Source organism: Cnephaeus nilssonii (assembly GCF_951640355.1).
Source record: "Cnephaeus nilssonii genome assembly, chromosome: 4".
Taxonomy (NCBI): domain Eukaryota; kingdom Metazoa; phylum Chordata; class Mammalia; order Chiroptera; family Vespertilionidae; genus Cnephaeus; species Cnephaeus nilssonii.
Window position 1 is genome coordinate 58645922 of NC_137075.1, and position 261116 is coordinate 58907037.

A 261116-nucleotide genomic window follows, 5' to 3' on the forward strand; every position below is an offset into this window, starting at 1 on the left:
TTGTGATAACCTGGACACAGGCATTTCTCCTTTTCAGTAAGCGCGATGCAATGCTTGGTCAGCAGAGGGCGCAGGAGGGACACTGCCTTGGGAAGGGGATTCTCCTCCTGGTTCCTCTGGGCTGGGTTTGGCTTTTTCTTGCTGCTGCATGTTTGGTCAGCAGTGTGTTTGTAGAGGGACATCCAGTTCGTCACTGTCCCTCCATGACCTCAAGTCCCCGGCCCCGGCCCAGGCCTGCGATCACCTTTCCATGGCCCTCCTGACACAGATACCATATGATCCAGACTCCATGCCCACAATGGTGTCCCAGGTCCCTGTGTGCACCCACAGAACAGCTTTGGCATGACTGCACCCCAGAGAGTTGTTTTCTGCCTGCCCCACAACTATGGATCCGCTCAAGCCTGGGCAGCCCAGGAAGCGAGGGGAGCTTTCTCCTGAGCTTAACCACATCTTAGCCAATGACGTCTGAACCCCAGGCTTAGGGAAGGCCCTCATTCCAAGTTTGTCCTTCGTTTTAGCATTCTCTTTATATCTTTTTAGTTACTCTCTTATCATTGCTCAATGATTCCTTAAACTAAACCAACTTAAATTATTGTGCGGTTTCTGTTTCCTGATTAGACCCAGTCTAATATAACTGATAAGTCAAAATCCCTGACCTATGCCTTATTAAGGGTTCAAATTTACATTATCTAGCAGGAGTAAACACAAAAACACCGTGAAGGAATATTTCCTCAACCTAGTTTGCATGGCATTCTCACAGAAAAAAGCATGCTGAATATGAATTCACAATCCAAAATGTTTAAACTCACAAAAAGTAATCCTTCATGAAAAAGTGTTTGTTGTCAAACGTGATTAAGTATGGGGCTTAGAACTGCAATAATTTCTGATAATGGAACAATTTTTTAAAAAATATTATAGGATATGCTTAATAATTAATAACAGAAGGAATTTCCTTAAATGTAAAAGGAATAAACAATTCAATAAAAAGACAAAGATTATATGATTTCTGATTATTTCCTGATTTGAGTGGTGTGTCCATGGATAGGTTCATTCTGTGAACGTTTATATAGCTATCCTTTTATGATTATGCACTTTTATGAATGTATCATATATTTCATATATATGTTTATAAAATACATATGTAAATTTATACATAATTTGTAGGTAAAAGAAACAGGAAATATTTTAGAAATAAATCACAATAAAACACTATATATGAAAACTTTGGGGATATAGATAAAGCAGTACTTATAGAAAGGAAATTCATTACTTTAAAGGGAAAGTGACATTTTTATTTTATTTTTTATTTTTATATATTTTATTGATTTTTTACAGAGAGGAAGAGAGAGGGATAGAGAGTTAGAAACATCGATGAGAGAGAAACATCGATCAGCTGCCTCTTGCACACCCCCTACTGGGGATGTGCCCGCAACCAAGGTACATGCCCTTGACCGGAATCGAACCTGGGACCTTTCAGTCTGAAGGCCGACGCTCTATCCACTGAGCCAAACCGGTTTTGGCAAGGAAATTCATTACTTTAAATAACTCTATTGATAAAGAAAAATCAAAGAGCTAAGAAATGAGACAAAGAAAACAGTAAATTCAAAAAACATAGAAGGAAGGAAATCATGAGGTTAGGAAAATCATGCCTGATAAATTGTGAATATTAATAGTTTCCAGTGTTACTGTGTCCTTGCCTTCACCGATAGTCCATCTGGGCAAATAGGACCCCTGGTCCTTGAAAGGCCCTTTGCCCTGAGAGCTTTTGCTAATCCAGGCAAACATGGACTTCAGTGTTGGTAGCTTCATTGAGTGAGAAAAGAAGAAATGGCCCCGGGCTCACCCTGAGACTAGGAATCTAATAGGAAACCTTCTTCCATATCCAGCTGGTCCCAAAAGACCACGCCCTTGGGGTAAGGTTAACCCCACCCCAGGGCACCTGGGTGCTGAGGGCAGCTGGTGTTCAACTTACCTCCCTTGCCCTCCTTTTCCTGATAGTCCTTTATGATCTTGTCATTTCTGTAACACCTTTACTAGATTTTAAAACATAGTTTAGAAATATATATAGCATTTAGATATATTTTTCATAAGGAAGGGTTTGAATTGCTTAGTCCAATGTTATCAGAAACCGAAACTCTATATGTGGTAAAATTGTAAAAATCTATCTGTGATAAAGGATAGAGATAAATAAACTTAAGGATAAAGGTTACCTCTGGGGTGGAAGGTAGGAAGAAGAGATGAAGATGGGCCTGTAGCATTATTTGTAATATTTTTTATCTTTTAAAAAACAACAACAACAAAAGATCTGAAACAAATTTGCAAAATAGTAATATCTATTGAATCCTGGAATATGTGGCAGCAGACATTGTTGGAGTGCTTACCCAATATCCAGTCTCTCTCTCTCTCTCTCTCTCTCTCTCTCATTTATTTATTAACTAGAGGCCCAGCACACGATTCAATCGTGCGGGTAGGGTCCCTAGGCCTAGCCTCCTGTGATCAGGGCCATCTTCTGCCTGTTCGCCAGTCCCCAGGCCCAATGCTGCCTCCGCCGCCGCCACTGAGCTGCCAGGCTGTTGGGATCACCAGCTCATCCCCAGCCGCTGCCGCTGCTGCTGGGGCTTGAGGCGCTGAGGAAGGGGAGCACAGCAGGGGATCCGGGTGCGGCCAACCGGCTCCCCACCTCCGATGGCAGCGGAGCTGGGTGTCCAGGGTGTCGGAGGCAGCCCCCCTCAGCGGCCGCCAATCCAGCCGTTGAGAGGCGGGGGGGGGGGGCGGGAGTCCCGCGCCTCTCAATGGCCGGATATGCCACCCCGAGTCCCGCCCCCCAGCCTCCCACCGCCCAATCGTGGGCGTAGCGGAGTGATGGTTATTTGCATATTGCCTTTTTATTATGAAGGATGGGACCCCAATTTTGATGAGATTGATAATATCACTTTTCCAAAGTCCCTTGTAAGCTGGAATGGCCATATGACATAGTTTTGGCCAAGGAGAGGTAGGCAAAAGTCCCAGAGAGAGGCTTCCTGATGCAATAAAACAAAAACAACCAAGTTCCGTGTACGGAGAGGAGCTTTTTATGTCTTTTTTCTGCTGGAATAGAACAGGCAACAGTGGCAGCTGCCATTCGGACCATGAGGATGGGAGCCACCTGAGAGGGCGAGCATGGTGGAGAAGAAGCAAGAGAGCAGCCTGGTCCTGCGGGCATCTCGGAGATGCCATATCAGCTCTGAACTGCTACCTCCAAACATCTCCTTCTGGCGGAAAAATAAACTTTCTAAAGCCACGATTTTTTCATTTTTCTTTTATAAGCTCCTGAACCCAGTCCTATGTGGTACATTGGTACATGGGTTTTATTCTATACTTTTCTTTCTATTAAAATGTCTCATAATTAAAATTATTTTAAAATTTAAAGAAGTGACAGGAAAGAGGGGAAAGTAGGAACAATTTTGCCAAATAAGTGCAGCCTCTCCACTCTGTTGAGTCTGGCCCAAGGGAATTAATAGCTGCATCGAGATGTTCCCTCTGTTTTTGAAAAGCTGTTCAAGCAGAATCTGATTCCTTTTCCAAGTTTGAAAAAAAATCAAAGTGGAGTAGTGAGCACTTCTGCTGTGTCAGATCATTGCGTTCACGGTCCTGAGCGCGAGTGGGGAGCAAGAGCGTCTTCTTGTCGGCTGGGTACCACGTTTGCAGCTGGTGAAGCTGAGCAGGTCTGACCTATGTTGCATCACTTACTATGACGCTGCTTGTTCATACTGCGTCATATGGTGAGTCACGTTAGGGTGGTTTTTAGCAAACAACTAAAAGTAACCAGGTAGTTGGGGCAGAAAGAGAATGTATGGGAAGGAAGCTCACATAAAGGAAGAAACCAAGTGGGAAAGAGGCAGAAATAAACATCTTCAAAGATGTAGTGGTAGGAACAGCTCAAAGGCTTTGGAAGACCACTGATTGACGAAATGACTCCAATAATTATTTTATCCTTGTTATACTTCAGTCCAAATTCAAAGGTGTGTGTGTGTGTGTGTGTGTGTTTGCACGCGCGCACGAGAGAGAGAGAGAGAGAGAGAGAGAGAGAGAGAGAGATCCTTGTTAGCTAGTATCAACCTTGGGCTTTTTTGTCTGCTATCAGGGTTTGGATTTGAAGAACGTGGTGAACAGAGCCTTTATATTCTGAAAGGAAGAACGTGCCACTCGCTTGTCACATCTCTGCACAGATGTAAGAGTGTTACTGCTCTGAGAGTAAGTTGAACAACTGTAATGAATGAGTTTAGATACTGTGTGCAGAAAGAAAGTAGTTTTTTTAATCCTAGAAATTCCCCAAACCACTATTTTTCTACAGTTTTGAATCATACAAATACTGCTGGTAGAGAATCCTATTTCTGCAGATAGTTTTGAAAGTGTATTTCTAAATGTTCCTGTCAAATGAATGTACAGGTATTGTTATCAGCTGAAAAGTATACTGTTCAAAACAGGAACTTGTTAGACATTAAATCAGAAAACAGGAACCTTTAAACTTATCTTTACAAAAAATCCAAAGATCATTCCAAGGTAAAGTGTTACCTTATAACATTATTTATTTAAACAAGTAAACTATCTTAAATCAATAAATATGTAGACAATGACCCCCTGCATACAATAAGTTAGACTTAGTTTTGAAAAAAAGCTTTGCAAATCTTTGGAAATTACTTTCTGAAAGTGTTCAATTCTTTTTTTCATCATTTTGAAGTTCATTAACTAAATGGCAATTTTGTTTTCTTAGACCTTTGGTTGACATTTCTATTTATTTTTAATCTGTCCTTTTGGTGTGCAATCAAAACAGCAAAGCAGAGCACATTTAAAACTCAGCTATGGAAAACCGGTCTGGTTTGTGGTTCCACATAATACATGAACACACACACATTTACCTCCTTTTCCTCCAGAGACCACATTAGGACGAACCTTCAGGAATAAAAAAGGACAACGTCAACAATCATTAAAAGAATCAGAAGAAGCCAGGGATGCATGAGAGATTTCCGTGCATTTATGCAAGATGAAAAGTGGGCCAGAAGTTTCACTTCTGGGAATGTAGTGGGTTGACTATTCTGAAGGTTCTGCTGCTAAAAATGAAGTCTGGCATACATTACAACAAACATGACTTTACACATTACTGAGATCACAATAAAGGGAACCCTCCAAAAGCCAAAAGTCAGAAAAGAAAAATAGAGGAGGAGGTGAGGGAGAACTAAAGGACGGAGAAGAATCCAAGAAAAAGGGTGAGTCACACCCAAAGGAGGAAACAGTCCCCACTATAATGTAACTTCATCCTTCATGCAGTTTATGAACCGCTCACACCATCAAGCCATGGAATTTTGCATAATAAGAAGAACAGGAGCCCTAGCGGGTTTGGCTCAGTGGATAGGCCTGCGGACTGAAGGATCCCAGGTTTGATTCCTGTCAAGGGTACATGCCTGGTTACTGGCTCGATCCCCAGTGTGGGGTGTGAAGGAGGCAGCCGATCAATGATTCTTTCTCATCATTGACGTTTCTATCTCTCTCTCCTTCTCCCTCCCTCTCTGAAATCAATAAAAATATATTTTTAAAAAAGAGGAAGAAGAAGAATAGGACATACAGGAAAGCTAGGATTTGGGAAAAAAACTCTATAAAAAATTGACTGAAATCCTCTATAATAAAAGCCTAATATGCAAATCAACCGAACGGCGGAACAACCAGTCGCTATGATGTGCACTGACCACCAGGGGGCAGACACTCAATGCAGGAGCTGCCCCTAGCCCGCAGGCCCCAGGCCATTCAAGGCAGGTGCCAGAGGGGACCCTCTCATTGTCCCACCACCGGTCACTCCACAGAGGGAGGTGACCGGTGGTGGGACGAACAGGGGAAGAGGCCAGTGAGCAGGCAGTGACAGGCTGGCCAAGGCGGGTGCCAGCAGGGACCCCCAACCGCCCCACAAGTTGCCCTACAGATCAGTCCTGATTGCCAGCCAGGCCTAGGGACCCTAACCGTGCACATATTTCGTGCACCGGGCCTCTAGTATAATAATAAAAGTAAATAAACACGTACATAAATACTACTGCCATTTTAGTTTTCTAATAAACAAATACGATAATGGTCATAGACAAACACCAGTCTGCTTGCTGTAGTGCAGTGCTGTAGCTCCGGGTCCTGGAGAAGAGCTGGAAAGAAGGACGACATGCTCAGGCTGAAAGGCTGGGACACCAGACGTGGTGTCTGTGTTTCTTTGTGGAAAAGACTCACTGTCCGTTTATCTTTCTTTTGTTGTGACCTAAAACAGAAACCCTACCTTGGTTGTTTCCCAGGTTCCTCTTTTCATAAGGAAGCTGTAAAGGCAGCTTCAGACGGGGCCAGGCTCAGGGTGCCATCCTGATGCTGTGAGCACTGCAGTCCTTAGCTCCAACCCCTTACCAGTCCCCGCCAGCACCAATGAGTACCCATCTCTCCTTCCTTTGGGTTTTTTCACAGTGTTGTCTCTGATGGAATGTGATATCACATGTTCACTCATACTAGTATTTAAATGTATAATTCCAAGCTTCTCAGTACTTTAATACCTTGTTTTGTTTACTACTTGGATTCATATAACCAGTGTTCACTTGTGATTGGAATGCTGTCTTTAATATTTAGATCAAGAAGAACATACAAGCTTTGGAGAACAGTGCAATACATGCTCGTAGGTTATATGGATATACTGAGGAAAGAGAAAAGTTGAAGGGTGTGCATGTGCGTGCGTGCGTGCGTGCGTGTGTGTGTGTGTGTGTGTGTGTGTGGTGTAACCTTTCATGAGACACTGTGTTCAACAGAGTGGCTTTTTTTTTTTTAATCAATGTCTGGCACAATCACAAAGCATAGGCAAATTGTGGATAGGCTAATACAATTTCTAGTTTTGGCGATTTTATTCCTTTGCTTATTTATTGTAAGTATGTGAATTTTCCCATTACAAACAAATAGAAGAGATTGTAACAATGCAAAAAGCGAGATTTCCCCAGAGGCAAATGTTGATAACAGTTATGCAATATGGAGATGAAACCTTGGGCTAACTCTGAGGTTCATCCAAGAGGCCAGGACCCTTAAAGGGGGAAGAATTCTTGGTTGTAACTCTAGGTCCTGGAGGAGACAAATACCCAGTCCCTCTGGATGAAATTAACCAAATTTAGGCTCTCAGGATTCTCATAAGCCAATCTCCTTCATGAACATGGAGACATAAACTTTAAACAAAATACTGACAAATCAAATCCTGTGATATATAAAAGGACCATACATCACACACAAGTAGGGACTACTAGTACTCTAGCAATTCAAGCGTGGTGTAATACTTGTGAATCAGTTCATGTAATTCACTACATTAACAACACAAAAGAGGGGTAGGACATAAGGTCATCTTAATAGGTAAAAGAAAGTATATGGTAATTACTCATAGCAAATTAGGAATAGAAGTAAACTTCCTTAATCTGATAAAGAGTACCCAAACAAAAAATCTACAGCAAACACGTTATTTCATGGTGAAATCATGAAAGCATTCCCCTGGAGATGGCAAATGAAATAAGGATGCCCTCTATCTTCTTTCATTGTGCTGGTTCTAGCCAAAGCAATAAGGCAAGAAAAAAAAATCATAAAGATTGAGAAGAAAGAAATCACACCGTCCTATTCACAGATGATATGGTTGAGTACATAAAAATATTAATACATCAAACGGTAATTTTAGAAATATTAAGTAAATGTAGCATAGTCCTTGGATCCAAAGTCAACATATGTAAAACACTTTTTATATGTCAGAATACATAAATAGAATATGAGATATTTTAAATGATGCCATTATAATAGTATCAAAAAACTCAAGCCATCAGGGAAATGCAAATAAAAAACACAACAGTATACCACTAAACACCCACCAAATGGTTGTAACAAAAAATCCAGATGATACAAAGTGATGGCAAAGATGAGGGGAAAGAATAACTCTCCTACACTGCTGGCGGGAGTGCAAATTGGTACAGCTGATTGGGAAAACTGTTTGGCACTATCTATTAGAGCAGAATACATGTGTATTCTATGAACTAGCGATTCCACATCTAGGTATATACACAATAGACATGTATACTTAAGTCCATCCAAAAATATGCATGAGAATGCTTATTGCAGAACTATTGTAATGCCCAAATATTGGCCAGACCATAAGTGTCCATCAACATTAGACGGATAATTAAAGTGTGATATTTTCATACAATAAAATACTATTACAGAAATAAGGAATGAAGTATTAGTACATCATCAACAGGGATAAATCTCACAAACGTAATGGTGAACAAAGCAATCCAGATTCAATAGAGGGCCTACTGAATAGTTACATTTATATAAAATTCAAAAGCAGGCTGAACTTGCCTCTAGTGTTAGAAGTCAGGAAAATGGATACATTTGGTAGAAAGTAGTAAGTGAAGGAGCATGAAGGGGCTTCTGGGTAGTGACAAAGTGAGTTCTATTTCTAGATACAGGTGCTGGTTACAGAGGTGTGTTCACTTGGTGAAGACTTACCAAACTTTACACTTATGATTTCTGTACTTTGGGGGGTGTAATTATACTTCCATTAAAAGGTTTGTTGTTGTTGTTTGGTTGGTTGGTTGGTTGTTGTTGTTTTTTTAAGGAAAGAAAAGGAAGAGCCTAAAGAACCTGGGAGGTGGAAGGGATGATTCAGACAGGAAGGGAGGAAGCAGTAATGTTTTCATCTTAAAAAGTGAAGGAGTCAATAGATACTTTCACCCGTGGAACAAGTAATTTAGGCTTAACTATTTTGAGGCTGTGCAGGTGATGAAAAGAGAAACCAAGAATGGTGATACGATTACAAAATGAGGGAGTGTGGCAGAAGGGGGTGAAGTAATGAACTAACTCCTCATTTGTCATAGCAGGAAATTCATGGACAATGCCTAAACTAGGTAAAGAAACTAAGTTTCTTAAAACAACAGCTATTAGTTCTTTCTCATAATTCCGTGGGGCTGCTGGGCAGTTCCTCTGTTGATTTTGCTTGGGCTCACCTGTGGCTGCATTGCCCTGGAGAGACGGCTGGATGGACGGTCCAGGGAGCCTTGGCTATTAGCTGGGCTGCCTCAGTTCTTCTCCATGTGGCCTCTCACTCTTCTGCAGGCTGGACCAGCTTCCTTAAGTGACAGCCTCCGGACAGCACTCCAAACAGTCAAAGGCAGAAGCTGCAAGGCCTACCAAGGCCTAGTCTCAGAATTTGCAAAGTGTTACTTCTGCCCATGCTACTGGTTAAAGGAAGTTCCAGGGCCGACCTAGATTCGAGGGGTGGGGAAATCCGCCCTGCCTCTCAGTGGAAGGAGCCGCAAAGTCACGTAGCAAAGGGGTAAACACAACAGGATAGGAGGAATTGTGGCCACATTCACAATCTGCGCCATCTGCCCTCTGCCCAGCATTGTTTACATTTTCTCACATGCAAAAGAAACAAAACAGAAAGTTAAAATTGATTGTCTCTGGACAGTAGAACGTAAGGAAGGCCAGGGACAGGGCTTAATTTTCATCCTTAGCCTTTCCCTATTATTCTTTTTAAACACTTGCATGTTCTATAAAAATTAACATGTCTACTGTTAAATAAGGTTTAGGATATCTAAATCCCTTCCTCTGAATAGAAAAACTGAAAAAAAGCAGTTTCCCCTATCCTCATTTAATAAATGCTGAACAATATTTACTGAATATGGATGATAGGAACTGTAAGGTCATCAAACAACTCAGGACCAATATTCTTCAGTTTTGCCCTGCCTACACTATGGGACTCATGATTCAGTTTAAAAAATGTGATCGTATATGTGAGAAATGCTTCTTAAACCGGAAATGTTTTATAACTCACTATACATTATCCGTTGCTCCTTGTTTCTGTGCTGTGCTCAGCGCAGTATTAAGCTGTGTAGAGGCCACAGAAGGGCCAGAGAATAAGGCTCCTGCCAGCAAGGAATTAACCATCTAGGTGAGGATGCAAGATGACACCCACAAACCAATTATGGTGCATCATGCTCGACCGCAAGGGCCCGTGCAGACAGGAACAATTACTCTGTGCATTGCAGCCTCCTCAGGACCCCGCAGATAATAAGATCTTGATAAATATGGTTAATGAAGGAATGGATCAATTACCTGGCAGCCCATCACTCAGAGCCTCTAAGAATCCGCGGTCGGTTGGAGGAGCTGGTTGTACTGAGCTAAGGCACCAAGGCGGGGCTTTCTTTCCAATTAGCACGGGGCAAAGCAGTGCCGCCCCAGGGGAAGGTGGATATCCCAGCCCAGGAGAGCCAGGAGAGGAAAGCGCACAAAGGGAGAAAGGAGTTCAAACCAGGTGGAGGTGGAGAAATGGAAGGAGGACTCTAGGGTCTCCCAGAGCGCCCACCTTCTGCCCGGGAGCAGCTGGGGAGACAGGAAGCTGGGGGTGGGTGGTAGGGACAGGATGCACTCCAGCGCCTGAGGAGGATGGAAGGAACCAATCCCACCCCCAGCAGGCCACAGGGGAGCCCCAGTCACAAGCACTGCTGTCCCTCCATAAAGAAGAACCCCCCACCACCACTTTGTCCTTACACTTTTATTTAGCACCCAGTTCATACTGCAGTTACCCAGCAACACAAATTGGACATTCTCCCGCTCCCAAGCGCATGAGAGCCTTTTACCCGGGAGAGACCCACTTACGTAAATAACTAAGGGCCTTGGACCATCCCAGGAGGGTGGAAAGCCAGCTCTGAGCTCAGGCACACTGGGGTTCCTGTCCTGCCCCCAGCACTCATAGCTTGAGATCCTTCCAGAAGCTGACCTTCCTCAGCCTCAGTTTTGTCACTGGAGACCAGCTCCTCCTCGCAGGTTGGGAGGATGCAATGAGGTCCCATGTAAAGCTCTCCGAGAGTGCTTGGCTCTCCACAGCCTTCATGGGGCTAGAGAGACAGTGGTCAGACCAGGGAGGCTGGTGGAGGTGCTGACTTTTGATCTGGACTTGAAAAGAGGAGAATTTAGATATGCAGACATGGGTAAGCCAGGGTGTCCCAGGCGGCAGCAAAAGCAAAGCCCCAAAGCAGAAAAACTGTGGAGGGAGCCTGAGGACTTCCATTCGACTGGCTGTGGGAGGGCAGACAGGGTATCCTGGGGCATTCAGAGCCAGAGCCAGACCTAGCTCTGGAGTCAGCATAGAGTCCTGAAGGATTTCAGCAGGGAAGTGACCGTGTCAGAGGCGGAGGGGGTGGTGGCAGGGAGAGGCTGGTGAGGGTGGGCTGGATAGAGAGGCGGCCAGTGGGTGGTGCCTTTCAAAGAGATCCACTCTGACACGTTCTGGGAGAGACCTAAGGTGCAGATGTAACCCTTAGGACTATCTCTTTCACAACTGGCTTCAAAGAGGACAAGACTGAGTGACAGGAGAGAAGATAAAGGGCCAGGTTAATGATTGGAGAGGCAACATGGTTCAGGAAAAACATCGATACAGCTCATCCAATCATTCACCAAGAAAACGTCTGAGCCCTGGCTGGTTTGGCTCAGTGGTTAGAGTGTCGGCCCGTGAATTGAAGGGTAACAGGTTCAATTCCAGTCAAGGGCACAAACCTGCAGGCTCGATCCCTGGCCACAGGTTGGGGCGGGTGCAGGAGGCAACCAATCAATGTGTTCCTCTCATATTGATGTTTCTCTACCCCTCCCTTCCACTCTCAAAAAAAAAAAAAAAAATCAATGGAAAAAATATCCTCGGGTGAGGATTAACCAAAAAAAAAAAAAAAAAAAGCATCTGAAAGTACAACCCTGCAACGTTGACAAATGAGCTAGAGTCCAGACATGCACAAAATGGAAATCCATTGCCCTCTAGATCTCCCTCAAACCTCTTAGGGTCCCATTGCCCTACTAGTACCACCCCCACCTTCCGATGCCAAGACCCATGGCCACACCCACTGTCTCCTCAGGTGGGTGTGGTGTAGACTTTTGAATCCCTACAGCTGCTCCCCTGCTGTGGGACTTTGGGCAGGTGACTTTTGGGATCTCTGTAGTCAATTGAGATAAAGGTGAGTCCTTCGGCCATGACTTGCTGCCTGCGAGCTTTAGTCTCTCTCTCCAACACAGAGGGAAATCTATTGAAATCCTACAGGCCCTGGGCCGAGCGTCCCTTTATGACCCTGACCTCAAAAACTGCTGAGTGCATGTTCAGAGAGTTCGTCTGCTTCCCTTTCAGGTTGGTCCAAAGACACAGACACTGTTTGCTCGTAATAACAAAGACAGGTCACAACCTGTGAGAATATCTGAACTTATAATAAACTTGGAGGCAGGCACTGGGGTAAATGTTCCAGAGACTTGCAGGTGTCTTCAGACCAAATTGAAGAGTTAACACTGGTAATTCAATTCCCAAATGAAATCTGATTCAGAACATCTTTCTGCTGGTTTTGTAGTAAAACAGATTTATATAATGTTATTTTCCTTTTGAATCTGGCAATGATCTAATCAGAGTGTCATTATTGTGGGTTGATACATCTCCACTGATTATTAAGCTGTCTATATCATATGTGTGTGCGTATAAACCTGGACCATCTCATGCTTTCTCATGGGGAATACAAGGCTCGTGACAACTTTTATTTTCACTACATCTAATTTGATTAAGGTTCTGGGCTAGAGTTTAATTGTTTACCTCCACGGTAAAGAAGTATGAATGCAGATGTTGTAACACTATGGACCTCCAGTGTGTCCCACATGAAACACTAGAGAGTGCTCAAGTGTGTTAGAGGCACCGTTTAAAGAGAACATACTCTTATCTATTCAATCTCCAGTGAGCTTTACCTGCAACATTTTCTATGCTCAGGTAATTTTCCTCATAAAAATTGAAAATAATAAAACTATATTTTAAAACATCTCTGAGTATTCTATGCCAGGCTTTCTTCTATCTAGCCGGAACGTGTAAGATTTTACCTGCTAGCATTAAGAATAACTTTGAGAGCAGCCTTGCTATTCTTTTTAAACCATTCAGGTCATCTTCATCATAATCACCTCATGAGATGAGATAAAGTGAGAGAATAATAATCAGAGTTCCTTCTTGCCCAGAACTAAAGCTGACTCATGAACTCAAGCAGAGAGGGATTGTATTGGAGGCACATCAGAGAGCTTAAAGAATTGACAGGAATACCTGTAAGAAAACTAACAAAAATAGCATGAAAAACTAACAAAACTAAAAAAAAGCTTGCGTTAAGAAAATAGAGATAATTGAAGGGATAGAAAGTATCAAATCACAAACAAGCCAGAAAGCTAACAATAACTTAAGTATCTAAAGGGAAATATGAAAATATATGTTATGCATGAGTTATATGTAGAATATATATTAGTTACATATAATATAACTAATATTTCTATAAACTCAAGGTTTGGCCTTAGGTTATTGTAGTATATATTATATTATTCCTTAGGAACAGTAAAAAAGCAAGGTTTGTAAGATAAAGTATAAGTAAGTGTTTTATAATATAAAACTAAAGCACAACTAAATAAGAAATGTGACAGAAAAGTTGAGGTGTAGAAATAATGTATTTATCAATCTAGGAGGTCATGATCCAGGTAATAGGTATTACAGAAAAGTCAAGAAAATGGAGAGAAGAAACTTATTTAAAATAATGGAATAGCCCTAGCCAGTTGGCTCAGTGGATAGAGTTTTGGCCTGTGGACTGAAAGGTCTCAGGTTTCATAACGGTCAAGGGCATGTACCTCAGTTGTAGGCTCAATCCCCAGCCCTGGTCGGGGTGCATGAGGGAGGCAACCAATTGATATGTCTCTCTCACATTGATGTCTCTCTCTCCCTGTCTCTTTCTCTCTCCCTTCCACTAAATAAGTAAGTAAGCAAATGAATGAATGAATGAATGAAAATAATGGAATAGTCCTGGCTGGTTTGGCTCAGTGGATAGCGTGTCAGCTTGTGGACCAAAGGGTCCTGGGTTCAATTCCGGCCAAGGGCATGTACCTTAGTTGCAGGCTCCTCCCTAGCCTGGGCCCTAGTCAGGGTGCGTGCAGGAGGCAACCAATCAATGTGTTTCTCTTTGTCTTTCCCTCTCTCTTACTCTCTCCCTAAAAATCAATGGAAAAATATCCTCGGGTGAGGATTCACAAAAATAATAATAATAGAATAAATGTTACAAAATGAAAGTTATGTCATTTTCATAAATGAAAGTTATGACTTTGCTCAGCACAATAACATTTCTGAAAGATCCACAATGAGACAAGTGATATCAAGAATAAGGAAATGTAAAAAGCCTCCATGATGCTGGTGAGTGGGGGCAGAGTAACTACCTACAAAAGCTAAGAAACAGGCTGACTTCTCATAAGCAACACTGGATGTCAGAGAAACTGGAAGGAAAATGATGTTGGAAGGTAGAATTGTATACCAGCCAAGCTATCAATCAAATGTGATTGATCCAAATAAAGACATTTTCAGACAAACAATGCCTCTTAGAGATATACTCAATCAAAAATGAATGAGAACAACCCAGAAAGAGAAAGACATGGGATCCAGGAAACTCAGAAGAACAGCTATACCAAAGAGAGCAACAGGTCCAAACTTGGGGAGGAACACATAGACTCTGCAAGAGTAGCTATGTCTGAAAGGCTTACTAAACTTGAGATTGTGATAAAGACATTCTTTTTGTCAGAAAGAAAAGAAAGAAGGGAGAAAGTTAAAAGATGAGAAATGTCAGGAAGGCCATAGGCTATACAAGAAGATACTAATCCAAATACAAAGCAAAAGTAAAATGTGACATGATTTTAAGCAGATGATAGAGTGAAAGAAAATAAAAGGCATGTGACAATAATATTGTACCGTGTCCCTTTCAAGTAGCCCATCACTGCTGATATTGGACCCTTAGAAAGGGACATGCAATCATAGCATATTCCCTGTCCTTGTAGTGGACAATCATTAACTGATCATAACAACACAAATGCCTTTTTAAAATCAGCCACAGAGAAAGCAGGGAGCCTTTACCACAATTGCAAAACTGAATGCAAATCTTACGAATGTTGACAACATAAAAGCAAAGGTTTAGCTGACAAAACAGGCTCTAGAGCAATTCAAAGGTTGGCTTGCATCCTCCATAAGAATGAAATTGCTGAGGAGGAACCCAAAGCAATCAAGTCATCATGAAATGCCCAAATCCTAAATTTGGCAAATTTGTTTTTCATCGAAGTGCACGTTAGAGAATTGGGCTACTTCTTACAGGATGTAGAAGATGAAAGAGAGTGATAATCATGAGGGGAATAAAATACTGACTGCATGTGATAGAGCAAGAAATGGAGATTTAAACTTAGTATTTAAAGTTAAAAATGTCAGCAATGGAGGAATTTTTAGAAAATACTATTACTGTCAAATTAGAAGAAGACATAGGGGAAGTATAGGGCCATCTGACCTAAATCCTCATCTTCTTATGCTCATACAAGGAGTCAATTAGAAATTAGAAAATAGTGATACAAACTTCATATTCTGAATTATAGAATGAACTGCAGAGAAATAAAAAAGAGAAACAGCTAATAGAGGTTGCTTTAGGAGAATGGGACTAAGGCTTAAGAGAAGTAGGCCAGGAGAGTATTGCTTTTCCTTGTATGCTCTCTTTGCTATTGTATTGTACCAAGTGCAATTATGTCAATACATAAGGGGTGTGTGTTTGTGGTGTGTGTTTTCCTTAGAGGCAAGGACCATATCGTAGCCACCTTTGTTTCCCTAGGTCTATCCTATAGTAGGTTAGTAGTTGTCCTAGTAGTTGGCACAATAGCAAAAACATAACAACAATACTAGGAAACTATTAGTTAAGCGCCTACCACTGTGTCTAGTGCTTCACATAAATATTGTTATTCTTTACACAACTCTGCAAGGTAAACGTTCTACTTTTCCAATAGGAAATGGATGTAAAGGAGTTCAAAAAAAGACATGTTCTGAGAACACACCACTGGTTCCTGGCAGGATTTGAACCTAGGTTCTGAAAACCAGCAGTGTTTTCATCTAAGGCCTGACTCTAAGTCTCTAAGACCTGGAGCTTTTTTTTTTTTTTTTTTAAACTAAATTAGCATTTGAATGATAATTGTGAATGAAATATTGTGAATAAATGAATGCATGCAAATTTTAAAATGAATGTCAGTTATGTTCCCTGCCTCAAAAAAATTACCAGTTTATCTTGCTACAAGTATCACCATCTAGATCCAAAAAGCTCTAGGCTCATAAACTCATTATGCCTGAAATAACTCGAAGAGGCTATTGTGAAGAATAAATAAGGTCTGGTGGAAGCCAGAGGGAAAATTTAGATTCTCAAATGTAAGTGGAGAGATTTTGTCCAGTAATAGAACAAATTGAAATAATCCAGGATGAAGGAACAGTGGGAAGTAAATATACATTGAATCAACCTCAGCATTTTCAGCTTTCTTGACTAAAATTGTATTTTCATGTGGATTTAAATGGCTTAGGCATTACGGCTTCATGCAAAATTAGTCTGTCTAAGTGGCTGTGTCTCTGAGCCCAAAGAAGGTCACATGGCTGCAAGAGTGTGCCCTGCCTCAGGAGCACAGCACTGGCCCAGGCCTTGTTGATCACTTAACTCTATCAATGAAAAGGGTAATTTGGACCCTTATGTATGTATCTATAGATTATATTCTGATATAATGGATTAAGATGTGCATTTATAGTCCGGCTGGTGTGCTCAGTGGTTGAACATTGACCCATGCACCAAGAGGTCACCAGTTGGATTCCAAGTCAGGGCACATGCCCAGGTTTTGGGCTCAGTCCCCAGTAGGGAGCCTGCAGGAGGCAGCCGATTGATGTTTCTCTCTCATTGATGTTTCTATCTGTTACTCTCCCTTTCTGTCTCTCTAAAAATCAATAAAAACGTATTTTAAAAAAAGAAGACAAAAATAGCCCTGGCTGGTGTTGCTCAGTGGTTGGTGGGTTCAATTCCTAGTCAAAGGCACATATCTGGGTTGCAAGTTCGATCCGGGGGGTATTGTGTGTAGGAGGCAACCAACTAATCTCTCTCTCTCTCTCTCTCTCTCTCTCTCTCTCTCTCTCTCTCTCCTATTTTCCCCTTTTCCCCTTTCCCTCTCTTTAAAAAAAATCAATAAGCATATCCTCAGGTGAGGTTTAAAAAAAAAACAAAAAACCTTCACCATGACACTGCAGGGCCTCCCTGACCCCTTGAATGAGTCTTTACAAGCATACACAAGAAAAACTCCAGGGGATGATTTCCAAGTCATATGATTTTCATTTACCACAAATAGCTTCCTTTATTAATTCAATGTGTCAGGAGTTCCCTTTGCCATTGTTTCTTCAATTTTTTAAAGTTGTGGTAAAATACACATTCCATAAAATGTACTCCCTTAACCATTTTTAAGTGTGTGGTTTCCTTTGTCTTTGAGGTTAAACAGGCATAGGTCCTCTACAAAGGCCCGGTGCTCCTTTAAAATCTGTTGCGTTATTATTAGGGCTGTGACAGCACTTTCCCGGGCTAATGGCAGGAAGGAAAGATCTGGAGTAGGAAACAGGCAAAGGGCAATAGGCTGTGCAAGGCAACGCTGCCGGTGGCCCAGTCTCCCCGGGCTGTGCCTGCACTGAGGGCATGTCCGGTGTCCCGGGTGGCAGCTCTCAACCAGGTGGCAGAGATCAAGAATCCAACGGGGCCCAAGCAAACCTCCACAAGGTTTTGTCGAGATACAACGTAGGTGCCATACAACTTCCTCCTCCTACCTTCCTGATCTTTGAATTACTATCAAGTTCTCAACGGAGGATCTTGATCATCGGCCAAAGGCTAGCAGACACAGTCTTTGGTTGGATGTGGGTCACCAGACGGACAGTTAAGGAAAACCTATCCCCACGTCCTTATCCCCTGCAGGCAACAAATGATCGACAGTCCTGAAGCCTCATCCTTAAGCAGCCTGGTGACTCCCAGCAAGGTCCCAGACCCGGGTGGGGTTACTAATTTATACATGTTTGAACAGAAAGGGACTATTTTTTAGAAAGGGTTACAAGATAGTTTCCCTAAAATAGTTGCAGACACAGGAGGATAGTGTCTCAGGGCAGTGGAAGGAGCCCCCAGGTACACAGCAGCTCACCCACAGCCCTCACCTGCTCCTCTCAGCTCACCCACAGCCCTCACCTGCTCCTCTCAGCTCACCCACAGCCCTCACCTGCTCCTCTCAGCTCACCCACAGCTCTCACCTGCTCCTCTGCTGCTCACCCACAGCCCTCACCTGCTCCTCTCAGCTCACCTTGCAGCTCTGCTCTGCAGGTCAGAGGCAAACATCAAAACATAGGCAAAACTTTCAGGATAGAGTGAGCAATTTCACAACTCCCGAAATCTGTCCAGTCTGCTGCATTTGCCCACACCACCTACCCCCTGCACAGATGAGAACTAATGCTTTGCCCTCTTTGGAGTCCACAGTTACTGCTCAAAGACCACTGGGAACAAGAGTGGCCTAAATGGACCCCAGACCCCCTTGAGCATCTTTTAAAAATCCTCTCCAGCCAGAATCTCAGACCCATCTGAAAAGGGCAGATTTAAACTTCCCGTCTCTGCTTCAGGAGCTAGCCTGGAGTCAAGGGTGTTACAATGTGAGGCTAATTACTGTAGCCTTTTAATATCCTCTTCTCCGATGACCTCCTGGGAAGGATAAAATAAAACGCTGCATAGCAATAGGTGAAATGAATGGTGGACTGGGAACCTTCAGTAGCTGCATGACCTTGGACAAAGTAGTTGACCCAGACTTGCAATCTCATTAACTCAAAGTGAGACAGAGAGAGAAAAGGCCCGCTTCCTTTCCTTGCCAGGGCGAGGAGGGTCAGGCTGGAGCCAGGGTGTGTCTGAGACTCGCCTATCCAGCGAGTTGGCACTGCCTCCTTGGAGATACAATGCCGGCTGTTCAGCCTGGAGTTCCCCATTAGATTTCCCCACAATTTTTGTCCAGTTGACAGTCTCCGTTTTATTGGTTCGGTTTGTTTTGTTGTGAACTGCGTTTTACACACAGAAGGGTATAAAAAGCTTATGTATGATTTAGAAACTAGTAACATCACAAACACCTGTGCATTCACCATTCAAGACTAGAAATGCAACATTACCATACCCTAAAATCCCCTCGTACCTTTTCCAGACCACTCCCTCCTCCTTCCCACGGAGCTAGCCTTACTAGCTGACTTTTGTGAGAATGGTTCGCTCTTGCCTTTTCTTAGCACCTGTGAGTGAGCTTCTAACAATATATGGATTAATTTTGGTTTTGACCTTTATATCAATGCCATCATACTGTTATGAGTTCGTCTGTTGACTTGCTTCCTGTGCTCAATGCTGTGTTTTTAAGATTTCTTCAATGTTGTGGAGGGCAGCTGTGCATAGTTCATTCATTTTCACTGCTGTATCCTATTTCTTCACATACTGAATTGAATATACCATACCTTATGTATTCATTCTACTGCAGATGGACATTGGGTTGTTTCCAGTCTGGAGCCACTAAGAACATCCCAGCTATGAATGTCCTTGTATATGTCTCCTGGCCCATGCGTCTAAGAGCTTTTTAGGTAGGAGTGAGATTGCAGGTCATAGTGTGTGTGAATGTTCCGATTTACTAGGTAACACAAGGTCATGCTCCCCTGTTTTTCAAAGGGGTTGTACCCATTTATATTCCCACTGGCAGTCAATAAGAGTTCCTTGTGCACCCTTACCAACACTGTAAATGATCAACTTTATTGTTGTTGTTTTTGCCAGTTTGTTAGTTTTTGCTGACTTGTAGTTCCCTAGCTAATAATGAGAGTGGGCATCTTTTCACATGATTATGGGTCATGTGTATATTCCTCTTCTAAAAAATGCCTATTTTTGTTTTGGGCCCAGTAGTCTATTGAGTCATTTGCTTTGCCCTTTTTGCTTCATAAAAATCATTAGATATTCTGGAAGTCCTTTGTGGTTATAGGTTGCAAATCTCTCTCTCCATTTGTATCATCTGATCACACTCTTAAAGGTATCTTCTGATTTTAGAAAGAGTTCTTAAGTTGAACATAGTTGAATTTACAGTGATTTACATATGAGATGTTTTGATCTGTAGTAGGGACAGTCCTGCCATCTTCTGCTGCTGCTTCCCAATTGTTTTTATTTAACTTGGCCTTTTGATTTTATGTATAAATTTAAGAATTTGCCACATACACACACACAAAAAAAAAAAAAACCCACAACAAAACAAAACCCTCTCCTTCTACTGGGATTTCACTAAATTTAGTAAAAGAGAGGTATTTACATATTTATAATATTATGTTCCCATTAAAATATGTGGTAAACATGGTGTGTGTCTGCCCGGTTTTAGGGTTAATTAAAAACCTTAAGTGAATTTTTAAAGCTTTATCTCTAAAGACTGGCATCTTTTTATTTTATTTTTTAAAATTTATCTTTATTGTTGAAAGTATTGCAGATGTCCCCTTTGTTTTGTTTTGTTTTGTTTTTTCCATTGACCCCCTCCACCTCACAATGCCCCTTTCAGGCCTTCACCACGCTATTGTCTGTGTCCATGGGCTATGGAAAACATGCATATAAGTTTCCCGGTTAATCACTCCCCACAAAACTGACATCTTTTACTAGTATAAATTTATTACTAAACACTTTATATATTTTATTGCTAATGTAAATGGTACATTTTTTAAACTAATTGCCTCTGATATAGAGAAATACAACTGATTTTTAAAAATATATTTTTGACGATTTCAGAGAGGAAGGGAGAGGGAGAGAGAGATAGAAGCATCAATGATGAGAGAGAATCATTGGTCGCCTGCCTCTTGCAAGCCCCACACTGGGGATTGAGCCTGCAACCCAGGCATGTGCCCTTGGCCAGAATCGAACCCAGGACCCTTCAGTCCACAAGCCGACGCTCTATTCACTGAACCAAACCAGCTAGGGTACAACTGATTTTTTATATTAATTTTATATGCAAGCATCTTACTAAACTTTTATTAACTCTAATAATTCATACAGAGATTATTTTTAAATTTCTACATCTGCAATTAATGACAGTTTTATTTATTCCTTTTCAATTCATATACCTTTCATTTCTTTTTCTGGTTTTTCTATCCTAGCTATGACCTCCAATACATAATTGAGTAGGAATATTAGAAGTGGGCATCTCTATCTTATTCCTTGAACTTAAAATTTTGACTATTAATAATGATGCTTATTTTAGGTTTTTAAGAGATCCTTTTTAGATTAATGAATATCTCTTCTATTCTTAGTTTGCTTTAGCTGTATTCCAGAAGTTTTCAAATATAGTGTTTTCATCAAATTTATTTCTATGTATTTTTAAATTTTCATTATATTTTCTTTGATCTAGGAGTTGTTAAAAGTGTGTTTTTCATATTCAAATGTAAGGAGTGTTTTTTCATTGTATTTTTTGTTATTGATTTCTAACTGAATTACATTAGAAATTTATTCATAGAAAATTCCACCTGTGCTTAAAAAGAAGTAATAATCTCCAACTGCACAGTGCAATTTTTTCTATATGCCCATTTTATTAAGTTTATGAATATGTTCTTAAAATCTTCTATAGTCTTACTGATTTTTATTTGCTTAATTTATGAATTGCTGGGAGAATTGTATTAAAATCTCTCAATAGCACAGTGGATTTGTCTATCTTCCCTCGTAGTGCTGTTATTTGTTTTTTATGTATTTTGAGACCATCCTATCTAATAAAAGAGTAATATGCAAATTAACCATCACTCCGCTACACCCACCAGCCATGCCCACCAACCAATCAGAGCAAGTATGAAAATTAACCCCAACCAAGATGGCTACGGCCACAGAGAGCAGGAGGGAGGCTTGAGTTTCCCTGGCAATGGAGGAAGCCAAGCTTTCCGCACACCCTGGCAGGCCCAGGCCTCCATTCAAGGGTACAAAATTTCAATTATAGAAGGTAAATAAATTCCAACAGAAATGGCGGCAGCCAAGGAGCTGGAAGAGCAGGAGGCTAGGGTTGCCCCGGGCAATGGAGGAAGCCAAGCTTCTGCAGCCCTGGCCAGCTCAGGCCTTCACTCCAGGCTACAAAGTTTCAATTATAGAAGATACATAAATTCTAACAGAAATGGCTGCCGCCACGGAGCAAGCAGGAGGCTTGGCTCCGCTCCAGGCTACAAAGTTTCAATTGTAGAAGATAAATAAATTCCAAATACCAGGGCCTCCACTTGGGTTGCCGGGGGGCGTGGCTGGCCTGCAAACCATCACAGGCCCCTTGCCCAGGCCACCACATGCCCCAAGGGAACACCCACCCTGATCCGGGACACCCTTCAGGGCAAACCAGCTGGTCCCCACCCATGCACCAGGCCTCTATCGTATCTAATAAAAGAGTAATATGCAGATTGACCATCACTCCAACACACAAGATGGCTGCCCCCATGTGGTCAAAGATCCTGCCCCCATGTGGACACAAGATGGCCACCACAAGATGGCCAGCAGGGGAGGGCAATTGGGAGGGGCCAGGCCTGCAAGGGAGGGCAGTTGTGGGTGATCAGGCCAGCAGGGGAGGGCAGTTGGGAGGCACCAAGCCTGCAAGGGAGGGCAGTTGAGAGGGACCAGGCCTGCAAGGGATGGCAGTTGGGGGTGATCAACCCTGCAGGGGAGGGCAGTTAGTGGTGACCAGGCCAGCAGAGGAGGGAAGTTGGGTGCAAACAGGCTGGCAGGGGAGCAGTTAGACATCAATCAGGCTGGCATGGGAGTGGTTAGGGGGTGATCAGGCTGGCAGGCAGAAGCGGTTAGGGGCAATCAGGAAGACAGGCAGGCGAGCAATTGGGAGCCAGCAATCCTGGATTGTGAGAGGGATGTCCGACTGCCCATTTAGGTGGGATCGGGCCTAAACGGGCAGTCGGACATCCCTCGAGGGGTCCCAGATTGGAGAGGGTGCAGGCTGGCCTGAGGGACACCCCCTACCCATCCACCCCCCATGCACGAATTTTGTGCACCAGGCCTCTAGTGTGTGTGTGTGTGTGTGTGTGTGTGTGTGTGTGTGTGTGTGTGTATATATATATATAATATATGGTCTTATAAGTTGAGAATTGTCATATATTTGGGGGAAATTAAGCATTGTAGCATTATGTGGCGATTTCCTTTTCATTCATAAAGCTGTTTGTCTGATATTAATTTATTTTCCAGCTTTCTTTTGATTAGTATTTGCCTGTTGTATCTTTTGTTATCCTTTAACTTTCAATATTTCTACAAGCTTATGTTTGAAGTATGTCTCTTGTAAATAGCATATGCTAGATTATATTTCTTCATTCAGGATATTGATTTTTGTCTTTTACCTGGGGAGTTTAGTTCTGTTATATGTATACTAGTTACTAATATATTTCAATTTCTTTCTTCCATCCTACTATCCTATATAATAAAGAGCTAATATGCAAATGGTCATCAGGCCCTCATGCCTTAACGGCTCAGACACTCAACACTGGGGAGTGAGGAATGGGGACCAGCCAGGCTGCAGCCTGGGAGAGCGACAAGTCGCACACCCCCGCAGTCCTGGGCACCAGCGTCTGTGCCTGCAGCCCAGGAGAGGGACAATCCACACGCCTCACAGTCCCCAAGGTCCTGGTGCCAGCGGCTGCGCCTGTGGCCCGGGAGAGGGACAAGCTGCCCGTCCCATGGTCCTGGGTGCCAGCGACTGGGGCTGTGACCTGGGAGAGAGATAGCAGCCCAGGAGAGGGACAAGCCACATGCCCTGCAGTCCTGGGCACCAGCACCTGCAGCTGCAGCCCAGGTAAAGCCGCCCATCCACGGTCCTTTGCAGCTGGCCCGGGCAAAGCTGGCCCGGGTCCCGGGTGCCTGTGACTGGCCAGAGGAGGGAATCCTGGGTCCCGGGTGCAGGTGAGGCAGAGGCAGTTAGGGGTGATCAGGCCAACAGGGGAGCAGTTAGGGACGATCAGGCCAGTAGGGGAGCAGTTAGGGGCAATCAGGCAGGCAGGCAGAGGTGGTTAAGGGCCATCAAGCAGGCAGGCAGAGGGGTTAGGGATGATCAGGCAGGCAGGCAGGTGAGCAGTTAGGAGCCAGTGGTCCCAGATTTCAAGAGGCAGTCGGATATCCCCTGAGGAGTCCCGGATTTGAGAGGGTGCAGGCTGGGCTGAGGGACTCCCCCCCCTTGCATGAATTTCTAGACAAATTTATATTTGTCTCACTTTTTCTGTTCCCCTACACATTACTTCTTATAAATTAAGTGAGGTTTTTCTTTTTTGTTTATATTTTATTAGTTTTCCCCTCTCTATTGGATTATTTTTGTTTGGAAATTACATTCCCCTTGTCTTTTCTGTTTGTGGTTGCCATAAGTATTTTAAAATGCATTTTTTAATAATCTTAAAATTAATATCTTTAACCTCCTCCTGAAAAAGTCAAGGTCCTTCTTTTTTTTTTTTTTTTTTTTTCAGTTCCAATAATCCACCCCACCTAATCCAATGCTTATTTTTTTATGGTATTTTACTTCCAATATGATTGTTTTTTTCTCTGAGAATTTGACATTATTATCCCATTATACAGTTAAAATTTATTTAAATTTCAGTTTAGGTTTATTCATATTTATCCACACATTTATTTAACACATATGTTCTCCATTCCTTTTTGTATCTCAGATATTCCCTGTTGGACTATTTTTCTTCTACCTGAAGCACATTGTGTAGAATTTTATTTAGTGGGAACCATCTGGTGATAAATTATCTGTTTTGGTTTTTTCTTTTATTTAAAATACCTTTACTTTGCTCTCTTTTTGAAAAATCATGTTGCTGGATATAAAATGTTATTAATTATTTCCTCTCTGCACATTGAAGATATTCATTGCCCTCTGGCTTCCATTATTGTGGATGAGAAATCAGCAGTAACACTAAATAGCATTTTTTTGTGTAAGATCTGTAGGGAGCAGCTATAGGGTTAAGTCTCAGACTGACCTGTGGCAGGGCCACAAACAAGTCCCAGCTTGGAGGGCAGAGCCCTCTTAGCATAATTAAGCTTGACCTTATAGTCTTCCCTAGTTCCTTACTAGGTAGCTAATGGGCTATGAGAGGTGCAGCAAGTGCTGTCAAAACAAGGTGAAACTCACAAGAACATTGTAAACATGTTTATCACTTCCCTTGTTTTGCTTTGTGTGCTCTGACTATAAAATAAAGCTTCGGCTTGCAGGCTGGGTCTCTCTGTGTCCTCATCCAGGTACAAGAGAGCTACCTAGCCCCAGCTGTATTCTCTTGTCTGTCTTCTTTAATCCTTTGCTGCGCCTCCTCAAGTTCAACCCTTGTCCATGCTGGACATGGTTCAAGATCCATTTTTCTTCTCTGGCTTCTTTTCAGATCATCTTTTTTTCTTTATCTATAATTAGTTAAATCTAATCTAATCTAATGTGTTTCCTTTTTATTCAACCTCCTTTGTATTTGAAAGGTTTGGAGTGGGCCGGGGTCATGCACCTATGACATGAGGCCATAATGTATCAAAAGAGATTTTATTCCCGACACCTGGGTTCAGGTGGGCTGAGACCAAGAAAGGCATCAGCGAAGAGAGCAGGGAAATATAGGTTTTCATTAATCTTTGCTGTCTGCAAGCCGCTCTGCTGATGTAAGGGTCCGTCCTTGGTTCCTCCCATGCCAGGTGTCTTCTAGTTATCTGAGCTATGCTATGCTCAAGGCTACAAGCTTTCTGCAAGATATCTGCTAAACACAATAAGTTTTTCCTCTGCCCCATTTTATTCTCTTTAACCCTTTCAGTATTTATTGAAGATTAGTCAATTAGATAGTACTGAAAAAAATTCTCAGTACTATCTATTAGAATACAATTGTCTCCCCATATGACTGCAACTTTTCACTTTGTCCTCTCTCCTTTTCTCAATATTTTAACTTACTTCTCAAATTTATATCTATGATTATACCATTGCATTCACCTTCATTATTTTTTGAACAGTATCCAATTTTCTAGTTACTCTACTCATTGAGGTTTTAATTTTAATTATTATGTTTTTCATTTTTAGAAGTTATGCTCCATTGGTATTTTTCAAGTCTACTTGCTCTCTGTTCAAATTTTTAAGCTTCCCTCTTATATCTTTAAAATATGTTGCATGGTTATTTTATTTTTAGTGTTTAATAAATTCAGTATCTTGGGCTCTGTGGATCTGTTTCTTCTATGTGTTTATTTAGTTGTTTGTTTTTCTGCTGGTTCTTTCAATTACTATGCTTTGTTTTCTTGTGTGTTTTGTTATTTTTGACTATAAGCTGCTCATTTTCCTTGACCATTTATCTGTGGAAACTTTGAGAGAACTGGGTTACAGCAGGATTCCTCCAGAACATATTTGTGTTTATTCAGAGGTAATGTAAGCTAGTACCAAACTAAGAACACTTTACATTTTCAGACTTCGAAATTTAGGACCACACAGGTGGTATGGCCTTTTACTGCAAATGTAAGTGAGAGTCAGTGTGTGCCAAGCCAAAGTGATTGTTAGAGTTGAAACAAACAAGTTTTCTTGCTTCTCTTTACCATAAACATGTGAAATCTTTGGGATTTCAGTATTATTTAAAGAGCTTGTATGAGGTACCCCACCTTGGTCAAGCCCTGGACTTAAATTCCTGTCTCCCATACCTATACAGTCTCCAAGGCTCCTGCATTTGGCACAAAATGGCCAGGATAAAAACAAGCTTTGGTATTTGTTTACCTCCCAGAGCTCTTAGTTTCAGCTTCTTTGGGGGCTAACAAGATTTCATACTTTCTTGTTAGCTCAGAGGTGTATTTTTAAAGGTTTTAAAATAACCTTCATCCATTTTTTCAGTTGTTTTGGGTGGGAAATTTGTTCTGGTAATCTAATCCACCCTATTGCTGGAAACAGAAATGATCAAACTGGTTTATTTTTAGCAAAGGCTAATTTCCAGATCACTCTGCACCTGTGAACCTGAACCAATTTGCATGAATGTTCCTTCCTCTTCTAGCTAAAAGGAATTTCCAAAGAGAATAACCAATGGACTTTCGTTGGAGAAAAACAAGTAGCATGCCTGTCTACCTATCCCAGAGGCTCCCAGAAATGATGATTCTAACCTACATTTGTAACTAACATGCCAAATTACTACTAATAATAATAGCTATGTCCATCAGGATAAAGGTTACTATCATTTGCCAAACACTGAGCATATTATATGTATTACCTCAATTTTCACAACTCTCTGAGGTAGGCATTATTATTTAGTCCATTTTACAGATGAGGAAACTGAAAAACAAAATGGTTAATTATTTGTCCAAAGAGTGTGGTGAAAATGGGAGGCAGCTGGGCTCCTGAACATACATTCTTAGCCTTCCTATTAGGCTATCTCTGTTGGAAGATAAGCAATCAGTGAAAAACACACTAAGAAATATGGCCCATCTGGACTGTTCAGGGGAGATTATCCCTCTAGCACCAAGTTTCTGAACCCGAGAAACCTGTCAGAAGCACTTAGGGAGGGCCTTCAAACTACACCTGGAACCTCCCAAGAAGAGATTCTAATTTAATTGGTCTGGGGTGGGGCCCCAACATTTTTATCTGTTTGTCAAGGCTCCCAGGCAGTTCTAATGAGCCCTCTTGATTAGGACAACCCCTGGATAGCTCTCTCTCTTCCTTTGTTCACATGTTGGAACGTGTTACCAGGTCTCAACTTCTCAGAAAAATGGGCATTGGACAAGAAAAACGTTGTCCTCTTACTAGTCACCATCTGGATGTCCTCAGGCAATTCATCTCCCTCAAACCAAACCTTGGTTTTTTACTGTGTAAAATGAGAATCTGTGTTAGTGCTGACATTTAAGATTCTCAGGTTTCTGAGTGGCCATTGAATAAGCCAAATCTCTTTTGGATCAGTACTGTGTATCATCAGCAGGTCAGGACTGAGAGAAGGGCAGCTCTCGCTTAATTTAGGCATGAGGATTATTTATGGATTTCATACGTCCATCACTCCATATGCATGGATATTTCATACATCAATCACTGCATACCTATGCATGGATATTTGAAAGGGTGCTGCCACCTAAGTGACCCTGAATGGTCTCCAACACAGAGGAACTTTGCTGAAAGTCCATGATCTCTCTTTCCTATTTAAGCACTTAAGAAAAGCAAAAAGTACAGTCTAACTAGGGAAGAGTCACAAAGGGACAAAATCCTAAAAAAAGAAGGGGAGGCCCAGATTGAGAATGTCACCCACCTACACACACACACACACACACACTCTCACACTCACACACCAGATACCCTTCTGCCAAGGCTGCCGAAGCCATCTGGACAGAAAGAAGCTGCTTTTAAGGAATTTGACTTTGTTGGGTCTGCACATAAAATTCTCACACAGATGTTGCTTGGCAACCAAGCACCTGACTTCTCTGGTCCAACATGGCAACAGGCTCTCCCTCCTTGGCTGATTTTGGGCCCTGGTTTGCATCATCAACTTAGTCCTCCCATTCAGCGCTTCTGGCCTGAGCCTCCTCATTGCACTGGATCCCTCCCAACGGGTAACCAAATACTTCCCCGCAGGGTTGAGCCTGGGTGTCATCCTCAGTGCTCTCTGTCACACGCTTCGTAGGGCTTCACAGCGCTGCTCTGCTCACTCACAGTACCCCCAACCCTCAGAAGTCAGGGGCAGAAGTCACTCTATGTGTCGTTAGAAAGGTTCCAGGAGCAAGCACTGAATTTTCTGAGGACCCCTGACCAACCATGAGCCCTGATTCATGACTCAACCTCACCCACTTCCGGTGGGACTCCCCCTGAGAGGTGACCTGGCTTCCCCACCAGGCCTTGGCCTGTCTCTGGATCACCAACCAAGCCTGGCTCTGTCTCCTAGACACCCCGGGCCTCCTGTGGCTCCTCTGTAAAGCTCTAGTGAGACCTCTCAGTTCCTATGGAGAGGGGATGGGCTTACTCTGCTTCCCTGGCAGCAGTGGCTTTTAAAACCAATCAATTTCTTACAAAGGCCTCTGGGCAGGAGGCTGCGGGGAGAGTGGTGAGGGAATGGAGGCCAAGAGGACCTGGTTTTGTATCAAATAAGCTCATGTGCTTAGTGCATCACCTGGAGCATCCTAAGGGCTCTCTACTCCCCAGCTATCATTACAGAGTACAAAGTGCTGTAGCAGATTTTTCAGGCACATGTGAAGCATTCTACATATATTCTCCATGAATCCTAAGGAAGTTCCTGCAGGGCAGGTACTATTATTATCACAATATTATAGAGAAAGAAACAGAAGTTCATAGAGGTTAGGTAACTTATCCAATGTCACACAACCAGTAGCAGAGTCTGAATTCAAATACAAATGAGTCCCACTTTAAAACCTGGACTCTCCACTGTTTCAGGCTGTCTTATTACCTCTACAAAACAGCAAGTTTCTCAAAGCACTTGTTTCTTAAAATGATGAATAAAGCAATATTTTTAAAAAGGATTAATAAAATCTATGAGGGAAAAAGGTCAAATGCCAATCAATGTGGTTATTGTAATTGAACATAAGAACGTACTCTGGTTTCTTGAAAGCACAAAGAGGGAAATAACATGGTCAAATGTGTCTTCGTGGGCCCTCCTTTTCTGATGCTCTTGTTCCCACCACCCCTGCATCTACCCCTACCCTCTGCCAGCAGTTCGGTCCCTGGAGCTGCATCCTCATCTACTCCATGCCCCGCCCTGTCCCTCTTCCTTCCCTCAGTGATCATTTTTCCTGCATTCTGTGCATGCATACAAATCAGAGGATAAATCATGTGCAATAAAGGACTGATCTGGGCAGCACAGGCGATTGCAGATCAGGGCAGAGCACAGTGAAGGGCAGAGTTTGAGGTTTAGACAGACAGGGCAGTAGGCGTGTCCCCAATGGCAGAAGCAGGGCAGCGAGTGTCTGTGGGGAGAATTTCGAACAGGAGTGTCTTTGGAGATCCTACACATTAAACCACAGAGTCCTCTGCCGGCTCTGCCGTGGGTTGGGCTGTACATTCGCTTAATAAGTCAGTACGAGGTGAAGCAAGTTTTACTAAATAAACCTGGAAGATCAGGACTGCTTCCCTGAACATCATGTCTATTTCCTACTCTTCTGGCGTGCCGGGCAAGGGCAGCTAAGGAAATCCCATACCTAATCCAGGGTAGGTCCACCTGTGCTGCCCAGTCCCTGGAGGCTGCAGCTATTCCGAGAGACTGAGAATCCATATGTGCATCGAGCGTTTACTATAGACCAAATGACTCTGTCTCCCACTACTATGAACCAACATTTCTCAAAGTACCAGATACTATTGAATTTCCTCTACCGGGGTCTTTTGATTTTAAGAAACAAAGCCAGGGGGAAGGGTTCTTTGGCAGCAATGTCGTGGAGTGATGAAGGAGACAGACTCTCACGGCATATCAGTCAGGGTTCTCCAGGGAAATAGAACCAATAGAGGCAGAAGTTAATGCTGCAGTCTTGAGGCAGAATTTCTTCTCTGGGAAACCTCCGCTTTTGCTCTTAAGGTCTTCAACTGGTTGGATGAGGCCCACCACTTACATCATTAATGAGAAACCCCTTTACTTAAAGTCAGCTGATTGTGGATGTCAACCACAACTACAGAAAGCCTTCACAGCAACACCTAGATTCGTGTTTGATTAAATAACTGGATAGCCTAGCCAAGTTGACACGAAACAAACCATCACATAGGCATCCGGGAACAGGAGCCTTCAGGCCCTCGTGGAGCCAGGAACAAAGGATTGTTAATGTCCTGCTACTCCCCAGACATTAATGTGACTCAGCCACCTCCTCGCAGTCTCCTCTACCCACAACACACATTCTTTTTGTACACTGAGCTCAAATTTTCAAGAGAGAAAATCGTATTGATTTACACCATATTTTTCATACCAGCCCATGTTAAGGCCGTGTGAGGATTGTTTGTTCTGGAGTCAGGTGATCTCCCAATGGCCCAGGCAGTGGTTCTTCCTGAGACCAGCCAAGGGCTCCGCCTCAGAGAGATGGCTGTGAGCCAAGGACTTTCAGCTCAAAGGGAATGTGAAACACAGCGGGCCCATGACTGCACACCTGCAACACATCCGCCTACCCTCACAGCTCAGACTCAGTGTATCCCAATCATCCAGGCACAGGCGCAAACATAGCTGCACACAATGCACCTGCTCCCACCAAGGGAACAACCAAAGGCCTGTCCTGTGTGCAGCGGCCACTTACAAAGTTGTTTTTCAGCATCAAGCCCATGATGCCTTGATGATACTTATTTCTATGTTTCTTCGCAACCCTTCCTAGGGGTTAGTCCTTAAAATTTTGCAAACTAGGCACACATGGTGAGTGGAACCACCACCAAAATACCTGATAAATATGATGGAAGGAAAACAGAACATTCTTAAGCTTAGCAATAACTGTAATAATAACAGCTATCTTGTTAGAAAGAGTGAGGGTGGTAGAATGGAATTCAACTACTCAATTTTCAGTTACTTTAGTAGAAAGAGGAAAATAAACCTGAAAAGGAGGTTGGAACCATGCCCTTAATCTTAAGCGGTCCTAAGGCTGTACCTAACATTTATATCTCCCTTCTTCCTCTCGTCCAGCGTCCCTTTGCTTCCTGCCCTATCTGGTGGCTCTGACTTTGGCTATCAGGAAACCATTTGGCTGCAAATAACAGAAAATCTAGCTAACAGAGGCTTCAGTAAGTAGGGATTCATTTTTCTCAGATAGCAAGATGTTGAAAGCAATTTCTGGTGTTGATTTAGCTATAATGTCAGGTCGCATCTCCATTTCACCCTCACCCTTTGCTTCGTGATCACAAGATGCCACCATGGGCTCCCTGGCCACGTTCAAGGCAGGAAGACCAAAGAGTGATTGACACCGGCTACCTCTGGGCTTTTTATCAGCAAAGCCAAAGATTTCCTGGGAGCTTCCAGCAGGCTTCCCCTTCCATCTTCTTGGCCAGAACGCCGTCAAATGACCACTTCAGGCTACGTTGAAGGCGGTGAAATCAAATATCTAGCAGAGAGAAAGGAATGTCATAACTGGCTTAAAGCAAACGTAGTTCTTTACCGGGGACATGGCAGATTACCTTCCTCCAAACAAGACCAGCAGGAAAGAGATGGGGAAATGGCGGGGTCGTAGTCCACCTGCCTATATGACATAGTTGCAGTTTTCTGCTAAGTTTTATAGGCCCCTGCAACCTGCTTGATAGTACGCCTTCCCTAGATAATCAACAACAAGCACCTTCGCCAATGCCCTGTAGTTTCCACATTTATCAAATAGCCCTTGCAGTCCTAGTTCCATGGGATTTTTGTCATGTCCCTCAGTAGAAGTACATCTCCACTGGAAGCGAAACTTCCGGACCAGCAGAGTCCAGCCGCAGTGGTAAGAATGAATCATTAGGCCCACGCATGTGAATTCACAGTTGCTTTTCTCATTGTACCTTTTCTCTACCAGTCGTTGCCAAAGAAGAGTTATATGAATATCTGTGAAATGGTTCTGACTTTCAGAAAGGTTCCTCACACCTGAAGGAGTTGGAGGCCCCCTGGTCCAGTGGGAAGATGTTAAGGAGTTAGGAGCCTCTTGTGCTAAGCCTGGCTCTGTGGCTTAGCTGTGCAACCTTGGAGAAACCAGCTCCCTGCTGAGGACCTCAGCTGCATGCTCTGTTAGGTCAGCAGGTTGGACTAGATAATCATGAAGGCCCCTTCCACCTTGAAATATTTTTCTGCTCATTTATTAGAATCTTGCAATACTGAAACCCTAGGATCCTATTACTGTCAGGGTGAACTTTCTTGCTCTTTTTAGTTTGCCTTCATTTCAGACCCTGGAGATAGACATCTCCTCATTTCCCGTAAAGGGAATGGGCTTCTCTCTAGATTAATTATCTTGAATGTTGTAGCGGCACTTAAAAGACTCCCAGTGGTCAGTGGTCATACTATATTAGTCACAACTTCGATTTCAAAAATAAGAAAAAAGTGAGAGAAAAGGCAGCTTGATTCATAAAAATCTTAAATCCCCCCCAAAAGAAAAATAAAGCAAATTGAAACTGTCTGGATATTATTGGGTCCTTTCACCTTGTAGGCTAATTGACAGTGCATCAAAAGTATCACAAGGTTCTAACAGAATTCATTAGTGCCAAAGTTCATTTATTCACAAATGGTGCAAAGAGGATGGTGTACTATGGCAAATAAATCTTCATTTAAAAAATAAATGTCAAGGCTATTTGAAGATTTTTTTTAAGTCAGGGTTTTTTATGTCTTTTCTCCCCCACTCAACATTATTTTGTATTAGTTCAGCATAGCAATTAGACAATCATATACTTTACAAAATGTTTCCCCCCCCCCAAAATATTCCCATGTACCCACCTGGCACCATACATAGTTATTACAATATTGTTGCCAATATTTCCTATGCTTCACTTTATATCCCCATGACTATTTTGTAACTACCAATTAGTACTTTTTATTCCCTTCACCCTTTTTCATCCCGCAACCCAGGCATGTGCCCTTGACCAGAATCGAACCTGGGACCTTTCAGTCTACAGGCAGACACTCCATCCACTGAGCCAAATCGGCTAGGACTATCTTTCTCTGTCTGTATTTCCTTAGTATAATACCCTCTAGGTCCATTTATGCTTTTGCAAATGATAAGATTTCATTCATTTTTTAGGCCGAGTACTATTCTATTGTATACTACCACCACTTTTTATCCACTTGTCCAGGAGTCCTCAAACTATGGCCCGCGGGCCACATGCGGGTGTATTTGCCGTTTTGTTTTTTTACTTCAAAACAAGATATGTGCAGTGTGCATAGGAATTTGTTCATAGTTTTTTTAAAACTATAGTCCGGCCCTCCAACCATCTGAGGACAGTGAACTGGCCCCCTGTTTAAAAAGTTTGAGGACCCCTGCGACTTGTCTATTGATGAGGACCTGGGTTGCTTCCATAGCTTGGCCATTGTAAATAATGCTGCAATGAACATGGGGGTGTATATATGTTTTTGAATTAGTGTTTTGGGTTTCTTTGAATATATACCCAGAAATGGAATCCTGGGGTCAAAAGGCAGTTCCATTTTTTTGAGGAACCTCCCTCCATACTATTTTCCACAATGGCTGCACCAGTCTATATTCCCACCAACAATACATAAGGGTTCCCTTTTCTCTACATATTCATGAACACTTGAGGTTTGTTGATTTATTGATGATAGTCATTCTGATAGGCATAAAGTGATATCTCATCATGGTTTTAATTTGAATTCTCTGATGATTGGTGATGTTGGGTATATGTCTATTGGCCATTTGTATATCCTCTTTGGAAAAGTATTTATTCAGGTCCTCTGCCCACTTTTTAATTGGGTTGTTTGGTGTGTGTTTTTGTTGTTATTTGTTTGTTTGATTGGTTGGTTTTGGTGTTGGGTTGTCTGAGTTCTTTATAAATTTTGGATATTAACACCTTAATGGATATGTCGTTGGAAAAACTTTTAGTTAGATGTAGTCCCATTTGTTTGTTTGTTTGTTTCCCTTGACCAAGGAGATATGTCTGAAAAAATATTGTTAAGAGAGATGTCAGAGATTTTACCACCTATGTTTTCTTCTAGGAGTTTTATGGTTTCAAGTCTTCCTTTTAAGTCTTTAATACATTTTTTGTTTATTCTTATATAGGGTATCAGAAGGTGGTGTAGTTTCATTTTTTGCATGTATCTGTCCAATTTTCCCAACACCATTTATTGAATAGACTGTCTTTACCCCATGTTCTTGCCTCCTTTGTCATAGATTAATTAGCCATATAGGCATGGACTTATTTTCAGGCTCTCTATTCTGTTCCATTGATCTATGTGTCTGTTTTTATGCCAGTAAAACCATGCTGTTTTGATTACTATAGTCTTGCAGTATTGTTTGATATCAGGTACCATGACACCTCCAACTTTGTTCTTTTTCAGGATTGCTGTTGCTATTCAGGGTCTTTTGTGTTTTTATACAAATTTGTTATAGGTCTATGAAAAACACCAATGGTATTTGTTCTAGGTCTATGAAAAACACCAATGGTATTTTGATAGAAATTGTGTTGAATCTATAGATTGTTTGGGATAGCATGGACATTTTAACAATGTTAATTCTTCTAATTCATGAACATGGTATATGCTTCCATTTATTTGAATCTTCTTCATACATCTTTTTTACCCATAAGTGATTACATGGTGTGCTACCAAAGAACACTAAGCTGGGAATCAGTTATCAAAAACTTCTGGCTGCACTCATTGTGTGATCCTAACCAAGTCTTTGTACATTCTTTAGCTTTAAAATAGAAGTGATACTAATTGATACCCAGGGCTTTAGTGAGAGTAAAATCACACCAGAAGAAAAACTTAAGTTTTTATAAACCATAAAATAATATAATTTAAAAACTTCTTATGAGTTCATGTGGAAATAATGAAAAAAGAATGGTTTGTAAAATATGTGATTCGTGATTTATAATTTGGTTTGAAGTTCAAAAGGTCTTCTACATCTGAGACTTTTTAAAGATATATTTGCCAAAATCCAAAGCAGCTGAACCAAGCTTTCTGGAAGCCAAACTCAAGAAGAGAGTGTCCATAAGAGTAAATCAACTGCCCAGTGGATTGGACAAAGTTTCTCTCATAGTTCCTTCAGGAATGCACGCAGTGAACTGTAATCCACAGCCAACAGTAGCCTTATTACAAGTGAAGAGTTTCAAGGTTTATTTCTTCAATTGCTCTTCAGTCTGTTTACCTATCATGGAAAAGAACAATTCAGCAGAGCAATTTCACAGAGGCGCATTCAGTGAGGGCATGCCCAGAGGGCAACTTCACCTGGGAAGATGTGCAAGTAACAATTCTTAAATTTGGGAGGGCGGAGAGGGGGGTGTTGAGATTCCCTTCCACAGCCTGAAGAAAGCTATAGAATGTCTCCCTGGGAAGAAATGGATACTTTGCACAAACATACAAAATACTCTCTGGGATTCCAGTTTCCGAACCCTAGGAGTCCCAGTCATGGACTTGTTAGGGTTTGTGGGGCCCGGATGGAGAACGCCTAACCCAGAGGAATGGATGGAGGGCACCTCCTTCAGGCCACCCTGCATAAATGTTTTTGGTTTTTTCCCACTGGGCTTTGGGAAGAATGAGGCAGCCATGACTTCCATGTTATGTTCTCAACATAAGCGGAAGCAGCTGCCACTCTACAGTGACATCATGAACATAGAGACTCATCATGATGTCTCAGGCTCATCAAATCCCTGCAATTAAAATCCTCATCTCCTTAGTTTACTCACTTCACCTGGGTTTGAAGAGGCCTCATCTTCAAGAACCCACACTAACATATAGATGACTAATGGTCCCACATTCTCCCAGGGATATTTTCATTTCAAAAAGTGGCTGAGTGTTTATCCAAATGGTGACATTTCAGAACAAGTGACATAGGAAAATAAAGAACCCCAGAAGGAAAATAATCAGCAAGCACCTTCTACATGCCAGGTGCTGCATGGATTCATTTCATTTTCCCACAAGCTGATGAACTGGGTATTGTTGTCCACTTTTAATATATATATTAAATATATATTTTTATATATATACATAATTGATTTCAAAGAGGAATGGAGAGGGAGAGATAGAAACATCCATGATGAGAGAGAATCATTGATTGGCTCCTCCTGCACTCCCTCTACTGGGGATTGAGCCTGCAACCTGGGCATGTGCCCTTGACTGGAATTGAATCCAGGACCCTTCAGTCTACAGGGTGATGCTCTATCCACTGAGCCAAACCAGATAGGGCAAGTTGTCTACTTTTTACCAAAAAGGAAGCTGATGCTCAAGAGACAAAATAACTTAATGTCATAGAGCAAAGTTGTCAACTTGTGTGCACTTTGTAATTGCCTGGGGAGCTTCAAAGACACTGGGTCCCATCACAGAGATTGTAGCCTGGACTTTGGTATTTTTAAAAGATCCTCGGGGATTCCATTATGTGGATGGTTTGGGAACCACTGTCAGAGAGTGGATGGGGAAGATGTTAATTGCCCCAGTTCTTTCTTACTCTTGCAGCAGATATTCCGCTGGGAAATATCATATGGTCATTCCAGTTGGATAAATTTTGAACTAGATTGATATCCGTTGGTATCCAGCTGCCGATTCAAGTCCCTGTCCTTCAGCATAATTCCCTCCTCTGCTTCCTGGTCTCTCTTACCCCAGAGTTAGTCTCTGACTGGCCCTGCCTGTGCTAGAAATGTTGTTTAATATCTTGGAGATCATCCCTGGCAGTTTCAATGCCCATTTCCCTTTGCACTTGTCACAAGTCAGGAAGAAAATTTGGGGCAAATAGCTTTCTGGGCATGCATTACACAAGCTGAAAACGCCTAGCCCATGGCCATCCACCATGCTGACACTAACTGGAAATTCCAACCGCAAATTGGGATCTTGGCTCCATTTTTGCAAGAGGCAATTCAGGACTTGAGATCAAAACATATTTTGTTCCCAAATCTATGAAGTCCATAGTCAGATGGACTCTTTGAGTTGTCTGGAGAACAAGAGATACTAAGAAAGAAATAGAAAAGAAAAAAAAAAAGACTCAAGAAATGATCTCACAGTTCCCAGCAAACTACATTTTCCTGTAACACAAAAAGCAGGCCAAACAAGTCTGAGTTTGCCCCTTTGGGGGCAAAGAGCAAGGGAGTGCAGTTTTCCATCATTAACCAGAGTCAACCACGTTAAAAGGAACAATCAGGCAACATGCAAGGACCTCTGTATATCTGGTCAGAGATAGTAAACACAGAAAATGAAAACAATATGCTTCACTATTAGTTCAGTCTCATTCATAATTAACTGCAGAAGAATTTAAGTAGTGAGAAAGATCTTTATCTTATCCAAGGCACCTAATCTCTCTGTGGATCCCCAGAAAGTGGGCCCTTCTTTATTCACTTAACAAGCATCGCTTGAGCAGCTACTATTTGCAGGGAACTCTGCTGGGAGTGAGGATAGAATGCAAGCCTGAGCAGGACACACTGTTGGCCCCCACAACCCAGGAGACATGCTAACAAATAATTACCATGCACTCTGGGGAAAGCTATAACTGATGCCCCAGACTAGGTGCATGGGAGCTTGGAGCTCAGAATTATTTGGCTGCTGAATTTGGAAAGACCTCATGGGGAGGCAGTATTTGAAATGCTATGACAGATGGATGAGTCCCGAGGATCCCTACTCTTTATGCCAACTCTGTCTTCAGATTCCATAAAAGAAGAGAGAATACAGTGGAGACACACACTGGGAGCAGTTCTAGACCAAACATGAGGATTCCTTAAAGCTTCAGATCAAGGGTTAGAGACTCCTTATGCATCGCTGAGGCCCAAGAGTGCCTGTTAATATCTGCTGGGTCTTGAAAAGGTCAGACTAGGGTTTGGCTTGAAGAGTATGTCATGGCATTAAAGAATTGGCCTTCAGTGAGAAAACAGTGGGTCTCTTTTCTATGAATCATGCATTTTCCGGCAGCCTCTGATTCCCTGAAATTTCCCTTGGGGAATTCCAAATGCACTGATGAGCTTTTCAAATACCACGGGTTCTTATCATGTTTGCCTTGGCATCAGCAAGGAAAACTGGGCTTAGTCTTTCACATTGAATGGGTTTCATTCACGTCCTCACCTCCTCTCCCTCTACCTCTTTATGGGCTGGCTTGGAGTACTGATTTAAGATAAAATTTAAAAAGAAACTCCTGAAATTCCTAAACAGAGGCTTTTGGGGACAACCCTGTGACATAAAAAAAGCCATCTTTCAAGGCCCACTGTCTGGAAGCTGAATCAAAGGGAGGGCAGGGGAGAAAGTCATTCTAAACATAAACTTAATAGCAGGCTTTGGCAGATGAGGAAGAAATGGATTTGCCAATTTGAACTCCTCTCATTCCCATCCAAACATCACTGCAGGTAGAACTTCTCCCATAAACTCACTTGGTGTGTTTACCTATTTATGGGGCAGCTATAACCCAGGAACGGGAGGCAAGGAATCAGAGTACAAACCTGAAGAATGAGGCTCTCAAAGGAGCTTGCATGCTATTTATAGGCATGTGCATTGATTTTATTTTTTTCAAAGTCTTGAACAAAGCATAGGGGGCAGTGCTGAGTGGGAGGTAGAATCTGGCACTAGATGTGCAAGGGCCACAAGCAAATTCTGTGCCTGAGCATGGACAGTGTTAGGGAACCTTCCCAGGTCTGGGGCAAGGAGAGTCTGCTGAAGAACCAGGTATTTGGGACGTCCATCTTTGACCAGCTTCTTGAGACTGCCCTTCCCCTCGGGAGCTGTGGGCATCCATGGCTTCAAGGCAGCACCCTATGTGGCTGGCACAAAGGTGTCTGCTGCATTACACTGAGGACAGTGAGTCCCAGAGAAGATGAGCTGCTGAGTGAAAAGCTTCCTGGGGGGAAAGGCACTCAACCGGAAGTCAGGACATCTGGGTTCCTGTCCCAGTTTTGTCAATCACCAGGCATGAGTAGCTCAGCCTCTTGGCCTCAGTTTCCTCACCTGCTACATTAGGAGAATGGGTGATACCATCTTCGGGTCTCCTCAGGCTTCCCCAGGACCTGGGTGGGCTTCCCTCAGGGAGCCTCCCTTGCCCTCACCAGAGGCTCGCACAGAAAGCCAGGCGGCCAAGGTGGCTTCCCAGGAACCCAGCCGCAGAGAAGGCAGTGGACACCAGGCCTGGGAGGAGCGCATCTCCTGCTCCTGAAAGCACTGCCGGGTAGTAAACTGGTAAATTGGCAGCCTGGTGTGCAACCTTCAGCTTCCTGAGCCTGCCCGTTTGAGGTCACTGATGAGGCAGAGGGAACATCTGCAGGGTAATGCCACCTGGGTCCTCCTACAGGCCCAACTTCTCCTCTCTGTCACCTAGGATGTCCTCGCCAAGTACTAACGGAGGTCCTCCTGGCCCAGAGCTTACAGCCTAGGTGGGGACAAAGGCATGGTTACAGGTTGAATTGTGTCCCTCACCTCCAAATTCACAAGCTGAAGTCTAACCCCAAGTCCTCAGAATCTGGCCTTTTCTGGAAACAGGGTTGAAGCAGATGAGGTCATTACCATAGGCCCCCATCCAACATGACTGGTGTCCTTATAGAGAGGGTTAATGAAGGGTCTGGTCACAGGCACACAGGAAGAATGCCACGTGAGGAGACACGGGGAGGGGCAGCCATCCACGAGCCAAGGAGCCAGGCCGGGACTAAATTCTCCCTCACAGCCCTCAGAAAGAACCAACCAGGCCGACACCTTGATCTTGGGCTTCTGCCTCCAGGACTGTGAGACAATAAGTTTCTATTGTCTGAGCCACTGTTTGTGGTGCAGCCCCAGGAGACGGATAAAGAAGCGCACTCGAAACTGGAGCCCAAGGAAAGGCCAAGGCTAACTGAGGACTCAGCTGGTAAAGAAACCACTAACCCTTTTTAAATTCAGTTTCTTTCTTACACAGACAGTGAAAGGAAGAGTAGCCCAAGGTGCCAGCTCCCTGTGGCCATAGGCAGGGTGACACCAAGTCAGGGGCCAGGTGATGGGACAGGACGCCTGTGGCTGAGGAGTCAACATCCTGCAGCCGCATTTACTAGTGAGAGCCCACCCAGGTGGGGAGCCCCACAGCTCCACAGAACCTGGGAGGAGGTGAGAAGCTGTCTCTTGTAAACGGGGACGTGACCCAGATTGCCCTGCGGCAGCTCCTCAAGGTGTCCCTGTTCTCCAGTTCTGGGCAGATCACAAGACGTCTGCCAAGACTCAGATCAGCTGTGGCTGAAGCCTCACTGCATCCCCAACGTGGCTGTGTGCAGGTCTCCAGGGCGCCCCCGGGAGCCGTTCCCCTGCAGCGACACTCGCTAGGAGCAGACCACGAGGCATCAGAAAGGAGGCTGCACAGAAGCTCCTTGAAGGGAGGACTTGCACTAAGTGATTTTTAAATGCTTGAAATAGGGTCGGTACAGCACGCAAACTGTGGAAAATCAACATGAATGTAAAACTCACAGACACAATGCTCAGCAAAAGAAGCCGGACACAGAGGAGTTGACTCTGTGAGTCCATTTATATGAGGTTCTAGAACAGACAAAACACATCTCAGGAGAAATTAATAAATAAAAATAGAGGTTGCCTCTTGCAGGAAAGGTCATAACTGGAAAGGGCCCATGGGGAACTTTCTAGAGAGATGGAGATGTCCTACATTGTGACGGGATGTGAGATGTGTGGGTGTTACTCATCGTCAAAATTGTACAGTTACGATTGGTGCACTTTCGTGAATGTAAATTTTACCTTAAAATTGTATAAAGAAGACAATAGCCATCACCCAAAATTACATCAACCAAAGATAATATAGTAACACTTTTTTAATCATCTTATGGCTATTTTTTTCTTGCAAAGCATATATATTTGAGATCATACTAAACATACAATTTTTGAATTTTTAAATGTTATATGAAAAAAAAAACATTTTCCCATATCATCAAAATGTCTTAGTGTCATTTTTAAGTAACTGCCTGGGATCGCATGGGTTAGGTGTACCATAACTTAGGTTGCTTTGGCAATAATAAGTAATCATTAACATATGTGCCCATACACCTTTGCGTTGCTGATTATTTCTCTAGGAGATTCCCAGAAGAGAAATTACTGGGTAAAGAGTCTGAACATTTTCAGGCTTTTAAATGCCTGTTGCCACATTGCTTTCCCCCACACCCTCACCAGCCCTGAATAATGTCATCGCCTTAACTTTGCAGCAGGGAGAACACAGTCTTTTATGGCCATGATTTGCATTTTTTTTATTGCCGTGATTACTGGTACCTCAACATTTTCCCATATATTTGTAAGCCGTTTTTATTTCCTTATCCGTGAAACGTCTGTTCATGTCCCCTACCCACTTTCCTACATTGGTGTTTAGTGTTTTTCTCATCAAAGTAGGAACTCTTTAAAGATTAGGGCCATTAACTCCTCTAGCACATTTGTGATCAGTACTTACTACTAGTTGGCTTTTAATTAAGGGGAGGGGTGTTCACTTGCATTTACCAATACTAGTCAGAATCATTTCCGTTGCCTTCTTTGTCAATTAATGGTCCTATGCCTGGAATCTCAGTGTGGCGTGTTCTAATTGGGGCCTGGGAGCCAGAGACAGAGAAAAAAGAGACAGGCTATGCTGGCAGACGTTTACCAAAGCGAATCGCCTTCGGATGAGATGGTGTTATGGACTCAGTGTGTGTAAGGAAAATAAAACCGTCACCGCCCCTAGATGGTGATGTATTGGTTGGCTACGGAGAAGTGCTAAGATTGATAACATCTGACATTTATACAAACTACAGGAGGGATTGCATAGTGAAACACCCACCTCTGCCAATGGCACTGAGCTCTCCAGGCACAAAGGTGCCAAGAGTACCAGGTGGGAAGCAGGAAGAGCACTGTGGCCTACACGTGTGGGCACAACGTGGACTGGGCGCTACTGGATCAAACCCAGAAGGCGGCACAGGGAAAGTGGATGGCGGGTGCCAGGGGCGGGGGGAGGGGAATGGGGAAGAGGATGAAATTCCATTTTGGACATTCTGATTTTGAGATGCCTGCGAGATCCAGGTATAAAAGTTAGATGGACAGTTGAAAATATAGATCTAGAGCTGATAAGAGTCTTTCAAGCTGCAAATATTACATCAAAGTTTGGGGCAAACTGAGGGTGACCCATAGATTCTTTCTTGGCTTAGCCAACAGCAAGTTGCCTTTACAAGAATTCATTGCATTCCATCTGGCTGCTAAATGATCCCATTTCTTTTTTTCTATTGACCTTATGGGTAAGCAGTTTGTTAGCTCAGGGGAGACTCGAACTCATGGAATCAGTAAATGAAAAGGGGCCACAGAGCCCCTCTACTCTGCACCTAGGACCCCCCAGTCCAGGAACCCCCTCCGCAACATTCCAGATGGATACCACCCTCAGCCTAGACATTTCTCAGGATGAGTAATTATCCCTCCCTCCCTCACTGCCCCTCTGCTACTGAATAGACCCCAGCAATACAGACGGCCTTCTAGTCCTGACTGGCGTCAGCCACTCTGAGATGCCACTTCTGCCCCTTAGGCTAACACAGAGCAAGTTTTTCCTTCTCTAGACTATAGCTGAGTATTCCCTCATGACTTTAGGGACAAGCCACACAGACATAACCATTTATTTTTATATAACTTTTTTTTATTTTTCAATTATAGTTGATATACAATATTATATTAGTTTCACAGGCGTACAACATGGTGATCAGACATTTATATAGCTTACGAAGTGATCACCCTGGTAAATCTAGTGGCCAGCAGACAGCTTACATAGTTATTATAATATTATTGTCTATATTCCCTATCCCTACTTTATATCCCTGTTTTTATAATTGGCCATGTGTGCATATTAATCCCCTCCTCTTTCTCACCCATCCTTCAACCCCCTTCCATCTGGCAAACATCAAAATGTTCTCTGTATCTATGAGTCTGATTCTGTTCTGCTGATTCATTTATTTTGTGTTTTAGATTCCATACATAAGTGAAATCATATGGTATTTATCTTTCTCTGTCTGACTTATTTCACTTAGCATAATTCCCTCTGGGTCCATCCATGTTGTCACAAATGGCAAGATGTCATTCCATTGTATATGTATCACATCTTCTTTATCCATTCATCTATCATTGGATGCTTAGATTACTTCCATATCTTGCCTGTTGTAAGTGATACTGCGATGAACATAGGGGTGCAGACAGACATGGCCATCCTTGATCATCCAAAGACCGCGGTGTCTGTTTGGTGGGCTGGGCAAGGCTCTCGCTCAGTTTTCTTTTCCCATCCAATTTCCATGAGTTATTGTTGTTGTTTTGTTTGTTTTTTAAAGCTTGCCCACCTCCCCTAGAGAAATTGAGTAGAAAAAAAAAAAGATAAGCACCAATCCTGTCCATTTGCTTCTTGCTAGAGATTGTAAAGAAAGATGTGATGGAGAAGGAGGTTGAACTTGTCCAAGGAGAGATGGAGGGCACCTGCGCTCTGCAATTAGCTTCTTCCTCTTCCCCTTACCATTAAAGCAGACCAGGGTATTCATTTTAAAAATGATTGTCCTTCTAAATTCCTCATTTGCCATTTCACTCCTTTTGGAAACTACATATGAATTTCATCCAGTCAAAAAAATCACTTACTATATGCCAGGCAGCATACCAAAGGATATAATAATGAATGAAACAAAGTTCCTGACCCTATGAAGCTGATGTTCTAGAAGAGATGACAACTAATAGTTAAACTTGTAACCTACCATAACGTTAAGAACTGACATGCACTACAAAGGTAAACAGAGCAATGTAAGGGACAACAGATGATGGAACTGCTATTTTGGGGAAGGGGATGCAAGAAGGCCTGGGAGATGACACTGGAGCAGAGATGGGAGTGGAGGACCGGATCCCTCCTTAGGAATATCTGGGGGAAGTGTCCTAAGATGAAAGAATTGCAAGAAATCCCTGAGTAGTGTGCAACTGGGGTCAACTAGAACGAGTTTCAGCTGACTTTTCAATGATGAAATTTCTTTTTTCCCCCACTTAGAATTGACATATAACCTTATAATAGTTTAAGTATATGACATATGGATTAGACATTTATATAACATACAAAGTGATCACCCAATAAGTCTAGTACCTAAGTGAAAATATTTTCAAGTCAAATTTTGCCAATAGCTGAAAAAACGCAACATGCCGTTACCTGCATTTAGAAGTCTTTAGCATTCAGAACCTGGTTTCCAGTAGGTGGGACCATTGGTATATGAATGAAGTGATCAAACAATCTCACCATTGTGGAGAGTTCCCTCACATGTTATCCTTTTTAATAATCACAACCAACCCACAAGGTAAATATTATAATTCACAACAGTGTTACAGATGGGGAAGCGAGGCTAGGAGAAGTGACTTATCTAGAGCATGGCAGAGCCAAAACTAATAGAATCTGGTGCCCTGACCTTGGTCCCGACCAAGGACATCAGCATGCACAAGTGCCCTATATCTAGAGGAAGTTGTCAGGACTTCCCCACCCCCCTCCCCCCCCCCCACACACACACACTGAAACAAGTGGTATAGAGAAAAGTACAAGAACACCTGGACTTGTAAATTTAATTTCAAATCAGCACAATATCCGATATCGAATATCAGTATTTCTGTGGCGACATGGCAATGCACAACTCAGCTCCCCTGCAAGGGAACCTGCCGGGGTGCAGTGCTGTCTGACAGCCCTAGTTAGTGCCCTTGACCCCACCTCCCTGGTGGTGCCCCCGGCCAAAGGCTGAGCACAGTGGTGGGGATACAGTGCGGGCTCTTCCTGCTTGACACAAGCTGCCTCCAGCTGGCAACCTCTGAGCTTTGGGACTCCTGTTGGCTTTTCCTACCGAATTCTTCCTTCTGTTTTACTTTTCATAGGTGTCAGACTTGCATGATGGTCTGAAGGCCCTCCCTGCCATCTCCTGCCTCCTCCCCCTTTCTCCTCCATAGACATTTCTCCCAATAAATCTCTTGCATGTTCAAGCTCATCTTGGCATCTGCCCCAGAGCATCCACACTGACATAATTTCTAATCTAAGTACTTTTGTCTTACTTTTTAATAGAAGGACTACATTATTACATTATAATTTCTTTGTCTTTTTGGACTTGGAAAAATCAAAAGAAAAAAATAAATGCTTTTTTTCTCAGCTATTGTGTCAGACTTTTGGCTTCCTTAATGGTCCATTTAAACAGAAACATATAGGGAAACTCTAGGATTTTACTGATATTAACTGAAGTGAGGGTTTGGCCTGAGTTCTAGCAACAGCCCTTTATCTTAGTAGCTCCCAATCTGCTTTCACAGGTCCTTGTCTAAGGGGACTTCTCGGCTGCTTTGTTCCCAGGCTGTGAAGTCCAAGCTAGGAACTAATCAGAGCTGCCAGTCATAGTCAAAAGTGTCTAAGTGGTTCTAGAAAGTCCCTGGAAATGCTGAAGGCTAGCACTCTAGGAAGTCCCTGGAAATGCTGAACTAGCACTGGCCAATATAAATATGATTGAGTCACGTATGTAAGTTCAAATTTTCTAGTAGCCACATTGGAAAATGGACAAAGAAAAAGGTAAAATTAATTTTAATAATATGTTTTACTTCACTCAATACATTCAAAATATTATCTATCAACATATATATGGACATTATCAATGAGCTATTCTATACTTTTTTGCACATGTTTAGACAACTCATATTTTAAGCACTCAATAGCCACATATGATTAATAGCTACCATATTGGACAGGGCAGGTCTTGGCACTCCCCTGTCTGAGAAATCATATTTGGATATGGAGCAGCTGACAAGCTGTTTTTCTTAGTATTCCTCTAAACTGTTTATAGATCCCCGCCCACCCCCATCCCATGGTGGAATTTGTCAAATCATCACCCAAGGGGATTTATATTCAGGACTTTTTTTTTTGTTTGCTAGCAGATAGAAAGAATTCATTTTGAAATAAAATATTCCTTGGATTGAGAAATCAGCTCCCACAATTATTCTAAATAAATCTTTGTAGCTAGAGAATCAAATGTATAAAAAATGAGGTTATTTCCTTCTCCAAAACGTATCTGATTCTAGCAGCTCCAGCAGTTCCCATTATGACTGACTAGAGGCCCGATGCATGAAATTTGTGCACTGGGGGGAGGGGGGAGCGGTCCCTCAGCCCAGCCTGCACCCTCTCCAATCTGGGACCCCTCGGGGGATGTCTGACTGCCAGTTTAGGCCCAATCCCACAGGGATTCTCCCCTGCCAGTGTGGTTCCCCCCAACTGCCCTCCCTCCCCTGCAAGCCCGGTCACCCCCAACTGCCCTTCCCTGCCGGCCTGGTTGCCCCTAACTTCCCTCCCCTGCCAGCCTGGTCACTCCTAACTGCCCTCCCCTAATGGCCCGGTCACCCCTAACTGCCCTCCCCTGACGGCCTGTTCGCCCCCAACTGCACTCCTCTGCAGGCCTGGTCCCCACCAACTACCCTCCCCTGCAGGCCTGATTGCCCCCAACTGCCCTCCCCTGCTGGCCCAGTCATCCCTAACTGCCCTCTTCTGCCAGCCATCTTGTGGTGGCCATCTTTGACCACATGGGAGAGGCCATCTTGTGTGGCGGCATTAGGGTGAATTTGCATATTACCTCTTTATTATATAGGATTTCTTCTGCCCCTAAAAGTCCCCAAAGTAGCCTTCTGCCAACTCACCTCCCAATCTACACCGCCAGCAGAGACCACCAATTATGTTCATTACTATTATAAGGAAGCACTATCATACCCCAATTTTAAAAACTGGAATCACAATTTAATACTGACTTTACAGGAGGCAAATATTATGTGTTTGCCTCCTGAGCATACATAAAGGGCTGTTTGAATTCCTAAGTGAGTTAATCCAGTAAAACATTTAGAATAGCACTTGGCATTTGTTTACTTAATACTCACCCTTATATTATCACTTCCATTTTACAGTTTAAAGAGCTCGAGTTTCAGAAAGCTGAGTAACTTGCACAATGCCACATTGCTAAACATTCTACATCCCTTTAAAAGTTGGAATTGGGAGACCAATAACCTGAACCAATTTGCAATGTTGATGGCATTGTAAATTGGTTCAGTCTTTTCTGAAATTAACTTGGTAATGCTTAACAAGTTATAAAACAGTCCAGTCCATTTTACACAATGATATTATTACTAATTATAATTTACATAATTTACGTTGACTGCATAAGATATTCAGATAAACACAATGCAAGTTATATCAGAAACATTTTAAAAAATCAAATGGAATTGATCACCTGACACCGATTAGATGAGCAAAGTGTTTACCAGTAGATGACAGGAAGAGCTTATGTGATGCAATGAAATGCCCTACTAAACCCTACAGTGTGTTTAACAGAAAAATATTTTATATGGCTAAAGCTTTTCATTTAGATCTGATTAATTTAAATGAAATTAGTGGCGCTATTCCTCAGTCACCCCGGCCGCATGTCCAGTGCTCGGTAGCCACAGGTGGCTAGTATTAGACAGCGAAGCCAAGGGCAAGGCAGAAGTGGGGTGAAATCACTGGGCTCCTTCAGAGCTGCCTCCTGTTTCTTCCAGGTTTGTGACCTTGGAGGGGAGAAAAGGCATTTGGGGTGAGACTCCTGGCTGCTCCCTCACTTCAACCAAAGTGGCTCCTCTTTTATCTGTTTCACTTATTGACTCTACAGATAAAATTCAGTTGGAAGAAAGTGTTCCAGTGTTTGCTTTTCTTTAAGGCTTTGAAGACTTTGGTCCTTTATTCCCTTGCTTCTCGAAGTGGTGGATTTCGCATTGGCATCCCCTGAGAGCTGCTAGGACATGCACATTTTCAGGCCCTGCTCCAGGTGATGCATGTGCACAGTCAAGTTAAGAAGCAGTGGACAACGTGGGTTTTTCAGCCTCATGATCTTTCCCTATGAATATCTCTCTCTCTCTCTCTCTCTCTCTCTCTCTCTCTCTCTCTCTCTCTCTCACACACACACACACACACACACACACACACACACTCACGTTACTCACTGTTTTAATGAGTAATTAGCTCATCATGAAACCATAGCCAAACTCTGGCATTTGAGAAACACCCACAAGTCAGGGAGCGCAGCCCTGAGCATCTCCTTTTGGCAGCCGCGACCCACATGGAGCTCCTGGGTTCTGAGTTACAGCCCCAGCACCTCCCCACCCCCCTCCTTCGGTGGCTGTGCCTATGGAGCCCCCAGGAGAACTGTCATTGAAGTAGATGCTTCATGGATGTGAGGGATGCTCAGTGGTTAACAGAATGAGCCCTGGAGCCAGATTGAGTGGATTTAAATCCCAAATGCACTGCTCTCTGCTCTGTGACCTTGGGAAAGTCTCAGTTGCCTCATCTGAAAAATGGGGATAATATTAGAGCATACATAAAGGGCTGTTTGAATGCCTAAATGAAACATTTAGAATAGCACTTGGCACATCATGCTTTTATATAAGCAACATAAAAATCAATCTCTACATTTTTTTTTTAATTTTTAACGTAAGGATAGTGAAAATACAGAATTTTGGTTCAACAGTTCCCTATCTCTGGGCCAATGGAAGTTTTATCTGCTATATGTGGCCTATAAGAGGTATTCAAAATATGTTTGATGAATGACTGAGTCCATGAATAAACAGATAATCAATTACAACAGAATGATAACCACAGAAGCTCAGAATCCTGCATTCTCCTCCGTGCCGGAACCCCCGTCCTTCCTGTGGACGGTGGCTACACTGTTATTTGTCTTTCCTCCTGGATGTTCACCCCAGAGCATTCCAAGAATCATTTGAGTGTAACCTCAATAAATGCTTTTCATAATTGAAGATTCAAAACCTACAGTCAGCAAAGCTATTAGCACAAGCAAAAAAAAAAAAAAAAATAGAAGTGTTTACATAAGAGCAGGAGGTAGGAATACAGAGTGAGGCGAAAATACAAAATGTTAAATGTAAAAAATAAGGCTGTGGACATTTTGCTGGAGCCCTAATGTCACTTTATTAAAAGGAGCATTCATTATTCCTTCCATTCTTCCCTAAGTGGCTCTGGTCAAATTCTGCTTTCGATTTCCTCTAATGGACCCATGATGGCCGCATCTGCATAATGCCTCAGGTCTCCGAGAGCATGCGCCTTGCCTGTTTCCGGGAATCTGATGTCAGATGCGATTTGGAGCAGGGATGGCGAGGGGGCGGGGTGTGGGAGGTGGGGGTGGGCAGGCATATTCTCTTTCTCATGTATACAACCCATTCCCAACCACAGCCTTGGAAAAGTCCTCCATAGAAAAGGTGGGGGGCCCTGACCCCACTCTCCACATTTCCTGAGAAAATGCAAAGTGGATGTCCCTCACAGACAAGGCGAGGGCTCCCTGCTGAGAACAAAGGCAGGCCGAACAGGACCTGAGCAGGGCTGGAAGGTTGCCTTCTATTTGTTGGAAGCATGACTGCCTCCAGCAGAAAACAAGGTGGTGTCTGGGGTGCGTCCAGGGAGTGTGCAGAGGCTTCCTGGAGCTAACATCTGAGAGCAGGTGCCCTCCAAATGGGAGTGGCCACAGACCGAGAGCCCGACTCATGCCAGGAGGACACCTGGAGCTTCCAGGAGGACGGGACACCGAGACACTGGCCCTGGAGCCGGGAGGGTTTCCCCAATCCATCTTTGTGACTGAGACCTACTAAGTGATAAGCAGCTGTGAGACGCCAGGGCAGGGAAACATGTCTTTGTCATCTGTGTATCCTCAGCCTCTGGGACTGTCACAAAGTAGGTGCCCTGAAGGCTTCGGAGTAAATGAATTCATTAATGTGGGGAGATACCAAAAGTAGAACTTCAAACACTTAAAGGACTTGAATGCCCAGGTGAGTCTGGGGTCCCAGGAGCCAAAGCCGAGGGCAGGTGGGCTGACCCTTGACAGTGAGATTTAAAGGAAGGGGATCTAGAAGCTGTGTCCTCTGCAGAGGGTCAGCAGCAGGAACATAGAGGGCAATGAGGAGGGTTGAGGGCAACCCCAGGGTCATTGTGTGAGGAGGGAGCCTTCCTGCAGCGTGGAAGGCAAACCAGCGGGCAGGGAAGGAGCTGCCAGCAGGGAGGGCTGGGCCACAGGTGCTTCAAAGCTGCCATTGCTGTATGTCTGCTAGTAACTAAAATGCTGCAGCAGGAGCGGCCTGGGCTGCCCCCTTTGGAGGTGTCCTGCAAAGTTAAACCCCAACCCAAGTGAGGGTCCTGCCTGACCTGCCCCGACTGTATGTGTCACCAAGATCCTTCGTGTTCATGCATTTCCGCTCACTCCAAGGCTGTATTCTTAAGAAGTTTACGTTGTGGTTTCCTCTCTTGCCCAGGTTCTCATCCAGGCCGCCTCCACTGCCCACATTCCTTTCTTAGTGTAACCCATGAATACCTACTGCTTGCTGCCTCCTTGTCCCATTCCCTGAGCTATGTCCTCGGGGTAGAGATGAAGCCAGAGGAGTGTGGTGGGCATGGGGCCCTCCCTGTCTCTGCTGTGGGCTGCACAGCGGAGTTCCCTGGCTCTGGCCCTCACTGCTGACCGCAGAAAGCAGTGATAACCCAACGTATTCCTGAGGAAAAGAACCAGAAAGACCTATCTTCTGTATTACACTTCGTGATGACATCGTAAACTCTCTGATAAACCTTATGCTGGTGAACATGGCCAAGAGAAGGCCAACATCACTGAAGAAACGCTGGGTGGGGCTTCAGAGAATTCTGTACATGTCCTGGTCAGGAGAACACTGAGTGCTGACAAAGGGACAGTCCCCATTTGAATCAACGACTAGCTCCGTGCCATCTTTCTTTAAATCAAGCCCAGGCCTTCTGTCTGTTGGAGGCTCTAAAACACAAGTGAGATGATGGACCAGGATGATGAAAAGAGGTTGGCTGGGTTGTTTTCAGATGAGATCAATGTTGTTAAATGATTCAGGATAAAGGAGCAGGTGCTGAAGCAAAAGCAACTGAGATCATCAAAGGAAACTATCACTCCAAGCACTGTTTCTTTCCTCTAAAAGTGTTTGATCCTGTGTAAAAACAGCATAACTACAGTCAGGGAGAGCTTTCGGATGTAGATGAGCTGGGCTTTTCGAATGAGTGGGAACTTTCTCATCAAAGGGGAGGAGAAGGCAAAGCCACACCAGAGAGGACCTATCAGGCCTTGGCTGCCCGCAACATCACACGTCCGTCCCAGCTTCTGCTCCTAAATCACCACCAATGATGCCAGGCCAAAGTCTGAGTTGATCCATCCCTTTGTTTTGGTGGAGAGAGCAAGGTGGCTTGGTTTTTTCTTTTTAATTGATAAATTTCCTTATCAATTTGTTATCAATAAAATGATTCATGCTCATTGTAACAACTGAAGCAAGTAGATATATATCCTTCCTTCAACACAGATGGAAGGTGGGTTTGTTTGTTTAAGTTTCCTTAAAACTACAATTATACCTGGCTGGTTTCTCAGTGGTTAGAGTGTTGGCCCACGGACCAAATGGTCCTGGGTTCAATTCCCTGTCAAGGGCACGTACCTCGGTTGTGAGTTCATCCCAGTTGGGGCGTGTTCAAGAGGCAACCAATCAATGTGTCTCTCTAACATCGATGTCTCTCTCTCTCTCTCTCTCTCTCTCTCTCTCTCTCTCTCTCTTTCTCTCTCTGCCCCACCTTTGCTCCCTCCCTTCCACTGTCTTAAAATCAATGGGAAAATATCCTCAGGTAAGGATTAAAACAAAATTATATCACCTATACATATTACTTTGTGGCTTACATTTTCCATTTAACAATATATGATGAACACTCTTTCAGGTAATATATATAGATCTAATTATCTATATTATAAAAGGCCTATGGCCATAACGCTATATTATAAAAGGCCTGTGGCCATAACAACCAACAACCGGTCTCACCAGGAGGTGCATTGATGGGTCCCATGGTGCCGGTGGGCGGGACTCTGCTCTGGATCCCGGGGCACCGGCGGGACTCTGGGTCTCACGTAATTTTGTGCACTGGGCCTCTAGTTTTAAATAGTTGTCCATAGTGTGAATGGGCATACTTTATTCTATTATTTCCAATGTAATGAATATTCAAATTAATTTCTGGTGTTTTTTTGGTTTGTTTGATTTTTGTTTGGGCCACTATACATATTATTACATTAAACATCTTTGTAAAAATATTCTTACAAGTGGATCTTTTATTTCTGAAGAAAACATTTTTAAAAATGGCATTGCTTGGAAATTGGGATGTGTTCTTTTAAAAATAAATTTACCAAATTACTTTCCAAAATTAGAAATCTGCCTGCCCAAATGCAAAAATATGAAAATGTCAGTCTTCCTACATCTTTTTGTTGTGACTTTTTATCGCTGTTTTCTGAAGAATATGCATTCATGGAAAAATAAGAGAGTGGGTTACCTCTTGACCGTCTCATTCCCATGCCATTATACTAGTACTTTTGTCCAAACCCATAGAGCAAGTAGTACAGAGAGTGAACCCTAAGTCAAGCTGCAGACTCTGGGTGATTATGACGTGTCAGTGTAGGGGCCCATCAACTATAACAAATGTACCACTCTCACGGGGGATGTTGCTAGTGGGGAAGGCTATGCATGTGTGGGGGCCAGGGGTATATGGGAAATCTCTATACCTCCCTGTCAATTTTGCTGTGAACATAAAACTTATTTTTTTTAAATAAACTCTTTCTTTTTTTTTAAAGAACAATTCAAGTAGATATTTTGTGGTGGGCACTGTGATACACCCGCCAGGTCCTTCTGCAGGAATGCAGGACCTCTTCCCTCAGCTGCTGGGAGTGGCGCGGAGGACAGCCCTCACTCAGGAATGGCCTGGGCTGAAAGGAGAGTCACTCCCCCAAGGCCACGCCCCATTCCTGACTAATACAGAGCATTCCTGCTCTCTTGGCTCCACTCAGGATGGTTCTGAAGGGTCGTCCATTTTTAGAACTGCCTGCAGGGCCACCAGGGCAGCTTCCCTGCAGAGTCCATCAGCACTGGCTTCTCCCTCTGCCGGACCCTGCTCCCTTCCCAAGGGCATTCCTCCTGAGCTTCCCACGTGATGGTCTCTGTCTCAAGTTGGCTTCCCAGAGAACCCAGATGGGAGCTGTCAAGGTTAAAAGAAAGTCACACACGGTATTCATTCAGAGTGTGTCACCTACAGAATAAATAACATAAAGTTCTTTTGATTCTGGAGGACTGATTTCCCCATTTGATACCTCCCACGGATGAGAAATACACACACACACACACACACACCAGTAATTACGTTGCTTATCATTTCTGGAAAAGAAAGTTGGAGGAAGTAGGTAATTCACCAGAACTCCTTTCAGCTTTTGCCCATTAAGTGAAAACTGGTCCTCACTTTGTCCTTTTAATTGGCATTTCCTCAGCTAGTGAGGCTGAGGATGCTCGCAGGTGTTTAATAGCCAGGTGGTTTCCTCTTCCGTGAGTTGTCTATTCATATACTTTTGCCCATTTTTCTTTTTGCTTCTCCTGTCTTTTTCATAATAATTGGTAATTAATTTTTGGATACATGTCATTTGGGTTTGTTTTATGTGACTTGTATCACTTTTAGAGATAACACTTCATATGTTGATTTTTGAGGGTTTATTTTAGTTTTGGTTTTAAAAATCCATCTATACAGAAACCTATAAGGAAGAAAGTAACTGTCTTAGCCAGCTAATAATACCACAGACTGGGTGTATAAACGACAGAAATGTATTCTCACAGTTCTGTCAGCGAAGTCCAAGGTCAAGGCACCAGTGATTTGGTGTCTGGTGGGGGCCTACTTCCTCCTTCCCAGACAGCTGGCTCTTCGCTGTATCCTAACACGGCCAGAGAGACCAGGGAGCTCTCTGGGTCCCTTTATGCGGGCACTGATCCCAATATCAGGGCTTCATGGCCTAGGCTCCTCCCAAGGCCTCACCTCCAAACACCATCACATTGAGGATTAGGTTCTAACATATGAATTGGAGGCAAGAGGGGGGCAGAACAACACAAACATTCAGTCTGTAGCAGTAACCGGTACTTAAAATGTCTCCACTTAGAGACATCCATTTGAAATTTTTCATTTTCCCTTGCAATTTTTCCATGCCCAGTTTTCATCATTGAGATAATCTTACATCAGATTTCATATATAGTTTTGAATTCTCGTTTTGTCGTAGAATATCATATCCTGAGCATTTCCCCAGGTCGATAAAAGCCTTAATAAACATCATTTACATGGCTGCCTAATAGTTTATCAAGTGGATAAGTCGTCATTTGACATAATCCCTTCAAAAGTGTTAGACACGTGGATCATTTCCAGTTTCTATCACAAATAATGCTATGATGTGTTTTCCATGCAGAAATACCTGTTTGTGTTTCAGATTATTTCATAAACACATTTTCAAGAGTGGGACCGAGTTCAAAGGAAAATAATTTAAAGGCTCTCGTTATATATCTCAGTTTGTTTTTGAGGAGTCATTTGCAAACCAATGTCTTACATCAGAAGAGATATAGAGCAGTCCCCTTATCCATGGGGGCCATGTCCCAAGACCACCAGTGGATGCCTGAAATCACAGATAGTTCTGAACCCCCTATTACATACTTATACATACCTACCTATGCTAAAGTTTAATTTATAATTTAGAAACAGTAAGAGATTAACAATAATGAATAATAAAATAGGACAATTATAATAATATTCTGTAATAAAAGTTATGTAAATACTAAAGGCCTGGTGCACGAATTCATGCACGGGTGAGGTCTGGCCAGCGCCCCCCCACCCCCATGGGGGCCAGTTGGGTGGGGCTGGCCAGGGGGAGGTTGGCCAGCCAGTCCTGCCCCCCGATCCGGCAGGGGCCAGCCAGGGGGAGGTGCCGCCACCCCCCCATTGGGCCGGTTGGCCAGCCACAGTGCGTGTCATAGCAACTGGTTGTTCTGGTGTTCTGGTCGCTTGGCTTTTATATATATAGATGGTCTGGCTCTCAAAATAGCTTATTGTACTGTCCTCACCTTTTCAATTAAAGGAAGTAGTTTAAGGCTTCTCTTTGGCACATCCTAATTGCCAGCATCACTACTCTTGAGATTTGGGACCATTATGAAGTAAAGTAAGGGTTAATTGAACAGGAGCACTGAGGTACTGAGACAGTTGATCTGTAATCCAGACAGTTGCTAAGTGGCTAATGGGCAAGGGCCTCATACAGCATGGATATACCAAACAAAGGGGTGATTATGATCCAGGAAGGAGGGAGCAGGATGGTGAGAAACTTCATCCCACTACTCAGAACGACATGCAATTTAAAACTGATGAATTGTTTATTTCTGGAATTTTCCATTTAATATTTTTGGACCTAACTGACACCACGGAAGGTGAAACCATAGATTGGGGGGACTACTGTACTGCAGTGAACACAGTGCTCTCAAACTTAGGCCAAGCATTGGTGGTTCCGACCAATTCTCAGGGTATTGCATTCAATTAAAGAGACATTTACTACACCTTCTGCTTACAGGTTGTTCTTTTAGGCACTAGCGGGATGTGGATGATGTTGACCAAGATCCTGTTATCAAAGAGCAAAGGGCAACGTGTTTGGGAGGAAGATGAACAATAATTGATTGAAGGCAGGATGGTGGGATGGCCCTGGAGTCATAAGTCATGAATTTGACCTTTGCTTTCCCCACTGAGCAGCCATTGAACCTGGACAACCTATTTAAACCTCTCGCCCTTCTTTCCTCAACCGTAAAACAGAGCCAGGCGTGATCATGAGGAGACAAAAAGATAATCGATATGAAAGCATTTAAAAGGAGGGAATTGTCTTTGAAATATGTACATTTATTATGTTTTTTAAATTCTAAATGAAAGCTTTCATAGTTTCTCTTCTCTGAACAAAGTTTGATTTCAATGAGGGATGGGGCGAGAGGAATGGTAGTGCATTGATTTATTCTTTGTTAATTTTTAAAAGACAGGCCTTAAATCCATGTGACCAAACAGCTATCTTTCTGGCTTTGTTACATCACTGGAGAGGCAGACTTTGCTAGATAAGGACACTTTTTTGTGTGTACTCCTGGGTTTTTGAAAGTCAAGAGGGGACTCTGGTAAAAGGGGAGCTGGGAAAGTTTCTTCGGGGTTTATAAGTTGACACCAGGCTCTGCCCCATAAGCACAGACCTCTGAGCCCCCAGGAATTACCTTGCCCACCCTCATCTATGAAGGCTACTGGGGAGCAGATTCTAACACAATGGGGGGAGATTCAGCCAGGCTCCTGGACAAATGAAGCTCAGAGGATATTCTAGCACAGATTTGCAAAGAAGCAATTCCACTTTATAAGCCTATAAAGGAAACTGCAGAATTGTTTTTTATCCAACTTCTGTTGGATGGAGAAAATATACTACTCCTTTAAGAGCCTACTGGCAAAGTAAGGGCAGCCTTACCTGGGGGTTTATGTAGGCACATCTGGAGGCCAACCCAAGGAGGCTACACCTTCATTCAGCGATGCTCAAGGAAGAGAGAGAAATGGCTAGACCACCCTCCCCAATATATCTCCCCTCGCCCTTGCCAGCCAGTCATGTAACAGCCTATGGAGAGCAAGATTAAGGTGTCCTTCCCCACTCACCCCCAAATTTCCATCCTCACTGGTGCCCCCACATGGACAGACAGTCCCTGTGCCAGACTGACAAGGCGCTGCAAGGACCGTGGTGGACCAAGGTGGCTTCCCCAAGGTCCACTCACTCCCTTCCCCTGTCTACCTGCAAGGACCACCTCCTGCCCTCAGCAATATCCTAAGGCACCTGCCTCTTCGGGAGCAAATCCCAGCTCCTCACACCTGATGCCTCCCACTGGGTCACCAGTCACTGGGCAGCATTCCCTCCAGCTCTGCTCTCCCCTCAGGTTTCCATCTCATCACTGTTCCCTAAAGATCCTTTCTACTCTCTGCTCTGAGATCCCCACACCTCCTGTGCTTAAAAGAGGACTCGGGAAATTCCCAGGACACTAGCCATAGCACAGGTCCTGGTTTGTGAGTCTCCGCCCCCGTCATAAACACATGGTAGCTCACCTGCACTCCCGTCCAGAAATGGGGAGGGTCAGCGCAAGCCCGCAGGACAGCCCCCTGAAGGGAAGCCCCTGCTGGATGGAAAATATCACCATAAGAGTAAGAGCTATCGTTTTCTGAGACACTTTCCTAGTTACTTTCCTATCTGTCCATGTCCATCATCTTGACTTCTCTGCATCTCTCGGTGAGAAAGATAAGCAGGCATTGGCTCCGCCTCACAGACAAGGCATGAAGCGCTGGCAGAAGTTGAGTGAGCGCTGCAGCAGAACCCACAGCTTGGGGGTTGTTGGGATGTGAAGCCCCTTCTGCTTTAGCAATAGAGAGCAAACACCACTGGGAGCAGGGAGGCCTCGTTCGCGTTGTGTCCATAGTGGTGTTCATGTTAGTGTCCACACCCACATTGGTGTCCATACTGGTCTTGGTGTCAGTATCAGCACTTCATGGGACAAATGGTGGGTGTGCTCACAGCTAGAAATTCCAACGCTGGACCCTCCTACCTTCTGTTCTCCATAAAGACGGGAGGTTATTGGGGCAGCAGTGACAAGTACAAAGGCTCTTGAGTTCTGTTTAGCCTGGGGCAGGAATGAGACCACAGTGCACCCTCCTGGGACTCTGAGAGAAGAGAAACTACACAGGTTGCCCTTCAAGCACAGCCCCAAATCCCACCTGTGAAGGCAGGGCTACCGCAGGGAGTAGGAAATCCTCTGGGAATGAGGATGGGAGGGCACGTTCTGGACAACATTCTGGTTAAATAGGGGCTTGTCCTTCAGAAATGAGCCATCACTGAGGTTCTGGGGGCTCTCAAATCCCAGGACTCAGGGCGGGATTCTTCCCCCTGCTCAACACATCACACACCACACACATATCACACACACACACACTCACACACCATATACACATACCACACACCACACACATATCACATACACAGCACAGTCACACACCATATACACACACATGCCACACTCACACACCATATACACACACCACACACCACACTCACACACCATACACCACATATCACACACACACCATACACCACACACACATACTGTACTCACATACCATATACACACACACAAACACATATATCACACACATATCACACACACACCATACACCACATATATATCACATATATATCACACACATACCATATACACACACAACACACATATCACACACACACCATACACCACATACATATCACATGTACGCCACACACACATAACACACACATCACACACACATATACCACACACACATACCGTACTCACACACCACACACATCTACCACACACACTCTGCACAGAGCCTCTGACAGTCTTGCTTCGAGCAGCCTCGCAGTGTAGAGTCAAGCTTGTTAACTCAGCCACAGTGAGTCTGAGGCTTGTTCCACAGACGTCAGCCTCAGGGTGACTGTGATGGTTATGTTATTCACGGAGCTTCTACACCACCCAGCACTTTTTGTGTGACAGGAAACCAAAGCCTCCGGCTTCCCAAAGCATCAACCGGCCTGCTCTGGATGGCACCGTTTAGCCCGTGGGACATCCTGAGGTACAGAGGCCCTTGTGGGGAGCAGGGCCCGAGGAGCCTGCGTCACCTTCAGTATCACAGGTTTTTCCAGGAAGGGCCAGCACCTCCTTTCATCTCACGTCACAGTCACACGGTGGGAGGACGCAGTACGAGACTTCATATCTCTGGAATGTCCCACCACAGGAGGCAGTACAAAGCCATGGGTTTCCTCTTTTCATGTTATTTCATGTCATAAAAGAAAGCACCCACCCAGGGAGCTAGAGTCTGGAAAATATGCACATTCCCCCACATTAGCATCCCTTTGATCTACAGAGACAGCACAGAGAGGCCACTGAATGGAAGGTGGGCCAACTCCTTTCCAGTTCACCAACTCCTTCCTGCTTCGGGGGCAGTGATTCTCACACCTGCCTGGAAACCAGGTAAATGTCCAAGTTCCTGAATCACATGAAAGGTCAAGGTCAAGCATCAAAGCTAAACCATTGACATCAGCAACGCAAGCTTCTCAGGCTCCTATTTTGCACCATTGGAAAGAACACTAGACCTTTCCCACTGAAGATACCAGAGAGCTCATTTGCCTTCGTCATTTCAGAGGAAACTTAGGGATCAGTTTCTCCCAAGAGGGAGCCTCTGACCAGCTGCACCAGAATCGTCTATGAGCAGGTCCCTCAAGTCCTTCCCCAGACTTGCTAAATCAAGATTTTAGTGGAAAAGCCTAGGAACCTGCGTTTTCAACAGACTCCCCAGGAGATCATGTACTGAATAGTGTTCTAGAAGTACAGCTGGTTCATACGGTTCTGAGACCATCACAACAACAATAAAACAACAACTATAATATTGAGGAGAGGCAATTCTGAGTAGCCCCAGGGACTCATCTTCTCCTCACTTAGGGGCTTAGCAAGAGCTGGCTCAGCAGGTTTGAACAAACCAGGGGAGGCTCTGTCCCCAGCCACAGAGCCTGCCAAGATGCTCCCTTTCTGCCTGGCCAGCGTGGCTCAGTGGTTGAACGTCAACCTATGAACCAGGAGGTCAAGGTTAGATTCTAGTCAGGGCACATGTCTGGGTTGCAGGCTCTATCCCCAGTAGGGGTCATGTGGGAGGCAGCTGATCAATGATTCTCTCTCATCATTGATGTTTCTATCTCTCTCTTCCTCTCTGAAATCAATAAAAGCATATTTTTTTAAAAAAAGATGCCCCCTTTCTAACAAGGCCATGCCCTCAACAAGGCAGCCCACTGACCCACAGATGTACCCTGCCCTTCTGTTCCTTCAATGAGGCAAGGTCACTCTACTAGAGCTTTCCAGGGTTCTGCTAGGTCCAGCCCAAACATGCCTCGTTGTATTGATTCCACAAACATCTATTGAAGAAGCTCGGGACCAGCGATATGATGATAGAAAAAGAAGGCATGACGCCCAGATGTAGGTTTCCACATAGAAGAGGCTGAGAAATTGCTCCTCTGTCCTGAGGATTAGAGGCTAAGTGGGGAAAGCCTTCAGATTTGGTCAGAAGAAGAGCTTCTCTCAAGAATGGCCTTGAAGGGGACACCAGGGAACATGTCCTTTTGATGGCCTTGAAAATGTGTCCCTTGACCTTCTGTATCATGTCAACCTCCCACAGAAAATTGCATAGGGAAATGTCTGACAGTTTGAAAGCTCAAATGTGTGCACTTTGCTGCTAACCTACCAGCCACAAGCAGCTATCTTGAGACACAGTCTCTTACCATACCTTTCCACAGAGTTCAGGGCACGTCCACCCAGAATTGTGTGCCTGCAGCAAGCTCTAAACCTTTGGCAATGTCATGGCAACCCCTACGCTACACACACACACACACACACACACACACACACACACACACGTCCCACAAAGGGCTCCTGCGTAGTCCTCCACTATTCCTCCTCTCCCAGCCCCATGCCCCATTTGGGTTCTATAGGGTCTGGAGTCCTAGTTCTGAGTTGCTAATCAGGATCTACTCCCTAGGTGACTCTGGCCCTACGTGCCTTGCCTGGTCTCCACTGAGGCCCTGGCTAGTGATGAGAACAAGGGCTTTGGAGTCAGACAAGCCTGAGCTACCATCCCAAGCCCATCGCTTCTTCACTGCATTACCCTGTACAATTTCCTCAATCTCTCTCAGCCCCAATTCCCATAACTATAACTATAAGACCTACCTTACAGGTTGCGTTGTGGACTAGCTATAACCTTTGTAAACACCAAGCACCACGTCTGCCTAGCAGGTGGTTAGTCCATGGTGGCTGTTGCTATCACTTTCTGATAGTCAAATAACCTGTCCTCCAAATGACCCATTCATTCAGCCAAATACTTGTTGAGCACCTACTCTGTGCCAGACACTGGAAATAAAACAAGAACAGGACAAAATCCCTGTCCTCATGGCACTTATATTCATAACAAAAGAGATATAGTGCCCGTATGTGTTTGCTAGAGCTGCCATAAAAGTACCACACACCAGACAGCTGACCCAGTAGAAATGGATCATCTCATAGTTCTGGAGGTCAGCAGGGTTGGTTCTTTCTGGGGGCTGTTCCACACATTTCCCCCAGCAGCTGGTGGTTTGCTAGCAAGATCTGATGCTCCTTGCATTGTAGATGCGTTAGCTTGATCTCTGCCTCCATCTTGATGTTCTTCTTGTATCCAACTTATCCCTTTTTATAAGGACACCAGTCATTTTGGGTTAAGGCCCATCCTAATGACATCTTTTTAACTTGATTACCTCTGTAAAGACTATTTCTAAATAAGGTCACATTCTGAGGTCCTGGGGTTAGGACTTCAACTTATCTCTTTTGGGGATCTGGACACAGTTCAACCCATAACGGTGCCTCTTTCCATCCACTCATTCAGCCTCATTTGATTTCTGAGTCTAATTGATTCTGCACAGGCCTCCTTCCACTCTAGTGTAGTCTAGCATCAGGTGTACCCAGCACGTTAGTGCTCTTAAGGGCTAGCTCTAAGAGCCATCTCTATCTCTCTCCTCTCTGCCTCAAGAAGGTAAATAACCTTGACATTGACCTTTTGCTATCTCAAAATAGGGACTGTTTTGAGTCCGGTCACAGCCCTCAAAGGTCTCTGGCTCGGGCCTCCTGTCCAACAGACATGGTGCCGATGGGAGCACCCTGGCCACAGACCTTGGGCAGGTTTCACGCCGGCCCTTAGATTTCCTCTTTTGCCCATGGTCGTCTCATATAAATGGAGAAAGCATCTCATTGTGAAATTGCCTATCTCCTGCAGCTTAAGTTGGAGGAATGTTTACTGATTTCGCCCTGGGGAATCATAACCATCTTGGAGCGTATGTTAACAGTTACTCTATAACACCGTTCATTTTTAGTATCTGAAATTACAAAGTGTTCCCCCCAGGATTCACCTCCAGGGGTTAACAGACTGATGGGCTCAGATTTTCTTGTCTCAGGCCTCAGAGCGACAACGTGATTGGTTCTGGTTTGTTCCCTTCAAAACAATAACAAAACTCAGCATCTCTTGATGTGAAAAAGCAGAAGGGACCAGACGCCAGGAACAAGCCTCATTGCAAAACTTCTGTACGTGCCCAAAGAGGAAAAAAGTCAATGAGTGTAAAAGAATGACAATCAATAGATTTCATTTAAACCAAGGGTTCCTAAGCAGGATCCTGAGATGCATTTAAAATACAGACAGCTCCCCTGCCACTCTCCTGACCTACTGCAAACCGGAGTCTTACTAGTAAAAGGAGGGGATCTGCATTGTTAAAGAGCTCAGAGGAGACAGTGAAGCACAGCTGGGTTCGGGAAGACCCTGTTATAGAACCAAGGTGAATACGGCCCCGTCCCACACGTGTCTCTGAGGCCCCTCCCTCCCAGCTCCCAACCCCGCTGCTCTCCAGTGGTCCCATGAGGCAGTATAATCACCCCCAGTTCCTGGAGCCAAGGAGAAGGAAGGGAGGGAAAGGGAGAGGCAGGACTCCTCACCTGGGCCAGCAGGCCAGCCAAGGGGGCTGCGGTCGGAAGCCGGTCACCCTCAGGTAGGGGAGCTCAGCCAGGCCAAGCGATTGCCATCACCAAAGCCCGTCTGTCCATATTGGCGGCAACAGCCCAGCCATCCTCCAGAAGCCAGCCCTGAGTGCACCACACCTCTACCCGTGCCGGTCTGGGTGTTGAGGTCTTTCATTCATCTGGGCCCCCATCATACGCAGCAGGAGGGTGCCATCTGCTTCCAGGAGCGGGGCTGCTGGCTGAGCTGGCTCAGGGAGAACCATTGCCAGGCAGGTACTGTGTCAGACACTTTGAGATGAACCAACTTGGCCCAAACTGCAGGGAGCGGGGATGGCACTCCTCTCTCGGTGGCCCTGTCTGAAGGAACCTCTCAAGGTGCCCGACCAGGATCTTGTCAGGATTCTGGGAAGATGCCCTTGCTCCTCCTCCCCACGATCAACCCTGCCACAGCTGTGTTTTCTCTTTTCCCGCCTCACATGTGGACCGTGGGAGAAAAGCTGACACCAGGGTTGGTAGGGTAGGTGGCTGCTGACTTGCTGCGATTTCATTCAATTGTGCAGCAAGCACCAGGTGTCGTAGGCTGCGCCCGGCAAGCCCACTGACCATACCTTGTCCCTAGAATTGGTGAATTTCGCAATTAGAAGAGACCCTTTTGTTACGATGTCAATCTTATATCTCTGGAAGAGGAGGCGCAGGGCGTCTCTACTGGTCATTTACACCTCACTTAAATTATCTGCTCATTTTCAGAGTCTGTATCTATGTGTGGAAGAAAAAGAAAACTGCTCAACTTTCAAAACAAGGTTAGTTTTTTCCTTGAAACAGCACCTTAGCTTTTTAGAACTTGTTCATGTTGTCCAAACTCAATTTCTTGGGTTGTCTTCGCAACATCCTTCTAACTTAAGCATGGAAAGCAAATATCATTTCCCTCTTCGACAACTTAAAAAATAACCTGAAAGTGTTCATCATGTTTAAGAGAATCTGACACTTTTTAGTTTTACTTTTAGCTGAAAAGGGTAAGAAAATGTTAAGTTTATAAAGGGCTCTGGCATGTTTAAAGGAACATGATTTACTAGAATTGTACATTTATTGGACACAAGAGTAATCTTAATGCTTAAGAGCGTTTGCTTACTAGTGTTGCAAGGATACCGTGCCAGGAATTTGAAGTGTTCAAAAGTAAATATATTAAATTTATAAATTCGGCTAAAGATGTTTAAGAGAATGTAATTAACTAAGTTTGTAAATTGGATTACATTTATTCTGTGCCCATGAGTTAATTGAAAATCAATGAACAAGTGAAAGAGTATTTTTTAGTTTTTTTTTAAAACAAGGATCATTAGATGCATGAATAAAAAGACTTGAAAGTTCGTTTTAATGGCATAAAGAAAACTAGCCTTTTGCATTTGAACTTGAATATGTAACTAGGCATCTCACACATGTTCTAAGTGGAGCTGCTATCTCCCCACAGCCTCCCCAGCTCAAGAAATGTCAATTTTATTTTTCCAGTTGCACAGGCCAAAAAAACCTTCGCCGTCCTTAACTCTCCTCTTTCACTCACACCAACCCAAGAGAAAGTCCTGATGCCTTTACCTTCAAAAGACATTCCGAGTCCAACTATGTCTTAGGGCCTCCCGTGCTGGACCCTGGACCAGCCATCATCCTCTCTTTCTGGGATTACTGCAAACACCTCCCTCCAGCTCCTCAGCTCCTTCTAATCTATTCTCAACTCAGCAGCCAGGGAGATCCTGTTCAAACAGAGTCAGGTCATGTGGCTCCTCCACTCAAAACTCTCAGAGTAAAAGCCAGAGTCTTCACTGTGGGCTGCAGGGCCCAGTACAGACAGGCCCCCTGCCCCGTTTCCCCATGACCTCACCTTGCCATTGGCTTTCTCGCCCACCCAGCTCCAGCCTTTTCCACCGCTGGGCCTTGGCTGAATAGTTTGACTTGAACAGAGTATTCATTTAAGACTATGTAATTATAGACAACACTTTCCTCACATAACATTCCAACCCCCCAAAAAATGTTCAACAAAGAGATCAACCAAAGACCTTGTATGTATATATGCATAAGCCATGGACACAGACAATGAGGTGCTAAAGGCCTGGGGTGGGGACTGGGTGGGGAGGGGGTGAGCTAGAAGGGATCAATGGGGGGAAGGGGAGGGACATACATAATACTTTCAATAATAAAGATTTAATTAAAATTAAATAAAAAATGCTCAACAATTTGGTGGTGGTTGTCTCTTTATATTTTCTTAATACAGTTTTAGAATCCAACAGAGCCTGCTTGGTCCTCCGGGCCGGCCAATCAGGAAGGGGCAGCAGCAGTGAGGAGCAGAAGAACCCGCTGCATAATACCATCGAGCAGCAGGTTGGAGGGGAAGGTCTCACCAGTGAAGTACAGGGCGGCTGTGCCCCCACTCAGGCCCGAGTCTCAGCTCCACCCCAGCTGTTTCCTGTGCTCCAAGAACAGGAATCTCTGGAAATATTAGTCATTTCCCCGGGACAGGCACATGCATTTCTTTTGTTCTTGAGACAAGTCTGAGAGTTCTGAGACCAAGTGAAATGAAGATATGAGTTTTCTGCCCAGCGACTGAAAAGAAGCAGGGTGTGTCTGCTCCCCTCGGCCCCAGCCTGCCTCCCTGGCAGCCCAGGGAACGGGCTGCTCCTCCACTTCCTGCTGCAAATCTCAGCAACTATTTTTTACTCAAATTTACCCTGTCAAGCCCTCAATTTCCTCCTTCCTATGAATAGTTTTCAAAAACAAACCAAAAGCCAAAGGACAAAATGCAAAAACACTAGAGATTTACACAGTCCAAAGAAGGGATGGGAACAAACAAAACAGAAACAGACTCATAGATACAGAGAACAGACTGGTGGTTGACAGAGGGTAGGGGGGTTGGGGGGCTGGGTAAAAAGATAAAGGGATTGAGAAGTACAGATTGGTAGTTACAAAAAGGTCTTGGGGCTATAAAGTACAGCATAGGGAATATAGTCAATAATCCTATCTAATAATCCTATCTAATAAAAGAGTAATATGCAAATTGACCATCATATCAAGACACAAGATGGCCACCCCCATGTGGTCAAAGATGGCTGCCCCCATGTGGACACAAGATGGCCTGCAGGGGAGGGCAGTTGTGGGAAGTTAGGGCTGACCAGGCCAGCAGAGGAGGGCAGTTGGGGGAAGACCAGGCCAGCAAGGGAGGGCAGTTGGGGGGGGGGGCAGGCCTGCAGGGGAGGGCAGATGTGGGTGATCAGGCAAGCAGGGAGGGCATTTAGGGTGACCAGGCCGGCAGAGGAGGGCAGTTGGTGGAGACCAGGTCAGCAGGGGAGGGCAGTTGCGGGGGGGGCAGGCCTGCAGGGGAGAGCAGTTGGGGTAGGACCAGGCCAGCAAGGGAGGGCAGTTGAGGGGGGACCAGGTCTGCAGGGGAGGGCAGTTGGGGGGGAACAGGCCTGCAGGGGAGTGCAGTTGGGGGGACCAGGCCTGCAGCAGAGGGCAATTGGGGGAGCAGGCCTGCAGGGGAGGACAGTTGGGGTGGGGGGACAAAGCTTGCAGGGGAGGACAGTTGGGGGGGGGGCCCAGGTCAGCAGGGGAGGGCAGTTGGGGGGGACCAGGCCTGCAGGGGAGGGCAGTTGGGAGCCAGCAGTCATGGATTGTGAAAGTGATGTCCGACCGCCTGTTTAGGCCCGATCCCACTAGGATCGGGCCTAAACTGGCGGTCGGACATCCCTCAAGGGGTCCCAGATTGGAGAGGGTGCAGGCTGGGCTGAGGGACACCTCCCATGCACGAATTTCATGCATCGGGCCTCTAGTATTGTAATAACTATGTATGGTACCAAGTAGGTACTTAAAATAACTGGGGTGATCACTTTGCAGCGTATATGGTTGTCTAACAACTATGCTGTACACCTGAAACTAATATAAAATAATATTGAATGTAAAAAAAAAATGAAGAAGGGTGGGGTCAATCTAATCCCCCAGTCCCACGCTGAGCTCTGGTGTCCATTCAGTCCATCTTGCCATTGGTTCTCGCTGCCATTGGTGACACTGTTGAGCATGGTCCTTGGAACTTGGAGGAGCCCACACTCATGCAGAGCTAAGCCCAGCCAGTGAGGAGGCTGCAGCTCAGAGTCCAGGTCACAGCTCTGAGTGCTCAGCGATTTTTGCCCTGAGTACACCCAGTTGCAAGGAGCCAATTGCCCAGCCCACAAGGCAGAGATTCTCACTGCTCTCCCACCTTCACTTTCTGCTTTCTTTCCCCAAGGAATCACAGTTCTTTTTAACCTGTGAAACTCAAAGGGTCTTATCACAACCTCTCTCCAAATAGGTTTCCCCCAAATAGAACCATCATCCCACCTCTTAAAAATAGGTTGTAACAATAGCCTCAAGGGGGTCTATCTTAGTCAGCTCGGGTGCCATAACAAAACATCATAGACTGGGTGGCTTAAATAACAGACATTTATTTTTCATGGTTCTGAAAGCTGGGAAGTCCAAGGATAAGGTACCAGCAGATTCAGTTCTTGGTGAAGGCCCACTTCCTGGCTTGCAGACGGCCACCTTCTTGCTGTATGTTCACGTAGAGGAAGAGAGGGAGCTCTGTTCTCTCTTCCTCTTCGTATACAGGCACTAATCTCACCATTGGGGTCCCACCCCCATAACCTCATCCAAACCTAATTACTTCCCAAAGTTCCTACCTTCAAACACCATTGCATTGGGGGTTCAGGCTTTGACATACGACTGAAGGGGAACACAAGAATTCAGTCCATAACAGGACCTGAAATGAAAAAAGTCCTCTGTCTCTTTTCCCTTGGGGAAGGAGCTTCTGCAAAGCTGAAAGATTTCTTTTCCTCCAAATCTGACAAGATTGATTTGCAGGGACTTCCCTCTGTGGAACAAATAAATGGGAAACATACACATAACATGAGTTCCATTTTCAGCAGGATGAGCTGCTGCACATCTTGATAAGCTACATAGTGATCTGGCCCAGGGGCCTTGTTTTTCTCATTATCTACTCAGATGACTCTCTCCAGTCACAGGAGAGATGTGTGGTAGCAGGTCCCTCAAAAAGGAAAATATGTGCAAACTCTGCGTGTGTTTTCATCCCGGTTGAATCCCAGTGAGCAAAGGGATTTTAATACCCCCTATCCACACCCAGTCAAGGCTCCACTCCCTCTACATCTCTGCCAGTGGTTACTCAGCTTATTGTAAACACCTTCAGAACCAGACTACTTGCTGTGTCTCGCTGGCTTCTTTGTGGGCTTGCTTACTTCAGAAAACACACACTCGTTTTTAGAAGATCGTAAGTACAGAGTCGCAGACAAAGCCCGGGCTTTGGTGTTAAACGGACCTAAAAATCCCAGCTCTGCCCATTGCTGTCTGGATTGAAAGAAATGTTTTAACATTTTTGAGCTTTAATGTTGTGATCTGCTAAAAAGGGGAGAAGGGCAAGAATACCTACTTCCTGGATTCTCCTGTGAATTTATTAGATAAAAAAGTGCCCCATCTAGAGTAGGTGTCAATTAATATTAGTTCCTCTCCCACTTCCTCATCACATTCCCTACTAGCCTGTCATTCACTAGGGATATCTTGACTGATGATTTGGGTTAATACAGAAACACTGTAGCCAACATAACATTAATAAAAACATTACAAGAAGCAATGAAGGAGTAATTATATTGAAAAGGGAGACCCTTGTCTGGCCAGTAAACTCATAAATCCACAATGATAATTAATGTCCTCACTTGATTGAGAATTTTTCAAGGGCATGACTCTTGCCTTATGCCCCCCAAAGAATCTACCATAGGTCTTATGTGTGGTAGAAACTTAAGAATATTTCTAAATTAAATTATGTTCTCTTTTTGTACATTTTCTTTCAGAAAAATTTCTAGAGATCATGACAAAAATATAAATAATATTTGGATGTCTGTTATTTTTTGGATTATCTGCTTCCATGTAGGGATGTAAAGTCTTGTGCTGCATTGAAACAGTAAAAAAAAGAAAATTTATATTCTCTGAGATTGGCTATAACCCTGCAGGCTATTATATTAACTAGGCAGTAAGTACTAATCAAACTTCTGTTAAAATTTCTTTATATGAAATTTTATACATTTCTTCTTTTAAGACACTAGAGTATTTGAAAAGTTTATTCTCAGTTACCCCTATATTCCTAGTGCCTAGCACAGTGACTCACAATATTTCATGGATGGATAGACCGATGGAGGGAACTGTGGATTCCTGAGTTTCTCTTCTATTTTGAGTATATTTTCTGAAAAACATAGTGAAAGTAGAATTTAAGATTGTACTTAAAGATCTAGCATATGCATTATTTACTTGAAATAACTTAAATATCTACATTATTATTTAAGTTTTAATACTATATTCTGTAGGGTTCTTTGAGTTATTGTATAAGGTAGGGTCAGAGCATACATTACTTTAAAATCATAGAGATAAGTCACCCTCTGTGAATGAATAGTACAAATCAACATGTAATAATGAGCTTAACCACTGCAGAAATAACTTTTCCCAAGAGAGAGTTTGTAAATGTGTTGCAGTTACAAACTTAGGAATAAACTAAATCCAATTAAGGTCATTAAAATATGATTTGAGAGAATTAATTAGAAAGAAAAATATGTTAGAAGAAGAAAGGCGGTCAGCAGGCAGTCTTCTCATACAGCTCTTGGCAGTCTGTATTACCTTCTTATATCTGTGTGCACCCCACCCCCCATTAAACTAAAAGCTCCAAGAGAGCGGGGACCTTTCTTGTTCACCATGGCATCCCCAGCTCCTAGCACAGACCCTGGCACACCATGTACTTTGCAGTTCCCAGAAGTGTGATAATAGCCAGAGTATCAGCATGATGTGCACACCAGTTGCCTATGCCCTCCTGTCCCCTCCAGATTCTAAACCACTTAGAATAGCCCACTTGGGAATCAATACATCAGCTTTCTTAATGCTAGAGCTAGAAAGCCAAAGCAGTTCTATTTCCTCCTGCGATGAGATACGGGAGTAGGGAGAGCTAGGTGTCCAGGACAGACCCTCGTTACCTGGAGGAGAGAGTGAGGCTAGGAATGTTAAATAAATAAATAAATAAATAAATAAATAAATAAATAAAAATACATGCCTGCAGGGAATCGAGGCCTTTTACTGTCAAAAACTGTGGAGGGTCTAGCAAGTTAACAAGCTAGCCTATAACTGTTTCATGGATGCTGACAAGAGGATAGGAGACTCCTGGATCAGAGACAAAGAACTTTATTACTCACGACAGATGTAATAGCCAGAGTGCCAGCATGATGTTCACACCAGTTGCCTGTGCCCTCCCCCCAGGCCCCATGAGACCAGTGTGGTGGCCCTACATGGATTGTGTAACAGGAGAGGAAGTCTGAGCTTGGGTGATTCTCCACTTTTATGGCAAACCTACTCTCTTTGTCTAGGGAGAATGTTACCTCCTTTCTCAAGGTACAACGCAACCCTTCGTAATGGCCTGGGTGAAGAGCAGCCAGACTCTTGCGCTCATGGCATATACAGGAAGAGCATGCAGAAATGCTCAGGGCCCATAGCAAATTGCCTCTCCCAGCTCCAATCAAATCAGGCCCCCCTCCCCATGGAAGGGGAAGAGGAGCGGGAGAAGAACAGGGTGTTATTCCAACCCTTCACTCTCCTGGGGAGGTAATCCTGCTCCCACATTTACCAGGATATACCCAAATCCACAATTGTTCCTTTGTTTCACCCTTTGGAATAAATTGTGGGCAGTTTAGATTCTTCCCACTATGACGGTGAGGTGTATGTCAACGTGGCTAGGCTATGACACCCAGTTATTCAATCCAACACTAACCTAGGTGTTGCTGTGAAGGTATTCCGTAGCTGTGGTTGACATCCACAATCAGTTGACTTTAAGTAAAGGAGACCATCCTCCATAATGTGGGCGGGCCTCACCCACTCAGGTGAAAGGCCTTACGGAGATTTTCCTGAGGGAGAAGACATTCTCTCTCAAGACTGCAAGCTCAGCTCCAGCCTGAGAGTTCCCAGCCTCCCAGCCTGCCCTACGGGCTTCAGACTTGCCAGCCCCGACACATGTCAGGGCAAATTCCTTGCAATATATTCTCCTGGTTCTATTTCTCTGAAGAACTCTGACCGTAATACTCACACACCAGAAATAGGTCAGAAAAAGAGAGAAATTAAATAAACGGGCAGTGCTGCTGCATCCTTGCTCACCACACAGCCCTGGCATTGCTTCCTCGGGGCCTCGAGTCTCTGGATACCTGGGGGAACACAGGCCTCGGTAGTCTAGCCACTGTGAGATAACAAATTAGCATCTTTGCTGTTTGGTCCATATTTTCTAAACAAAAATATCAGCACACACAGCCTGACAGATACACAGTATATGTACTTATACTGTGTTTAGACATCATACAGGTTTGCATCCCCAATCTGTTCCAATGTCCCAGATAAACTCTAAATACACTTCACAAAGCAACCTCTGGACACTGCAGGATTGGGAAGCTCCCAATTATTCGACAAATTTCCACTGGATGCATGGCAGGCCAGCCACAAATCTTGGCATTTTGGATAAAAGGAAGAAGGCCCCATTCCTCTCACTAATAGTTCACAGCCTGCTGGGACAGAGGGGCAATTAAGGAGGCGATTACAAAACTGAATACTTGCATCCAGGCAAAGCCAGACCCCAGGTACCCCCAAGGCTGTACTACCCCACCCCCGAGGGCCCCACAAGAGGTCCACCTTTCTGTGCCATTTCATCCCTTTTTAAATTCAACTACTATCTGCAGTGCCCAAAGTAACTAAATTCTTCTCCCTGCAGCCCAGGATCATCTCAGCTACCCACCTCCACGGCTGTCAGTCACCCAAGGAGAAATCATGGGGACAAGGCCCACCCCAGTGATAGCCATTCATGGTCAGCCTGGCCTTTGCCCTGCTCAGGAAGGCCTCGTGGTCACCTGGCTATCCAGGCCTCTGGACCCAGGATCCATGCCTCACACCCTGCTTTTGAGAAAGACTGGACTAAGAAACATTACCCCTGCATTCGCGTCTCCTAACTGGCCTCCTCCACTGGCTGACCACTCCAGAACGTATGACACTGCTTTCCCAGAGCCTGGTTCAGCCTACGTGTCCAGCACCCTGTGCTGAAGGGAGAGCAGGAAGGAGTCCAAGAGACCATACAGATGAGAAAATCCAGTGGCAGAGTAAAAAAAGCACTGGTCTCCTGAAGGGGGAGTCCTAGATTTGGATACTATCAGCTCTGAACTTGTAGTGTGACTTTGGGCAAATGACTAACCTTTCTGACCCTCAGTTTCCTCATCTGTAACAATGGATCCATAACAGTGTCATAGACATAAAGGAAATGTCATAGAGAACTCAGCTGAGTGTCTGGCAGACAATTACACTCACTCCATATATGTTAATTTTACTATTATAATTATTACTAGAGGCCCAGTGCACAAATTCGGGCATGGGTGGGGTCCGGCTGGCCAGGCCCCGATCAGGGTGGGAGGATCAATCGGGGCCAGCCCGGGGGAGGGGCTGCAGGAGGTTGGCCGGCCAGCCCCACCCCTGATCGGGCCAGTTGGCCGGCCGCAGTGCGTGTCATAGCAGCCAGTCGTTCCGGTCGTTCCAGTCGCTTGGTTTTCATACATATAGATATCACGGCTCCTGACCTGCAATTCCTCATCTATAAAACGAGGGGTTAAATCACGTGACCCCCAAACTCCCTTCAAGTCCAAAATTCAGCTCCACTTAACAAATGACAATGGACCAGGAGAGCAGAGGTGCTGGAGCCCAACTTTGAATTATGTCTCAAGCCCCCAGTTTAGCTCCAGCATCCAGTTCAGAGCGATGCTATCGCTGAAGCCAGCTGAAAGGCTTCCATCCCTGGTTCTGCCCTCCCCAGTTTGACTTGTGTCTTGCTCCTGTTGCAAGGCTCAGCTAACATTAAATCCAACTGCTCCACTCACACTGTATTGCTATTGATTGCCACATTGTGTCTTTGATTAGCTTTTGTGCATTACATATTCAGCCATGTACAGCTTGCTAACACCAGTATACATAGTCACCTCTCAACTCCCTGAAGGCTTTCTGATGTTTTCAGAACTGTGGATTTCTTAGAGAATTGAATACATTTTTCCTTAACAACTGGTAGCTTTCATTGGATGATCAACATTGAACAACTAAGGAAAGGCACCTCAAAAGTTCTGTCTGCAAAGAATATAAATTACTAATGATCAATTTCAATGACTCCTAACACATGAATCATTTCAGCAAAGGACTGTTTGGGGAAAGAAAGAAGGATTGTGTCTCTTAATCTTGCACTCCCAGAATTCTGTTATTTAATGTGTCCAGGGCAACAATCATTATAGATTCACTTGAAGAATAATTTAATTCCTCAAAACTATCAGGACTCAAGTGGAATTTATAAGTGGAATTGGACAGAAGATTTGTTGCTCACTAGTTAGTCAGTAGAGCTAAGCCATATGGGTGATTTTTCTCTCATTAACGAATCTTTCAATACTTGAACAGTAATAACTTCTTAAGAATTGCATTTATCTGGGGCAAACAGGATAGAGCACTGTAATTTTTCTTACTTCATATGCCAGATGCCTTTCCTTTTCCAATGAAAGAAATCTCCCACCTTTCCCAATAATGTCTGCTTCAATTTCTCTCAGCTCCTCCCCCAAAAAGAAAATCGCAAGTTTAGCTAAAAATTAGATTGCAACACAGTTCACAAGTTGCACTAAATTGTCCCTATATTGATTCCTCAGACTTAGTCCTGACTCTTAAGCAGACCATGAGCTTCTCAGCAGCAGAAACACCCGTGGAAGCTTGCATTTTCTCCCACATGCTTAGAACAGTGGTTCTCAACCAGGGCAATGTTGCAGTGTCTGGACACATTTTGATTGTCAGAACTGGGCTGCGGCAGATGCCACTGGCATCGAGTACATAGAGGCCAGGATGCTGCTAAACATCCAATGCACTGGACAGCCCCTGCAACCAAGAATGATCTCACCTGCATTAGTCAATGTTCTCCAGAGAAACAGACCACTAAATATATATTTATTTTATTATTTTATAATATTTATAACATTACATTATAATTAAATATATAAAAATGTTTAGTGTAAAGTATTGGCTCACACTCTTTTGGAGGCTTGCAAGTCCAAAACCCACAGAGCCCATGTCTCAGTTCACATGTGAAGGCTGGCGGGCTACTATAGACCCAGGAAGAGCTGATTGATGTCAGAGATCAAAGGCCATCATGCAGGAGAATTCTCTCTTACTTGGGAAGGGTACGCCTTTTGTGCTGTTCTGGCCTTCGACTGATGCGATGAGGCCCACCCACATTGGGGCGGGCAATCAGCTTTACTCAAAGTTCACTAATTTAAATGTTAGTCTATTCCAAAACCATGCTCACAGAAAGACCCAGAATATGTTTGACCAAATATCTGGGCACCCTGTGGCCCAGTTAAATTGACACATAAAATTAACCATCACATCACCCAAAATGTCAATGGTGATATGTCTGAGAAAGCCTGATCTAGAATGATTGTAGGCACATAATAAATGCTCAAAAATGTTTGCTGTTAGAATACAACTGGCTTGTGTTCACATTAAGACACGAGAGAGCTCAAAGTGGAGTGGAATAGTCAGGGAATCATAGAAGAGATGGGCGAGGTATGAGTGGCAGTTGGGTGGACATAGAGGAAAACAGGAGATATTCCAGAACGGGAGAAGCCACACGTGCGTGATGCATGTGAGGGGGCTGAGAGGACTAACACCTTAAAGAAAGCCTTGAGATCACGGGAATCTCAGTAGAACAGAACCCAATATTAAATCTGAGTAAATGAGGTAGTTTTGTTTCTAAAGCAATTGAAATTATGTGTTTTAGGGAAGGAAAGTAGGAAAAAAACTTACCTTTAGCACCATTTATATTTCTATAGATAGCACCACTAATTTATATGAGCACATTTTACAGATGAAGGAACTGAGACATTAGCCTTAAAGTTTGGGAATTTTTGCTTTACAAGTCGCTTATTTAAGTCTTTCGATCTGAGTTGGGTGGTATCAGATAGAGACAATACCTTTAATATGTGGTATCACATGGTGTTTATGGAGCCGGAGCCTGTGGGCTCAGACTGACTTCACTACTCAGTAGCCTCATGACCTTGAGCAAGGGGCCGAACTTGTGAATATCAAATTAGCTCAGTTCATAAATGTACAGCAGAAAGAACAGGGCCAGGCACATAGAATGTGCTCAGTTATGTTGGCTGTTATTATCACCATTCCTTTTAATGATGGTTGCTTAGCCCCAGCTACAAGGTTCTGCTGGATTTCCACCCTAATGAGCCGCCTCAAATCACCTGGTGGTGGCAAAACTGAGGAGGCATTAGCAAACCTCCTTCAGGACTTTCCCAAACTCCTTTCAACAAGGATACTTCCACATATTTCTCAAAAACAAATGATTTCAATGGCACTGTTTGAGCTGAAAACATTTTCTCCTGCAGCCTCCTTATTAGGCCTGTAGTTTGGACAAGCAAGCAGTAAAAAAAAAAAAAAAAAAAAGGAAGGAAGAAAGAAAGAAAGAAAAGAAAAGAAAAAAGAAAGTGCAAACTAGTGCTTTGAGTAACCAGCTGAGATATGATTTCCCTAGAGGTTGGGGGCCTGGAGGACACGGGTTCAGGGAGGGGGGATACAGGGAGATACAGCAGGATCAGCTGGAGTTTCTGAGAGCACAGCATCAAGCTTCAGTGGGCAAGGACCCTCACACATCCTCAACTACCGGCACCTTTACATGCAACTTTTGTGTCCAATGTTCAAAAAATGTGTGTGGGGGAGAAACCAAGATGGCGGCATAGGTAAACACCTAAACTGCTGCCTCGCACAACAATTTCAAAACTACAACTAAAAGACAAAAAGGACATCATCCAGAACCACAGGAAAGCTGGCTGAGTGGAAATTCTACAACCAGAAGGAAAGAGAAAAACTCACGGAGAATCAGAGGAGCTGCAAAAGGCTGAGGTACGGAGACATGCGCGCAGAGAGGAAGGGCAGCTGAGTGCCTGGCTGGCTTTCTCTGGCTGGAGGGAGAAAGAAGCTCCTGACTGCACTGAACCCCAGTTCCGACTGCACTGAACCCCAGTTCTGGGCAAGACCCTGTGGACCCAGGCTCATACAGGGGGAATCTGGACTGTCAGGTAGAGATAAAGTCACATGGAAACTCGGGGGAGCCTCGGAATGCAGGGGTCTGGGGGCACTCACGCGAGTGCACGCAGAGAGGACTGACTGCTGAGGTTGCCGCTGGCTTTCCCTAGCGGGAGGGAACCGGAAGCTCCCATCTGCTCTGAACTCCAGTTCCGGGCGAGAATCTGGGAATCCAGATTAATTGGGGGAGAAACGGGACTGTCTGGCAGCGGGCGAAACTCGAGGGAGGCTTTCTCTCAGAGGTGCTTACAGCGATTACCGAGGGACACTGAGACCCAGGGGCCTCATAGGGCAAGGCTGACAGGAAGCCAAGACTGTCTGCTCAGTCCTGAGACTCCGCCCCATCCAAGCTGAGCACAGAGGATTTTGCAATTTTGCAAGTCTTGTCCCATAAGGCTGTCTCCAGCACAGAAGTTCTCCCGGCGTAGACACAGCTGATCCTCACAGCCAACTAGCCTGGAGGTCAATTCCTCCCAGTGATACCAACAACAATCAAGACTTAACTACAACAAGGCTGTACACACAGTTCACAAAGGGGTGCACCAAGAGTATCCACCTCAGGTAACTGGGGAGGCCGACCCACTGGACCATATAGGACACCTAGCACACAAAGCTACCCTACCAACTCAGGAAAGCAGTGAAAATGCAGAGACAAAGAAACAGATCACAAATGAAAGAAATGGAGGAAAACAAACGACTGGATATAGAGTTCAAAACCACAGTTATAAGGTTTTTCAAGAATTTCCTAGAAAAGGCCGATAAATTTAGCGAGACCCTTGAGGATATGAAAAAGGACCAACTAGAAATTAAACATACACTGACTGAAATAAAAAATATTATACAGAGACCCAACAACAGACTAGAGGAACGCAAGAATCAAGTCAAAGATTTGAAATACAAAGAAGCAAAAAACACTTAACCGGAAAAGCAAAAAGAAAAAAGAATCCAAAAATTTGAAGATAGTGTAAGGAGCCTCTGGGACAACTTCAAGCATATCAACATCCGAATTATGGGGGTGCCATAAGAAGAGAGAGAGCAAGATACTGAAAACCTATTTGAAGAAATAATGACTGAAAACTTCCCCCACCTGGTGAAAGAAATAGACTTACAAGTCCAGGAATCACACAGAACCCCAAACAAAAGGAATCCAAAGAGGACCACACCAAGACACATCATAATTAAAATGCCAAGAGCAAAAGACAAAGAGAGAATATTAAAAGCAGCAAGAGAAAAACAGTTAATTACCTACAAGGGAGCACCCATACGATTGTCAGCTGATTTCTCAACAGAAACTATGCAGGCCAGATGGGAGTGGCAAGAAATATTCAAAGTGATGAATAGCAAGAACCTACAACCAAGATTACTCTACCCAGAAAAGCTATCATTCAGAATTGAAGGGCGGATAAAGAGCTTCACAGATAAGAAAAAGCTAATGGAGTTCATCACCACCAAACCAGTATTATATGAAATGCTGAAAGGTATTCTTTAAGAAGAGGAGGAAGAAGAAAAAGGTAAAGATACAAATTATGAACAACAAATACATATCTATCAACAAGTGAATCTAAAAATCAAATGAATTAACAATCTGATGAACAGAATAAACTGGTGAATATAATAGAATCAGGGGCATAGAAAGGGAGTGGACTGATAATTCTCAGGGGGAAAGGGGTGTGGGGGAAGAGACTGGACAAAAATCGTACACCTATGGATGAGGACAGTGGCAGGGAGGTAAGGGCAGAGGGTAGGGTGGGAACTGGAAGGAGGGGAGCTATGGGGGAAAAAAAAGAGGAACAATTGTAATAATCTGAACAATAAAGATTTATTGTATTAAAACAAAAAAACAAAAAAGTGTGTGTGGGAGGGAGGGGGTAGTCTCATGAAAGGTACCTCCCTGGCTTTTAATGGCTCCTCAAATGGGGAAGGATCTAGAAAATGTCACCAAGCTGGTGAAGGAGTTGGAGGCTGTGCCCACGAAAGGACTGGGCAGACTGAACCTAGAGAAGAGACACTAATGGGGGCATTGGGGCTGCCTTCAACTAGCCATGGGGCCAACAGTGTGAATGGTAATTAAATGTTGTATGTAGGAACCAGTTACAAGAAGCAGAACATGGATGAGGTGTGCAGCAAAAGGACTGGTGATGTGGTCGGAAAGAAGAGAAGGAGCGATCCATCTGAAGGACAACACCTAGCGCTGCTGACTGCTGCTCACTGAACAGGCACTTGGCACCCTCACCACCCAAGCATGGCTGGGAGCCCAGCAGTGTGGGCAGCACCCAGAGCTAGTCAGAAACCCAGAACATGAGGCCATATCCTAGGCCTAGGACTGTTCTCCCCTCAGCTTTATTGAGATATAATTGACATATAATAGTGTGTAAGTTTGTATATAATATGATGACTTGATATATATGTTGTTTACTGCACAAAATTCATGCACTCGGGGGGTGAGGGGGGCCCTCAGCCCGGCCTGCGCCCTCTCGCTTGCCAACCGTGAGCCCGGCTTCTGGCTGAGCAGCACTCCCCCTGTGAGAGTGCACTGACCACCAGGGGGCAGCTCCTGCATTGAGCATCTGCCCCCTGGTCATCAGTACCCGTCATAGCGACCAGTCATTCCACCGTTCAGTCGATTTGCATATTAGCCTTTTATTATATAGGATATGTTTACCTCAATAAGCCTAATTAACACAACTTTCACCTCACATAGTTACTATTTTTCTGTTGTTGATGATGATATGATGAAAAATTTAAGATTTACTCTCTTAGCAACTTTCAAGTATATGATACAGTATTATTAACTACTGGAGGCCTGGATTGTGAGAGAGTGGTTCTCAGGTGATGCACCCCAGAATCAGGCTCCCTCCTATCTGGTTCTGGGTGCGTCACCCAAGAACCACAGCTGCCAAGTCACCACAGCTTGGCAGCTCCTGCATTGAGCATCTGCCCCCTGGTGGTAATTACATAGCTACCAGTTGGACGGTCAAATGGTCGGATGGTTGCTTAGGCTTTTATATATATAGACAAGAGGCCCGGTGCACGGATTTGTGCACCAGCGGGTTCCTTGGCCTGGCCTGCACCTTCTTGCAATCTGGGACCCCTCAGGGCATCTTGGACTGCTGGTTTCAGCCCTATCCCCACAGGCCAGGCCGAGGGACCCTTCCCCCCCCCCCAAGTGCACGAATCCATGCACCAGGCCTCTAGTATGCATATAAGATCATTGGTTAATCTCTTCCCGTCCTCCCCCTTCCCCCCTTCCCTCTAAGATGCATCAGTCTGTTCCATGTTTCCATGCTGGTCGAACGGTTGGATGATCACTTAGGCTTTTATATATAGAGATACTTACCATGCTGTACATTAGATCCCCAAACTTATTCCTCTTGTAACTGGAAGTTTGTATTGTTTTCCCAATGTCTTCCCATCTCCTCTACCCACTACTGTTTACTTTCTGCTTCCATGAGGCCGGCTTGTTCAGATTGCACATACACATGAGGTCATCTAGTATTTGTCCTTCTCTATGTCTTAATGTGATCCCAGGACATTTGTGTGCACGTTCAAGTCAGAGAGGCACTACAGTGCATGATTTAACACAATCAATTCAACACAAAAATTTTGAGTTAAAGAATATTGTCCCCACTCTACAGTTGAGCAAACTGAGGCCCATCCAAGTTCATATATCCAGTAAGTGGTAGAACCAAGATACCTACCCAAAAAATCTGACTCCTGAGACCACCCTCTTCTCTATACCCCAAACTTAGGCTCCTACTACGTTTGCTCACGGTCGAATGTGTGCTGACAATTGTGTTGATGCATGCCTAGAATGTTTAGAATGATCTGTGGAGATATAGCCATGATAAGAGTTCCTTTTCCAATATGTTTTCCAAAGTGAAACACCAGATATTCATGATTCATTCCATGTCCAGGGTTCTGCATAATCAAGAGCCCCAGGTATTTTAAGCTTTGGGGCAAATCATAGCTATCATGTCTAAATTGTTCTTCTTATTCTAAATTTGCCCTGCCTGTGTACCTTTCAAGAACAGTTCTTTTAGCTGATAAAACCCTGTTTTCAAATGCAAATGTGTTTTGAAATGTATCCGTGCAATCACTTCTCCCTCAAAATCATACCACAGCTGAATTATTCCAAAGGAATCCGTAGTGAAGCACGGAACATTTCCAAGCACAATCCTGTGGTGCTTTTCATCTAAAAAGGTGACTAACAGCTTGCATAAGCTTATAACCAGACTTAAAGCTTAAAATCCCTGCGGAGTTTGCAAAGGGCATTGAGAGAACGAGCCAAACCTGGGAAACATAAATGTCTTTGCACTCTGACTTATCTACCAGTCACGAAACCAGTCTGATTTAAAATTGCTGTTACTCATTTCAGTTCCACAACCTCTATTTTCCTGACACTGAGTTGAAAAAGCCTTCCTTCCTCTGTTAAGAAAAATAGAAATGGCTCCTGCCTAACAAATGTTAATTAGGTCATGCAATGTGGCGAAAAGAAATCTGAAGTGAGATGAAACCCAGGCACTGCTACCTGACATCAAGTGGGTAATTACAAACATAACGTTTGGAAAGATGAATGAAGCCCAGCCTCGGGTCTGGAGCTCACCAGCAATGTGACCTTGGGGAACTCACGCTCCTCTCCAGGTTCATTTTCTTTGGCCTCAATGACTTCCTCAGACTCCTTCCAGCACCACGGCCTCCCATTTTAAATCAGACTTTAATTATGTGCTAAGTAAAGTATAACAAACTTAATTTGAAGGATGGCATACCGACAGAGATAGTTAAGAAACTGACAAGGCAGCAATAGAAACCGCTCATTACATAATGTGGGCCTGCAAAATGTTGTTTATACTCGCCAAAGCTATGTAAGATACTGTGTGCTTTTGAACAGAAGCTGGAAGGAAAGAGAGAACAAAGAAAACAGTGAGATCACGAGTGGGTGAAGTTCCCTGATATTTTGATTGCCGTTAATTTGCTGTTTGTCTGATGTTGAAAACCCTAACCTTTGGGGAAGCAGCTCTTCATGTGCTGGGAAGAACTGTTTGCCTGGTAGTTTGCTGTCATTTCTTTTTCTCGGCTTCCAATGGAATGGTCTCTCTCTCTTTATGGGCTGTATCATCGTAGCTCCATGTTGCTTCCAAAATGGTCACACCTGTGCCCAGGAGTGTGGCCCCATCCTCAGCCCTAACCTACAGCCACAGACTCTGCTCTGACTTCCCCTCCTGCTGGCGGGCAGAGAACATACTGAACATGAGGGTCCAATCGGAGCATCTCAGGTGGGGAGGGGCCTTGGTGTGTGTGTGCTGTCCTCCCACCCAGCCTATTGGAATGTCTGTCTAGTTTGTAAAAAAGCCTTTCTTATAGAATTGTACACCTGAAACCTACATAATTTTATTACCCAATGTAATTTTTTAAAAAGAAGAAAAAGAAGCCTTTCACTGCTGGTCCTTGACCTACAACCAATGTGTCTCTGCTCCCACCATGGAAACATTTGATTGGACCAGCGCTAAGCACCTGACTCATGATGGCCAATCAGAGCCTCTTCCTCAGAAACTGAGACTAAGAAAGAGTCTGTCTCTGTAGAGATGTTAAATTCAACACGTGTCCGCTTAGGTGCTGTGGGACAGACACTTCTGATCACCTTCATGAACCGGAAAAATAGAAAAAGCTCGTATCCAGGAGTGGGATGTCAGTGAGGAGAAAATGAGTCTGAGTGCCATCTGCGTCCTCTTCCAGGACCCCCGGGGGTGCTGCAGCCCGCCCTTGGGTTCCGTGAAACAGCCTGAACCTTAAATGAAGTCCCCTTGCAGCTTCAGCGAAGGCAAGTTGGTTTCTGTTATTTGCAGTAAAAAAATGTCCCCATGCAATCTCCCTCCCTCAGTTTCTCTATGGGAACCTCCCAGCATGCCCAAGTCCCCCATGTGACCTGGCCCTGCCTGGGGGCCCGCCTTGGCACCCACTGGCATCTCAGCCGCCTTGGGCCTCAGCTGGTAGCACCCGCACACCTGACTGCCTCTCGCTAGCTGCTCTGCCCGAAATGCCCACCAGCCACAGAGCGCCGTCCCCAGCTGGAAAGCACAGGCGGGTAAAAAGCCTGGTGCCTGCTTCCTGCCTTGACTCTGGCTTTGCTATGATTAAAGCACTCAGGCTCCGTGCCCCCTGGGATGTTGGGCACTGCTCCTTCGACCATGCTCCCCAGAGCAGACTTTGAGCTTTCAGGGAGCATCCCCCTCCCCCGCCCACCCCAGGAAGCCGAGGAGACAGTCTCCTGGCTGCAGCCTGAGACGAGGTTGATCTCATTAGCTTTTGCTGCATTCTTTATTTATAAGGACTTCCTGGGCATCCAGGTTAAAGGCTGGCTATGTCCAACACCCCCGGGCTTAATGAGGAGTCAGCACCATGGTGAAAAAAAGTAGGTCTGGGAGATGTGTGCATTAAAGGTCACAGCCAGTGGAAAAGAGAGCGCCTCTCAATATGCCTGGGGAGACTGCCTCCTCCCCCGAAAGACTTTCCACACAGCAGCCACCGTGCATGTTTCCATTCTACCTCGTTGGAAGGAAGGGCACAGTGTTAACATTCTGTCGTGCACAGGCAGTGTCTCCAAAAGCCATCTCCCGTAGGTGGTATTGTCATCCCTCATGCACAGATAAGCAAATGGAAGACCAGAGGCTAAGGTGACGCAGGGACAACGTGGGCCTCCGGGTACAAAGCCGGTCACCTGGCTCCAGTGACTGTCCTCTCAGCAGTGGCCCTTGGCGTGTGTGCTCCCTGACGGGCAGCACCAGCATCACCCAGGAGGATCTGGTTAGCGTGGCCCAGCCCAGACCTACTGAATGAGACACTGTCCGGCCGGCCATGGCTGTTACCCAGCCCTCCGCGGGGTTCTGCTGCCCCCACCCCCAAACCCTCACTCTTCGGTGAGGTCTCAGTCCAGCTGCGTCAGCATCATGTGGGGGCTCATTCCAAGTGCAAACTCTCGGGCCCCACCCAGACCTAGTAAGTCAGAATCTGCACTTTAACATCTCCTGGGGACTTTTTGTTCCCACATTAAAGTTTAAGAATTAAAAGGCGCAGCCTTTCACCCTGAGACGCAAGCAGTGGCATTGAATACAGCACCATCTGAATCCTGCTTGCAGTCCAGAACATGAGAGTGGGGTGGGCAGAGACGACCCCAGGAGGAAGGAGGATGTGCTTGTGAATGGTTTCTTTGTGAGTGGGTGGTATTTTCCTTTTCTGCCGTTTACTTCATCACGTAAGGAGGTAACTTGGTTGTTTTCTTTATCTTATTTTGAAGCACTCTTTTTATTAAGCTGAGGCAATATTTACAGGGATGCATACACAAGCACCCTCTCCACCCCAGTGGGATATATGGTTCTTCTTCACGGAGGCGAGTTGCATAACGCTGAGCTAAGGAGGTAAACGTGGCTTTCACTGCTCCTAGGGAAGTCAGAGGGTGACAGTCCCTCAGTCCTTACCAGCAGTCATGCTTAGGGGAAGCCGACCTACTCCCAGCCCAGGGCAGGTGCCGCTTGTCTAAGTAAATGAGTCCTGGTTCCATTTTTCTTACCAGTGATTGGTGTAGAAATAGGCATGTGAACATAATTCTAACCAATGAGGCAGGGGAAGTGAGGGGAAATGGGTCCTCAGTCTTAAAAACAAACACAAGGACCACCTCACACTCATCAGAATAGTGACTATCAAGAAAAAAGAAAAGAAAAAGCAAGTGTCGGCTAGGATGTGGAGAAATTGGAACCCTGTGTACTACTGATGAGACTGTCACTATGGAAAACAGTTTGGTAGTTCCTCAAAAAATTAAAAGGAGAACTACCTATGATCCAGTAATTCCACTTCTGGATATACTAGCAGAACCAAAAGAATTGAAAGCAGAGTCTTGAAGATAGATTTGTAGCCAAGTTTATAACAGCATGATTCACAATAGCCAAAAGGTGGACGTGGTCCAAGTGTCCATCAGTGGGTGAGTGGGTAAACAAAATGTGGGATAGACATACAACGGAATCTCATTCAGCCTTTAAAAAGAAGGAAATTATGACACGTGCTACAACAAGGATCAACCTGGAGGACATTATGGGAAGTGAAATAAGCCAGTCACAGAAAGACAAATACTCTATAATTCCACTTACACGAGGTAATGAAATTTGTAGAGAGAGAAAGTAAAGGGAGGTTGCCAGAGGCTAGGGTGATGAGGTAATGGGAGTTGTTATTGAATGCACGTAGAGTTCTATTTTTCTGAGATGAAAATAGTCCTGGAGATCTGTTGCAACAGCAATGTGAACATAACTAACACTATGAACTGCATGCTAAAAAATGGTGAGGATGATAAATTTTATGTGACGAGTGTTTTACCACAATTTTTAAAAAATTTAAAGAGACACAAAGAAAAGGCCATCCTCCCTTCTGCCTCTGGATAAGATCAAGTCTTCATAGGGGACCTGCCCAAATTGTGGGACCCTTTGAGGAGAAAAATGGAGGGAAGAACACACATCTTTGGTGATGCCTCAGAGTCATTATATTAACAAGCCCTGGATCCGCCTGGTCTCCAAGATTCGGGTAATGTGAAGTGATATTTCTTATTACTTAAGCTACATTGAGTGGGGTTTTCTGTTACTTAGACAGAGACAGGATCCGAAGTACCCGGTGAGAGGCCCGCAGCCGGAGGCTCAGGAAGACACGAGGCCTAGCTTAGAAGCTCCGGGTCCTGCTGCCGCAGCAGTGAAATCATCTAGTGGTGACTGATGAGGACGTCTCCATGCCTGGTTGCTCATAACCACAGTTGTATTTTCCAGATATTGCTGTGCAATATATGCCTTTATAAATAATCATTAAATTACTATCACCCCTTGGGTGGCTGTCACACCCTGGAATACAATACAGCCATTAAAATGATGCTGAAGGGCTTTACTTAGTAACACGAAAGCTCCCTACCTGGTCATTACTAGTAAGTGGAGTCAATGCAAGTTACAAAGTGGCATGATCTAATTTCTTTCTTTCTTTTTAAATATATTTGTATTGATTTTAGAGAGGAAGGAGGAGAGCTGCAAACATCAATGATGAGAGAGAATCATTGGTTGGCTGCCTCCTGCACCCCCCATCCCTACTGGGGATTGAACCTGCAACCCAGGCACGTGCCCTAACTGGGAATGGGACTGTTACGTCCTGGTTCATAGGTCGATGCTCAACCACGGAGCCACCCCAGCCAGTAATTTCTTATTATTAGTTCCAACTAGTTATCGATAGGTAGGCAGGCAGATAACAGGTAGATAAATAGATATAACTATACAAATATATGTGAAGAAAGAACAAGAGAGCAAACAAAATATTAACTGATTGTATCTTGGTGGTAGGGGTTATAGCTATGTTTTATTTTCTTCTTTTTGCTTATGTATTTTTCTAAATTTTCTTCAATGAACCTATCATATTTTATGATAATGAAATATAGGTCTTTTTAAAATCTTTACGTAATATTTTAATTCACTTTACTCATGGATACATGATTTTTCTCAAAGAGGTAAGTGTTTAATTGCCCATGTGTCTAATGTTTTTATTTTAACCATTTAGAGAGGGAGGTTCCCACCCCTGAAATGGTGTCTGCCAATCTTAATTAACAATGCTGGCGACATGGGTTTATTATTCTAGACTCCATTATTGCACTGTGCTGTCCCTGGGTAATGATATTCAAGGGCTGTGGCACGCTGTGCCCTCACTAAATGACCCCCGTTGGCTGTGTTTTCAGTTCCTGGATCAGCTTTTAACCGTGTCAATGTCTTCAGGCACCCTTCCCTATCTGTCAGTGTCTGTCCGTGACACACCCTCCCCTCCCTTCCACTCTGCAGCCTCCAGTATGCTGAGCCCGTGCAGGTCAGATGAACTCCGCGTCCTCACTGGGTGTAAAGTCAAGTCGGAGGCAGTGTTTCAGAGGAAGGCTCCGGAAGCTTTCTGATGAGGGCGGCCCAGAGCTCTGGTGCGCAGGCTTCCTTCCTCGCCTCTCGGCTGCGCACAGCCTCGTTTTGGCTTGCCTCCTGGTTCCCGTGTGTATTTTAAATTGGTGAAGAGGCTGGAGAGCCGAGTTCTGCAAAAGTGAAGTGGGGGTGTTTCTGATAACAAATAGCTACTCAATTAAGAACTAGCATGACTGATTCTTGGGACCCCTCAGTCCAAAAGAAGGAGGCTGCAGATGGCAAGAACAGAGCCAACTGGGGTCCCTTCTACCTCCACCAAAGTGAGGTTATTTAGGTTCACCATCTGGTTATTAGATTCGCCAGATGGCAAGCCTGGGTAACTGCTCAGAAAAAGAGTCGCTAGCCAATCCATCACCCTAGCACAGTCGATGCCATGAACTTAACATGGGATGCACATACTAGTACATAACATGGGTAATGAGGCATCACAGAGCCGTCACAAAGGCAGCCATCTGGGCTCGTGCAGGGCAACCGTGGGCACAGGGGCCATGGGGAAGCCCAGCTGAGCTCCGTGCCGCAGGACGAGGCCCAGGCGTGGGGGCGGGAGGCAGGGCGGGCCTGCGCCCACAGGGGCATGTCCACAGCATTGCATCCCTGTGCCTCTGTCTCCGGGACAATCCTGACTCCGGTCCAGCCTCACCAGCTCTCAGGCTTTCCTTGCTGTTATTTCCAGTTTTGATGAAAAAGTAATGATATTTTTCAATTATCATTGAAAAGGCAGAAGAACCAGGGCTGTGATGAGCGGTGGATTTGAATTCCTTGACAGTTCTAGTCCAACGCTGACAGTTACACAAGTGGCTTTCCTTTAGGAGACGGCGTGTGTCTGGGTTGGGGTGTCGGGGAGGGCTCATGCCCTCTGACTCTCCTCGGCAACAGGCTTGTGACAGAAAAGCTCCAACTGGTCCCCCTGGGGCTGGGCACCCCCAAGAGGAAGGCCCAGAGAGAAGAGCAGTGAACCAGGCCATGCTCAGGGTCAGGCCTGTAAGTGACAGGGACAGGGGTCCTATCCCTTCCCGTTCCCCTGAATGACCCCACACTACCCAGTGCCGGCACTGCCCAAATCAAACATCTAACAGTCAATGTTATGTTTGTGGAATCAATTTCCCGATTGAGCAAACATTTACTAGCTGCAGGGCACTAGGGCAAACTGGGTGGATCGCAGATGGAATCTCTCTGTATTATTTCTTACAACTGCATGTGAATCTACAATTATCTCAAACTAAAAAGTTTAATTAAAAATTAAATTAGAGCCCAGCTTGGTGGCTCAGTTGGTGGGAGCATCATCCTGTACGGCAACAAGGTTTCGGGTTCAATTCCCAGTCAGGGCACATACCCAGTTTGCAGGTTTGATCTCCTGTCAGTGTGCATAGGAGAGGCAATGGATATTTCTTCCTCACATCACTGTTTCTCTCTCTCATTCTCTCTCTCTCTCTCTCAGGTCAATAAACATATCCTTGGGTGAGCATTAAAAAAAATCTATAAAAATATTAAATTAGAAACCTTGAGTATGTATACTATTAAAAGACAGTGTCTAAGCAGAAATAAATAAAGAGATCCAGAAATATTTAAAAAGAGAGAGAGAGACAAACATTTGATATTGTCGTGTGGAAACGGGCATCAGTGTGTGCTGTGGGGTCCTCTCTCTCATCATTGACCCCACACTTGGCCATCCCATGTTTGTTCATCAGTGTTATACCAGCTACATCTTAGTCCTTAGATATTATGTTCAACTTCCGTTACTCATTAAGTCACCCAGACTGCAGAGCCTCCGGTCTCACTAGCCTGATGCCTTTCAGCTCCTCAGCACCTGACCTGCCTCCCTGTCTTACTCCATATAATTCCTCTCAGGGAGCAACCGAAACAAGCCTTTTTCATATGTCAAGCAGTCGCTCCTCAGCGGCGTTTCTGCGTGTTTCCCATCCAGCGTGGCATGGAGCACAGCAAGACCAAACCCAGGGAAAGCTCAGTGTCGGGGAGTCAGCAGCCAGCAGCAGTCCAGGGAGTCCAGCAGGGCGAGGCCAAGAGGCAGTGAGATCCGGGAGTGGACACATAAAATGCACGATAATGTTACAGGGGGAAAGCCTGAAAGAAGCAAATAGTCTCCTGATTCGTCTGGCATAGGGAAGCTTTTAAGAACCAGTTGTCACTGTCTCCTTTTGTTCTACAAGGACTTAAAGGCACCACCTGTCACCTGGCGGTGCCTGATTCAGCAGCCTGGGCGTTCACGGGGGGCCGGCCTGCCTTGGACACAGCCCTGTTGGTTGGAGCCAAAAAATATCACACAACAGTGATAGGTTAAAGCCACCAGATGCCTTCACCCCCTAAATCATAGAGAAAGTCGAACGGGAGGGATAATTGACAGTGTCCTTGATCAAAATAGACACCTCTTCACAGCATATTTAGTGGGAAATACATGGAAAACAAGAGCTGAATTCTCTATCCAGGCTGCAGTACCCAATCCATCATTGCCCAGGAAAAAGGCATTTAATAAAGCCCTTTAAGTTATGTCTGGAGTAGGTGCTGCATGGAGCAATTAGTCAGACAGCAGCCCAATCCCCAGGCTCATGATGCAGTGCCAACAACCCTCATGGGGACAACAGGCACAGCACATCGACCCAACAAATACTTATTGAGCACACCTACTATGTGCCAGGCACCCAAGCGAGGCTCTGACATGGCACCAGAGCTGCCCTTAAAAATGTCCAAAGCAAGTTCACCTGCACCATCAAATCTGATCCTCATAAAACCAAGTGACGTAAAGTGCTGTTACCCCCACTTGAAGATGGGGCTCGCCAAGGTTAGAAGAAAGGCCCAAGGTCATAAGACTAGTACTTAGTGCATAGTATAGGCTCATGACCACATACACTTTTCTGCACTGGGAAGGAATCTCAGGGAATGCTTGTCCTGCGTGCCACCTGGGCATTTTTGAACCCTTCCTACCTGTGCGAAAGCCTGGTCCTCAGCCTCTACACTCACTCGGTGTCAGGTGTCTCTGTGCGCCACCTGCTACACTTTTTCCTCGGGAAGGGTAACGCGTCCGTAAGGGTGCTTCAAACGACAGGCAGCCCGGCTAAGAGAGGCTCAGTCAATAAGGACACTTAACTGATCAAGGGGAAGGGGATGGAGTCCATGGTGCTATGGTAAGTCTGCACGTTGACAGAGGATTGCTAACCTTAGTGTGGTGATCCCATGGTAAGGCTTCTGTCAAATCACTGTATTTTACACCGGAAACTAACATAACGTTGTTTGCCAACTATACTTAAATTTCTTTTGTTTACTTAATGTGGCTAGATTTCTCCTGTTCTGTTTTAGCTGGTTTGTTTCCATTGGGCAGAAAGGGAGGACAGAGGTTGAGGGGAAGCGGCGGCCCGTCTCCAAGAGCCTGCGCACAGCAGGTGCTAGCGCCGCGCAGGCGTCTGTCAGACCCCTTCCGCAGGGCTCTGGTGTCTTTCTAAAGAGGAATCGCATGCCCTCTCCCAGGCAGAGATGCTCATCACCAGCTCTCTCAACGCACTGTTCCCTATTCCACTTCCTTAGACTCCGCTCGGACTGCCAGTGTTTTTTTATTTCCATTAGATTTCCCTGCTTGGTGACATCTATTTGGATTTAACTTTTTTTTTTCCCCTCCACCAAAATCCCAAGTCCGGGAGCTATGTGTGTTGGCACAAACACGTGGCGATCCCTGGGACCTACAAATGGTCCGTCAGGAACAGCTCGGTGCCTTTCAGGAATCTTTGCTTTCACTGAGGCTGATGTTTACCTGTTATTTTAAGTGCTTTCAAGCCCATTCTCTTGAAGTGCCCTGCCTTACCAGGAGCTCTGCTCGTTTGTTCTCCTTGCCGCTTTCATTCAGAAGATCCATCCATCAGTTTCTGAAACAAGGCGCTTCTGTGCAGAATCAAAAGCCACCCGATCACAGCTGATGGCAAGAGAATGCAGCGAGCATTGTTGTTCGCACACGGGCCTTCGTGTCTCTGAGAAGTGCCTCTGTTTGAAATGAATGAGGCCGACAAGATTGGTGGCTTCAAAAGCAGCTGTCCTCCTCTGGGCTTTGCCTGTTGAAAGTGCTGTGCAGCACTGTTCCTAGAAAGTAAAAGGAATAAATAAAAGGCAAAGCTGAGGCAGGCTACAGGTTTCCGATACCAGAGACACACCGGGCCTCGGCCAGGCTGTGCGGCTGAACACTGGTCTTTACTTTGTAGATTTGGGTTTGCAAGGTTAATGTGAAAGAAGCTGTTTATTTTCCCCCCATGATAACGCGTAAAAATTAAATTTCCCTCGCCCAAAGCCCAGCCCAGAGTATGACAGGCTCACGTCTTTGCTGGTGCTTCTTAAGGGTGTTACTGCTGGTTGGAGTAGGATGGCCATCACTACTGTTGCCATGGTTATGGCTTCTGGGCCAGGATGAACCTTTGCCCAGCTCTTCCACCCAGCTACCATCTCCTCTGCCACAAGAGGCCTGCTTATTCCTTGATCCATTTGCATTTGGCTGGAATGTTGAAGAGCACATAGTTTTCTATGGTACTTCATGTCCTCTCTGTAGATTCTTAATGACCCTAATGTTGATGAGAGCCTAAAGTCTTGGGCTAGTGGAAAAGTTAAAACAATGTTCATAACTCATAGAGATGATCACCCTCATAATCGGGTTGAGGGTCATCACTTTCATCTTTTGTCTGCAGGCGGTTTGCTGTGATGGCTTGAGAGTTCAGAGCCAAACATCTGGCCCACGACTGGGGAGTGAAAAGAACAGTGCGACATGTATTTGATGTGTCACCTCATTCCTGAATTCACCTTCTTTCCCCACCCTCTCTTCCCTACCTAACTTATCTTTTTAATACATCTTACATTGTTTGAATCTTTAAAACGTTGCCTTAAATCCTATTGAAGCAAGGATAAATAGAAAGTATAAATATATTCCTCAGAAATCCATTGCATTTGGCTATTAGGATGGAAGGAAAAAAGTACAAACATATTTCTGTCCAGGAAGGGAAAACTGCATAATGCAAATCACCTAGAATATTTTTGTGTGAAAATCAAATGGAACAATGTAAATGTATATTTTTTGTTGAAGAAGAAGAAAACAAACAAACAATACACACACACACACACACACACACACACACACACACACACACGCACACACTAGAGGCCTGGTGCATGAAAATTCATGCACTGGAGGGGGAGTCCCTCAGCCCAACCTGCCCCCTCTCACAGTCCAGGAGTCCTCAGGGGCGGGAGGCGACCTGGCGATCAGGGGAAGGCGACACCCCATCACACCTCTGCTGCTGCCCCTGGGTACCTGAGCCTCGGGTGGCCCTGGGCAGCTGGGGGGCTGAGGGAACTAGGGGACTCCAGAGGCAGGTGCACGGAGTGGCCAGGCCAGCCTTGCCACGTGTCTGCCGCCCGAGCAGGGTTGAGGGGACTGGGCGCCGCCATCTTGTGGCTGTGGGCGCTGCCATCTTTGCAATGGTGTGAGGGTCAAGTAGCATATTCCCTCTTTATTAGATAGGATGGTGCTCGCTTTGACAGCACATATACAAAATCTGGAACTATATAGAGAAGACTAGCATGGCCCCTGTGCAAGGATGACACGCAACTTCGTGAAGTGTCCATATTTTTAGATGTTGGTCAAAGGATACAAATCCCATCAATAAGATCTGTGGATCTAATGTACAGCATTGTAACTATAATTAGCAATACTGCATTATATGCTTGGTTTTTAAGAGAGTAGAACTTAAATGTTATCACCATACACACAAAAAAAAATGTTTTTTGTGAAAGAATAAAGATATTATCAGCCTTATTGTGGAAATCGTTTTGCAACATATCCATGCATATACATCATATTGTACAACTTAAACTTACATAGATTATATGTCAATAATATCTCAATAAAGCTCGGAGAAAATTGCCTCCACTGCAGAGAAAAGACATATAGGTATGATTGGATTCAAGAAAATTGGAATTTCTGGCACAAAGGAGGAATAAGGCCCTGGCACTGCTAACATCAGGAAGCACCCTGAATAATTAGGGGATGCTACGTGAAGCAAGACATCTGGGCAGTCCCTTCAGAAGCCTGGGATGGACCCTGGGGACACACCATACCACCAGGGAGGTGCTTGGAATCCCAGCTTCTTGCACACTGTAGACGCTGAATTAATGGAAAAGATAAGTTTAAAAATGTGTACCTGTGCTAAATTAGTTCATGGATAATCTTCAGATTAGTCCAGGTAGAAATGATTTAGCAGCACCCAGAAAAGTGGATGCCATAAAGAGCTTTCATCCTTTTAATCCTCTCAACAATAGTCTGAGGTAGAGGTTTTTATCTCCACTTTTTTTTCAGATTCGGTTAAGAAAGGGGAAGTAATTTGTGCAAGACTACATAAGCAGTAAGTGAAAGACCCAGGATTTAAGCCTGAAGCTGTCTGATTCTAAAAACAGACTATTCCCTCATTCTCCTCCAATATTTCCCAAGCTTTTCTAATGTTAAGAACTCAAATCTGAGGTCCCATCCCAGACCCACTGTATGTGACTCTCCAGGGAGGGACTTAGCAGGGTATGTTTAACAAGTGATAAAAATGATGATTATTATCCAAGAAGTTTAAGAAAACCACTCTATTGCATCAGGTGGGGGACCCATATCTCCCTCTGAATGGTCCAACAGAAGCCATCAGACATCTGAAGCCATCAACTAAAAATAAATCATGTCACTCTGGAGTCCATCGGATTGTAATATTATAGATTATTTTATTCTTCAGTTTGGTACCATAGCATTGTGAGATTTAAGGTTATCTGGATTCTAAAATTCCAAGACCATTTTGGAAAGTTAAATATGGGCTCTCGTTTAAACCTCAGACTTTTTTAGCTTTCCTCGCTGTCCCTCGTTGGTCCTCAGGAGCAGAAGTGAATAAGAATTCCTTTTCACTTGCTAGCAGCTTTCACTGAGCAGAGGTTCCAGCTGTGCAGGGGCTGGAGGGTGCTGGACGGAGACCTACAGGCTGAGAGTCAGTCCTGTCTGGCTGCCCACCAGATGGCTGACATTGGATAAGCAAGTTACCCGATCCAGGAAGTAGAGGAATTCATCATTGCTTGATTTGTTTTTCTTCGTTTCAGGTTTTTCTACGCCTGCTGAGAAGAGCCGACTAAGCCTGTAGCTTCAATATCCATCATGAGAGCAAACAACTTATTTGCACAATCTAAACACCTTGCTAATTAAATGGAAAGCAAGGCAGTGATTCTGGGCAGCTGAATTTAAGTCAAGCTGTGAAACTCCGAAGTAGAGGCGGACAAGCCGAACTGAAACCTGAGGGGTGTTGGAACCACCGGTTCCCGGCAACTTTAATGTAAGTTATTCCCATTCTGTCAGAGAGAAATCGGAGACATGGTTTGAGAAAAGTATGGAACTGACGACCCCATCTCAAGCATAGATCTTTGTTTTAAGGGATTTGTTTTATATACTATTGCCCAGAAACTTGCTTTGAATGATATTTCTAGGCATGATGTCTATAATAGTAAATAATGACAATTACATTTTACAAATAATAGTGTAATATGCTTCTATTTTTCAGTGTTCTTGATCTCATTTAATCTTCACAACAACTCCATGAGGGTGGTATTCTTATTAACAGAATCTTACAGATGAGCAAGCAGTGAAATTATGTAACTTGCAGGAAGTCCAAGGTCAGGTAGTAGCTGATCATCTCATATCACTAACTATCTGCATCCCAGAGGAGTCCTTATTTTTAGGCCATTCATTTCTCAAAGGACAAATTTTCATATTGATTAAAGATCGCCCTGGCTAGGTGGCTCAGTTGGTTGGAGCGTCGTCCCATACACCAAAAGGTTTCAGGTTCGATGCCTGGTCAGGGTGTATAAGGGAGCAAACTATCAATGTTTCTCTCTCACATCAATGTTTCAATGTTTCTCTCTCTCTCTCTCTCTCTCTCTCTCTCTCTCTCTCTCTCTCTCTCATCCTCAAGAGCATTTTTTTAAAAAGCCGTAAGACCCAACAATATCTTTGTTGCTAAAATAGGTGTCTATAACAAAAAAAGATGCAGAAATGTTAAAAATAAAAAAGTTTTACTGTGGAAACTCATATAACAGAAAGAAACAAAATTGATAAAGTTGGTAAAATTGATATCACATAAAAGAGATTTTGAGGCCAAAAAGATGAAGGGAGGGTGCTAAGAGGCTCTTGAATATAATGAAAACTACAGAATGAACAGTGAGGACATGGATTACCAAAGTTAGAAATGCAAAGAGAAATAGAATAAATATAGAAAGGTCAGTGGTCGGCAAACTCATTAGTCAACAAAGCCAAATATCAACAGTACAACGATTGAAATTTCTTTTGAGAGCCAAATTTTTTAAACTTAAACTTCTTCTAACGCCACTTCTTCAAAATAGACTCGCCCAGGCCCTGGTATTTTGTGGAAGAGCCACACTCAAGGGGCCAAAGAGCCGCATGTGGCTCTCAAGCCACAGTTTGCCGACCATGGAGATAGATGATAGATAGATAGATAGATAGATAGATAGATAGATAGATAGATAGATAGATAATAACCAATTGTAATGGGAAGTGTTAACTCATTATCACGCTGATACCAAAAACATAGGCAATATTAAAAATTTTTTAAAAGACAAATTTAGAAGATATTGAAGATGTGACAAAAATAGATGTATATTTAAAAAATAACATAGAGGTTGTGAACACAATAAGTTAGAACCAGTAGACATGTATTAAACTCAATGACACATGGACTATACATTTTTTCAATGTAGGGGGCATTGGTACATATATACTAATTCAGAAATAAGGCACCAAAAATGAATCAAGAGGAAAATTATATAAATATATTTTCTTACCACAATGCTATAAAACAGTGTTAATGATATAAGTAAAAATGTGAAAGAAGCCTTGGGCAAAAAGTAATCTCATCTACAGGCTTGGAGGCAGACAGTCCAGGGTTTGAATTATAATTCTAACCCTTACTGCTGTGTGACCTAGGCAATTTATTGAGCCTCTCTGAATCTTGGCTTCTTCACTTAAAAGTGTAGCTCCACTTTGCAAAGTTGTTATAAATATCAGCTATAAAGTATGTAATCTAATACCAAGACTTCAAAGAAGGCTAAAGCCACACCTCAAATAATAGGAAGCCATATTTATAATGTATTCAGATTTCATTTAACTTAAAAAAAAGTCCAGATTTTTGTTGATTGAAAGCAAAAGACTAGAAAGTATATACATAAATACTAACAGTGGTTATCTCTATATCCTGAAATTACTAGTGATTTTTTTGTTACTTTGTATTCTTTTTCTACTATGAATATGTAATACGTGTACAATAAGACAATACAAATATGAAAATAAATATAAACTTGTTTGAAACAAAATAAATATTAATCTATTGAGTGCCCTATAGGTGATGGTTGCTATAAACCAGGCGTCCTCAAACTACTGCCCGCGGGCCACATGCGGGTGTTTTTGCCGTTTTGGTGTGTTTTTTACTTCAAAATAAGATATGTGCAGTGTGCATAGGAATTTGTTCATAGTTTTTTTTAAACTATAATCCGGCCCTCCAATGGTCTGAGGGACAGTGAACTGGCCCCCTGTTTAAAAAGTTTGAGGACATAAACTAACAAGTAGCCATTTCAGTTGTTGCCTCTATCATCATTGTTATTGTGTAAAATACTTCCAGTTTTTCTTCCTCCCTCTCCCTCTCTCTCTCTCCCTCTCTCTCTCTCTCTCTCTCTCTCTCTCTCTCTCTCTCTCTCTCTATATATATATATATATATATATATATATATATATATATATATACTAGAGGCCCAGTGCATGAAATTCGTGCACGGAGGGGGGTTGTCCCTCAGCCCAGCCTGTACCCTCTCCAATCTGGGACTCCTGGAGGGATGTCCGACTGCCCGTTTAGGCCCGATCCCTGGGATCGGGCCTAAACGGGCAGTCGGACATCCCTCTCACAATCCAGGACTGCTGGCTCCCAACTGCTTGCCTGCCTGCCTTCCTGATTGCCCCTAACCGCTTCTGCCTGCCAGCCTGATCACCCCCTAACCACTCTGCTGCCAGCCTGTTTGCCCCCAACTTCCCTTTTCTGCCAGCCTGGTTACCCCTAACTGCCCTCTCCTGCAGGGTTGATCACCTCCAACTGCCCTCCCTTGCAGGCCTGGTCCTTCTCAACTGCCCTCCCTTGCAGGCTGGGTGCCTCCTAACTGCCCTCCCCTGCTGGCCATCTTGTGACGGCCATCTTGTGTCCACATGGGGGCAGGATCTTTGACCACATGGGGGCAGCTATATTGTGTGTTGCAGTGATGATCAATCTGTATATTACTCTTTTATTAGATAGGATAGAGGCCTAGTACAGGAGTGGGGGCCAACTGGTTTGAAGGGCGTTCCAGATCAGGTGGGGGTTCCCTTGGGGTGTGGGGCGGCCTGAGCCAGGGGCCTGTGGTGGTTTGCAGGCGGGCCACGCCCCCTGGCAACCCAAGCGATGGCCCTGGTATCTGGAATTTATTTTCCTTCTACAATTGAAACTTTGTAGCCTGGAGCAGAGCCAAGCCTGGGGCTCCCTCCGAGGCCGGTAGCCATTTGTGTTGGGGTTATAATTGAAACTTTGTTGCCTTAAGCAGGTGGGCCCAGCCAGGGTGTGCGGAAAGCTTTGCTTCCCCTGTTGCCGGCGGCAACCCTGGCCTGCTCTCTCAAGCTCCATTCTGCCACCATTTGTTTGAATTTGTTTACCTTCTATAATTGAAACTTTGTAGCTTGAGTGGAAGCTTAGGCCTGGCAAGGGCAGGCAGAAAGCTTGGCTTCCTCTGTTACCTAGGAAACCTTGCTCTCTGTGGCTGTAGCCATCTTGGTTTGGGTTAATTTGCATACTCGCTCTGATTGGATGGTGGGCGTGGCTTGTGGGCATGTCGGAGGTATGGTCAATTTGTAATAGACAAATATGCAAATTGACCGTACCTTCGCTATGCCCGCGGTTGGCCAGGAGGCACGGGGGGGCGGGACTCAGGGTGGCCGGGGTGGCCGATTGGGCTGGCGGGACGCTGAGCTCGCGTCACCAGCGGCGGCTCGAGCTCAGTGTCTGCGCCATGGCTGTGCTGCGGAACCGAAGGGGCCTCTGGGTCAGCAAGCTCACGTCCCGCCGGGGACCATCAAAAGCGTGGGAGCTGGGTGCCTATCCACTCAGGCACCAGGCCTTTCAGAAGCCTCCTCCGCGCTGGAGGCTTCTGAAAGGCCTGGTGCACCAGCGGACAGGCACCCAGCTCCCCCATGATCGAAAGCGAAATCGTGTAGGGGACCCTACACGTGCATGATTCAATCATGCACTGGGCCTCTAGTATATATATATATATTATATATATGAAATATACTATATATACAATATGTCAAAGATAAATATAAATTTAGATTAATTGTACATTTAAATTAATTATAAAGTTAAATACAGATTATATAAAGTTATTTATATAAATATATAGTACTAGAGGCCCAGTGCACAAAATTTGTGCACTGGTAGGGTTCCTAGCAGCTGCCCGCTGCTGGCAGGGTACTCCCTCCCTTCCCCCAGCCTCCTGCCACCACTGCTGCTGACCAGGGCCTCCCTCCCTTCCCCCGGCCGGCCCTGCCCCCTGGTGGAACTCCCAGTAGAGGGGATAATTTGCATACTATGCTTTTATTATATAGGATAACATATCGTTATATATATATCACAATTTTGGGATAACTGGCTATTTAGATATGGACTATGGAACTAGATAATTATACTATATCAATATAAAATCTCCTGATTTTCATAACTGTTAAATTTCCTGATTTTTATATCAGAAATTATCTTCTCAGGAAATATACATTAAAGCATTTAGGTAGGTACTATTAGGTAGGTAGGTGTGTACATCTGCAACTTATTCTCAGTGGTTCAGAAAGAATGCATACCTAGAGAGAGAATGAAGATAAAGCAATCAGGGAAAACTATAAACACAAAACATAAACAAATGGTGAACCTGGGTAAAGGGCATACACAAGTTTTTCATACTAATCTTTTTACATATTTCGAAGTATCTTCTCTAATAAAATGGTAATGTGCAAATTAACCATCACTCCGCTACATAAGCCACGCCCACCAGCCAAGCCACGCCCACCAGCCAATCAGGGCGAGTATGAAAATTAACCTAAACCAAGATGGCTACAGCCACAGAGAGCAAGGTTTCCCAGGTAACAGAGCAAGCCAAGCTTTCCATAGCCGTTGCAGGCCTAAGCCTCCACTCAAGCTACAAAGTTTCAATTATAGAAGGTAAACAAATAGCAAGAGAATGGAGCTTGAGAGAGCAGGCCAGGGTTGCCGGCGGCAACAGGGGAAGCAAAGCTTTAAAGCACACCCTGGCCGGGCCCACCTGCTTAAGGCAACAAAGTTTCAACTGTAGAAGGTGAATTAACTGCCACAGAGATGGCTGCCGCCCCGGAGGGAACAGCAGGCTTGGCTCTGCTCCAGGCTACAAAGTTTCAATTGTAGAAGGAAAATAAATCCCAGATACCAGGGCCTCCACTTAGGTTGCCAGGGGGCGTGGCCCGCCTGCAAACCACCACAGGCCCCTGGCTCAGGCCACCCCACGCCCCAAGGGAACCCCACTCTGATCTGGGACACCCTTCAGGGCAAACCAGCTGGCCCCCACCCGTGCACCAGGCCTCTATCCTATCTAATAAAAGAGTAATATACAGATTGATCATCACTGCAACACACAATATAGCTGCCCCCATGTGGTCAAAGATCCTGCCCCCATGTGGACACAAGATGGCCACTACAAGATGGCCAGCAGGGGAGGGCAGTTGGGAGGCACCCGGCCTGCAAGGGAGGGCAGTTGAGAGGGACCAGGCTTGCAAGGGAGGGCAATTGGAGGTGATCAACCCTGCAGGAGAGGGCAGTTAGGGGTGACCAGGCTGGCAGAGGAGGGAAGTTGGGGGCAAACAGGCTGGCAGGGGAGCAGTTAAGCATCAACCAGGCTGGCAGCGGAGTGGTTAGGGGGTGATCAGGCTGGCAGGCAGAAGCAGTTAGGGGCAATCAGGAAGGCAGGCAGGCAAGCAGTTGGGAGCCAGCAGTCCTGGATTGTGAGAGGGATGTCCCAGATTGGAGAGGGTACAGGCTGGGCTGAGGGACAACCCCCCGCCGTGCACGAATTTCGTGCACCGGGCTTCTAGTTTAATTATATAAAGACTAAATGCCTGGTGCATGAAATTCGTACACTCAGGGGGCGCCCTCAGCCCGGCCTGCACCCTCTCACAGTCCGGGACCCCTTGGGGGATGTCCGCCTGCTGGCAGTCAGACATCCCTCTCGCAGTCCGGGGCTCTCACAGTCCGGGACCCCTCACTCCTTACCACTGGCCTGCAGTGGAGGCGGGAGAGGCTCCTGCCACCGCCCCTGTGCTCACCAGCTGTGAACCCAGCTTCTGGCTGAGTGGCGCTCCCCCTGTGGGAGTGCACTGACCACCAGGGGGCAGCACCTGCGTTGAGCATCTGCCTCCTGGTGGTCAGTGCATGTCACAGTGACCGGTCATTCCTCCGTTTGGTTGATTTACATATTATCCTTTTATTATGTAGGATTATATAGGATAAACATTTACAACAACAAAGAATGGATGACAACTTCTAACAACAGCAACAAAATTCTCCTAAGCAGCAATGTTAAATAGGAAATTAAGAATATGATAATAACTTTGGAATATTATAAAATTGAAAGCACCACCTATCAAAAGTGAGAGGGGTGTGAACAAATCAGGGCCCAAAGGTAAAGATGTAGATGCATTTTAGAAATGAGAAATAAGTGAATTAAGCATTTCCTTTAAAATCGTATAAAAAAAAGAGAATCGACATAAGGGAAAATAATAAAGATGAAGGACAGAAATAAATAAACTGAAAAAAAAGGATATCAGTGGACATAAATAAGTTAAATGCTCATTCTCTGAGAAGATTATAAGATAGATTAAACCCCTTGGAAATACAATAAATAAAAGAAAGGGTATAAATCAACAAAATTAAAAACAAGACTGATGATTTAACAATTGATATAAAGGATTTTAAAGTATACATGATTGCAATGCACAAATTATGGTTATTTAAAATATTTAGCCAAGTGGACAATACAAAATATTAAGTATAAAATTGGCAAAACAAGATGTAGAAAACATGGACATAATGATGGAGAAGGAAATTATGGAAGTTATTAAAGAAACACCTCATCTACACAAACAAATATGATGTAAACAAATTTACTGAACAATACTTCTCATATTCAAGAAACAAACTTTTTCATATTATGTAATCAGTTCCAAATAATGGAAAAACAAGACATGACATCCAATTCATCCTAGGGAGATAAGTATCATACTCATCACACACACACACACACCCCTCCTTAGGGTGACAAATGTGCACAAAAGCCAATTCCAATAAAACTGGTTTGAGCCTGACCAGGTGACTTAGTTGATTGGAGTATCATCCCTTATTCCAAAAGGTTGTGGGTTTGATTCCTGGTCAGGACACTTACTAGGTTGACAGTTTGATCCCAGTTGGGGTGCCTACAGGAGGCAATTAATTCATGTTTCTCTCTCTCTCTCTCTCTCTCTCTCTCTCTCTCTCTCTCTCTCCTCCCCTTCCTCCTTCCTTCCTTTCTCTCACTCTAAAAATATCAATAAAAACATATACTCAAATGAGGATTAAAAAAAAAAACACTGGCTCAGGCATATAGTAGCGTTTCCAAAAATAATTGTTGGATAAGTAAATATATGGGTAAATAAACAAAGAAATGAATGCAGTCAACTAGCAATGACTACCAAGGGCATGAGAGCAGAATGTCTTGTGCACACTGTTATCAGACAAAGTGGAGGGTCCTCCTCCCCACTGGGTGCTGCTGGGGTAGACTTCTTATGAGATCCTAAGAAAAGGAATTTTCTGAGACTTGCACAGGAGAATGAGTGATTTTTATTGGTGTGGAATTAAATTCCTTGGTTTTCAAAATTCCATTTCCCTTAGTCCTGCCATGGAAGAAGTGTAGCTGGGGTTTCAGTAAAGCTAGAAGCAGAGCCAGCGTCCAGAGTTTCCCTTCCATGTTGGAGCTGGGTCCAGTTCAGCATCAGGCTAGTTGCAGTCCATTAGTCCATTGCATGTAGACAAATGCCAGGAAGCCAAGCATAAGCCATGAGCCAAGTGGGCCAAGAGGAACCAAGAGCCTAAGAGAGACCTCCTTTATTTAGGTGATTAAATATCCCAAATCTTCCTGGGTTTGCAGTGGCCACACCCATTCTGACCAACCATCTCTGTTCCCAGGTGTGATTGACAACCAGATACCTTCACTTTCTCATCCCAACTTTACTGGGCATGCATCTATCTTTCCTTTGCCCAGTCCCCTTCCCCCAGTGTTTTGCAGGGAACATGCCTATAATGTCTGGTCTTCCCTTTGCTCTGTTCCTATTAATAATTAGCTAATTACAACAGTATCAATACCACCTATTTGCTAACTTACTCATTACTTCATCTTTATCAGGCTCGATAAACATAGGCAGAAAATCCATTTAAACTGAGCTTACAGAATGCAGCTGTAACAAGAGTGTGGTGACCAATAAAGATAAATTCAAAGAAAGCTGAAAGATTATGACCAATCACTGAATACCTTTTATAAAAGAACTAGAGGCCTGGTGCATGAAATTCATGCATGGGGTCAGGGGGTGCCCTCAGCCCAGCCTGCACCCTCTCCAATCCGGGATCCCTTGGGAGATGTCTGACTGCCGGTTTAGGCCCGATCCCGGAGATCAGGCCTAAACCGGCATTCGGACATCCCTCTCACAATCCTGGACCGCTGGCTCCTAATAACTCACCTGCCTGCCTGCCTGGTTTCCCCTAACTTCCCCACACTGCCTGCCTGATCGTTCCTCACTGCCTCTGCATGCCAGCCTGATCGCCCCTAACTGACCCCCTGCTGGCCTGGTTGCCCCTAACTGTCCCCTCCCTGCTGGCCTGGTTGCTCGTAATTGTTCCCCCTCTCCCTGCTGGCCTGGTCACCCCTTACTGACCCTCCTGCCAGCCTAATTGCCCCCATCTGCTCCCCTGCCAGCCTGATCACCCCCAACTGCACCCCCCCCCCACTGGCCTGGTCGCCTCTTACTGCCCCCCCCCCCATGCCAGCCTGGTTGCCCCACGCAGCCTGCTTGTTCAGTCGTTTGGTCATCCCTCACTAACCCCCCTTCCAGCCTGGTTGTAGGCAGCCATCTTGTGAGGGTGTGAGGGTTAATTTGCATATTACCTCTTTATTATATAGGATTGCTAATTTGGAGGGAGGAGCAGGATGAGCCTTAAAAGAAAAATTGAAGAAATGAAGACACAAAGGTTTTAAAGATAACAGAATATCCCAAAATATGCCATTCTGGCATAAGGATTACTTTGAGCTAAAAAGAAAAGGAGATTTAAGAAATGCATTCTAATTTCCCCTTTTCTTCCAAAAACATGAGATAAAAATTCCCCTATGAAAGATGCCCTCTCAGTACCAGGGGAAAAGAAACATTCTTCAATGAAGAATAAAAGCTGAGAGAATTCTGTACAGACAGACCTTGTTTAAATAATTCTTATCTTCCTTTATCCTCCCTACATAGTTTTGTTATTTTTTCACAATTTCCTCTTTTGTTCAACCCAGTAAAAGCATGTAAGTTTCACCATTTCTTTGGGTCTTCATTTCCTTAAGACGGCTCCTGTATCATGTAAAACATGCCAATTTGTATGCTTTTCTCCTGTTAGTCTGTTTTATGTCAGTTTAAAGCTCAGGCCCAGCCAAAAAAGCCCTAAGCAGTAAAGGTAAAATGTTGCCTCCTCTACAGGATTTTTCTTGGTGGAAAAGACTGATGGATCTGACTACATGAAAATTTAAAACTCTGTTCAATAAAAAATACCACAGGTATTGTGAAAAGACAAAAAGGACAGTAAGGGTGAGGGTATTTGCAACACATGTAATCATAGAGAATTAAAATTAGTAAGAAAAACACTAATGAAATAATAGAAAGATGGGCAAAAGATAAGAAACAAGCAATTCATAGCAGAGGAAATTTGAATGATTAGTGACATGTAAAAAGATGTTCAGCCAAAACCCGTTTGGCTCAGTGGAGAGAGCATCAGCCTGTGGACTGAAGGGTCCCAGGTTCGATTCTGGTCAAGGGCATGTACCTTGGTTGTGGGCACATCCCCAGTAGGGGGTGTGCAGGAGGCAGCTAATCGATGTTTCTCTCTCATCGATGTTTCTAACTCTCTATCCCTCTCCCTTCCTCTCTGTAAAAAATCAATAAAATATATTTTTTAAAATAAATAAAAAAATAAAAAATAAAAAGATGTTCATCCTAACCAGTAATTAGAGAGATGAAAAATAAGGCAATGTGATACAATTTGCATTCATTAAATGGTGGAAATGAAATAATCCAACACTATCAAGAATTAGAGAATCATTCACATTTTGATGATGATGTTTTCATTGGTGTAACCATGTTAAAGAATAAGTTGTCAACCTTTAGTAACACTGAAAAGACACACGTTACAAACCAGCAATTTCACTTCTAGAAGTAAACTCTAGAAGCTTCTACTTGTGGACAATGAAGTCCATTGCAACATGGTTTGCAATAGCAAAAAAACAAGCAAAAAAAAAAAAAAAAGTAAACCACACAAATGATCATCAATAGGATGAACAAATTGTGATATAGTCACACAAAAGGATCATTAATAACAGTTTTATCAATAGAGATAAATCTTAAAAACATAAGGCTGAGTGGGAAAAAAACAAGTTGCTGATAAATATTTGTATATATACAAAATATGACTGTATATTTTTTAGCTACATACATATGATGCAAACATATACATAGATTAAAATTATAGGCACCAAATTCAGGATGGGGTTGGCTCTGAGGGAAAAAAATGAGATTAGATTAGAAAGAGGTATACAAGTATACAGGTATTCTATTTCTTAACAAAAATAGGAAGCAAATATGGCAACATTTTAGGATTTGATGGAGCTGAGTAACAGGGTGATATTCATAAATATTCATTATATTGTATGTTTGAAATCATTTTTAAAAATTGAAATGAGCACCTCAAATTTAAAATAGATTAAAAATATATGAACTAGTATATGACATAAAACATCATTAATAGGTAATTTATAAAAAAGAAAATATTAAATAAAATGGGGAGTGGTAAATTCAACTTTAACACACTAGTAAAAAAAGTAAAAAGTAAAATAAAATATACGTATACCATTTTGGCTTATCAGTTGAAAATCAAATTGTAAAAATGTTAATAGCTAATGTTAATATGGGGAGAAGGTAGGGTGGGAGTGGAGAGCACATCCATTCACTGTTGATGGAACATAAAATGATATGCATTTACTTAATTTGGTAGTACATGTAAAAAGGCAAAATATGTATATATGTGTGTGTGTGTGTGTGTGTGTGTGTGTGTGTGTGTGTATATATTCATATATATTTATAACCTTTGCTTCAGCAATTCTACTTTAAGAAATTTAAACAAAGGAAGTGATTGAAAATGTGAACCAAGATTTATGCTTAAGTATGTTCATAGCAGCATCATTCATAATAGTGATATGTTAAATCCATTAAAGTTAATTAAAAATTAGGGAATTAAGTTAATTATGGTACATCTGTACTCAGAATACTCTATAGTTATTTTAAATAATATTTTTAAAGAATATTTAATGCCACTGAAATATGTCATTAATATATTAAGACAGGTTATTAAAGAGTTTGTGTAGAATTTTTAAAAATAAATATATAGACAGGAAAGTTGTATTTTTTAAAATAAATATATAGACAGGAAAAAATAATTTGGAGGGTATTCACATCAAAATGTCAACAGTGGCTATGTATGGATGGTGAAATTATGTGTATTCTTCGTCATGTTGTTTTTTTTTAATTAAATTTATTGAGGCAACATTGGTTAATAATGTAGGGGTTTTCTGCTCTTCATTTTCTTATTTTTTATAATAAAGTTATTGATTTTATAATAGAAAAAGTTATTAAAAATAAAATATTCACCAAAATTAACTTTGATTGATCAAAGATTTAAATATGAAATCTAATTATGGAAGAACTGACAAAAAATTTAAAAAAGTGTTTATCACCTCTCTGAGGGAATTTTAGCTTTCTATTAGCTTTGAAACAATTAAGTGATTGCACTATAAAAATTAGCACTACTAAAGAATTTTTAAAGAGGGGGAAATATTTCTATCAAACAGCATAAAGAATTAAGATCGATCATAAATAGCTAATTCAAATTTGTAAAATAAATGTCAAGATTCCAAACGATAAATAGGTAAAAGACAGAACCGTTCCCATAAGGGAAATACAATCAGTAGACAGGGTGGGAAATGTTAATTCTCTCTAAAAATCAAAGACATGTAAATGAGCACAATCTGAAGATGACAATTTACATATTCTAAAAGAACCAAAAGGAGTTGAATGCTAACATCCAATGTGGGTGAAGCTGCCCAGAAATTGACTCACACATTCATTTACAACCATATTGCTCCCACCCTTCAGGCAGAAAAGTTACCAATAAGAATTTATTCTTAAGAAATAATTTGGGCTCTAGCAGGTTTGGCTCAGTGGGTGGAGTGTCAGCCTGGGGACTGAAGGGTCCCGGGTTCGATTCTGGCCAAGGGCACACGCCCGGGTTGTGGGCTCGATCACCCCCTCCCCCCAGTAGGGGGCATGCAGGAGGCAGCCAATCAATGATTCTCTCTCATCAATGATGTTTCTATCTCTCTCCCTTCCTCTCTGAAATCCATAAAAAATATATATTTAAAGAAAAGAAATAATTTGGCCAAAGCAGACTGGCCCCTCCTCATCTGCTTGACCTCTAAACGCCGGGACTCCCAGGGCTCAGCTCTTAGACACCTTCTCTTTTCCACCCGCATTCACTGCTGGGAGAGCTCACCTCTAGACCCAGGCCTCTCTCCTCGTGAGTCCCCAGGAGAAAGCAGACCAGACAGAGATTTCCTGGGGTCAGGGGTGAGGAGGGTCTTGAGGGCAACTCAAGGGCTCTGAACTCAGTCAAAGCAGCAGTGAAGACAAGAAGGGCCAGCAAAGGAGTCAGAGAGACGCCCAAAGTGAGCTTCATCATAAAATTAATTCCTTACGTTACCAAACATCCAGGCTTTATCTGCTAGGGAGTACCTGTGAGGCCCCCAGGAATTCCCTAACTGCAGTAGCCCTCAGCTCACCTGCAGGCCCCCAGATCTCAGCTGCCCTTGTCCCCCTCCCCCCTTCCCTCCCTGCCACCTCCAAAGTCTAAGGGAATTATTTTTGTGAGGCAGTCCACTCATGTTTTGGCCTCCTTGCTGAAGCTTGTCAGCCACCTAAAGCGGGCACCCCAGCACCCCGCCCTTGCCTTCCAGTAGAGCTTTGCCCTGCTGGGAGCCAGACCTTCCCCTCTGCTGCTGGCCACCGGGCCCCTGTGGTGACAAGGCCAGTTCTGCTCTGAGGTCGGGAAGCAGAACTGCTAGTGCCCCCTAGTCTCCCACAAGCTCTGTTCCACAAACGCACCCATCCACTCCGTGTCCCAGTCTGGGTCTCTCCTTCCTGTGGGTGCTTTTACTGCCCAAGGATGTTTGCACGTTGACCATCCTCCCTTCTCATGACCTCCCCAGGTCAGTATCACGGGTTTCCTTATCCCCATTGCTTTAGAGGTTCAGATTTGCCTAAAGCAGAGCTGGGCTCACACCCGTATCTTTGGTCCTCAAATCCATGTCTTTCTCTGTGGCACAAGTTTGGCCAAGCTTGGGTCTCGCTAGACACATCAACAGCCTACCACTTCCTTCCTTGTTTACACATTAACTGGAAAATGGACAAGGGAAGTTACTTTTTTATCAAGAGCTAAGACAAGCAGTTCTGCCCGAGAGATGGTATGATAGCAGAGTCTCTGGAGGCAGGGAGCCCTCTGTAAATCTGATTGTATCCTCCTCCCAGCTGCAAGATCCCAATGACACACCGCCTGACCTCGGAGACCTAATCACTGCTGTTTCCTAAGGCAGCCAAAGGACATTCGCTCTCCCAAGAGTCCTCCAGTGGCCTGGCAGCCAGATTAGGTGACGGGAGGGGAGCTGTGGAGTAACAAATGGCTCTCTCCAGGACATCACTCCAGTGGCCATAAATTTAAAGGAAGCCCAGACAGGGCAGTGTTTTCGTCCTCCTCTGCCTGAACGTTGCCTGGAGGTAAGTAAAGCTGGCTCCAGCAGAGCAAACACTGGCTCCTCCCCTGCAGAACGCCAGCAGGCTGGTCCAGAACCTGTCTGTGGGGTTCACCTCAAGGCATGAGACCCGAACTTGGGGCTAACAGGGGAATCCATGCAGGCATCCTGACCCTGATCTGTGCAGGAATTTCTCTTTGCAGTTGAAGAGATCCCCCCTCCACCAGACCCAAAGGGAAAAGCAAACTTCCTGAAAGCAGGTGTGCACCAAGCACCGTCGGCAGGGTAGTGTGGACCCTTCTCTCAGGTGCTCGGTGCACACGGCCCACCAGGCACACATGGGCTCTCTGGCCCTTGAACACGGCCCCTGGTGTCTGAGGAGTGTCAGGCTGGGGAGAGGCTCATGACCAAGTTCCTGGTCCTGACTCTAGCAGTCACCTCTCCGGGCGGTGCCCTGTAAGGAGCCCCTCTGAGAGCCTTTCCCACCCTAGATTATTCCCAGGCCGTTAACCTGAGAAAAGGAACCACCTTTTACATTCAGGATTAGCTGGCCCAAGACAGACAGTGGGAATTACTCAGAAACACACAATACAACAACAACAAAAAGAAAGCAAATATTTGGGTCAGGGGGTGCTTTATCCTATATAATAAAGAGGTGATATGCAAATTGACTGTCACGCCCTCACACAAGATGGCCACCCTCCATGTGGTCACAAGATGGCCACTACAAGATGGCCAGCAAGGGAGGGCAATTAGGGGTGACCAGGCTGGCAGGGGAGGGTAGTTGGGGGCAATCGGGCCGGCAGGGGAGCAGTTAGGCATCAATTAAGCTGGCAAAGGAGTGGTTAGGGGTTGATCAGGCTGGCAGGGGAGTGGTTAGGGGCAATCAGGCAGGCAGGCAGATGAGCGGTTGGGAGCCAGCAGTCCCGGATTGTGAGAGGCATGTTCGACTGCCGGTTTAGGCCTGATCCCACCGGCAGTTGGACATCCCCCAAGCGGTCCCAGATTGGAGAGGGTGCAGTCTGGGCTGAGGGATACCCACCCCCTCAGTGCATGAATTTTGTGCCCTGGGCCTCTAGTTTATAAATAAAAAGGGCTATGTAACAATTTAAACAGTTAATTTCAAAGTCAAGAACAAGAAACATAGATGCTATATATATACTTTTTTTTTTTTTCTCCAAAAAAACACTATTGTAGGGAAGGAAAACGTTTCCCTTTCTAGGTTCTTTACCTGGCCTAATAATTAAATTGACATAGACAGATTAACAGGAGAAAAACAAATTTAATTTCATATAGACAGGAGCCCCACAAAGAAGACCCGAGAGGCTCTCAGTCAGTCAGTCAGCAGAGGCTTCTGAGCCATCCTGAGTGAGAGGGGCAGGGCCTGCAACCTCCAAGGGGAGGACGAGTCACAGGGAGATGGAAAGAGCAAATGTTTAGTAAACAGATGTTTGCCATGCACGCAGGTAAGTCCTTTTTAAAAATCCTCACCAGAGGATATGTTTTCATTTATTTTAGCGAGAGAGGAAGGGAAGGAAGAGAGAGAGAAACATCAATCGGTTGCCTCCCGGACGAGTCCCCAACCAGGGAGCAAACCTGCAACCTAGGTGTATGCCCTGACCAGGATTAAACCCGCAACCCTTTGGTGCCCAGGACCATTCTCCAACCAACTGAACCACCCAGCCACGGCCAGATAAGTCCTTTGGATGTAAAAATGTGCCTCTGATGACAGCTCTCTTTCTGGCCCAGGGTCCTTATCTAAATTCTTTTAGGCAGTGAAGGGGGAGGTAAAAGTCTCTTGGTGCGTCTATTGGGCCTTGATTGTCTTCAGCTCCAAATAATCCACACGCCACAGCAGCCCGCCCTGAGCCCACTGCCATAAGGAGTCCTCCTGCTCTTTATTACCGTCAGTGAGGTGGGAAGAGAAAAAGAAAGGGGAGGAACGTGTAAGGGTAGGAGAAGAAGAAAGCACAACAACAAAAAACCTGTAATCAATAAAAATAATAACAGCTGAGGTGATGTGCTAAGCACAATTCAAGGATTTTCTCATTTATTCTTCCCCCAAAGCCCCTTTTCAGAGTGAGGAAACCGAGGCACAAAGATTTTAAATGATTTGCCCACTAACAGGGCCAACCTGCAAATCCAGTTCCGTTATCACAAAGCCTCCACTCCGGAGACAAAGCCGCAAAAGGAGCCACCCTTTCCCCTGGGAGGAACCTGCCCTGTTACCTTTAGCATTCTGTAGCTGGTACTTTCCTTTATCATTTCTTAACAATAGGAATTAGCGGGGAAATTTTGTGCGTCAGTGGAGCACAGCCTCCTGAGTTATCGGATTCCAGTGTCCACTGCCCTGGAGGCATTTTATAGCTCTGTGAGTACCTTAGTTACATTGTGGGTAACTAGTAGCAAGGTAACATGCAAATTCTGTCCTGAACTGGGAAGTTGGGTTGACTTCCCTCCCTCACTGTGCAAGAAGGTATTTTTGTTTTCATTTGCACATTCATTTCAGCATTCCTTTATCAGTATACATTTGTGGCGGTTTCTGGCTTTTCCTTGGAACTGGTTTTAATTCCATTGCCAGCTTCTTTATTGAGTTAAATAAAAGACCACATGTTTATTTTTATATCTGAATGAGAGTTACGATTTGACCCTTTAAAAAATAATGATCTCTTAACAGAATTACCAAAGCATTTCAGAACATCTCAGCGTTGCTTCCTGGAGGACCCTGGGCATGATCTAACCCAAATGGCTTCAAGAGTAGCTGGATGGTGTGTAAGTTAGGTCTTTCATAGCAAAGTCTCACCCTGACAATTTCCTGTCCAGCACTCTGGTTCATGACAAAGCTTCGTGGGGAAAGGCTCCAGACCCCTCATCTCGGCTGGTCTTGGTTACTATTGATTGGGAGAATTCATCTGCATATAAATGATATAAACCTCTCCTGCCATAACATCTCCAGGATGCCTATCTTCTGCTATATTTCATGGGCTGTTCCGAGCTATCTCCATCAAATAGCTGAGAAAGGACTTCAGAACATTTGTTTTGAAAATAATAGTAGTAAACCCACGATCTATGTCACGATCTGCAGTGCAAGCGCACAACACAACTACATTTTTTAAATGTTAGACACATGAAGATCTCGCAGCCAATTCGTACCTTCCTTGGCACAACTACTTTACATTGTGTGGGCTATGGAGTTAGACACACATAATTCAAGTCCCATCTCACCACTTACTAGAGTATGGACTTGGGCAACTCAGTAACCTCCTTAAGCCTCGGTTTTCTTCTCTGTGCATAGGGAATAATCACACCTGATTCATAGTGTCACTGGCCCCATATGGTCAGGTCCTCCAGGCTGTTGATTCATGCAGGAAAGAATTCAAGAGCAAGTTTGAGTGAGTTCAAAAGCAAGTGTTATTTAGGTAGAGAAAGAAAGAGGCCAGGACGTGGGTTCCTGGAGACACGATCAGGGGGCAAGCCCGGGACTGCCTGCCCCCACCTGCTGCTCCCCTGTGTGCGAGTCTCACAGGGCACCGCTGTGCAAGAAGTGAAAGTACACGTCCGAGTGGGCTCGGGTGAACTTGAGAGTGAGTTGCGCACCAGATCAGTCAGTTCTTAGGATTTTGTGTTTTCAAGGCTGGTTGTTCCTGAATTTTGTGGCACCAAATTCTGTGTCCACCTTCTGGTTGAGAGGGGGTCTTGTTTCTAACACGGTCCATCCCAGAAATATCATGGTGTTCATCCCCCTCGGCCCCCTTCTACTTGTGGTGTCAGTTTTCACTCTAATGATAGTACAATGAGCTTGCGGGTCGTTTTCCCATCAATTTTTCCTCCATCTTGGATAGATCTGGTTTTAGCCAGTTCTCATTGTTGTGCCCATATTCTGCAACCACCAAAGGGATTTCCTGCCATCAACGGTTTCCCTTTGATCATGCGTGGAGGTGGGGGCTCTGGGGAGAGCACCTAGCGGCTTACGGGCCTGTGATGTCCTTTCCCATTCCTCATTTCACCTGTGGAGAGCTTCCTGAATGTTTTCTGTCCTGCCTCCACAGGATTGTTCCTGAGGTTTCAATGAGATCACAGAGAGAGTGTGGCATCTTCGGGAGTTTGCCCCTGAACTGTAGGCCCCTGACTTTACGGCTGCCTAGGAATCAATGAGTAACCACGTCAGCAAGATATTCTGTCCGTGGAAAAATGATGAGTCAGCAGCAGCCCTTGAAGCAGATCCCTGGGAACTGTTCCTGACTTCCTGCACCCAAGGACTGCATTTGCTCACCCCAAAAAGCTTTCGTGAAAGGATTATGGGACATGGTGTCAATAGCAGCTGCTCTAGAGAGGCCTGGCCCCTTCCCATCCCAGCCATGCCCCAGCCCTGCCTGATACCCAGGATGAGGCCTGTGCCTTGGGTATCTCATAGTCGGCAGCACTGGGACCCAGCAAGAGAGCTCACCTGCCCAGACTGTGCCTCTGGTTTGCTGCAATCAGCCAATTCAGTTTGTGGCTTGACTGGTCTCTCTGAGGACCCTAGAATGATCACCTCTCGACAAGCTAACCCACACCCCAAGCAGCTGGGTGATGCAGGCACAGAATCTAGTCTATGCCCACCCTCTTTCTTACTAATATAGAGGAGAAAACTCTTTAAAAACTTTAAGGATCCAGCAACGTTCAGTGCTGCTCTGGCTGTTCAAAACCAACTTAAATCTTTACTTCCTTTTGCTTCCAACCATAATGCAGAAAAAAAGTCTTCTATTCTACTGGGACTACTAAAATCATAAAATGCATTATTGGTTCCGGAGTATCTAGTCACAAAAAAAGAATGCTCTAGTTTCTGTGAGGGATTTTGTTGTTGGTGGTTGGTTGGTTTGGTGTTTTTAATTGTTGCACAAACCAGCAGCTGAAATCGGATGGGAAATGTAAATGCACAGAGCAGAAAACATAAAAGTAAGTGTAGGAAGAGATCTCTTTGCTCCGTAGGTACTCAGCTCTTCACTTTAGACTTGTGGGACGAGAGAACAATAGTGCTTGCAGGGATCTCAGAGTCCTTCTGTCCATTCTATATGGATTAAACATGTGACCTTGGGCAAAGACTCTCCAAGCCTCAATTTTCTCACCAGTAAAATGGAAGAAGTAATTCCTAATTCATTTGTTACAAAAATCGAATGAGCTTTGATTGTGCCAGGAGTTGTATAAGCGCTTTCCTTTTGCAGAAAAGAAAACTGACGCAGGGCGAGGTTACACAATTCACCCAAGTTCACACAGTGAGTCAGAGGCTGAGCTGATAAAAAGGACAACCTGCAAAGGTTAATGGATGAGGCACGATGATCTTGAAATGCTTGAACTACTTCATTCTTTCAATCTGAAACATCATCCTCAACCTTGTTTTCCCCTTTCATTTGTGTACTGTTCTTTTTAAAAATTGATAAGAAAAAGGTTAAACTCCAGGCCAACCCCTTTCCAAATGAGGGCATGTTAGAAGCCAACTCAAACTGAGGAAGTGTTCCGACTTGTTTTGCCATATCCTCGCACGGTGCAAGAATGTCCACACAGGTCGATTGGTCACGCAATGAAAACTTGGTCATTTTCCTAGTGGCAGTCTTGCCCCAAGCAGGAATAAGAGAGAGTCGTCATTGTCTGGTGACAATGATCCTGAAAACTTGATAAATTTTATCTTTCAAGAGGAAGAGGGTGCAGTCCTGGGAAAGCAGATGAAGGGTGTGTGGTTAAGGAAACTGACCCTGGGCTCAGATGGCCCTGATTCCCGCCCCCCCCCCCAACCTGTTACTAGTAAGATATGGGTTTTGTCTCAGTTTTTCATCTCTGAAATCTCAGCTGTAAAATCAGGGAAATGATAGTACCATTCAAAAGTTATTGTTTTGATTACTCTTTTCTTAGAACCCCACGTGGGGCTGCCCTTCTCAGGTATCCCCAGTTTCTGAAGACAAACACAAACAAATCAGGTCCTGAGTATAAAACCCTGTCTCTCTCATCAGTGAACTTCCCCTTGATCCCCTGGCTTCTCCCTTCTGGGACTTGCTCTCGTTACCTCTGTAAAATATTGATTGCTCTTCTCCTGATTAACTTTCTTATCACCATTACACTAAAGGGAAAGGCTACATTCAGGTCATCAAATGCCAATCTCTGAAAATCTCTATTTCTTTAAGAAGCTCTTCAAATTAAAAGAGAACAAAAGTGGGACAGTTTTTAAGACTCTAACTCTAATACCGTTATTATTTTAGACTGAGGAGTGCAGACGAGAGAAACCACTGGGCTGTACTACCATGGGCAGCGCTGATAACGCTACTGCAGGCTCCAGCCGCCCTGGGACTCAGACCTGCCTCCTTTTCAGCTCATGAAAAATGAAAGGTCCTCCATAAACCACTGGGATTTCTTGGGTGTGGAAATAACTAAAGATCTCACTAATGGATTCAAAGACTGTTCCAAAGTATTGATGGAGTCAGGTCATGAAGGCCTGGGGCCACTCTATTCCTCTATGGCAGAATCTTCACACCCTCTTAATGGAGTGCCTTTATCCGTTTTTTAAAAATATTTTGAGTGTCCCTTCCAAAATATATGGATGTTTATTTGCTTATAAACTATACTAGAGGCCCAGTGCACAAATTTGTGCACGGGTGGGGTCCCTTGGCCTGGCAGGCAACCGGGACCTATCAGGGCCTTCTCACCCAGTCCTGATCAGGGCCAATCAGGGCCAGCCAGGAGGAGGGGCCGTGGGAGGTTGGCTGTGGGAGCACACTGACCACCAGGGGGCAGCTCCTGCATTGAGCATCTGCCCCCTGGTGGTCAGTGTGCGTCATAGCTACCGGCCGGTTGTTTGGTCATCCGGTTGTCCGGTTGTAATGGTCACTTAAGCTTTTATATATATAGTTAGCACTCAGATATTATATAGTATGGTATATAAATTATACAGTGTGAATATATTATAAACATTATAAATACACAAACAAAATTTTCCAAGGTGATGTCTTAATCTGTTTGTGCTGATATAATAGAATACCATAGACTGTGTGGCTTACTAACAACAGAAATTTATTTCTTACAGTTCTGCGGGCTGGGAAGTCCAAGATCAAGGCACCAGCAGATAAATGATCATGTTCTCATTGCAACCTCCATGGAGGACAGAGCAAGGGATTTCTCTGGGGTCCCTTTTATAAGAGCACTAATACTATTCATGAGGGCTTTACCCTCATGACCTTCTTACCTCCCAAAGTCCCCACTTCCTTGGGGGTTAAGATTCAACATATGAATTTTGGAGGAGACACTAAATGCCTCTAACATATAATATAAGGAAAATCTGAAAGATCTATTATTTTCTTCTTGAATCTCAGTAGACCTTTCAAGCACCACTCTGAGGCAATGGTCCTCAAACTTCAGGTAACTAAGAACAATTTGGAGGACTTGTTTACAATGAAGGTTCTCCAGGCCCCAGCCCTAGAAGTTTTGATTCAGCTGTTCTTGGAGTAGGCCCACACCTCCTCCTTTTCCTGAACTATTAGCTGACTCCGACTCCAACGCTCAATTAGATTTTTGAATGACTGGTCCAGATCCTTCTGTTTTCCTACCTTTTCATTTTCTGCGAGAATTTGAAATGTGGCCCTGCTGTTATCTACCTCCTGGACACCCTCTTGGTCCCAAAAGTGAATTAAAAACAATAAAAATAATAATTATAGCTGCCATTTTTTATTTTCTTCTTGCCAGAATTGCTAAGGGCTTTACCTCTTTTTTTTTTTTAATGTATTTTATTGATTTTTTACAGAGAGGAAGGGAGAGGGACAGAGAGCTAGAAACATCAATGAGAGAGAAACATCGACCAGCTGCCTCCTGCACACCCCCACCGGGGATGTGCCCGCAACCAATGTACATGCCCTTGACTGGAATCGAACCTGGGACCTTTCAGTCCGCAGGCCGACGCTCTATCCACTGAGCCAAACCGGTTTCGGCAGGGCTTTACCTCTTTAAGTTACCTCCTTTACTCTGATTAAGTAGGTATTATTAGTCCCATTATACAGATAGAGAAAAGTCAAGTTCCGAGCATGAATGTCGCCCTAGGTCACCCTGTTAGTAAGTGATAGGCCAGGGATTTGAACCTAGATCTGTCTGATTTCAAAATCTGGACTCTTGACCCCTAAGCATATTTACTCTAAAATAAGTCACTGTAACTTATTGAACTTCTACTGTGAAACAAGCATTTGGCTGGACATGTCACATACAAATCTCGAGTTCTCAGGACATACTTGTGTTTACAGAGGTGTGAATCTCAGTCTACAAATTCTGCTGTGCCAGAAATGTCTTTGTTTTCTTTAACTCATCTGAATTACGAGTCCAAACTCTTATTTTTCAGGCCCTCCTGGATCCCTTCTCCCCATCCCCACCCAACTATGCTGTAGTTCTGGATCAGACACAATACCCAGGCCTGGTTGGGAGTGAGCACCTGGTCTTTTGTCATCAGTCCACACAGGTGGCCACTGAGGGGCCGGTCCTGCCCATTTACATGACCTGTTGGCACCGGAGGTTCACTCCCACCCCATGCCAGGCACAGGGACAGCTTTTGCCAGGCTGCCAGCACACACACAGCCATTTCCTCCCTGGGTTCTTACCGCCTCTAGCAGAGTCCCTAGGAAGCAAGGATTGTCCCTCTGCCCTCATGGACAATTTCTCCCTTCCCCACCCACTTGCAAAGCCAAAAAGACTCTCTTTCTAGGGATGGGAAGGTAGGTGGAGGTGTTCCTTATTCTTTCACATATCTTTAAGACATGTTAGCCATTTGCTTGCCTTTGTAGGTTAAATTCCCTTGCCCTATGTTCTAAGTTTTGGGAAGACAAAATATTTGTAGACTTCTCTCTACTTTGCCCTTCTTATGTGGGAGGGAGAGCAAGGGGAAGATGGGAGAAAAATATTATTAAGTTAATATCTCAAAATGTTGTTTCCAGCTCACATTATCCCATTTTACAGGTGAGGGGATGGACCTCATTGAGGTCACATAGCATTTTGCACAGCCAGTAGACAGTAGACCCAGCATCCTTGGAGGCACTTGGTTGCACTGCATCTTAGTAGGTTCATCTGCACAGCAGCGTGGGGGGTCCTGGCAGTACCCAGAGGACATGAGATGGAGGTGGGCCCAGGGAAGAGGAGGCCAACGTGCATAGTCAGCTGGTTTTAGGTTCCAACGTTCTGGGAAATAGACGTAAATGGAACCTTCAGATCGTGCTTACGGTGCAGGGTAGGACAGAGCCAGCTAGGGAGCCAGGACAGAAACCTGAGGGGTGATCCCCACGCTGCAGCCTCTGGAAGGAGGTGCCGCCACAGGACAGCACTGTGATAGGCTCTGGCCTTGGGCCGATCTGTCCAAACCTGCTGGTGGCTTCAGACATCCTGTCTGTCAGCTTTCGGTGGGCAATGATCACCAAGCTATCTAACTGTCTACCCTTTTGGGTGTCTCAGAGACACGTCAAACTCCAAAGGTAAAAACTAAATTCCTAATCGCCCCCCAAAATCTGCTCTACTCACAGCCTTCCCCATCTCAGCTGATATCAGTCCCATTGTCCCATTGCTAAAGCCCGACTCCTTGAAGTCATCCTCAACTTTTCTCATTCTCTCGCATCCCACATTCCAGTAGTTAGGAAATCCTTCTGCATTTACCTTAACATATGTCCAACACCCATCCACCACTCCCCCATTCCACTGCTACCATGCTGAATCAAGCCACCATCACCTCTTGCTGGGCCACGGCAATAGCCACCTGACAGATCTCCCCACTTGCTCCCTTGCTAATAATCTGTTTCTAGTCTTGCAAACCAGAATGATCTTTTTAAAATATAATACAAATCATTGCAGGCTTCTGCTCAGAATAGTTGCCCATGTTTCACAGAGTAAAAGCCAAAGTCCTTTTAATGACATTTCCCTAACCACTAGTCTCCTTGCTGTTCCTGGGACATACCAAGCATGTTCCTACCTCAGGACCTTTGCACTGGATGCACTGACTGTCCTGGCCGCCTCAGCTCTCCTCTCCCGCAGACGTAGCTCACTAAAACTTTTTCTTAAAGTTCAACTTGCAAACAAGGCTCACCCTGACCATTCTATTTAAAATCACTACCTTCTCCCACCCCCTTAACTCTGCTAACCTTTTTCTTTTTCCATAGTTCTTATTGCATTCTACATAAACATCTTATTTATTGTGTCTATTGTCTATTATTTGACTCCTTACAACCCCAAGGGTATATCAGCTTCATAAGGGTTGGAACCATGGTCTGTTTTGTTTGCTTGAATATCCCAAATGCCAGAATAGTGCCTGGCATACAGGAGGTATGCAAAAAAAAAAAAAAGTTGAACAAATGAATAAAGGTAAAATAAAACTAGAGACTCAAGGAATATTATAAGAGTCATACACAGTAGCATTTTCCCAGCCTGTTTTTGCCTAGTGGCCTTACTTCTTAGTCCTCTACACAGTTGGCACATCAATTAACACAGAGGAGTGAAGACTGTGTTTCTTCTAAGGTCATCTCTCCATGGGGTCCCAGCAAAGACATCCAGTAAGGCCTCTTGGCTTCGGACACTGAGGTTAGAGGTTTCCTGTCCCTTTCAGTTTTAGAAACATTGCCCCACCACTCTGGCCACAGGCACCAGCAAGTTTGCCCAACTCAACAAAACACAGACCCTCTGGGAGCTCTCCGCAGAGCAGAGCCCTTTGCTTTTTCTTTGGGCTTAACCTGCAATTTAAAACATCACTGCCATGAGCCTGCAACCCCTTTGCAGTCCTGTCAGGGGAACTTGGGCAACCGTCACCTACCCTGACCTCTGACAGGGTTTCCAAACACACACATTAACTTTAGATTGATTAATTTGGAACTGTGACCTTGGCCTAAGAAGGTAAGAGTACATGGCAAGATGTTTTATTTTCAACATGTATTAGGATAAAAAAAACACTTTTGTAAATCAACCTTTTTTTTGGTATTAGATATACTTAGATTTGGGGTTGGGAGTAGCAAGGAATGTCTGAACACTAGATAATGTGTTTAAAGGTTAATTATTAATGGGCAGCCTTTCCTAACAAAGTATCAATAGGCAATCTGGTCTCTTTCGCTTCAGAAATTAGCAAGAAGACCTCGACCCCCGGTGATTCAGGAGAAATGGGAAGTCCCCTGTGTGTCTCCATTTTCTTGCTTTTGAGCATCTTTATCCAATCAAGTGCCCATGGACAAAGCCTTGAACTAGGTAAGAGCCTGCCTTTTCTCTGGAGATGGGCATGGATTTATTTTTTTAAATGTATGTCACAAAGTGTCCAAGTGTTCTTGACCGTGTGGGACAGAGCTGGCTTCATAGCATGCCCGGCGGTTCTGTTAGTGGCGTGACAGGTCACAGGGCCATGTAGTTTCCTTGTAACAACTGGCATTTTAGGAAACCGCTCTGGGAGTAGAAGTCTTGTAAAAGCACTTGGAGCTGGCATTGAAGTCTCTTGCTCATCTGGTTCAGAAAGAGTCATCTATCGTGGAGAACAATCCGAAAGAATTTCCGATCTTTCTGCAAGTTAATTCGGCATCTGATTTGCAATTGGGAAGCACAGCTTGCAGTGAAATGCTCCGTCTTGCTGAGGTTGTCTCTGCGCTAGCTCGCTCAGAAAAGAAAGGAATGTGTAGAGTCCTGCTTCCTGTCAGGTCTAATGCACAGATTCCATTGCACATTCTCTAGACTTCATTGTTCCTGCCCAAGTTTTACTCTTGAGTCTGGGGAATCCACCAGCAATCTTGCCTGTCTGGTCTGTTGAATTCACAAACTAGACTGATGGCCAAAGGGATCCAAATGCTTGACCCGGTAGGTGGGTTCCAGATTTCCTGGCTAAACAGTACACAGGATCAATAAATGATAGATACGTAGTGAATCAAACAATGTGGCCAGATAAGCCTGGCATGGGGGACTTTGTTTTTGTGCTGGTTACTGGTGAGAAAATGGTAATGCTAAGATTAGAGGCTTAGATTTTTCCTTCCTCAAAGACTATGCTTGAAGGAGGCTCCAAAAAACATGGAGAATCAGGAATTTACTAACCAGAATGTACCTGAAAATTCCAGAATCCTTATTTCTCCTTTAAGAAATAGGGCTGTTCTTTGTATTTAATTATGATTCTGAACCCGAGGTCAGTTGATAACTTAATATTAATTATTACCATCCACTGAGCATTTCATGTGCCAACCTCTAATGCTAATTATTTTGCATACACATCCAATTTACAAAGCCGTGTTCTAAAATGATAGTAATAATTTAGAGTCACGCAGGCCAAATTGCTGATGATCTTTATTCCCTGGGTTTGCAGGGTTTTGCTGAAGGGGCGGTCCTGAACTTTGGTTTGGAATGTTGTTTTGTTTGTTTGCTGTTTATTAAGTGTGATGCCCACGTATAGGGAAGTGCCTATGTCTTAAAGTGCTTAATACATTTTCGCAATCCCAGTCCGCATCCCAGAAGCCGCTCCCGTGCAGCCCTGGAGCCTTCACACAGACTATTCTGCCTTTTGTGGAACTTTTTGTTAATAGGCACAGACGGTATGTGCTCTTTTGCTTCTGGCTTCTTTCACCAACATTATGGTGGTGACCTTCGTGCCTGCAGCTGTGTGTGTGCTGGTGACTCGTTCCTCTGGTCGCTGTTGTATTCCATGGTGTGGAACGCCACCCTCCGTTTGTCTATTCTGCTGTCGATTGGCCCAGACTGGTTTTCAGAGGAGACGTGGGGGCTGGAAGCCATCAATGTCCGAGGTGGAGGGCGAAGGGCAGGTCTGCCTCCCCAGGCTGCAGGGTACTGTCCACACGTCACCCTCAGCAAAGCTCAAGCTGCTCAGCTGCTGCTTTCCCGGGACCTGGTTTGTCTAAAAGCTGAGGGAGCCCGGCCAGTGTGGCTCAGTGGTTGAGCATCGACCTATGAACCAGGAGGTCACGGTTCGATTCCCAGCCAGGGCGCATGCCCGGGTTGCAGGCTCGAGCCCCAGTGTGGGGCGTGCAGGAGGCAGCCCACCAATGATTCTCTCTCATCATTGATGTTTCTATCTCTCTCCCTCTCCCTTCTCTGTAATGAATAAAAATATATTTTAAAAAATTAAAATAAAATAAAAGTTGAGGGAAATGGCCACAGTTAGCAGGAGGGGTCCTCAGGAAAAAGGACTGGAGTCAGGAGGCCTCTTGTTCCCTTGAGAGCAGACTCTCTTGGAAGAATTCTGTCTTCGAGGAGAGAGCCAGATCTGCGTGCACGCGGCTGGTGCGTACCTTCTTGGGTACTGCTGGGGAGCAAGCATCCCTTGTCAATGAGGATCTATCATGGTGGCAAAGCCACCCCCAGGGGACACTGGGCAATGTCCAGAGACATTTTTGGTTGTCACAACTGGGGAGAGAGTGCTATTGTCATGTAGAGGTGAGAGGCCAGGGATGCTGCTAAACATCCTACAGTGCACACCACAGCCCCACAACGATAAATTATCCGGGCAAAATGTCTTTGGTGCAAGGTTGCGAAGCTCTGGTCTACACCAAGCTTCAACTGTCACTAGTCACGGGCCAGAAAGAACTCCCTGGAGGACCCTATAACCCCACCCCTCCATTTATTATTAATGACATTACTAATGGACCCACTAATGTACTATGTGCAGCCAGAGCTGCACAAATGTCTACTCCACTCCCACCGCACAGTCACCTAAGCAGCAGGGGAGCAGCGTGGTACATGGCCGTCGGGCAGAGCAGGGAGAGGCACCTAGAGGTTAATCTGTCCATCCGGGCTGCAGGTCTCTCTCTCTCTTGTGCTCACACCCGGTGATGTGACAGCCAGGGTCCCTAGGAAACCATTCTGCTCAATTCCTCTCCTCGGAGGCAGGTTCGCACAGTCTTTCCTGCCTGCCAGCTCTAAGGGCCACAGAATGTGGGGAGCCTCCTGGAGCCCCCAGGACACAGAGCTACCAGGACCCTGAGCTACCAGGACCCTCATCCTCAGGCCCAGGCCCAGCCCACTGGTGTTGCCATCCCTGCCTCAAATGGAAGCTGCTCCTACATCCCCACAGCCCCCACCTTCCAGCTACTCACCCCCACTGCCTGCAGGTGTCTGCCCCTCCCTCCAGTTCCAGCGGCAGCGTCCAAATCCTAGAAGCAGCTGAAGCCCATTTACTCAGCCGTCCATTTGCTTAACAGGCGTGCGCAAGCATCTGCCACAAGCAAGGCCGGGCGGTGGTGCACCGGTTCTCAGACTTTCTGGTCTCTGGGCACCATTACATCCTTGAGAACTATTTAGAACTCGGAGAGCTTCTTTATATGGACTAGGCTATCAATATTCACCATAAGAGAGACTAAAACGGAGAAACCTTTTACATTGTAATGCTTTTAAGAATAACAAATTAATCACATTAACCTGTATAACATGATGTTATGAGAAATAACTTGTATTTTCGGAACAACAATAATAAAGTGAGTCTAAAGAATGATACTTTCTACCAAGAAATGTCTTTAATGGCTGGCTTAAGGGAAGACAGCTGAGTTCTTCCATCCGTTTCTGTATCCCATCTGTTGTGCTGTGTTGCTTTGTTTGACGTGCATGAAGGAAATCAGCCTCATAGGTAGGAAAAGGGAGGACATCCTCAGAGATGCGCTGGGGTCTCGCCCACACTCAGACCGCTGTGCTCACGCAGAGGAGGTACATCAGTGACTGCACAGCCGCCCCTGCCCTCCAGGGCTCAGTGTCCAATCAGGGGCTGAAGATGGGAGCCATCTGCCCCGAACGCCGGCAACAAGGGGACCACCATCCATAACGAATGTACATGCAATCATAGAACTACTAAAAGTTGATCTTCCTTTCATGATCACAGTTCTAACTGATGTCAGTGATAGAAAGAAAGCTGCTCCCCTCCTAAATAGTTGTTTTGGTCAACATTATAAACAACTGCTCTGGTTACTGTTGAGTTTTATTAATCTACTAGAGGCGTGGTGCACGAAATCGTGCACGGGTAGGGTCCCTAGGCCTGACCTGTGATCAGGGCCAATCGGGGCCTTCTGGCTGCCTGCAAGGGCCTTCCTTTGTTCCGTACCGCCCCCTGATGGTCAGTGCACGTCATAGCGAGCAATCAAACTCCCAGTCTCCCGGTCGAACTCCCAAGGGGACACTTTGCATATTAGCCTTTTATATATATAGATATGTAAACTGCAAATGAGCACATTTTCTTACCCTTTAATAAATACGATGTTCTCCGTCACCATTACTACAGTTATAGAGCACTCCCAGGTAAGCAGTTGACCTCTGACACAGATTTGGTGACCTGTGCTCATTGCAAGAGGCCGCGTGGAGTGGCTCAGAGTCCTCCCAGCTCACCCAGGTCATCTCCTGTCCCCACTCTCTGGTCCTGACTGCGCGTTCCTGCATTTAAACAAAGTGGAAAATGATAGCACAGCGACTGTAAGACAAAGAAACAGAATCTAGAACTTCAATTCTGTTATCCGATGTGACACTGAGAGTCTGTGTGTTTAACATTTAAAACAGTAAAACAGATTTTACAGCGGACTGTGAGGTGTACTATTTTGTTTGGTGAGTAAAAATTTGGTTCTTACAGGAAGTACTTTTAATGCGTTTGAGTATCTTTAAAATTGAAATGTATTCTTCCTTTTAAAATTGTTCATTGCTCTAAAACTAAAGAACAAATCAAGAAAATAGTGATAATTGATGACTTTTGCATGAGTATTACTGAAAATAATTTTGTCGTATAGAGCAGAGGGCTATTAAAATGATCCATTCTGGGTCTCAAATACATGAAGTACACCACTGAGTCTAATAAAGGAGATAAGATGTGAATATAAAATGTTCTCAACTAGAATACGGAATGTGTTGAGTATCGCTAGAGAGGAGTGCAATGCGCTAAGCGATTGTGTCCCCCCAAATGTATATGTTGAAATCCTAACCCCTAATATGATGGTATTAGGAGGTGGACCCTTTGGCAGGTAATTTGGTCATGAGGGCGAATGGCATTAGCACTCTTCTAAAAGGGGCCCCCGAAGAGGGTCATCACAGAACCTGACCATGCTGGCACCCTGACTTCGGGCTTCCAGCCTCCAGAGCTCTGAGAAATACATGTCTGTCGGTCCCAGGCCACCCAGTGTGTGTGCTGTGGTACTTAGACAGAAGCAGGTAGGGCTGCAGAGGAGTTTACTTCCAAGTGTGGGTGGGAGGAAGGCTTCTGGGAGGAGGCAGCATTTGAGCAGGGCCTTGTGGGATGGAATCTGAACCAAAGAGAGCGAGTCTTTCCTAAGCAAAGGTACAGAGCCAATAAAGTGGGTAAGTTTTTCAAGCCCAAGCACCTTCCCAACATAGGCCTCTGGGAAGAAGAAAAAAGCAGGGGGGGGGGGGGTAAGGGGGTGGCGGGTTGGGCGGGAGCAGGAAGGTATTGACAGAAACACAGGCTCACAACTGCAACAACATAGGAAACAATTTGAATGCTCACGGATCAACTGCCAAGAGTGGAGGGGCCAGCGAGTTACTAAGTCTTTTAAACAAGCATTGTTTCAAACACCGACCACTAAAAGTTCCAGGAAGTTTTGGGGGAGCTAATGGTGAGATTCAGATGTAATCTGGCCCTTATAGACACTCACAGTTGTTGTTGTTTTAATATATTTTTATTGGTTTCAGAGAGGAAGGGAGAGGGAGAGAGTGAGAGATAGAAACATCAATGATGAGAGAGAATCATTAATCGCCTGCCTCCTGCACTCCCCCCCTGGGGATGGAGCCCGCAACCCAGGAATGTGCCCTTGACCGAAATCAAACTCAGGACCCTTCAGTCCACAGGCTGACGCTCTATCCACTGAGCCAAACCAGCTAGGGCAACACGCACAATTTAACTCTGGGGATCTTAACCCAGCACAGGGATGAGTCTGAGAGAGTCTCAATGCCTCCTGGGGTGGCACCTCCTGGGTGTGTATGTACAGTTTGAGTGAGGGAGAGAGGTAAAACTTTTGGACAATTATCAGAGGGACCTGGGACCTTGAAAAAGTTAAATAACAACGGGGCTTGTAGCTTTAGAAATGAGTATGAGGAAATTTTATATGTGATAAGGTGGGGGCAAAAAAAGGACCAAATAAACTACATATTGAATCGCGACTAAAAAAAAAAATAACCTATACCTGCCTATTGCTAGAAATTTAAAGTATATTTAAAGAAATATAAAGAGTTTTAAGGCCATGGAGTATGTGTTTTGTTAAGTTTTTAAATGTAAAAGAAAAAATTTAAGTTAAAAAAAAAGAGAGACCCTGATTATCTGCCATGAAGTTGGCCCTAGATTTGTTGTCCCTAGAAGACCCCTGGGAAAGAGACCGTGCCCTGTCCCTTAAGACCTGCCAGCTCCACCCCCATCACAGGCATAGCCAGGCCTGAATCAGCCCCCAGAGGGCCTGCCAATCCCTGACAGGCCTTTGTTCATGAGTAATACCCAGAGGCATCCAGAGGTGGCTCATTCCCCTGGGGGTGGACAGGAAGCTGGGATCAGCAGAAGGCCAGCCCCAGCATTCATTCCAGCAAAGTCCTATCTGCCCTCTGCTGGACGCCCTGGCCCTATGCTGGGCGGGTCTGGAGCCTCCTGAGGGTGTCACCCCGGTGAGAACAAGCCAGAGTGAGAGGACAGCAGCCAGTTTTCCACCTGCTTGTCCTTCACAAGGGATCCAGGACTTACACCCATACTCTTTCATTCTGGGCCAGGTGAAGAGTCCATTTTTCAGGTTAACTGAGAGGGCCGATTGTTGAAGGAATTGGGCCTGTAAACTGACCCGAACACATGAATCACCGAGTGACCCAGCCAAAAGTCATCTGTCCAGTACCAAGATCCCCACTCTGCCTTCTCTCTGCCCTGTTTTCCACACCAGCGGGCACAATGCTGCAAGGCATGCTGGGTCTTCGCAGGCAAGTCAGCAAGGAGAGGGGGAGGGAATAGGAGCTGGGCCAGACGCTTGGGGTTTGAGGCCTAATTCACAAGACAGGACTGAGCGGTCTCAGGTACATTCTCCAAGGGGATGTGACCACCCTGACCTCAGCTAGGGTGTCCCTGGCATCCATGGGCTCCAGACAGGCAGGGGCACAGCAGTTCTCATTGCCGGGAAGGTGGCTGTACGCTGGTCCAAGGAGGGTATCCATTTCAGAATGAGGTCCTGTCAGCCCCAGATTGGGGTTCAGCCCATTAAGGACAGGGGCTGGCCAGGGGCAGGCAGGACATCTGGACCCCTGCCAAGCAGGCTGGGGGTCATGGCCAGACTTCAGTCCATATGTGAAAACCAGAACAATGGGTCAGAGCCCAGCCGGGCCTGCCGGGAGTGGGGTTGCTATGGTAAGGCGGGCAGCAGTTCCTGGGGCTCACCCTCCAGGTGCTCCCGCCCTGGAGGTTCAGGGTGCCAGCCTTGCTTCTCAAGAGGAGGTGTCATTCTTAGACATAGCCACAAGGCAGCACTTGCCCTCCCGGCTGCTTCGAGGTTTTAGGAGAGGATTTCACATTTGGGGGAATCCAGGCTTCTGGAAGACTCTGGAAAACTCAGGACTGTTGGCTCAGCTCCCTTTCCTCTCTGTTCATGGCTCTATTTCGAGAAACATTCATAGTTTCATTTTTCACAGTGGGCTTGGGAGGCTGGTGGTGGGGAGAAGTAAACAGGAGGCAATCAAATGCATTGAAGGGGAGGCCTCCTTGTCTGTCCACAGCATTTTCACCTCCACATATACAAGTTCGCATTTGGGGGCCTGGTGAAGGGTTGTGAGGCCCTTGAAAATAGTACTTATGAAGATATAAAAGTGGCAACACTGAGGAGTATTTCTGTTCCAGTGCTAAGTGGATCAAAAGCAGTATGCCTAATTGTGGGGGTCCTGTGATTACAACTCTCAAAACACGTGTGATTGAGTGAAAAAAATACTAGAAGAAAATGTACAAAAAATGCTCATACTTCAGTTGAGTTTATATATGAATTTTTATCTCCTCCAAATTTTATGTAAGGTTAAGGTATTTCTATAGTATATTTGCTTTAATGACCTGAATAGTTAAAAATAAATTTACGTTAAAATGATATAACCAAGGGATTTGACTAGATCAGAAGTTCTTGAACTTTATTGTGTATCAGAAGCTTATTCAAATAAGGTTTTATTAAATCTTATTTATTTGTAAAATAAACACATTTTATTACATTTTTTAAAAATAAATTTTATTAAAATAAGATTTCTGGGCCCAGTCTGCAGAGTTTTTAAATCAGTAGGCCTGGGTGGATCCGGGAATTCACATTTCTAACACGTTCCCAAGTGCTGCTGGAGGTCTGAAGACCACACCTTGAGAACCACTAAAACAGCAACGTAGAGAATTAATGGCAAATCTTGAACAGGACTTGAACTCGGGGCTCTTCCCACAGAAGCAATGCAAGCTTCCAGGGCAACCCTGGCTTCATGCCTACCTCCCCTCATCTATTGATCCTGGAGATTGACCTTCCTCAGGGGTAGCCAAATCCCAAATAACATAAAACCCCAAGATATCTGTGACAATGTATAATAAAATATCATAAAATAAAATATCATGCTGAAAAGAAAGTGGTTCTTGAAATGGAAAAATTCCCAAGCTGTAATTGGTGGAAAAATACTAGTTGCAATAGCAATTAACCATCCACGCTGAACCACTCCTTGGCAGCCTGAAGATAGGATCAAGAAAATTCTTTTCATATGAGCTGGGCATTGCCCAGAACTGGGCAGAGCCTGTGCGCCTCAGTTGACTGGGAGTGGCCTTTCTATGATTTCGAAAAACTTTCCAGTGACAAATGTTCCCGCTTTCTGGTCCCAAGAGAAGACAAAGTAGTGAAAACAATATTGGGCTTGATGCTGAAACAAGACCAGCAGCAGCAAATTACAGCACTTATTAATTACCTGCTGTGTACCAGGCCCCACAACATGTATCCCTGAGGATACAAAAATGAAAAAGCACGCTTCCCTTCATCAAGGAGCTACCCAAATGATGGGGTCTCCGGCCCCCTACAGCTGTGTGTGTGTGTGTGTGTGTGTGTGTGTGTGTGTTACAGATTGAGAGTGGCATAATTTCAACACAATGTGGTAAGTACACAATTAGGCACAAGACATCCCAAGGCCCTGAGGCAGGAGAGGTTGGCTGAGAAGCCTTCCTACAGGAAGTGACATTAGAGTTGAGTCTTGAAGGAGCAGAAGTTGGAGCAGAGGAAAAGCATGAACCAGTTTTGAAACACAGATCATAAAGTTGAAAATCCCTGAGAGGGTTTGCTATGGCACAGGGGCACAAAAAGAGAAGGGGCCAGAGGCCAGGGCCTCAGAGGCCACGCTAAGGAGTTTGGAACCTCATTCTGGAGCAGCGGGCCTCTGTTGAGGTGGGTGTTTGAAAAAAGAAGGGACACAATTGCTGGCTGCCTGTCTTGCTGGGTAGACCGCTTTATCTCCTGGCCTGGCTGACTCCCAAGCCACCCTCTGATAGAAGACAATATCATCACCAGGAAAAGGCAGAGGTGGGGCTCAAACGTCACCAGCTCTGCAACCTCACCTGGCCGGCACCTGCAGACACACCTGGCCGGCACCCACAGACACTTGTTCTTCCTGCTCTTCCTGACAGACAGGTCCAGCCATGAGCAAATCTCAGGAAACTGAGGCAGGAACACAGAACAGATGGTGCTTAAACAGAAGCCTTCCATTTAAAAAGTACCTTATTCTAGGTCTGAAAAGAGAACCATTTAGAAATTCCACGTCACACTAACTTACAGACCTGTAGCCGTTTCAGCTCTAAAATCTCCTTCCCACCTGCAGGACACCCCTTGCTTCTCACAACCTCCCTGTGAAAGGTTAGGAGGCAGGTAATATTGTGAGATGTGAGAGTTCACCAGCCAAGGACACAATCAAAGTCAAATGGAAGTTAGATTTGTTTGGCTCACGGCGGCAAGGAGGACACTCGGAGAAACCCAGGAGGTCCCAGCACCCAGGGTTAGAGGGGCTTCTTAGAAGGTTTGGCCCGTGCTGCCGAGACGAAGGAAGGGCTGGGGAGCAGGGGCAGTTCTGGATTGGAGTCTATCAGAGGGAGGGGTGAGCAATTCAATCATCAGGTCTCTTCATCATTTAGTTAATTAATTCATGTTGCATTAATTGATTATTATCAACGCGTTCTTGCTTGGTTTAATCCATAATGATCCAGCAGGCAGGAAGACGTCAGCGGGACTGGAGGCTGGAGCCAGCCTTGGCGCGGGCGCAGCGGTCTCTCCTGCTTTTGGCTTCCGAGGGGCCTCGCCTCTGCCTTGTTGCAAACGCAGATGTGGAGAGTCTTTGTGGCCTGTTGTTGGTAGGCTGTGGGCATTGTCTCTGTTCCCTTGGGGTCATCAGGGTCTCACTGCCAGCAGCACTGGGTTTTGTGGTTGTTGTGTTTTTATATTGATAGTATTATCCCCCTCCTCCCAGCCCCTACCCACTCCCCTCCAGGTCTTCACCACACTATTTCCCATGTCCATGGGCTATGCATATAATCGTATAAGTCCTTTGATTTTATCTCTTCTAGTCCCTCCACCCCCACATCGAGGTATGTCATTCTGTTGCATGCCTCCCTGCTTCAGGTCTAACTTGGTTGGTCAATTCATTTTGTTCATTAGATTCCACAAATAAGTGAGATCGTGTGATATTTGTCTTTCTTTGACTGGCTTATTTCACTTAGCATAACAGTCTCCAGGTCCATCCATGCTGTCCCAAAGGGTAAGAGAGCCCTCTTTTTTATAGCTGCATAGTACCTAATCTCCTTTTATAGGGACACCAGTCATATGGGATTAGGGCCCACCCCAATGACCTCATTTTACCATAATTACCTCTTTAAGACCCTATCCAACGGCAGTCACATTCTGACGTACTAAGGCTGTGGTCGGCAAACTGCGGCTCGCGAGCCACATGCGGCTCTTTGGCCCCTTGAGTGTGGCTCTTCCACAAAATACCAGGGCCTGGGCGAGTCTATTTTGAAGAAGTGGCGTTAGAAGAAGTTTAAGTTTAAAAAATTTGTCTCTCAAAAGAAATTTCAATCGTTGTACTGTTGGTATTTGGCTCTGTTGACTAATGAGTTTGCCGACCACTGTACTAAAGGTTAGGACTTCGACACGGGAATGCGCAGGGGAACAAATTCTGCCCATAACTTCCAGCAGTGACTTTGAAGACCCTGCTCTGACCCGGTTAATAGGCCAGGCCTGGGGACACAGATATATTTTTGTTCTCTTTGAGCTTCAGCAGCTCCTCAGGGGCTTCAGAATTAGAAAAAGAGGCTTATAAATACACATGAGCCTGGAAAGTGAGTAGTAAGTCTACACGCTCTGAACCAGCCCAAGCAGGGGCCTTTGCTGTGGGGGTGCAGGAGCCTGCTGGCAACTGGTAGTGGAGGGACTCAGCCCCCTGCAACAGCAAGATTAAGACTTTCTGGCAGCACAAGCAATGACGGGCAGGAGACCAAGAAGGAGCCATTTATCTGGCTCGTGTTGTGGGTAAGTGATAAAACGCCCTCTGGCTGGGCGCCAGGTGCTCCGGGTGAGCCACGCAAAGCTCTCTCTGGCCTCGAGAGGCGGTCTTCCCTCACAAGCTGTCTTGAACCAGGCCATTGCCTTGGCTCGCCCTCGCCTCAGCCCCGGAGAAAGGACCCTCCGTAGCTGCCATCTTCTCCTCCACCCCTAGCAGAGCCCTAAAGGAGGAGGTGATGATGGCTGGTGCCCAAGGATGCGCATGAGTGGGTGGAGAAACACTGGAGCTCCTCTGCACATCTGGGCTCTCGGTTCCTGGCACAGGCAGCAGTTACACCAGGACTCCTGAGGGAGGCTCTGGGTGACAAAGGAGAACTGGGCTTGGAGTCTAAAAACCTGGGTCTCAGTCCCGGCTGCATCACTTACCAGCGGGTGGCCTTTGGCAAATCACCGGGGTCTCCAAGCCTCCACTGGTGAATGGGGTGACTATCAGAGACCCCCACAGGGTTGTTCTGAGGGTGAATGGGGCTCATATATGTGGAAGCACTTTGCAACTAGGCATCGCGGGCCATGAAACAAACATTTGTAAGCATTTACTATTTATCATTATAACGCTCACCTGGTTCATGTAGTACTCCTGATGTTTTCTCCACTCTTTATTACAAAAGTGTCCAAGTACAGAAAAAGTTGAAAGGATGGTACAATGCATTATCAGATTCCCTCCAGATAGATTCAATAATTGTTAACATGTTATTATATTTGCTTTATCTCTCTATATATGCATGTCTGTATGCAGGTGTGTTGCAGAACCATTTGATTTCTGTCTCTGTCTCTAGTATGTATGAATATATGAATACAATCATGCACTGCTTGACGACAATGAGGATAAGTTCTGAGAAATGTGTCATTAGGCGATTTCGTCATTGTGGGACCATCAGAAAGTGCCCTTACACAAACCTGGATGGCACAGCCTCCTACACACCTGGGCTATATGGTGTAACCTACTGCTCCTAGGCTACAACTTACATAGCAAAACAGTAGGAGAGTAGATCAAGCACAAGAGAAAATGATGCAATCGAGAGACACAGTAAACGGGAGATATATGAGGCTGCTGCTCGTGTAGCATGGCATCCTGTTTTCAGCAAACACTTTCTTATAAGTAGAAAGAGTACACTATAAAATAATGAAAAAAAAGCATAGTAAATACATGAACCGGTAACATTGTCATTTGTTATCATTATTAAGTATTATTAACTGTACATAACTGTATGAGCTGTACTTTTATAGAACTAATAGTTCTATTAGCATGGTAGGTTTGTTTACATCAGCATCAACACAATGAGTTGTGTTGTAATATGAGTAATATGCTGTGCTACAACCTTACGACAGTTACAATGTCACTAGGCAATAGGAATTTTTCAGATGCATTACAATCCCATGGGACCAGTGCCGTATATGCGGTCCGTCATTGACCAAAATGTTGATATGTGACACCTGACTGTGTATGCACCTCACTCCTGTCTTTCTCTCATATATATGAGCCCTCGGTCCCATGCCCCTTGGGGACCGGTTGGCTCATTGCTCTTTAATTATCTGCCAGCACACTCTCTCCCCACGAGACTATGAGGACTTCAAGGGCAGGGTGAGTCTTATCTGTGTCCCCAGGACGCACACAGGCCTGGCATGGAGTAGGCAGGTGGCAAATTACCATTGAATATCTGCCTCTTCACCAAAGGGCTAAGTGACATGCACCTTTTTTTTTTTTTAAGTCGATGAGTTCTAAGTCATTTCGTCTGGCAAATTCCACACCTCTGCTGGAGACCATAGGACACATCCCAGAGGTACGGGAGAACCTGCTCAGGTCCTGCCCAACTTGACCATAGGACACTGAAGTCACCTGGGGCTTGTCTGCAATACAGCCATAGATTTGCCAGGGAGAGATGCTCTCCAGACCAGTCTACTCTGGAAAACACACACACACATAGCCACGCATCGAAGCTGCTCAATTCCCTTTATGGATCTTGCAGAAGTGATTCTGAGTCCTTTGGGTTTCCATGGAACCAGGAAACTGCTTCCAGACCAGCGAGAGTGGGGAGAGGAGATGTATAGCATGCTCGTGTTGTTTTCTTGCCTATAAATCCCCCACAATGCTCACTGCCTTAATAGGAGTTTTAAGCCTCCCCAGCTCCGGTGTTTCCTAAAGCAGAGCTTCTCACTTTAATGTGCATGCACATCACCTGGGAGCTCGGTAAAAGAAGTGTGCGGTTTCGGTTCATCTGGGATGGGCGCCAAGATCTTGCATTTCTAACAAGCGTCCAGGTCAGGCCAGTGCAGCTGGTCCCCGGACCTCACTTTGAGAAGCAAAGTTCAAAAGAACCCAAAATTACTCTTGTCTTATGCAGTGAACTAGTAATGAGTACCTACTGCTGCGCATAAGGCAGCGTGCTAGCACTGGAGGGACAGGAAAATGGGAAGAAATATGCAGGCAGGCCCGGCTGGCATGGCTCAGTGGTTGAATGTCAACCTGTGAACCAGGAGGTCACGGTTCGATTCCCAGTCAGGGCACATGCCCGAGTTGTGGGCTCCATCCCCAGTGTGGGGCGTGCAGGAGGCAGCCAATCAACGATTCTCTCTCATCATTGATGTTTCTATCTCCCTCTCCCTTCCTCTCTGAAACGGATAAACCATCATTTAAAAAATAATAATAATAAATATGCAGGCAAATGAGACACAGCCCTTTGCCCCAAATCCAGTTTGATATGCCTAATTACTGTATCTAGCTAGCATTTTGCTTAAGTCTGCTTAATTCTTACAACAACCTATGACCTATAAAGTGTATGCTGTTCATCTCATTTTACTGTCAGGAAACTGGGGCATGCACTGCCTAATTGTCTTATCTAAACTGGTAAAAGCTTGCAGTGAGCTCTGAATCAAGGGCTATTTGACTCCAAGGCCTGTATTTGCCCCCACACACCTTTCTAACACCTGGTCTGGATGCATTCTTCATCAGGTCCTTGGACTTGATGGCAGAAGGGCAGGGAGAGCCCTGGACGGGACAGTCGGGGGGGAAGTGGGGAGGGTGGGGGAGTGGTACCAGACGGGCGGTTCTAAATAATCCCAGAGAGAAGAACTCGGACCCAGCAGGCTGCGCAAGGCTGCCTTCCTTAGGGTCCTCTGCCTGTTTCAGGTAATATCTTTTCTTTCTTCTTTATTTTTTTAATATATTTTTATTGATTCTAGAGAGGAAGAGCAAGGGAAAGAGAGATAGAAACATCAATGATGAGAGAGAATCATTGACTGGCTGCCTCCTGCTCGCCCCCTACTGGGGATCAAGCCTGCAACCCAGGCATGTGCCCTTGCCTGGAATCTAACCTGGGACCCTTCAGTCCTCAGGCCGATGCTCTATCCACTGAGCCAAACCAGCCAGGGCTCAGGTAATATATTTTCTAAGGTGGCGGCTCAAACACTGCCCACATTAGCAAACCGTAGCCATGAATTACATCCTGAACTTTGTCACCAAATGACTGTGTGACTTGGGGTAAGTCACACCTTCACCTGGACTCAGAATGGGGAGCTCTTTCAGTCCTTCCCTCTTGACCAAAGGTTTCTAAGCTCTCTCTTAGTTTCTGCCTCAAGCCAGGTGAAAGCCTCGTGGTTATATTACCACTTGGGGTCCTGCTGCCCCAGATTCTTAGCTCAGGATCATAAGTAATCTGCCTCATTTCCATTCCTACTTCACACATATTTACCTGACATATATCTGCCCCAGGGCTGGGGGTGCTCAGTGCTGGGGCTGCAAAGGCAATAAGGAGTGCCCCCTCCCTTCTCAGGGAGGAGACCCAAAGGAGACGGACGGTGTTGAGCAGAATGGCCCAGGAACGTGGTGGTGAGCACTTCACTAAGCATGAGGGGGGGCGGGAGGGGAAGGCGGGTGGGGCTACAGGGCAGCTTCCCCAAGTGCCAGGGCTTCCCTGGAGTATTTCACTTCATCCCCCGGCAACCCCAGGAGGTGAGTGCTATGAGTGAACCCATTTTACAGATGAGGAAACTGAGGCTTACAGAGGTCAAGTGACAAGCCCAAAGCCACACAGTTAGTAAGGAGTAAATGAAATAATGTATGTAAAAACACTTAGCAATGTCCAGCAAGTAATAAATAAACGGGGAGTAGGAGCCAGGTAGTCTCACTCTCAGACACAACAAACTGAGAAGTCGGAGAAAGGCCCCTTGTCTCCCCAGGAGGACAGAGACCAGGCTCAGGACTGGCCATGCTCATAGGATGAGAAAACTGCTGAGGAGAGAAGCAAAAGGGCCCTCGTGAAAGGGTGTGGCAGGCTCCAGAGCCTGAGGGGGGGGGGGGGCAGTGTATGGTGGAGGTGGAAGCAGGTAGTCAGGCTGGGGAGGGAGCAGTAACCCCAGGGCCCTTTGTCCGTCTTAGATGGCTGCTCCCCGCGCGGGCAGGGCTCAGCTGCCGTGTGCCAGCTGCCGTGCCCCCAGCTGGGTAATGGAATGCTGTGAAGCATGTTGGAGGCCATCAATTAGTGCTTAACTCCGTGTTCACTGGGTTGCGTTTCCAAGGATGCTCCACTCCGACCCACAGCAGAGGTCAATCTCACGCCTTCTCATTCGAGGGTTTGGAATTAAAATGCCGCCCAACCTTTTCTCCCAAAGAAATTAAGATTTATGGGTCACTGTCGCTATCGGCACATGCTGGCCGTTATTTGAAAGTCTCCTGGCTTGTCAGGACTGACTGCTATTTACTTTGAAAGATAAATGTGGCTTCATAATCTATGCTGGTGACTGGGAGGGATGGGTTTTTAAGTGCATATGTTTCTTCCCTTAGAGACTTCTTATTCCACTTCATTCCGTGTGGTCTGGTGCTGTCAGCCTCACCCGGTCCCCACCCCTCAGATACTCTGGGGTCTTGAGACTCTGGGTTGAGAGGAGCCAGTCTGTCCTCAGTCCAGGTGCCCAGGGTGACAAGACTGAGAGACTCAGCAGCAAATCGCCCAGTTCTATGGTCTGAAGCCACGAATACACAATCTGGGGCCAGAGTGGCCAGTATTTGAGCCACCACCTTAGAAAATATATTACCTGAGCCCTGGCTAGCTTGGCTCAGTGGATAGAGCATCGGCCTGAGGACTGAAGGGTCCCGGGTTAGATTCCAGGCAAGGGCACATGCCCGGGTTGCAGGCTCGGTCCCCAGTAGGGGGCGTGCAGGAGGCAGCCAATCAATGATTTGTGTTGCTGGGCGGGGTGTAGAAACTGAGGCAGGAGCTGAATCACTTAGGTCAGTGGTTTTGACAGTGGTTCTCAAACTTGAGCCTGCATCAGAATCACCAGGAGGACTTGATAAAACACAGATTTCCGGGCCGCACTCCAGACTTCTTGACTCTAGAGTAAGGTGACCAGATCGTCCCGCTTTTGGTGGGACAAAACCGATTTTTAACAATTTGTCCCGCATCCCTATTTTAGGGACTTTTTTTTAAAAATGCCGTGGGACACGGGACAAATTGTTAAAAATCGGTTTTGTCCTGCCAAAAGCGGGAAGATCTGGTCACCTTACTAGAGCCCAGGAATTTGCATTTCTAACGTGGTCCCAGGTGATGCTAACACTGATGCTGGTTCTGGGCCCACCTGAAGAACCGCCTTAGAACGAGAGTGGGAAGTCTTAGGAGAGACGCAGGCAATGAGTGGGGAGTGTGAGAGGCCACGGGAGGGAGAGATGCGGCTGCTGGCATGGGCACTCTGGGGAAAATAGCACCATCTAAAGGGGAATTTTTATTTATCTTCTGCTGGGCGAGGTATGATTGAAATCTTTCTAAATGAAATATTTAGTTAGAGGTCAGTTTCCATTAGTAAGCTGTAAAGTTGGATCTATTTTGGAAATGCCTGAAGAGCTAATGGGCCTGGGCCACCCAGCCCACCCATCAGGGGGCCTGTGATACCTAGATTACTAAGGTCATGGTCTGGCTGCTGAGACGTTTTGATAACTTTCCTGGGTGACAGTTGTAAGGAGATTCCAGTGTTTATAACAGCATCTGTGGTGCCGGTTCACACACGAAGGTTGCTAAGAGATTTCCCCTGTGGCAGTCAGGATTTGCAGGTGAAACCGGGCCCAGGGCAATGAAGGGGCACAGTCCATGTTGAACACCAGAAGGTCATTGGAGGCAGATGATAGCTTTTTCTTTGCATCAGGAACCTCCCATTATAAGTCACAAGGCTGCAATTGCCCCGGGAAATGTGCTGGAAAGAGTCGTTGTGTTCTGAAGCTGGACTGCCCGAGCTGCCCCATCAAAGTCACGTGGGCTCGGCAAGTCACTCTGGATGCACTACCTGGAGGTAGTGTGAAGGCCCTGAGCAAAGGTCCAGAGCAAAGGCCCTGATTCTCACATGTTGGAGCACAGAGGGGATGGAGGCAAATCAACACATTAGAAATGGAGAAAAGGTCGGTGAGCATACCCATTGGTATAGTATATTAGCTGAGACTTTTTGTCTCAAGGACAGAAATCCAACTCTAACGAACTTAAGCCAAAAGGGGAATTTACTTACTCGCATAACAGGGATGTCAAAATATAGGCTTTGGGCACCGCTGGATCTGTGCCTCTAATAGTCACCATCTCTCAATTCACTCTCTCCCCTCCTTTTTCACCCAACCTTCTCTCTCTCTCTCTTCCTCTCTTGCCCCCCCTTCATGACGGCACTTGGGAGTCCCAGATGTTCTTGGTCCTTAGAGCTCAAGATTGGAGAGATCATGATACCTTATCACATACCTCTGGCACACATTCGGGAAAGCACTCTGCTTGGCCAGGTGCTGGCCCCTAAGTAGATGACAATGTCCCAGAGGATGGGATGTCAACATCTCAGGCAGCATCCAGCCTAGAACAAGACAATCGCTGCCTCCTGCAGGCACCCTCACCCTGCGTCTCCGCAGTGATTCTGATAGATGCCCCCAAAGTGACCTCCAGACAAGAGTTTGCACGGGAAGGGCAGAGTACATTCTTTGCCCACTTACTCCCACCTCCCTTCTCCCACTTGCTTCCTGCATGGCGCAGGGGAGGGTGTGGTGGTAACTGGGCCCACTTCCTTGCAAGTCCAGGAGTTGGAGGCATCTGGCACCCGAGGGCTGACAGCTCTCATTAGAGAAGATGGGCTACTTCGCACCTGATGTTTCCAGCACAGGGTCTAGTGCCAGTCCTGTTCACTTGTCCTCTTTTTGCAACATGTTTTTATGTAGATTATCTCAGTTGACCGCACAATGATCCTGGGAGGCGTTTAACCTACAGGAAACAGGCTCAGAGGAGTTAAGTCACAAGCTCAAGGTCACACAGCCTAGTGGTAATGGTGGGAAAGGAACCGGCAGCTCCTGGGCACCTGTTCTCTCCCTGCTGTTTCATGCAGATGCCTCAGCAACACTTGTCTTACAGCAGCTCTAGGCAAACGCAGCAACTAGCCAGGAAAACACCTTGTATCCAAGGCTACCGAGCAGGTGACGTGGAGGGTAGGGCATGGGATTTCCTTAGAGAAAACACCAACTCGTTCAGGTCATGGGTTCTGCCCCTTGTCTTCCCAGGCCAAAGCCACATGACCCCAGAGAACCTTGAGTTGGCTTCAGTGAGCTAGCCCCTTCAGGGGATATAAGTTAGTACTTTCAAAGCAGGAAGCTAGGCCCGAGCTACAGGACTGGCTGGCTGACAGACCCTGTGCTCCACCCCATAGAACACCCAGCCCAGGTCAGACGAGGTCAGGGCACCATCTGGGCCATCTAGATGGCTCTGCCCAGAATGACTCATTTCCTTGCATGGTGGGTGGAAGCTCGTGGTTGTGCTTTTGATAGTGGCCAGAGTGCATGGCAATTTTCTAATCAGCAGATGAGGTTGGCACCCCAGCCATACACAAGAGGCTTCTTTCTTTAAGTAAAGGCTTATGACCAGCATGAGATGCTCACATGCCCGCATCCTGGGCAGAATTTCCCCCAGGCCTGGGGATCAGTGGGAGCCACCCAGAAGGGCTAGGATCACATTTCCCGCCCCCCCCCCCCCGCAAAGATCAAAGCCCTCACCCTTGACAGAGCCATTGTTAAATTTTCAAGGATTTTGCAAGCCGATTGTTAAGTACAGCCATTATTTAAAAATTAAATTATAAAACCTTACAATTAAAATAAATTATGTTAAAAACACAGCAGTAAACATTCAAAACTCCTCTGCTCCAAATTATTTTACTACATTTTACTGTTATATTTATTTTTAAGTTTATTGTCATTTATGGTGGAAATACTATCTAATGATGAACTAAAGTGCATCTCTTCCCAACTCCCATTAGTAGCATCACCCTGGTAGCTTAATCGCAGCCATGATGATTGTATTCGCACATGGAAATTTATTTTACATGGTAAATAAATAAATGGATGAATAAGTAAAATTAAAGATTTGATTTATTGTTTTGTTGACTGTGTAGAGAAAAGATCAGCAAAACTTCTCTAGAAAGAGCCAGAGAGTAAGTATTTTCCCTTTGTAGGTCATGCAGTCTCTGTTGTAATTACTCAAGGCTGCCATTGCAGCACAAAAGCAGCTACAGACAATGGCAATAAACAAATGGACACAGCCGTGTTTCAATAAAACTTTATTTCTGAACACAGGTGGTGGGCCAAATTTGCCAACCCATAAATTGCTGGGCCCTGGTCTAGACTTAAAGCCATGTTAATAATAAAGATTACACTCAAAACTATTGCATCTGGAATTGTTCCAATTGTAAACAGCACAAAAAAAATTGAGGATTTATTCTTCTAGGATTCAAAAACTGTTATCTGATACAGCAAAGAATTAGCTCATGTTATCGTTAAATGAATGAAGTTCTGATACACAGCTCCATTGTCATATTTGTCTTACTTTTTAATGTAAATGGAAATATCAACCAACATTCATGTCAGAATTATATGTTTGTCATTTGAGACCAGGGGTTGGCTAACAACACAAAAGTTCAGCAAAAATTGCTGACATCATTCTGCAAGGATCTATTGGCTATATAGTGTTTACAATAAAGAATATTTGATATTTTATTATTTTAAAATTGTGTAAAATACATTTTATATTAATAATAATACACACACACACACACACACACACACACATATATATATATATATATATATATATATATATATATATATATAGTCTCTCAATATATGCATACATTTTTTCCAAGGAGCTAGTTGTTAAATATTTCCCATCACACCACTGCCTGAGAGGCAACTACATAAAGAGAGACCTAAGTGTACAGACCACCACACGTTACGGACCAGAGGCATGGTCCACAGCACAGTGTCAGGGATGGAGGGACAATCAGGAGAGCCCTTTGAGGTGTCCTGGAAAGCTTCATGGAGGGCCTAGGGCCCTAAGGCACCAGTCACCGACCTTTCGGACCTCACGGACCACCGGTTGGCGACCGCTACCCTAAGGAGTCACAGGACTGAAAATGAATGGAGAGTGGCTGCGCTTCAGGCAGGTAAATAGTGTGGGCAAATGAGTGGAGGTTAGAATGTCCTGACTTGGTCAGGGCTACCAAGAGAATAGGGTTAGCTGTGGAAGTAGTGGGAGATGAAGTGGGGCCAGACACATTTAATGCCATGGAAACATGCCATGAGGTTGAGCAAAAGAAAAAGCAGGTTACAAAATGTATGCATTCATGTTAAGGATAAAAAAATAGGTTAGAAGAAAATGCACTTAAATGTAAATAGCTCTGGGCAATAGGATTATAGCTGACTTTATTCTCATGCTTCTTAATACTTCTCTGTACCTTCCTATTTTTCTGAAGTGTTGTATATTACTCTGATAATCATGAAAAAAAATAAGGTTTTCTCGTATGAAGGGCATAAAGCAGGCAGCCCTGGAGCAGGACAGGGTGCATCCAGCCCGACGCAGCTCAGAGGCCCTGGAGCGAGGTACTGAGGAGGGATGTAGTGGGGACTAGGGTGATCCCCTGTCCTGGGAGGATTGCAGGAGCACATGGGTAACCACCACTCATGCCCCCGCCCCCTGCCAGTCCCGTGGGCCTCAAGGAGCCCTGTCACACAGGAGATCTGCCCCACCCTTCGCCGCAGGCAGATGTCTTCTCTCTCTTCCTTCCCTATGCACTAGTTCGCAAAGGTTTCCCCTCCACACTCACAAATGCAGAGCAAATTGAGATAAACAAGAGATCCTCTGTCTTTTCAGGGTTTCACCATTGCTATTTTCCCAACTGAAGAAGCATACTTTTTCAAATTGATTTTTAGAGAGACAGAGAAAGGGAAGAGAGAAAACAAGAGAGAGAGAGAGAGAGAGAGAGAGAGAGAGAGATTTGTTGTCCCACTTACTGGTTGCTTCCTGTATGTGCCCTGATGGAAGATCAAACCTGAAACCTTGGCGTTTCGGAACGGTGCTCTAACCAACTGAGCTACCGGCCAGAGCAGAAGTAAACTTGTTTAAAAGTGCGTCTGATGCATAGAGTTGGAAAATTGGGAAGGATCCTACGGAACATCTAGTCCAACTCGTTTCTTTTACTGATAAGGAAATAGACACTACCGAGGGCAAGGACATTCCCAAGGGCGCAGAGCAAAATGGACACTGGGCTCCAGTAGAGATGATACCCAGGGCCTGGCACCTCCGTTATCAGCACCCTCGTCCTGTGAAATGAGCCAAGGGTGTACGGCCGAGTGATGTAGGCTGAGCAGCCCCTGGCACGGGAGCATGGAAGACTGGAGTCTTTCCTCGCACTTCCCCATGGAAAGCAGACATGCCTCCCAGTCACCCAGCTTACTGCATGCCCCTCGCTTCTCCAGGGCAGAGCTGCAGGAGTGGTGCTTTTTTCCTCCACGCCACACACCTGGAATATTGTCCTTGGGCATCGGGCTACTTCCTCCCCGCCATGTTGCGTGAGGCTTGCAAAGCTGGCTTCTCCTTCAAGTCTTTGTACAACGAAGACCATGCCATCCTGTGATCAGTCACCTTCATTGTTATTATCTTTTGTTGCCCAACCAGCCAGGTAGTCCCATGTGGTCATCAAAACACTAAAAACATTAGCTTGCTTATTTTCTCTGTATAAATTTGACCAAACTATATATCAGGTGAGGATTTTTATCTTGCACCTAAATAGCTAGCAGCCTCTGTGAGCCGCACGATTCCTTTCCTCTCCCTCGGGGCCAAAGCCCATGTCTTCATCCTGCCACTGCGGCTGGCTCTTTGGGCATCCTCTGCACATCTCTCTGTGTATATGCCGAGTTGCTAGTCTTAAATTGCATGCTCCAGGCGTACAGGGAACATATCAGTTTAAGCCTTTTCTGATCAGGAGCATCTGTGGCTACAGGATTAGGAAATACATTTTCATGATCTGGATAATAATAAAAATTAAATGGCAAAAGTCTCCCAGGAGCTGGAGAGCTTTAAAAAAACTAAATAAGCATCTATTTTAGTTTCTTACTCCTACAGAGACGGGACATTCTGCAGGAAAAAAAAAATGTGTGCCCATATATTTTGTGCCATGCCTCCCCAAAAAATAAAATAAAAATTTACATGGAGTCACCAGGAGAGCTTACTAAATGTGATGCTCACAAACCAGTCTCTGACGGCTGGAAAGGGACACCCACGAGCAGGGCCGGCATGTGCTATGGTTACACCAACAGCTGAGCCTCCCCTACCGTGTCCCTCCACCTCCTGCAATTACAGCATCACCCAGGCAGGTTGTTTTATCATTTAGAGCAGAGAGGGTCCTCATCCCTGACTCTTTCCTCCAAGACAAAACCTCTAGGATGATACCTTCCAAAGAATAAGTCTCTTTTGAGCTTTCTCACCTCTAAATTCTCTGTCTTGGACGCCTTCAGAGCCAAAAACAAACAAACAAACAAAACAAAACAAAAAACACCCCGTGGTTCCTTTCCCCAGGAGAAAAGCTCAGAAACCAAACAATTCCCGGTGTCCAAGCTCTTCCCAGTAGAATCTGGGTCATCCTTATGCCCCAGGAATGTTTACCAAGTACCACCTGTTTCTGTCTCAGAACCACCCCTGTCTCTTGTCCTTGACCCCAGTGTCACAACAGAATGGGATAAAGGGAGTTACGGCATCTTCTGAAAAGAGCCCCTGGCAAAGCAGGTCTCTGGTCTTAGGAGGTGGTGTAAGTTGTACACCAGGTCAACTGCAAAGCCTGCCATCAGTGGTATACTGAGGTCCTCCATCCATGGCTTTATCATTTTTCTAATGAGTGTTTAAAAAAATAAAAGAAGCTCGAACCGGTTTGGCTCAGTGGATAGAGTGTCGGCCTGCGGACTGAAGGGTCCCAGGTTTGATTCCAGTCAAGGGCATGTACCTTGGTTGCGGGCACATCCCCAGTGGGAGGTGTGCAGGAGGCATCTGATCAATGTTTCTCTCTCATCAATGTTTCTAACTCTCTATCCCTCTCCCTTCCTCTCTGTAAAAAATCAATAAAAATATATTTTAAAAAATAAATAAAGGAAAAGATCATAGCATGTAAAGAAAGCCATAAATCTCCCTTTGGCTATAGAAGCAATAGCGGGGAGACATGGGCGACTTGCTTCATATTTTCTAGGTGAGATATGTGTTTTCTAGTTCTGCTGGGACAAAAACAGCTTTTAGTCATTGAAAGCCAATGGCCTGGTGGGTGTGAGGTGGGGCTGGCCTCTCTCGGCACAGGAAGACGGCTGGGAAGTCTGGTCAAAATCCAGTGCCCCACCTTTGACCTTTCCCAGGGAGTAGGCAGTGACACAGAAAGTGTCCCTTGGAGACCCTGCTTTGGGTAGTGCTCACTGAAGGGGCAAATATTTGTGGGTGAGGTTGTATTTCAATCCTTTGCTAAATCTGAGTGAAACCATCTTTTCAAAGCTTTGGGAGAACTGCTTCCTTATTTGTTTGTTTTTCCATTTGGAGGTCCCTTTTAGAGAGATAACAATACACTCACGCATACACAAATCAAATCAGATCTAAAACGACGTAAGTCCTGACTTGGCCTGGGCTTTCAGGAAAGCAGCAGTTTCTGGAGGAAGTCCCACACACGCCTAAAAACGGAAAAAATATGCAAGATGGGAGTCCACCAGCAAACAGGTGTTTTGTATTCCCTTGAACCACATAAGTAATTTTTACGATTATGAGAAAACAAACATTTCCCCGTGTTGGGCTTGGCCCGTAGTAAGGCAGAAAGCCAGTCTGGGCTCTGTGTGCTGCCTGCAGCTGTCACAGGAAGGAACCGGAGAACCCACACCCCCTTCCCAGGACACTGAATGGGAACACATTCCGGCTCCATTTACCCTTTGGGGAGGGACAGAGTTAACCTACAGCCTCACAGGCCTGGGCGATTGCGTGGCTTCCTCCTTGGCCTGAGGGCCCGGGATGGCCCCGGCGTGGCCCTGGATCCTCTGAAATCAGAGCAGTAGCCAGATGTGGGTGCAGCTGGCTCACACCAACAAGAACAGACCTCTCCTTTTCCGAAGAAGGGAGAATCCCCCTTGGGGTCCATCCTGAGGGCTCCCGTGCGAGGCCTTGTGGTTTCTGGCCTCTTTGCTTCCAAGCCCGCTGGTGGATGACAGGACGGCACCATGGGCTCCGCTCTGGATGGCCTTTCATCTCCTAATGAGCACCACTCAAGCCTCCTCCAAAATCCCCAAACCCCCAGCTCCTGGAGCCTGGGCCCACGAACAGTCTGGCTGCTTCTGTCCTTAAGGACGTTCAAGACATAGTTCTGATATAAGGTTTTGGCCCTTCCCTGGAGTTCTAACTCTATGTGAGGCAGTGAGCTAGGGGCTTTGGGGAACTTGGGAGGGAGAGAACAGCTCGTGGGGAAGGAGGATGCTGAGCTGTCAGGGTGCCTGGGGTGGGGGATAGAATGGAAAAGAGAAGGGCCGAATGGGAGGCAGCGTGGCAAACAGTCATGGTGGGCTCTTGGGACCACCTGACCAGAGAGAAGAGGCATCAACATTCCTGAGCCCTGTGCTGGGCGCCAGACGCCCTACCACGCCCTCCACTTAAGTTACGGTCCTGTGGGCCACCCTCGCTGCCACCCTGCAGGAGCTCTTACAGCATCTCAGTGCCTGGGAAACGCAGGACACTTACCTTTCTTGTTCAAGGTCACTCAGCCAGGAAGAGGGCAGTGCTGGGGGGGAGACACAAAGGGATTGACTGCGCAGCCCTGCAGGCCCACTTCCACCCTGCCACCGTCACCAGGGAGGGTTTGGAGAAGCTTGGAGCCAGGAAATAATAGGGCAGCAGCATGGGGAGCTGGGGAAACAGGGCAGCCTGTTGGAGGGGAAGGGGTCAGCAGCAGGAGCCAGGAGACCCGAGACCCTGTGCCACATGGCTTCGTAGTGTGGCCTGCTGGTTTGCCTCTTTGGCCCTCAGTTTTCTCTTCTGTAATGGGACAACAGGCCAGATTGGTGCTTCTCAGAAACAGGAAGCATCCAGGATCTTGAGCAAAGACATAACTGGAACATAATGCTAAGGGGGCTCTGTTTGGGGCCCGTCCACAGGTGGGTTGCAGGGAAGAAAGGCAGCCAGCAAGGCCAGCTTCACAGATGTGCAGAACTCCAGATGTGAGGTGGAGAGAGTAGCACTCAGGTGCAGAGGCTAAGGTGGTCTCTATGGCAACGGAGAGGTCAAAGCAAGACACAAGGAACCCTTCAAAGCGGAAACTCAAAGCATTCAGAGAGGGACTGGAATAATAACAGCAATAAAAGCTAACATTTACTGAGGGCTCTGCCGGTTACCCCACCAAGTGCTCAACTACCGGTCGGCATAATGGCCGCCGCTGAATAGTCATCAACCCCAGTGGTGAGGAAGCTGGAGCTTAGAGAAGCAAAGGAACTTGCGCCTGCTCAGAGCTGGTTGATGGCGGAGTCGGGATTTGAACTCAGGCAGTCTCAGTGCTTTCCAGTCACACTGGCCTTCTTAGGGTGCCTCCACCTCTCCCTGGTCCAAATCCCCCTCCGACTCCAGATTCCAGCTCCTCCTTCAAACTTTCCTGCCCTCTCTGTCCACCCCTCCACACTACCTGCCACTGTTTCCCCACCGCCCAGGCCTGTTCCTGGGAGTCCTGGAATGTGTCATGCTCACCTGTTCCCTCCCCCACTTTTCTGGTGTCCACACCTCATCCAAGCCGCAGCCAAACGTCATCCCTCTGCCCCCAGACTTAGGCCCACCTTCTCTTTGCTCCTCTCATCTCTTTACCAGTTTCTTGGATGTATCACACTGTATGCATTATGTATTTTTGTCTGTGTGTTCATATTTCTACCTTTGAAGGCAAAAAGAGGCTGGGCTTTAGTCCAGCCTGAGCACAGTGCCTGGCATATAGTGGGTGCTGTATGATTGATGGACTGAATGAATGAAAGAATCTGGGCCCAGGCAAGAAGAGTCCTTCTGGCTCCAACCCCATCCCACTAAACAGGATCATGTGTAGTGTTTATCATAAAGGCTTTCTGTGTCCTTCTTTAATAGTTGGTACCAGTGTTCCACTTTCTGCCCTGTCTGTAATCCATCCCATTGGCTTAGACACACACACACACACACACACACACACACACACACACACACACACTCATACACACACACACACACACATTTCTTCCCTGACTGGACCCCAAGATCAAAGCCAAAGAAAGAACTGTCCCTCCCCCGCTCTGTTCCCACTAAAACAAATTAATTCTAAGCACGAGAGGAGTGAACTCGAACCGGGCAGGAACAGGCTAGCTGCGCAGAAGCCAGCACCTTAGAAGTGCGGCTCCATGGAGCAGCGTAATTGCCCATTTGGTTTTCTCACCTCCATGGCAGCTCCTGGCCTCCTCCTCCTGTGGGAGGGGCCCAGCCCTGGCTCAGAGGCTGCTCCGGAGGATCCTCCCTCCCAGGCGGGCCTCTGCTGGCCCGGACAGAGGGAGCAGGCCTGGGGAACCCTCCGAGGCCCAGCCCAGCTCTGCTCCTCCGCGGGGCCCTGCCTGCTGAGACAGGTAGCGGGGTTATTCTTGGCACTCAGCATTTATACAAATTATTGAATCGTTCCTGTATTCCTAGGTGGACCCCAGAATGCTGCAGCCTCATACTTACTTTCAAAGTCCTTGTAGGAGAATCCAAGAAGTTGATTCTAACTCTTCCTCCCAGTAGAGACCCTGCTAGAACAGCAAGAGGGGGCCTCCGGCTGTTATATGGAGTGGAAGCCGGGGCCAGTTACCAGGGATAGGCGAACACCCTGACAAAGGGCCTCCCTCCCTGGCCGCTTTGTCTTTGTCTTCTGTGGACTGGGTGGGAGGGCATCATGTGTCACTTACTGCAGGGGCCCAACAGCCACTCACTCAGCGTGAAGAGTGCTGGCGGGCCTGCAGTCTGGGTCCCAGTTCAAATGGGTTCTGGGAAGTCGGGAAAGGGGCTCAGCCCCGCTGAACAATCATCTCTAGTCCCTGCCCTGCCTCCTTGGTGGAGAGAGCTGTGATCCCAGGTGGAGTGGGCCCTGAAGGACAAAAAAGGATGCCAACGGCCTTGGGGGTCACAGAAAGCTCTGTGCTCTCACTGCACTGGAGCAGGCAGTTTGGAGAGAGGGAGGTAAGCCAGATCCTCACCCCGCGGCAGACTGTCAGGACAGCGCCAAAGCACTGGTTCCTCCCGCTGCCCGCCGGGCGCTTTAACCACGAAGACAAAGAGCAGAGGAAAGACTCCCGGGCAGTGGCTCTCCCTGGGCCCTGAGCAGGTGCCCCCACCGGGTCATCTCAGACAAGGGATGGGAGACCCCGGGAAGGAGAGAATGGAAGTGCCGAGTGCCTGGGGCTGGCACCTCTCACAACCAAAACAAACAAGTCTGGGTGTTAGGTGGGGGGCTGTAGCAATGATGTAATTTTTTAATATGTCTAGTGAGGCCCAGTGCCAGTCTGTGCTGGGTGTGAGAGAGGGGACAGAAAAGTATGGAAAACTGATAGTTACTAACGCAGTGAAAGCATGTGGACTGGCCCAGAAACACCACCCCTCACCCATCCAACAAGCCTTACTTCTTTGCTTATTACAATTACACACACACACACACACACACACACACACACACAATGTCCCAGGGGACTGTCCTCCATCCCAAAGTCCTTTACCTTTTCTCCCTGGATCAGTCACTGACCTCCTCTCACCAGGAAAATGAGAGAAAAACCCATCAGGTCTCTGCTCTCCCTTGAGATTGGGCCTGTGCTCATGTTGTCCCGCCTCCTGTCTCCAGCCCCTCTCCTCCTCTCCCTCAGGGACCCAGCTCTGGGTTCTTACCAGCTTTTCCAGTTTCCCATCACTCCCTCGGGAACCCTCAGTGCTGTGCTCACCTGGGGAGCGGGGGAAATCAAATAAAGGTACTGATTGTCTCTGAACATTTGATTTCACAATACATCTTACATGACTCAAATATAAAGTCAATACAAATAAAATCATTTAAATTGCCTGATAGTAAGCACTTCTGACCCAAAGAGTAAAAAGCTTTTTGGGTGATAGTTACATTGATACCTGAGTCACAATGACAGGTTTCAAAGATGACAGTAATGGATTAGAAAATAAGGCAGTAGAGAAAACACAGATGAAAGGCGTATAACCCCGTTTGAAATCCAAAGCTTTCCTTTTGGAGGAAAGAATTGCCAAAAGCACTAAAATAGATCATGATGAAAGGAACAATCACTTGCCACCTACTTGAGTTTTCTTTTTTTTAATATTTTTTTATTGATTTCAGAGAGGAAGGGAGAAGGAGAGAGGGATAGAAACATCAATGATGAGAGAGAATCATTGATCGGTTGCCTCCTGCACGTCCCTGACCAGATTCGAACCCTGACCTCCTGGTTCATGGGTCAACATTTAACATCCCCCACTTAAAACCTCCCTAGTCTCAGCCCCTTGTCCTGTATGAGCCACACCAGCCGGGCCTACTTGAGTGTTCATCCCCCACATACATGTCCCTTTCCGTCTTTAAGTGCCTGGGCCTCGGCTGTGACTTAAGTTTTCCTAGGCTGGTCACGCCGGGAATGTAAGTACTGTGGGTGGGTGGTGCCACCTGAGGGGCTGAATGACCTCCATCCATAGGGTGAGCCAAGCCAAACACCAGCCTGCTTCCCACCCATCCAGAGCTCCACCGGGCTGCACTACAAGAGCACAGAGTGGCAAACACTTAACTAGAACAGATCAAGCATCTTATTTAGATCAAGGTTTAAAGACAAATGAACATTAAGCATCCAAAACACTGTTCTTTATTGCTATTCACCAGGCTGGTCCTTGAGTCCTCTCAAATTTTAGTAGAATACAATTTCTCTAACTCACCTTTAACCTTTTTGGGGTCAGTCCCTCCGGGCTTCTTGTTTTTCTAGAATTTTCAGTGACTTTACCAGACATCAAAACAGGTGAGGTCCTTCTTCTACTTTACCTTTAAAGTCTAAATAAAAGACTATTGCTATTATTGGTTTCCACCAGAGTAAAGAAAAGCACTATTACTGCAGGCCTATCACTTCTCTGGGCATTCGGAGTGTCTATATCTTATCCCGCCGGGACCAAAGCAAGAAGAGGACTGTCTCCTATACCTTACCTTTGCCCGTGTCACTCCGTCCTTCCAATCAGAAGAGGTCGTTTTCCCCACTCTTCTGCCTCCCTAACCTCAGCCCTTTGTCCTTTGTGTGTATTGATTGATTATATTTATTTACAGTTTATACTGATAAACATCGACAGTTTTTACCCCTGGCTTCTGACACAGACTGTGCTCTTCCATAATGAAGATCTAAGACTTAGAAAAACAAAACATGAAATTCCACATGAACAAGGGGAAAGGTTTTAACTGGAGGATTAAAGTGATGAACTAAGTAAAGATTATATGATATTACTGACATGCAGGGCTGGGCTGGACAGAAGAGACAAAGACCAAGTGTCCAACCAAGAGTGGAGGTGAGGTGTGAGTACCGCAGGATTCACAGATCAGACCCCCTAATGGCTGACGTTCAAAGAGGATACAGCGAGCTGGAGGGAGAGGGCTCAGGGCACGGGTCAGGAGCCCCATGCGCCTAGGAAATCGGCAAAAACAATAAGGCTCAGACAAGTCTGGACCCGGGACGTTAGGGTCAGAGAGTGCTGTCATCGCCCACAACACATCTGAAGAGCGCCAAGGCTCTCTGTCCCCATCATCTCCCCTACTCTCTGCAGTGTGTGGTCACACTAGGTATAGGTACACCTGAAACCAGAGAGAGTCAGAGCCCACGATGTCTGTCGCCTCTAATTGACACAAGGGCAGAGGACTTAGACCTCCTGGCGGATGTCTAAGAATCTTCTGACGTTCTATCGAGCCCACCTCCTGACGATTAAAGGCCAGTTCTAAAATAGGAAGACTTGCTCCCCAAACCAACAGATGTTTGGGCTGTCATCGTCACGCCTGTTCTAAACTCACTTGTGGTTTCACTGTGAAGCTCTGTCTGTGTGATTTATTAGGAATCACCTGAAAATGGTTATTTGGGAGATCTTACTAGTCCTGAGGCATCTAGCCATCTCAATGATTTGTCTTCTACAGCAATGCAATGAGTGGGTCATTCTGAAGGAGCATTTGGTCAACCTTCCACCTCGTCAGCTTAAAAAGGTTCTAGAAATCCCCCACACTCTTTAAGGCAGCCTTTCTCAGATACCTTGGTTTCATGGAATGTAGGCTAATGTCTCCCATCTTGTGTACAGTGTATTCCCTACTTAGTTATAGGACCTTGGACAAGTTTCTTAGCTCTCTGGGTCTTAGTTTTCCCACCTATAAAATTAAAGTGCTCAATAGACTACATTATCTCCATGGTTCCTTTAAGTACTAAGGATCTAGAGTAATTTTAAATACTTTGTTAGCTATCTTGACCAAACTAGCATCACAGGTGAGAAACAGGCTGCAAAGACCAAACTTCCCCTCTGGTTTATACCCATTAGGTTAGAGCCAACCACTTTGTGTTATTTGGGTTACTTGTTGCTAAACACATCATGACCTTGTCCACACTGAAGGTCATCTTCTATTTTTTCTGCCCATTCACATGGCTCTCTTCCATCATCACTATCAACTGAGTATTTTACCTCTTAGAATTCATATGGATTCTTTCTTCTCTTTTCAAAACTGTTATGTGATAGTTATTGCAATTACTAAGTCACTTTTCACATCTCTTCATTTACAAAATTCTTCCAATTTTTGTGCATGCTTTTATTCTAATGAATAACAATTCCGGTTTTCAAAGCACTTTTCAGACATCCATTGCCTTATCTGACTTCTGACAACAATCCCATTTTTTAAATAAAGTAATTTGTTACACAACATTCCTACCCATGTATAATGGTTGTAACAACTTTCCTTCCTGATAAACTTTGGCATGAAATTTCATCAAATTCTTTCTGATAGTTACATTTTTTTTATTACTATTCATTGTGTTCCTACCCAAATGCTTGCTTACCTGGAAAAGAAATCTGGTAGACCAAGGAAGCAGGAGGGTCCAACTTACAGAGGGTCATTGGAAGTAAGAGCTGAAATGGCCGTCAGTGATCGCCTGTCCCTCCCACACCTGAACGTGGGATCTTGTCCCCAGTGACCAAAAGGTACTCATTTTCAGGGGCTTCCTGGTTGGAGGTGCAGAACCTTTGATCATGGGCTCCTATCTCCGTAAGCTCCCCCGAGTCATTCCTGAGCTCACAGTTCTGATTTGCACAGATTGGGTCCCACTTGGTAGCTTTTCCTGGCCCCCCTTGTGAGCACTTTTTTTTCCTGCTTCAAAGCTGTCCCTTCCCCACGATGGCTGCTTTGACTCTAATGAATCAGCGGCAGCAGCGTTTGTGATCTGCAGCCAGGCTTTCGGGGAGGAAGATTCCCGGGCTTTCTCAGGCTGTTAAAGAGCCCTCTGGTCTCCTGCTGGCTGTTTGCTCTGCTCCTTTTTCCTCCTAATTAATGTGTCCGTCTTATCAAGAGTGGCCTGTTCTCAGAGTAACTGAGTGATTGATGTGTTGTGTTGTGTTTTCTCTTAGAACCCTCCCCATCTGCCCAGGCTTGAATTAATTGGGGTTTGTTCGTGGTGGTAAAGTGATTTGATACATCAAACCCTGCTCACCACTTAGAAAAACCACAGCTGAAGGGTGTTGGGCCAGTCTCAGCGGTCACAGGGTTTCCCTGGAGGGCTCGGGCTGACAGCTCAGCAGTGGAGATCTTGAGCTCTGGGGTTAGCCAGAACCACCTCTAACACAATGCTCTTGACCACGTTCTAAGCTTCCTGAACTTCAGTCCTTGTGCCTGTGAAATAAAAATAACAGGGCCTAATAATGGGGCCTACTTCATAGGAATGTAGAGAAAATTAATTGAAATAATGCATGGAAAATGTTGAATATTGGGTAAGTATCCAATGATAGACAGAGCAGCTCATTTTATCTCAGGTTAGGGGTGAAGACACTGGGCTCAGAGGGGTCACATGGCTCACCCAATGCCACCCAGCACATGCATGAGCCACGGCAGAGCCAGAACCTGAACCCAAGTTCTCTGCCTCCTAGACTCGCACTCTTTCCACTTTTCCAACAATACTTCTCAGAGCCAAGACCTGAGTCTCCTATGACAGTGGTTCCCCAAGTGTGCACCCCGGGCCCACAACATTAGCGTCACCTGGGACTTTGTCAGACATGTCAATTTGGGGGTCCCAGACCTAATGAATCAGAGCCTCTGTAGACGGGGCCCAGCAATCTAGGTTTTAGCAAACCCTCCAGGTACTCAGATGTGTGCTCCGGTTTGAGAACCACTGCTCCATGGAGTAATCATTTCTCTCTTGATCTCACTCCTGAGATGGGCAGTCCACAAATCCAGCTGTGAGCCCCAACATCCCAGCCCTGTGACATTATCCTCACCAGGGATTTGAGGATAATTATAGAAAAATGCATTTTATAAACATTTTATAACTTTCTTATAAAAGTTAACCCTTCCAGCCCTGTGACATTATCCGCACCTGGGATTTGAGATGAACACCTACTGAGACTATTGAACTATGGAGTGGTTCTTACCCCTTGATGTACATTAGAATCATCTAAGGAAATTTTAAAATAACACAAAGGCCCACCCCAAGCCAGTCAGCATTCTGTTATAAAGATAACCTGGGTTAAAAACCATGAAACTACAGAGCTGTCCTTGATAGACTCCATGGAACTCTACTGGGAATAATTAAATATATTTAATATTTAATAAGGCTGGGAATATTTTCGCCTTATTAAGGTTTGTGTGCTTTACAACCCACTTCCCATAAGCTGGTTTCTTTCCTTCCTGTGATTCTCCAACTGGTCAAGTTCTCTACCGCCCGCTTATTTGCACACCTGCTGGCATTCGTACAGAGTATTTACTTAATATAGCTCAGCTTTACTGCCTCTGTCCACACACTAGGGTGGTCCTGCTTGATCTAAAAAGATAGTGACAGCCCTAGCTGGTTTTGCTTAGTGGATAGAGCATCAGCCTGTAGACTGAAGGGTCCCAGGTTCGATTCTGGTTGCGGACTCGGTCCCCAGTAGGAGGCATGCAAGAGGCAGATGATCAGTGGTTCTCTCTCATCATTGATGTTTCTATCTCTCTCTCCCTCTCCCTGCCTATCTGAAATCAATAAAAATATTTAAAAATAAAGACAGTGACAAGATAGGATAAATATTAAACACTGACTCACTGTAGTTCTTATTTTTCTTCTAATGACTTAGAAGGCATAAGGGAAAATAGTTTTATGAGCATGTCAGAGTATTAAGGATACTAAGCTTACGCTCTGGCCCACCAGGGTCACACCCACACAGAATCCTGGTCACCAAAACAGAGACAGACCAGTGTGTCAGCCTTCCTCGCCATCACGGTGACCAGGAGCATCTGACTTGGACCCGAGGCCACGGCGAGGCCTTCTGCTCCATCCCCAGTGTCAGCATTTTCCTGACACTCTATTTCCTGCAACCTTCACAATGGCCCTTGGAGGTTGACTAATATTCTCACCCCCTCTTGCCCACCTGGCTCAGTGAGGAGGCTAAGAAGCTTGGGGCTGCCTCGCTCACCCCAGGAGGCCTGGCCACGGTGCTTACAGCCCAGAGCTGAAGCAGCCCCAGCCTTTGCAGGACTGTCCATAGATGTGATCCTGCCCTCTGGAACAAACATGGCCCTTGGATTCTAGTTACTAACAAAGAAGGCTCCTGGGGAAGAAGCAAGAAACCAATAGAGGAAAGGGCAGGTGCTCCGCCCCCAGCACACCCGCCGGAGCACAGGGCTGCGGGTGGCCAGCGAGGCTGTGCAGACCACGGGAAGAACTTCCCTCCGGAGGTGGGCAGAGCAGGTTCAGGCGCCTGAAGCCCCATATGGTTTGGGCTGGGCAGGGGACGCTCCCTTTAAGAAAAAGAATATAAAATTATAAATACCAAATTAAGTAGGAAAGTACCAAAGGTGCCTTGCAAGTGAGGGCTTCAGTTTACATGTCACTTCTACAGGGTAAATCCACCCCAACCGAGACTCCATCTCTTTAAAGCTGTTCTGGGTGTGTGTGTGTTTCACTGATCATCTGCAGATGAACATCCTGCCCAATCTTAATTGACTTTCCATTATTTCTGTGGAATGTGTTCTTTGAATTTTAAAAGACTCTGTAAATGGGAAATTTGTTCATAAAAGAGGGTATTTCACATGTACAAACACAAAGACCAGCTTTTTGTTCATTAATTTTTATTAGGTAGTATGTTCACATGGTCAATTCTTCAAAAGGCACAAAAGGGCATATAGTGATAAGTCTGAGTTACTTTTATAAACTTTTTTTTAAATGCATGTTTATAAAACACATTTTTCTAATATTAAAGCAATACTTGCCTAATGCAGAATTTTTAAAAAACAAAAATACAGAAGGAAACAATTTAACCCTGTCATCCAAAGCCGAACTTAAGATCCTTGCAAACACCTTCCAAATATGAGTAGATTAAGGTGAAGACTTGTCCTTTTGTCTGCCTGCCTTTCATCTTCCTAACACCGAACGCCACTCTCATCTTTCAAGCTGTGGGCGAAACATGGGCTTCCATAAAGAAAGGCGGGAAGAATTGAAGCATGGTAGCATTTTGGGGGGAAATTACAAGCCTTTGACATTTATGAAGGCCTCAAGGTGATCTGAGAATCTAAGACAAAGATGGTAAGGGGCTTTCGGCTGAAGTAACAATCCCATTCCGCAGGGATGACTGCGCAGGGGAACTACGAGATGAATCCAGGCTCCATGGAGAGGAAGGCTGTGGTCCATTAGCCATGTCTGTCATGGTCATAGGAGAAGGAGGGACAGTCTCAGTGCCACACACACACACACACACACACACACGTCACAGTGATCTAGGAGTGGGCTGATGGTGAATGGAGATTCGTCTAAAAGAACCATCTAGAGTCAGTGCTGCAAATATGTGAATCAACTGAATGAATGAATGAATGAATGAATGAATGAAACCAAACAGAAAAGCATGACTATCCAGTCCTTCTTGTGTAGAGACTTAGGAGAGGTGCCTGAGGGTCCTTCACTCTCCTCTTCCTTCCTCCCAGCTCCAGCTGTCCTCCTTGGTAACGCTGCCTCCACCAGCCCAGCCACATGCCCTTTCCCTCCTCTGAATACCCGCTGGGCTGCTCTCATTCTGACTCTTGCCATCTCTCCACTAGAGCTCGCTGGGGGCGGGGCCCGTGCCTTGCACAGTGTCCCTGCCCAGGCTGGGAGCGGTCCACACTTGCCAAAAGTAACTAAGCTCTTAGGGGTGCTGCAGGTGTTGGGCCACACTCCCCGCCTCCCTCCTCAGACATGTATTAGGGACTTGCTCTGCCCTCTGTATTCAGATGTGGAGAAGGTTTGGCCCATCCCCTGGGGGGCTCCCAGTCTGAGGTGGGGAGTAAGGCACGTACATAATTATAATTAAGAAATTATAAAACTATAAGTGTTATGCATTTATAATAAAATTATTATCATTGAAATGAGAAATGATAAGAGCAACTGAGTGCCAGGCATGGTGCTAAGCATTGTACTGACACTGTATTTCCTACAACCTCTACAATGGCCGTGTGAGGTTTACTAGTATTATCCCCCTTTTACAAGTAAACTGGGGCTTTGAGCATTTAAGTCACTCACGGAGAAGCCTTGATTCAAACCCAGTGTGTCCAGTTGTTATAAGAGGGGAAGCGGGGGGGGGGGGGGGGGTCACTCAATCTGGGTTTAACTAAGAAAGGTGCGTGTTTGGAGTAACTTTGAAACCACCGCCCTCTGACACTGGCAGAGGGGAGCTGGATAGCCAGGGAGGGAAAGGACCGCAGTCCCAACCCCTCAGGCCCAACCTCAACCAAGGATCTCCCCGCCCGCCTGGCCCCTGGGCGCTGGGTGTCAGCTCAGAACAGAGAAGGCAGCTGGGAGCACATGGCTCCTGCATTTCTTGGCTCAGGCTGCTGGGTGGGTTTTATGTGACCAGAGAGAGAGGCAGGGACACAGATGAGGAAACAGAGATCTGCCAGAGCGTTGGAGATGAGCTACAGGAAATGCTTTTGTCTAAAAATATGCCATTTCTGAAAGGAAAACAGTCATTAGAGGGTGTGAGAAGCCCCCGTGGTGAGGAAAGCAAAACAGTGAGACTCACTGGGAGGCCAGTGGAACAACAGAGAAGCACATTACCCACCCACTTCCTGTGCGATTAGCGATTAGCGAGACTTTAGGAGGATGAAAGGCAAGCAGACAAAATGACAACCCACAGACAGAGCTCCAGGGGACAGCAGCCACGGTAGGAGGAGAAGAAACTGTTCCAGTTAATATTTTTCTCGCGGCACGGCTGGTTCAGCTATGGATTTGGCTGAAATGTTCTGTGTACTTACTATGTGCCAGGCGCAGTGAGGGGCTTTGCGTACAGCTCCTGCAATACTGTAAACACTGAGCAAGAGGACCGTGAGCCTCAAGGGTAAAGTGACCTGGCCGAAGTCACAGTGGGTAAGGGACAAAGGCGGGGCTCCATCCAGTCGGGTTCCCTGACCCTCATGTCTTGCTCATTTCAATGTTCCAAGCTGCTTTCAATAAGATCAAGCGTCCTGACCACCCCCACCTATACAAGCTGTCCAGGGCCAGTCACTCCCATTTTCCTCTCCCTCTAGAAATCAATAAGATAACAATTCTTAAAAGGATTGAGTGAGTTGATTTATACAAAGTGATCAGCACAGGGCCTGGCACAGGGTAAACATGGAACCAATGTTAGCAATAAAAGTGACAGATCACTTAGGGGACACTTCTCGTGCCAGGCGGCATGCCAAGCCCATTCCACGCATTGTCTCACTTCCCACCACCCTGGGAAGAGAGTATTCTTATTTGTCCCCATTTTACAGATGAAGATATTGAGTCTCAGCTGGGCTGAGTGGTCAGCACAGAAGTAATGGCCTTGGGTTTCCAGCCCAGATCCAGCCGCTCTGGCGTCCAGGTTCCCCGTGTCTCCGGTGCCTCCGAGAGCCAGCGGCTCCCAGAGCTCCCTGGGGAGGAAGCGCACCAGGCTCTTCAGGGCAGAGCCTAATGCGATATCCAGGGGAAACACGTGGCACCGGGGGGGGGGGGGGCTTCCTTTCCTGTCCCATTTGATCTCCATCACATCTTACATACCATCCTCCAAGGGACCCAATCCGGAGGAAGTGATGTAGACTAGTTCCTCTTGAGTTCTCCTCTGTGCCAAGTAATGACGCCTTCCCTCTAGGCCAGCATCGTCATGTAAATCTGACTCAGTCCCCTCCTTCACACAGCTGGATACACTGAGGTCCAAACAGCGACAGTGATGCACATGAGCTAAGGCACAGGGTCAGTCCTTCAGCCGGTCGGGGCCCTATTCTGCTGGCTGCCTACCAATTGGCAGTGGCTTGGTGCCCCTGGTGCTGTGGGAGGAGCACAGGGTTTGCCGCTGGACTCCCAGAAGCCCCGATGCTGCCAGGTGCTAGCTGTGACATTTCGGACGAGCCATTTCGCCTCTCTGAGCTTCAGTGTCCTCCCCTAGGAGACGGGCTTCCTCACAGGGCTGTGGTCAGAATCAGATGGATGGTGTGCTCCATGTTTGGGGAGCTGCAAAATGTTCTTCAGTTGCTGCCCGTTAGCAGTTAGCTCAGAGAAAATCCATGTTGCCTTCAACTCTATAGCCTTTCTATTTCTGTGGAGTTGCACTGTGCCCAGGGTTCTTCCTGAACCCCCACAACAATTGGGCTCATTTTGACTCAATCTGCACCAGTCAGGAGCGGGTTGTTTAGGAACAATGGGTCCTACACCACCGAGGCATCAGACGGAGTTCCCATTCAGTCAGTGTTTGCTGAGCTCTAGGTAGGTGTCCCCGCCCACCCCCACCCCCCCCCCCCCGCCCCCGACCAGGCTCCTTTGCATTTTAAAGATATTTTCCCTTCAACTGTGGTCCACAGGCGTCAGATGATGAAGCCAGAAGGTTATCTCTAGAGTTGCTGCCAGGGAGAAAAGGGGCTCAGCCATCTCATACCTTTAAAAAAGGAAATCCACCTTGCTTTTCTCTGCCAAGATACATCTTTGGGTGGGGCAAGGTGCTTCTGAAGCTCCGTGAGCCTCGTTCTATCTGAATAAATAAATGAAGGAAGGAAGCAGGGTGAGAGAACCGCCATGGCTCACCCACAGTGGACCGGGCTCCTGGGGACAGAACTGGAAAGGGCTGAGAGAGAGGACATGTGGGTGGAGATCACAAACATTTTATGGGCCAAAGAGCTTTTGAAATCTAATAATTTGGGGGGGGAGGGGGATGTTCACTATGTCATCTTAAAGGGCACAAAACTCCACCCAGAGGAAAATTAAAGGATTGGAATATCATTACTAATGCTTCTCCCTTGAAGCCTATAGGAAACATGTCTCTGTTTACCCTGCCTGTCCCTGTTGGAAGCTCCCAGAATCTTAAAGATGGATGATGTGAAAGTTAGAAAATGCCTGGGTTTTCTGCTAGCTTTAATTTAGGGAATTGCCTGGCTATGTAGTGATGGAATTTTTTTTTTTTTTTTAATGATAAAATACTTGATCTCCAGAGGATCCAGGCCTCAAGCACCATGTCACTTCCCCTTGACCTATGAGATCTGGCCTGATTCTTTGGGAAAATTTGAATCACAGGACATTCTGCAGGATCCACAAGTTCCTCCCTGATCTGATCCACCTACCTTTCCAGTTTCATTTCACCTCCCTCACTCCAGTCAGAGAGACATACACCCTGCACCCACCCATCCTACTTGCCCAGGTTCTAGCTTTCAGCTCCTGCCCCCAAAAGGCCCACCTCCTCCTGCCAGCTCAGCGTACTCAAGCCTGGCCCATCCTAAAGCCATCTCTGATAACTTCCACCACCACCTGCCTTAACTCCAAGCTAGAAGTGATAACTGAATTCCAAGAGGAAACAATAATAGTAATCAGCAGTAGTACAACTTGCTTTTCTTGAGCTGAGTGCCAGACACTTTACAAGCTCTCATTCATTTACTGTTCTCACAACCCCATCATGTAGGTATAACTGTGATTTAGCTCCATCTCACAGATGAGAAGATCAGTACTTAAGGAGGTTATGCAAACTGCCCGTATAGTTGGTAAGTGTAGGAGCCAAGAGTTGAACTCAGGGCCTGGATCTAAGTCCATGGCACGTTGCTTCTCCCAAGGACATTGCTTTTATGCCTGGACCACTTCCCACCTTGCATGAGCAGAATTACTGTGCACTTGTTTTGTAATCTTTACAGGATTATAATTCAGTGAGCAAAGACCGTGCATGATTCTTCATACCTCCAACAGCACTGACCTCTCAGGAATGAATGAATGAATCATCAGGTTAGAGTTAAGGCAACTTTTATAAACGTTAAAAAGATGTCATGTCAATAAAGATTCATTTTGCACTGACCATGTGGCCCACATTCTGAAGGTCTCTAGCCCCAGAGTCAATGCAAAGGTTCATTGGACTCTCAGATGGTCCACAAATTCCTACTTTCCAACTTATAAGATCCAGTTGTCTATTGAGAACTGATTTTCAGCCTCCTAGCAGCTTCTCTGCTCATTATCACTTGGCAAACAATGTGATTTATGCATGAGACACACACATTAAGATGCAGTGTAGTTATTCCAACTGTCATAACTACTAAATTGAATTGAATGGCAATCCACTGATAGTTCAACCTCTGCAGAAAGAAGAAATCAGCCCGAAAATAATCAATTCAACCGTATTTTACAGACATTGCCAGAAACAACTGTCCAAACAGTAGGAAGGTGATGTCACGACTGCCATTTAATAACACATGGAGTGTTGGTGTACAGCACCGAGATGAAGACCACTGAAATGTGAAGCTAATTTGTCCAAACAGAATTTCTAATAAATACCTTTGATTGTTCCTTTGTCTCTCTCCTTCACTAAAGATAGGCAATTAGCTGCGTTTGCAATATTACAAGCAAATGAAATTGGGTCTCTTCCCAGCCTGCCTACAAAGGACTTCTACAGCAATAAAAATAATCAATTGAATTCTTCATTTTCTGCTGGGTCCATGTGATTTCCTTAATAATGTCAATGCAGGTTGTAATTTGCAGGAAAAAATAAATGTCACTTGCATGAGGCGTGAAATTTCAGACCACAGAAATGTCATCTTTTTTACAGAATTGTTTTGTTACAAGGGTATGCAGCTTGGACAACTAGAATAGACCTCGGGTCTGGTGCCCTATTTGCCTTTCACAGAATGACCTATATTTTGTCTCCCAAATGTGTCTTCTGCGTTTCTCCATTTGTACCGTTGCTCTTCAGCAGTTGTCGAGGGAGAGCAGCACAATTAGGATCAAAAGACCAACGTTAAATCCACAGCTTGGCCACTCACTAGTTGGGTGACCTTGGGCAAGTCATTTAACCTCCAAGGGCCTCGGTTTGTTTATCTTTAAAATGAGGCACATACATATGAAAGTGCCTATTACCTAAGTTCCCAGGCTCCCAAGACAGTGCCTGGCCCATAGTAGGAGCGCAGGACACGTTGCTGAAGCAAATGAATGAGTGACTGTCTCACACAGTATCTGGCACGTAGTCAGCTCAAGTTAATTGTCGCTTAAAAACTAAGAATCTAGATCCCCACCTTACCACCCACCTTCTTCCTCTTGGCCCAGCAAAATCTTAGCCATTCTTCAAAGCTAGCATCAACTTCTGCTTCCTTTCAGACATCTCACACCACGCCAGCTGAAAGTGATCTGACTTCTCCAACAACTCCTTGGTTGTCCATAAGCCTCCCTTAGCACTTGTGTTATTGCTTCTCTTCTCGTAAGGGATTTCTCAGCTGCCCACAAGCTTCCTGAGGGCAGTTTCAGAGTGTTTCATTCCTGTACCTCCTGGTAAAGTGCATGGCGCACCATGGGTGCTCCCCAAATATCCACAGATTGACTGACATAGGGAAGGCCAAGACCCCTGGGAGAGGGGGTTCCCAGGTTCCCGACCCTGCCCTGGGGAGGCCGCAGCACCAACCCTCACAGCTCTCAGCTGAGTGCTCGGTGTCTCTAACGACTTCTCTTCCACAGAAGGTTTGCTCCACTTCCCATTTGTGAGCACCCGACATCCTCGTGGTGAAGGGAAGCCGTATGGCAATGCTCTCAAATTTTAAACTGCACATACAATTTTTATAAATTAAAGACACACAAATATCCTTTGAGCCGACAATTGCACTTCTAAATATTTATCTCACCGATTGACCTGCACGTGTATGGAAAGGCATATTAAGAATATTCACTGTTGGGTGATCTATCGTAACAAAGACTGGAAATAATTTAAATGTGTAGTAACAGGGAACTGGATAAATAATTCATGGGGCATCCACACAGAAGAACACTGTGCAGCCTTTAAAACGAATGAAGCAGACACTGTATGCATGGATGTGGAATAGCCTTCAAGATGTATTAAGTGAAAAGTCAAGATGCCACCCATGTGTATGGCCTAGTCTAACTGGTGTCAAAGGAGGACATGTGCACATGTGTGCTTGTCTGTGCAGAAAGGGTCCCTGGAACAATAGCAGTGGCTACAGTGGGGGAGGGGTTAGCAGGAGAGCCTGGGGCTGGATGCAGGAGGAGCCTTATCACTGTGATGTGTATTGCATTTGTTATTCTTTTCTTTCTTTTTTTGAAATTGATTTCAGAGAGGGAGGGAGAGGGAGAGAGAGAAAGAAACATCAATGATGAGAGAGAATCATTAATCGGCTGCCTCGTGCAAGTCCCACACTGGGGATGGAGCCTGCAACCCAGGCATGTACCCTGACCGGGAATCGAACTATGACCTCCTGGTTCATAGGTCAGCCACTGAGCTATGTCGGCTGGGCTACAGACAAAATTCTTTAGCAAGTGCATACATTATCTTTCTCTTCTTTTCCTTCTTAAAATTTTCTTTATTTTTAACAAGGCTATGTGTTCACATGTATGAACTTATAAAAGACACAAACTGGTATGGTAAAAAAATGACCCCTCCAGCCCAGCCTCAGCCTCCCGATGTCGGCCACCAAGGCGACTGATGGGAGTCCTTGCTTCTGCCCCCTTTTAGAGGCAGTCTGTGCACTTAAATCATCATAATAAAGTGAACTGGGGGAACCCCTCTGTCGACCTGTCACCTCTCCAGCTAACACGCTTCCCCACTCTCCCTTACACAGTCAAGTCAGCGTGTGGACGGTGTCTTACTCATGCAGAGACGTGGGAAGAGCTTCCTTGGGCTTTCGAGTCAGGCAGACCTGAGTCTTCAATAAGTGACCTGCCCTCTCTGGGCCTCATGGCTTCACCTGGAAAAAGGGTGGGGGTGGAGGGAGCCCTGTTCTCCCTTCCCGTGTCTCTCTCACTGTCATATCACCATTCAGCATTCAGACTCCGCTCCCCAAAATAAACCACAGACTTAAAGCAAGAAGATGGTTTGCCACCTACTTTTTAAGTAAACTTGAGGAGTTAAAGAGCATGGCCAGCTGCCTCCTATAATACCATGCTCATTGAGTAAAAACATCTCTTAGCAAATTGTCCTAAATCAATTTTTTTTTAATGAGTCCTCTTTTTTTCCCTACTTAGTATCGGTAATTTAATAGCTCTGCAAAAAGTGCTATAAAAGCAAGAAAGCTGAGTATTTTCTAATTTATTCTCTGGGAGATTTATCTGTTAATCAAATATCTTAATTCCCTCCATACTTAAAAAGGGCGTTTTTAAGTGACATTCCCAGCCATTCCAGATCACTCCTGGAGTCTTATTGGCTGTTTTAAAATGCATGGCCCACATGGGTTTTCTTCTTGAGGACAAGCTGTTTGAGAACATTCCTATGGAAACGTTGGTGTTGCATCTAGCTGAGAGTGCGGGCCACTAACTCCCTGAGGACCAACCCTGTGAGCCTGTCTTCTGTGGTTGTGCTAACCGGTATGAGCAGTTAAGCATGCAGCCTGCCTCTGGTATCTGGTTCTGTCCTTGGCATCGCAACTCTTCTTCATCACATGTCATTCCTCTCCAACTCTGTTTGGTGGTAACTGGACACCTTCTGAGCCACCCACCTACAGAGAGATGCCTAAGTCATAGTCCCTGCCCTCAAAAGGAACGTACGATCCAAGGGAAGAGGAGACAAGCACATTTGATGAAATGCAACCTGAGGTGTGTGAGCAAAATGCTAGGGGGAAATTCATGTTACTTCTGTAACAAATGCTTATGTAGCACATACCTTAGGCCGGGCATGGTGCTAGAAAAGGCTTTACCAATATTCACTCATTTAAGCCTCACAACAAACTGACGTGGATGCTATTATTATCCCCTTTGTACTTAGGGGGAAATTGAGGCACAGGGTGGGTAAGTAACTTGCCCAAGGTCACACAGTAACTAGGAGTCACCACCAGGCTCTCTGGGTCCCGAGCTCACGCTCCTACCACTGGGTACACTGACTCTCACAACACCTTCTCCCCTTCATTCGAAGACACGTCACTAAAATCAGCTGCAAACGGAGTGCACTGAGAATGCTACAGAACACAGCATGGAAGTGACATTTACACCAACACCTGAACGATGAACAGGAGCGAACTGGGCTAACGGGGAGGAAGGGGGTTTCAAGTCAAGCTTCCTGGAGGGGAAGGAGTGAGAAGTGTTCTGGGAACGGACAAAGCCGACGTGGCAGAGAGTGGGGAGGAAGGAGGAAGTAGCCCGAGGGGTGGCTGAAAAGTGGGCAGGGACCACACCACTCAGCACCCTTCCTACAGGCTCGGGTCGCCTTGGGACTGGGTTCTCCAGGAATAATAGGAATCTATCAAAGGGCGTGGCCAGGGGAATGACAGCATCAGCTTTGCATCGTCCGCTGCTTTGATAACTCCGGCTGCTCTGGGTAGAGTGGCCTGGAAGGGGGCAAGAGTGGAAGCCGGGAGACCCAGGGGAGGCAGCAGCCAGAAGAGAGCTCATGATCCCTTGGATGGGGGGGAGAGGAATGGATAAAACTGGAATGAAGGAGACGACCTCTGTCCCTCTGCCTTTTATGTGCCTGGACAGGTCCTACTCTGGGTCAGTCTCGCCCGCAGCATCCCTTCCACGTCTCCTTAGGCTGGGTGCAGGGGGACAGGCTGCCTCAGTTTGCTGGGACTGAGGGATTTCCTGGTGTGGGGGACTGTGGGTGCTACATCAGGCAGGCCGTGTAAACCAGGACAGTCACCCTAGTTAGGTACCTGGATGGCCTCAACTTACTGCAAGCCCAGCAAATGTCCAAATGGTCTTGTACTCATTCATTGGTTCTCTCCTCTGTCCCCTCCTCTGAGGTCCTGTGCCTTGTGCATCCCCACCCCCTAAAGTCTGGGCATTGTGTGCAGTCAGAGCCTGGGATGAATGTACGATGTGAGCACAGCCCAGAGCGGGCGTGGTAGAGGATGGCTCCCAGCACCCAGCCGCCACAGGAGCAAAGCTCCGGTGAGAGAGATGGAACCCTGGCCCCTGGAAGCCAAACAACTGGCTTTGCTTTTTGTTTGTTTGGTTCCTTTGCCACCTGGAAGCTTGGGGGGTAATTTAGTGGAACCACGTCCTAGATGCATTTGCCTTGAAAGGATCCAACTCGAGGTGCTTGGCAAACAAACCACCAGTGAGCAACCTGAGAGGGGGGAACTGACAAGGCCTAGCGAACCCGGGGGTGGTTTCACTCGCCAGACCGCTCGGTGAGCAGGTGCCCAAAGTGGGTGTGAAGTGGGAGATGGGGCGCACTTTCCTCCTGCTTGTCCCTAGCCATGTGAGTATCCTGCTGCTCTGGGCATGACGCTAACATACAAATACTCTTACATGTCACACACCTGGCCCCTACACTGAAAGGAATGCCTCCATCGGATGACCAACTTGGAAAAATAGGATGAACCCGCACTTCCCGAGTGATGAAGAGGCTTTCAAGGGTAATTCTGACTGCACCCTTTAGTTTGAGTCCCAGCGGTTCTGCTTAGTTACTAAGTGGCCTTAAGTCTATAAATGGCTTAACCTGCAGAACTTCGATTTCCTTCTTGTGTAAATGGTGCTGAGAGCAACAGCTGCACCTCACATCTTGCTGTGAGGATAAAAGGAAGAGAATGCGTGCACAACACTTTGGAGAGCGCCTGGGACCTAGTAAGTGCTATTGCTTTTAGGTAATAGTATTGCTTTTATTTGGCACTTACATTTTTTTCTCAATGAAAAAAAAACTGCCTAGTCAATCTGGGCCGTCCACCATGCTCCTAAAGCAAAAGACAGGCCCTTAATAAATAGCTTCCAGGCATTTGTCATTTAACATTGACTGCATTTGTATTTCTTGCTTATCAGTCCTATAATTTCCTACCTGACAGTTCTTGCTCCAGAACAGTGTGGCCCAAACAGGCCAATTATAGCATTTCCTTAGCGCGCACACTCATTCACAGGAGCTGAGACTGAGATGCATGGGCAATTAGCAGATTTAACAGGATATTCTTCCCCCCTTCCCTCCCCCAGGACCTACAACACATTAAGTTGATCACAACAGTTATTTTTAGGAAATTCAGCTGAGGTATTTGTGGGGTTTGGGGTAATCTTGTGTCCGCCGTGGATACATCCTGAAATCCTGTTGCCAGGAGCAGCATGAGGGGTGGCAGGGAGACTGGGAGATCAGGAAGGCCAAGTTCTGCCCCCAAGTAACTGCGTGGCCTGGGGAAGGTTGTTGAAACTTGGGTCCTCGGTTTCCCCGTCGATACAGTAAGGCAGGCAGACTACTTACTTGATCCCTAAGGCTGCTTCCAACTCGGGAATTGGATGGTTCTGAGACCAGTGCCCACCGTTGGGTTAGCCACTGAATTCCATGCAGCCACCCCTGTGCCTCAGCTTCCTTATCTCCGCCCTGCACCCAACAGCGATTTATCAAATCCCAGTTAGGCACTGGCACTGCAATAGGTGTTTGGAAGTCTCTCGTATCCCTCCTATCTCGGCAACCTGTACGAATGTCTTCGTTCTTACAAGTTCTGTTCCAAGCTCTGTTGCCTTCTGGACTCTGCTTGGAATCTCCAGGGGCTGCCTGTCTGACCTGTCCCAGCCTTAGGACACAAGGACCCGGCGAGCAAGCCTCTTCCCCTGAATAATTCTCTTAATGCCTGGGGACCCGCTCTGCGAGGGCCACACCCCAGTGTCTCTGATCAACCTAGGGGTGAATCCCCCAGTTAAATCTTACTGGGGGAGGAAAACAGCACTTGGGAGTCCTTACACCACTTGAGGAAGGGCCTTAACCTTGACGTCTGGTTTTGTCTTTTGCAAAGTGCATGTGGCATTGGTGGCTGCTCGATAAAGCCGAGTGTGCACTTGAAAGTGCACTGTAAACTCTACAAACAATAACCGGGGTCCCTCTTGGCCGCCTTCTGCTTCGTGACATCACAGAGCTGACCCCACAAATGAGCGGAAGCGAGGGTCATCTCCAGAGAGTTTGGAGGACACCAGAAAGTGTCACCTGCCCAAAGATATCTCCCCATGGCCTGAGATTCAACTGTCTGTGATTCATTTAAGCACCAATTAAATAGCGTTGCCAGCTGTGGCCTACCTGCTTACATTCTGAAGAAAAATTATATTTATTGGGTCCTTGCCATTTGCAATACTTTATTTATTTATTTATTTATTTTACCCCAAACGAATACACAAAATAGGGATTATTACCCAATATATTTTTTAAATGAGAATGTGAGCTTCAGAGAATGGCCCACATGAGTAGTGGGGTCAGGACCTAACTTGGGGGGTTGGGAGGTGGCAGGCCCAGGTAGCACGCAGGACCGCAGCCAGGGGGGCGGGGCCTGCAGGAGACGCCAGCACCAGCGATGCTCACTCCACTTCGCTAGCTGGGATCCCCAAACGCCAGGGTCGCCTCCACCAAGACAACCAGAGTTCCTGCCGGGAAAGAAAGAAAGAATGCTGACGCTGCTTATTTTCTGAAACAGCGATCCCCTCGGGCTACTCGGGAAATATTGTTTACAGGGCCCTCGGATGCCCCTTTGTCGCTGAGTGGGTGGAGAGGCATCTGAATACTTGGCAGGGCCGCTCCTCGGAGAGCGGGCACCGTTCATTGGATAATTACTCTGTTGTCTTCTCACCTCGGGAGAAAACGCAAGATGCCCTTTTTCCAAGTCTGGCCTGTCATGCTAGCAACATTTGTATTTTTAGAAGCTGTTTTTTCCCTAATAGTTTCACAACCTCTAATCTGCCACTCTCCAGATGAATGTAAATTAAAACACAACAATGAACAATGAAGAAATACTTTCTCCCACCCCAGTCTCCAGCTCTCTGAACCCAAGGCCAGGAGTGGGTGGGGCCCTGGATTTGTCTCCAAAGCAACAGGGAGAGGGAGGCAGCAGGAGGAGTGGTACCTGGCCCTTCCGGCTCTGAGGAATGACTGCCAACCAGTGATTAGGGAGGGAAAGGCACTTGCGAAAACTTCAGGTCTCCGAGAGCCCGGAGCTGGGAAGTGGCAGGGCTATAATTACAGGCAGGTGAAGCCTGACCTGACCGCAGCTCACCTGCTAAGGAAGGAGAGATCCGATTAAATAGCTGGGAAGGGATGGCGTTCACAGGGGATCGGATTTCTAGATTGCAGCCCCGAAGTCATTCTCAAATTTATCCCCTAAAATCTAGAGGTGAAGGAACAAAAGCGCCCTTTAAGAGCCGGGAAAGGGAACCCTGTCGGGAGGGAGGGCCACCCAGTCCTTTGCTCCTGACAGCATGGCCACACGAGGACAGACATCCTGTCTGCACAGCCCGAGAAGCCCCAAAGCTGGAAGCTTAGACGCTGACACTTCAAGAGGTGACAGTGCCCTCCCTCCAAGCCCAGGAGAGAAACAACAGTGGCTTGATGCAGCAAGGACTGCCGCAGCGTGGTGGAGCAGGGGGGTTTGAGCCAGACAGCCATGGGTCCCGATCCTGACTCTACCTCCTCCTACTAGCTGTGTCGTCTTGGGCAAGTCGCTCAACTTCTCTGAGCCTCAGTTTTCTGGCCTGTAAAGGGGGAGTAATTTTACTGCTATCTTGGTTGTGAGGATTAAGAGACAAAATGAATGTGAAGTGCCTGGCAGATGACCTGGAACATAAGAGGTGCCAAGGTTAGTTTAGTCTGTTCCTCTCTACCCCACCCCCAGGCACCAGCAAGCAAATTCCTAAGTGAGATCTCTGCTGAGGACTGGTTACAGCTCTGTAACCGGGCGTCAGGCAGCAGCGGCTCCACAGTTGTACCCGCTTTGGCCAGTCATTTGGGGACAAGAATCAGAGATCCAGGCTTTAGTGGGAACCCACTGTTGCCTGACCAGGGACACACAGGCCCCTTGTGATGGGACTGACCATAGATGGTCATCATGGAGGGCTGGGCGGTGCAGAACTGTACCCCAGTGAGAGCTCAGGGTGGCTGGGGTGGTGCAGGACTGTACCCCAGTGAGAGCTCAGGGTGGCTGGGGTGGTGCAGGACTGTACCCCAGTGAGAGCTCAGTGGTGGCTGGGGGGGTGCAGGACTGTACCCCCGTGAGAGCTCAGGGTGGCTGGGCTGGTGCAGGACTGTACCCCAGTGAGAGCCCAGGGTGGCTGGGGTGGTGCAGGACTGTACCCCCGTGAGAGCTCAGTGGTGCCAGAAAAGCCGCCTGCCCCATGATTCCAGGGCGACCCTCTGGGTGCCCGCAGACCTGAGGCTGGGAGGCCTCTGTGCCCGCATTCTCACGCATGACCTGAAGCTGGGAGCCCGCTCTCTGTGGCTGCATTTCTGACCCAGTTGGATATCTTGGCTCGGTCCCAGCAAGCCACAGAGCACCCATTGTTCAGAGAGGGACTGTATGTGCCAAGTTCAGAGGTAACACCCAGATTCTGGCAGCAGGGGAAGCTCCCCAACCCTTCCTCCCAGAAGCACAACCACCCCACTTGGCTCTCAGTTCTTGCAAGATCCCCTAGTCAGTCTGCTCAGCTTTGTGAAGGGTGGGGGAGGGGCGGTCAGGCGTGTGTGTGAAATCTAAACTGTGTTCTCTGCTCATGACCAGAGAGACTTTCTAGGCATTATTATTATACTAGAGGCATGGTGCATAAAATTCGTACACGGGGCGGGGGGGGTGAGGGGGGTGTCCCTCAGCCCAGCCTGCACCCTCTCCAATCTGGGATCCCTCGAGGGATGTCCAGGACTGCTGGCTCCCAACTGCTCGCCTTCCTGCCTTCCTGATTGCCCCTAACCACTTCGGTCTGCCAGCCTGATCACCCCCTAACCATTCCCCTGCCAGCCTGATTGATGCCTAACTGCTCCCCTGCCAGCCTGATTGCCCCTAACTGCCCTCCCCTGCAGGCCTGGTCACCCCCAACTTCCCTCCCCTGCTGGCCATCCTGTGGTGGCCATCTTGTGTCCACATGGGGGCAGCCATCTTTGACCACATGGGGGCAGCCATCTTGTGTGTTGGAGTGATGGTCAATTTGCATAGTACTCTTTTATTAGATAGGATAGAGGCTGGTGCACAGGTGGGGTCTGGCTGGTTTGCCCTGAAGGGTGTCTCGGATCAGGGTGGGGGTTCCCTTGGGGTGTGGGGCAGCCTGGGTGAGGAGCCTGTGGTGGTTTGCAGGCTGGCCATGCCCCCCTGTGACCCAAGCTGAGGCCCTGGTATCTGGGACTTATTTATCTTCTATAATTGAAACTTTGTAGCCTTGAGTGGAGGCCAGGGCCAGCCAGGGTGGGCAGGAAGCTTGGCTTCCTCCATTGCCGGGGAAACCCAAGCCTCCGTGGCTGCAGCCATCTTGGTTAGGTTAATTTGCATACTCACTCCTGATTGGCTGGTGGACGTGGCTTGTGGGCGTAGTGGAGGGATGTCAATTTAAATGTTTCTCTTTTATTAGTGTAGATAGCTGTAACATACTAATATTACTATAATTAACTAGTACTGCTGGAATTAATATCACTATTACATGCCTCTAGTAAAACAATATAGCTGTCATAGCTAACCTTTAGTCTTACTGTGTGGCAGGTCTGTGTTAAGCATTATCTCACTCTAAACGTATGAGGTAGGAACTTCCATTGCATCCCATTTTAGAGATGAGGACAATCCAAAGAGGCTAAATTACTTGCCTAAGACCACGCACAGTCCAAAAGGACCCAAATTCCCACTCAGACACTCTGACCTCTACCCTCTGCCACTCTGTCTGTGCGGGCACCCAGACCCGCAAGCTGGCTGTGCTGGGGTCCACCAATGTCTCTCTACTCATCTTTACCGGGTGCCCGAAGTCCTCTATTTGTGTTCCTTTGTTTCCAAGCTTTCTACCCTTCTGAAGTGCAAATACTCTTCGGATAGGCTCAACATCCACACTCAGACACCTTAGTAAGACTTATTTATGAGGCCTTTTCCTCCAGACAGCTAGCTGCGTGCAGGAGAGAGGGGCCCTTCGCATTCTGCAGAACCACATCAAAGTTTATTTTTCCTTTTTCCCCCTCGGGTGCCTCTCATTTTTCATGTTTTTCCATTCTCCCAACGATTCAGAACTTTCATGTTGGCATAAAGAAAACAGATTCAATAAATAAACTCATTCTTCCCATCTCCCCCACCACCACCGCGATATCCCACATCCTCTTCAGACCCAAAGCATCGCTCAACTTCATCCAAGATTTTTTTGGAAAATAAAATTCACCTGATTAGGAAGCTCACATGAATAGCGAGGCAAGAAGGTCCTCTCTGCTGGCCAGTTCCTCCCCGATGCTTTTCCCCCCCTCCCCCCCGGCCCAGCCTGCCTTCTATCTGCTTGTTTGGACAAGCATCTGGGGTTGTAGGATCCAGCGTATCATTGTGAGCAGCTCAAGTTCAATTCTGCAAAAATTATGTCACAAAACTGGGGCATCGTGAGGAACAAAGGAAAACAGACAAGCAGTAAAGACTCCACATATATTGGACCCATATTTGAGTCTTGCCCAATATGTGTACATTAGGTGCTATGGTTCTGAATTTAAAAAAATACATGGCCACATATAAATGGCTCACTGTAAACATAAAAAGGATGCTTCTTAAGTAGTGACTTCATCTCCCAGGGGCACCTTCCTTGTAAGACGTCTGTGGAGATGGTCACGGTTAACCCAAAGGGATGAATCCCCTGCGGTAGGTTTTATTCCCTGGAACAGCCCAGGATAGCAGATACACCAATAATCTATTGCTGTGGAGAAAATTACCTCCAAATCTAGCATCTATAAAACAACAAACATTTACTATCTCAAGTTACTTAGGGTCAGACATCTATCTGGTAGCAGCCTCGCTGGGGGTTCTAACCCAGGGTCTTTTAGAAGGTTGCAAGCCAGCAGGGGCTTCCGTCACCTCAAGACTCAACTGGGGCTGGAGAATCACTTATGAGGGTGCTTGGCAGGCTTCATTCCCTGCCATGGGGACCTCTCCATAGAGCCACTCAAGACATGGTAGCCATTTCCCCCCAAGAGAGAGATCAGGGAGAAGGAGAGGCAATACGAGAGGGAGGCCCAGTCCTTTACACTCTAATCCCAGCAGTGACAGGCCGTCACTTCCACTGTAAGTTACTGCGCACACGGACCCACTGTGGTACCATGTGGGAGGGGACCACACGAGGATGTGAATACTAGGAGGCGGGGACCTTCGGGGCCTTCCCGGAGGCTGCCTTCCCCAGGAGGGTACAGAGCATAAGGAGGAGGTATCCAGATTATCCCCATACTAACCTCACTCAGCCTCAGCTTTCACTTATAGAAAATGAGGGTAACAGAGTTGCCAGGGATCAGCATGTCCATGAAGGCACATGAACAAAGTGAAGGCAGCATGATTGTTAGCAGTAGCTGCGGCACGCATTCCGGGGGCTGCTACTCTGGTGAGCCTCAGGCCCGGCCCACGTGTAAGTCACTGCCAGGGCGCGTTTCAGATCGCCAGTACCCAACGTCAGACAATGAAGTGCCGCAAAGCATGGCGTGGGCAGGACCGCTTTAATGACCTGTTAGAGCTGATTGATGATTAGCCTTTCATCTGAATGCAGACAGGGCGCCTGCAGTTCTTGCTGCTCGCTGCTTGGAAATGATCTGTCCCCCTTATTTACATGTCCTCCCTCTTCCAATTTACTTGGCGACTCTGCTTCTTCTGTGTAATAGGAAAGATGAAAGCAAGCATCTGCCCGGCACTCTCTGAATTTATAGGACACCACCCAGCGCTGTGTCCTCAATCCCAGCTGGCACCCACCCAACCCTCCGCTCTTCCCTGCCCCTTGCCTGCCTTAAGGGCTCTCAATACAAGACCTGGTTTAACTCTAGACAGTGAGGACACAGAGATCTCTCTCACTAGGAAATGCTTGTTTCTAGAACCCCCACAGTGCTGACCAGATCACAGTAGCCCTGGGTGGGAGCCAAGAAACTAGAGTGCTCATCCTGGCTCTGATCCTTGCCATAGTGTGGCCGTGGGCGGGTCACTACACTGCTCTGAGCAATTTAGATCTGGCTGTCCAGGACTCGATCATTCTTCCAGTACTTCCGAGTCCTTTCCAGCCTTCTCCAAAGCCCCACCCCCGCCCTACAGCCCCCCCCCCCCACCAGAAACAAAGCACATGCAATCTTCTGAGGCACCCCTCATCGTCCTGTTTCTCCCCTGTGGGGTTTTCTTCCCTCCTGGGCACTGGCAGGACTCACCCGTGTGTGTCACACGCTGGGCGTGGCGCCATCATGGCTTTGTGCTGGGTAGTCTGCCTCATCCTCACGGCCACCATAGCTACCCCCTACTGAGCGCTCACTGCGTGCCAGGCGCTGTTCTGCCTCATTGAATCTTCGCCACAGCCCTGAGGTCCCAACTATCATCATCTCCATCTTCCAGATGAGGAAAGTGACCCTCAGGGAAGGTAAGCAAGGTATTGGAAGTCACCAGCCTGTGGGAGACGGAGCCAGGATGCAAACACAGGCAGTCTGGGACCTGGGCAGGCTCTCAAGACCTCTCTCTCCATAGAGAATGTCAACTTCTTGATCACAGGCCCTATTTCTTTTACACACAGTCAGCGTCTGCAAGTGTTTGCTGATGGAGGCCAGGCTCTGCGCTGGGCACTTTGTATGGTGAAGCATAGACCCTACCCCTGCCTGTCCAGAGCATATGGTCCAATATGTTACACAGACAACTTTTCAGACTCATGGGATTTAGATGGAGATTTTTCCCAGCTCTCATTTTGCAAATAAGAAAAGAGAAGCCTGAAGAGAAGAAGCGAGTTGCTGCTGCTCACAGCTCACCGCGCCAGCGCGGGGGCAGGTCTGTCCTGTCAGGAGGCCAGTCTAGGGCAGGGTCCTCCGTGGTCAGCTGGGCGATTTTGCCCCTAACCCTCCAGAACATTTGGCATTGCCTGGGGACATTTTTGGTTGTTACAACTGGGGAAGAGGGAAACTGCTCAACACCCTACGGTGCACCAGATGGTCCCGCCAGCCAAGAATTAGCTGGTCCCAGATGCCCATAGTTCTGAGGCTGAGAAAGCCTCTCTAGGGGACCCGCCGATTCCCTGTGAGGCTCTGGCTCCTGGTTCTTCACTGGTGTTCACCTACAGTTGGACACCTTGCCTTATTCAACCTCGGTTCCAGTGCCCGACAGAGTGGTTGGCATGGAGTGAGAGCTCCCCGCATGAGAGAGGGAGGAAAGAGGCAAGGTGGAGAGGGAGAAAGGGAGAGGATGACAGAAAAAGATATCAGGCTTGCCCGCTGGACAAAGAAAGCCAAACACTATAAATCAAGACTTCGGTTCATAAAACAGAAGACTATTGACTGTTTGAAATCAATTTTTGCACATCTTTCCAGAGAGAAGACTAACTCTAAATACCTCCATTGCGTTTCAGCATAAATTAAACCAATACTAGCCAAGTGCATTAAGGAGCGGCCCGGCCCTGCTGCAGAAATTTCCCCGTTAGAGTAAGCCCTGATGGATGGATGTGAGGGAGCCGGTGAGGAACAAATGCACTGCCCTTTTTAAAAATAACCGGTTCCTTTGAGGTGTCCACTGGGAAAATTGCAGTCGTTACAGCTGCCACCGGGGAGGACATAATAGACAGCTCTCATTCCAAGGCAGCCGGGCTGCGGAGGAGGCCTGGCCAGTGGGCTGTAAATCCAAATCGGCCACCGACCAAATGACAAATGGCTCCCCTGTCAGAGCTGGCAGGTGACGCTCCACGCCCCCACCCCGCCCGCCGCGGTGGGACAGTCTGTCCGCAGCCGCTAATTCTCAGGGCTGGATGGGGAAGGGGGAGCCAGCTGTGGCTCCTGGGCAAGGAGAAGGGGTCTCTGAGCCCAGAGACCTTCTTGGGAAATGCAGCTCCTGCCCTTTGTGGAACTAAGGCTCCGTGACCAACTAGAGGACAGTGTTTCTCTGTGCTCTCATCCAGGCAGGGGGAGCACCCAGAACATACCCAGGCACCATCCGATGGAAACCCCCTTGTTCATCCCTCCCTCCCTCCCTTGCTCTGCAAATGTCCCCAGTGCCCAAGTCCGAGGACCCCCCGCTTCTTCTCCTTAGGTGCGCCACTTCCCAAACCCAAATGGGGGCTCCCACAGGACACCTTTCCCAGGCTCCTCACAGGGCGGCACTCGCCCCACTGCACATCCCAACTGCACAGGTGCCCCCTGCGCGCCCCTGGCGGGCAGTAGCCCAGCCCTGCCTGGCTGCCGGCTTTGTTCTGCCACCACCTGCAGTGCCGTCACCACCCACCGGCTCCTCTGCTGTGCTGACCTGCCATGGAGCCGATGGAGCTTAGGTTTCAAGACCCCTCACCTGTACAAGCCCCTTCCAAAGCCCCCTGCCTCATTGTGTGTTAGAGAGGACCCCACATTGTATCTATGATTGAGTCCCCACAGAGCCTGGCTCTTCCCGCCCGCAGTGATCTACCTCCATGGAGCCCTGCTTGCCTTGCACGTAACAGGTGCTAGTTCGGCCTGGAATGGATCCTGACTATGGTTACAATTGACGAGGAATCAGTGGGTGACAGGATAGGGAAGAGTTGTGTGTCCCTCAGCCAGGCTTTAATAATTCTCCTGTCATGAACAAAAAGGAACCCATGGTGTCCTCTATCAGCTAGTCCAGTGGTTCTCAAACTCCATCTCTTGTTACTCAGCCATGCCCTTGTTTTATGCACTGTGAGCATATCTACTTTATAGTAAAAAGAGTGAGATGTTTTTGTTCCCCCTCAAGAACCAATTTTCAGCCCCTTGGGGACAATGTCACCCCTATTGAGACTGCATGGACTCAAAGTGGTTCTCAAAGTATGATACTCCAATCAGGAGCAGCAGCACCTGGGAATTTGATAGAAATGCAAATCCTCAGTCCTTCCTGGAACCTATCGAGCCAACCAGACGCTCTGGGGTGGGCCCAGGGGCTGTGTTTTAACAAGAGCTCCAGGAGATTCTGGTCTCTCCAGGGAGCTTCCACTTCTCATTGAGGCCCCAGATGTGGCTGCCTAGCCCACCAGCCACCCTGGCCACCCAGGCTCCAAAGCTGTCTTCCTGTTGGGCAGATTGGATTGTCACAGCTGCATGGCTCTGGCCCAAGAAGGATGAGTAACGCATGCTCCAGGTCAATTATGTTCTGGGGTGAATACGATGTGCCTCGTGAAAGGTCTTCTAGGCATCAGCACTTTCTCAACAGAGGTGGATGTCAGGGTCATGATCAGGGAGGTCTGATTCGGCACCAGAGACACAGAAGCAGCATCCAGCTGGAGGTGGGAGAGGAGAGCATTGCAGAGACAAGGTGATTGGACCACAGGGACCAGGCAAGGGGTCGTCTCTGGTTCTAACCAAAACTTGGGGACCCCTAGATCCCCCAATAGTCTCTCAGGCAGTGAAGAAGAGTGGAAGGAACGTGGGTTTGGGATATCAGTTCTCCCTCATGCAAATTGTGGCGAGTTTCCTCCTATGCACAATGGGGAGGATGGTGTCTATGTCATTGATTGTGGTTGAGTGAGATGTAAGCACTAGCAGGTGGTGGTATTGATGATGCTGGATGGGGGACTCTTCTAGTCCCTTCACCATTGTGCTTGCTCTCCTCTGAACATGCGGTCCCATGCTGCTCTTAGATTGAGTGTGATGCCCTTTGTCACTTAACCAGCACAGACTTGAACAGGACAGTCACCTCCCTTTTCCAAAACACAAGCTTCTGACCATGCAGTCTAAGATCACATGAGGGTTGGCAGAAGAGACTGTATAGTATTTACTCCTGTTGAAAATTAGCATCAAGGCATTAGGGTATAATGTTTCAAAATTAGAAGAAAATTTTCTAAAGCTAAGACTTTCAATACTAAACCCGTGGGTCTTTCCACATGTTCTGCTGTGAAGCCACAGCTCACCATCCTTTCCTGAAGCAGTTGGGTTTAGATTCCAAGGGTAACCCTGTTAAATTTATATTTTGTTTCAGTTTCTCTCTCTCTCTCTCTCTCTCTCTCTCTCTCTCTCTCTGACATTTTGGATTTTGTTTTTTGTTTCTGGCATCACTTATAGATTCTTGACATCTGAAATTTGATGAATTCACATTCTATGTTATTATGCAAATCAAAAATAAAATTGTTAAGACAAAGCCAATGGTTGGACCCACCAGTGCATGCATTGGTACTTTGGATATTGTTGGTCCAATTAGTTATCCCTCAACTTATCTTTCCACAAAGACATTGAGAAATCTTATCAAAGGCTGCTCAAGGCCTCCTCTCCCTTTTCATCCTTCACCCCTCACTTACCAGCCCCTGGGTCCTATTGATTCCACCCCAGAATGCCTCCTGTGGACCTTTCTCCTGCACATCTGCAGCCACACTTCATCGGGGCCTTTGCTGTCTCCCTGGACCAGTGCAGTAGCTTCCTAACTGGTCTTCTCCCCTTTATACCTAGACTCTTTTGGGGAAAGATTTGAGGCAGCTCAGCATCAGTATGTTCAAATGCATCCAACTTGTCCCAGTGTAATTATTACCTGGAAGTCACTCTTACTATATTTTATACCCTAAGTTTTTGGGGTTTTTTGTGTTTTTTTGTGTGTTTTTTTTCAGTTCTACACTCTAGTATCTCTTTGGTGATGACAAATCTTCTCCCAAAATGACAAAGAATTTTCAATTTATTTTTAACATCAGCATCAGTGAACAAAGAAATCATAGTTGGTGACAGGGATGGGGAAGGAGGAAGAAGGAACTTAATTAGCTTTAGCTTTTAGAGGAACTTTCATCCGTGCTGATTGAACTGGGATGTGACATCTGACTGGGTCTAATCACAAGAAGGAAAGGTACATTAAATTGCCATGACTATATTTACCAGTTTTTAACAATACCATTTTTTTAAACTCTCTGCAGAAGCCATTTTCCTCGTGAGAAAATTACCCTACTAAGATTTTTTTTGGAATAAGCAAACCCAATATTTCTTTCCTAGTTTAAATCAATTCATCTGGCTCACACTGTGCTCTGAGCACAGACATCAGTGCAATCTTGGAGACTCTGGCTCTCCACCTCTCCGTAGCCTGAATTTAGATAGGAAAACCTAAGGGTGAAAAGACAGTTAGGAGGAGGCAGTAAAATCCCAGCTCCGCCGCACTCCAGCGTAGGCTAGAATTTAATGGGATCCGTGAGATGTGTGGGCCAAGAGAGAGGCAGTACCTGAGACGCTCAAGCCTGGACTTAAGGCCCGGCTAAGTAACTGAGGGCCTTGGCCTGGGAGGTGGAGCCTTGCGTGGACCTTAGCGACAATACAGCTCCTGGAATATGAATACATGTCCTCTCATTCCTCCTCTGCTGTTCCCCAGGTGCCCCACTCCCATTCAGAAACCCACCAGCCCTTCCCTCTTTGAAAGCCACACCGCACTGCCTATACCTGCCCGGTAGTGTTTCCACACAGCTCTTCACCCACAGGACCACCCGCCCCACCACACTGTACGTGCCTGGACGACAGGCTTGTTTGTGACTTACTCATCTATGTGTCCTGAACAAAATCCTGGCACATAGTAGGTGCTAAGCATACATTCCATGAAAAGAAAGAAATGTTTGTGGTGCGTTATTACTCAGTTCCTGCACTTAGGTTTGTCAATTTTGTGTTCGGTTCCATGTAAATGTCGCCCTCTTTTGCAAAAACCTTATCATTGATCTGGCCATCACTCTTGCTTTGGGGTCACAAATATCAAAGTAGTTAGCTTTGGGCATTAGGGTATAATGTTTCAAAATTAGAAGTAAGTTTTCTAAAGCTAAGACTTTCAATACTAAAAGTATAAAATGAGTGGAAAGTATTCATTCATCCACTATGTATTCAATTCACAATTGAATGAGGACGATATTACTAGTCCTGTGACAAAAATGAGGGAACCAAGGCTCAGGAAAGTAAGTTAACTCACCCAGAGTTACACAGCCTGTTAAGTGGTAGAATAAGGATTTCATTTTTTTTTCTGAGATAAGAGAACTTGATGTGTTCCTTAAACCCCAGTTGGAATCTGTCATGGGTATAGGGGGCGGGGGGAGGGGGCAGTTGTCAATTTAGAGGCTGGAGAAGGAAGGCAGAGGCCAAGGTCGGGGACCTGAAAGTTGATAGAGGTGGTTTGTGATAGGACTTTTGGGACAGCATAGGCCCTTGGGTAACTGGGACCTGGGGGACAGCAGGCATCTTTGCCAGGACCCCAGGAGGCGAGGGCTTTATTTACAAGCCTCGCACCTGGTCCTGGGCCCATCATCACTCTACCTGCCATCCCAACAAGCTCCGCAAGACTGGTGTGTCTTGTCACCAGTAAGTCAGGCTTTCAATGCACTGGCTCGATCCAGAGTAGGGCGAGGAGCAGGGCTCAGCCCCCAGGTGCCCACCAAAGGCAGAGAGCACGGGCCTCAGTATCTACAGCTCCTGGAATACAATACACGCTTGGCACCTGTCTGCATGAGGCCCCACACCTTCCAGGGACCAAGCACAGGGCGAGCACCTGAGAGCAAGTCACCTGAGCAGAGAGAGCAGAGGCAGAAGCCACGGCGAAGTGGCACGTCAGACAGGTCTTCCCCAGCCCGTGACTCTCCAGGCACTAGGACCCACACCACCGGGAAAACCCAGGATAGACTGCACACGCGCTCACATGCACACAAACACGCACACACACACATGCTCACACATGCACACTCCCCAGTCCATCCTGTTTCCTCAGGTGAGCATTTTCATACAGAAACCAGACTACCAAGCCCATGATCTGTTTCAAGAGCTGACAGGACAGAATTTCCAAGTGGAAAGAAGAAAAAAAATCTCAGAAAGCCCTGTTTACTGCAGAACTCCATACCCCAGTTTGAAGTCTTCTCCCGCAGAGCAGGCCAGGGTGAGGCCGCGTGGCCTCCTGCCGGAGTGAACCAACGCCATCGGATCCACCGAAACCCCAGACCCAGCATACAGTGGGCTTATTCCGGCCTCACGGGGGTGGGGACCTCTCCGAGCAGGGGAAAACAAATACGCTATTGTGGGAAACTCCAGGGCAAAAGTGATAAAAGCTGCCCCTTCTACATTTTTCTCTCTTATACCTTGTGGCCACCTCTGGACCTTTCGGAAAAGAGATGGTTTCTGGGTCTCACGCAGGCAATTCGTCAAAGCAGGGCTATAAAGAAATTCCCATTTACCCAGTTCTGTCTCTAGAGGCCGACACTCCCCCACCTCACCCCCAGGATCAGGGGGCTTTCGGGTCAGGGGCAGCCCTGGACAGGCCGAGGCAAGGCCGAGCCTGGCCTGAGGACGGCACTGCTCCGGCATCAGCCAGGGCCCCGGGGCTGCCTGCTCTCCTCGCCACTTCTAACAGCTCATTTCCTCGGCTTCTGGTTACGAACAAGTTTGGATTGCTTTTCCTTTCTTTCTCCTCCTGGCAATCTACTATGCATCCCCAGAAAGGGCATTTCTACCATTATCATCAGAAACGGGATGAAAAGATCAGGCCGCCCCCACACACCGGGTTCTTGGCGCCAGAAGGTGTGGGGCCTCCTGGAGACAGGAGCCACGGGAGGAACCCATCCGCTCAAGCCAGCCGGTGGCCCCGGGGGTCTCAGAACCAGAGAGCTGGGTCAGCTGTTCTCCGTGTATAAGGCCTGTTGTGCTCCTGGTGACAATGAAGTGATCTCCCAGTTCTGGCGAGGCCCCGGGGTCACCAGGCGCAGCTGGAGAAAGAACCGACCTCACACGGTCAGCTCTCTTCGGGCATATCAGACCTCCGAGCGTGAGTCACCGAGAAGCTGGGGGACTCCTCCCCAGCCCCTGTGCCTTCAGCGGGGCCCTCCTCAGCCCGGGAGAGAAGAGACTGTCCTGGAAGAAGGCGCCACACTCCCCGTGGTTTCGCTGGTTAGGGACAAGGGTGCCGTTTTCTGCCTTCCTAGATCTCTGAAACCACAGCTCTGCTGGAGCCCACCAAGAGCCGCCACCCCCGGCCTGCCCGAAGGGCGCTCTGGCTCCAGCTCTGCCACGGCGGGAAGGAAGGGCACGATCCACAGAAGACACTGACCAGCTGCTCCAGGGACAGCCCGCGGCCCTTCCGCAGGGGAGGGGCTGAGGAGGAGGCGAGGCCAAGGGGCCCAGGCACCTGTGCCCCTTCTCCCTGCATTCCCAGGCAGCTCTGCCCACAAGTCTAAAGCCAGACCCCTGGCTTCCGAGAAACCCACGCGGGCGGCAATACTTCCTTTATCCAGCTGACACCGGCTGCTGAGAGGTCCCTCCCATGAAGCACAGTTCTCTCTGGAGACACAGGCTCAAGCTGTGTTCTGCTCAAAGCCGGCTCTGTTTCCCCGACTCCCAAGCCTCGCTGGCTGCCCCACCCGCACCCTGCCCAGGGAAGAGGCTCCAGGTGTGCAGGGCCAACCAGGCAAACAGCAGCCTGTTTACCTGCCCTGATAGGCTCAGAAAGGAAATTGGTTTTCGCGATGGCTGGGCTGTCTGGGATTGCTTCTTTCTTTCTCTTATCCACCCGGGTATCTTTCTCACTAAAAGAGAAAAACGTGTCTTTCCTTTTTCTTTCTTTGAAAGACTGGAACCCATATAGGCCAAAGTGACTTGACATAGCTCGTGATTAAGCTTATAAATGGAATGAGATCGTTCAGCGGCATGCAGATGGTGGGGCATAACTGTGATTGAATTACTTCTTTGAACCAGGGTTCCTCTCTCCCCCAAAAGGTATGATTGCTTGCCTTCCTTGGATAACCAAAAGAATTCACTGAAGTGGTCCCTCCTAAAATAAGGAGAGAGGGGGCACATTTCAGTCTCTGTAATTCTGGAATACAGAAAGGGCAACTTGTCAGTCACTTTAAAATCCAGGCTCTGCCAGGCCCTGCTACCCTCTCTTCCTATCCGAAGCAGTCAGTCCAGCCCACTCCCCTTCATGACAATGACCTGAGCACGGGCCTCAGAGAGGCCCACTAGTGCACAGAGGTCACTGTGGGTGGGGAGACCCTTCCCACTCAGACTTGGATAACATAGCAAATGTCTAGCCTAGCTCTTTGCCTTTCTTACAGGCCCCTCCCCACCCCCTTTATTAACACATCCGTTCATATGGGAACATCTGAGTGCATCAACTTTGCTCTGAAATAAAGCTGCATTCATCCCTAAATTTGGGGCTGAGGGCTGAGGGAAAGCCTTCAAGGCTGAAGTTCCCACCAGGTTCTCATTAGTCCTGGCTTCTCTGACGCCTGTTTCTCCCCATTCCTCCTTGCACCCTGCCCAGCCCCATGTGTGAAGAGCCACTCAGTATGTCCTGATCTTGGTTAAAGGGCCATGAGGGGGGTTTTTAACACTTCACTCTTGCTACTTTTTCTCACCGTTCTTCTATGCACCTGCCTTTCTTCTCTCCCAGCCTCTCACCCGCCTCTCTCTCTCTTTTTCTTTAATACATATATTTTTATTGATTTCAGAGAGGAAAGGAGAGGGAGAGAGAGACAGAAACGTCAATTATGAGAAAGAATCACTGACAGGCTGCCCCCTGCACTCTCCCTGCTGGAAATTGAGCCCGAAACCTGGGCATGTGCCCTTGACCGGAATCGAACCCGGGACCCTTCAGTCCGCAGGCCAACGCTCTAGCCACTGAGCCAACCCGGCTAGAGCCCACTTCTCTTTTGAGGGCAAGTGTAGCTGGTGCTCCTTCATTGACAACATCAGTCAATTACGTCCAGTCCTATATCAAAGCAGACCTTGTGCAGTCACTCCTTTGGCAACTGATAAAAAGCCCAAAGGGGCGGGAGGGGGGGTGAATATGAGCCAAGTAAAGTACAAAAAGAGGATATGCTGGCAATGGTGGGGCCACATTATCAGAATCCTCTCTTTGTTACTGTACCCAAACCCCAAGTTCTCCTCAATGCTCTCTGGGAAAAACACCTCTGACAGTGATTGAGACAGAATAAATCTGTCATATTCAACACCTCGACTTCTCTCTGAAGACGCCCCTTTTTCTCCATTCTAATTCCTTAATATCCACTAACATTGTGTCGGTGCTGGGCACACGTTGGCACGGATTCAGCTCCCTGGTAAGGAAACAGATACTTTAAAGTCTAAGGCACACATTTACTTTCTCTGAGTCTGTTTCCCCGTTTTCAAAATGAAGCAATGACATCTTATCCCAGGGTTCGTGTGAGGGTTAAATAAGCACATGGTAGCCTAATGCAGTAAATATATATATTCTCCTTCAAAACTCACTTCCCATCACCACTGGCTTAGCCCTAGTTCATGTATGCCATTCTAAAGCGTAACAGCCATGCTATAGCTGGCCAATTCTTCATTAAGCCAGGACCCTCCGTGTATTCTGTGCTTTGCCACAACTTTGACAGGGATACGACTGTCTCCTGTACTCCCCAACTTACACTGCTTGGTCATCAATAATCACTCCTTTCTATGACCAGTGAATTCTATCAATGGGCAGCTACCATTTTACCAACCAGTCAAAATTTTAGTCCTTGTAATTGGACTAAATCCACTTTCTAACTAAATCCACATCTAACTAATCAACAGCAAGATGCTATGGATTAAATAAATTCAGAACAAAGGAGTTTATAAAAATAATAGAAACTATATATGTGCTATTATATTTCTACTAGAGGCCCAGTGCATGATTGAATCATGCATGTGTAGGGTCCCCTACACGCTTTCGCTTTTCGCGGTGGAGCTGGGTGCCTGTCCGCTGGTGCACCAGGCCTTTCAGAAGCCTCCGGCTCAGCGGAGGCTTCTGAAAGGCCTGGTGCTGGAGCAGACAGGCACCCAGCTCCCCCACTTTTGATGGTCCGCGGCCGCTGAGGGGGGCTACCCTGCTGTTGAGAGGCGCAGGGGGCAGGACTCCCGCCCCCTGCGCCTCTCAACGGCCTCTGAGGGGGGCTTCCGCAGACACCTGGCTACCCTGCCGTTGAGAGGCGCAGCTGGGTGTCCGCGGCAGGCCCCCTCAGCGGCCGCGGATCTGCACCTCTCAACAGCAGGGTAGCCCCCCTCAGTGGCAGCGGATCCATGCCTCTCAATGGCCGGATAGGCCACCCCGAGTCCCGCCCCCCAGTCTCCCGCCACCCAATCGTGGGCGTAGCGGAGTGATGGTAATTTACATGTTACTCTATTATTAGATAGGATAAGACATCAATCAGTTTCAGTTAACAAAAATGTATAAGCATGCAATTATACTAATTCCTCCGCTCATTTGTTACATATTTATTAAGTGCTGTGTGTGTGCCAACATTGTGTAGGTGCTGGGCACACGTTGGCAAGGACTCAGCTTCCTGATAGAGGAAATAGATACTTTATTTCATTAAGTCTAAGGCACACATTTCTTCATATTTAAAATATCTTTTAAATTGGAACATCCTATATAATAAAGAGGTAATATGCTAATTAGACGGAACAGCAGAATGATCATCCCGACGACATTCTGGACAACTGTCTGGATGACCTTTTGGACAAACCTGGAGCTGCGATGGTCAGGCCGGGCTGTGAGGGCCGAGCCCCTTGCACGAGTTTCGTGCACTGGGCCTCTAGTATCTTATAAATGCTGTGGGCAATGCCATGTTGTGAGGTTGCTCAGATGTGCTCAGATTGTCATCACTTAAGTTGAGTTATATACATTGTTGGGACTACAGAGGTCAAGCTTAATTGCTAGTTAAATTGTTTTCCAAGAACTAATCTATGATTTGCAAAAAGGTATGGAGATGGTGGTAAAGCATAATTTGATATTTATCTCCCTGGCTGGTGGCTCAGTTGGTTGTAGCATGGTCCTATACACCAAAAGTTTGATGGGTTGATTCCTGGTCAGAGCACATACCTAGGTTGCAGGTTCGAGCCCTAGTCAGGGTGCATACAGGAGGCAACAGATTAGGGTTTCTCTCACACACTGATGTTTCACTCTCTTTCTCCCTTTCTCTCTCTCTAAAAAAAAATCATTAAAAACATATCCTCAAGTGAGGATTAAAAAAAATTCTTCTTACATTTCTCATTGGAGAAATGACTGCCATCCAATAATTCCTTACACCATAACAAACTAGCATTTATGGAAAGATAATCACAATATACGAAGTTATGCTTTACTCTTTCATATGCAAAAGAATTGTCCAGCATATTCTAGGCAAAGCAAATAACAGTGGGAGAAACTGCCAACCCTTAAAATAGATGAAAGAAAGCTCAAAGCAATGAGAGGCTGCTGTGACCAATTTCTGCTTGACACAGACTGTCATCAAGGCATCAAGTCACAGTTTAATTTGTAGCTGTCTTTTTTCCTTTTTAATGGTACACAAAACAATGTTTCATACTAGCCATGCATGTTAGATTCCATGAAATACTGTAATAAACAAGTAAGCAACACATAAAATCATTACAGGTCCTGAAGTGTTATGAAACCATCAGCAGGATGCTGTGATAGGAATAACAGAACAACCTAACTTACATAGAGAGGTCAAGAAAGGCCTCCCTGAGGAGGTGGAGTTGGGAAAAAGTCAGTCCTACAAAGAACCAGCTGAACATTCCAGGCAAAGGAACTGCTAGTGCAAAGGCCCTGGGGTAGGAAAGAGTCCCTGTGTCCTAGGGGGATGTTATCACTGCTGATAATGTCCTGGCCTGCTTAGAAGTCGTGACAATGTCACGAGGCCACAAGCCATTCTGACAAATAGCTAATCTGACACATCGCAAGCACTATAATAAAAATAATTTGAAAATTTCAAAAACATTATTATACCTCATCCTGATGAATATGTAGAGTCTAATATAGTCTAATTATTTTGGTAAAGGAAGTGCCCATTGGCAGCTCACAAAAAAATTCCACAGTAAATAACCATAGGGTGCGGGGGGAATGAATACCCAATTCAGTCAAGGCAAACCCCACTTCTCTGATCTCTGAGTTTGAGCGTTTTATTCTCCTGTGCTCTTATTTTGGTGTCCTTGACAACCATACATTTTGCAGAAATGCCATAAATTCCTTCAATCCAATAGACAATGTGGGTCTAGAGACTTAGTACAAGATTTTAGAAGCAAATAAACCTCAAATGTACCAGATTATTAATGAATAAACTAGCTAATATCCCATAGCAAAATGGTCTGCTATATTGGCTTCCTTGCATTCAGACACTTAGATTGACCCTGTAGGCCTGGAATCAGACAGACCTGAGCTCAAATCTCTGTTCTCCCACTGACTGGTCCTGGGACACTGAGCACGTCTCTGGGCCCCCCTCCGATTGAATGGGCGCTTCATTCGGCCTCGGTCTCCTCACCTGGAGCTGCCTCGGAGAAACGGGAGACATGCAGTACGAGGACAGGCACGTTCTCTTTGGCTCACAACCGTCTGCAGCTTTCCAACCAGAGGCCTTGCTGGCACATTTCATTTCCCACAGCCAGATAACCAGCCGGCTAAGCCGCACAACGATGTGCCCACCGCGTGTGAGTGCCGACCAAAGCTGGGAGAGACCTCTGGGGCGCAGAACCATCAGCCACGTCCCTGCCCTGGGCCCAGCGCATGCCTTGCGGTCTCTGTGGCTCAGGCAGGCTTTTCCTTAGCAGAAGGAACAGCTTTCATAAGAAAGATTGTCTCTTTCCAGTAGCATTCTCAGAGAGAGGATGGACTTCTCACATATTTCCCTGAACCTTCGCACTGTCCCAACTGTAGAAAAATTAGTTTAGCTTCTTTAACCTGCAAGTATAGGAAATAATAGAAAACTGAACCTCCGTATGCCAGGCACTGTGCTAAGGATTTTACAATCTTCGCATTTAATACAAAGCACTAGAATGAGGCCGTGAGCACTAACTTTGTCTATCTTTTTTCCTGTTTTATTCCTAGCAGCTAGCCTACCACAAAGTAAGTTCTTTAAAAGAAAAGAAAAGAATATTAGGAGTACATCAATGAATGATTGGAGATGACATTCATAAAATGTTTGGCACATAGCTGACACTCAAAAAATAGTAGCTTTTCCCTTTTTTTTTATGTTTTCCAACTTGGCCCTGCTTCCACAGGACATTTGGACGTACCTTACAGAATGCAAGGACCCTGTTCATTTTGGCCTTGTCACCCACTTTACAGAGAGGAAATGGAAGCTCTGAGGCAAAGATCCCAAGGCCCTGGGTGACCAGGCCTGGGACCATGTCTCCTTTACTAAAAACCTCAAAATCTGCAGAGATGACTGTGCTGAGAGCATCCGTAGGACAAATAGGTGTCCCCATGTGTGTCCATTAGTCAGTTTCTGATGGCCTGCACCAAGCAGGTCCAAACTCCGAGGCCCGAAGGCAGCTGCCCTGCACTCAGCAAGAGTTTGGTTTCGGTCTTTTGGGTTGTTTTCTTTTGCTTTTTAAGACAAGTCAGAGGCGGGGATGGGTGTGAAAAACCAGGACGGGCCTTTAACCCAGGCGAGATGTTAGGAAGGAAGGTGAGTGACCTGAGTCAGCTGCGTGGAAAAGTCCACGTGGTGACCTCTCTAGAACCAAGAGTCTTTTAAGAAGGCAGATGGAGCCCTGGACCTGCCCACCCCATCTTAACGTGGAGGTGGCGTCTCAGCAGATGCACAGGGCCTAGAGTCAGTTACCAAATATGGGCTACAGGCAAGGGCAGGGGTGAAAGGTTAAGTCATGCTTCCCCCTCCCTCGGTCCTCAAGGTGCTTACAATCAATGTGAGCAAGTGAGCTAGGCCATGGAAGAGAGAGGCTCATTTCGCAAACATGCTCCAGACCCCAGTGCAAAAGTTTGGTCTTTCACCTCCTTTAAACTAAGCAAAACAAAAACACCAACCAAAAAAAGGTCCAAAGAAGAGGACATAGGAAAGGAACGCAGAAAAGCAGTGAGAGATTCCTCCAAACTGGTTTGTTTCATCCCAAAGGCCACCCGACCTGTCTGAGGCGTCCTGCCACTGAAGAGGTCGGTATTTCATGGCCCACGGGCCCCGAATTCCACGCCGCACAGCCTGGAATCAAGGAGTTCATTTAATGGGAGCTCAGGCAATTCCGATTTCTCTAAAATTCCACATCCCTGTCTGCTGAGAGGCTGATTTGAATGATGCCGCTCCCGTGCTGTGAATGTGCAGCCTGCCCCATTAACAAAGCTCCAGAAAACATTTTTTTTAAAAATATATATTTTATTGATTTTTCACAGAGAGGAAGGGAGAGGGATAGAGAGCTAGAAACATCGATGAGAGAGAGACATCGACCAGCTGCCTCCTGCACACACCCCACCGGGGGATGTGCCCGCAACCAATGTACATGCCCTTGACCGGAATCGAACCCGGGACCCTCCAATCCGCAGACCGACACTCTATTCACTGAGCCAAACCAGTTTTGGCTCCAGAAACCATTTTTAGATCCACCCTGCTCCAGACACTTGCTCCCGAGGACAAAGTAGAGGAAACTCTGGTCCAGCTCAAACCCTTCTGAGCTCTTGAATCAGAAATGAGTGGAAATGTGAGAACGAGTGTGATTAATCCAGGCAGTCCCAACAACCTTCAAAGCAGACCTCTCCTCTGGGCTCCTGGAGGCTCCGTGCAGGGAGTGCTGGCCCCTTTGCCAGGTTCCTGTTAGCCAGGCCCACCCCTCAAGAACAGAGACTTCAGAACAATGGGGGGAATCAGAGGTGAGGAAAGGGAACAGGAAGCAGGTAAATGAAAGAAGGGGAGGGGGACTTGAAACCGGCTGCAATTAGCATGTGCTTTGTTTTATTTAAAAAAAGGGGGGGGATAAAGTGCTCAAATGGCACAGCCCCCTCCAGGAAGCCCCCTTAGTTCAGCCTCATGCAACTGAGAAGTCTGGAGAGACCCCAGCAGCACCTGCATCCTGTCCCCACTCACAACACCCCAGCACTGGCCTCACCATGTGCAACCGCCTTTCTCTTGGGCGTGGTGGCATGGGTGTTTCCGTTTCCAAACCTCAGAGTGCTTTGCTGTCAGATAAACAAACATCTCAGCCTCTGCCAACGCCGCCCAGCCGGGAAGTTGTGATGCTCAGTGAGTAGCGTTTTCAGCACTTCTGCGACAGGCTGGTGACAGGAGGGAATATGGTGTGGGGGGCAATCAGATGCTGTTACAGGAAAGAGGCACGAGGAGAAATAATCACAGAGGGGCACAGTAATCATCATCATCATCATCATAGCCCTCATTTATATAACATTTTTAATTGCCATGACCACAACATGAGCAAGCAGATCAGCTGTGCATAGTCGGACAGACCTGGGACAGAATTCTGGCTCCTCCATTTTCTATTGGTGTGACCCCGAGGAACTTGCTGGGCCTCTCTGAGCCTCAGGGTCCCATCTATTAGGGGTGGGTAATGATCTCTCCTTCATAAACTTGTTTAGAGGTTTGAATGAAATAATGTCTGTAAAGCATTTGCACCTTAGAAGTATACTAGCAGTGGTAGTGTTGGTACTATAAGTAGTATTTTCTATTATTTCAACTAGTATTATGTACTATTTCATTTTATCTTTACCTCATTTAGGAGAGTTTAATCCTATTTGGTTGAAAACTAAACAGAGACCCAGAAAGGTTAAATGTCTTTCCCAGTCAATATACAAAGTTAATGGGAAAGAAGAACTGTGTATTACTTTCTTATTGCTTCTGTAACAAATTACTACAAAATTAACCCTCTAAGTCAAGCATGTCAAACTTGCGGCCTGTGGGCCTCATGCGGCCCACAACAAATATTTTTGCAGTCCAGCCAATATAATGGTATGTGAGAAACATTTTAATAAAAATTTAATAACTTAATTTTTACAATATCCTGTTATACATAATTACTAATAACAAACTACAACGTTCACTAATGACTGATTACTATAATCGGGTTGCATTCATTTCCCTTACACGTCTTACGTGCAGGCGCACCATTTCTCTCCACTAATACTAGCAGCGAATATTTTAGCAGCTGATGGCCACGTCATTAGTCTTGGACTGACCTGTTTGGTGTGCGCAACAGGAAATGTTTTGCTTTCAGAGAACAAGAAAAATAGGTTTATTTGTGTTACACTTATTAATTTGTGCAGTTATTCAGTGTCTGGTAAGTTAATGTTCAAGAAAAATATTAATTTTTATTAAAATGTTCTATTATTTTATGTTAACGATGACTCATTTATTTCAGCCCTATGTATTCAGCCTATCTCTATCGAAATAAACCTACGTTTCTATGAAAATAGAAGCTTTTTTTTTTTTTTTTTTTTTTTGCAGCCCACATAAACTTAAACCTTGTTTATCTGGCCTGTGTTAGCCTTTGAGTTTGACATGCTTGCTCTAAGTCAACACAACTTATCACCTCACAGCCACTGGAAGTCCTAAGTCCTCCATTCAAGGCATTAGCGGGGCTTTGTTCCTTCTGAAGTCTCTGAAGAGAGAATCCATTTCCTTGTCTTATTCAGTTTCTAGAGGCTGCCTGCATTCCTTGGTTCATGGCCCCTTTCCATGTCTTTGAAGCCAAGCAGCATAGCATCTTCCCATCTCAGTCTAACTCTACTGTCTCTCTCTTATAAGGACCATGTGATTGTATTGGGCCCTTCCAGAGAATGCAGGATATAATCTCCCCATCTCAAAATGCTTAATGCAATCACACCTGCAAAGTCCCTTTTGCCATATAAGGTAACAAACGAACATTCACAGGCTCTGGGTATGGGCATGTAGACATCTTGGTGGGGGGAATCATTGTCCAGCCAACCAGGCTGAATTCTGTCCTGCAGAACATTTGGGTTTGGGTTGGTTTATTTTGTTGTTGTTGTTGTTCATTTGCTTTTGTTTTTGTTTTGCTTTAAACTTGCATTTATTTACTCAGCAAATACTGTGTGCAGGGCACATGTATAATTTATAACCTGCTCCTCTCTAGATATAACTGCATCAGAATCAAGCTTCATTAGTGAGAAATAAAGGAGGTTTTAAAGCCTGAAACCCAGGCTTTAAAAGTGAAAAGGACCTGGGGAGACCATTAGCCAATCATCCTATTTTACAGAGTGGTAATATGACACCCCAGTGTCAGATAGCGATTTTGTGGGAGATTGAGGGCCTGAATTAGAACTGGAGGAAGAAAAGCAAACTGAGTGGTATTTTGGAGACAAAAATCAGTGGGATTTAGTAACCAGCCAGAGATGGGGTTAAAGAGATGGAGAAATCAAGGCTGCCTAAACTTCATAGCTTGAGGGTGCCATTGACTGGGCTGGGGATATAGAGAGGACACAGCACATTTCTAGGAAAAATAATGTAGTTAATGTTTCCTGGAACTTGCACCTCTTTTGGTAGGACTGGCTTAGTTAGCATCAGTGTGAAATTTCCGTTACTCTTTTTTCTCTCCATGTTCTCTCCTAAGTGTGGTCATGGAGCTATATCTTCATCTGACCACCACATGTCAGTGCTTTTATTTTCAGAGCACATTTGGTTACAGCAAAATTGAGCAGAAATTACAGGGAGTACTCATATATTTCCTGTCCCCAGGAAAATACAATATCCCCCACCAGAGGGGTGCATCTGTTACCATTGGTGATCCTACATTCACACATCATTATCACATAAAGCCCTGCTTTATATTAGGGTTCACTCTAAGTCACCCCAGGTGGTTCGCTGTATGGCCTCAGTTCCTATGACTGGCCAATGTTGACCCAGCGATCTTTTATTATATCTTTCAGGGTTGGTCTTTGGTTGGGGTCGCGGGTCATTAATTTTGTAACCGTTTTTGACATTGTGGAGACAGGAAGTATGGTATACAGAGGCACCCACTCAAGATGTACTCCCTAGGTTCTTCAAAGTCTTCCCCACCAATGGCAGCTCCCCCGTCACCATCCTGTAGAGCACTAGCCCCATGCTCCAGACGTCCCCCCTTCAGGCCCTCATAGGTTTCGAACCGGAACTACTCTGGGCCATATAGAGGGCAGTGCCACAGAAGGTGCTCAGTTTCCCTTCTGTAAATTCCCCACTGAAGCCACACTGCTGATTTAACATTCATCTCACCATCTAGAAGTATGTCCTCCGGCTTCAGGTCCCGATGTACAATGTGTCTCTAGTGGCAGTAAAGGACAGCTGACAGCAGTTGTCGGAACGGGCTTGGGCTTCCTTCTCCGTCATGGGGCCACCGTTCTCCAAGTGGTCAAATAAGGTTCCTTCACTCGCATGTTCCATGAAGAGATACACTTTGTCCTGGGTGGTAACGACCTCAAACAACTTGGCCACGTCAGGATGATTGAATTCCTTAAGAGAATGCACCTCTTGGAGGACACCAGAGGAGCCCTGCCAGTTCATAGCATTCACAGCCACCTCTGTGCTGGTGGCAATGTGCCGGGCCAGCCTAACCTCTCTGTAAAGGACCCCTTGCCAATGGTGTTGAGAATGAGGCAGTTGCCAATATGGCACTGCTCGTTGGCAGAGATGACTGCAAAGTCATCAGACATGGTCACTTAAAAAAATAAAGATATTCTCTAAGATCTGCTCCTCTGAGATCACTGTGGCTTCAGTAAAGTGGATCAGTGATGAAAATAGAAAAAGAAAAAGAAGGAGGAAGAGGAGGGGAAAAGGAATGAGGTGAAGGAGGAAGAGAAGGAGGAGAAAGAAGAGGAGGAGGAGGGGGGGAAGGGGAAGGGGAAAGGGAAGGAGAAGAAGGAGAAGGAGAAGGAGAAGGAGAAGGAGAAGGAGAAGGAGAAGGAGAAGGAGAAGGAGAAGGAGAAGGAGAAGGAGAAGAGACACAAGAAAAAAAATGTTTTAAATGAAAAAAGAGAGAAAACAAGCCAACTAGTCCAACTCCAGCAGGTCACTACCAATCAGCTTCCTGGACTTTAATGGACTGAAAACTCAGCCCAGCCAGGTCCTGGAATTGCAAAATGCAGGAGTGGTTTGAAATTCCAGGACCTTATGAGGTCAGAGCAAGAAATGGACCAATCAGCCGAAACCAGTTTGGCTCAGTGGATAGAGCGTCGGTCTGCGGACTGAAAGGTCCCAGGTTCGATTCCGGTCAAGGGCATGTACATTGGTTGCGGGCACATCCCCGGTAGGGGGTGTGCAGGAGGCAGCTGGTCGATGTTTCTCTCTCATTGATGTTTCTAGCTCTCTGTCCCTCTCCCTTCCTCTCTGTAAAAAATCAATAAAATATATTTAAAAAAGAAAGAAAGAAATGGACCAATCATGGCTAGAAATAAACCACAGTGGTTTTTCTCACTTTTGAGTCTCATGACTCTTTTAGTCTGATAAAATAAATAAATAAATAAAAGGACCCCCAAAGAGCTTTTTGTTTATGTGGAATATTAAAGATTAATAATTACTTTATTCGAAATGAAAATCTGTAAGATGCAAAAAAAAATAAAATAAAAATGAAAAGTCTGACTTATCCTCGTGCTCCAGGTCTCAGTTCAAATGCTCATTGTGACCATTCCCCCCTGCCAGCCTTGAAGCAAGGATGACCACCCTCCCTCCCCCACCAGTGTGCAGGTGAGAATGGCCATTTCTCCAGCCAGCCTAGAAGTGAGGGCGACCATTCATGCAGCCAGCACCCCTTCAGGCTCAACCCACTCTGCATAACCCAAACCACTTTCCAAGGAGGCCTTTCCCAGAGGTACCATGGAGCTAGTTAACCCGAGGAGAGGCATAATGGCTAAGGTGCAGGCTCTGTATATGCAGCATCACAGATGAGCCTCACATCCTGCTGAGTAAGAGGGGCCAGGCACACAAGTGCATGTGCTATATGAGTCCATTTACATGAAATTCAAGAATAGGCAAGACCTATCTCTCATGATGGAGGTCAGAATAGTAGTCACATCGCTGGTGGCATTGCTGGGAGACAGGTTGGAGGGCACCTTCCAGGAACATGGAGCAATCTATTTAGGATTTGTGCACCTTCTTGTGCATGAATTATACTTCATATCTATAATAATAAAAGCATACTATTCTAATTAGACCGGATGACCTTCCGGACAAAGCCGGGGCTGTGAGGGATGCCCAGGTCCCGGGTGCTGGAGGGAAGCCGGTGCCAACAGCCGGGGGAAGGAAGGCCTACTCTTGCATGAATTCCGTGCATTGGGCCTCTAATAAGTAAATAAGCTTCATCACCTTTAAAAAAGAATGTCAACTCTGGCATCAAACTGCTTGCGTTTGAGGCTATCTCTGGCTACCTCAGAGTGTTTTATGAGAAGTTAGTGAATAGCACGGGGCACAGGGGTGCACAATGAGCATTAGCATTGTCATCATTAAAGGGGTCACCCTTCTAACCAGCCATTCAAAGTGAAGGATTAAGAGAGGGGCTCAGTTGGTTGAGCATCCTCCCATGCATTGAAAGGTTGCACGTCAAATTCCTAGTCAGGGCACCTACCTGGGTTTTGGGTTTGATCCTTGGTCAGAGAGCGTGCAGAGGGCAACCAATCCATGTTTCTCTCTCACATCGATGTTTCTCTCTCTCCCTTTCTCTCTCTCTCTCTCTCTCTCTCTCTCTCTCTCTCTCTCTCTCTCTCCCTGTCCTCGGGTAAGGAATTTAAAAAAGAGAGAGAGAGAGAGAGATGCTTCTGAACCCCCCTGTTGTCCCCTCTGCCTCACTCCCACTCCCCACCCCACCCCCACCCCCACTGCACTGAACACGAAGTGGTGCATGTGACATACACACTAGCCCCCTCCTCCGTAGGTACCACGACCCCAACCATCAGGACGGGCATGTCTCCATCATTCTCTCTTCTTTAGTTCCTCCAGAATTCCCGCAGGAGGCCTGCTGAAGAGCTGCCTCTATTTGCAGAACTCTTTCATCGATAAACTGAATATTTACAGGATGGCAGTTGTAATTAGACAGTTCGTTTCACTGCAGATTGGGGTATTGTATCTTATGAGATGTTCTTGGCAGAAGCAGCTCTTGCTCTCAGCATACGCTTCTTTACATTTTTCAAGGCCGAGCTGACGACCTGCAGGGAAACAGATGAAATGAGGAGCGCATGGGGCTGCCCCATACCTTTCCCCCAACTGGTTAATGGTGGATTTACTGCAGTATTTGTTTCTTGCTACAGTTTAGCCTTCTCTTTGGAAGCTGGCTGAGTCAGAAGGAAATAAACACATGCAAGAGGGTGTAGAAAGAGCATTTGATGTTGTGTCCGGAAACCCGGGTCCTAGATTCAGTATCCAGGTGTAATTGACTAGCATACATTTTAACTTCTCTGCACCCCAGTCTTTGTTTTGTTTTGTTTTAATCTGTTGAATGAGTGATGGGTCTAGATTTGTGGTTTTTGAACATATGTCAGCCATGGAAGCCCTCCTACAAACAGAATCTCAAGCAGAAAACATTAAAACATGAAAGCACTGTTGTTTGGGTTGAAACAGGTGTGGGCAGTGGGAGTCTGCACTCTCCACTTCTGCATCTCTCCCCACCCCCTCCCCACCCCCCTCACCTCCCAGCAGCCTCCAGGGTACCTCTGTAGGGTTGTGGGGCTTCCCATCCTAGCAGCACGATTTGAGAACCGTTACATTTGCCTATCTTAAAAAAAAAACAATTCCCCAGGCAGCTAAAATCTTGTTCTAAAGCGCCCCATTGCTCTTCATTCCATAAATTTTAATCAAGAGACCCTCTGTACTTTAAGAAAACCCCTAAGTAGAATCTTACATGATCTATATCTTCATGGGGAAAGACTGGAAGGAAATGCATAAAAACAAATGTCAGGAGAGTAGTCATCTCCAGGTGACCGGACTCCCACAACAGTAATTGCAGCAGGATGTTGTGTGGTTCGCACCTTTCTGCATCACCACCTACAGCAAACATCTGAGAAGATGCTGGCGCCTCTCAAAGTGCCCGGGCCTGCCTCCCACACACAGAGCCCTGCCTTCGCTGGAGCTGCTAGCACCTGCCCTGCCTCCAAGACACCAGCACGCAGCGATGGGGGTGAGCGCAAGTCTACAAGACGCAGCTCAGCAGGATCCTGTCCTGAGACAGGATTTCCTCAAGTGTGACCCAGGGGGTGTTAGTCCCAGAAATGCATGGCTACAAGTAGGAATTCGGGAGGTGGCAGGGAGGGAGTCTACTCCAAAGTAATTGGGTTTGAGAACACTGCATTTCAACAGCCCCTGCTCGAGAGTGAATACGCAGTAAGCAGTAAGAGTCTTAACATCTCTGGCCATCAGAAAGCCTGATTAGTGTCCCTTAATACAATATTTCTCTAATTTACTTGACCACAAAACTCTCTTTTCCCCGTGACCTCTATTAATATCTCAACACACAGGTCAGGACCAAAGACAGCTTCAGAAAGGCAACTCTTAAAGCCTGAATTATAAGGCTTGCAATGAATGAGGAATTACAGGACAGGAAGGGAACGGAGAGAAAGAGACTGGTTTGGGGCCTCGTGAAGCACACATCCTCAGGCTGAGGTGTAGGAAGGGGAGAGAAAACTCCTGGCAGAGAGAACTGCAAGAGCAAAGTCGTGGAGGCGGGAGAGAGAGGTGTGGCCTGGGACCTCTAGGAGCAGAGTGTTTGGCAGGATGGGGAGGGTGTGGACAGACAGGGTAGAACGGATCCTGCCCAGAAGTAAGCAATGGAGCTGGTTACTGCTACAGAGAGTTGCAGTTGCTGATAAGGAGGGGAAGAAAAAGGAGGGAGGAGTGGGAGATGACTCAGGGGGGTGATGGAGTGCCTAGAAGAAGAGAGACGTGGGAGCAGACTGAGAAATCTGGATGCAAGAAGGAGGTGGGAAGACAAGTTCAGGCCTCAACAAGTTAAACAGGTTATATAAGAAGCCTAAGCATTGGTGATGATGACAGTGATGATGACGATAATGTCTACGATGACAACAACAGCAACAAAGATGACTGTGCACTCTCTCCTCCCTCTTTCTCTCCTGGCTGTAGGGGTTGTGCAGGGAAATAGCAGAGGACAATGATCATAAGACAAGAGTTCTGTCTTCTCTAGAGAGCCCTTGGGGGCAAATTTCCCCATCCACCTCTGACACCCTCCACCCATTCATCCTTCTGCAGAAGACAAACAGGGCTGGTCTGGCTGGTCCTGACCCCCAGCTTCTAAGGAGCCCCGGTGAGCCATCTCCCTGCAGAAGCAGAGAACCAGTACCACTACATACAGAGCAGGGCCATGCAAAAAAAAAAAAAAATACTGAGGCTCCCTCCTCTTGGGATGCATTATCTTCAGGGTAGATGTTGTATTCTAGTAGCACATTCCCTGGGGTGTATCCAAAGCCAGACACACTGGAGCCTTGTTCCAGCCTCATTCTGGGCCAAGGCCCGGGCTTACCTCCAGCCTCCGACCAGCTCTGGCTGCTGCCCCTGTTCAGATCTGGCCAGGACCACTTAATAGGCCAGGATGGTAGCCCGGTGCTGTGGGCAGTGAGCTCTGCTAACTCCAACCTCAGGGCCCCGCTTGCCCACTCCTGTTTTGTTATGCTCCTGCTCTTCCCTGTTGGCCTCTCTGAATGCCACTTTTTCCTGCCAAGACCTCAGGCATCCCAGCCCCGTCTTCACTGATCCCATGGTTCATTGTCACGTACAGAGGCCATCTCATTGCCACCCACACCTGGACGGGCGAGCAGGAGCTGCCTGTGTTAAAGACTTCCCACTTTCCTCCAGAGTTTCTTCCAAAGAGCCTGGCACGTCTTAGCTGCCAGGGTGAACTGTGCATCCCCAGAAATGCTGATGGCACTTTTCAACCTTTGTCACTTTTGACACATCCAAAATACCCTCGCTCCCAACACTCCCTGAGCACCAGCCGGGATGGACTGGCTGAGGAGATGCGTCAGGGCTCTGAAAGGCCTCTGAGGGGCCCCGGGCAGGGCCTTCCTGGCTGAGAAGCGCATGCTTTCCTTCCCCACCCCGCCCCCCACCCCTCCTAAAGCGAAGCCAGCCATGTGGGCACCTCACTGCCCGGCTTCCAAGCTCTAAGCCAGATTCCTTTCATAGGATTCCTCACACGTTGGCTCCCCATGGCTCCAAGCACTTTGGCATCTGCCAGGCCCGCTTCTGCCCTGGAGGAAGCTGCCTGCTTGGGAATCACCTTTAGCCTTTCAGGTGACTTAAGGGCCCATGGGAAGGAGCTTGACCCTCTGACCTATTCAACAGCTGAAGTCAAGGGCCCCTGGGGCTAAACTCCAAGAAAGCATACAGGCATGGGTTTACCGCTGAGCTCTTAAGCCTGTTCCGTTGCTTGGTGAAGCTGTTTCTATGCCACTATCATACTGTTTCGATCACTATAGATTTGTGATATAGTTTAAAATCAGAACGTGTGATGCCTCCAGTTCTGTGTTTTCTCAAGCTTGCTTTGGCTGTTTGGGATCTTTTGTGGTTCTATACACAAATTTTAGAATTGTGGGGTTTTTTTTATTTCTGTGAAAAATGCCATTGGGATTTTGATAGGCATTGAATTGAACAATGAGATTGTTGTTTATTTCTTTTCCAGATAGTTTATTGTTTGGTATATAAAAATGCGGCTGGTTTTTATATGCTGATTTTGTATACTGAAACTACTGAATTCATGTGTTAGGTCTAACAGTTTTTTGGTGGAATCTTTGGGATTTCCTATATGCAAGATTATGTCATCAGTGAAGAGAGACAATTTTACTTCTTCCTTTCTGACTTTAGATGCCTCTTATTTCTTTTTCTTGCCTTTATTTCTTTCTTTTACTATGACTTCTAATATTATGTTAAATAGGAGTGGAGAGAATTAGCATCCTGTCTTATTCCAGATCTTATAAAGGAAAACACTGCACCATTTGAGTATGATGTTAACTGTGGGTTTGTCATACATACCCTTTATTGTGTTGAGATAGGTTCCTTCAATACCCAATTTGTTGAGAGTTTTTAATCACAAAAGGATGTTGAATTTTGTCAAATGTTTTTCTGTGTCTATTAAGATGATTATATGTATGATTTTTGTCTTTCTATTCATGTGGTGTCGCAATTGATTCGTGTATATTGAACCATCCTTGGATCCCAGATATAAATCTCACTTGATCACCGTGTATGATCCTTTTAATGTGTTGTTGAATTTGGTTTGCTAATATTTTGTTGAGAACTTTTGTATCTATATTCATCAGGGATATCCAATGCTTATGTTCTTAACCACTAGACAAGTTATTCTCAGAATGATGTGCCACCTTGGGATGATTCAGATTCTCAGGCCTCACCAGACCTACTGAATCAGCTGCTTTGGGGATGTTTAGCGTATGGCTATGGAAGAATTCTGCCCCCCAATATAGAAGATTGTGTAAAACATAAGAGATCCTGAAAGGGAAGTATTCATTTAGCAGTGGCTTAAGGGCAGAACTCTGGCTGGGTGTGTTTTGCAGTCAGAGATTTATTTCCCCCATTGACCTGTAGGCTGGTTTGGCTCCTGGAGCTGCCTAATTTGGGTGGCATGGCTGGAGCACCCAGCTGGTAGAGGCAGACACCCAGCCTAGTAGTCTCCAGAGCTGCTACATAAGGTCAATACACTTCTCCTGCCCCAAAGAGCCTGGACAAATGGGAGAAGGGAGGCTGAGATCCTCACCCCAAGGAGAGGGCTTCCCTTTCTTGGCACAAAGGCACAATGCTCTTGCCAAGACATGCAGTATGCTGCCTGAAGGAGTGCGCAGAATTCACAGAAAGGTGCTAAATAGGCTGGCAAAGACCTTGGTAGATAAGTACAAAAAAGTATCCGGAAGAAACTATGTTGGGTCAGACATGAAATGGAAGAGATCTTAGGTAAGTTCTAAAAGGACGGGAAAAAATGAGGTATTAAATGCCAAGCTCCGTATCAGACGTTTCACTGAGTTTCATCCAGTTATCATATTTGCAATTTAAGAGAAAGAAACTGAAGCTTCCAGGTTAAGTGAGCTTCCCAAGGTCACACGGCTAATAACTAGAGAGTTATTTATTAATAAATGATAGATCAAATACAGAGCCAACTGGCTCCAAAGCCAGTGCCCTTTCCGCTAAACTATCCTGCCTCTGCCATTGTTTCCCATGGTGCCCCAGAAATTGTTGGGGTACATGTCCACGGTCTGAAAGGGGCAGACAGCAGTGCCTCCAGACACAGATGTGAAGGGAGGACATGGGTCCACAAGAATATCTTAGGGAGAGTGGAACAAGGAGGAAAGCACATGCCCAGAGAAGGTTGCAGTCTCAGGACCTAGGTGTATGGATAGTGACATAGAGAACTGGGATTCTGGTCTTGGTTTAATTTTTTTAGCCAGAAAACAGCTGTGCTGTAGACCCCAGGGGAGTCTCAAAGGAGATGAGGGATACCAAGGGTCTCAGGAAAATAGGCTAGAGCCATGACCTCAAGTTCTGTGAGCCTTGAGGTGACATATTGATCACACATGGGCTCATCTTCCACATTCTGTAGACCTTCCCTCCCATTAGGACTAGCCTTTGACTTGGAATCCCCGAGATTATCTGGGGAATTGGTGACATTACTCACCAGTAGGGTACTCTGGCTGCCTTCACACCAGCCACCCTATAGCTGGGTAGGTGCCTCTACTATTATTCACTCATTGAAACACTTACCAAGCTGTGTAACAATTATCTATTTACTTGCCTCCAGCATAGTAAACCCTGAACTTCTTGAAAGCACAGTCTTTCTTATGTACTGTTGCATCTGCAATATTAAGCACATCCTGCCACATAGTAGGTGCTCACTAAATGTGCGGTGGAATGAACGAATGAATACATGAATGAATGGGATCATTATGGCCTCTCAATCTCTAAGATGGGAGGTTTAAGAGAGGCCAATGACCTGCCCTCTCAGCCCCATACCACCACACAGGGAAGCCCCAGGGACACTGGTGGGTCAGGATCATTTCCTCTTCAGGGAGCCCCCAAACCCCTGCCCTAGAGAGCATGTTCCATGTATTCACTCACATTTCCATACACACCATCCACTCTGCCTTAAAGAGTAACCTTGGGCCGCTTTCCTCCTGCTGCAAGTGTTTATCTTTGCAAAGCGTCAGGCTCAGATTCCAGCACAGGAGAGAGCGTCCCTTGGGAACAGAGCCAGGAGGCCCAGCTCCGACTCTCACTTTTCTCTTTTGGCTGATTAACTCTGGCCTCAAAAACACTTCTCTCCGGCACCTTTTATTTACTGAAAGTCAGAGACAGGACAGACTTAGGACCCACACACCTCAGAACCAGAGGGATCTGGCATCTTCGCCCCGCCTCTTGATTTTCCAGAGATGGAAACCGAGGCCAAGCTGGTTTGGAGGAAAAGCCAGGTCTCGACCCTGGTCCAGTTGACTCAAGGGCCGAGGACATCTCACTGTGTCACCACGGGGGTCTCAGATCCGGCTGGTCCAAACGCCTCACTTTCCAGATGAGGATTTAGGCCTAGAAAGTTACATGACTTGCTCAGGATCAACCAGAACAAGTGAACTAGGGCCTCACAAAGATCTGCCAACACACAGTCACATGTCATCCACCAATAGCTGAGTAGTCCTGTGTGTCTAAGGCCACGCTGTCTCTGCAAGCAGATGCTGCAGACCCAAACACGAGCGTGCTCAGCTGCTTGCCTCGTGTGATATGCCTTCGCTTCAGGCTCTGAGCTCTCAAGTCAGCACATAAAGGCAATTCAACACAGCCACGCTCTAGGCCAAGCATGTCAAACTCAAAGGCTAACACGGGCCAAGTAAACAAGGTTTAAGTGTATATGGGCTGCAAAAAAACAAAGCTTCAATTTTCATAGAACGTAGGTTTATTTCGATAGAGATACGCTGAATACAAAGGGCTGAAATAAATGAGTCATCGTTAACATAAAATAATAGAACATTTTAATAAAAATTAATATTTTTCTTGAACATTAACTTACCAGACACTGAATAACTGCACAAATTAATAAGTGTAATGCAATTAAACCTACTTTTCTTGTTCTCTGAAAGCAAAATATTTCCTGTTGCGCACACCAAACAAGTCAGTCCAAGACTAATGACGTGGCCATCGGCTGCTAAAATATTCACTGCTAGTATTAGTGGAGAGAAATGGTGCACCTGTGCGTAGGGTGCGTAAGGGAAATGAATGCAACATGATTATAGTAATCAGTCATTAGCAAACGTTGTAATGCATTATTAATAATTATGTATAACAGGATATTGTAAAAATTAAGTTATTAAATTTTTATTAAAATGTTTCTTACATACCATTATATTGGCTGGGCCGCAAAAATATTTGTTGTGGGCCGCATGAGGCCCACGGGCCGCGAGTTTGACATGCTTGCTCTAGATCTTGAGAGCGCAATTGTGAAAGACCTATTTCAATGACCTCGTGGTCAGCGAGCCTCCAGTAGGGTACTGGCAAAGGAGGTTCATGGGTCTGCCCCAATGGGCGACTTTAACGTCCTGGACTGCAAAGGAGCTGCTCTTGTCATGAGGCTCAACTCAGTCACTTCCTGTGACTTTAGTCAAGACACTTATTCTCTCTGAGACCCAGTTTCCTTTTGGGATAACCGACTTGTGGGGGCATTATGAGGATTGAATAAAATAAGGAATTCTGAGTTACTAGCAAAAAGTACGTGATAGCCACATAAACAGCCCTTTAACCTGCCATACCAATCCCACCTGCTCCCCAGCACCCCATCATCACCTTTAATGAGAACATGTGGGTCTTATGGGTTCTTAGGTCAGTAATAATCGTGGCTGACACCCTGTGGGGGACTTATTTGTAAGATTGCTTCAACTCCCATGTCAGCAAAACGATCTCACCATTTAACCAAGTAATTCCGTACCAGGTAATTCATTCTGGCGGAAATAATTCTCTGGAAGGAAAAACTCTCTGCTGAAGTTCATTGCAGCTCTCTTTATGAGGGTGAAATATTGGAATCATATTGCTTGTCCCAGAGAGGGAAATGGAATCATAAATTACAAAACATTCCCATATGGAATATTACTCAGCCTTTAAAAATGATGAGTATGAACACTGTAGGCATATGGAGAGATTCTTATTATGTAATGTGAAATGAAAAAAAGCAAAAAGCAACTTATATCTGTGCAGTTACATGAAAAATATATTTGCTTCTGGATACAGGAAAATAAAAAGCCAATCCATTTGGATGATGAGAATGCGAGTGAGTGTATTTTTTAGCATTTTGTTTTCTGCTGTTACTCCACTGTTGTGCACCAACTACATTTTTTAAAGAATAAGAAAGAAAACCTGATACTTGCTCCAAAAGCTACTGAGCTGTAGGCAAGTTTCATTTGTGGAAGAATGCCTGGCACAGAGCAGGTACTCAGGAAGTGTGGGCAGAAAGAAGAATGAACGAGTCGTCCTAGAAACTACAAAGTCAGTCTAATATACACGGGTCGTGGGCCTGGCCACAGCACCAAGGTCAGAGCTATGGCTGTGTTTATCTCAGGTTTGTCCCACCCTGAGCAGAGGCCCTCTCCCCCTAGTCCCAGGTCTGAGAATATCTTCAGTAGTTGAATTAATAAAAGGAAATCAACACACACACACACACACACACACACACACACACACACACACACGTTAGCAATTTACAACACAAATGTGAAGATATTTCACAAAGAGATGGGGCATATTAATGCCTGCGGCTGCTGTCTTAGGCACTTGTGTCCCCAGCTGCAGCCAGCACCTGGTGGGGGTGGGATAAATGTTGAACTGAGTGGAGGCCCCAGCCCAGGCACCCGGGCAGAAGAGGGCCTGTCTCCGGGAGCCTCTACGGCAGAACCTTTGGCTGGATAGTTTAGAGAGCATGTTCTGAAGGGGGCAGACAGCATGTATATTGGCTGTCTCCTGTGCCAGCTCATTCATTGCCTACAGTCACCCACCTAATGATGTCCTTACCCAAAAGAAAATGAAATCATTTGTTCTTGTGTGAACTATTAGGACCCCTCAACCCTGAGGGCTCACTTAGGAATAGAGAAATCATTGCTGCAAGGAATCTCATATTAGAAACGTAATGGCTGCACCCAGCTTCTTCTGACTAATGTGAGGAAGCTTTGCTGCCTCGGGATCTTGCCGTCACACAGAGGGAACCCCAAGCCCCCCCAGCCTGTCATCTCACTTTCCGGGTGACAAGGGGCTGACTCCCTCAAAGGATTTGACCACTTACCTTAGTTAATAGTCTCCCTCTCAAAACCACCACCTCATCACTGATTCTGGTGTTTGTTTGTTTTTAATTTAATTTATTAGGGTAGCATTGGTTAATAACTTGTATTGGTTTCAGGTATACAATTCTATAATACATCATCTGTATAATGTATTGTGTGGTCACTATCCCAAGTCAAGTCTCCTTCCACACCCCTAGATTCTTATCATTGGCGTGTCTTTATCTCTTCCAAAGACCCGAGAAAATGACGATTTCAGAAGACGTGCCTGGGGAGGGAGCTGCTCCCACTGAATACCATCGCAAGAAATTTCCTCACTCGTAGCAGGTGTCCTCACAGCTCACTGACAGACTTGCTCTGAGGCTTACATAGGTTAATTCAAACAAGACTGTTAGAAAAGTCCCTGGCACAGGGCAAGCCCTCAATAAATATTAGCTTAAAAGGTACTGAAAATCAATTTAGATATATGTGCATATAAAAAGAGAGGTAAATAAGATCACACCTAAGGAGCTAATGATTCTACTTTCGGGAATCTATACTAAGAAAATTCTCAGAGATTCAGATAAAAATTTATGTGTAAAAATGGTCATCGGAACATTGTAATAGAAAAAAAAAAAGAAACCCGGGAACAACCTAAATGTCCAACAAAAATGGAACAAGTAAGCAAACTATGCCACTTTTCAAAAGCAAATTTTTGAAGAATTGTAATGCTATAAGAAATTATTACGCCAGGTGAAAACCATTCACATAATATGGTCTCAGTTATAGACACTCCACATAAGTATCCATGAAAAACATACCCGTATAAGAAAAGGTTAGGAGGAAATACTCCAAATATTACTTGTGTGGTTTTCTGAATAGTGAGAGTCTTCATTCACTTGGGCATTTTTCAGATTGTATACATATAACTAGCATGTATTAACTCTACAAGTAAACAAATTAAATGGAAAACATATACGAGTCTATTACAATACCACCAACACAACTGCATAAGGATATGGCCCTCGACTCGCCCAGCAGCAGAGGCAGTGGGAATACTCCTGATGGCCCCAGGGGGGTGCCAAGGGGACCGAAAGGGCATTCCAGGACAGCTCTAAGCTTCCTCGCTTGAGAAGTTGCATGGACGAATGATGGTGTTACAAACCACAATAGGAAATGTGGAAAGAAGGAAGAAGAATGGGTGGGGAGGAACGAAAGCCAATCCAGTTTGGCCTCTCTGGGTTTGCAGTGACCAGAGTGTCCCCAGGTAGAGACGCCCAGCCAAGACCTGGCTCTGTACGGGGCTAACGCTTGGGGGAGGGGTTTCAGTGAAGGTGTGGGTGTGGGCGACAGCACTGAGCCCTCGAAGCCGTGGTGTGGCTGAGGAGGATCCAGTATTCTGTGTGTTCTGCGACGGGGACATCCAGACAGTCATGGTGGCTCAGACACGCAGGCTCCAGAGCTCCACTCGTCCCACCCAAAATGTGACCCAAAGTGGTCCTGCCTCCCTCCATCGCGAGGCTACTGCTGGGTTACAGTGAAGAGCCTCGCAGAGATTCCCTGCCACGTAAATGCTGTTTGGCGCTGCAGCCACTGCTTCCCGTGAGGACTGGAGACCGCGCTCAGAGTCAGCCACGTGAAACTTGCTGCTGGGTGGGAACGATGCTCAAGACAATGCGGAGGCCCCACCTGGTGACCTTTGTACAGTAACCCATAAGGAAACTGTTTGGGGCTTCAGGGTCAGGAGAGTGTGAGCAACTAGACGCCATGAATCCTATAACGGCTCCTGTTTCCCTTTTTGCTTCGGCCAGTAGGAAGCTCAGAATAAAATCTGTGGCCCATCTCCAGCAGCCTGCTAGGATCACATACTGTGCGTGTTAGGGTGCTCATCTGTTTACATTTTCTGTCTTTGTAAAGGTTTCACTGCCTTTATTTTCTCTTCGTTTCTATGTCTTCTACCATGAATTTTTGTGAACTACTTAAAGTAAAAAAATGTTTCTTCCATGCCATGCCCATCCATCGATTCCTAATTCTCCCAGCTAAATCCAGAGTAAATACATATAAGACAGAATTGGCCTGTGAGGGCAACTGGGATGAATTTTCACAGAAAGGATTTCACAGATCAAAAATGCAAAGTGCTGGGTGCTCCACGCTCCTTATTTTAACCACACAGGCCTACGTAGCTGCTAATTACATGCCAGACACCAGAGAGACGTGAGTTTAAATCCCGACTTTACCACTTACTGGCAGTGGGGATTTGGGGTGAAATCCTTGTCCTCCTGAGCCTCTGTCCCTATTGCCTCTCCCATATTCCCACTGTCCTCCATTTACTCTAGCTGCTGACAGGCTGGTCCTAGGGTCATCGGGATGGCAGGATGAAGGATAGCCCACTCCCCCTCTGTGTTGGGTCCTCCTAGGCCACCCTCCATCATCTTCCAGGAGAGAAGTGGTCATTCTCCTGGAAATGTTCTTTGGGGTTCCCCGAAGCTGCGGCTCATGACTATCTCCATCCCCTCACAGGAACCCCATTGGCCGGTGTTCTCCAGAACCTTTGGGTTGTCCCAGAGCTGCAGAGGTGGGAGAGATGCCAGGCTAAGCACCGTCCTTCATCTTCTATTGCAGAGCCGTTGGGAAGGGGAGCTCGAGCTGCTAGAAAAAATGAAACGTTGCAGGAGACGAAGACCAGATTCCTGCTCTTTGAAGGGGAGACTGATAAGGGCTGTCAGATTCAGCTCCACCGCCCAGACACGCTACAGCAGTGCGGCTTCAACGCCTCTCTGCCGCTGGTGATGATCATCCACGGGTGGTCGGTAGGAAAAGCTGACACATCTTTTTGCTCTCTGCTCTTACATTCTCTTTTTTTCCTCCCTCCCTCGTGTGCTCAGTTTTAATAAAAAGATAGGGAGCTGGTGATAACAGCTTCATGCATAATAATTTTTGTAAAGCACATTCTAATTTTCCAAGTGCTTCCCCACACACTATCTCACTGATGATCTCGATTCCATGAGTAAGCAGGGAGGGGAAACTATCATTATCTCCACGTTTCAGGCGATGAAATGTGACTCAAAGAGGTCATCCCGCACATGAGGGCCCACAGGGGTTGCGGTCCTTGCAGGTGTAGCTGCATGTCTCGCAAGAGGAGGGAGGAAGCCACAGACATCGTCTCTCAATGAAATGCTGTCTCTGTCAGCGTAATGTTCAGCTGCAAATAGCAGAAACCCAACTGGCAGTGGTTAAAATAAGTCAGAAGTTTGTTTCTGTGTCACATAACAATCCAGAGATATGGAATCCAAAACTGGGCAAATGGCCTTGGTCAGTGAAGTCCTCAAGGACCCAGCTCATTGCCTTCAATGCGGCCCTCGTCCCCGTTAAGTCCCAGACGGCAGCTGGAACACTAGCCATCACCTCTTTACTCCAGATAGTAAAGGGTGCATACCAAGGAGTCAAAGAGCAGGGCTTTTCAACAACAACTTTATTGAGATATCATTCACATTCCATACAATTCATCCATTTAAAGTGTATGATTCAGTGGCTTTGGTATAAAAGAGTGCTTTTTTAGGTCGGCCATCTGTGAAGTGCCTCCAGTTGCACCCATTGGCCATACCTCGATGGCAAGGTGGCTGAGACATGTGTGGTCTCTCAGAGAAAGTGTAGCCCTTTAGTGACGCTAAGATTGCTATTACTATGGAAGAAAGGGGGAGAATATTGAGGGCAATAACTGAAGCCAAACTAAGTGAGGCCTTATCTCCAAGAGGAAATCCTGACTCCCTGGTTACCAGCCCACCCACAATTTCAAGCTAAATGCACAATAAGAAACCTCCAGGACTTGGGGGTCTAGTTTATGACTTGGAAACCTTTCCCTGCCATCTAGTTGGAAATACTCCTGACATCCTCACTATCTGCTCTAGAGAACAAAAGAGGCCCATCTACTACACCACTCTTTCAACATGCTTCTCCGAGGGCCTGCCACGTGCAGGCTAACAACCTCACATGCACCAAACAGACCCCGTGCCTGGCCTCCGGGGGTAGTAGGGAGCCACATGCCGCCACGGGGGTGCAGCCGCGAGGTGGGGTGGCTTCTATTGCCACCCCAGAATAGCACAGAGGCTCCTGCAGCCCGCCAGCAACTTCCCCCCAGGATTTAAAGGGGTCCCCGTAGAGAAATGGGGGTTGGCAGTGAAAGTGGTGGGGGACTTCTCTGCCCCTAGAGAAGGGACCTAATATAGATCGAGGCCCATGAGCTGCCCGGCCAGGGCTGGGGAAATCTTCACTAAATGAATGGATCTTACCCCGGGGGACATGCCAAGCCCTCAGCTTTGCTCTTCACCTCTGCGGGCTAGTCTTCCACCACACTTCCTTTTCTCCTCTTCCCAGGCGTACCACACCTTCCCTCTGCGATTCTGCACCTCTGCCCATGCTCTTCCTTCTGCCCGGAACGCCCTAGATACCTCCCCCCTCAGCCACCACCACATCCAACGGCCACCCTCGTTCTTCTCAGAGAACTCCTAGTTATCCTTTAAGACACAGCATACCTGTCTGCTCTGTGAACCCATCAGACGTGCCCTGCAAATTGGTTCTCAAACAAGGTGCACACCTAGAACAATTCCCCATGAACATTTATTGAGCTCCTTCTATGTCCTGGCTCATGGTGCTAGTCCCTCTAAAGCAAGCAGGGTGCAGTGAGGGCAGGGGGTAGGGGGGGACCTGGGGGGTACTCCAAGGTACAGCAGAGCAGGTGTGAGGGAGGGGCTGGTGTGGCAGCCGACCCTGGAAGGAGAAGTCCGCTTTCAGTACCGGATTGACACAAATGTTTCCATTGTTCCAAGGCTTGGCGAGTCCTAAAATAGGGAAATGCTAACACAACGGTTCTCGGTTGGGGGTTGGAGGTGGTAGCCCCCAGGAAATATTAGGCAAAGTCAGGGGAATTTTTGGTTTTCATAACTGGGGGCAGAGGGTGCCGCTGGCATCTCGGATGGGGGCCAGAGATGCTGCTAAACCTCCTACAATGCACAGGACAGCCCACAGCGTACAAGCATCTGGCCCCAGATGTCATGTTAGTGCTGAGGCTGGGAAACCCCTTGCCAAGCCCTTTCTCTGGGAGAGAAGGACCCAGCGTTAGGCAAGAGTTGGAGAAGAAAAGGAGGTGGATAGGGAGAAAGAGGACATTAGTGCCCCTCCTGGTGATGCTGCCTGCCCTGTGGGCCCACGGCAGGTGGACGGGCTGCTGGAAGACTGGATCTGGCAGATGGTGGCCGCGCTGAAGTCCCAGGGGGCCCAGCCAGTGAACGTGGCGCTGGCAGACTGGATCACCCAGGCCCACAACCACTACGCCATCGCCGTCCGCAACACCCGTCTCGTGGGCCAGGAGGTCGCGGCACTTCTCCGGTGGCTGGAGGTAAGACCTGCCCAGCCTCCCTGCCTCTCCCTTCCCCTCCCGAGGCCCAGTGCATAAGCTGGTCCCCAACCGCAGCCCCGACAGGAGGGCCCCTCTGCCACACTCGCAGGAATGGGAAGGCCCCTTGAACCCCATCCCCATCCCCTGTTCTTCTCCCCCCACCCCATCCACTATTCCTCTATGTTCAGCCCTTGGACACCCTAAGGTAAGGGATCTAAACACACCCTGGCAACCACCTAACCCCACACACAGGAGCAGGTGGGGTCGCTTCTGCAGGGCACTCATATCCAGGGAAGACCAGGCAGGGCCCAGGCCGCTGAGCCTGAAGGAGGGAGGAGGGAGTCCGCAAGGGGAGCAACCAGAGAATGAACGAGCAACTCGTTTGTGATCAGGTGCAAAGAACAGGGTGGGAGCCTGAACAAGCTGCACCCACAGAGGCCTATATCCAGGCAGCTCTTCCCTGCCTGCAGCCGTCTCCCCTGCCTTCCAGGAATCGGCTCCGTTTTCCCGAAGCCACGTTCATCTCATCGGGTACAGCCTGGGCGCGCACGTCTCGGGGTTTGCTGGCAGCTACATCGGCGGGAAGCACAAGATCGGGAGAATCACAGGTAACCGTGCCTGATGGCTAACAACTGTCATCTCCAAGCTGGGCTGGGCGTGGGGCACGCACACGCTTTCCAACAGTCTCATAAAGAACACGCCCAACCTCCTTGGCGCTGTGTTGGGGTTCACGGGAGGACTGGGAGCACCATTTGAAACGTAAGCACTGCCGTAGGCGGCTGTTCGGAGAGAATGCGGAAACCACAGCCTCCACTCCCACTGCCTTCCCGCAAACCAATGCCTCGCGTTGTCAGGCCAAACAGGATCAGAAAAGCAGGCCTTCTGTACACTTTTGTAGCAGGAAAGAGTTTCTTTTTTCAACCTATAGTTCAAAAAGCCTAACGTGAACCAGTTAAAAAATCACAGCCCTAACTCCGCCGTAACATCAGCTATGTTTGTGCCTCAGTTTCCACATTTGTGAAACACGTTGGTCTTCCTCTGGGACCCATTTGGATTGAGGGAGGAAGCTCTGCGCCAAAAACCTCACCGAGCTCTACACCAACTCGGAAAGCCCTGGATACCCAGGAAGAGATAAAAATATGCAAGAAGGCCTCTCCTCCCAGGTGTCCCTGACACCAGCCTCACACCCCAGGCCGCCCCATAGTCACATCAGGAAAACACGCCTGATCAGATGGTTCCCCGGCCAAGCCCCGAGGCCAGCGATTCCCACAGTGGCCCAGGCAAGGCCTTCTCAGTGCAGTGTCCCCACAGCGCCAAGGTCTCTTCCGGCAGCTCCCTTCCTGTCATTCTAGGCTGCCTTCGCACCAGACTTTTCTCCACTTTACAAATACGCTGTGGCCTCTAGTGCTTCCGGGCCTTTGCATGTACTGTTCCCTTTGCCTGGAATAGCTTACTGCCACTCACCCACCCAGCCCTAGTCTACCTCAAACTCCTACTCATCCTTCGAGACCAAGCAGGCTAAAACCACATTCACAAGCTAAAACAATCCAAAGGAAATGTAAGATGAATAACATTGCTATGACCTTTTATTTTATCAAGTAAGAACACTTTTAGCAACTACTACCTACTATCATCATCTATACATACAAAGAGGTAATATGCTAATTGCCCATTACGGTGTCCCAGTAACAACCAATTTGCATATTGACAGACCAGCCGGTGCACGTGCAGCAGGGGGACTTGCGTGAGGCTCACTTCCCTGCCCCTGGCACCGGAGTCCTCTTGGGCCTAAACTGGCAGTTGGATATCCCCCAAGGGCTCCCGCATGGGAGAGGGTACAGGTCAGGCTGAGGGACGCCCCCCTAACCCCGCGCACGAATTTCGTGCACCAGGCCTCTAGTTACTTCATAAAAGAAGACTTTTAACTTAATATGAAAAAAGATAGGGATAATGGCAGACATGTAAACCAAGTAAATTTGTCATTATGAGAATCCTTTTTTTTTTTTTTTTCATCTTGCTGGTGACTGGGAGGCCTAGTCCCCAAACCAATCATTGTGCCCCCACGGCTGTGATGTAACACTCAGTAGCCTGGGTGTAAGCAGACCCTCCCTGTACAGGAACCAGGCCTAAAGGCTGAGCCAGAACCCCAGAGGCCACATCAAGCCCTCTTCATTCTGGGGTCATGGGCACATCAGCATGAGCCCGGCCCACACGTCAGAGGCAGCTGATTCCTCTGTTGACATCTTGCAGTCGGCCTGACGGAGACGGGAATATAAATCACCAAGACATTCTGTTTGTAACTGCAGAGTGCTGGAGAACAGGCGCTCTCAGGCCTCCTGCCCATTCCTTCCAGCAGGGATGAAGGCCAGGGCTGATGTGGGACATCACAGGGCCCTCCAGAGAAGGTGAAGGAAGAAGGAGAAAAAACCTTGCTGTGCATAAATGCTCCCCACCTGGGGTCAGCCGGGAGCTGCCCCTCGCCTCAGGCAAACACATCTGGCCCTGGAGGCCCGGAGCTTGGGCAGTCCTCTCTGCTCACAGTATCCTCACCAGGGAACGTGATGTCCCGAGGCTGTGGGGGACAGTCCAATGAAATGACATGAGTGTAGGAGAAAAGCCAGCTTGTTTAGAAAAATTATTGACGACATGCTGGAAAATAAATTCGTGTTCGATGGGTAGGCAAGAGCTACTTACAAGGAGCACAGTGGGTTTTTTTGTATGCAAACAGATGCTCCTGAAAGTAGCTTGAGAGGTACTTAAAATTGATTTGCTTAAATAAATCAAGCATTCCCTCATAACCTGATTTCCACCACTGGATAGCTCCTGCAAGCCTCTTTTCCCCATAGATAATGCGCAGCCTGTGTTCAATTTTCAGCACCATGAATTACTGTGGTTTTACTGCGCAAAGGTTGTGGCAAGATTTCCTAGAGAAAGATTAGGCCCTAGGATTTTCTTCTTCCTGCTACTCATGAATGTGTAACAACATGAAAAAGCTGAAAAGAGCACTTCTCCTCTCCTTCCCGGTGCCATTGAACCTTGCCCTTGCTCTCCGCCAGGGTTGGACGCCGCCGGCCCTCTGTTTGAAGGAACTTCCTCCAACGACCGTCTTTCACCGGATGACGCCAATTTTGTGGACGCCATCCACACCTTCACCCGGGAGCACATGGGCCTGAGTGTGGGCATCAAGGAGCCCATCGCACACTATGACTTCTACCCCAATGGGGGCTCCTTCCAGCCTGGCTGCCACTTCCTAGATCTCTACAAGCACATCACCAAGCACGGCCTAAATGGTGAGGAAGGAGGCACGGCCAGGAGCACTGGCCTGCACTCCCCACGCTCACATGGGGCCTCTGGATCCAGTGGAATCTACCCACTGTGTGGATTCTGGGAAGCACTGGGCAAGGACGGGGGCCCAGGGTGTGTGTTCATCAAGTCCTTTCAGAGGGGGGCTGTGGCAGTAAGGGCTGGTGTTCCCCAAGCAGCCCCTCCTCTTTTCAGACAGGGGTCCTTAGAGCCCAGGCTCTGAGGATGAGCTGAGGGCACCACCAGGAATCCCCACCCTGAACCCCACTCGGTGCAAAGTCTCTCCTGGGGTTGTGGTCCTTCTGAAAGTGGAGTCCCGATGCCTGTGGTTATTCTACCTTCTCCAGACCCTCCCTCGCTCAGGCGGCTTCCACTGTCCTGGCTCCCATGAGGATCCACACAATAGACCGGGACTTCTTGATCCCTGGTCTCACAAGAGTGGGAATCCTCCTCCCACCGGTGAGGTTTAATCAGCCGGTCCTCCCGGACAGCACTGAGAGTCTTCCCGCTCGAAGTTCAGCTCTAAATACGTCCTCATGACTTCCTTTAGCTCAGGGCAAACACCGAATGTGGTATTATCTGCGTTGTGAGCCCACGTCTCTCTCAAATCTAAAGCATTAACATGTACACTGATAACATGCACAGGATTAAAAAACAAAACTGTCAGCAAATACCACACTTTCCATAAACGTTCCCAATGTCTCATTATTATAAAATATTATCCTAATTAAAGCATGCCAACTCACTGAAAGCCAGCTGGCGACACCCACCCCCGCAGACCACTGTCTCACCCCGATCATCCGAAACCCCGCTGAGAACACGCTCGCTGAGTGCGTCACCGCCACCTCTCCCATATCATGCTGGCCTTTACGTTTGACATTATCTCATCTTGGCCGGACGCCCGGCCTTCCAACCACCCACGCCTGAGAGAACCTTCTGGGAACTTCCCTGCCCTTCCCTACATCTCCCTGGAGTCATTGCCCCTCCACGCTGCCTGCCCATCCAGCCCTCCTCCCAGACCCACGCCTCGGAGTGCAGCACAGACCTCCAGGATGGCGCTTAGTAGCGAGCAGCCTGGGACATGCCTCTCTGACCAATGAGTGCTATTGGCTCTTTTGCTAAACTTCAAAGTGATGGGACCGAGCCCATTTACTTAGCTTGCCTATCCTCGGCGTGGTTCTTCTCCGTGTTCTTCATCATTATGTTGGAGAGTGATCCCATTCTGGGGTGGTTCTCACCACCATCGCTGGGCAGAAAGGAAGTTGATCACTGCTGTACCATCCTCACCACCTGGGTGAGGCCAGGTGAGCTCGAGGGAGTTCATGAATGTCTTCACTGGTAACAGCTGCCCCGAGGAGCTGCGTGCCGATGCAGGAGTAGAGGCAGGAACTGTGTGAAGACACAGGGAGTGGATGAGCAGAGTACCTGCCGCATCTTAGGTACTTGGCCCATGCAGCCGCTAGGGATCAAGAACCGAGGTGACGGCTCTTCGGGAAAGAGCTTTGGGCAAAGTTGCCTGTGCTCTACCTTCCCATTAGGTACTTCCCATGCCTGGTGCTGGCTCCTCAACATTCTTTGAGCATCATTTACTAAAGATTAGGTTATTGGAGACTTCAGGGGAAGAAAATAAAAGGTAGCGAAACCTCCTAAGCTTGCTGGAGGGGTTAGGGCCATAAGGACCTGGTCCCTGGAGTGTGTTCTCCGGAAGCCCGTCCCCGAGCTGGTGTTCCAGGCCAGTTACTCAGGGACACAATGGTTGTTTCGGGGCAGAAGGGAGACGGTCAGAGTGGGCTCTCAAAGACCCTTCGTGGAGCCACTAGTGCACCCAGCCCTCCTTTCCCGCCCTTTAGTAAGAGCAGCGGCATCCCACACAAGCCTTTCCCGGCTAACGCACCACCGAGGTATCAGCATGTGCATTTTCAACCACTTGAGAAAGAAATGTTTCCAGTGGAATTACACTATCCTGCTTTCTTAAATAATCTGGTATTTTCTTAGTGACTTGGAGTTCCTTTCAAAACACCTACCGTACGTAGCACGCCGTGGTCCCACGCTGGGACTAGGCCTCTGCACTGAGCGACTGAGAGGGGCTCCTCTTTCTGACGTTTTCGGCCACTCAGGACATGCACCACTGTCAGCGGGTCCACCTCAGCAGCGCCCCTCCCCGTCCTAACGTGCTGCGTGCTGCTACTCGGCACCGAAGGGACGTTGGATTCAAGGTTGCTAACGTCCTTCTTGCCCTGTGTTCCAGCCTTCGCCCAGACCATAAAATGCGCCCACGAGCGGTCGGTGCACCTCTTCATCGACTCCTTGGTGCACCCCGACCTGCAGAGCACGGCCTACCTGTGCAGCGGCATGGACAGCTTCAGCCAGGGCCTGTGCCTGGACTGCAAGAAGGGCCGCTGCAACACGCTGGGCTACCACACCCGCCAGGGCGGGCAGAGCAAGAAGAGCAAGCAGCTCTTCCTGGTGACGCGAGCCCAGGCCCCGTTCAAAGGTGAGTGCGGGCGCCCGCAGCCTTCGCGCTACCTGAAGGCCCAGAAGTTTCCCCGAAGTCTTTTCCTGGAATGGCTTCCGGTTCCATTTCAGTGTTTCTGAAACTGCACAGATTCCATACAGTGATACTGACAAGGCCTCGCTTCTCCCAAGAATGTGGCCACCATGCTGCCAAGTGCTAAAAGAAAAGCCTGAACTGGGACAATCCGTGCTGGTGTTCCAGGCCCGTTACCCCAGGGTTGGCCTCTCTTCATCCATCTCCAGGGTGCCCTGAAGGGGTGCCTGGACCACCCAGGTCTCGTTGTTACAGGGACCTGGTGGTGTCTCCAAATCCTGGCTAGGACCCAGTGCTTCCCTCTGCCCTGGCCCCCATGAGAAATACAGCTCCAGGCTACATTTGTGGCTCCTCTGTTCCCCAAAAGTTTGAATTAGCTGGTGTCACAGGAGATCATGGCCCTGTCGAGGCCTTGCCAAGATGAATTTCAGCTGCCAATGTTTCCTAGTCAGACCCTCACCTCGGGCAGAAACCAAGCCCCTACCTTTCCCTGGGTTGAACGGGAGGTCAGAGAAAGGGCTGTGGCCATGGCTTGGGCTGCAGCCAGCAGCGAAATACTCCAATGAAGCCTACATTTTCCTGGAGGGAGCCAGGCGACATCTGTTGCCATTCACATTTCTGCCTAATCCCTAAACCAGCTCGTGAGTGAGTTAGCTCATGCTTGCCTGCGCTGGGGGGGGGGGGGGGGGGGGCAGGGAACCTGTGTTGTACGGTTTGATTGCTCCCATGCAAATATTTGTTCCTGCAGAAGGTGAATGCATCGTCACCATCATTTTGCACTTGCGTAGCATCTTATGCAAAACATTAGATGCAGCCATGGATTCCTTGTGGCTCCCACATCAGCCAAGCAAGTTGGCCGGGCTTGTTGCTGTATGTCCCCTTTTAAAAGGAGAGCAAAACCCGGATGGAGCGACCTGCCCACAGCCTGGAGGGAGGCCTAGCACCAGGCACATCCGGCTCCCAGTCCAGAGCTCCATTCAGGCTCCCAAGTTCAAGCTCCCAGCCCCTTATTTTCTAGGTGCAGGATTCCTCTGCTTATCTGAACTTGTGCCCGCCAGTTAGATTTCCCTTCCCTGGGCCCAGCCAGCCTAGGAACCACAGAAATCCGCTGTGGGTGGTTGGTAGCTTCTGAGAGTGCTTGGAGTGAGGACAGGATCTTTCCCACCTGAGGGCAGAGGGTCCCCTCTGCTGCCTATGCCTCTCGGGTGGAGAGGCCTGTACCTGGGAGCAGGTGAGGGAACGCGGAAGGCCTCCTGCTTCCGGGACCTCCCCCGCCACAGGCCACAGGTCGCCAGGGAGACATCCCTTTGGATTAACCAGCTCCTCCTCACACGGCAAAGCCGCCTGGAGTGATTAAGCCTCTCTGATCACCACAGTTCACTGGATCTACTTTAATCCTGGAATACTAGCATTTCGAGGGACTGTTCAACCCGCCAGTTTCACAGACAGGGAAACCGAGGCCCAAATGGGGGAACCATTTGCCCAGGATCACCCAGTGGATCCTTGGCAGCGCCAGCATTCAGACCCAGACCTCCAAACAAGTGCTGAGTGACTTTTCACTACCCCAGCCACCTGCCCTGGTCTGCCTGTGGGGTGAAGGAGGCAGGAGAGGAGGTGGGCGGGGAGAGGAGGGGGCGTTGCTTTCTTCTTGAGATCAGCTGGGAAGAAGGGTCATTTTCTGCTTCCAGGGCTGGGCTGTGCATCTGACGTGAGGAGCTTGGCTCAGCCTAAGGAGATCTGCGTGGGGCCTGGAGATGGGGGAGGGAGGAGCGTGTCCACAGAAGGACGAGGGGAAGGAAGAGCAGGAGGCACAAGCCAGGCTGAGCTCCTTCCTCCCTTTGCCAAGGTCCCGCGGGCCCGACCACCCCAGGCTGCGGTGTGAGCTCCCTTCCTGTTAAGGAGACCAGAGAATCGCATTAGGGCAGCATTACTCACAGCAGCTACCCAAACTGATGTGATCCCTTACTCGTTTCTTCTTCAAACATTCCTGAGCCAGGGCCGGCAGAGTCCCTACCTCAGAGGGATAGGGGGAGACCAACCCCTGCCACGCGGTATGTGCTCCGCGCTGCCCCAGGCAGACCGGCCAGGAGTCCCCTGGAGACTACACTCGGGTCTCTTTATTACCAACTACCCATATGGGTGAGAATCGGACCTACCGGGCTGGTGATCCTGGAGGCAGGGCTATGAGGCAGGGCGGCCTGAAACTGGTCGGAAGCCAAACCCCCAGCCCCTGACCGAGCTTCCAGTGATACACTGTGGCCTGCGTGGCACCCTCCCCTCCTCGGGCCCTCCAAACCCTCCCCAGTTCTGCCTCAGTCCTTCCGGTGCGCCAAGTCCTACACCCCTTATTGGGAACCCCACGCAGGTGAGCCTCCACCTGTGTGGAAGCAGCGGCTCACCGGGTGCTGCAGTCTGCACAACGCTGTCATCCAGTGTGGTAGCCGGTAACCACACGTGGCTATTTAAACCACTTACAGTAACTTAAATAAAAAATGTGATTCCTCCATCACACTTGACACCCTTCCAGTGCTCAAGTACACGGTGGCTGGAGCAGAGAGCACAGAAATAGATCCCGTCGCCACAGAGAGTTCATGGCTGCGCTGGCAGGAAGCCTGTAATCCAAGCCACCAGAACCGCACCCTTCCCCTCCCACCGTGGCCACCATCACCTCTGTTTAGGCCCCCAAAGCCTGTTTCGATGGCCACCTCCAGCGTTTGATGAAGGGGTACCAATTCGTGAAAGAACAGACTTGCCCAGCCCTGGTTACAGAGAACCCACAGCCCATATTCTTCAAGGACATCTAATTGCACTATATGTTTTAGTGCGGGGTCTGGCTGGGCAAGATAAAAATCACCTCCCGGGTGTAGCTGCACAGAGGATGACTAGCTAGGCCCTCATTCCTCTGGGTCCCAAAATATTTCAACACAACCATCCAAGGGTCTATTTTCTACAACCGTCCGCCAGAACGCGGGTAAACACTGGGAGAGGACAGCGTGGCAGGGAACTGGGAAACAGGAGCTGAGTGAACCGAGGCGATGCATCGCCCACTTCCATTCTCACTCTCTCAGGAGGAATCTTTACCAGTTTGGAGCCAGTTTCTTAAGAGAAGGGGTGGGAAGCGAATCCGCGTTGAGTAAATCCTCCTTGTATCTAATTAGTCCTAGCAGCCAGATGAGGCAGCGTGGAGGGGAGGGAAGTGGCACTCAGGGGCGCCCTGTCGGGGCTCCAAGCGGGATGTGCGGCACAAGTTACCTCGTTTATTCTTTAGTCCTCACAACGACCCAGAGCAACCGACTGACCCAGAGCAACCGACCAACTGAGAGATAGGTGACAGGCAGGGACAGATGGGTGGGGAGGGCGGTTACTTTTCCAATAAATAAATGGAGTTTCAAAGAAGTTAAATCTTCCCAAAGCATATCATTTGTGAGTAGCACATGGCAGTGTTTGATCCCAGGCCTCTGATTTCACTGCCCTGCCCCTTTCACCCCACACACCTCCCCCAATCTCTCTCTCCATCTCTCTCCTCCTGTCTCTACCTCTCTCACCCCCTCTCCCTTTTTCCCTCCCTCTCCCTCTCTCCTGACTCTCTCTCTCTCCCTTACTCCCTCTCTTTCTTTCCCTCTCTCTTCCCCTCTCTCTTCCTCCCTCCCTCTTCTTCTCTCCCCCTCTCTCTTACTTTCTCTCTCTCCCCTCCCCCCACCCTTCCTCCACTGGGGCCCTGAGAACTTGCTTGCATTGCTGCTGCAGCTGGCAAAGCGCTCTTCTCCTGGTTGGTGAGATGACCAGCCAGCTGTGACCGGGGGAGTCTGTGTCTCTGGCTTTTCTCGGCTCCCTCTTTGGAAGGTGTTCACTGATTTCCAGGGAGCGCTCCGGAGGAAGAGCATATACAGGAGAGAGAGTGCAGGCGTGGGTTTAGGACAAGGAGTGTCCAGAATTGGGTTTTGCTGCCAACCACATACGTGACCGTGACCTAGTGACAAAACCTCTGCAGGCCATGAAGTGACTGTGTGTGAATGGGGTGAGCCACTGAAACCGGCACCGATGGGTGGGGCTCGGAACCGTGTCCGGTCAGTCCAGCACGTGGGACAGGAAGAGGTGTCACCGGGTTAATACCTTCCAGAAGCCAGGCACTCTGCACATGCCGTCGCATCCGCAACTACCCCGTGAGGGAGCACAGCACCCATTTTTAAGAGGAGGAAACTGAGCTCCCGAGAGGCTGCGAGTGCTCCCCGCCACGCAGTGGTAGGTGGCAGAGCTGAACTGCAGCCTAGGTGAGGACATCCCCCATGAAGCACCACGGCACAGTGGGCAGCAGGACACCAGCCACACACATACACATGACACAGCATTCCTACACACTCACACACACACACTCCCCTGTCCTCACCCCTAGCAAGAGCAACTACCCACAGAAGGAACAGGCATCCAATCTTGTGACATCGGGCACCACTTAAGTGGGGCGTTACAGTTAAGCCCAATGTAGTCACCAACTTAAGCACACGTGCGCGCGCGCACACACACACACACACACACACACACACGCTAACACCACCACTCGCCCCTTTTCTCCCTCCTCCGAGCCTGCTCCGGGTTCCTCCCGCCAGCGCCCCCACAAGTGCTGGCCGCCTCACGTGGTGGCCTCCTGCGCAACACGGTCCGTGGGCCTCTCAGTCCCATGATGGTCAGCCTCCCTCTTGGGTTGGAGGCATTTCAGATGGAGGAGCAGGCCCTCGGTGCTGCAAGAAAGCAGGAGCCCCACCTGCCACCTCCCCGGAGAAAGTCCACACCCGGGAAAGCAGGCCGCTTTGATGTTCGCAGAGGGCGTCATGCTGTCTCCCAGAGCCGGTATCTAACGCTTCAGAATCATGTCTTCCATGAGACCAAAAATAAAAAGAAGAAGAAAAATGTTCTCTCTTCATCAGTTTCACAGCCTGTGCTCACTGTGCTGCTTGTGAAAACCACTTTAAGCCGTTTGAAGTGGCGCCAGCGGGTTCACCCGGGATGAGAACCCCAGGGTGTCTGAACCCATAGGGCTGGGGAGGAGGCTCTTCCGGGCCCGGCGTCCCTGCCGCAGGTGGAGTTTGCATGATCTCAATCGGGGTTCTTGGACTGTTTCATGGCTGTCGCCTTTCAGACCTGAGGTAGTTTCTCCTGCTGCCCTGAGCGGTGTGTTTGCTGGCTGGCCTCCTTGCGCTCACAGGGTCAAAAGCATTTCCCTGCATCACTTTTTAAAATCCTTATTAAACATGTCATAAAGTGAGCAAAATTACTCACGCTTTCCCCCTTAATCTTTGTAACGGCATCATTGCTCTGGAAGGAGGGGTGGGGATGATAGGCAAATTGACTTTTCCTTTTTTCCCAAGAAAAACACATAGAAAGATTCAAAATAAGAATAAATAACACATAAGTTCTCAGTATGAAAGGCCCTTTCATTTTTTTAAAATATATTTTATTGATTTTTTTTTTTTAACAGAGAGGAAGGGAGAGGGATAGAGAGTTAGAAACATCGATGAGAGAAACATCGATCAGCTGCCTCCTGCACACCCCCCACTGGGGATGTGCCCGCAACCAAGGTACATGCCCTTGACCGGAATCGAACCTGGGACCCTTCAGTCTGCAGACCGACACTCTATCCACTGAGCCAAACCGGCCAGGGCGGCCCTTTCATTTTTAAAAATATTAATTTCAAGGTTTCTCAAAAAAAGTGACTTTCCTCGTGCAGGGAACACAGGAGTCCCTGTCTATCGGCGTGCAGGCTCCCACGGACACGAGGGGCCCTCGTTCCCTTGCCTCTGTCCCTCCTCGCAGTCCACACATCTGTGAGCTCACTGGGGCCCCTGCAGCTTACACACACTGCAGGTCCCGACTTTCTGCAAAGGTCCCACCCCAGGGAGACCCGGTGGGATGGGGAGGAGGGACAGATAATTCTCATTCCGAGGATGGAGAGCTACAGGGACCTCTGCAGTCTTCTAAGCGGACCTGGGTTTTCCACAAGCACCTTCCCCAGAATCAGGGAACCATGGCGTCTAACCAAGACACGGAAATCAATCTCCTCCGACTGGCAATTTAAGAGCAAAGGAAGACAAAAACCCATCTCCAGCACAGAGACAGGGAACATTCATCGCCGCTCAGGCGAACATTCCGGGACAGGTGGGAGGAATCCCAGCAGCGACAGCCCAGGATGGATGTCCACGGTGAGAGCGGCAGCCACTTGGTCTCGGCGGCTTCATCGAGCAGGTGTTGAGCACTGCTTTCCTTCAGGGGCTGAGTGTCTGCCCTTGTGTTCAGAGGGCAGACCCCGCTGACGGAGCCAGAGCCCCAGGAGACCATAGGAAGGGTCTTTGGAATCAGACAGACACCTGAGTTCAAATTCTGCTCCACCTCTGACCATCTGGGTGACCTTGGACTGCTCGCCAAGCCTCTGCCTCCTTCTCTGTGCTTCTCCAGGATCGTTGACACCCTATCTGTCTAGGTTTCAGCAGAAACGAGGACTCCACTGGCCTGGGTCACCAAAAAAGAGCATGCAGGACTCCTTACACTTGGCAGGCAATATTAAAGCAACCAACGTAGGGTGTCACTGCCCCCCGAATCTGACAACAGGCCAGGAAGAGCGAGGGGTGGGAATAGCCCAGGGGAATGGGAGCTGGGGAGGAGTTGGGTGCAGTTACTGTGCTGTCAGGCTCCAGAGCAGGAAGAAGCTGAGAAAAACACCCTGACCTCTCTCTGATCTCCTGCTGATGCCTCGCAAGAGGTCAATCTCAACCACAAACCACCCTGCAAGGCAGCCTAGGCAGTGTAGGCTGTGGGGTCACACCTGTGGGGTCACACCTGGGGTTCAGAGCGGGCAGAGGGTGAATGGAGATAGCAAGGGTCGGTGTAGAACACGCTGTCTAACCAGCATGTTGTCCTTATTTAGTCTTGTTATGAGGACAAAAACGTGTGTGAAACACTTGGTATGTAGCCGAATGCATCGTAGATTTCAACAAATAGGAGCTATTTTCTCATTAGCTCTATTCACCTGTAGGGTCTTTATTGCCTTGTTTTCACACAAAGGGCCCTAGCAGTCCTTCCATGCCTGGTGTGTGCTGTGCCCTGTGGAGATGCAACATTAATATAACCAAGGCTGCCTCCGGGAGATAAGACATGGACTCTGGTGCCCATGAGGCAGGGGGTGACACAGGCACGCAAGCCCTCCCAGCGGCACGCTCCACCGGGCCAGGGCCACAGCTCTGGCTCTCTCGCCCTCTTTCTTAATACTTTTTAACGCTTTTCTTTTTCCAATGAGAGTCTAAAAGAATGCATGCTTATTGCAGAAAATGTGGAACTTGTAAAAAAAAGCAGAGATGAGAAATGACCCTTCTCCAGAGATAAGCACTCTGAACCGTTTTGTGGCTGCCTCCCCTCCTGTGCACTCTGCTTTGGAGTCAGTCTCATATTACATATGCAATTTAATAGCCTGGTTGCTGTTTGGGTCCCCCCACCCCCTCTTTCATAAGCATTGAAATCATTCCAAAAGTATCTTTTAATGAGCTCGTAAGAGTAAATCACATGGCTGGGAACATGAGCTTGGAATCAGCAGACTAACGTCTAATTGCAAGCTTACCAGCTCTTCCCGCACGACAACAGGCAAGTTCCTTACCTTCGGCTTCTCTGTTTGTGCAATGATGCTGGAGGGAGAATGAAGTAGGCATCTTACAAAGTTGTTGCAAAGAGAAATGAAATATTTATTTATGTGCAATCATTAGCTCAGTGTCTGGGACATAGCAAAGAGCTAAATGGTAGCTATCATAATTGTCACTAAGAGTCCATAGTCATTCCTCTATTCGTGAATATTTAGGGTGCTTCTGGTTTATTTTTAATTAGATAATTCTGCTATGACATTTTTGAACTTAAATCTTCTTTCCACACTTCAACTTTTTCCTTAGGGTACATAAAGCTATTGGTCTCAGGTTTAAATATTTTACTAGTTTAATTCTGGAGCCAGATACATCCCAGCTATACTACTTACTACCTGTAACCTCTCTGTGCTTCAGTTAGCCCTGCTCTAAGAGATCATGACATAAGAATTAAATGAGATAATAGATGCAAAATATTTGGCAGTTAACATAAATATTAGCCAACATTGCTATCATGCATACTGCCCGTTACACCCTCGCTTGTTTACCTCTGACAGCTTTTAGCACTGGGCTGAGCACCAGGAGACTTCCAATGAGCACACAGTAAACTACACTGAGTGGCCAGATTATTATGATCTCTGAATGCATAATAATCTGGCCACTCAGTGTGTGTGTATATATATATATATATATTAGAGGCCCAGTGCATGAATTCGTGCACGGGTGGGGTCCGGCTAGCCTGGCCAGGGGGAGGGGACATGGACGGTTGGTCGGCCTGCCTGCTGGTCGAACTCCTGGTCGAACTCCTGGTCGAGGGGATAATTTGCATATTAGCCTTTTATTATATAGGATATACACTGAGTGGCCAGATTATTATGTGTTCACAGATCATAATAATCTGGCCACTCAGTGTAGGTAAACATTGGTTGCTAGTCGTGTTCCTTGGGTACTCTGGAAGGTGCTCTGCCTCCTCATTAGGAGGTTGCCCGAGTTCAGTCCTCCCACCTCATGCTGTCCACATCATCCCCACGTCCTGGACCCATGCCTATGGCCAGTATCTTGGGGAAGACCTTCCCTTCTGGCCTTTGTTCAACCTATAACAGTATTCTCTTGTAACAGAGTTCCCTAGACCGACCTTAAATAGTGTAAGACCTCTCCAGAGGCTTCTGGGATCATAGGACAGAGTCCCTGTCTTCACCACCACCACCCAAAGGTTTGGGGACCCTTCCTGGGACTTGACCCACAGCCCTTATCTTACTTCCCACCCACCGTCCCATAGTCCTGAGACTATCAAACTACTTTATTCTGGGCTGGAGGATGTAAGCACCTGTGATGTACAGGTCACTAGAGTAAATCCACCGCAAAGCCCAATGGGAAGGTCAGTTTGTGCCAAAGGGTAGGTTTGTATAAATAACCCAGAAACCCAGCAATACAGGCACACCCTGCAGCTGGGGTGTTGGCAACACTCCATCAGCCACAGCTGCTAGGTTTGTGTGCAGCTACCAACCTCCAGTGGAAATGCGCCATTTAGGAGTTAGTAGAATGATTCATGAGGATGATGCATTTCCACATGCTGGGACACGTAATGGATGACCATGTGGCTAGCTCTAGCATCTCTACTTCCCAGTAGGAATTCTCGTATAACAAAGCTTGAAACGCAGGCCTTGAATTCTAGAGGTGATTTTCCATCTTGCTAAATGTTAATACATATCCTGATACTCCCAAGCGAACTATCAGGTCATTCATCCCACAAATGTTAAGTAAGCACCTACTACGTGCAAGGCACTGTGTCAGGACTAGTGGACTAGTCAGTATCTACAGCAGGAAAGGCAAGTACGCAGCAAGCACACCATAAATCCCCTATCCTTTGCCCAAGACAGGCGCTAGCCTTCTCAAGATCCTGGACATGGTCTCAGAACCCATTTCAACGTAGGGCTCTAGGCAGTCCTTTCAATCAGGTTGACATGCCACATTAAGCCTGTTTGCAATCTTGGAGCTAAAACGCTCCAGAATATGGGCACAACAAGAAAAAGAAGTCTAAGCAGCCATCAGCCAATTTGGAATGAGGTAGGGGAATTTTGAAAACAGCCTCATAGCTGGTTGGTATAACAATGCAGGCAAAGCCAAGGCCATCTTAGGAACCGTGGCAATGGGTCCAGGCTAAGAGCACAGGTGCTGCTGGGTGACCTTGAGCTCATCACTTCGCCTCCCTGAGTCCTGATTTTCTGACTTATAAAATGAAGATAATTGCACTACCTACCTCATAGAGTTGTTATGACAAGTTATTGAGATGATGCAATGTGAAATATGTAACAACACCTGCCTACTAGTACGCAATGTGGTTTCTTGTTAATGAAATATAGACTGTATTTAGGTAAAAAAAGAAAATAAAATACATTTTCTCTTCCAAACAACCCAGTAGAAGGACATTCTGGACATTTGCTCTGATAGAAAACTTTTGGGACCAAGTACTAGACCTCGAGTTATCTATTTCCATTGGAAAATGTGCTCGTTGAACCCCCCAGAGCTAGTTCCCAGGAACTGCCCCAGAATATAGGGCTGTGGTCACTGAGGCATATGTCTCAGCTAGAATTCTGCCTCACCCCAACACTGACCCCGTCAAACTGGAAAACGTAAACATGGCAGTGTGTCCTCTTGCCTTTGTTGGTGCCCAAAAGGCATATACTCTTTGATCTATGAAAGGGGACCCCTACCAAACACATGGGGTAGTCCAACAGAATCGCATCCAGAAGTTGGGACGATGCCAGATATACTGTACTAGCTCCTTTTGTTGGATAATACTTATTATTATTAACTTACAAACACAAAGGAAGTCTTCTCAAGACGTTTAGGAAATACAGAGAAAGAAAAAGAAGAAAATAAAAGGCATTCATAATTCTATCACCTGTGAATAGAATTATGGGGTGGGGGGGGAGGGGTATCTACTTATCCAGACTTTTCCCTCTGCATTTTAAATTTAAATTTTTTCTGATTAAATTCTCTTTCTCTCTCCCTCTCCTCCCCCTCCCCTGCTCCCAGTTTATCATTATCAGTTCAAGATCCAGTTCCTCAACCAAATTGAGAAGCCAGTGGAACCAACGTTTACCATGTCACTCCTGGGAACAGAAAACGAAATAGAGAAAATCCCCATCACTCTGTGAGTACGAGGAGCCGCCCGTCTATGGTGATGGCGGCCTGAGTTTTCCCGCAGGGACTAGGTGGACTCAGCACTTCTCAAGGGTCAGGCCAGATACAACCTACTTTTCTCAGCCCGCAGGACTGCCCCAAACACACTATCAGATGAGACATCCACCCAAGCCCAACGCCCTGTCATCCCTCTCCGGCCTCTCCCAGGCCCGCCGTTGGCTTTACGTTGGCACTCCCTGCGCCTGTGACCGGCCCACGGCCTGTGGGCTGAGCAGAGAGACCAGAGGGCCCAGTCCCTGCGCTCCGTGCAGGAAGCAGACCGGGCAGGGAGGAGGGGTGAGGCCAGAGCAGGTGTCCACAGGAGGGCCCCGAGTGCCTGCCTGTCCAGTGACTTCTGAAAAAAGTAGCCCAGAAATAAAACTGGGATCATTCAACGTGGCACCCGTTCCCCATGCCAATCCGCCTGCACGGCCAGCCCTTCCCATCTGTCCTTCGTCCTGCCTCACACCTGCTCGCAGCACAAGCCTCACGCCTCCCTCAGAGGCTCCCAGCTTCACCGGCCAGAAGAGGCCCGTGAGCTGCTTTTTCTCAGCATCTCCCCTCTCAGCGTGGGCTCTTCCTGGGAAGTGACCCTCGCCCTTCACTCGCTCAGGGACGGTCCTCCGCTTCTGAAAATGGCCCCCAGGCATTGATCTCTGATCTCACACGGCTTCAGTCACTCGGGAAGTCTGTGCCGGTGCTCGCCCTGGAGGCTCCTCCCAGTCTAGCAGGTGGAGGCGTTCCTAAAGAGTCCCAGTAGCATCCGGCAGGAAGGGCTAGATGAGCAGCCGTGCAAGGAAGCTCTCCATCCGCTGTCTCACTACATGCCGTGTTACCCACGCATTACCCAATCCTCTCCCTGGGGGGGGGGGGGGGGGGTTGTTCTAAAGAGTGCAAAGGGCATCTGGGTGCTGTCGATGTTGGGCATGGTTAATGTCGTGGAGATGAGTGAGCAAACATACTGGTGATGCCTGGGGAGATGCGTTTAAATCTTGATCTAAATTGGTGCATCCTTTCAATATATGGTTTTCTATTACTGTTGTGCTTTGTTGTTTAAATAGACGTTTCTATGTATTTATACGGGGAGAAAGGAGCCTTGCTGGGGAGAGGAGAGGGTGGTGTGGCTCTGTGGTGTCCATCAAACCAACAGAGAGCCGACCTGGGCAGAGGCCATTGCCAAAGCCCCACTGTCCCATCCAGGGCAGTTTTCTCGATTTGTTAACGTAAAAGCTAGGAAGCCTGAGCTAAACAAAGTTAACTAGGTTTTCGTTATGGAACTCTCTGAGCCTTTAGAATATGCTGTCACAGGAAACAGTATGGTTTTCCCAATATTACTAGAAAACCCTTTTTTATCCTATTGCTACCTCTAGTAATAATCTGCCCGACACGAGTTTGAGAAATACTGTAGGAATGACCATGCAAGTCACACAGGCAAACCGAACACACCCTGAATGTATCTAAGCATCACTTTGCTGTTACAAATACACTCACTGTGTCTGGTTTCCTTTGTATCTTCAAGGGGCGAAGGAATTACTAGTAACAAAACCTACTCCTTTCTTATCACCTTGGATTCGGATATTGGCGAGCTGCTCACCATCAAATTCAAGTGGGAAAACAGCGCCGTGTGGGCCAATGTCTGGAACACGGTCCAGACGATCATCCCGTGGGGCAGAGGGCCCCTCTACTCAGGCCTCATTCTAAAGAACATCCGAGTCAAAGCAGGAGAGACCCAGCAAAGGTGAGTGCTCATTCAACTCCTGACATCTAGTAAGCAGTTTTATTATCTCCCTAGAGGCCCAGTGCATGAATTCATGCATGGGTGGGGTCTGGCCGGCCCGCCCCAATTGGGGCCGACCAGGCTGGGCTGGCCCTGCCCCCCGACACCTGATTGAACTCCCGGTTGAACTCCCAGTTCAAAAGGACAATTTGCATATTAGCCTTTTATTATATAGGATACTTGCATTTATCCTATGAGGTGGGCATTATTATGTCCTAATAATGGAGGATTGACACTGAGAAAAGTGAAATGTCCAGCCACAGGAGGAAGGACCGGGCTAGCCTCTTCCATTGCCTGGGTGTAATAGCCACCTGCCTCCGGAGTCTGAGGACCACCTCGCTGGCCCAACACTCCTCAAATCCCAGCCTGTGGATGCATCACGGGGTGATGTCAGTGCTGCTGGGCCAGGGACCCCACTTTGGGTGGCAAGGCCCCAGATTCGACATTTCTTGTTGGTTCCTTACTCGGAGGAATGCTCTTAACAGATAATAATCTTAACATCTCACTCTGTGGTGGTGCGTTTCGAATCTTAGAGCGCCAGAGAATCACGGGAAGCGTATTAAATATGCATCATGTCCGGCCCCACACGCAGAGCTTCTGACTCACTGTGGTCTGAGAAGGGAGCCGGGACACACGTTTGTTACTGAGACCTTTTGACGTGGACCCGAGGGTTGCCCTTAAGAAACCTGCTCTGCAGATTTAGCTTCTCCCTTGGCCCCAAGGTCCTCGGGGACAATGAGGGGTTAGGGAGGGGATGGGGAAGAAAGGGTTGTCCAGCTACTACTTCAGCAGAACAAAGAGATGCCCAACATATTTTGCCATGGCAACCATACTTGTTTGCAGCTGTGCAGGTCTCCACGAAAGGAGAATTCTGTCCTCCCAGACCTTTTCCTGTCTCCCCCCCCCCCCCCCCACCTCAACCAGCCCCTGTGTTCAGGACACTGGCCTCTCCTCTCCCACTTCTTTGTTGGGAAGCTCATTTCTCTCTTTGGCTTGTCCCCAGGAGGGACAGAAAACAGCAGGCTTCTCACTCCTAAACTACACACCAGGTTTCTCTGCCGGGGGTGCGGGGGGAAGATGAGGGGGACCAGGGCAGATGTATGCCGCCTGAGGCCCTTCCACAGCCCCACTCTGAGGGCCTATCTTCCTGGGATACAAGGTCCTGGCAATCACGAAGAGCATACTCTGCAGTCTGCCAACAGACTTCTCCACATGATCAACTTGGAAAATTAAACTGCTTCTCCTCTTCTACGCTTAGCTGTTCTTGCCTGAGTTTTTGGCCCTTTACATCAGCTGTCTGAGCGCCACCCCTCCCACGTGCTCCCAGCTAGAGAGCGAACCTTCCGGGGCGGTGGCTGTTCCCCAGGACAGTCCCGTGACTTGGCCGGAAAGGTTATAAGAAAGACAACCTTCTCCACTAGTGCTTAACTGCACGGTTCTCAAGAAGGAAAGAGGAGGCCCCGGCTGGGTAGACCAGTTGGTTAGAGCATCGTCCCTATATGCCAAGGTTGTGGGTTCAATTCTCGGTCAGGGCACATACCAGAATCAACCAGTGAGTGCATAGTAAGTGGAACAACAAAGCCATGTTTATCTCTCTCTCTCTCTCTCTCTCTCTCTCTCTCTCAGTCTCTCTGCCCCTCTTCTCTGTCCCTCTAAACAGTCAATACATACATGCATACATGCATACATACAAGAAGGAAAGAGGAGAGGGGCGGGGACGGCACTCACGGAGCTCCTGCAGCAGGCGGGCCTGGAACTGATGCTCCAGGGCAGCCATCTCATGGAATCTTCCCAACGACCCTCTGAAGTGGGCAGTGTTGGCTGCGCAGACCTGGAACCTTAGGCTCACAGAAGCTACACAGCTGGGGGACTTTGCTAGTAATTGACCGAGCCCAGTTCCCACTCGGGTTTGCCTGATTCATCGCCCATTTGTTGCCCATACACTGTTCCCAGCAGGTCCTTCCTCCGTTACTCTTGGCCCACTAATCTGACTCTCCTAAGTGGAACCTAGCAGAGTGCCGCGCTGGACATTAATACACGCACACCAAGCCCTTCTTCGTGGCTGCAGGAGGCACATGCTGGAATGAGGGGAAGGGCTATGGGACCTAGAGTTTCCCAGCAGTAAGCACAAAACGCCTGCTATGTGTCTTCACAGTACCAGACGTCAAGGAGGGAGACCAAAAAAATCTGCGTTTGGGCTGTTGGCATAAATGAAAACAAGATGCGTTAGTTTTAGTAATAATGTGCTCCATCTCAGAGTTTCCCCAGCCTCAGTGTCCACACGGGTCATCTGGGAATCCTGTTAAAATGCAGTTCTGCTTCAGTAGGTCTGGGGATTGGGGGGAGGCATGAGACTCTGCTTCTCTAACAAGTCCCTGGCGCGGCTGATGCTGCTGGTCATAGGCCACACGTTGATTAGCCAGGGCCTAGTACTGCGTGGCCCAGGAAGTTTAGGAAGTAAGTTCAGGTTGGTGCTGCTGGGGCTGAGCTTTGGGGAGGCCAGGAGGTGTTCCCAGAGAGAGGCAGGGAGCAAGGCACTAGGTGAGCAGGGTCTAGTGGCCCCTGCCTCAGCCCGTCCTAAACTCTCATTTTGACTTCACTGCTTACCACCTCCGTAGAACAAATATGTAGGATAATTCTGAGAACAACTGCACCTCTCTGAGGCTCGGTTCTTTAATAATAAATGGGAATTATATTATGTATCTCATGAGACTAATAACAATTACTAACGTTTAATTACCTCCAACAAAGCAAAATCCCAGAGCCAGGATGCAAACGCTTAACCTCATACTCTTAATCTCCCTGCTGACTACAAGGCGGGGCCGGAGGGAGGGGGAAATTGATTAAGTCACCTGCTCTGTGACTCCACGGCTGATTCTTCTCTCCCATGGGCACAAAGTCAGGGACAAGAGGGCCTGTTGTGGGGTGAAGAGAAAGGACAGAAAATATTAGCCCCGCAGCACATAAAAAGCAATAGGCTAACCATAGTGAGATATTCCATTTCCACAATAATCATATAATTCAAAACAAAAAGCAGTGAGATTATCTCTGGCCAACCATCAGTTGGGCAGGAATTAGAAGAGATATCATGCAGAGATGGTAAAGGTGTCGAGCAATGGGCTTTCTCCTACTCATAGTGGGAGTGAAATTACAGAGCGTCTGCAGCAACTGACTCAGCAGCTGACGTGGTGAGCACCTGCCTTATGCCAGGCACTGCTGTGGGCCCCAGATATACAGCAGTGAACAGAGGAGACAACGCCCTTGGTCGCATGGAGCTTACATTATCAAAAATTTCCGTACCCATAATATATATGGCCGAGAATATGACATGACACAGAACTTTACTTCCAGGTGCCTGTCCTGGAGAAATACTAAGTATGTCCACAAAGGCTATATATGTACAAAATGTTTGTTGCAGTAGTATTTGGAAATAGTAAAGCATTTTCTGTCCCTCCTGGCACCAGGGTGGAGGGCACACCTTGAGCTCTATGTGTACAATGGAATCCGTGCAGCAGGTGGAAAGGAATGAAAGAGATGTATATGTACTAACTAGAGACCTGGTGCATGAAATTCATGCACGGGGAGGAGGGATCCCCTCAGCCCAGCCTGCAACCTCTCCAATCCGGGACCCCTCGGGGGATGTTTGACTGCCAGTTTAGGCCCGATCCTGGGGATTGAGCCAAAACAGGCAGTCAGACATCCCTGTCACAATCCTGGACCGCTGGCTCCTAATCACTCACCTGCCTGCCTGCCTGCCTGGTCGCCCTTAACTGCCCCCCACCTGGCTGGCCTAATTGCCCTTCACTGCCTCTGTGTGCTGGCCTGGTCACCCCTAACTTCCCCTCGTTGCCAACCAGGTCACCCCCAACTGCCCCCTCCCTGGTTGCTCCTAACTGCTCCCCCAAATCCCACCTCTACCAGCCTAGTCACCCCATACTGCCCCCCCTGCTGGCCTGGTTGCCCCCAACTGCCCCCCCACTGGCCTAGTCACCCCTCACTGCCTCCCCACCAGCCTAATCGCCCCCAACTGCCCCCCCCCTGCCAGCCTGGTTGCCCCACACAGCCTGCTTGTTCAGTCATTTGGTCGTCCCTCACTAACCCCCCTGCTGGCCTGGTCATAGACAGCCATCTTGTGAGGGTGTGAGGGTTAATTTGCATGTTACCTCTTTATTATATAGGATATGACTGGTCTCCAAGTACATTATTTGGTGACAAGGAAAATTTTCAGAAAAATACCTACAGAAAACGCTTATGTTTGCATATGAGCATCAGGATATGAGTAAATGTCCTGGGAAGACAGAAACCAAACCATGAAGCAGGGAGGGAAGTGACATTGGTGAAGGGTGATGGAGAAAAGGGTCTTTACTATTTGACTTCATTCTTTACTACTTGAATTTTTTAAGAATGCATTTATAGATTACTCATATCACTTTTATTTCAGCTTCATTGAAGTGTATTTAACAAATAAAATTGTTAAGATATTTAAAGTGTACATCATTGTGATTTGATATACAGGGTGGGGCAAAAGTAGGTTCAAATTGTGAGTGCACAAAACAGAGTTTACTGTAGCCTTGTTTATTTGTATTACAACTGTAAACCTTCTTTTGTCCCACACTGTACAAATACACTGTGAAAGGATTGCCCCATCTAGTTAATTAACACATTTATCACCTCACATATTTATCATATTCATTGTTTTGAGAATATGGACGTTTACTCTGTTAGCAAATTTCATTGATACCATGTCATGTTGTTACCCACTATAGTCACCGTGTTTCACATTAGGTCATCAGACCTTATTCACTCTGTAGCTGAAAGTTTATGCCCTTTTACCAGCCGCTCCCTAGTCCCCTTCTCCCAGCCCCCTGGGAACCACTTTTCTCTACTTTTCTATGAATTTGATTTTTTATTTTTTTTTAGATTTCGCATATAAGTGATACCATGTAGTATTTGTCTAGCTTGTATACTACTTTAATGTTAAAAGTTTATGAGTCAAGACTTGACCTCAGATGCAATTCAAAGAAAAGGAAGCCATGAACTAGAATTCTCTGTGACCACTGGAGCTGGTAACACAAACTAGCATCTCAGGCCAAGCTATGGGTCAAAGCAGACTAGCTGCTAGCTGGTCTCCAAAAGAGGCCCAAAACATTAGTGATGTCCTCTTTGGCTGGACAGCATCTGCACCAATGAGAGGAAGGGCAGGGCTTACATGACAGCCAGGCAGGGGCTGGTGACAGTGGCCTCATGCCCAGGGACCTTTAAGACCAGCATTGACAAATTGGAGCAGGTCCAAAGAAGGAAGGCTGGAGGGAAGACTGTCTGAGCAGAACAGTTGAAGGAACTGCGAATGTTTGCCCAGGAGCCAGGACGATGTCTTGAAAGGAACAGTAGTTACGCTCAAATCTTTGATGAGCGGTTATCAGGGAGAACAAAGGAGGACTACCCCTAGGACTTTGCGTTTTATAGAACTGAAATCAGCCCAGAGCAGAGCCTGACGCGGATTGGGTCACTGACTTGGGTTTTGCTTTTCTCTGAAGTTATGAAAATACTAGTGGCCCGGTGCACAAAATCCGTGCACATTAAAAGGGAATTAATTAGAGGAAATATTTTAATATTGCTATTTGCCCTTTCTCTATGATAGAAGTGTCAGAGATGAAAGAAAATTAGTAAAATGCATATGAAAATTTTCCTCCTGTCAGAGTCTGGGGCACGCCGCAGGGCCCAGAGACAAGTCCCCACCCACACGTGCCTTGAAATCGAGTGAGACTCAGACCCGGCCAGCCCCACCCCCTTTGGGCCAGATCCAGACCTGGCCAGCCCCACCCCTGTCAAGCCCCACTTAGCAGTGGGTGCAACCTTAGGTCCCCTGGCCCAGTGCTTGGTGAGGAGAGCAGCCTCAGGTCCCCCGGCCCAGCACCAGGCGGGGGACGCAGCCTCAGGTCCCCTGTCAAGCCCCGCCAGACGAGGGGTGCAGCCTCAGGTCCCCCGGCGCACCCTCAGGTCCCCCAGCCCGGCGCTGGGGCGGGAGGCATGGCCTGAGGTCCCCCAACCCGGCACCAGGGTGGAGGGCACACCTTGAGGTCCTCCATCAAGCCCCGCCGGGGTGGGGGTTGCGCCTTGAGGTCCCCTGTCAAGCCCCGCTGGGCAGGGGGCACGGCCTCAGGTCCCCCGCCCCGGCCCGGTGTCACGCAGCCTCAGGTCCCTACTGATCACTCATTATGGCTTGTTACGGGAACCCCGCCTCTGCTGTGGGCGCAGCCATCTTGTGACAGCATGAGGGTAAATTTGCATATTACCTCTCTATTTTATAAGATTTGCAAACATAAGAATCTAGTTTTGTTTGTTTTTTAATAGCATGTGTTATATCAATTGAGTATTTGACAAAAGATGAAACACTTCAATAAGCTCCGTCTAAAACTTAATGCTGTCTTTGCTTTATGTTTTCTGTTCAGAATGTTATTTTGCTCAGAAAACATGGAAGACCTACAACTTCACCCAACCCAGGAGAAAACCTTTGTGAGATGTGACGTAAACTCTAAAAAAAAGAAGCGAAAGAACAGATGAGTTTTAATGAAGACCCAGTGTAAAGAATAAATGATCCTATTCCTTATCTGGAATGGTTGCCTTATTTGGAAACCAGTTATATAAAATAATCTTGCATAAAGTTTAGACTTAAAGGGAGAGTACATTTCACTCTTATAAACTAAGCTTTTAATAACTATATTACGTAACTTTATTCAAATATTAATGTAACCAAATATTTTCCAATTTTATCTCTGATTAAATGGTAATATATGCAAATAAGTACAAATGTAAAACCCATTTTAGATCTGTTGTTCTAATTTAAAATGTCTTTTCCAATTAACTCAAATTTTCCATAATTTTTTGCTAGTTTATTCTGATCAGTTTTTGAACCATGCTGGAAATGTACTTCTTTATTACATAACTGGTGCTTCAATAAATGAAAATAATTACCAATTGTCCCAATTTTCCTCTTTACAATGCTCACAACAGAAGGTAATGGAGCCCAGTGGGTGTGGCTCAGTTGGTTGAGCATCACTACATGCACCAGGAAGTCGCTGGTTAATTTCTGGTCAGGGCACATGCCCAGGTTGTGGGCTTGACCCCCAGGGGATGTCATGAGGGAGGCAGCCAATTGATGTTTCTCTCTCCCTATCTCTCCCTATCTCTCTCTCTTAAAAAAAAAAATCAATAAGAACATATTTTTTAAAAAAGGTAAGGGAGCTCTAGCTGGTTTGGGTCAGTGGACAGAGCATCAACCCGGGGACTGAAGGGTCCGGATTCAATTCTGGTCAAAGGCATGTACCTCAGTTGCAGGCCCATGGCCCTTGTCAGGGTCATGCGGGAGGCAACCAATCAATGTGTCTGTCCCATCAGTGTTTGCTGGAGGCTAAGGATAGTAGTTAGCATAATAAATGTGAGAAGTTCATCAGAAGGCTGATGTACATTTTCAGCAGGGCTAAAAATCTGCGTATTATTACCTGCTGCTGAACAGCTGTAGGCAATTCCCCTAAGTTGATAATCTTTTACTGTTTACCAAACTTTACCTTTGATATGTGTGTTTGCTTTGCTAAAGGGAAAAATGTGTAAATAAAAAGTCATGGGTCCAGACATTCAGGAGCCCATTCCACTACAAAAGGGTTTCTGTCTGGCTCCCCCAAATACCTTCCAAATTTATATTTCTTGTCTAATATATCCATTTATGTCGCAGCCCCTTCTCCAGATTACTGAACGCTTGCTGCGAAAACACTGCAGCAGGTGTTTCTCTCTGTCTCTCCCTCTCCCTTCCGCTCTCTCTAAAAATCAATGGAAAAAATATTCTTGGGTGAGGATTAAAAATAATAATAATAAATAAAAAGGTAATGGAAAACTTGGAATATCTCAAAGAGGTATCAAACCTCCAACTGTCCAATAAATGAAATAACGATGTTTGATCAGCAGATTCCATCACAGAGCATGTAAAGGAAATACCAGGTATGGTAACCACTTGAGTGTGTGTTTCAAGTAATTCAGAGAGAAGGAGCACACGATGCACATTTCACCACCTGACCTGACATCTGCATGGGCTCAGCTCTACGCAGCTCCTAGTTCACAAGCTCTTCACCAGGGCCGGGTAAACCAGGGCTGGTGAGCACAAGAGTCCTGAAGACACATTTGCCTGTAAATCAGTGTGAGATTATCTTGCACGATTCCCCCTTATTTCCCTTATAAAGACCCACTGAACTAAAGGGTATGGGGGAAGGGGGAAGAAAAACAGCTGTGTCCATGTTGGATTGTGTCCTGAACGCTGCTGTTGCCTGCAAAAGTATCTGACCACACTTTTAGGTAAAGTGTGTGTGTGTCTAGAAAAAATAGATATTAAAATGAACAATATTTCCCATTATGTCTAAAATACTAGATTTACAATAAAATCATGTTTGCATTGGATTGGCGTGTTTTACCATTAAATATCCAGAACAAATTTGAAATACAGTACCCACCCCCCCATCCCCTTAACCTCGGTTTCACTTTCCCAGTTTCAGTTACCCTTGCTCAACTACGCTCCAAAAATATTAAATGGAAAATTCCAGAAATAAACAATTCACAAGTTTTAAATCGTGAGCTGTTCTAAGGAACGTGATTAAATCTTGAATTGTCCTGCTCCATCCTGTATGGGATATGAATTCGTCCCTATGTCCAACATCTCCATGCTGTCTACACTCGCCACCCATTAGTCACTTAGCAGCTGTCTCAGACATCAGATCCACTCTCAGGTATCTCAGGGCTTGTAACCCTTATTTTACTTAATAATAATGGCCCCAAAGCCCAAGGGTAGTGAAGCTGACCATTCAGATATGCCAAAGGGAAGCTGTAAATGCTTTGCTTAAGTGACACAGTTTATATGTATAGGAAAAAACATAGCATATATAAAGTTTGGTGTTATCCATGGTATTATCTATGAAATCATCACAACCAGAAACAGCCCCAATATCCATAAATACAATGCATAAGTGAATCGTGGCATATGCTTACTAACGGAATATTAAACAGCAGTGGAAAAGATGAGCCAACGCTAAACACTCAGGACTGTCTCTGGAGTGAGGCCAGGAGGCATTCAGGGTACAAAATTTAAAGAAGCACTCACGGGCTTGTGCATTTGCACAAAGACACAAAACATATGTATAGTATGCTACAAACAAAACTAAACTATAGCATTAGGGATGGATAAATAGGTGGTAAGATTCTAAGTAAAAGCAATAAAATCACTAGCACAACAGCGACACTGTGGGAACCCCAGGAAGGAGGAAGTGCGCACCAGAGTTCCAGGTGCTGGCAAGGCTGAACTTCTCACTCTAGGTGGTGGTTGCACAGGTGTTCATGTTTGTAACCGTGTTTCAACTGGACCTATCCATTTAATGCACTCATTTTTGGCATGGAGGTCACATTTCACAATATAAAAAACAAACAAACAAGAAAATAAAGGGCAGAATTAACACCATTTTTCTACAATAGTGTGATGCATATCTCTGTTAATACAGTTTCACACAAAATATAATTAGGAAATATTCATCTTTCATAAGAAAACTTGAAGTGCCACAGCATAGCATAACATCGTGTGCAGAGAACGCAATAAGCAACAACATAACAAATGGTTAACTGGAACGCTTGCAGCTCCTCCCAGCAATGGATCATTTTCACTTGGGAAGATGTGCTCATCGACATCCCACTTTCTGAAGTACATCTTCGTAGGGAAGTCAAACAGGGAAACTGAACAACGCAGCCACATCTTTCCATCGCACGCGCAAAATGCTGGCTCATGCGCTGATTACACACACCTCTCTCCAAAGAACCCGTACTTAGGAGCCCACTCAGGAAAGATAATACCGGCATCTAGCCTTTCAGGCAAATGTCTATTTGTGCTTTTACTTATACGAGAGCAAAGGAAGAAAATGGAGCGTCGATTACACTGCAGCTGGGCTCTTTGAGGTGCCTGGCTTGGAGAGGAGGAAACAAGCCCTCCGTTCAACACTGAAATGAATGCTCTCTCCTCCACGGCAAAGCTGACACCCTCAGCGTTCACCTTGATGATGTTGCCGCAGATATTGCAAAAGCTTTGATTGCACTTACACACATCTGGGGTGGCAAAGCAAGAGGCTAAGCGGCCCAGTGCAATGCCTGCTCTCCCCCCGAGGAAAGTCAGGAGTAAAGAAAGTCAAGTGGGTGGGAAATAAAGAGACAAGCAGGAGGTCGCCAGATGGGTAGAGGTGTGGGTCTGGGTGAAAAAGGTGAAGGGATTCAGTACAAATTGGCAGTTATAAAAAGTCATGGGGATGGAACATACAGAATAGAACATATAGTCAGTAACATTGTAAACTACTATGCATGATGCCTGGGGAGTACTGGACTTATTGGGGTGATCACTTTGTAAGGGATATAAATGTCTAACCACTATGCTGTACACCTGAAACCAATATAATATTGTATGTCAACTGTAATTGAAATAAAAATTTTAAAAAATTTTAAATATACAAGAGAGCCCTGGCCGGCTTGGCTCAGTGGATAGAGCGTCAGCCTGCGGACTGAAGGGTCCCGGGTTTGATTCCAGCCAAGGGCACATGCCTGGGTTGCGGGATTGATCCCCAGTGCGGGGCGTGCAGGAGGCGGCCAACCAATGATTCTCTCTCTTCACTGATGTTTCTCTCTCTCTCCTTCTCCCTTCCTCTCTGAAATCAATAAAGAAATATTTAAAAAACAAAACAAAACAAAAAAAAAAACAACACCCACACATATTTAAAAAAATAAAAATAAATAGACAAGAGAAAGACTAAAGAGGTCAATCCCAAGGTCACCATCTACCTGCTTACCTAATCTTCCACTATCTATTGGCCCCCAACGCACCTCATGCCTTCCCATCTCTGCTCTTTCTTATACTTCCTTCCTCTTCCTCTCTCCTCCACAATGTCCTCCCTGTGCCTAGCTGAATCCTACTTACCTCTCCAGGCCCCATAATCTCAACAGTCATTTCCCAGCTCAGCTGGCCCACGGGACCTCTCTCTCCTCAGCTTCACTGTAACACTGGCCCTCAGTTACTCGTGCCTGGCTCTCCTCCTCCTCTCAGACTCCTCTCTGCCCTCTTCCCTCTCCTCAACCCTCCAGGGTAGACACCCCTCTGCTCACTCGGCTCCCTGTCTCTGGCAATCTCGCCCACTGCTGTGGCCAACCATTCCCACATTAGAGTTCTCCCCTTTGTTGTCTCACAAGCTCAGAATGTTCAAAACTGAACCCCCTATGTCCTCCCTGCACCCCCAAACCTGCTCCTCCCCATGCTCTCTGTGCTGTAGCTCAGTGAGTATCATCACCACCCCCAAATTGCTGATGCCAGACACTGGGGGGGGTCATCCATTATGTTTCCTCTTCTCTGGCCCCTCACCATCGAGCCATCACCAAATCCTGTGAATTCCACCTGTTCTTCATAAATGTGTCTACATATCTCCACCTCTGCTGCCATCCCATCCCACCACTCTCTCCAATCGTTTGCAACAATTTTCCAACTCTGCCTGCTGCGTCTGCTCTTCCCTTTCAATCCATTCTCATCACAGCAGCCAGAGTGATCTTGGGGGAAAAAAAAAATCTGCCCGGTTGGTGTGGCTCAGTGGTTGACCATCAACCTATGAACCAGGAAAGTCATGGTTGGATTTCCAGTCAGGACACATGCCTAGGTTTCAGGTTCAGTTCCCAGTGCGGGGCGTGCAGGAGGCAGCTGATCAATGATTCTCTCTCATCGTTGATGTTTCTATCTCTCCCTCTCCCTTCCTCTCAGATAGATAGATAGATAGATAGATAGATAGATAGATAGATAGATAGATAATTTTTAAAAATAAGATCATATCATTTTCCTGCTTTAAGCCCTTCAGATTAATTCCCAATACCCTTTGGAAAAATTCCAAAACCATTACCCCAGAGCCCAGGCCTCCAGTCAAGTCTCCCCCTACTGCTCCCTCTTCACGACATCATCCATTGTCCACAGGTCCCAACCAGCCTGCACATTGGACCGGCCTTCGAAGCTTTATAAGCCACCCAGTCTCAGCCCCACCCCTGGAGAGTTTGACTTACTTGGTCTGGGGCAAGGCCTAGGGCTTGACTTCCAGCCTTTCCAGGTGATTCTAACCTGCGCTACATTCGGCTACATGTGAGAACGTGGGTTTCCCTTCCTTCAAAAGAGCAATGCTCTTCCTGCCTCTGGGCCTTCTCCATTCTGTGGCTTACCCCCCCTCCCCTTCTCCCAGCTTCTGTATGTGCTTCCAGCCCCAGCTTAGCTCTTACTGCATCAGGGATCATTTAACAAGGATTTTCCACCCGACACAAGCTTGTATCAGCTCCCCCTGCTATACGTAGTCTTCACATCTCTTCATTCTTCTGGTAAAATTGTTGTAGCCCTGCCGTGTGGAGCCATGAACAAAATGAAAAATCAGTACCCTGGGCAACTCTTCTTATCAGAAAATTTGGGACAACGCTGATCTAGTTCAATACCTTCCTTTCCAGGGAGCATCCGACCTGCGGCTGACACTGCCAGCGCGGGGAGCCCTTGCAGAGCGGTCTGCCTGGCCCTGCCTCCCCTCCTTGGGTTCTCCCCTGGGCTCCATAAAGACCAAATTCCTGCCTCAAATACCTGAAGACCATCTGCAGGAGACGAGAGCTCCTTGAGGGTAGACACTGCAATGTGTTCTTGGGTTTTGTTTGTGTGGTTGCTTTAAATTTGTCATTTTTAAGATATTTTACAAAAGCATAAAAACAGCATGTGAAACAATGCAAAGATTTGCATCTACCCCCTGCCCACCCCAGGGAGTTAGGGTAGAAAAGAGTCACAGCCTGTGAAGTTATTCTGCCAAAAGCCACAAGCAATTATATATACTCAGGGCTCTCTTGTTTTCACCAGCCACAGAATCATAGGCCACAGGTTACTCTGCAGCTTGCTTTTATTTTTTATTTTTCAGTTAATGATATATCGTTAGCATCCCTATAAGTCAGTAGAGATGCATCTTTTTTCTAATCCTATATAATAAAAGGCTAATGTGCAAATAGACCGAACGGTGGAACAACCAAACAACCAGTCACTATGACATGTGCTGACCACCAGGGGACGTGTGCAGAGCATGACAGGCATTGGCTGCAGCAGCAGGGTGGAGCAGGTGAGTGGGGGCGCCAGACCAAGGTGGGCGCCGGTCGCTGTCATCAGGGCAAGCCTCTGGTGGTTACTGAAAATTCTTTGCTCCCGCACACCACGATCCTGCCTGGCACTTGCACCTACTGCCAACACCAGCCCCGCTCACACCCACTGCCAGTACCCAGCGCCGGTCTCAATCACTCGGCGACATCAGCAGGTGTGAGTGGCGGCTGCCAGCCCTGATCACCCCTGACGGCTTCTCCACCTTCCCCTGCTCCTGAGGGGCAATCAGGGCAGCAGCCACAGCTCGCACCTGCTGCTGGCACCAGCCCCAATTTCTCCGCAATGTCAGCAGATGAGAGCGGGGCCGGCACCATCAGCACATGGGAGTGGCGGTGGCAGGAGTGGGGCTGCTGGCAGACAGGCGACCAGGAGCCACAGTGGGAGGGGCCGGGCAGGGGTACAGAGGATGGGCCGAGATCTGCCCCTGTGCCCACTGCAGCCTCACAGCCCACAGTTCCTTTCAAGGTGCACAAATTCGTGCACTGGGCCCCTAGTTTCTATATAAGTAGAATTACACATGCTGGAGGGGTTAGTGCAATATTTTTTCTGCTCTTCTTGCTTGGCCAAGTGCCCTGTCCCCTGACCCACGTTAACACCTAGAGCTGTAATTAAAATTTTTGTATGGTCATATATCTTAACATAGAAGCCCATTCTCATACACAGGGGAGCTGTCACTGTTTTACAGAAATGTAATTCTATTATACATTCTTTTCAGCACATTGATTTTCTTAATCAAAAGTACTTCCCCAAATCTTTCTAGCTCAATTGGTTTATCTCATTATTTTTAATGATTGTGTAATATTCTACAATGCAGAGGTGTCTTAATTTATTCAATTGGTCTCATAATGATGTGCCTTCACTTTGCTTCCAGATTTTTGTCCCCCTGAAAAATGCTGCCTGTAACATCCTTATACATATATACCATATATGTCTAATAATAGGAAGTATTTCTAGCAGCGGCATTGCTAGGTCAAATATTTATATACTAGAGGCCCAGTGCACAAAATTCGTGCACTGGAAGAGTGTCCCTCAGCCCAGCCTGCACCCTCTCCAATCTGGGACCCCTCGGGGGATGTCTGACTGCCGGTTTAGGCCCGATCCCACACCGGCAGTCAGACACCCCTCTCACAAGATGGGACTGCTGGCTCCTAACCACTCACCTGCCTGCCTGGCTGATTGCCCCTAACTGCTTCTGCCTGCCAGCCTGATCACCCCCTAACCGCTCCCCTGCTGGCCGGATTGACACCTAACTGCTCCCCTGCCGGCCCAATCGCCCCCAACTGCCCTCCCCTGCTGACCCGATGGCCCCCAACTGCTCTCCCTGACAGCCCGATTGCCCTGAACTGCCCTCCCCTGCCAGCCTGGTCCCCCCCACCAACTGTCCTCCCCTGCCAGCCATCTTGTGACAACATGAGGGCGGCCATCTTGTGATGGTGTGGGGGTGGCCATCTTGTGGTGGCCATCTTGTGATGATGTGGGGGTGGCCATCTTGTGATGGCATCAGGGCAGCCATATTGTGATGATGTGAGGGCACAAGGGCCACCTAGGCTTTTATTAGTATAGATATGCATTTTTCAAAAATTAATAGATGTTGCCGAAACCGGTTTGGCTCAGTGAATAGAGCGTCGGCCTGCAGACTCAAGGGTCCCAGGTTCGATTCCGGTCAAGGGCATGTACCTTGGTTGCGGGCACATCCCCAGTAGGGGGTGTGCAAGAGGCAGCTGATCGATGTTTCTAACTCTCTATCCCTCTCTCTCCCTCTCTGTAAAAAATCAATAAAATATATTTTAAAAAATTAATAGATGTTGGCATATTGCTTTCCTAAAACACTGCAACTGTTTGCAGTTCCCCCAGGAATGCATGAGAGAACCTATTCTCTCCCCACCTCCTTCTGGGCAGAAATAGTTATTACTCATTTTAAGTTTTGTCAGGCTGGTGAGGAGTGTAAGTGATGACCTCATTGTTACATTTCCCTACCTACTTTTAGAATTGAGAATCTTTCCATATGTTTATTGGATTTGCTTTAATGTGAATTAATTGTCCAAATCCCATTTTCTGTTACAATTCTTGTCTTTTTCTTGTCAGGTTGTAAGAACTACATATTTTATGAAATACACGAAGCCTTTATCTTTCAGCTTCTTTGCAGATATTTTTCCAAATCTACTCCTCTATTGATTTTATTTTTTAATATTTTTTATTGATTTCTAATGAGAGAGAAAGGGAGAGGGAGAGAGAGAAACATCACTGTGAGAGAAAACATCAACCAGCTATCTCCTGCATGCCACCTACTAGGGATTGAGCCCACAACCGGGGCATGTGCCCTGGCCAGGAATCAAACTGGCAACATTTTGGTGCACAGGACAGTGCCCAACCAACTGAGCCACACCGTCCTGAGTGCCTCTATTGCTTTTAATTATAGTGTTTCTTTGCTATACAGTAGCAACATTTCTTTTATAACATACTAGAGGCCCGGTGCATGAATTCATGCACAGGTGAGGTCCTTCCGGCCTGCCCCAATCCAGGCTGGCCAGAGGGAGGGGCCACGGGCAGTTGGCCGGATGGCCCCACCTCCTGGTCGAACTCCCAGTCGAGGGGACAATTTGCATATTAGCCTTTTATTATATAGGATGGATTTCCTGACTTAGTTATAGTCTCTTTCATAATTGAATTGTAGTTCTTCTGAGATTTGTGTTTGTTTTTCTCCCTTAAAAGCTTTATTCAATCAGAAATATAATTTTCGTATATGGTGTGAGATACAATGCCAACTTTTTCTTCTATATGGATAAAAGTGAAACTAACATTATTTATTAACTAAATTAAATTTCCCTTGCTGAATTGAGATCCCACTTTTATCATAAATTTAAAGTACATACTGGGAACTATTTCTTAAATCTCTGTTTTGTTACACTGATCTCTATGTTTATTTCTATTCTAATCAAACTTAATTGATTTCAAAGTCTTTAATTTATTTGCTTATAAGGGCTTTCTATTCTGTGTATTCTCAGAGATCTAATCTTTCATGTGGACATTAAGGTAATTTAGTGCAATTCCCCTAAAATCTCTGTGAATATCCTAATTGGAAATCACATGAAATACAGAACTTAGTACTAGGGGGATTGGCCATTGTGTTCTATGAGAGCTTCTCATCAAGGACCATCGTATGTTTTCCATTTGTTCATATTTTGCTTCATGTCCTTCATAAGAGTTTATAGTATTTATTTTTTCATTTTAATTTATTGCTCAGTATTTTAATGTTTTTCATTATTGAGAATGGAATTATTGATTCCATTTCTATTTAATGGGACTTATTACTAGTAGTAGAGGCCCGGTGCAAGAAATTTATGCACGGGGGGGGGGAGGGGGAGGGGGAGGGTGTCCCTCAGCCAAGCCTGCACCCTCTCCAATCTGGGACCCCTCGAGGGCAGTTGGACATCCCTCTCACAATCTAGGATTGCTGGCTCCCAACCGCTCGCCTGCCTGCCTGCCTGATTGCCACTAACTGCTTCTACCTGCCAGCCTGATCACCCCCTAACCACTCCCCTGCCAACCTGACCAACGCCTAACTGCTCCCCTGCTGGCCCTATTGCCCCTAACAGCCCTCCCCTGCAGGCCTGGTCCCCCCAACTGCCCTCCCCTGTAGACCTTGTCCCTCCCAACTGCCCTCCCCAGCAGTCCTGGTCCCCCCCAACTGCCATCCCCTGCAGGCCTTGTCTCCCCACAACTACTCTCCCCTGCAGGCCTTGTCCCTCCCAACTGCCCTTCCCTGCAGGCCTGGTCACCCCAAAGTGCCCTCCCCTGCAGGCCCAGTCACCCCCAACTGCCCTCCCTTGAAGTCCTGGTTCCCCCCCCCCCCCAACTGCCCTCCCCTGCAGGCCTGGTTTCCCCCAACTACCTTCCCTTGCAGGCCTGGTCCCTCCCAACTGCCCTCCCCTGCTGGCCTGATCACCCACAACTGCCCTCCCCTGCTGGCCATCTTGTGTCTACATGGGGGTGGCCATCTTTGACCACATGGGGGCGGCCATCTTGTGTGTTGGAGTGATGGTCAATTTGCATATTACCTCTTTATTAGATAGGATAAGGAACAGCTTTGGGTTTTTGTTTATTCTATATTTGTCCACTTATTAAGTTATCTTATTAACTCAACTTGATTTGGTTTGGTTTTTACTAGAATCTCATGGTGCACAATCATTTTATCACCAAAAACAAAATCTTCATTGATTATTTTATTTTTTCACCTTACTGAATTTGCCAAAAGCTCTAAGAGAATGTTAGCTAAGAATGTTGTTGGTGGACACTACTTTTCATTCTTGATATTAAAAGTTTTAATGTGTTGCCTTTATAATACTTTTTTTTTTTTAGTTTTTGCAAGTAGACTTTATTAGATTTATGTGGTTTTGTTCTTTTCTTCTATTTTTATTAGAGATGGCTGCTGAAATTTAGGAAATGCCTTAGTAATATATTTTTTCCTCTTTAATTTATTCATAAAATAAATTATGTTGATAGATTTCCTGATATTGACCCACACTTACATCCTTGGAATAAATCCTCCTTGGTTACAATGTACTTTTTCATAACATTTCTGGACTTGTCGTGCTAAATTTTTACTTAGAATTTTGCCTTTATTTTCATAAGTGAAAATGATCCATGCCTTTTTTTTTTCTCCTATCATTTTCATGCTTTGCTATTCTACGGCTTTCATCAATGGCCTTGAATAGTTTAGATAATATTGTGATGGTCTTTTTATTTTTTAAATAGAGAAAAACTCAGTTCTGAAACCATTGGTCCTTGTGCTTTTGCATATAATATTCTTAGGTTTTCAGCTTTTACTTGTTGATTGTATATAACAATTTATTTAAATTATTTTGTGAAATACCTTTAAGCAAGAGAAGTACAAAGTTATATATGGTCTCAGTAATGAGTAAATGAAAGTATAACATTAAAAAATGGAAAAATCACGAAGTAAACTCTGAAATTCTAATAATTCTTCCTGAGGTATTGAAGCAAATGCACACATTTTTCATGGAAAATAAGATTAAGCTACAGGAAAGCATTAAGTTAGACATAATAAACAAAAGGGGAAGAAGGGAAACTGTAGGGAGTGGCTATAGGGTTAAGCCTCGAATTGACCTGTGGCAGGACCACAAACAAGTCCCAGCCTGGAAGGCAGAGCTCTCCTAGCATAATTAAGCCTGACCTTGTAGCCCTCCCTAATTCCTTCCTAAGTAGCTAATGGGCTGTGGGAGGTGCAGCAAGAATTGCCAAAACAAGAGAAACTCACAAGAACATTGTAACTATGTTAACCACTCCTTGTTTATCTCTGACTATAAAATAAAACCTCAGCTTGTGGGCTGGATCTTTCTGTGTCCTCATCCAGGCATGGGAGGTCCACCGAGCCCCAGTTGTATTCTCTTTGTCTGTCTTCTTTAATCCTTTACCGCCCCTCCTCAGGTTCACCCTTGGCTGTGCTGGCGTGGCACAGGAAACCAATAGATTATAAGGTTAAGTAGCTCAGTTAACTATCAAAAGAAACTATGTTGAAGAACGGTAATATTTCTCCCAAGTCTTAGAGATATTCTCCTAAGAGTATATTTAAATACTATCCTTTTAGAAAGTTTACTAGGGAAAAACCAAGATGGCGGCATAGGTAAACACCTGAACTTGCTGCCTCGCACAACCACTTCAAAACGACAACAAAAAGACAAAACGGATATCATCCAGAACCACGGGAAGGCTGGCTGAGTGGAAATTATACAACTAGAAGGAAAGAGAAAAGCACACTGAGACTCGGAGGAGGAGTGGAGGTGCAGAAGTGAAGTGCGGAGGTACAGAGGCATGCGTGCGGAAAGGGCTGGCAACTGAGTATGCTGTTGTTTTTTTCAATCGGGGGGAGACACAAGCTCCCGATTGCTCTGAACTCCAGATCCGGGAGAGACTCTGGGGACCCAGACTCATATGGGGATAAACTGGACTGTCTGGCATTGGGCCGAAACACGAGGGCAGCTTTCTCTCAGAGGTGCTTGCAGCGATCATTTTTCCTGCACAGTGCTGTAGGACACAGAGACCCAGGGGCCTCTTCGGGGCAGGACTGAAGGTCAGCCATTGCTGTTTGCTCCACCCTGGTGATTCGCTGAGACCCTGCCCCACCCAATTTACAACCCCACCCAAGCTGTGCATAGAGGCTTTTGCATATGAATGGCCTGGTCTTTTGCAATCTAAAATTACCTAAAAAACTGCAGCTGGGTCAGAGAGCCCCAGAACTTCCAAAAGAAGGCCCAAGGCTCCACAGCAGCTTGCATTGCTTCACAGCTGGGCCTCATCTGGGCACCTCCAAACCCCAAACAAAGAGGAAGAATCTGCTGATCTCTCTGTAGCTCCTGCTGGGTGGCCTCAAGCAGTGGCTGACTTTGCACCTCCTTGGAGATCCAAGAGCCAGTGTACCCAGTGGTCAGAGTGAGACCATCCAGATTACAACTCTTCAGATCCATAAGAGACACACTCAGGGGGCAGACTCAGTGAGCACCAAAGCCCCACTGAAGCAAGTCTTGCCCCATAAGGGTGTCTCCAACACAGAAACTCTCCCATCATAGACACAACTGATCCTCACAGCAAATTGGCCTGGAGGTCAATTCCTCCCAGTGATACCAACAACAATCAAGGCTTAACTACAACAAGACTGTGTACACAGCCCACAAAGGGGTACACCAAGAGTGTCCACCTCAGATAATTGGGGATGCTGAGCCACTGGGCCCTATAGGACACCTTGCACACAAAGCCACTCTATCAACACAGGGAAGCAGCCAAAATGCGGAGACAAAGAAACAGGTCACAAATGACAGAAATGGAGGAAAGCAAACTACTGGATATAGAGTTCAAAACCATGGTTATAAGGTTACTCAAGAATCTTCTAGAAACCTCCAAGAAATTTAGTGAGACCCTCAAGGGTATGAAAAAGGACCAACTAGAAATTAAGCATACACTGACTGAATTAAAGAATAATATACAGAGATCCAACAGCAGACTAGAGGATCCTAAGAATCAAGTCAAAGATTTGAAATACAAAGAAGCAAAAAACACCCAACTGGAAAAGCAAAAAGAAAAAAGAATCCAAAAATATGAAGATAGTGTAAGGAGCCTCTGAGACAACTTCAAGCGTACAAACATCCGAATTATGGGGGTGCCAGAAGAAGAGAGAGAGCAAGATATTGAAAACCTATTTGAAGAAATAATGACAGAAAACTTCCCCCACCTGGTGAAAGAAATAGACTTACAAGTCCAGGAAGTGCAGAGAACCCCAAACAAAAGGAATCCAAAGAGGATCACACCAAGACACATCATAATTAAAATGCCAAGAGCAAAAGACAAAGAGAGAATATTAAAAGCAGCAGAGAAAAACAGTTAGTTACCTACAAGGGAGTATCCATATAACTGTCAGCTGATTTCTCAACAGAAACTATGCAGGCCAGAAGGGAGTGGCAAGAAATATTCAAAGTGATGAATAGCAAGAACCTACAACCAAGATTACTTTACCCAGCAAAGCTATCATTTAGAATTGAAGGTCAGATAAAGAGCTTCACAGATAAGAAAAAGCTAAAGGAGTTCATCACCGCCAAACCAGTATTATACGAAATGCTGAAGGGTATTCTTTAAGAAGAGGAAGAAGAAGAAAAAGGTAAAGATAAAAATTATGAACAACAAAGTGACAACAAATACATATCTATCAACAAGTGAATCTAAAAATCAAGTGAATAAAAAAATCTGATGAACAGAATAAACTGGTGAATATAATAGAATGAGGGGCATAGAACTGGAGTGGACTGACAATTCTCAGGGGGAAGGAGGTATGGGGGTGTGGAAAGAGACTGGACAAAAAATCGTACACCTATGGATGAGGACAGTGGTGTGTGGGGGCGGTAAGAGTAGAGGGTGGGGTGGGAATCGGGTGGAGGGGAGCTTTGGGGGGGGGGAGAGGAACTACTGTAATAATCTGAACAATAAAGATTTATTAAAAAAAGAAAAAAAAGAAAGTATACTAGGAGTAATGCTAAATTCTTAGAATCCCTGATAGGTTGGAGGGTTCGTTTGTTGCAAGGTTGATGCTCTCTGAACAGCACATGCATTTGTTTTCTACCTTTTACCCTGAAATTCCAAATGGAATACAATGTACAGTGAATCTATTACTATTTGTATTTTAAATAATGACATAGAATGACATGTGTCCACCTATAAAATAGGCCCATTAATTTAGGAATATAAAGTAAGTTAAGGAATCCAATGCACTTAGAAAAAATTTTCTAAAATGACACAGTTAATGGACACTAGGTTCTTTCTGTAAGAACGCTTCTAGCTTTACTCTCTCTTCTAGGCTGGAATAAAAGTAGTAAAATTAAAAGATCACAATAGCAAGTATAAGTTATATCTGGATTATTACCAGTTTGATTAATTTTTAAAAGGAGAAAGACATACAACAGAACAATGTTGTTTTTTCCCTAAGAAAGGAAGTTTTTACTTTTATAGTCTGGGCCAGGACTAATGAGGCAAGCAAGGCACCTCGGTCATACGGTCTTGGAGGCAGGATTGTGCAGGTGCCAGCTCCTCACTGTGCCGAGAGGGAGGTGCCAGGGTGCCAGGGTTGGCACATGAGCAACTTTGTCTTCTTGAATTTTATACCCTGAGCCCCTCACTTGCCTCTCATAGCCCCAAATCTGTTTCTATTAATTTCTTATTCAGACTTTCTTTTGCTTTATTTTGTTTTCCATAGAATTTATTCCATAGAAAAACAAGTCCTTTTATTTTCATTCTTCTTTAATAATAATTGTTTGTAAGTTTACAAATTTTAGCTATTCTTCTTCAATAATAATGTAAATTTATACATTTTCCTCTAAGTACAGAATTTGATATAAAGTATTCGCCTTTCCACTGCTCTCTAGACAGTTTGCAGTTTTAGCTCTAAATTCCATTTTGTTCCAAAGGTTATCTAGAAAGTATTCCTTAATGTATAAATAGACTGTTCTAGACATTTTTAAATTACTTACTTCTAATTTTATTGAATGTGGCTACAGAAATTTCTCATTTCTAAGGCTTTCTTTGTGATCAAGCACACAATCAATTTTTATAATGTTCTATTGGATATATAAAAATTTTCTATGTTTTTTACTTGAGGGACTTATAATGATCTATATATCTGTTCAATTAAGTATGTTGATTGTATTGTTCACTTCTTCTTTTCCTTATTTTTTGGGGATATTAGGTCAGATCCTGAAAAAAAGGTTTTCAAGTCTACAGTATTTTTATCAAGTTGTCTTTGAATTTACATTGTTTGGTATACACAGGTTTACCAATGTTAATTCTGCATGAATTTTATGTTGTTTTTTAGTATCCCTCCTATAGTGCTTTCAATCTTAAATTCCTCCTTGTCTGCTATTAATTTTACTATTCCTATTTTCTTTTTTATTATATTTAATTGGTATCTTTGTAAATCCCTTTATTATCAACTTTGTGCTTCATTTCTATAAAGTTTTTATACATATTCTTTTTATTTTTTAATTTATTGATTTGGGGGGGGGGGGGCATCGATTTGTTGTTCCACTTATTTATGCATTCATTGGTTGATTCTTGTATGTGCTCTGACCAAGGATCAAACTCACAACCTCAGCATATCAGATGATGCTCTAACCAACTAAGCTACCCAGCCAGGGCCTCTATAAAGTTTTTAAAGGTATTTTTTTTCTAGATTGTGTATAGCTGGTTTATATTTTTAGCTCAATTTAAGTGGCTCTGACTTTTAATGGGAAAATCCAGTCCATTTACATGTAGTGTAATGATTGGACTTCTCCTATCTTATTTTACTTATTGGTTTATTTTACTTATTTCCTCCTTTTACTTGTATTTATTTTTGCAGGTTGATCAAATTGCCATTATTTTCTCCTTTCCATCTTGTTAACGTGACTCCTCTTGTAGATTCCCATTCTATTTTTAGCTACTTCCATTCCCTGATGCTCATAATCAGATACAATTTTCGTTACCATTATATGAAAGTCAGACACCTATTTCTCCCACCAAAATACTCTTTGTCCACTGCGTCCACGCCAAACTTTAGAATACTTTCACTTCCCCACCAGTTCCACAGCCACTTCCCAGACGAGACCTTCGGAATGCTTCCCTCTTTTCAATCCACCCCCAATGCCCGGATTTGCTGAGATTTGCTTATTATTTTTAGTTTCAGATTGTTTTTAGAAGAGTTGTCAAGGCAGACGGTGATCATTTCAGGAAAACAATAGTCTTTTACAGAGTGGAGGACCCAGCCACACTCAACAGTCAGATGGACGGGATTCTCTGGACTTAGAGCAGTGGTCGGCAAACTCATTAGTCAACAGAGCCAAATATCAACAGTACAACAATTGAAATTTCTTTTGAGAGCCAAATTTTTTAAACTTAAACTTCTTCTAACGCCACTTCTTCAAAATAGACTCGCCCAGGCCGTGGTGTTGTGTGGAAGAGCCACACTCAAGGGGCCAAAGAGCCGCATGTGGCTCGCGAGCCGCAGTTTGCTGACCACGGTCTTAGAGTATCCAGGTGTGGGCAATACACCCTGACTTGGGTGATATTCTCCTAAGATTGTATATTCTCCTGACCCTTCCCCACTCTTCTGGAGATTTTTGAGTACATTTGCTCACTAAGTAACAGCAACTGGTAATCTATTCTTAGGTTATTTTGCAAGACAGGGTGATCGGAAGATACAAGGCTCTTACCTAGATCCATTTCCATACAGTCTCCTACTCTCAGTGGTCAGCAGTTTTTATATTGTAGCGTCTGGTGTTGTAGATAAGCAGTCCAATGTTAGGGTGATTCTCCTTTGGTAGTAATTGGTTCTTCTCTGTGGAAACTTGCAAGATTTTTCTCTGCTCTTACTAGTATAGCTCAGAGATACAGCACACCTAGGAGGCTTTTATAAATTCTTCCTGGAACTCTGTGAGATAAAGTCTCTCTTCAGCTCAGAACCTTATATTATATTATCGATTGCCTCTTCCTTTACATCCCCCAGCCCTTCCTCTTCATCTTCATGTCTCTTTCTATTTTTGCTCTGTGCTTGGAGGTGCATCATTTTCTTATATTCCAGGACACTAATCCACTTTCTCCTTCAATTCTTCTCTTGAAATTTTTACATCAAAACCCTCTTTTTTGATCTCAGAATAAAGTTTGTGTGTGTGTGTGCTGCATTTAGATCTCAAGTTCTGTTTCTTTTTTGTCTTGTTTTGGGGTTTTTTTGTTTTGTTATTTTGCTCATGTTATCTACGCCAGCAGTTATTTCTGGACTGAGGGTTCTGCTTGTAACTCTTCTCCCTGGCTGCTGGGCCACACTAGGAATCTTCTTTTCCTTTGTTTGCTCACTGGGGCTCTGTCTCAGCCACTGTGCTTTCCTAAGTGGCCGCATTTCCAAAGCAGGAGAAGGAACAGGCACAGCCTCCTCTGGCCCCAGCTGAGCTGCAGATGGGTTGCCAGTCCTCTTCTCAGTCTCCTCACCGCGCCATCGCAGGGGTGGTGGCCACACAGCCCGCACGGTCAGCTCCTCAGGAACCAATGAGGCTAGGTGCAGTCACACAGGCCTGCCCCCACCCCTCCCTGTTATCATTCTCAGGCAGGAAGCCTGTCCTGCCCCAGCTCTCTCTGTCAGCATTCCTGAGGCCTCACCCACATCCCAGGCCTCTCTGCCTCCTGCAGGTCCCAGCACCTGATTTTCCCCGGGAGAGGCAGATGGGCTAAACTGCACAGAGAAGAGAGGCAGGACACCTTCAAGCTGCTATCTTTCCAGGAGCCCCTGCTCCCCATCCCTCGGAACTTCTTGACTTCTTGTTTATTTTTGCTCAATAGATAGGACTGAATAAATGCCACCACCTACCTCAAATGAGCACAGTCTGTTTAATTGTGATGCTTTGGGAAGCTAACTCAAACTGGTTTAATTTTTTAAAATATATTTTTATTGATTGATTTCATAGAGGAAGAGAGAGGGAGAGAGATAGAAACATCATTGATGAGAATCATTGATCGGCTGCCTCCTTCACACCCCCTACTGGGAATCGAGCCCAAACCTAGGCATGTGCCCTGACCCTGAATCAAACTGTGTTCTCCTGGTTCATAGGTCGATACTCAACCACTGAGCTATGCCAGCTGGGCCTGATTTAATTTTTTTTTTTTTTTTTTTTTGAGAGAGAGAGAGAGAGAGTGGAAGGGAGAGGGAAAGTCAGAGAGAAACACATTGATTGGTTGCCTCCCACACTGGCCCTGACAAGGGCCAGCGATTGAGCCTACAACCTAGGCATGTGCCCTTGACCAGAATCAAACCCAGGACCCTTCAGTCCACAGGCTGACACTCTATCCACTGAGCCAAACCAGCTAGGGCTGGTTTAAATTTTTAAAAATTTGTTTTTAATATCACAAAAAAAGAAGTCCCAAGGTAGGCTGGGTTTTAAGATGCTGTGTCTTTTCTTTGCTCTGCTTGGCCATCCTTGGTGTTGGCTGCTGTGGTTCCAGGCAGCACACTTAGACATGACAACATCCATAAAAAGAAAAGTAGAACCCCTTCTTATGTTATTAGCCAGATCAAGTTCCATGCCCATTCCTAATCTTGGCACAGGAAATGAAACAACCAAACACCAATCATCCCTAACCACATGGCTGTTAAGAAGACACTTCAAAATCAGGGAACACCTGCTCACAAGCTATATGTTCTCAGTTCAGCGAGCAGCATTTCACGTGGAAATGAGAATGCTGGCATTTGAGTGCTCACTATATGCAAGGTTCCTTACAAACATTCTCATTTAGTCCTCATCACAGTCCCTGAGGTGGCAAATAGTATTATCTTTGTTTCACAGATGAGGTACCTAGAGCTTAACTAACTTTTACAAGGTCACACAGTTAATGAGCCATCATTTCCCTCCTTGTCTATATATATATAAAGAGCCAGGGTTCATAATGTCCCAAACAACCAAAGGGACGACCGAACGCCAGGCTGCCCGCGCAGCAGGCTCGGGTGGGTGGGGACTGACAAGCAGGCTGAATTGCTGACCTCTCAGAGAGAGAGAGAGGTGGGGCTGATCAGCAGCCACCCCAGGCTGCTGGTGAGGCCCAGATAGGTCAGCAGTTCAGCCCGCTCGCCAGCAGCCTGGGGGAGATGCTAATCAGCCCTGCCTCTCTGATCAGGCCCAGAGATAGGACCGGAGACACTGACTGGCATAGAAACTGACCAATCAGAACCAAATCTGGGTGAACTGCGAGGAGCCAATGGCTGCCTAGGAGGCAGAGCTTTTGATGCTGACTGGCATAGAAATCGACCACTCAGAACCAAATCTGGGTGAACTGCAAAGGCAGAACCTAAGGTGGGGGCTGAGGAGGGGTTTTAAGGACAACAGCTGTTTGGTGTAAGGTGTAAGAAAGCAGTTCAATTTTTTAATGACCGGTTTGGCAGTATAGTGTATATGGCTGGCTATCAGTCCAGATATAGGGTTTATGTGTTTTTGTCTGAAAGGAGCATCTCCTCCTGCTGAAAAAGCTTCCCCCCCCCCCCCCCCGATTTAAGCAATCCTATACTATATAATCTATCTATATATATAAAAGCCTAAGTGACTGTTACAATCAGTCGACAGAATGACTGGTCAACCGGTCAATATGATGCGCACTGACCACCAGGGGGCAAATGCCCAATGCAGGAGCTCCACCCTGGTGGTCAGTGCGCTCCCACAGCCAACCTCCCTTGGCCGGCTAACCTCCCACAGTCCCTCCCCCTGGGAATGGGCAAGACAAATTGCTGGCCAGGCTGAGGGACCCCACCCATGCACGAATTCGTGCACTGGGCCTCTAGTCTTTACTAATAAAAGGGTAATATGCTAATTAGACCAGGTCGACTGGCCATCTTCCGGACATCCAACTTCCTTCCAGACAAAGCCATGGTGGTGGAGGCCGAGGTAGAGGCAGTTAGGGGCAATCAGGCCAGCAGGGGAGGGCCACTGGGGATGAGATCAGGCCAGCAGGGGAGTGCAGTTGGGGGCGGCGACCAGACCAGCAGGGGAGAGCAGTTGGGAGCGAGATCAGGCCGGCAGGGGAGGGCAGTTGGGGGCGAAATCAGGCCAGTAGGGGAGGGCAGTTGGGGGTGATATCAGGCCGGCAGGGGAGGGCTGTTGGGAGCAAGATCAGGCCGGCAGGGGAGGGCCGCTGGGAGTGAGATCAGGCCGGCAGGGGAGGGCAGTTGGGGGCAAGATCAGGCCGGCAGGGCAGGGCCGCTGGGGGTGAGATCAGGCCGGCAGGGCAGGGCCACTGGGGGTGAGATCAGGCCAGCAGGGAAGGGCAGTTGGGGGTGAGATCAGGCCTGCAGGGGAGGGCAATTGGGGGCGAGATCAGGCTGGCAGGGGAGGGCAGTTAGGGGCGATCAGGCAGGCAGAGGCAGTTAGGGGCGATCAGGCAGGCAGAGAGGTTAGGGGCAATCAGGCAGGCAGGCGGGTGAGCGGTTAGGAGCCAGTGGTCCCAGATTGTGAGAGGGATGTCCAACTGCCGGTTTAGGCCTAAACATCCCCCAAGGGGTCCCCGATTAGAGAGGGTGCAAGCTGGGTTGAGGGACCCATCCCCCCTTTGCACGAATTTCATGCACCGGGCCACTAGTCTACAATAAAAGCATAATATGCTCATTAAACCAGACGTCCTTCCAGATGACCTTCCAGACGAAGCCAGGGCTGTGAGGGAAGCCCAGGTCCTAAGTGCCTGCAGGGGGCTGAAGGGAAGCCTGGGTCCTGTGTGCCAGAGGGAAGCTGGTGCTGGCAGCGGGGGGGGGGGGGGGGGGGGGGGAGGGGGAAGGAAGGCCTACTCTTGAATGAATTTCATGCATCGAGCCTCTAGTAGGTTCTATAAGTATATAAATGCAGCTAGCAAGGCAGTCGCCAGCAGAAAATGCCCTTTACCTGTTAATTGTCTTGGACTGCATGTGAGAGCTGTAATTAGGCCTCTGCTTTAAGACACTGTTATATTTCAGAGCCTGGTAACTAGCTAACAGTGCAAATCCTGCATGGTGGACCACTAGCTGAGCTCTCCCAAGAGCTGCTGGGATGTGTGGAGGCATTTGGCTTTGCCTTGGAGTTTCACCTCATCTATCTAATAATAGAGTAATATGCAAATCATCACTCCGCTACACTCACAAGCCACGCCCACCAGCCACGCCCACCATTCGATCTGAGTGAGTATGCAATTAAACTGAAAACATGGCGGCAGCCCCGCCCCCCAGCCTCTCCAGGTCTCTGGGAGTTGGAGAAGTCAGGCGCCAGCGCCTGAGGCTGGCTACAGCCACAGAGACCAAGAAGCCGCCTGCCCCATGATCCCAGGCTGCAGCCAGCCTCAGAAGCCTCAGGTCCGCCTGCCCAACGTCCTGGGGAGACGGAGAAACTGGGCCCCAGCGCCTGAGGCTGGCTGTAGCCACGGAGACCAAGAAGCTGCCTGCCCCATGATCCCAGGCCTCAGCCAGCCTCAGAAGCCTTAGGTCCGCCTGCCTCACATCCACCTGCCCCACGTCCTGGGAAGACGGAGAAACCGGGCCCTGCGCCTGAGGCTGGGTGCGACCTGGGAGATGAAGAAGCCGCCTGCCCCGTGATCCCAAGCCGCAGCCAGCTGGAGAAGCTGCCCTCCCCACGTCCTGGGGGAGACAAGAAACCAGGTGCCAGTACCTGAGGGTGGATGCGATCTGGGAGATGAAGAAGCCACTTGCCCTATGATCCCAGGCTACAGCCAGCTGGAGAAGCTGCCCACCCCATGTCCACCCGCCCCACGTCCTGGGAGAGATGGAGAAACCGGGCACCAGTACCTGAGGCTGGCTGCAGCTCGGGAGATGGAGAAGCCGCCCACCCTGCAGTCCTGGGCACCAGCACCTGTGGCTGGCTTTGGCCTGGGAGACAGAGAAGCCGCCCACCCTGCGGTCCTGGGCACCAGCACCTGTGGCTGGCTGTGGCCTGGGAGACAGAGAAGCCGCCCACCCTGCGGTCCTGGGCACCAGCACCTGTGGCTGGCTGTGGCCTGGGAGACAGAGAAGCCACCCACCTTGCGGTCCTGGGCACCAGTAACTGTGGCTGGCTGTGGTCTGGGAGACAGAGAAGCCGCTCACCCTGTGGTCCAGGTGCCAGCACCTGCAGCTGGCTACAGCATGGTAGATGGAGAATCTGCCCACCCTGCAGTCCTGGGCACCAGCACCTGTGGCTGGCTGTGGCCTGGGAGACAAAGAAGCCGCCCACCCTGCAGTCCTGGGCGCCAGCACTTGCAGCTGCAGCACAGGCGAAGCCCCCTGTCCACCATCCCCTAAGGCTGCAGCCAGCCTGGGCGCCTATGGCTGACCAGAGGGAGGGAAGCCCGGATCCTGGGTGCCTGTGGTCAGCTGGAGGAGGGAATCCTGGGTACCAGGTGTGGGCCGAGGCAGAGGTAGTTAGGGGCAATCAAGCCAGCAGGGGAGCAGTTAGGGACAATCAGGCTGGTAGGCAGAAGCAGTTAGGGGCAATCAGGCAGGCAGGTGAGCGGTTAGGAGCCAGCAGTTCTGAATTGTGAGAGGGATGTCCAACTGCTGGTTATCCCATGAGGGGTCCCAGATTGGAGAGGGTGCAGGCCAGGCTGAGGGACACACTCCCCGCTGCCCCCCCCCGTGCACGAATTTCGTGCACCAGGCCTCTAGTTTATTATATAAGAGGTTCAAGGATCCTCTTACAAAACAATCCTCAAATCCTATTATGGAACAGCTGAGCCCTATACATTAAACACTCTTGGCTTGCACATTTATTTTATATATTCCCTCAGTCCCTAGTCATTTTGGCTCAATGGATAGTGTTGGTCTGAGGACTGAAGGCTCCCAGGTTTGATTCCGGTCAAGTGCATGTACCTCAGTTGCAGGTTCCTCCCTGGCCTGGGCCCTGGTCAGGGCTCCTGCAGGAGGCAGCCAATCAATGTGTTTCTCTTACTTAGATGCTTCTCTGTCTTCCCCTCTTTCTTCCACTTTCTCTAAAAAAATAATAATAATAATAATAAAATCAATGGAAAAATATCCTCAGGTGAGGATTTAAAAAAAAAAAAAAGGAAGAAACTAACAAGAATCTGGGAAGTCAAACAAGTGTTTCATACTCCCGTCTACATTTGAAACTCTTTGCCATGGGGGCTCTGCAGTGTGTGTTTACTTGTTTTCTCTTCCCTTTATAAAAGCAACAGATGCTCACAGAACATATCAGAGGAAAGGATCCCAAAGTTCTCCTCCTCAACTCTCCTCCCACTCCCAAGATAATCACTTAACTACGTGGTGTGTTTCCATAGACTCTTCCATAGCAATGCTTTATCTTTATTTATTTTTAATATTTTATTATGGAAATATTTAAATATACATAAAAGTAGAAATAGTATAATGAAGCCCAATGTTCCCATTAGTCCAGTGTCAACAATCAACATTTACAATGCATTTGACATCACAATGTACTTAGTGATTTTAAAAGTTATTATAAAAAGAACCTGAGTTCATAAAAAATTAAAGCAGTATGGAAAGATAAAAAGTAAAAAATAAAAATCTCTTCCTTTCCCAAGACCCTTAATTCCAATGCTCAGAAATAAGTTGTCAATGTATCAATCTAGACATTTTCTATATTTTCACAAACTTAAAATTTTGCACACAAGAAATCGGACCATACATGTTTATTACTACTTGCTCTTCCACTTTCTAAACCTTAGCCTTCCTTTAGAAGTGAGTAAGTCTTGCTGGTGGGCATTCTCCAACAGCTACAGCATCCCACTAGAAAGCACACCTAACCCAGGAATGCGGGGGAGGTGATCACTGATTTGGTGAAGTAAATCTGTCTCTTAAAGCCAGAGTTACAAAGTGGGTTGTGTACACACCCAGGTGTATGCAAAATAATCCACTGGAGTATGGGGGGAAATATAACTTCCATTAATTTTTATACCATCCCTGAAAATTTTTGCATATTTTAAAATATATATACTAATAGTGCAATAATACATTTGTATACTTTATAAACATTTCCGTATGCGAGGTATGTACTCAACATTTTTCAGTCTGGAGTACAAGGCCAACAAAGGGAGCCCCCTGTCCCAGGCGGCTGTGTTGAGCAGCACAGAATCAGTGCTGCCTGGGAGAGTGCAGGAGCTTCCTGGCCTGTCCTCTGAAGCTCTGCCACCCACGCTCCTCAGTGCTCCAAGCCCCGTGAGAATCCCATAGGCAAGGAGAACCTGTTCCTGACTGGGGACCCTGCAGAAGTACCTGCCATCTAAGCAGCAATTCCCAAATGTTTCTGCAGACCCCGGGCTCTCTGGGGGGAGGGAATAACAGAAGTTAACTGGTCTGGGAGCATGTAAGGCCATTTTACAGATCATGATCAGTGTTACTAAACTAAGTACCTCATTTTAAAAACAAAAACATGTCAATAAATGAAAAAAGCAAAAACCTGTTTGATTTTAACTCAGCATTTCTATTTGACTCTGGAATCCATACCTACTCCCAACTTTATTTTTTCCTGAATATTTGTTTATAAACCTAAGGAACTAGAATTTTGTGGAAAAAACCTTGTACAGAAATATTGATCAGGAGGTTTCCTGCAGGAAAATACCATCAACAAAATGGTTAACTTCCACTTTCCATTATGAAATAGTTGCATATCATAATTAGCTAAAGAAACACTTGTCCACACACACAAAGAACGAGGACCTCCAAATTTAACTTCTAAGTCGAGCTTTCTGAATCCACTTCCTCTGCCAGGAGTTATAATTTGTTACTTACACATTCCAGAGCTAAGCTGTGCTTTTCCCATTTGTGCAAAACATGGTGCGCTCATTTTACGTTCTATAAATACAAGTGCATATTAGATTTTGAAAGAAAATTTCTCCCGGGGACTGAGAGGAGGAGGTTGCTCTGCTAAGAGGATTTAGAACCAGAGATGTCAGAAGTATGGTGCTGAAAACGTGATGATGAGACTAACTTTTGAGCTTATCTTGTGAAATTAGCTTCATTGCCTGTTTACAAAACACACAGGCTTTATTAAAACACCAGTGTTTATTGAACACTTACTATAACCAAGTCCAAGGAAACAGTAATAAAGTGCAGTCCTGTAGAACCAAGAGGGAGGGGCGTCCAGGCAGAGGGAAAAGCATCCCCACTGGCATGACAGCATGGTCAGGGAACAGCCCTGAAATGTCACTGTTTCTAAAAGCTTGTGACAGGAAGTTTGGACTGAGCAAGATTTTTGTTAGAGCAAGTTCGGTAGAGCACTACTTCGGGAAGTCTTGGCTCACATATGCATGTCCCCTGAGCTCCTAGGTACCCTGTGTGTGTATTTTTCACAGCACAAATCCTTCTGTATTATAATTGTTGGGCTCTTTCTTTCCACCAAATTATGAGCTCCCCCAGGGCATGGATTACATTCCCTGGGGGCTGTCAGTACAAGATGCAGTTAAGTTGATAAGTGAATGAAAATGGAAGTGGCCACTGGGAACAGATGATTCTTTCAAGAGCGTGGTTTACACGAGGCAGGATTACACTGCAATGTGGTATGTGCTATCACAAAGATGTGCAGAATGCCAGAGAGCAGATCAGAGGCACCCTTCACTCAGTTTAATGTCCTCATTCTCAGAATATGGCTGTAATATCTGCCACAGTAGAAGCCAGCTCTTCAGTAAACAAGTACTAGGCAAAAATGAAAAATCTTTTTAAAAATACACAAAGGCTAGGTTTATATATAATAAGATCAGTATTTAAAACCCTATTTAACCTCTTTTAAATATATATATATAATTTTACAGAGAGAAAGGGGGAGGGATAGAGAAATAGAAACATCAATGAGAGAGAAACTTCAGTCTGCTGCCTCTTGCACGCTACTAAGGTTCAAGCCCATAACCTAGGCATGTTCCTTGACTGGGAATCGAACTGTGACCTCCAGGTTCATGGGCCGATGCTCAACCACTGAGTCACACTGGTTGGGCTATTTAATCTCTTTTCATCCTTCAGATTTGGGCTCAAGCATCACTTCCATGGGGAAGCATTCCTTGCCCTGCCTGACTAGGTCCCACCTCCTCCTTCAGTCCCATCCCTGCATGATGTGCATGGATCCACAAAGGCTCCCATCATAGCACTTATCTTGGTTACAATTGCACATGTATTCACAATTCTTTGATAATGACCATAAGCTTCACAGGGCAGGGACATTGTTCAGTTCACTATTGTATTCCTATCATCTAGCAGAGGTGCTGGCACAGCCAAGTGCTTAAGAAATATCTGTCCAATGAATAATTGAGGTAAACAGTCCATGCAAATCAGCACATGCATGCCATAGGAGCCAAAGAATTCCATACAGCCTATAGGAGGATTTCAAGGGAGAAGGGGATAAAATGGTTAACAGGACAATTCACTTAATCATAAAACTAAATAATGATAAATTAATCACAACATATTGACACCTTAATTTACAAAAACTTACTTTTGTGTTTAGAAATATAAAGTCTAATCCTATCTAATAAAGAGGGAATATGCTAATTGACCGGCACACCATCACAAAGATGTTGATGCCCACAGCCAATAAGGAGGGAATATGCTAATTGACTTCACACCCTCAAAGATGGCAGCGCCCACAGCCACAAGATGGTGGTGCCCAGACCCCTCAGCCCCACCGGGGTGGCAGGCGTGTGGCACGGCCAGGCCCACCCCAAGGCGGGCCCGGCCACTCTGCGCACCTGCCTCCGGAGTCCCACAGTCCCCTCATCCTCCCAGCCCCCCAGGGTTGGCCCAAGGCGCAGGCAAGCCTCAGATGTCAGCTGCCCAGCTGCCCAAGGTGGGCCCGAGGTGCAGGCAAACCTTGGATGGCAGCTGCCCAGCCGCCCGAGGCTCAGGTAACCAGGGCCGGCTAAGGCTTGCGCTGCTGGCAGTGGCAGCAGCAGAGTTGTGATGGGGGCGTCGCCTCCCGCCCCTGAGGGCTCCTGCATTGTGAGAGGGGGCAGGTTGGGCTGAGGGACCCCCCTCCAGTGCATGAATTTTCATGCACTGGGCCTCTAGTAATATACTTAGAATGAAAAATGATGGCTTAATTTTTTCGTATTACCAAATAGCCTTCACTTTTCCAAAATGTTTTCTAAAACTTATGCAATGATAGCACGTTTTATATAAGAAAACCTACACTATATCAAATTATTCTAATTCCTCTACGCTGAGATCACACAAGGTGTGATTTAAAGAGAGATTTCTACCTCCGGGGATCATGATCATTTCAGCAAGAGTATAATCTAGTTTACCTTACTGAGCTACTTAACATTTATTCTAATAAGGGACACACAGGTTACATATGGATAATCTGATCACACTCCCTGACATGTTTTAACAGAAAATAAACATTTTCTTTAAATAGCTAGCAATCC

At 46.5% G+C, this 261116-nt stretch overlaps 1 protein-coding gene across 1 annotated transcript; it reads left to right on the forward strand.

Annotated features, from left to right (window-relative positions):
- The first annotated feature begins 107230 nt into the window (after positions 1–107230).
- Positions 107231–233434, forward strand: LIPC (lipase C, hepatic type). The gene is made up of 10 exons (XM_079769984.1): positions 107231–107404; positions 118477–118602; positions 205269–205456; positions 207859–208041; positions 208532–208649; positions 211098–211331; positions 213593–213838; positions 224548–224665; positions 226214–226432; positions 232924–233434. Exons 2-10 carry the CDS (start codon positions 118518–118520, stop codon positions 233033–233035), a joined length of 1503 nt encoding a protein of 500 aa, XP_079626110.1. The 5' UTR covers positions 107231–107404; positions 118477–118517; the 3' UTR covers positions 233036–233434.
- The last annotated feature ends 27682 nt before the right edge of the window (positions 233435–261116 follow it).

Bases quoted from the DNA above. Each gene is read 5' to 3' on its own strand.
- LIPC (XM_079769984.1), top strand. From the start codon at position 118,518: ATGGGAAGTCCCCTGTGTGTCTCCATTTTCTTGCTTTTGAGCATCTTT. The intron at 213,839-224,547 runs GTGAGTGCGGGC...CCCTGCTCCCAG, and splicing joins AGCCCAGGCCCCGTTCAAAG to TTTATCATTATCAGTTCAAG. The intron at 224,666-226,213 runs GTGAGTACGAGG...TGTATCTTCAAG, and splicing joins GAGAAAATCCCCATCACTCT to GGGCGAAGGAATTACTAGTA.